Source organism: Lepus europaeus (assembly GCF_033115175.1).
Source record: "Lepus europaeus isolate LE1 chromosome 21 unlocalized genomic scaffold, mLepTim1.pri SUPER_21_unloc_7, whole genome shotgun sequence".
Classification (NCBI taxonomy): Eukaryota; Metazoa; Chordata; class Mammalia; order Lagomorpha; family Leporidae; genus Lepus; species Lepus europaeus.
The window spans coordinates 1-206601 of record NW_026909012.1 but is presented as its reverse complement, the minus strand read 5'-3'; the positions used below and the strand labels follow the sequence as shown (position 1 = coordinate 206601).

At 53.2% G+C, this 206601-nt stretch overlaps 2 protein-coding genes, 1 long non-coding RNA gene and 1 other non-coding gene across 15 annotated transcripts; 3 read left to right on the top strand and 1 right to left on the bottom strand.

Moving 5' to 3' along the window:
* Positions 1-21914: 21914 nt before the first annotated feature.
* LOC133754353 (uncharacterized) lies at positions 21915-27230 on the top strand. 3 transcript variants are annotated; one of them, XR_009865222.1, is made up of 3 exons: positions 21915-21996; positions 23870-23970; positions 25762-27230. It is a non-coding gene; the product is annotated as an uncharacterized LOC133754353 (long non-coding RNA). The 3 variants fall into 3 exon arrangements; XR_009865220.1 differs by having other exon boundaries at positions 25719-27230; XR_009865221.1 differs by having other exon boundaries at positions 26490-27227.
* LOC133754352 (general transcription factor 3C polypeptide 1-like) lies at positions 21978-91416 on the bottom strand. Of its 6 annotated transcripts, none has more exons than XM_062184837.1 (8): positions 91137-91412; positions 85789-85998; positions 83699-83875; positions 83307-83450; positions 81164-81260; positions 76797-76920; positions 30871-30933; positions 21978-22319 (listed from the first exon to the last, which is right to left on the bottom strand). In XM_062184837.1, exons 1-7 carry the CDS (start codon positions 91355-91357, stop codon positions 30902-30904), a joined length of 1005 nt encoding a protein of 334 aa, XP_062040821.1. In that variant the 5' UTR covers positions 91358-91412; the 3' UTR covers positions 21978-22319; positions 30871-30901. The 6 variants fall into 6 exon arrangements, with proteins under 6 accessions (XP_062040821.1, XP_062040818.1, XP_062040820.1 ...); XM_062184836.1 differs by lacking the exon at positions 30871-30933 and adding an exon at positions 28387-28470 and having other exon boundaries at positions 22257-22319; XM_062184834.1 differs by lacking the exon at positions 30871-30933.
* A 67-nt stretch (positions 91417-91483) lies between these two features.
* Positions 91484-205275, top strand: LOC133754351 (katanin-interacting protein-like). Of its 5 annotated transcripts, none has more exons than XM_062184832.1 (7): positions 91484-91655; positions 113651-113706; positions 152620-152696; positions 161549-161718; positions 163952-164049; positions 176569-176700; positions 178308-178524. In XM_062184832.1, the coding sequence occupies exons 1-7, from the start codon at positions 91649-91651 to the stop codon at positions 178467-178469; spliced, it is 702 nt and encodes a 233-aa protein (XP_062040816.1). In that variant the 5' UTR covers positions 91484-91648; the 3' UTR covers positions 178470-178524. The 5 variants fall into 5 exon arrangements, with proteins under 5 accessions (XP_062040816.1, XP_062040815.1, XP_062040812.1 ...); XM_062184828.1 differs by lacking the exon at positions 178308-178524 and adding an exon at positions 204706-205275 and having other exon boundaries at positions 91488-91655; XM_062184830.1 differs by lacking the exon at positions 178308-178524 and adding an exon at positions 204706-205275 and having other exon boundaries at positions 91491-91655; positions 161633-161718.
* LOC133754354 (U6 spliceosomal RNA) lies at positions 124294-124399 on the top strand. Its single transcript, XR_009865223.1, has one exon. It is a non-coding gene; the product is annotated as a U6 spliceosomal RNA (small nuclear RNA).
* Positions 205276-206601: the final 1326 nt, after the last annotated feature.

Sequence of the window (206601 nt, the reverse complement as noted above, 5' to 3'; positions counted from 1 at the left end):
TGGAACTCAGTGCAAACGCACAGAGGAGACAGGGGGATTGTCCCAGCAGATGACTATGAGTCTATCGAAGAAGACGTCACCTCTGAGCCCGAGCCTGAGCCCGAGGGCTTGTCCTGGAGGTGACTGCTCCTCTGTCCACTGGGGACAAGGATGCTCCTGAGGACCGGGAGGCAGGTGGACGCTCCCCCGCAGGGCCCCCGCAGGTTCAAATGACTTTCAGAAGAACGGCCCGCCAAGTGCCTTATCTCACTGTGCATCTCTCTTCCTGGCTTTTTGGCAGGAGCTGAGAAGAAGCCTGGAACTCAGTGCAAACGCACAGAGGAGACAGGGGATTGTCCCAGCAATGACTATGATTCTATCGAAGAAGACGTCACCTCTGAGCCCGAGCCTGAGCCCGAGGGCTGTCTCTGGAGGTGACTGCCCTCTGTCCACTGGGGACAAGGATGCTCCTGAGGACCGGGAGGCAGGTGGACGTCCCCCGCAGGGCCCCCGCAGGTTCAAATGACTTTCAGAAGAACGGCCCGCCAAGTGCCTTACTCTCACTGTGCATCTCTCTTCCTGGCTTTTGGCAGGAGCTGAGAAGAAGCCTGGAACTCAGTGCAAACGCACAGAGGAGACAGGGGGATTGTCCCAGTGATGACTATGAGTCTATCGAAGAAGACGTCACCTCTGAGCCCGAGCCTGAGCCCCGAGGGCTGTCCTGGAGGTGACTGCCCTCTGTCCACTGGGGACAAGGATGCTCCTGAGGACCGGGAGGCAGGTGGACGTCCCCCGCAGGGCCCCGCAGGTTCAAATGACTTTCAGAAGAACGGCCCGCCAAGTGCCTTATCTCACTGTGCATCTCTCTTCCTGGCTTTTGGCAGGAGCTGAGAAGAAGCCTGGAACTCAGTGCAAACGCACAGAGGAGACAGGGGGATTGTCCCAGTGAATGACTATGAGTCTATCGAAGAAGACGTCACCTCTGAGCCCGAGCCTGAGCCCGAGGGCTGTCCTGGAGGTGACTGCCCTCTGTCCACTGGGGACAAGGATGCTCCTGAGGACCGGGAGGCAGGTGGACGTCCCCCGCAGGGCCCCGCAGGTTCAAATGACTTTCAGAAGAACGGCCCGCCAAGTGCCTTATCTCACTGTGCATCTCTCTTCCTGGCTTTTGGCAGGAGCTGAGAAGAAGCCTGGAACTCAGTGCAAACGCACAGAGGAGACAGGGGGATTGTCCCAGTGAATGACTATGAGTCTATCGAAGAAGACGTCACCTCTGAGCCCGAGCCTGAGCCCGAGGGCTGTCCTGGAGGTGACTGCCCTCTGTCCACTGGGGACAAGGATGCTCCTGAGGACCGGGAGGCAGGTGGACGTCCCCCGCAGGGCCCCGCAGGTTCAAATGACTTTCAGAAGAACGGCCCGCCAAGTGCCTTATCTCACTGTGCATCTCTCTTCCTGGCTTTTGGCAGGGAGCTGAGAAGAAGCCTGGAACTCAGTGCAAACGCACAGAGGAGACAGGGGGATTGTCCCAGCTGAATGACTATGAGTCTATCGAAGAAGACATCACCTCTGAGCCCGAGCCTGAGCCCGAGGGCTGTCCTGGAGGTGACTGCCCCTCTGTCCACTGGGGACAAGGATGCTCCTGAGGACCGGGAGGCAGTGTGGACGTCCCCCGCAGGGCCCCGCAGGTTCAAATGACTTTCAGAAGAACGGCCCGCCAAGTGCCTTATCTCACTGTGCATCCTCTCTTCCTGGCTTTTGGCAGGAGCTGAGAAGAAGCCTGGAACTCAGTGCAAACGCACAGAGGAGACAGGGGGATTGTCCCAGTGATGACTATGAGTCTATCGAAGAAGAACGTCACCTCTGAGCCCGAGCCTGAGCCCGAGGGCTGTCCTGGAGGTGACTGCCCTCTGTCCACTGGGGACAAGGATGCTCCTGAGGACCGGGAGGCAGGTGGACGTCCCCCGCAGGGCCCCGCAGGTTCAAATGACTTTCAGAAGAACGGCCCCGCCAAGTGCCTTATCTCACTGTGCATCTCTCTTCCTGGCTTTTGGCAGGAGCTGAGAAGAAGCCTGGAACTCAGTGCAAACGCACAGAGGAGACAGGGGGATTGTCCCAGCGACTGACTATGACTCTATCGAAGAAGACGTCACCTCTGAGCCCGAGCCTGAGCCCGAGGGCTGTCCTGGAGGTGACTGCCCTCTGTCCACTGGGGACAAGGATGCTCCTGAGGACCGGGAGGCAGGTGGACGTCCCCCGCAGGGCCCCGCAGGTTCAAATGACTTTCAGAAGAACGGCCCGCCAAGTGCCTTATCTCACTGTGCATCTCTCTTCCTGGCTTTTGGCAGGAGCTGAGAAGAAGCCTGGAACTCAGTGCAAACGCACAGAGGAGACAGGGGGATTGTCCCAGTGATGACTATGAGTCTATCGAAGAAGACGTCACCTCTGAGCCCGAGCCTGAGCCCGAGGGCTGTCCCTGGAGGTGACTGCCCTCTGTCCACTGGGGACAAGGATGCTCCTGAGGACCGGGAGGCAGGTGGACGTCCCCCCGCAGGGCCCCCGCAGGTTCAAATGACTTTCAGAAGAACGGCCCGCCAAGTGCCTTATCTCACTGTGCATCTCTCTTCCTGGCTTTTGGCAGGAGCTGAGAAGAAGCCTGGAACTCCAGTGCAAACGCACAGAGGAGGACAGGGGGATTGACCCAGCAGATGACTATGAGTCTATCGAGAAGACGTCACCTCTGAGCCCGAGCCTGAGCCCGAGGGCTGTCCTGGAGGTGACTGCCCTCTGTCCACTGGGGACAAGGATGCTCCTGAGGACCGGGAGGCAGGTGGACGTCCCCGCAGGGCCCCGCAGGTTCAAATGACTTTCAGAAGAACGGCCCGCCAAGTGCCTTATCTCACTGTTGCATCTCTCTTCCTGGCTTTTGGCAGGAGCTGAGAAGAAGCCTGGAACTCAGTGCAAACGCACAGAGGAGACAGGGGGATTGTCCCAGTGACTGACTATGAGTCTATCGAAGAAGACGTCACCTCTGAGCCCGAGCCTGAGCCCGAGGGCTGTCCTGGAGGTGACTGCCCTCTGTCCACTGGGGACAAGGATGCTCCTGAGGACCGGGAGGCAGGTGGACGTCCCCCGCAGGGCCCCGCAGGTTCAAATGACTTTCAGAAGAACGGCCCGCCAAGGTGCCTTATCTCACTGTGCATCTCTCTTCCTGGCTTTTGGCAGGAGCTGAGAAGAAGCCTGGAACTCAGTGCAAACGCACAGAGGAGACAGGGGGATTGTCCCAGTGATGACTATGAGTCTATCGAAGAAGACGTCACCTCTGAGCCCGAGCCTGAGCCCGAGGGCTGTCCTGGAGGTGACTGCCCTCTGTCCACTGGGGACAAGGATGCTCCTGAGGACCGGGAGGCAGGTGGACGTCCCCCGCAGGGCCCGCCAGGTTCAAATGACTTTCAGAAGAACGGCCCGCCAAGTGCCTTATCTCACTGTGCATCTCTCTTCCTGGCTTTTGGCAGGAGCTGAGAAGAAGCCTGGAACTCAGTGCAAACGCACAGAGGAGACAGGGGGATTGTCCCAGCGACGACTATGAGTCTATCGAAGAAGACGTCACCTCTGAGCCCGAGCCTGAGCCCCGAGGGCTGTCCTGGAGGTGACTGCCCTCTGTCCACTGGGGACAAGGATGCTCCTGAGGACCGGGAGGCAGGTGGACGTCCCCCGCAGGGCCCCGCAGGTTCAAATGACTTTCAGAAGAACGGCCCGCCAAGTGCCTTATCTCACTGTGCATCTCTCTTCCTGGCTTTTGGCAGGAGCTGAGAAGAAGCCTGGAACTCAGTGCAAACGCACAGAGGAGACAGGGGGATTGTCCCAGGATGATGACTATGATTCTATCGAAGAAGACGTCACCTCTGAGCCCGAGCCTGAGCCCGAGGGCTGTCCTGGAGGTGACTGCCCTCTGTCCACTGGGGACAAGGATGCTCCTGAGGACCGGGAGCAGGTGGACGTCCCCCGCAGGGCCCCGCAGGTTCAAATGACTTTCAGAAGAACGGCCCGCCAAGTGCCTTATCTCACTGTGCATCTCTCTTCCTGGCTTTTGGCAGGAGCTGAGAAGAAGCCTGGAACTCAGTGCAAACGCACAGAGGAGACAGGGGGATTGTCCCAGCGATGACTATGAGTCTATCGAAGAAAGACGTCACCTCTGAGCCCGAGCCTGAGCCCGAGGGCTGTCCTGGAGGTGACTGCCCTCTGTCCACTGGGGACAAGGATGCTCCTGAGGACCGGGAGGCAGGTGGACGTCCCCCGCAGGGCCCCGCAGGTTCAAATGACTTTCAGAAGAACGGCCCGCCAAGTGCCTTATCTCACTGTGCATCTCTCTTCTGGCTTTTGGCAGGAGCTGAGAGAAGCCTGGAACTCAGTGCAAACGCACAGAGGAGACAGGGGGATTGTCCCAGCGACGACTATGACTCTATCGAAGAAGACATCACCTCTGAGCCCGAGCCTGAGCCCGAGGGCTGTCCTGGAGGTGACTGCCCTCTGTCCACTGGGGACAAGGATGCTCCTGAGGACCGGGATGCAGGTGGACGTCCCCCGCAGGGCCCCGCAGGTTCAAATGACTTTCAGAAGAACGGCCCGCCAAGTGCCTTATCTCACTGTGCATCTCTCTTCCTGGCTTTTGGCAGGAGCTGAGAAGAAGCCTGGAACTCAGTGCAAACGCACAGAGGAGACAGGGGGATTGTCCCAGCGACGACTATGACTCTATCGAAGAAGACGTCACCTCTGAGCCCGAGCCTGAGCCCGAGGGCTGTCCTGGAGGTGACTGCCCTCTGTCCACTGGGGACAAGGATGCTCCTGAGGACCGGGAGGCAGGTGGACGTCCCCCGCAGGGCCCCGCAGGTTCAAATGACTTTCAGAAGAACGGCCCGCCAAGTGCCTTATCTCACTGTGCATCTCTCTTCCTGGCTTTTGGCAGGAGCTGAGAAGAAGCCTGGAACTCAGTGCAAACGCACAGAGGAGACAGGGGGATTGTCCCAGCAATGACTATGATTCTATCGAAGAAGACATCACCTCTGAGCCCGAGCCTGAGCCCGAGGGCTGTCCTGGAGGTGACTGCCCTCTGTCCACTGGGGACAAGGATGCTCCTGAGGACCGGGAGGCAGGTGGAGGTCCCCCGCAGGGCCCCGCAGGTTCAAATGACTTTCAGAAGAACGGCCCGCCAAGTGCCTTATCTCACTGTGCATCTCTCTTCCTGGCTTTTGGCAGGAGCTGAGAAGAAGCCTGGAACTCAGTGCAAACGCACAGAGGAGACAGGGGGATTGTCCCAGCAATGACTATGATTCTATCGAAGAAGACGTCACCTCTGAGCCCGAGCCTGAGCCCGAGGGCTGTCCTGGAGGTGACTGCCCTCTGTCCACTGGGGACAAGGATGCTCCTGAGGACCGGGAGGCAGGTGGACGTCCCCCGCAGGGCCCCGCAGGTTCAAATGACTTTCAGAAGAACGGCCCGCCAAGTGCCTTATCTCACTGTGCATCTCTCTTCCTGGCTTTTGGCAGGAGCTGAGAAGAAGCCTGGAACTCAGTGCAAACGCACAGAGGAGACAGGGGGATTGTCCCAGTGATGACTATGAGTCTATCGAAGAAGACGTCACCTCTGAGCCCGAGCCTGAGCCCGAGGGCTGTCCTGGAGGTGACTGCCCTCTGTCCACTGGGGACAAGGATGCTCCTGAGGACCGGGAGGCAGGTGGACGTCCCCCGCAGGGCCCCGCAGGTTCAAATGACTTTCAGAAGAACGGCCCGCCAAGTGCCTTATCTCACTGTGCATCTCTCTTCCTGGCTTTTGGCAGGAGCTGAGAAGAAGCCTGGAACTCAGTGCAAACGCACAGAGGAGACAGGGGATTGTCCCAGTGATGACTATGAGTCTATCGAAGAAGACGTCACCTCTGAGCCCGAGCCTGAGCCCGAGGGCTGTCCTGGAGGTGACTGCCCTCTGTCCACTGGGGACAAGGATGCTCCTGAGGACCGGGAGGCAGGTGGACGTCCCCCGCAGGGCCCCGCAGGTTCAAATGACTTTCAGAAGAACGGCCCGCCAAGTGCCTTATCTCACTGTGCATCTCTCTTCCTGGCTTTTGGCAGGAGCTGAGAAGAAGCCTGGAACTCAGTGCAAACGCACAGAGGAGACAGGGGGATTGTCCCAGCGACGACTATGACTCTATCGAAGAAGACATCACCTCTGAGCCCGAGCCTGAGCCCGAGGGCTGTCCTGGAGGTGACTGCCCTCTGTCCACTGGGGACAAGGATGCTCCTGAGGACCGGGAGGCAGGTGGACGTCCCCCGCAGGGCCCCGCAGGTTCAAATGACTTTCAGAGAACGGCCCGCCAAGTGCCTTATCTCACTGTGCATCTCTCTTCCTGGCTTTTGGCAGGAGCTGAGAAGAAGCCTGGAACTCAGTGCAAACGCACAGAGGAGACAGGGGGATTGTCCCAGTGATGACTATGAGTCTATCGAAGAAGACGTCACCTCTGAGCCCGAGCCTGAGCCCGAGGGCTGTCCTGGAGGTGACTGCCCTCTGTCCACTGGGGACAAGGATGCTCCTGAGGACCGGGAGGCAGGTGGACGTCCCCCGCAGGGCCCCGCAGGTTCAAATGACTTTCAGAAGAACGGCCCGCCAAGTGCCTTATCTCACTGTGCATCTCTCTTCCTGGCTTTTGGCAGGAGCTGAGAAGAAGCCTGGAACTCAGTGCAAACGCACAGAGGAGACAGGGGGATTGTCCCAGCGACGACTATGACTCTATCGAAGAAGACGTCACCTCTGAGCCCGAGCCTGAGCCCGAGGGCTGTCCTGGAGGTGACTGCCCTCTGTCCACTGGGGACAAGGATGCTCCTGAGGACCGGGAGGCAGGTGGACGTCCCCCCGCAGGGCCCCGCAGGTTCAAATGACTTTCAGAAGAACGGCCGCCAAGTGCCTTATCTCACTGTGCATCTCTCTTCCTGGCTTTTGGCAGGAGCTGAGAAGAAGCCTGGAACTCAGTGCAAACGCACAGAGGAGACAGGGGGATTGTCCCAGTGATGACTATGAGTCTATCGAAGAAGACGTCACCTCTGAGCCCGAGCCTGAGCCCGAGGGCTGTCCTGGAGGTGACTGCCCTCTGTCCACTGGGGACAAGGATGCTCCTGAGGACCGGGAGGCAGGTGGACGTCCCCCGCAGGGCCCCGCAGGTTCAAATGACTTTCAGAAGAACGGCCCGCCAAGTGCCTTATCTCACTGTGCATCTCTCTTCCTGGCTTTTGGCAGGAGCTGAGAAGAAGCCTGGAACTCAGTGCAAACGCACAGAGGAGACAGGGGGATTGTCCCAGCAATGACTATGATCTATCGAAGAAGACGTCACCTCTGAGCCCGAGCCTGAGCCCAGAGGGCTGTCCTGGAGGTGACTGCCCTCTGTCCACTGGGGACAAGGATGCTCCTGAGGACCGGGAGGCAGGTGGACGTCCCCCGCAGGGCCCCGCAGGTTCAAATGACTTTCAGAAGAACGGCCCGCCAAGTGCCTTATCTCACTGTGCATCTCTCTTCCTGGCTTTTGGCAGGAGCTGAGAAGAAGCCTGGAACTCAGTGCAAACGCACAGAGGAGACAGGGGGATTGTCCCAGCGACGACTATGACTCTATCGAAGAAGACATCACCTCTGAGCCCGAGCCTGAGCCCGAGGGCTGTCCTGGAGGTGACTGCCCTCTGTCCACTGGGGACAAGGATGCTCCTGAGGACCGGGAGGCAGGTGGACGTCCCCCGCAGGGCCCCGCAGGTTCAAATGACTTTCAGAAGAACGGCCCGCCAAGTGCCTTATCTCACTGTGCATCTCTCTTCTGGCTTTTGGCAGGAGCTGAGAAGAAGCCTGGAACTCAGTGCAAACGCACAGAGGAGACAGGGGGATTGTCCCAGCGACGACTATGACTCTATCGAAGAAGACATCACCTCTGAGCCCGAGCCTGAGCCCGAGGGCTGTCCTGGAGGTGACTGCCCTCTGTCCACTGGGGACAAGGATGCTCCTGAGGACCGGGAGGCAGGTGGACGTCCCCCGCAGGGCCCCGCAGGTTCAAATGACTTTCAGAAGAACGGCCCGCCAAGTGCCTTATCTCACTGTGCATCTCTCTTCCTGGCTTTTGGCAGGAGCTGAGAAGAAGCCTGGAACTCAGTGCAAACGCACAGAGGAGACAGGGGGATTGTCCCAGCAATGACTATGATTCTATCGAAGAAGACATCACCTCTGAGCCCGAGCCTGAGCCCGAGGGCTGTCCTGGAGGTGACTGCCCTCTGTCCACTGGGGACAAGGATGCTCCTGAGGACCGGGAGGCAGGTGGACGTCCCCCGCAGGGCCCCGCAGGTTCAAATGACTTTCAGAAGAACGGCCCGCCAAGTGCCTTATCTCACTGTGCATCTCTCTTCCTGGCTTTTGGCAGGAGCTGAGAAGAAGCCTGGAACTCAGTGCAAACGCACAGAGGAGACAGGGGGATTGTCCCAGCAATGACTATGATTCTATCGAAGAAGACGTCACCTCTGAGCCCGAGCCTGAGCCCGAGGGCTGTCCTGGAGGTGACTGCCCTCTGTCCACTGGGGACAAGGATGCTCCTGAGGACCGGGAGGCAGGTGGACGTCCCCCGCAGGGCCCCGCAGGTTCAAATGACTTTCAGAAGAACGGCCCGCCAAGTGCCTTATCTCACTGTGCATCTCTCTTCCTGGCTTTTGGCAGGAGCTGAGAAGAAGCCTGGAACTCAGTGCAAACGCACAGAGGAGACAGGGGGATTGTCCCAGTGATGACTATGAGTCTATCGAAGAAGACGTCACCTCTGAGCCCGAGCCTGAGCCCGAGGGCTGTCCTGGAGGTGACTGCCCTCTGTCCACTGGGGACAAGGATGCTCCTGAGGACCGGGAGGCAGGTGGACGTCCCCCGCAGGGCCCCGCAGGTTCAAATGACTTTCAGAAGAACGGCCCGCCAAGTGCCTTATCTCACTGTGCATCTCTCTTCCTGGCTTTTGGCAGGAGCTGAGAAGAAGCCTGGAACTCAGTGCAAACGCACAGAGGAGACAGGGGGATTGTCCCAGTGATGACTATGAGTCTATCGAAGAAGACGTCACCTCTGAGCCCGAGCCTGAGCCCGAGGGCTGTCCTGGAGGTGACTGCCCTCTGTCCACTGGGGACAAGGATGCTCCTGAGGACTGGGAGGCAGGTGGACGTCCCCCGCAGGGCCCCGCAGGTTCAAATGACTTTCAGAAGAACGGCCCGCCAAGTGCCTTATCTCACTGTGCATCTCTCTTCCTGGCTTTTGGCAGGAGCTGAGAAGAAGCCTGGAACTCAGTGCAAACGCACAGAGGAGACAGGGGGATTGTCCCAGCGACGACTATGAGTCTATCGAAGAAGACGTCACCTCTGAGCCCGAGCCTGAGCCCGAGGGCTGTCCTGGAGGTGACTGCCCTCTGTCCACTGGGGACAAGGATGCTCCTGAGGACCGGGAGGCAGGTGGACGTCCCCCGCCAGGGCCCCGCAGGTTCAAATGACTTTCAGAAGAACGGCCCGCCAAGTGCCTTATCTCACTGTGCATCTCTCTCCTGGCTTTTGCAGGAGCTGAGAAGAAGCCTGGAACTCAGTGCAAACGCACAGAGGAGACAGGGGGATTGTCCCAGCAATGACTATGATTCTATCGAAGAAGACGTCACCTCTGAGCCCGAGCCTGAGCCCGAGGGCTGTCCTGGAGGTGACTGCCCTCTGTCCACTGGGGACAAGGATGCTCCTGAGGACCGGGAGGCAGGTGGACGTCCCCCGCAGGGCCTCGCAGGTTCAAATGACTTTCAGAAGAACGGCCCGCCAAGTGCCTTATCTCACTGTGCATCTCTCTTCCTGGCTTTGGCAGGAGCTGAGAAGAAGCCTGGAACTCAGTGCAAACGCACAGAGGAGACAGGGGGATTGTCCCAGTGATGACTATGAGTCTATCGAAGAAGACGTCACCTCTGAGCCCGAGCCTGAGCCCGAGGGCTGTCCTGGAGGTGACTGCCCTCTGTCCACTGGGGACAAGGATGCTCCTGAGGACCGGGAGGCAGGTGGACGTCCCCCGCAGGGCCCCGCAGGTTCAAATGACTTTCAGAAGAACGGCCCGCCAAGTGCCTTATCTCACTGTGCATCTCTCTTCCTGGCTTTTGGCAGGAGCTGAGAAGAAGCCTGGAACTCAGTGCAAACGCACAGAGGAGACAGGGGGATTGTCCCAGCAATGACTATGATTCTATCGAAGAAGACGTCACCTCTGAGCCCGAGCCTGAGCCCGAGGGCTGTCCTGGAGGTGACTGCCCTCTGTCCACTGGGGACAAGGATGCTCCTGAGGACCGGGAGGCAGGTGGACGTCCCCCGCAGGGCCCCGCAGGTTCAAATGACTTTCAGAAGAACGGCCCGCCAAGTGCCTTATCTCACTGTGCATCTCTCTTCCTGGCTTTTGGCAGGAGCTGAGAAGAAGCCTGGAACTCAGTGCAAACGCACAGAGGAGACAGGGGGATTGTCCCAGTGATGACTATGAGTCTATCGAAGAAGACGTCACCTCTGAGCCCGAGCCTGAGCCCGAGGGCTGTCCTGGAGGTGACTGCCCTCTGTCCACTGGGGACAAGGATGCTCCTGAGGACCGGGAGGCAGGTGGACGTCCCCCGCAGGGCCCCGCAGGTTCAAAGGACTTTCAGAAGAACGGCCCGCCAAGTGCCTTATCTCACTGTGCATCTCTCTTCCTGGCTTTTGGCAGGAGCTGAGAAGAAGCCTGGAACTCAGTGCAAACGCACAGAGGAGACAGGGGGATTGTCCCAGCAATGACTATGATTCTATCGAAGAAGACGTCACCTCTGAGCCCGAGCCTGAGCCCGAGGGCTGTCCTGGAGGTGACTGCCCTCTGTCCACTGGGGACAAGGATGCTCCTGAGGACCGGGAGGCAGGTGGACGTCCCCCGCAGGGCCCCGCAGGTTCAAATGACTTTCAGAAGAACGGCCCGCCAAGTGCCTTATCTCACTGTGCATCTCTCTTCCTGGCTTTTGGCAGGAGCTGAGAAGAAGCCTGGAACTCAGTGCAAACGCACAGAGGAGACAGGGGGATTGTCCCAGCGACGACTATGACTCTATCGAAGAAGACATCACCTCTGAGCCCGAGCCTGAGCCCGAGGGCTGTCCTGGAGGTGACTGCCCTCTGTCCACTGGGGACAAGGATGCTCCTGAGGACCGGGAGGCAGGTGGACGTCCCCCCGCAGGGCCCCGCAGGTTCAAATGACTTTCAGAAGAACGGCCCGCCAAGTGCCTTATCTCACTGTGCATCTCTCTTCCTGGCTTTTGGCAGGAGCTGAGAAGAAGCCTGGAACTCAGTGCAAACGCACAGAGGAGACAGGGGGATTGTCCCAGCAATGACTATGATTCTATCGAAGAAGACGTCACCTCTGAGCCCGAGCCTGAGCCCGAGGGCTGTCCTGGAGGTGACTGCCCTCTGTCCACTGGGGACAAGGATGCTCCTGAGGACCGGGAGGCAGGTGGACGTCCCCCGCAGGGCCCCGCAGGTTCAAATGACTTTCAGAAGAACGGCCCGCCAAGTGCCTTATCTCACTGTGCATCTCTCTTCCTGGCTTTTGGCAGGAGCTGAGAAGAAGCCTGGAACTCAGTGCAAACGCACAGAGGAGACAGGGGGATTGTCCCAGCAATGACTATGAGTCTATCGAAGAAGACGTCACCTCTGAGCCCGAGCCTGAGCCCGAGGGCTGTCCTGGAGGTGACTGCCCTCTGTCCACTGGGGACAAGGATGCTCCTGAGGACCGGGAGGCAGGTGGACGTCCCCCGCAGGGCCCCGCAGGTTCAAATGACTTTCAGAAGAACGGCCCGCCAAGTGCCTTATCTCACTGTGCATCTCTCTTCCTGGCTTTTGGCAGGAGCTGAGAAGAAGCCTGGAACTCAGTGCAAACGCACAGAGGAGACAGGGGGATTGTCCCAGCAATGACTATGATTCTATCGAAGAAGACGTCACCTCTGAGCCCGAGCCTGAGCCCGAGGGCTGTCCTGGAGGTGACTGCCCTCTGTCCACTGGGGACAAGGATGCTCCTGAGGACCGGGAGGCAGGTGGACGTCCCCCGCAGGGCCCCGCAGGTTCAAATGACTTTCAGAAGAACGGCCCGCCAAGTGCCTTATCTCACTGTGCATCTCTCTTCCTGGCTTTTGGCAGGAGCTGAGAAGAAGCCTGGAACTCAGTGCAAACGCACAGAGGAGACAGGGGGATTGTCCCAGCGACGACTATGACTCTATCGAAGAAGACATCACCTCTGAGCCCGAGCCTGAGCCCGAGGGCTGTCCTGGAGGTGACTGCCCTCTGTCCACTGGGGACAAGGATGCTCCTGAGGACCGGGAGGCAGGTGGACGTCCCCCGCAGGGCCCCGCAGGTTCAAATGACTTTCAGAAGAACGGCCCGCCAAGTGCCTTATCTCACTGTGCATCTCTCTTCCTGGCTTTTGGCAGGAGCTGAGAAGAAGCCTGGAACTCAGTGCAAACGCACAGAGGAGACAGGGGGATTGTCCCAGCGACGACTATGACTCTATCGAAGAAGACATCACCTCTGAGCCCGAGCCTGAGCCCGAGGGCTGTCCTGGAGGTGACTGCCCTCTGTCCACTGGGGACAAGGATGCTCCTGAGGACCGGGAGGCAGGTGGACGTCCCCCGCAGGGCCCCGCAGGTTCAAATGACTTTCAGAAGAACGGCCCGCCAAGTGCCTTATCTCACTGTGCATCTCTCTTCCTGGCTTTTGGCAGGAGCTGAGAAGAAGCCTGGAACTCAGTGCAAACGCACAGAGGAGACAGGGGGATTGTCCCAGCAATGACTATGATTCTATCGAAGAAGACGTCACCTCTGAGCCCGAGCCTGAGCCCAAGGGCTGTCCTGGAGGTGACTGCCCTCTGTCCACTGGGGACAAGGATGCTCCTGAGGACCGGGAGGCAGGTGGACGTCCCCCGCAGGGCCCCGCAGGTTCAAATGACTTTCAGAAGAACGGCCCGCCAAGTGCCTTATCTCACTGTGCATCTCTCTTCCTGGCTTTTGGCAGGAGCTGAGAAGAAGCCTGGAACTCAGTGCAAACGCACAGAGGAGACAGGGGGATTGCCCCAGCAATGACTATGATTCTATCGAAGAAGACGTCACCTCTGAGCCCGAGCCTGAGCCCGAGGGCTGTCCTGGAGGTGACTGCCCTCTGTCCACTGGGGACAAGGATGCTCCTGAGGACCGGGAGGCAGGTGGACGTCCCCCGCAGGGCCCCGCAGGTTCAAATGACTTTCAGAAGAACGGCCCGCCAAGTGCCTTATCTCACTGTGCATCTCTCTTCCTGGCTTTTGGCAGGAGCTGAGAAGAAGCCTGGAACTCAGTGCAAACGCACAGAGGAGACAGGGGGATTGTCCCAGTGATGACTATGAGTCTATCGAAGAAGACGTCACCTCTGAGCCCGAGCCTGAGCCCGAGGGCTGTCCTGGAGGTGACTGCCCTCTGTCCACTGGGGACAAGGATGCTCCTGAGGACCGGGAGGCAGGTGGACGTCCCCCGCAGGGCCCCGCAGGTTCAAAGGACTTTCAGAAGAACGGCCCGCCAAGTGCCTTATCTCACTGTGCATCTCTCTTCCTGGCTTTTGGCAGGAGCTGAGAAGAAGCCTGGAACTCAGTGCAAACGCACAGAGGAGACAGGGGGATTGTCCCAGCAATGACTATGATTCTATCGAAGAAGACGTCACCTCTGAGCCCGAGCCTGAGCCCGAGGGCTGTCCTGGAGGTGACTGCCCTCTGTCCACTGGGGACAAGGATGCTCCTGAGGACCGGGAGGCAGGTGGACGTCCCCCGCAGGGCCCCGCAGGTTCAAATGACTTTCAGAAGAACGGCCCGCCAAGTGCCTTATCTCACTGTGCATCTCTCTTCCTGGCTTTTGGCAGGAGCTGAGAAGAAGCCTGGAACTCAGTGCAAACGCACAGAGGAGACAGGGGGATTGTCCCAGCAATGACTATGAGTCTATCGAAGAAGACGTCACCTCTGAGCCCGAGCCTGAGCCCGAGGGCTGTCCTGGAGGTGACTGCCCTCTGTCCACTGGGGACAAGGATGCTCCTGAGGACCGGGAGGCAGGTGGACGTCCCCCGCAGGGCCCCGCAGGTTCAAATGACTTTCAGAAGAACGGCCCGCCAAGTGCCTTATCTCACTGTGCATCTCTCTTCCTGGCTTTTGGCAGGAGCTGAGAAGAAGCCTGGAACTCAGTGCAAACGCACAGAGGAGACAGGGGGATTGTCCCAGCAATGACTATGATTCTATCGAAGAAGACGTCACCTCTGAGCCCGAGCCTGAGCCCGAGGGCTGTCCTGGAGGTGACTGCCCTCTGTCCACTGGGGACAAGGATGCTCCTGAGGACCGGGAGGCAGGTGGACGTCCCCCGCAGGGCCCCGCAGGTTCAAATGACTTTCAGAAGAACGGCCCGCCAAGTGCCTTATCTCACTGTGCATCTCTCTTCCTGGCTTTTGGCAGGAGCTGAGAAGAAGCCTGGAACTCAGTGCAAACGCACAGAGGAGACAGGGGGATTGTCCCAGCGACGACTATGACTCTATCGAAGAAGACATCACCTCTGAGCCCGAGCCTGAGCCCGAGGGCTGTCCTGGAGGTGACTGCCCTCTGTCCACTGGGGACAAGGATGCTCCTGAGGACCGGGAGGCAGGTGGACGTCCCCCGCAGGGCCCCGCAGGTTCAAATGACTTTCAGAAGAACGGCCCGCCAAGTGCCTTATCTCACTGTGCATCTCTCTTCCTGGCTTTTGGCAGGAGCTGAGAAGAAGCCTGGAACTCAGTGCAAACGCACAGAGGAGACAGGGGGATTGTCCCAGCGACGACTATGACTCTATCGAAGAAGACATCACCTCTGAGCCCGAGCCTGAGCCCGAGGGCTGTCCTGGAGGTGACTGCCCTCTGTCCACTGGGGACAAGGATGCTCCTGAGGACCGGGAGGCAGGTGGACGTCCCCCGCAGGGCCCCGCAGGTTCAAATGACTTTCAGAAGAACGGCCCGCCAAGTGCCTTATCTCACTGTGCATCTCTCTTCCTGGCTTTTGGCAGGAGCTGAGAAGAAGCCTGGAACTCAGTGCAAACGCACAGAGGAGACAGGGGGATTGTCCCAGCAATGACTATGATTCTATCGAAGAAGACGTCACCTCTGAGCCCGAGCCTGAGCCCGAGGGCTGTCCTGGAGGTGACTGCCCTCTGTCCACTGGGGACAAGGATGCTCCTGAGGACCGGGAGGCAGGTGGACGTCCCCCGCAGGGCCCCGCAGGTTCAAATGACTTTCAGAAGAACGGCCCGCCAAGTGCCTTATCTCACTGTGCATCTCTCTTCCTGGCTTTTGGCAGGAGCTGAGAAGAAGCCTGGAACTCAGTGCAAACGCACAGAGGAGACAGGGGGATTGTCCCAGCGACGACTATGACTCTATCGAAGAAGACGTCACCTCTGAGCCCGAGCCTGAGCCCGAGGGCTGTCCTGGAGGTGACTGCCCTCTGTCCACTGGGGACAAGGATGCTCCTGAGGACCGGGAGGCAGGTGGACGTCCCCCGCAGGGCCCCGCAGGTTCAAATGACTTTCAGAAGAACGGCCCGCCAAGTGCCTTATCTCACTGTGCATCTCTCTTCCTGGCTTTTGGCAGGAGCTGAGAAGAAGCCTGGAACTCAGTGCAAACGCACAGAGGAGACAGGGGGATTGTCCCAGCGACGACTATGACTCTATCGAAGAAGACGTCACCTCTGAGCCCGAGCCTGAGCCCGAGGGCTGTCCTGGAGGTGACTGCCCTCTGTCCACTGGGGACAAGGATGCTCCTGAGGACCGGGAGGCAGGTGGACGTCCCCCGCAGGGCCCCGCAGGTTCAAATGACTTTCAGAAGAACGGCCCGCCAAGTGCCTTATCTCACTGTGCATCTCTCTTCCTGGCTTTTGGCAGGAGCTGAGAAGAAGCCTGGAACTCAGTGCAAACGCACAGAGGAGACAGGGGGATTGTCCCAGTGATGACTATGAGTCTATCGAAGAAGACGTCACCTCTGAGCCCGAGCCTGAGCCCGAGGGCTGTCCTGGAGGTGACTGCCCTCTGTCCACTGGGGACAAGGATGCTCCTGAGGACCGGGAGGCAGGTGGACGTCCCCCGCAGGGCCCCGCAGGTTCAAATGACTTTCAGAAGAACGGCCCGCCAAGTGCCTTATCTCACTGTGCATCTCTCTTCCTGGCTTTTGGCAGGAGCTGAGAAGAAGCCTGGAACTCAGTGCAAATGCACAGAGGAGACAGGGGGATTGTCCCAGTGATGACTATGAGTCTATCGAAGAAGACGTCACCTCTGAGCCCGAGCCTGAGCCCGAGGGCTGTCCTGGAGGTGACTGCCCTCTGTCCACTGGGGACAAGGATGCTCCTGAGGACCGGGAGGCAGGTGGACGTCCCCCGCAGGGCCCCGCAGGTTCAAATGACTTTCAGAAGAACGGCCCGCCAAGTGCCTTATCTCACTGTGCATCTCTCTTCCTGGCTTTTGGCAGGAGCTGAGAAGAAGCCTGGAACTCAGTGCAAACGCACAGAGGAGACAGGGGGATTGTCCCAGCAATGACTATGATTCTATCGAAGAAGACGTCACCTCTGAGCCCGAGCCTGAGCCCGAGGGCTGTCCTGGAGGTGACTGCCCTCTGTCCACTGGGGACAAGGATGCTCCTGAGGACCGGGAGGCAGGTGGACGTCCCCCGCAGGGCCCCGCAGGTTCAAATGACTTTCAGAAGAACGGCCCGCCAAGTGCCTTATCTCACTGTGCATCTCTCTTCCTGGCTTTTGGCAGGAGCTGAGAAGAAGCCTGGAACTCAGTGCAAACGCACAGAGGAGACAGGGGGATTGTCCCAGCAATGACTATGATTCTATCGAAGAAGACATCACCTCTGAGCCCGAGCCTGAGCCCGAGGGCTGTCCTGGAGGTGACTGCCCTCTGTCCACTGGGGACAAGGATGCTCCTGAGGACCGGGAGGCAGGTGGACGTCCCCCGCAGGGCCCCGCAGGTTCAAATGACTTTCAGAAGAACGGCCCGCCAAGTGCCTTATCTCACTGTGCATCTCTCTTCCTGGCTTTTGGCAGGAGCTGAGAAGAAGCCTGGAACTCAGTGCAAACGCACAGAGGAGACAGGGGGATTGTCCCAGCAATGACTATGATTCTATCGAAGAAGACATCACCTCTGAGCCCGAGCCTGAGCCCGAGGGCTGTCCTGGAGGTGACTGCCCTCTGTCCACTGGGGACAAGGATGCTCCTGAGGACCGGGAGGCAGGTGGACGTCCCCCGCAGGGCCCCGCAGGTTCAAATGACTTTCAGAAGAACGGCCCGCCAAGTGCCTTATCTCACTGTGCATCTCTCTTCCTGGCTTTTGGCAGGAGCTGAGAAGAAGCCTGGAACTCAGTGCAAACGCACAGAGGAGACAGGGGGATTGTCCCAGTGATGACTATGAGTCTATCGAAGAAGACGTCACCTCTGAGCCCGAGCCTGAGCCCGAGGGCTGTCCTGGAGGTGACTGCCCTCTGTCCACTGGGGACAAGGATGCTCCTGAGGACCGGGAGGCAGGTGGACGTCCCCCGCAGGGCCCCGCAGGTTCAAATGACTTTCAGAAGAACGGCCCGCCAAGTGCCTTATCTCACTGTGCATCTCTCTTCCTGGCTTTTGGCAGGAGCTGAGAAGAAGCCTGGAACTCAGTGCAAACGCACAGAGGAGACAGGGGGATTGTCCCAGTGATGACTATGAGTCTATCGAAGAAGACGTCACCTCTGAGCCCGAGCCTGAGCCCGAGGGCTGTCCTGGAGGTGACTGCCCTCTGTCCACTGGGGACAAGGATGCTCCTGAGGACCGGGAGGCAGGTGGACGTCCCCCGCAGGGCCCCGCAGGTTCAAATGACTTTCAGAAGAACGGCCCGCCAAGTGCCTTATCTCACTGTGCATCTCTCTTCCTGGCTTTTGGCAGGAGCTGAGAAGAAGCCTGGAACTCAGTGCAAACGCACAGAGGAGACAGGGGGATTGTCCCAGTGATGACTATGAGTCTATCGAAGAAGACGTCACCTCTGAGCCCGAGCCTGAGCCCGAGGGCTGTCCTGGAGGTGACTGCCCTCTGTCCACTGGGGACAAGGATGCTCCTGAGGACCGGGAGGCAGGTGGACGTCCCCCGCAGGGCCCCGCAGGTTCAAATGACTTTCAGAAGAACGGCCCGCCAAGTGCCTTATCTCACTGTGCATCTCTCTTCCTGGCTTTTGGCAGGAGCTGAGAAGAAGCCTGGAACTCAGTGCAAACGCACAGAGGAGACAGGGGGATTGTCCCAGCAATGACTATGATTCTATCGAAGAAGACGTCACCTCTGAGCCCGAGCCTGAGCCCGAGGGCTGTCCTGGAGGTGACTGCCCTCTGTCCACTGGGGACAAGGATGCTCCTGAGGACCGGGAGGCAGGTGGACGTCCCCCGCAGGGCCCCGCAGGTTCAAATGACTTTCAGAAGAACGGCCCGCCAAGTGCCTTATCTCACTGTGCATCTCTCTTCCTGGCTTTTGGCAGGAGCTGAGAAGAAGCCTGGAACTCAGTGCAAACGCACAGAGGAGACAGGGGGATTGTCCCAGCAATGACTATGATTCTATCGAAGAAGACATCACCTCTGAGCCCGAGCCTGAGCCCGAGGGCTGTCCTGGAGGTGACTGCCCTCTGTCCACTGGGGACAAGGATGCTCCTGAGGACCGGGAGGCAGGTGGACGTCCCCCGCAGGGCCCCGCAGGTTCAAATGACTTTCAGAAGAACGGCCCGCCAAGTGCCTTATCTCACTGTGCATCTCTCTTCCTGGCTTTTGGCAGGAGCTGAGAAGAAGCCTGGAACTCAGTGCAAACGCACAGAGGAGACAGGGGGATTGTCCCAGCGACGACTATGACTCTATCGAAGAAGACATCACCTCTGAGCCCGAGCCTGAGCCCGAGGGCTGTCCTGGAGGTGACTGCCCTCTGTCCACTGGGGACAAGGATGCTCCTGAGGACCGGGAGGCAGGTGGACGTCCCCCGCAGGGCCCCGCAGGTTCAAATGACTTTCAGAAGAACGGCCCGCCAAGTGCCTTATCTCACTGTGCATCTCTCTTCCTGGCTTTTGGCAGGAGCTGAGAAGAAGCCTGGAACTCAGTGCAAACGCACAGAGGAGACAGGGGGATTGTCCCAGCGACGACTATGACTCTATCGAAGAAGACGTCACCTCTGAGCCCGAGCCTGAGCCCGAGGGCTGTCCTGGAGGTGACTGCCCTCTGTCCACTGGGGACAAGGATGCTCCTGAGGACCGGGAGGCAGGTGGACGTCCCCCGCAGGGCCCCGCAGGTTCAAATGACTTTCAGAAGAACGGCCCGCCAAGTGCCTTATCTCACTGTGCATCTCTCTTCCTGGCTTTTGGCAGGAGCTGAGAAGAAGCCTGGAACTCAGTGCAAACGCACAGAGGAGACAGGGGGATTGTCCCAGCGACGACTATGACTCTATCGAAGAAGACATCACCTCTGAGCCCGAGCCTGAGCCCGAGGGCTGTCCTGGAGGTGACTGCCCTCTGTCCACTGGGGACAAGGATGCTCCTGAGGACCGGGAGGCAGGTGGACGTCCCCCGCAGGGCCCCGCAGGTTCAAATGACTTTCAGAAGAACGGCCCGCCAAGTGCCTTATCTCACTGTGCATCTCTCTTCCTGGCTTTTGGCAGGAGCTGAGAAGAAGCCTGGAACTCAGTGCAAACGCACAGAGGAGACAGGGGGATTGTCCCAGCAATGACTATGATTCTATCGAAGAAGACGTCACCTCTGAGCCCGAGGGCTGTCCTGGAGGTGACTGCCCTCTGTCCACTGGGGACAAGGATGCTCCTGAGGACCGGGAGGCAGGTGGACGTCCCCCGCAGGGCCCCGCAGGTTCAAATGACTTTCAGAAGAACGGCCCGCCAAGTGCCTTATCTCACTGTGCATCTCTCTTCCTGGCTTTTGGCAGGAGCTGAGAAGAAGCCTGGAACTCAGTGCAAACGCACAGAGGAGACAGGGGGATTGTCCCAGTGATGACTATGACTCTATCGAAGAAGACATCACCTCTGAGCCCGAGCCTGAGCCCGAGGGCTGTCCTGGAGGTGACTGCCCTCTGTCCACTGGGGACAAGGATGCTCCTGAGGACCGGGAGGCAGGTGGACGTCCCCCGCAGGGCCCCGCAGGTTCAAATGACTTTCAGAAGAACGGCCCGCCAAGTGCCTTATCTCACTGTGCATCTCTCTTCCTGGCTTTTGGCAGGAGCTGAGAAGAAGCCTGGAACTCAGTGCAAACGCACAGAGGAGACAGGGGGATTGTCCCAGCAATGACTATGATTCTATCGAAGAAGACGTCACCTCTGAGCCCGAGCCTGAGCCCGAGGGCTGTCCTGGAGGTGACTGCCCTCTGTCCACTGGGGACAAGGATGCTCCTGAGGACCGGGAGGCAGGTGGACGTCCCCCGCAGGGCCCCGCAGGTTCAAATGACTTTCAGAAGAACGGCCCGCCAAGTGCCTTATCTCACTGTGCATCTCTCTTCCTGGCTTTTGGCAGGAGCTGAGAAGAAGCCTGGAACTCAGTGCAAACGCACAGAGGAGACAGGGGGATTGTCCCAGTGATGACTATGAGTCTATCGAAGAAGACGTCACCTCTGAGCCCGAGCCTGAGCCCGAGGGCTGTCCTGGAGGTGACTGCCCTCTGTCCACTGGGGACAAGGATGCTCCTGAGGACCGGGAGGCAGGTGGACGTCCCCCGCAGGGCCCCGCAGGTTCAAATGACTTTCAGAAGAACGGCCCGCCAAGTGCCTTATCTCACTGTGCATCTCTCTTCCTGGCTTTTGGCAGGAGCTGAGAAGAAGCCTGGAACTCAGTGCAAACGCACAGAGGAGACAGGGGGATTGTCCCAGTGATGACTATGAGTCTATCGAAGAAGACGTCACCTCTGAGCCCGAGCCTGAGCCCGAGGGCTGTCCTGGAGGTGACTGCCCTCTGTCCACTGGGGACAAGGATGCTCCTGAGGACCGGGAGGCAGGTGGACGTCCCCCGCAGGGCCCCGCAGGTTCAAATGACTTTCAGAAGAACGGCCCGCCAAGTGCCTTATCTCACTGTGCATCTCTCTTCCTGGCTTTTGGCAGGAGCTGAGAAGAAGCCTGGAACTCAGTGCAAACGCACAGAGGAGACAGGGGGATTGTCCCAGTGACAACTATGACTCTATCGAAGAAGACGTCACCTCTGAGCCCGAGCCTGAGCCCGAGGGCTGTCCTGGAGGTGACTGCCCTCTGTCCACTGGGGACAAGGATGCTCCTGAGGACCGGGAGGCAGGTGGACGTCCCCCGCAGGGCCCCGCAGGTTCAAATGACTTTCAGAAGAACGGCCCGCCAAGTGCCTTATCTCACTGTGCATCTCTCTTCCTGGCTTTTGGCAGGAGCTGAGAAGAAGCCTGGAACTCAGTGCAAACGCACAGAGGAGACAGGGGGATTGTCCCAGTGACAACTATGACTCTATCGAAGAAGACGTCACCTCTGAGCCCGAGCCTGAGCCCGAGGGCTGTCCTGGAGGTGACTGCCCTCTGTCCACTGGGGACAAGGATGCTCCTGAGGACCGGGAGGCAGGTGGACGTCCCCCGCAGGGCCCCGCAGGTTCAAATGACTTTCAGAAGAACGGCCCGCCAAGTGCCTTATCTCACTGTGCATCTCTCTTCCTGGCTTTTGGCAGGAGCTGAGAAGAAGCCTGGAACTCAGTGCAAACGCACAGAGGAGACAGGGGGATTGTCCCAGTGACAACTATGACTCTATCGAAGAAGACGTCACCTCTGAGCCCGAGCCTGAGCCCGAGGGCTGTCCTGGAGGTGACTGCCCTCTGTCCACTGGGGACAAGGATGCTCCTGAGGACCGGGAGGCAGGTGGACGTCCCCCGCAGGGCCCGGACACCCTCGTCGTGCTGGAATTTAACCCCGCTTCTCAAAGTGAGTTCTGTTTTCCGTGGCATTTCGTTGCCTGTGGCGTCGCTGGTTCTAGCAGGAGGGCTTCGGCTTGCAACGCTGTTTTGAGTTGCGCTTCCAGGGTGGAGTTGTCCATCAGGTCCCTGTTGACTATGGAAGGAAGACTCCCGGATGCTTCCTGAGGCGCCTGAAACTCCAGGTGGCAAATGTCTGGCGAGTACTCGCGGGCGCCGTCCCAAGCCTTGGAGGGAGTGTGGCCGTGTCTCCCTTCCAGTTGGCTCACGCCGGGAAGTTAAGCCAAGGGGACTGTTGCTGGCTCAGATGACAGTAGGGCTCGTTTCTCTTCTCTTTTTTGGTGCAAAAAAAAAAAAAAAAAGCATTGAAATCTACACACAATTTTATTTATAATATGCATTTTCAGTGAACTTTCTCATGATCCCTTGTATGCACTGATTTCAAAATGATCTGCTCCTTTAATGCCATTTTCCATGAAGATTTTGGGGTTCCCTTCACACTTAATAAATGGTAAAGACTCAGTATGCATTGACTATTATTATCATCGTCTTTTAAGGAGGCATAATAAATAAAGGATATTGTGATTTTTTTTATGCCACCCATATGTTGGGTTTGGTTACAGCAAGGCAAATCTCTTTCTCCAATATCTCAGTCTTATTTCTGCTCTTTTTTAAAAAACCATTTATTTATTTATTTATTTGAAAGGCTGAGAGAGAGAGGGAGACAGAGAGAGGTCTTGCATCTGCTGATTTGCTCCCCAGATGGTCACAACAGCCAGGGCTGGGCCAGGCTAAAGCCAGGGACCTGCAGCTCCATCAGAGTCTCCCTCGCGGGTGGCAGTGACCCAAGTGCTTGGGCCGTCATCTGCTGCCTCCCAGGGTGCACACGGGCAGGGAGCTGGACTCAGAAGCTGGACACCAACATGGGAGGCTCCGAGGCAGCGTCTTGGCCAGCACCCGCCTCTCCACCCCTTTCTGTCACTCTCAGGGATCCCTCCCGAGCCGTCCAGCCTCACTCTGCGAAAGCACTTTCTGCAATTACAAGGAGAGAGGACAGCGGGGGCCCTTGTCTAGTCCTTCTCAGATCTACTCCGGCGACGCTGTGAGATGACGGCCAGCAATGCCTCCCTGCTCTTTTCCTGGGGGACCCCCGCCCCAGCTCTGCTACAGGTGGTGGAGGGAGTGGCGATCATTAGGCACCGCCCTCATTTCTGGTGGAGAAGCCAAACAGCAGGGAGGCCTGCGTGTTCAGAGCTCACCCGTCAGGCATCAAGCTGAAGCTGGCAGCCAAGTCCTGAGTCTCGTGATCTAGGGTAAGGGCCCCACAATTCCTGGCTACAAAAACGCTAATAGTGGCCGAGACCAAGAGCGTACCATGGACCCAGTGCTGTTCCCGAGTTCCATGTGCATTCGCTGGTCTAATTCTCACAGCAGGTGCAGGACCTACTATTATTATTCCCATTGCACGAAAGGAGAAACTGAGGTGCGAGGAGGTTAAGGATTTTACTAGAGAGCACAGACATAGTATGTGATGGAGGCAGGCCCTCTAGCTCCAGGGCCCTCATGCTTTATTTCAGAGTTTATAGAAAGGAAGCCATTGATTCTGCTTGGACCCAGGAGGCAGCACCAAACCCGACAGACCTGTCCAAGCAATCGAAGAACAGCCCAGCCTCAGAAAAGCTCCTCTCGGTGGCATTCAACTTCCCAAGGGAGCAAGGCTAGGAAAGGCGTGGACCACCATGCGGAGCATGGGGATGGGCCAGGGTTTCCTCAGGTGCCTTGTTGGGAGAGGGGGGAATCATCCTGGGGGATTGTTGGCGTTCAGTTACGCTCACTGCCTTCCTGGGGTGCCAGTCACTGTTCTGTCCCTCCCAACCCTGCAGGTCACTTCCAGGAGAACCTGCAGCTCTGCGCCAGCCTGCCCCTACCATCGCACCCATTGTAACAGGGGTGAGAAAAGGCCGACATAGCCAGCTAGACTTCGGTAGGATCATCTCTGCTTTACGTACACATGTGCACATGTGCACATGCACGCACACACAAGATGCATGTGTCTATGTTTCTTTACTCGATGGCAACTTGTTCTGGTTTTCCACTTCAAATCGCGATATGAAGCTTCCCTCTCAAACGTCCTTACGTAAGGCAAACATGAGTCAATGGGGAGCAACAACAACCAAACAATCCTAGCAGAACAGGAATTAATTTCTGAAGGTGACATAAAAATGGCCGAAGTCTGGGCGAGGCTAGGGCTGGGTGAGTTCTCCGCTTCTGGGCTCCATTCCAAGCCAAGAGCTTGCAGGGTCCCCACTCCACACGGGTGCACAACTCACATCAAGGTTTCTACCAGTGACGTTCCCTGGAGTCGTGCAGTGCTCAGCCTGCCCGAGTGTACACAGCAGCCATGGATATTTTTAGAGTTACAAGTATCCCAAACAGACACAGGAAGAGAGAGAGAGAGAATCTTCTGGCCGGCTGCCCTGGAGTTGGCAGCCAAAGTTCCTCACTTCAAATTGTATTATTTTCTATTCAGGATCCTCCTGTAGCCTCTCCAAGCACAGGCACCACCAGGCAGCCCAAGCAGCACTGGTCCCCAGCCTGTCCTCGGGGAGAGGAAGGGACGAAACAGGCACAGGGGATCCTCTCGGGGGAGACTCACTCCCGGGGAGCCTTCCAGGAAAATGCACAGCCAGTGAGCCCCCATTCAGGTCCCAAGGCACAGGTGGCTGTTGACAGGAGAATAAGGAAGGCAGGAGCCATCCCTTAAAAAACCAGCTGACACTGACATCCTGGTGGCTCCAGGGGGCGTGAGTCAGCTTTCCATTACTTGAACTAAAATGCCTGCAAGGTGCTCCTTAGGAAGGAAGAAGGTTTATTTCAGCTTATGTTTTTGGAGGTTCACAGTACAAGATCGGACAGACCCATTCAGCTGGTGTCTGTGCAGACAGGGACCCAACAGCAAGCCAGGAAGCAGAGAGACACAGGGTTTCGATAACCAAGCCTCTTGGGGGAACTGCCTTCTCCCAGGGTAAGCCCCAATCACCTAAACATTTCCCAGGCACCATGATTAGATCAGCTGTCCACCCTCAAGTCATCCACCAACCGTTAAACCATGACCCACTATCATAAGACTAAGGGGTTTATGTGTCTGTGGAGCCGAATCCTGATCAAATTCAGTAAAGAATAGAAACAATTCATGGTGTAAAAACACCATGGAGCCTACATCAACACACTACCAAAATTAAGCCATTGGAGGCTTCGTGGTTGTAACATCTTCATGTAAAAACCACACAAGCAGCACAATTCAGATGGGCAGACGCCAGTCACAGCGTGTTCCTTAGAAGAAATCTAATACTGGACACGCCCACTTAGAGACAGTGACGGCACAATCTCTTCCTCCTTCCAGAAAGCAGCAAAGTCCCTTAGCTAACCCAGCCAGAGCCAAAAGGACCAGACGGAACAGAATGGAGAGTAGAACTCAGGCCTGGCAGGTGAACCTAGACGTGGGACCCAGCCCCATGGGTGCTCTAACCCAGCACCACTGAAGAAGCAGCTCTCGTGCTGATTAGAATAAAGGCAACACCAGAAAATCAGCTTACACTCACCCATGCCGGCCAGTCCTGCACACCTTCCTGCCTCTCCTTGCCCCTTTCCCTCTCGCACTCCTTCTCTCACACATACACACACGCATGCACACACGCACACGCATGCACACACACTCACCTCTCTCTCCAGCTCCACGGCCCCAGCCTCTCACCAGCCTCCCTGCCTCCATCAGTGGCAGGAACATCTGCAGAGCTGAGATGTGCCACCTTCCATCCGGGAGCCTCCAGTCGCCTGCCTTCCCACTGGGATGCTCCTGCCTTAACACACAGACTCCTACAGGTGCCTGTTCTCTGTGACACCGCAGTTTCGTTTCTTGGAATTCATCTGCCACGTGCGCATAATGACACAAGGTCAAGATCATTCGTCACAGCCTGATTTTAATAGCAAAGGGTTGGAAATAACCTAAATTTCCATTAATTAAATCAGAAATGTACATTCAATTTTTGGAAGATTCACCTTCATTAAAATGAACAAGACAGCTCTCTCTCTCAGAATATTAACCCAGAATATGAATAGTTATACCGAATGCTAACTCTACACAAAAGACGGGGCCCCCTACTGAAACCCAAGGCCCTCGGCTGTGGTGGACTGAATGCCCCCAGGGCCCCTCCTGTCCAGGGTGGGCTCCTGACATTCCCCCACCAGACACTGTATCCGCTGTCCACTGCCACTGTAACAACTTGTCACCAACGTGATGGCTTTGCCAATACAAAGTTTGCATCTTCAAACTCTACCGCCTCACTGGCCAGCACCAAGGATTCAGCACCACCCTGTTCCCACATGGCCGCTCCAGGGCACGTGCCACCTCCTTGCCCTTTCTGGCCGCCCCAGGCCACCCCCATTCTTTGCCTTCCTGCCTCCCCTCTGGAAGCCACCCCTGCCCATCTCTCTTCTTCACAGATGCGCCTCTTGCTCTGACGACAGCTGGGAAAGTTCTCCATGAGACAAGGACGGAGCCCATTTGGATCAGCTGGGACGGCCTCTCCATCTCAACCCCTCCATGTGGTCACCTCTGAAAAGCATCCCTCTCAACCCCGGGCAAGCAACACGGTGCCAACTCCTGGTGTTTATGATATGGACACGGTGGACAAGAGGGACGTCACTCCACCCATTACAGCTGCCCATGGCTCCAACTACTGAAGCACCTCTCGCCTCCCATCAGACGGATCCATCCCTGTGCCCAATTCCTACCCAAACCTTCGAGGCTGACCTCTACAGCCCCCTCCTCCATGAAGTCCTCCCTGATTCTCCCAGGCAGATTCCGTGATGCTGAAGACCCCGCTTCATGACCCTTGTCACTCGGCATTTGAATTATGTGTCTCCGTACCCGTGGGGTCTTCAAAAAGTTCATGGAAAATGTGTGTTATGGAAAAACTATGCACAGGCTTCAAAACCTTTTTTGCACCAAAATAAACATTTTTAATTCCAGTTTTTGTCCCATGAACTTTTTAAAATTCCCTCATATATCTCTCAGTAGTTTGCAAACAATTTAAGAGTTAAGAACTGACTTTCTAAACCCTTCTTTCCTATCTTCAGTTGTATATCTTATAAGATGTGTTTACTTATTTGGAAGGTAGAGTGACACAGACAGAGAAACAGACAGAGAGATCTTTCATCTGCTCGGTCACTCCCCAAATGGCTGCAAACAGCCAGGGCTGAGGCAGGCCAAAGCTGGGAGCCACGAGCTCCATCCTGGTCTCCTGAGTGGGTTGCGAGAACTCAGGTACTAGGGCCTCTATGTCCTGCTTCCCAGGCACACGGCAGGCAACTGGATCGAAAGGAGAGTAGCTAGGGCCCAGTACAGCTTGCCGGCATCACAAGCAGCAGCTTACCCCAATGTGCCACAACCCCAGGCCTTATTTATTTTCATTTTTATTTGAAAGGCGGAGATAGAGATGAGAGACGGACAGACGGGCAAAGAAAGATCTTCTGTCTGCCAGTTCCCTCCCCAAACACCCACAACAGTCAGGCCTGGGCCAGACCAAAGCCAGGAGCCCAGAACTCCATCATGGTCTCCTCATGGGTGACAGAGCCCCAAGCACTTGGGCCATCCTCTGCTGCTTTCCCTGGAGCATCAGCGGGGAGCTGGACTGGGTAACTAAACCTGTGGCACCCTAATGCTGGGCACGTCCCCACCATGCACCACGATGCCTGCTGCACACCAGGGTCTAACAAACACTGGTGGAGCGAATGATTGAGTCCTTTCTATCTGACTACAGTATGCACTGGGTGCAGTGCGCAGCCCCAAGTAGGCTTTCACAAGCACTGCTAACCATCATGGCTGGCCCACGACGCGGACTGCACAAGTCAACACATTCATCCGCCTAGCTGACATTAGCAAGCATTTTCTGTAGAAGCCCCGCCTTTCTCATTTCATGTTCCACAGTAACTCTGCAGGCAGTACTGCCGTATGTGTTTGGGTAGCTCGCACTGGCTGCTGGGAGAAACAGCTCCACGTCATGGAGGCTTCTTTGTCAGCTGCCTCGTCAGCCTGCCTCTCCTCCATTCAGTGTCTCAGGGACCCAGGCCCTTTCCGTAGCATTAGCTGTGCCACACACGGGTTCCTCAAAAAGTTGGTGGGAAATGGAATTCCAAGAGACATTTATTTTGGTGCAAAGATGTTGAAACCCACAGAGCTTTTTCATAATACTCATTTCCCATGGACTTTTTGGAGATCCCTCTATGCATGGATTTCAATTTTTTTTTCTGCACCATAATAAACTTATCTTTACATTCAATTTCCCAAGAATTGCTTAAAGTCCCTCAGATAGGAAAGCGATGCTGCAGACTCACTCACCCCAGCCCAGAAGTGACATCTATCTCTTCCTCTTGTACCCAACTGGTCAGTCTGGTCCAGTGGCCAATCCAAGGGCAAAGCAGCCTGGGAAACCAGAGCAATGAGTGGCTACTGTCACACAAAGCAGCCATAGCTGCAACGAGAATTTCCCCACCTTACAGCTGCAGAAACAGAGGTCGGAGGAACGGAGACCCCGCCCCAGGGCTTCCAGCTCGTGCATGCCAGGGGCAGAGTCAGCTCTCTCTCTCTCTCTCTTCTCTTCCCTCTCTTTCTCTATTTATTTATTTCATGTATTTGAAAGGCAGAGGAGAGAGACAGAGAGAGAGGAATCTCTCATCCACTCCCCCAAATGCTCTCAACAGCAGGGGCCTGGGCCAGGCTGAAGCCAGGAGCCTGGAACTCCATCAGGATCTCTCACGTGGGTGGCAGGGACCCAAGTACTGGAGCCATCACTTGCTGCCTTAGCAGGAAGCTGGAGCTGGGAGCAGAGCTGGGACTCGAACCGAGGCACCTAGCTAGGGGATATGGGCTTCCCGAACAGCTTCCTCACGGCGCTGCCCACCCTCACCCCGGCAAGGCAAGCTCCTGACCGCTGCTCTTGCACATCTGTGCGTACGATGCACTCACAAACTAGACCACCACGAAGACACAGCCTGGGGTCCCTGCAGCCTGGGGATGAGACAGCGCCCCCCAGCGGACAGCCCCCCCCCCAGGAGGCAGCGTGGAGTTGGCTGGGTCTCGCCACTCCACCATCTGTTTGCTGAGCCCGGCCGCTGTCAGTTTGTTCACTGGCGGCTAAATGATGGCACGAGACAACTGCTGGGTGCTGATTCTTCCCTCCAGACTGCGGTGAGAGGGGAAACAAAACCTAATTTTTTTTAAGCAAGCATCAGATGAAGCCTGAACAAAACCAATAACTCTTTGAAGACAAGCAGCTCCGGAGCCTCCCACAGACGCTCTCTGGGTGTCATTTCTGGGGTTTATTCAGCACTTGTTTACTGTTGGGAGAGAAATATTGCTCCCCTCCGGCCGCCTCGCCTCCCCTGGCCGCCACCTTCCCTAGCCAGGGGATGCCTTGGCCCTTGTGGTTGAAAATGTCATAAAAACATCCCCAAGCCTCCCAGGCCCTCAGCCCAGCCTCGGTTCTGCAGATCCAGGGTCCTCTCTCCAAACCCTGCCAAGCCCTTCTGTCTGGGCCCTGCCTTCCAGCAGCGGCTGCTCCACACTGAGACTCTCGCAGTGACAAGTCAGTTCCTCAATTGTTCAGGGTTGATTACTCATGGAGTGAACTAGTCAGGCATTTTGCGTTTGCTTTCCCCGCACACCTCCTTTCTCTGTGGGCTTCCTGCCACTCTCCACCCCCTCCACTGGCTGGCCAGCATGGAAAAGAAGTTTGCATAACTCCAGGGCTTCAAGGCCAAGTTGCTGGTGCCCCAGGTGCTCGACCAGGCCGGGGCCTGGGACTCTGGATTGCCCGTGTCTGCGCAGCCTCTTCTCTTGGCAAGGAAGCAGAATTTCCCATCCGTCTTCCGCAAAAAGACAGGGACTTTTGCCCCCAGGGCTGCCCCTGTGTGCTCGACAACAGCCTGTGTGCACGCGTGAGCGTGTGTGCGCCAGGCAAGGATGTTGTCAGCCGCCGAGTGAGGCTTGGTGGCAGGCGCTGTCTCTTCACAGCACGAAGCACGTCAAGGGACAGCCTGTGATGGCAGATCTAATAAATACAATGGCGCTTTTAAAAAACAAACCAGAGAGAGAGAGAGGAAGACGGAAGGCAAGTCACCACCCTCCCATGAAACAGTCTCCTCAATCGGCTTATCCAATGTGAGAATTGGCTTCAGACAAGGGGCCTCGTCCAGCCACAGCCCCCCACTCCCTGCAGGACTGTGAGAGCCACACACAGGCTCCTGGGCCCTCGGGACCAAGAACAGGCACTGGGCTGCTGGAAGGAGACCCGAGGGCAGCTCAGGCAGAAGCAGAGGGGCCCTGCTCTGGCCACCACCTGCTGCAGCCTGGAAGCCCGGTCCCCACCCCACTCAGCCTCCTTTAGCCTGAGACAACAGTAAGGGTCCTGGGGCCTGTGTTACCAGTGCAGTGGGTTAGGTTAAGTTGCTGCCTGCGATGCCCGTTTGACCCCTGGCTGCTCCCCTTCCCAGCCAGCTCCAGACTAATGCACCTGGGAGGGCAGCAGAACACGGTCCAAGTGCTTTGGGCCTCTGCCACCCATGTGGGAGACCTAGGTGGTCCCCTGGCTTCCTCCTGGCCTAACCCTGGCTGTTGAGGACAACTGGGGCATGAACCAGCAGAAGGGAGATCTCACCCCCACTTCCTGTAACTACGCCTTTCAGGTAAGTAAAGTCACTCTTTAAAAAAAAGAAACAGTCGGGGTCTTGCATGAGAGAATGACATCAGCTGAACTCCATGCTACCTAACCCCTTGACTTCCTTCTTGCATTCAATCAACAAACATTCATTCAGCACCACTTACAGGCTGGAGGCTCTGGGGAATCTGTAGTAAATCAGACATGAAGTTCTCGTTCCAACGTGGCAGCTAGACAGTAAACAAGCAAACAGATAAGCAGCAGATGGTGATGTGCACCCCGAATGAAACAACACAGCCTGCATGATGGAGTGCCCCAGCGGACGAGGTGTCCTCCGTGAGGACAAGGCGGCCATGTGAAGATCCAAGGGCAGAACCTCCCAGGCAGGAGGCAGGTCAGGTGCAAAGGCCCTGCAGCAGCCATGAGCAGCCCCTGCCCGAGGAGCCACAGGGGCCGTGTGGGCACTGGGGCAACTGAAGGGTGGGGCGGCACTCGAGGTCTGAGCAGGCCTGGAAGCGCTCATAGGCAGGGCCGAGGAGCAGAGACATCTGGGGCTGGGGCAGCGCCCCTCGCAGCCCAACTTCACGCCTGGGTACCCAGCCAGGCCCTGTGCTGACTCCGCCCTGCAGTGCCTGATCTGCCTCAGAGTCCCAGGAGGGAGAAGCTCGGGTCACATATCCGGTTTGCGGGGCCAGTCAGAACGCCCAGAAGGGGCACGGCCAGAAAGAGCTGGGAAAAGAAAGCATGGCTGCCCGCAGTGGTGACGGCTTGAGTTGGGGAATCTGAGAAGCTAGATGGGGCTGGGAAGGGCCCTCCCAAGTGCCCGCTCCTCAGCTATGCCTTGGGGTGGTGGGCAGTGCCCAGCTTCGCTCCTCCTGCAGCTCGGGCCTCCTCTCTCAGACTGGGAAGCCATCGAGGGCAGTTTGGGCATCCTAGAACCCCCGTGTGGCTGGGCCTCGGTCAGTGCGGGGGGTGCCCTGGGAGGAGCAGGGGCTGGAGGGGAAGGGGGCGCATAGGTGGAGGAGCAGGGGAGGGGTCCTCAGGCTGCAGGGGGGAGAAGGGGGCTGAGAGAGCTGGAGGGAGGGGCAGAGACGAAGAACCCACAAAGGAGAGAGCTGGAGACCAGGCAGAGAGGGAAACCGGCCATGAGCCAAGGAGGATTGGAATCCAGCTTTGGCAGCTCTAGCCTGCGGGTTGGATTGGCTCACTAGGCTCTCCCATGATGGGCAGAGACCCAAGCACTTGGGCCATGATCTGCTGCGTTCCCTGGTGCTTTAGCAGGGAGCTGGATTGGAAGCGGAGCAGCAGGGACAAACTGGCTCTCGGATACGGGATGCAGGTGTCGTAGGCAGCGGCTTAACCCTCTGCAGCACAACGGTGGCCCCCGGAATGACTTGGTTTTAACTCAATCGCTTGTGCAAAGACCCCATGTCCAAATAAGCCACATCTGGAGGCACTGAGGGCTAAGATTCCAGCATATAAATGGGGGGGGGGGGTAAACGCAAATCAACCCTTCACATCACCTGCCTTCTCTGTGCCTCAGTTTCGACACCTATAAAATGGGCACCTTCCGTGGCGGATCCTTCTGGGGCATAGTAAGCCTTAGTGCATGATAGTTATTATGGCACTCTAATGCCCTCCAAAAATGTCCACGCTGTACTCCTAGGAACCTATGGATATGGATGTGTTACTCTACACGGCAGAAGGGACCTTGCAGACGTGACCGGGGTTGCAGATGGAAAGATCATTCCAGAATACCCAAGTGGGCCCCACGAAATCAGGAACTACAGAGAACATCCCCTGGACTGACCCGACAGTGGGAGACACAGCCACAGCAGGACGAGGGCTTCGCCCACTGGGGCTGGCTTGGAGGATGGAGGAAGGTGAGGGCACCAGGGAGCCCGGAGAGCACCCCTCCCCCACCCCGTGCACAGCCAGCAGGGAAACAAGGACAGCAGGCTGAGCACTCCAGGGGGCTGGGTGCTTCCCAGAGCCAGGAGGCAAAGACCCCGCCTCCAGCGCTGCCTGCCAGCACTTTGGCTTGGAGATTGCACCAGACCCATGGCCTGCAGAACTGTAGGGTGATTGACAACATGAGCTCGGGGTCGCTGGGGACAGCAGCCGCAGGAAATGGGCACATTCTGAAAACACTATTGAGGTGGGAGGGGGTGATCTGATTGACCAGATGGAGGCCAAGCTGCCATGGGGTCCCAGGGAGGGGCATGCAGCACCTGGAGGACCCTTAGGGCCAGGGCTGGAGGCTGCACGCTGGCTTTCTCCTTAGGAGTCGGCACAGTGTCTGAGCATGGAGAGGAGGGCCAGGGTGTCTCTGTGCCCACACAGGGAGATGCCTGAGGGCCCCTAGGGATTGAGGGAGCTCCCCCACATCTCCACATCACAGACCCACCCCTGCAGTCATAACCCTGACCGTGGCAAGCTGTGCTTCCCCCAGATGCGATCCTTGGCCTTCCATGGTGAAAAGAACTCCGCAGGGGGCTGGTGCCATGGCACAGTAGGTTAATCCTCCGCCTTCAGCACTGGCATCCCATATTGGCGCCAGTTCTAGTCCTGGCTGCTCCTCTTCCAATCCAGTTCTCTGCTATGGCCTGGGAAAGCAGTAGAAGATGGCCCATGTCCTTAGGCCCCTGCACCCGTGCAGGAGACCCAGAGGAAGCTCCTAGGTCCTGGCTTTGGATCAGTTCAGCTCTGGCCATTGTGGCCATCTGGGGCATGAACCAGCGGACGGAAGACTCTGTCTCTTCCTCTCACTTTCTGTAACTCTGCCTCTCAAATAAATTAAAAAATCTTGAAAGAGAGAGAGAGAGAGAGAGAGAGAGAGAGATCTGATTAAGTTAATGATAGAGAGCGGAGGAGATCAGCTTGGATTTTCCCAGGCAGGAGGGCGAGGGTCAGAGGGAAGCAGAAAATGGGGTAACAGAGCCAGGGGGTGCATGGAGGGGCTTTGTAGATGGAGGAGAGGACCCAAGGCCCGGAGTACAGTCAGCCCCTAGCAGTTGGGAAAGGTAAGTTAACAGATCCCCACCCCCACCCTGGAAGCTTCCAGAAGGAATGCAGCCCCTGGTGACACTTTGCTTTCCGACTGCTGACCACCAGAGCCAAGCCCGGTTCCCTTGCCAGCTGCCACTGCCCGGTCAGCGGGGGCGGGGTCTCCTGGGGCCTCCCTGCCTCCACTTTCATGCCCCTTCCGTCTGCCACAGCCTGGCTGGCAGAGGACCCCCTAGAAAGGTAAACTGGATCACACCACTCCCCTGCCTGCCCTAAGGACTTCTCATTGCACTTACACAAAAACTCGAGTCCTCACCGTGGCTTGCGGGGGTCTTAGGCAGGAGGGGCCCATCCTTGCTGTGTCACCTGGGGAGCTCTGGCCAACCAGTGCCCCCCAGGGTTGGGGTCCAGGGGACCCTAACGTGCGGCCAGGCCTAAGCTGTTGGCCCCACCCCACCCCTCTGCCTCATGTACTCCAGACCCCATAGCCACCTCGCAGCTCCCTGCACCTGTCACTTGCAGTCCAGGCTCAGGCACTGCACATGCTTGTCCGGTTTCCCAGAGGTTTTCCCAACCCTCCGTTATCAAACAGCGTCCCCATGCCCTTGATGGCGCCATGTGTGTCCCGGCAGCCCTCACCCCGCCTGTGGGAACAGATGTGTCTATGTGTGTGTGTTCATCACCTGTGTCCCCATTAGACCACCAGAAGGGCAGGTTTGTGGCTCAGCAGGTTAGACGGCTACTTGAGATGCCCATATGCCAACTGCCAATTTGTGTCCTGGCTGCTCCGCTTCTGGTCCAGCTCCCTGCTAAGGGAGAGGCAGCAGCTGATGGCTCAAGTACTTGAGCTTCTGCTTCCAACATGGGAGACCCGGATGGAGCACCTGGCTCCTGGCTTCGGCTTGACACAGCCCTGGGGAGTGAACCAGCAAATGAAGGATCTCTCTCTTCACACCCCCCACCCTGTCACCTTCCTTCCAAATAAATAAAATAAAAAACAGCTTGGAACTCATGCACACAGAGGTCTTCACAATTTCACAGAAAATGTGTTTTCTGGAAAACAATGCATGGATTTCCAAATTGTTTTTGCACTCAAGCTCCTATTTGAATTCTGTTTCCACCACCTGTGTGAAGTCCCTCCTATCTGATTGCTGTTGTAAACCAGGGCTTTGCTGTTGCCCCCAGCCTCTGCCATCCCAGGCCAGGCTCACCACAGAAGCAAACTCAAGGCCGAGCCCCAGCAAAGGATCTCTGAGGAGGCAGAGCTGCAGCAGGAAGAGGCCTGGCTGTGAGGTCAGCAGGGCTGCCCCCGAGGCTCAGGGCACACCTCCCCAGCGGGGGACCCTGGGGGAGTTGCTGCACTGCTCTCAGCCTCAGTTTCTTCATCTGTAAAATGGGCACAGTGGCCGACTTCTCAGCCCGCTACGCAGGGTGACTGAGTGAAGCGACTGTCTTGTCCTGGCTGCTGGCCCCAGGATTCCTCCCAGGGACAGAAATGACTCTGTTGAGAAAGTGTTCCATTGATGTGCCTGCACCAGAGTATCCCAGTGCGTGTGCGGGCACACACACACACACACCTGCACATGTCACACACCCCTGTGCACATGTGCACACCTGTGCTCGTATACACACTATGCATGCCCACACTGCACATATACACACCTGTGCACACGTACACACACCTGTGCACATACACACACTGCACGCACCTATACACAAACACACGTGTGCACATGTACACACCTGTGCTCGTATACACACTGCATGCCCACACCGCACATATACACACCTGTGCACATGTACACACACCTGTGCACATACACACACTGCACGCACCTATACACAAACACACGTGTGCACATGAACACACCTGTGCTCGTATACACACTGCATGCCCACACCGCACATATACACACCTGTGCACACGTACACACACCTGTGCACATACACACACTGCACGCACCTATACACAAACACACGTGTGCACTTATACACACCTGTGCTCGTATACACACTGCATGCCCACACTGCACATATACACACCTGTGCACACGTACACACACCTGTGCACATACACACACTGCACGCACCTATACACAAACACACGTGTGCACATGAACACACCTGTGCTCGTATACACACTGCATGCCCACACCGCACGTATACACACCTGTGCACATATACACACTGCACGCACCTATACACAAACACATGTGTGCACATGTACACACCTGTGCTCGTATACACACTGCATGCCCACACCGCACATATACACACCTGTGCACATGTGCACATACACACACACCTGTACACATATACACACTGCACACACTTGTGTACACACACCTTTGCACGTATGCACATTTGTATACACACGTACCCACACCTGCACTGCACATACACACACCTGTGCATATGTACACACATCTATGTGTACACACATACCTGTGCACGTATACACACTGCACACACACACACACCTGTGCCTATGGGGCTGCATGTCCACTGCCACAGGGAAGGCTTGGGGAGTGAGAGGGGGCTTTGCGTGAGTGAGGCAGGAACTCCTTGGGAAGCCCAGGTGGGAGGAGTGGGGCCAGCCAGGTGACAGATGCACCGTGGAGCCGGCGCTGTGCAGTGGGACCTCCCACGGACCTCCAGTGCAGTCAGCAGAATCCTCAGATGCTCTCTGAGAGGCCCTGTCACTATGGAAACCCAAAAGGGGGCAGCATCGTATTCTGATGCTCACTCCCCCGTCAGGAGGGGAGTCACCCATAAGCAACCCAGACCCCACACGCAAAGGAGGCCTCTGGGAAACCTGGGATTGGCAAGGAGGGCTGGGACCCCAGAGAGCCGGTAGTCAACAGGGAATGAGGCCACAGGTATGTGGCTCCCAGAGGCACAGAACCCATGATGGTAGCTGGGGCTCAGGTGGAGCAAACAAAATCAGAGTGCTATGGGGAAGTTTTGTACCACCACAGCCTTGAGGGTCTACCATCCCAATGCCATTTCCTGCCCACGGGGCTTCTGCGCCCGTGAGGAAGCAAGCTTGCCCATGCTCCAGGGGACTCACAGACACCTGCCCAGAACACAGACACCAGACACCCCTGTCCCACCTCACCCTGGGGTCAGAATAATGGAAATGACCACGGCGGCCAGTGCCCCTGTGCAGGAAACCATTCTTCAATGACTGGTCCCAGCAGGGATGGGGAGAACCCATGCCACAGCTCCCACGGGGCTGAAACACAAAACGCACCTGCAGCTGGGCAGGAGCGTGGCTCCCTCGTGCCTGCATCAGCCCCTTCTGGATGGCATCAGGGGTCTGAGAGCCCCACAGAGGACAGGCTGGGCACACTCCCTCCCCTCTGGGGATGCCCCAGGAAAGCAGGTGCACAAAAATCCCACCCCTATTTCCAAGAAGGCTTCCTTGCAGACCCAGGATTCTGCAGGTGACTGCACGTGCCAGGGTGGAGGAAGGAAGTGACACTTCCATCCCAAGCCTGGGCTGAGACTGCCCTGAGCCAGTACTGCCTCGCGCCAGCCACTCTGCCTAAACGGGTCCCAGCTCCGTGGCCTCCAGGACATCCTTTGTTCAGGGCATGGCCGTGAACTCACGAGGGGCTGGTGTAGATGACTGATGCCAACCGCCACACAGGGTCAGGGACACAAAAGGTAGTGGCGGAGACTGCGGGAAATTGGAGAACAGCGGCCCACCCTGCGGGGCTGGAGTCCACTGTGGCCACATGCGACCAGTACTGCTGGGTTCTTCCTCCTGTCCCAGAGAAGGCAGAACCTCCTGAATTTGCAAGTTCGGCTGGGAGAAAGACTGTTCTCTGGGCACACTCAGCCCTTCTCTTTGGGGGACCGCCCATGACTTTGGCCACCTGAGACCATGTAGGCAAGGGAGATGCCTTTGGGCCGAGGTGCCTGGTTCCTTTAGATCATGCGAGAGAGAAAATCCGTGCTCCTGTGTCGTGTAAGCCTCTGTGATGTTGGGTGTTTGGCTCAGCAACTGGCCTTAAATCCATGCTAATACACTTGGCCACAAATTCCATTTTAAGATCCTGAGTGAGCCCGGCCAAGCCTGCCTGCCTGCCAGCAAGTGCCAGTTTGCAGCCCGGACCTCAGGCAAGGATCTTGACAGAACCTTCTGCTTCGCCTCACTCCTCAGCTCGCAAGTGCCTGGGAGTTCTCTCCCATCAGCCCAGCTAAGTCCAAACCCCCTGGCACCCCAGAGCGGGGGTGTCCCAGCCAGCGCTGCCTCTGGTCTCATTTCTCACGCTCCCACGCATTCCCTGTAGCTGTTCCAACTTGCCCACGGTTTCTGAGCCTTCAAGGTCGCCGCCTCCTCCAGGCAGCCATCGCTCCCCCAGCCTGAGTCAGTCACACCCTCCTCTGCCCTCCCACCACCCCTTAAACATACCCTATTAATACCTCGTGAGAGCATGCACCGTGTGCTGCTCTAATTGTGCAAAGCTGTGAAGGCAAAGGCGCTCACCGGAGGCAGGCAGGCAGAGGCCCCAGTGCCCAGGCTCAGGCCCTGTGTGGGCCGAGGCCAGGGACCCAGAGCCTCCGAGCCTCAGCCTTCTCAGCTGTGAGCTGGTGACAGCGCTGCTTGGAACTTTAACAAGCACAAGACACCGTGTCTCTTGCACCCAGGCATTCTGCTAGGGCTCTGAGCAACCAGAAATGCACCTGTCATCATGGAGCTTAGAAACTCAACAGTGGTAACCGACCTGAAACTAGATTGGATGCAGGGAAAACATTACTTCATGCAGCTGTGCTAACATTTACAAAGGAGGAGTATTTGCATGGGTGAAGGGAACAGTCTACCCTGTCCGTGTCTCTTCCTAGGAAGAGACACAAAGTGGGTTCTGGCCAGGCAAGCGAAGAGGAGAGCTGGGGGGAGGGGATTCCAGGAAGCAGGAATGGCACGTGCAAGGGCCCTGAGGCATTAAGGTAATTTCCTCCTCCATGAACCCAAAGAAGAAAAAAAATGTGTCAGGGCAGAGCAGCTGAGTGTGTCTTTGGGTCTCCATGGCCCAGAACAGAGCTTGGCATGTGGTAAATGTGACCAGATATTTGCCAGCTGAGTGAGGGACCCTGCTCGTGGCTCCACCCCTGTGCACTGGCCCTGTGTCCGGGGCTGTGCTGGACCAGGAGGAAGATGTGAGGCTGGACTTGTTCTGGATCGTGCTCTCTCAGCCTTTCCACTCCCAAAGCTGGACACACACGCGCGTGGACCCCAAACACCAGGTTAAGGCATCAGAGTTTGTGGCAAAGACCAGCCGCAGTCACCCAAAACCTGGGCCCCTTCTTCAATGGGGCTGAAGACATCCGGGCCTCCTGGGCAGTAACATGGCCCTGCACGGCTCTTGCAAATGGACAGTCCGAGTCAGGGCTGGAGACCCCGGGCAGATCTCCTTCACCCTCCTTCCCAGCTGCCCCCAGGAACTGGGGCCCTGGAAAGACTGGTGGGGTGTGGCTGTGCCACCTAGGAGAGAAACAGCCCTCTGCTCTGCCTCCCTACTGCAGGGTTGCTTTGTCTGCAGCACAGCCTTGCGTGCCTCACATGGTGTCTAGGAAAGGGACAGGGACCTTGGAGTTTGAAGCACTAAATGGCTGCGTCATGAGGCAGAATGGGGTGCGGCCTTGGCTTCTGGTGGCGCCAGGGATGGGTGGTGACTCAGAAAGGGGAGCTTGGGGCCGGCATTCTGGCATAGCGGGTGAAGCCACCTCCTGCAATGCCGGCATCCCATGTGGGTGCCGGTTTGAGTCCCGGCTGCTCCACTTCCGGTCCAGTTCCCTCCTATGGGCTAGGAAAGCAGTAGAAAATGGCCTAAGTGCTTGAGCCCCTGCACTCACATGGCAGGAGTTCTTGGCTCCTGGTTTTGGGCCTAGCTTGGCTATTGTAGCCATCTGGGGGAGTGAACCAGGAGATGGAAGCGCTCTCTCTCTCTCTCTCTCTCTGTGTTTGTGTGTGTGTGTGTGTGACTCTGTCTTTCAAATAAATCAATCTTTTTTTTTAAACTTATTTGACAGGTAGAGTTAGTGAGAGAGAGAGACAGAGAGGAAGGTCTTCCTTCTGTTGGTTCACTCCCCAAATGGCTGCTATGGCCAGTGCTGCAGCAATCTGAAGCCAGGAGCCAGGTGCTTCCTCCTGGCCTCTCATGTGGGTGCAGAGCCCAATCATCTGGGCCATCCTCCACTGCCCTCCCAGGCCACAGCAGAGAGCCGGACTGGAAGAGGAGCAACCAGGACTAGAACCGGCGCACATATGGGATGCCAGCGCCTCAGGCGGAGGATTAGCAAAGTGAGCCATGGCGCCGGCCCCCAATCAATCTTTTTTTAAAAAGGGGTGCTCGCCCCAAGAAAGGTGGTCAGCCAAGTCACAACCACTCCGATCGGTGACAATTCTGGTCTGGTCTGTCCTGTCACAAAGGAGAGACTGAGGCAGCTGGATGGCAGCCACAGAGCCTCCTCAGCCTGGGGCCTCTGAGCAGGATGTGGCCGTTCTGATCATTCTAGAACACGTCTTCTGGGAAGAGCTGGGTCATGAATGGATCAGGCTTGGGGCACCACAGAACCCCTGTCTCAACCACCCGGCTCGGATGCTATGGCCATGAAGCCTCCCAGGAAGGAAGCAGTGGGCGTGGCTGTGTTCCAATAAAACTTTATTTACAGACACAGGCAGGGGGGCCCCACGATGCGAGCAGGCCGAGCAGTCCGAGCTGCATACTTGCCAAAGGCTGTGTTGGGGGCGGGGCGTTGTGGCACAGCAGCTTAAGCCATTGCTCGGGACACGGGCATCCGGTGCTGGAGGGAATCCCAGCCGCTCCGCTTCTGATCCAGCTCCCTGCGGATGTGTCCTGGGAGGCAGCCAATGACAGCTCAAGTGCCTGGGTCCCTGTCACCCACTTGGGAGCCTCAGATGGCGCTCTGGGCTCCTGGCTTTGGCCTGACCCAGCCCTGGCTGTTGTGGGCATTTGGGGAGAGAACCAGCAGATGGAAGATTCTCTCTCTCTGTCTCTCTCTCTTACCCCCCCACCCGTTTCTCTGCCTTTAAATGGTTGAGATGCTAAGTTTCAGGTTATGTGCTTTTCATTGCAATTAAAAAGTAAAATTGAAGAAACAAAACAAAGCAGGATTTGCCTCCTGGGCTCCAGTTTGCCAGGCTTTGTTCCAGAACATCCAAGCCAAGAGCCCCCGCGAGGCACTGGCCGCCCAGCCACGAGGCAGGCTCTGCCGATGCAGCCGATGCCGCCTGTGAGCGGTGACTGGGAGAGGGGGGCTGAAACCATGGGGAGACTGCACAGCCACGGTCCGCCCGCACGTGAGTATTTCTAAACAGTCTGGAACAAGCACAGCTGAAATGATCTTTAGCTGGGGCTGACACTGTGGCGCAGCGGGTTAAGCCACCACTTGGCGACACCGGCATCCCATATCGGAGGGCTGGTTCCAGTCCTGGATGCTCTGCTTCTAATCCAGCTCCCTGCCAACATGCCTGGGAGGCAGCAGAGGATGGCTCCAGTGTTTGGGCCCCTGCACCCACATGGGAGACCTGGAGGGAGCTCCTGGTTCCTGGTTTCAGCCTGACCCAGCCCCAGATGTTGCAGCCATTTGGGGAGTGAACCAGTGGATAGAAAATCGAGCTCTCCCCCCCCCCTCTTTCTCTCTCTCTCTCTGTTTTTCTGTCTCTACTATCATCTATATCTCTGCATCAATCATCTATCCATCTATCTGTATCTCTCCTTTATATGTCTCTGCCACTCTTGTCTTTCAAGTAGATACATTTTTTATAAAGAAACCCGTAACAAGATTTAAGGAACTGAAGACAAAAGTTGGGGTCTATAGCAGCCTCAGTAGGTGCTGGTGGTGTTGGATTTGTGGCTTCAAGGACCTCTGAGCTGTCACTGGGCCCTCAGGGGATGCAGCAAGTGCAGATGGAGAAGCCACAATGCCATTCCTGCCTCTACCAAAGCCACCAACTCATGGCCCAGGCTGCCCCGGCGATCGTGTCTGGGATGTGGTTGAAAATGGGCCTGATCAGAGGCAAAGGCCCTCCAAGGAGAAAGCAGGCACCCCAGGGCTCAAGGCTGAGACGTCTGATTGACAGCACGGCAGGGAGCAAACGCTCCCCACCCAGGGTCAGCCCTGCTCACGTTTTGATGAGGATCGCTGTTGAGTCTGAGGGTGCTCGGGTGCACGCGTCCCCAGGTCTGGAGCCATCCACCCCCCTCAACTCCATTTTGCTCACAGCCTGGTTCTCGTTGGGATGAGCTTGTGGATTGCGACAACTCACAGGAGAAACGACCCCTCAGCCCCGAGGCAGCCCTGCCTGGGCAGGAACCGCTGACATTCATTCTGCCCCTACGGCATGCTGGCCTGGGCTACGTGATGCATACAAGCCCCGTCCTCAGAAGTGCCTGATGGGACCGTCCCCACGTTCAGAGAAGGGGAAATGGAAACTCGGGGCAAAGCCGTCTGCCTGAGGTCAGAGGCTGAGTCCTTACAAGTCCTCTCCCTGCCCGCCGGGGCCCAGGCTGCCTCTCCTGGGTTTGCCTCTGCCTTTGGAGATGACGACTCAAGGTGCCCAGACACAGAGAGCCCGGGACAGAAACGGGACGCTGGCCTTCTGGCAAAGCTCCTGCTGACTTCCTGGCAAACTGAGTGAGGGGCAGCTTTGATGATGGAGAACATCCAACTGGCCCCTCCCCTCCCATTAGAAACTCCAAGGGCAGCAGAACCCAAAGACGAAGGCCAGCGGCGAGGCCTCATTCCAGGGTCCCATGTCACTCGAAGCTGATCTTCTTTTTAGATTTATTGATTTGTAAGGCATAGTTACAGAAAGTGGGGGGGGGGGGCTTCCATCTGCTGGTTCCTTCCCCAGATGACCGCCACAGCTGGAGCTGCGCTGATCTGAAGCCAGGAGTCAGGAGCTTCCTCCAGGCCTTCCATGTAGATGCAGGGGCCCAAGGACTTGGGCCATCTTTTCCTGCTTTCCCAGGCCATAGAGGAGAGCTGGATGGGAAGTGGAGCAGCCAGGACTAGAACTGGTGCCCATATGGGATGCCGGCACTGCAGGTGGTGGCTTTACCCACTATGCTACAGCATCAGCACCTAGGCTGATCATTTTTAAAAGCATGGACCTTGTGGCCCCTGCAATACCAGCATTCCACATGGGGGCACTGATTCAAGTCTCCATTGCTCCACTTCTGACGGAGCTTATCAGAAGTGCTTATATCAAAATGTGAGCACAGCCAACCCCGGACGGCATCGCTGGCTCCTGGCTTCAGCCTGGCCCAGTCCTGGTTGTTGCAGACATTTGGGGAATGAACCAGCAGACAGAAGATATTTCTCTCTCTCTTTCTCTCTCTCCCCCTCCTTCCCTCCCTCCCTCCCTCCCCTCTATGTCACTCTGCCTTTTCAAATGAATAAATCTATAAAAACATAATTCAGGCAGACATAGGTGGGAAAACTGTAAGGAACGGCAGGAAATGACTGACCCAGAATGGAGGAGCAACACCAGCCCTGGGGAGAGAACGGAGGGGCACACAGAGCATCTAAGACTCACTCACATTCTAACCCTTAGCTCAAGTAATGAGTACACAGGTCTTTCTTTATTATTCTTTAGACTATAGAGATGCATTCTGAACATTCTTTTGTATCAATGATTTTCTTTTTTTTTTTTTTTATTTTTTTTTTAACTTTTATTTAATGAATATAAATTTCCAGTGTACAGCTTATGGATTACAATGGCTTCCCCCCCCCCATAACTTCCCTCCCACCCGCAACCCTCCCCTCTCCCGCTCCCTCTCCCCTTCCATTTGCATCAAGATTCATTTTCAATTCTCTTTATATACACAAGATCAATTTAGTATAAAGATTTCAACAGTTTGCACCCACATAGAAACACAAAGTGAAACATACTGTTTGAGTACTAGTTATAGCATTAAATCACAATGTACAGACATTAAGGACAGAGATCCCACATGAGGAGCAAGTGCACAGTGGCTCCTGTTGTTGACCCAACAAATTGACACTCTAGTTTATGGTGCCAGTAACCATCCTAGGCTGTCGTCATGAGTTGCCAAGGATATGGAAGCCTTCCAAGTTTGCCGACTCTGATCATATTTAGACAAGGTCATAAGAGACAGAGTGAGGATAGTAACCAACGATCCTAAGAGTGGCATTTACCAGGTTTGAACAATTATACAGCATTAAGTGGGGAAGAGGACCATCAGTACACACATGTTGGGAGTAGAGCCATTGGTGGTAGAGTAGAGGTTATGTTTACAAAGGAATGAGGCCCAAGTGCACTAGACAGGGCCTAGAACAAAGGACAGAGTCATTATTAGAGGAGCTAAGAAAGGTGCTGTCTAAGCTACCATTAAGTTTTCTGATTGAGAGGCAAATAGAACCTGATAGAAGGGGCTTGATAATAATCTGGTGGGCTTTAGGCCTTGTAAGTTCAGAGGCCCAGACCTATCTATTTCTTCACATGGGGTATATCCTAAGGGAGGTGTGAACCTCCTAGGGGAAGGCACTCTGTTGACTTTCATTACTTGGCTGGCCTGGGAGGAGAGCTGGCCAGGTAAAGGCAGGTGGCATCTCTAACAAGAAATTTACAGTTCTGCCTGCAATGTTGCTGACCCTACTTGACCATCCCCTCAGCTGCAGTGGTCACTTTGGAAGCTGGGCTGAGTGAAGGGCTTTTCAGCTTAGAGCCAATAAGATCTGTGGCTCTGACCTGGGCATCCTTCGACTCCAGGGCAGGTCCATTTCCAGTGATCCAACTCTTGGCAGAGCTGCCAGGGCTCTTCACAAGCTGACTTCTGCTGAAGCCCAGGCTTACCACATGGAAAGCCACTGCAGTGGACTGGCCTGTTGGATCTCCTTGAGGGCAGATCACTGTACAGATCAGCCATTAATAGGCCTGCCACCCATTGCTTCTGATGCCGAGCTTTCTTTTCCTCCTGGTTTGTGTTAAAGCAGACCAGAGGATGCAAGTCAAGGGAGTGCCCAAATCCCATCTCTAATCTTCGGTGGCCTGAACTACAAGTCTATAGTCACAGGCATGTTCTGTAGTAGTTTTTCTAAGGTAGACAATGCCCATGAGGAAAATTATATTCTCACTTGAAAACTTTCTTTCCCTTTGGTCTGAAAGGGAGGTTTTTTCTACTTACTGTATACTTCGCTGATGGCGAAGTGAATCTAGCTATGAGATTATTATTTAAGCTCTTATTTTGGCTATGCTATTACAGAAAAATGTTAGCCATCTCTTTTATAAGGTCTAAAGATTAAATTGTGCATCCTGCAGATTCCTTCATAATAGAATTAGTTTCCTACCTTGAAGAGAATAGAGAAGTGAAAGAACAAGTTGGGCTTAGAATAGAGAAGTGAGGGAGCAAGTCCTAGATCGCTTGCTGACAATAGCAATATCACATGAATACTTAGCAAACCGTTTCAACCATTAGATAACAACTTAAGAAAACATTTACCAGAAGGTCCAATGCCTTCTATAAATTTTAAGAATCATGTATTTGAAAACACCTCTTAAATATCTAACATGGTGTAGTTTGTTTAGCCAGTAAACTTAAGCACAACCATCTAAAATGTTTTTAGTTTCTACCAACAAGTCTAAAACATATGATACACAGATTCAGGTCACACAAATTAAAATGTATCTTTGATTGATTTTAGCAGCTTAAATTTATGGACAATCTTATCTATAAGCCATTTAAAATAAAACTCTTAATAAAATTTCCCCATGTGGACATACAATATGTACACACATATAATATAGCATAATAGACCAATATAGCAATTTTAATAATAGCTTTTAAAATCTTTAACTCTTTTTGTAGATTGCCAATTGATTTGAATTGCTTTTTCTTTTTAGTAACCTCAGTTAACCATACTTTCTCTCAGTTGGTACTGTTAATACATTATTGGCTTCATCTGTTTACAGAGCCATCCCAAAGTACTGAATACAATAAAAGTGGCTGGAAAAAGTCCATAGGAACCTATAGGAGGACAGCTAAACACAGAACCAACAACGCTTTAGTTTTATGAGTAGCACATCATATATAACTGTGGATGACAAAAGACTTTAAGTCGCCATGTTTAAAATTATAAACTCATCATCTTTTTGAGGCTGAAAGCAGATGTTTAAGGATTGATCCTTAAATGCCCACCACCTGGGTCTTTAATAATCTGAAATTTCTCCTGGAGGCACAAGATGGCTGCTGCAGCTCCTGACATCACATTGTCACCCAACCATTTCCAAATACAGGTGTAGGGAACACCCAGTATTGTAAGGAAGACTTCACTCATCCGTCCTTGTCCTGCCTTCAGGGGAAACATTCCCCCCCCCCCAAAAAAAAAAAAATTCCTGCTTACATCCACCTGGCCAAAACCAGGCCACTCAACCACAAGGGAAGCTGGGAAAGCATCTTTTCCATCCATTTGTTGGACAGGAAAGAGGACTGAGAGGGAGAGGGCATGGCCATTGGGCAGGAAGCCTGTCACAATCCACCTCCTCTTCTGGGCAGGTCAAGGGCACTGCCCCACTGTTGATGTCCTCCAGTCCATCAACAACCCTGGCTCCGTGACCCTGGAGCCTGCCCCAAATGCGCCATTGACCCTGAGTGATGCCCTGAGTTGCCTTTGACCTCTATCCCCCAGCTCATGACCGAGCACAAAAACGACAAGCCTCACCACACCAACTGGTGGACAAAGTCGGAAACCCCCCAGCCCCTGGCACAACGTGGCCTGGCTCAACTCTGCTGTGTGCTGGGCTGCCATGCTAGAAGCATATACACTGGATGCAAATCGACCAGACAACTCCAAAGTCAAGTTCATTGCAGTGGTGAGCCAGGCTGTCACACACAGCAAGAAGGGGGTGGAAATTATGACGACACTGCCCAGTGGTCCTTGACCCAAGACGGGTGCTCCCCTGTTTGCCACAGTCCCTACCACTCCCTATTGTGCCCTCCATGACACACTCAGGGGCCAACTGCTGTGCCCACGTAGCTCCTCGCACCCCGGGCCACTTCCCAAATGTGGGTCAGTGTCTGGCATTGTGAGCTGACTTGCGTTTTGGTGCCTTGAACTCAAGCACTGAAGGCGGCCGAGTTTCCTGTGCCGAGGTGACAGTACCAAGTCTACTCTCACATCAAGGCCTCTGTCAGCTGCGCTCAGGCATTGATGTCCTGAGTGATTGAAGTCAAAGACTCCCCAGGCCCGTTCCCAAAGACACGACCGCGGGGATCCCACTATCCCGCTGCCACCCTGCGGCATGGCAGACAGGAGAAGCAGCTCGGCGGGGGGCTCAAACACAGCCCCGGAGGCTCCTCCTAAACACTGCTACTCACAGCCACAGTGGGGTGTCTTTCGGGGAAGCCTGAGGACAGAGCTACAAGGACGAAATGCAGAACGAGAACACGGGGAAGCGTGCGCCGGGGTCGGGGAGGCACCCGACTGTGTTCCTGACATGGCTGAGGTCACAGGTGTCCGTGACCCACACCAGGAGGCGTTCACCTGCACCTCCCCAGGGACTCTAGGACGCGGGTCTCAGGGTCTCTGTCTTAGAGATGCCACAGCCAGCACCTGTTGATCACAGCCTTGTGCGTCCCTGTGTGGCCAACAAGGAGGGTGCACGGCAATGGCGTGCGGCTTCCAAGGCTCCGTCATGGAAGGCAACACAGCGCCTGGCCTGGGCCTCCGGGTTGCTTGCTGTCTGGGAAGCTGGCTGTCATATTGTCAGGGGCCTCAGGAGGCCCTGCGGTTCATGTAGGGAAAAACCTGCTAGGCAGCCCCGGCTTGGCAGCCACGTGAGAGCCACCTTGGAGGGACCCTCCAGCCCCTGGACAAGGACTACAGACTTGGCAGCCTCATGAGAGACCCCTCCCCAAAGCCACCTGAAAACGGCTTCACTGGTTATTGGTGTTTTAAGCCACTATGTTTGGGGGGAGCTGGATGAGTGACAGAGGTGGTAAGGCCTGGGAAGCGAGGAAGCAGACATATGGCCTGTGGTTCAAATCCCTGCACCCTACATCAGAGGACCTGGGTTCGACTCCCGACTCCAGCTCTTGGCTCCAGCACACCCTGGGAGGCAGCAGTGATGGCTCCAGCAACTGGGTTCCTGCCACCCACATGGGAGACCTGGGCTTGTCCCTGGCTCCCAGCTTCAGCCCAGCCCCAGCTACTGTGGGCATTTCAGGAGTGAATCAGTGGATGAGTGTCTCTCTCTCTCTCTCTCTCTCTCTCTCTTATACCTCAAATACATTTTCCAAAAAGAAAAAAAAAAATCAAAACCCAGGAAGAGAGACAAGAATTAAGCAACGTGTCGGATGGTAGAGGGCAGGATTTGAACTCAAGCCCGGCGCTCCAGAACAGCTAGCCACTTGACCACACTGCCAGTCCCGCTGCTCCCAGAAGACTCCCTGCTGCTTGCCCGCGTCCCTCTCCTCTCAGCGAGTGCCTGCTCTGTGCTGCTTAAGCCCCCATCACACACTTCACCCTCCCAACAACTCTGGCCAGCAAGGTCTTATTTTCCCCAATTTATTCCTTCTATTAAAATGTAATCATCCAAATCACGCATCAATGCATTTCTCCCTGAGAAAAATTCAAACAGTGGCTAAGTCCCCCTAAATCTCCTTAGGATACTTCCAGCCCCGCTTGCAGGGCCATCTCCGCGATGGCCGTCATTGCCTCAGTGGGTGCCCTCCCAGACTTTCCATCCTAATAACCCTTGACGTTCCTGTTTATGTCCCCAAATACGCTACCTCGCAGGGCGTCTGCAGGGCGAAGTCCCACAAAGTGACACGGGCAAGGCGCTCTGTCCCAACAGAACCACTGATGAGGCGCTTGGTCCCAACAGAACCACCAATGAAACCGGGCAAGGTGCTGAAACCCAACAGAACCACCGATGGCACCGGGCGGGGTGCTCAAACCCAACAGCACCACCAATGACACTGGGCGAGGCGCTGGGTCCTAACAGAACCACTGATGACACCAGGCAGGGTGCTCAAACCTAACAGAACCACCGATGACACCGGGCAAGGCACTGGTTCCCAGCAGAACCATTGTGTCTATGTAGACACGACCTGCAGGGGACATGATGACACGCGTGCAGGCTCTGGTGGCGGCACCATAATGTGAATCAAAGAACTGACCACCAGAGATGCCAGGATGGCAAGCGTCCCCCATGGTTAAGGTAGCAGGGGCAGGGGTCACGGCCATGTGTCCAGGCTGGTGGCAGTCTCCTAGCTTTGCCTTTAGAGGTGGTTTCCTGAGGTTCAATCTGTCATTAGTCATTGAGCAAAGCCACATGCACATGTTAGGGCTCCCAAGTCTGAAAGATTTTTATCAGGGGGCAGGCATTCGGGGCAGTGACTGAGATGTCACTTGGACACCGGCATCCAGGATCTGAGTGCCTACGATCAAGGTCTGGATCCGCTTCTGGTCCAGCTTCCTGCTAACGGACCAGGTGGTGGCTCAAGTACTTGCGAGCCTGTCACTCACGTGGGAAACCCAGATGGAGTTTAGGGCTCCTGGCTTTGGCCTGGAGCAGCACTGGCTGTTGCAGGCATCTGAGGAACAAACCAGTGGATGGAAGATCTACATCGCTCTGCCTTTAAAATAAAATGAAAGAGGCTGGTGCTGCGGCGTAGCGGGTAAAGCTGCCACCTGGGATGCTGGCATCCCATATGGGCGCTGGTTCGAGTCCTGGCTGCTCTACTTCCAATCCAGCTCTCTGCTATGGCTTGGGAAAGTGGTAGAAGATGACCCGAGTGCTTGGGCCCCTGCATCCACGTGGCAGACCCGGAAGAAGCTCCTGGCTCCCGGCTTCAGTTTGGCTCAGCCCTGGCCATTTGGAGAGTGAACCAGCAGCTGGAAGACCTCTCTCTCTCTCTCTCTCTCTTTCTCTCTCCCTCCCTCCCTCTCTCTCTCTTTCCTGTAATTCTGCCTCTCAAACAAATAAAATATTTTAACAAAATAAAATAAATGAATAAAAATTGCTATGGTTTTTGTTTAAGAAGACACACAATCCTGTTCCCTGGGTTTATTTCAGATCAAATGTATTGTTCTACGCTTTCCCCCTGTAGCTTTCTTTTCTTTCTTTCTTTCTTTCTTTCTTTCTTTCTTTCTTTCTTTCTTTCTTTCTTTCTTTCTTTCTTTTTTTTTTTTTTTGACAGGCAGAGTTAGACAGTGAGAAAGAGAGAGACAGAGAGAAAGGTCTTCCTTCTGTTGGTTCACCCCCCAAATGGCCACTACGGCTGGCGCACTGCGCTAATCCGAAGCCAGGAGCCAGGTGCTTCCTCCTGGTCCTCTCATGCGGGTGCAGGACCCAAGGACCTGGGCCATCCTTCACTGCACTCCCAGGCCACAGCAGAGAGCTGGACTGGAAGAGGAGCAACCTGGACAGAATCTGGCACCCCAATTGGGACTAGAACCTGGGGTGCCAGCACCGCAGGCAGAGGATTAGCCTAGTGAGCTGTGGTGCCAGCAACCCCTGTCTCTTTCTTAACGCTGCTGTTTCTCAGGTGACAATAAGTCCACTTCGGCTGCCTACAGGGTCGTCCCCTTCCTGTTAGTAGCTGCAGCCTGCTCTTTGGAGAGAGGATTCCACCACTGACCATGACGGGCACTGGGTCTGTCCACATTTCCCTCTATTTGGGGCGAGGCTGCCGTGAACGCCTTGTGCACCTGCACGGGCCTCCAGGTCGGCATCAGTCAGCAGCAGTCACAGAGGCATAGGGATGGCTGGGTGTGGTTCTAATCCACATGACCAAAATTTCCCACTGCAGCTACTCCAGGTGCTCTCCCAGCAGCCCCGGGTGGAGAGCCCCGCGTCCCCACACCCTTATCCACCTGTGCTATCCTCAAAGCACTCCTTCTGTTTCGCCATCTCAAGGAGAACAAAAAGTGCCCCATTTGTGCCCATTTCACAGGTGAAGAAGTGGAGGTTCAGAGAGCTTCAAGAATTTGCCCGAGATCACAAAGCAAGAAAGACGCAGGAAAGGGACTTGGATTCAGATCTTTGCCCCCAAAGCCAACTGCTTGCCAAGGTAGGAGGGTGTTGTTCCTCGAAGAACAAGCGTTCCTGAGCTCAACCTTCGAGGCTCACTGCTGCGGGGGCAGATGGCGACTTCACAGACCCGGGGCGCACAAGCAGAGGAAGTGTGTGGCACCCAGCTCCCGGGCCGGCAGAGATCCTGGGCGCTGAGCAGACCACCACCTCCCGGGAAAGCCTCAGGGAGGAAATGAGCCGAAATGGAATGGACAAGGTGTTGCTGCCGACTCGGAAGGTAAATTAGATCAGCGTGCCTCTGGCACGAGGCACTCAGAACCGCGCACTGCCGGGCTCTTGGCTGCTCCCAGGCAACAGCCGCTGGGAGGGGAAAATAAAACAATCTATGAGGCTGCACAACGCAATAATGAATGATAACAGGCCCCGGAACGGCAGGGGAGGATTATTGGGAAATCAGCTAAGAGCTTATGCTGATGGCAGGAGCGGGGAGAGTGGCTGAGTGTGGCCTTAAACTTGCAGGCGGAGATGTCTTGGTGGGGGTTGGGGGGTGGCTCCCGCACTTGCTGGCTGGGGACCTCCAGTTCCTGAAGCTCATGGAGACCCAGCTTCCTCGGCCGTACAACAGGAATGAAAACAGGACAAACGGGATTAAATGAGACACGGGCAGATGACACACCAGCCGGGGCCACCAAGCACAGCTGTTCCGGTTGTACATAAAACAAGGGCACTTAGAGCTGAGACTGAGAAGGGCTGCAAACTCACTCGCTTTCTGTGCCCAGAGCTGGGGGCTGGGGTGAGCACTGGGCGCCACAGCTGGGTCGCCACTTGGGATGCTCATGTCCCATGCCCAGAGGGCCTGGTTCAAACCCTGGCCCCTCCACTTCCCACCCAGCTTCCTGCTGATGCACCCTCTGGGAGGCAGCAGGTGATGGCCCAAGTACCCGGATGGGGCTCCTGCCTCCTGGCTTCAGCCTGGCCCAGCCCTGGGTGTTGAAGGCAACTAGGGACTGAGCCAGCAGATGGGAGACATCTCTCTCTTCCAAATTAGAAATAAACAAAGTGGGGATTTCCCAAATTTACTAAAGCCCCTTATACAGCACAGCAGCCCCCCAAAGTGCCCGACACGTGGCAGGTGCTCCCTAAGCAGGAGTGTTGTGATCCCACATTGGGGTTTGGGCTCTTCTGACCCCTGGAGCGACCGGAGCTCTCCAGTGTCCTGACAGCAACCCTCACCGGGAATGAACTGCACAGGAGCCACAGACGAAAGGCTGGGGTGGAGGGGAGCGGTCCCAAGAAGAGCAAATGAACCAAGATCATGCCCTGTGGACCACATCAACAGGCCTGGGGGTGCCAGAAGGGAAGCGAGGGAGCCCACTGTTGCTGGGGTCATGACCTTGCCTGGGAAAAGCAGCAGATGCAGGAGGATGGGAGCCCCACCTCCAGCACCTTCATTTGGGCTGGTCTCTGTCGAAGGTGCCCACCCCCCTCCCAAGCCCTCCTCCAGGAAGCCCTCCTTGGTTCCCAGAACCCTCACCATGACTACAAGGGCTGGCAGTGTCTTAGACACTTCTGCAACCTCCCCAGCAACGAGATGCAGTTTACTTTCAATACAAAGTGGATAAATGAATGAGAGAGAGAGAGAGAGAGAGAGAGAGAGAGAGAGAGAGAGAGGCGTGTGCCTCTTGGGCCATGTGAAAGAGCAGGGAACGCCTCCCCCAACTGACCCTTCATATACTAGGACAGGGAGGGTCTGAGACAGGAGAGGGCTACAGCTGGGTGTGACAATCCTGTTCCCTGTGGCCCAGGGACTGCGACAGGGGGAAAGGGTGACCCGCAGCCCAGGCAGAGAAGCACTAGGCAGGCACTGGGTGAGCTCTGGCAGCTGAGTCTTTGGATGAAACGAAGAACCTGCAGGGTCCCTTCACCTCGCTGGACCGTCGGCACGGTCAGGGTCATTTGCAAAGAGATGAATTGGAAGAGCAAAGGCTCTGGGTCCAAGGCTGGCCATGTTCAGCCATGCCGAGCTCCTGGGTGGGCCTGGGCGTGGGGCCACTGCAGCCTGGGGCCTCCTGCACCTTTGTCACCTGCCTGGGGCTCTGTCTTCCCATGGGCTGGGAGCCCTGGAAAGGAAAGGACAAGGGTGTGGGCAAAGCCACAGGGGCTCAGGGAACAGTGGTGACTGGATGAAGGCAGGGAGAGGAATCGGGAGAGGACCTCCCCAAATGCCACAAGCCCTCCAACTCCAGCCTGAGATAGGGCTGCAGGGAGCAGCATAGCCCGAGCCGGCAGCAGCAGCAAAGATTCCACGAGCTTTCCCACCCAGTGGCCGCTGGTCATGAGTGGAATGTGCCCGGGGCCGGTGAGGAACTCTTAATTTCACATTTTATTTGGGGCTTAATTTAAGCTTGATTTGATGTTCGTTAACTTACATTTCCAACTAATAGACGCAAGTGGCTAGAGGCTGCCATTGGATGGAACAGATAGAGACAATCTATCTAATAGAATCTTCTGTGCAGCTGGCATCGTGGCAAAATGGGTTAAGCTACCACCTCCAACACTAGCATCACGTACGGGCACCGGTTCAAGTTCCAGCTGCTCCACTCAGATCCAGCTCCCAGCTAATGCACCTGAGAAAGCAATGAGGGATGGCCCAGATGCTCAGGCCCCTGCACCCAGGTGGGAGACCTGGAAGAAGCTCTGGCTCCTGGCTTCCGCCTGGCCCAGCTCTGGCCATTGGGGCTATTTGGGGAGTGAACCAGCAGATGGAAGAGATCTCTCTCTCTCTGACTCCGCCTTTCAAAGAAAAAAAAATCTTTTGTGACATTTTGGGACTCTTTAACTAGTTGAACTTGACTCCCAGCTCGACTTTGTACTTTCATTCTTGTTGCTTAAAATACTCAGGAGTCTCCCTTAGGAGCCGAAGAGTCTGCTAATGCCAGCAGCAGCATCACCTCTACTGATTCAGCCCTACTGTGTGCTGCCAATCGCTGATCACTGTTCACACGTCATTATGTCAGTCTTTGCACATAAACCCACAGGGAGCTGGGCAGCCAGAGGCCCGGGCGTGAACCCTGCCTTCACCTGTTACAGGCTGTGGGCCTTGAGGCAACGTACGGTGCACTCACTGCCTCAGTTTCCTTATCTGGCCCTCAGCGGTGACAAGGTAGGGCTGGGCCAGGTCTCCCATGTGAGGTGCCCAGGACCAGGGCAGGCAGGGAGGAAAAGTCCCCTCCTGTCACCTGTCTTTGTGATTGCCACCTGACCCTCCAGGTATGCAAATGAGGCTGGTGGGGGCAGGGGGAGGGGTAAGTCACCATCCTGGATGCGAGAGCTAGAACTGACAGGGCTGGGGCTGGACCGAGGGCCTCTGGGGCCTGGAGGAAAGGCTTCACCGCCACGTGATCCTGCGTGTGGCTTTTAAACGCCGTCCCTGGGAGCCAGGGGCATCGTCTTCAGGAGGGCTGGCGCTCATTGTACACCCAGGAATTGACAGCCTGAGCAGTATGGCTACAGAGTGCAAGACGTTAACTCTCAGAGAAAGAAAATTACGCCCCTGTTAACACTGCTGCTGCTCCTGTCTTCATCCGCGGGAGCAAGCCTCCGCCCGCCCCGTGCTGCAGCATCTGGAACGCCTCTCGCACCTGCTAAGCGCTCCCCAAAACTGACCCTGAACTTAGACGAGGCCGGGCCTGAGAAAGCACCACGTGGTTCCAAGAACAGCTGCCAACCGCTGCCCATTTTGTTATCTGACCTGAAGGAAGTGGCTGGCACTAGGGCGCCGAGGGCTCAGCTTCCATGTCCCCTCCCTCCCTCACTCCTCGGGGGCAGGCCTCATCCTGCCCACCCCAGTCACTCACTGCCTAGGGTAGTGGCCGGCATCACACAGTCATCAACAAACATCTGTCCAAGGGGAGGATGTGGGCTTAAATGGGCAGCTGGAGGAACAGGAGTAGGGATGCGTGGAGGGAGGGAGGGTGACAGACAGATGGAAGGGGTGTGCTGGGTGCATGAACAGATGGGGGCTGAGCAGGCAGGGGAACCATGGATTCCTGGGTGATGGGTGCTTGATGGAGGGAGAGCTGGATGGGGGACAGAGGGGGACCACATCCAAGTGCTCTCTAGGATACAAGCCTTGGCCGAGACCAGACCTTACTCTGGTACCAAATACTGACACGCAAAGCTCTCACACCACAAGGATAGTGTGAATGTGTGGGTGCACGTGTATGTGTCTGTATGTATGTGTGTGCATGTGTGTGCATGTGCGTGCCTGTGTGGCCTTGCTGGTTGTGCTGTCCTGAGGGTGAATGTGGCAGAGAACACAAGCCACAAGGAGTGGGAGTGAGGTGGGGTGATCAAACAGGAATGTATTTAAAAATGACTTTGGGGGTCTGGTGTGGTGGTGTAGCAGGTTAAGCCACCACCTGCAGCGCCGGCATCCCATAGAAGCACCAGTTCAAGACCCGCTCGCTCTGCTTCGAATGCAGCTCCCTACTAATGCACCCCTGGAAGGCAGTGGAAAATGGTCTGAGTGCTTGGGCCTCTGCCACCCACAGGGAGACCCAGATGGAGCTCCAGACTCCCAGCTTCAGCCTGACCCAACCCCAGCTGGGGATGAACCAGTAGATGGAAGATTCTCTCTCTCTCCGTGTGTGTGTGTCCCTCTCTTCTGTGTCAATCTGTCTTTCAAATAAATAAATAAATAAATCTATCTTTTAAAAAGTAACAGATCTTGGGCTGGCGCCATGGCTCACTTGGTTAATCCTCCACCTGCAGCACCAGCATCCTATGTGGGTGCCTGGTTCTAGTCCCGGTTGCTCCTCTTCCAGTCCAGCTCTCTGCTGTGGCCCAGGAAGGCAGTGGAGGATGGCCAGTTTGGGATACCAGGAGGAGGCACCTGGCTCCTGGATTTGGATCAGCACAATGCGGGCCATAGCGGCCATTTGGGCGGTGAACCAATGGAAGGAAGACCTTTCTCTTTGTCTCTCTCTCTCTCTCACTAACTCTGTCTGTCAAATAAAAAAAAGTAACAGATCTTTTAAAAAAAACCAACAACTTTGGACATATGAAGAGTCCTTTACAGGGCTGGCACTGTGATGTAGTGGGTAAAGCCGCCACCTGCAGTGCCGGCATCCCATATGGGCACCAGTTCAAGTCCTGGCTGCTCCACTTCCAATTCAGCTCTCTGCTATGGCCTGAGAAAGCAGGGGAAGATAGCCCAAGTCCCTGGGCCCCTGCAGCTGTGTGGGAGACCCGGAAGAAGCTCCTGGCTCCTGGCTTTGGATCGGTGCAGCTCTGGCAGTTACAGACATTTGGGCAGTGAACCAGTGGATGGAAGACTCTCTCTCTCTCTCTCTCTCTCTCTCTCTCTCTCTCTCTCTCCATCTGCCTTTCAAGACAAATAAATAAATCTTAAAAAAAAAGAGTTCTTTAAAAAGTTCAGGGAGGGGCAGGCGTTGTGGTGCAGCGGTTAAGACACCACCGGGGATGGCCGCATCCACGTCCATGACACTCTGAATGCTGACCTCACCACAGGGCTGGCCCATCACGGTTCCACACTGCTCAGGCCTCAGTGGCAGGTGCAGGGCCTGGCACTGGACCCAAACCTGGTGAAAGAGAGCCTCCCCTGACTTGGGGAGACACAAACATGGAGCCATTTGGCCAGTGCCGCGACTCACTTGGCCAATCCTCCACTTGTGGCACCAGCACCCCGGGTTCTAGTCCCAGTCAGGGCGTCGGTTTTGTCCCAGTTGCTCCTCTTCCAGTCCAGCTCTCTGCTGTGGCCCAGAAAGGCAGTGGAGGATGGCCCAAGTGCTTGGGCCCTGCACTTGCATGGGAGACCAGGAGGAAGCACCTGGCTCCTGGCTTTGGATCAGCACAGCATGCCGGCTGCAGTGCCCCGGCCACAGCAGCCACTGGGGGCTGAACCAACGGTAAAGGAAGACCTTTCTCTCCATCTCTCTCTCTCACTGTGTACTCTGCCTGTCAAAAAACAAAACAAACAAACAAAAAAAATGGAGCCGTTCACATCACTGCACAATCAGGGCTGTAAGCGAGCAAAATCAACAGAGATGGAGACAGACAAACAGAAAAAGGGACCAAAGGAGTTGAGACACAGAGAGAGAAGGAAACCCAGTGGCATTCTCTGAGCACCTGGATCCAGCCAAGCCTGAAGCCACACAGCCACTGTCCTCAAGGGAACTCATAAAAAATGGACCATTTTGCTTACCCTGGCTTGAGCCAGATTCTGTCACTGGGGACCGACCAAGTTTCTTCATTCATTTTCGCATTCCAGGGGCCATCCTAGGAACTCAGGACCATGGGAATGGAATGGGAAGGTACCAGACTGGACAGGATTCAGCCCCGTCCACGATGCTAACCAACCCACGCCACACTGAGACTGGGAACGCTGCTCCTTGTGCTCACCCTATGAACTTTCCCAGGGCAAAACATCCCAGAGCTCTGGGCCTGTGCAGGCTATAAACAGACAGGTGCACTTGACCGTGGAGGTGGCCTGTGGCCCTGTGACCCCAGCCTGGGCAGGGTGCTGTGCACATAAGAGGAATACACAAATGCCACCACGTGCAAATCTCAACATAAAGTCAAGACTCGCTTTCCCGGATGGGAGCAACACTGTTCGTGACAGAAGGCGGACTCCCTGCCAAGTGCCAAAAGCAGCCACGGAGTATGGGGGCATGGCGGGGGGAGAGGAGCACTTCCCAGTGCCACGCCTGCCAGCTGAGTGGGGAGAAACACACCCCAGGGCCCCGTGGACTCGGGTAAGCAGAGCTGGAAAACACCCAGCCGGGAGAGAGTGAGGACTTCTCAGGGAGAGGGAGCAGGATGTGTCCCGGCAAGGTGGCATCTCCTGGGGACACGGGAGCCACGGACGAGCAGGCAGTGCTGGCTCCTTGCTGGGAGGCTCCTGCCCGCTCAGCACCCCTGGCTTCCAGGCCAGAAGTAGCTGCAGGTGTGTGATGGGCGCCTTTTTTTTTTTCCTTAACGTCAACATCTGTCAGGCTTTCATTCCCAGCCTGGATTACGTGAAGTCACCAAAACACTCAGCAAAGGGGGAGGCATCTGGCTCAGCGGCCAGCCGGCCCCCTGGGACACCTGCATCCCATATCGGAGCACCTGGGTTCCAGGCCGGGCTCCAGCCTCCTGTGTGTGCCCCTGGGATGTAGCAGATGAAGGCCCAAGTGCTTGGGCCCCTGCACCCATGTGGGAGACCCAGAAGAAGCTCCTGGCTCTTGGCTTCAGATCAGTGCAGCTCTGGCCATTGTGGCCACTTGGGGAGGGAACCAATGAACCAATGGCTGGAATATTCTCTCTCTCTCTCTCTCTCTCTCTCTCTCTCCCTCTCTCTCTCTCTCTCTCTCCCTCTTTCTCTCTCTCTCTCTCTCTCCCTCTCTCTCCCTCTCTCTCTCTTCCTGTCTGCCTGCCTTTTAAATAAAATAAAAATCCGATTTAATACATACCAATCAAACAAGTAAGGAAGCCTCTAGAATCCAAATACAAGCAGCCACACAACCTCTTCACATTCACGACAGGCTGTGTCTGCTTTTGGAAATTAGAAAACTACAAAATAGGGGTCGGCGCAGTGGTGTAGAGGGTTAAGCATCCGCCTGCAGTGTTGGCATCCCATACAGGCGCTGGTTCGAGTCCCAGCTGCTCCACTTCCCATCCAGCTCTCTGCTAATGCACCTGGGAAAGCAGTAGAAGATGGCCCAAGTGCTTGGGCCCCTGCTTCCATGTGGGAGACCCAGAAGAAGCACTTGTCTCCTGGCTTCAGATCGGCGCAGCTCTGGTGTTGTGGCCATTTGGGGAGAGAACCAGTGGATAGAAGACCTCGCTCTCTCTCTCTCTCTGTAACTCTGCCTTTCAAATAAATAAAAATAGATCTTTTTAAAAAAGTACCAAATAAGTCACAAACATGAGTGAGAATGGCAGAGCCTGTGTGGCTAGGCTGAAACCAACAGAAACACAGTGCAGGGCGCGTCTTCCAGACTGTGGCCCCTGGCCTGGGCCCCTCTCTGGCCTCTGGGACATTTTTTTGCTGTTCCCCTGCAGACTTGACATTCTCTCAGGCTGTCCAAGGACATAACAAACTTCACACATCCAGCTCAGCACTCAAGACCCCTCTGCTCCACTACCTAACCAAACCAGAACAAAACCCACTCCCACCTCAGTCTTCCCCATCTCAGCAATGGGCACAACCTCTGAGGAGCGTCCTCAGAGCCTTTTTCCCTCACTCCACTTCCAATCTTTCAGCAGGTCCTATTGGCTCTCCTTTCAAACCATATCCTGCAGCCTTCAGGTTCCTTCCATCTGTGCCCCAGGCCAAGCCACCAGTGTGCCTCGCCCACACCACCACCTGCCCACCCTGCTCTGTCTGCCTCACCCGGTATCCCCACTCATGCAGAAGGATCTCTGATCAAGCGCAAGTCATTTCTGACCAAAGCCTTCGGAGTCACCCCAGTGCCTTTACAAGAAAGTCCAAATTTGACACCGCAGCCCATGAGGCTCTGCACGCCAGGTCCTTCCCACGTGATGTGGTCTCTCCCGGTCTGCAGCAGCTCACGGGCCTCCTTAGAGTCCTCCAGATCTGCCTCCTGGTTCCTGTCCCAGGACCTTTGCACTTGCTGCCCCATCCTATCCCACTCTTGCACCATCCTCTAGGTAACTCCAGTGTCACCGCTCCAGAGAGGCCTTCTCTGTCTGCCCCCGACAGGACAGCGGCAGAATAGAGGACAGACAGCAACACCACTTATTAACCATAGAAGCCAATGAAGGCCTGAACAATGCTACTGATGGCTGCCCCTAGGAGAGGAAGTATGTGTCTGGGCACAAGGGAGTTTTGTGCCATGCATGGTTCTGTTCCTCTGAATTTTAAACCATGTCCACTTATTATTATTCCAAAAATGCTTAATAAAACAGTAGGGGGAAGGCTACATCCCAGTAATAGTCCCGACAACCACGCCCAGCGTCTCTGCCACTCCATAGGAGCTCAGATAATAAGTGTATCTCGAGTCTTAGCCAACGTTTGCCCGGGACTGTAAATGCCAGCTCTGGGATTAGAGGCAGGATCACAGTGCAGATGGGGAGGGAAGTGACCTGGCTGGAGTCTCCAGGCTCAGAAGAGAGAAGGCTGGGAGGAGAGCCACTCCTCCCCGGCTTCCTAGGAGACCTCAGGCCCCAGAGAAAGCACCGCTAATCAGCACAGCGTCTGCTTGGGTCAGCAAACTGGGCATGTGGCCAGCAGCTGGGCGACGGAGTGGACTCTCTGGAGTGAGGCTGCAGCGGGTGGCTTAGGGAGACACAGAACAGCTTGGGAAAGTTCTTCCTCCCCACGCCCACCCACCTGCACACACCCAGCACATCTGTGGGAGGAGAAGGGCTGGGATGACGTCATCTCTCGAGTGGCCAATGCCCCTTGGAGGCTCCGGGCTCACAGAGGAGACTCAGTCTGCCGCCCTGCCAAATGGGCAGCCAGGCAGGCACCACTCATGTCACCCCATGGCCAGCTCCCAAAGTGGCCCAGGCCCTCCAATGCCACAGGTTTCTTGCTGCACAGCATGGTGCTTCCCTCTGCTCTGGTCTCAATGGATGTTGGTCCACAAAGACCCCAGCTTCATCCTGCTCTCAGTGTCCCAGGCCCTCCACAAGGACCCCCATTTCCCAGAGGGACCTGCCCAGGGATGCACACTGCATTGGCTTGCCACCCTCTCCCACCTCACTGTCCCCTCCTTCATTAGGGGTTGCTGAAGACCCACCCCCCAAGAAAACTGCTCATCAAATCCCCAAATCCTAGTTTCAGGGTCAGCTTCTGGGGCCTCCCTGGACAGAGGAGTTGAATAGCCCTGTCCAGTTGGAGCTCAGTTTCCTTTCTCCCTCTCTCTTGCAGTGATTCTGGGGTGGCAGAGGCCAAGCCAGGACCCTTTGCCGCACAGAAGCCCTTGACACACCTGAAGGCAGCCCCAGATGCTCCCAGACCGCCCCCAGGGCCATACTTCTCTTTCCCTGGTTTAAAACACTTCTCCCCCCAGCCCTGCCCCCTACCCCCTTCTGACTTTACTCCCCATGACCGTGAGTCATGTGCCTGGTTTACACTCCCTGGAAGGCGTGCAGTCAACGAGCGCAGGACCTGTCTCTGCATCTTCTTGAACATGAGAACCACAGGCTGCTAGTGGAGGAGTAAGACACAGCCTCAGTTTCCCTGTAGCTAAGTCACCCCCACCCCCGGTCCCCTCCAGAAGTCCAAGTCCCATTCACTAGCACTACTCTCAGTGGAGGGCAGCCGGGACTGAATCTAAACACCAAGAGCAGAGAGGAGAGTGTCCCCTCCCTTGTGCTACAGGTAATGGTCCTATTGATAGACCCCAAGGACACACTCTTGGTTTGTGGAAACCATTTTTGACTATTGGTGCACAAGAACAGGAGCAGGCACAGTCACAACCACAATAATATAAAAACCCAGACTCCTCTCTCTCGATCAGCTGCCAGACCCTGTTATTATTGCTGTTGCTGTTGTTGATGATGACCCCAGGCCTGCCGAGTCTCACATGTTGCTGGACCCACCCACCATGCCCTGTTTGTTGTCACTTTGGTCCTGAGTACTAGGCAGGACACTGTTTCCTCTGTGTCCCACGGTGGGGTGCTCACATTTGGGATCAGACCGTTCTTGGATGTGAGGGCATCCCGTGCATTGTGGGGTGTCCGGGAGCCTCCATGGCGTCTTCTGCATGGGAACCACTGTGAAACCTCTATAGGCACGTTGGCTGCTGTCCTAGGAAGGAATGGGAAATATGGGCACAGGTGCCAGCCCCGCCCCTTCCTCGACACAGCCCGCATCCCTGACTGATTCCTACAGATCTTGGATGCTGCCTCAGGATCCTTCTTAACACAGCTGCCCAGGGACCATTGTCAATGACCAGGACTGGCAGTTAGAGGAAGCCCCTTTACTCTCCCTTTTTCTAGGAGTGGGAGAAGAACTGACTTGCAGTCAAGCCCTCAACCACGGTCCCTGCCCCTCTGGGCCTCGGTGTCCCTGCGGGTGTGCGTGGGGACCATCCGGACTGCTTCCCGGAGCTCCGACAGGGCCTTAAGTGGGAGGATCAATGAGACAATCTTGGTAACTCAGAATATTACAGAAATGCACAGCAGGATCCTCTCTCGCGGGGTGCTCTGAAGGTGAACCCGTAAATAATTAGAAGACATTGGGCTGTTATCAAGTGCCAGGTTTAATAACGGAACTAATGAAAAAGGAAGGCGCTGGGAGCGGGCGGGCAGGGTGGAAGCCCTGGCAGTCGGCTCTCGCAGGCTGCTGCCGGGAGGACGTAGCCTGACGCTCAAGGCTACGGCAGTCTGTGTGTGGTGTTTTGCTCAGGTGCAGCGTAACCATGGAGACAGACTCCCCTCCTCCCTGTGGAGTGGATTCCACCTCCCATGTGTGTCCACCTCACACGCGCACCCCATGCCCCTGCACCCCGGCTCCTTCTGGCTTGTGCAGAGGGGAGGAGACTCATGCAGGGGCAGCCTCTGGACCCCAGGGTTGTGGGTTCAAGTCCTGCCTCTGCCCCTTCCTGAGTGTGACCTCAGCTAAGCCGCGTGGCCTCTGGGAGCCTCATGCTCCTAACCTGTACACTGAAGATAAAGCACTTTCCCCCCAGCAGTGTGGGATCCGATTCCGTCAGGAGTAAGGGCCAGCTCCGGGAGGCGGAGGACCAGGCAAGAATGGCGGGAATGAAGGCTCCCTGAGCTTTGTGTTTATTCTGCCAAAAATTGGGGACGGGAAACTTCCTGTCTTTGTGAGCAGGGAAGCGTTCCGTGCCAAGCTGATGCCCGAGGCCATCGTCCCCACTCTCCTGTGAACCCTTTGCCCTGGGCCAGCCCTCCCAGAGGTCTCCGAAGGTGGCCTTGATGTTCAGTACCCTGAACTACTTTACTGCTTGCCAAGAGGGGTTGGGTTACAGGGCCCAGTCTCTCAGTGCTCCATCCTTGGTGTAGCATCCCTGTGTGTACACATCAGTCTGCTGACTAAGGCTGGTGGGGAAACTGCCTGGGCTGTTGTAACAGTGCAATGCTGTGAAGGCAGCTGGCACTGGCCACCACCCACCCAGCCATGCCCCTTTGGCTCTTCCTCTGGTCAAACCCCTCCCAACCCCTTGTCCCTACCATGGCACTCACAGGGGCAACCGACTGCTCCTGATAACAATACTCGGACCACTCGTCAGCGTGAACCAGGTCCTGGGCACTGCCCCAGCTCTCTATGACCCACGATGACCATCCTACAACCCTAGGGAGGCGCTATCATGCCCATCGTCCACGGGGTGAACGTGACACCTAGGAGCAGTGGATCTGCCAAACCCACATCCCTGAGACGGTGAGGGGCTGGGGTTTACCGGGCTGTGTGGCTCTGCAGCCTCAGGTCTAAACCTTTGATGAGGTGCACCCTGGTTCCAGGAGGGCGAGGGCACTGGGGACAGCCGAGTGGCTCAGAGGCCAGGGGCTCCAGCCTCTGCCTGAGCAGTGGTATAAGACAGCACAGGGGGGGTGGGGGGGTGGGGGGCAGACCTGGGAGGTGCAGCCCGCAGCCAGCATCATTCCTTCCTTGGGGGGCTGATGAGCCAGGAAAGGACACAGCCCCAAAGGAAACATGGGGGGAAGCGGAGCAGCGTGGCTGGCGGCTCCTGCTCTTCTCACGGTAAGGGAGCCAAGTTGCCCGCACCCTACGGCAGGCCTTGGCATCTGCCATCACTGCCATCCTGGAAGGGCGCCACAGCCTCCTCTACTGACAGCCGGGGTGGGTGTCTCAGGGGGTGCAGGGATAAACTGGGCTCCGGGGGCAGGCAGGCAGGGTTCTCAGCCCAGCTCTGCAGCCTCCTATTCCAGGGGCCCTGGGAGTCCCTGAGTGTAACACCCTTCACTTTCCGGTCAGTAAACGGGCTCACAATGACAAACGTTAGGGGCTCAGAGAGAAGGTGTGGGTAGGGAGGAACCGAGTACCTGCTGTGGGCCAGGCACCATACCAGCGCAGTGCACAACTTAACCTCTCACAAGCCTGCGGCAGGCAGGACCCTCTAGGCTCCATTTTTACAGAAGTGGAAGCTGAGGCCCAGAGTGGTAAGAGGACGGCTCAAGGCGGCAGAACTAGGATTTAAGCCCAGGCTCTCTGCCTCCAGACAAGCTTCTCAGCCACTATGAGCTCACCACACCTAGCATGGAATCGGTCCCATCTTTCTGTAGGCCAAGCCCCTTGCTGGACAGTAGTCACAGTGGCCTGGCTCCTGGACAGGAGTGGGACCTCATTCCTGCTCTGCTTCAGAGCACGGGGTTTAGGAAGACAAAGGTGGCTGAGGGTGACAGCTGAGAGCTACGAGCTGTTGCCAGCCTTCACCTCAGCCCAGGACTGACAAGGAGCACCCCACGCAGAAGAGAGCTGCAGGTGGGTCTGCTCACGCACATCTACACTGGGCCCAGTGAGGTGTGCTGATTCTGGGAGGCCTGGAGTGCTGCACCCACGGGGCAGCTGCTGAGCTTTTAAGGCCACGTGCTGTGTGGCTCTGATGTGCTGCTGTTTCCGTCAGACAAGCAAGCCCTGTTTGACTTCCCAGGCTGTGTCTGTCTTGTCACGCTGACCACGGAGCTCTCTCCCGGGGCCTCGTCGTTTGGCATCCATGGCAGCAGAGCAGTTCACGGATTGGGGTGTGAGCCCTGCCTCTGTCAGAGAGCTTGGGAGGCTGGGGGACTTCCAGCAGCCTCTACCATCTTGCCTGCAAACTGGAGCTAGTGATGGCATCCAGCCTCGTGGGGCTGCAGGGGGCACCCGGAGAGACAAAGCAGGTAAAGGAAGAACAGTGCCACCCACATGTCCTGAGTCCACAGGGCCATGCTCAGGGAGTTTCACAGCCCTCTCATCCTTCCCCACTGTCCAGAGTTGTACCAGCATTGGGTTTTCCATTTTCATGGTGAACCATTCTCGTCTGGCTCATGGGCCTGTCACTCTGAGCTGCCCCGCCACTACAAGGAAGGCCCTGGGTGGAATTGGGGCCTGCCTGGTCCCCACACAAGTTAAGGCTGGAGGGGGCAGCCAGCCACCACGCATGCTCACAGACACCTGGGGCTTTTGGCAAGACAATAGCAGAGCGGGATACATCCAGACACTCCGAAGGTGCAGAGGGGGAGAGGGGATGCAGCAAATCCTTACCGAGCGCCCAGGAAGAACCAGGCATCATGCAAGGTGCTTTTAAAACCAATTTTACCTATCATACAAACTGTGCCATGACCGCCATTTTGGGAAAAAGATGAGGTTCTGAGGGGTCGTGGGATCGGGCTTGGGTCTTGCAGGTGAGGTCACCTGGCGAGGCTACCTTCAATTTCAGTTTCTGCCAGAAAGCACCGCTCAGCATCCAGGAAAAGCCAGTGTGGCTGTGAAGGGGACCCAGCAGCCAGCGCTTCTCACATTCCCAGCGAGCATGCGCATCGGGGTGCCTAGCCAAAGGGCGTGAGTAGCCCGGGGAAGAACCAGGGCCAGATGAGAACAGAGGGACTCCAGGGTCACAGGCAGAGGCAAGGTCTGACTGGTGAGCTAGGCAGATGCCCCAGAATGCAGACAGTCATCCCCTTTTCCCTGCCCTGACACACACAGACACACAGAGACACACACAGACACACACACACACACCGACCCAGGGCTCGGCTGATCGGTGCTGGGAATCATTCTGACAGTCTGGGAAATGCCTACACGTGCTCCAGGGACAATCTGGAGGAGGTGACTGCTTTAGATGACTGCACAGAGACCTGATCAGAGGCCGGGAGCCCAGAAGTGAGGGTGGCACTGGAATAATGGAGGAGGGCAACACCCAAGTTAAAAGCCCGGACTCCAGGGTCAGTGTGTGGTGTGCACCTGCTTCTACCAGTCTTTGCTGGCTGTATAACCGTGGCCAAATAAAAGCAGGCAAGAAAGTAGAACTGCAGGGTCTTATTTCCTGCATGCATAGAGCTTGGAAAGGACAAAGAGACAGGCTGGGGCCAGGCAGGGGAAGGGTGAGCAGGGAGACGACATCTGGGTGGGGTATTAAAGGACATGTAACATCGGGCTAATGAGACAGAAGCAGACAGGCATTCTGGGCAGGAGGAACAGTCTGAGCAAAGGCTCAGAGGTGGAAACGGCCAGGCCTCTTGGGAAGTGGGTGGTGGGGCAGAGGGGAGGAGAGAGAAGAACGAGGAGAAAGGCAGACAGCGGAAGTTGTGCGTGCCATGCAAAGGCCACCGTATTTTTATTTTGTAGGCTTGATGTTCAGGCCTGACTGGCAGCTGTCACTGTGGTGGATGAGGACAACGGGCCGGTGGGATGGAGGCTGAAGGGAGGCCCCGCCTGCAGACTCTCAGGCCCCTGGGAGCTGTCCTCAGCCTCGCTCAGACCCCAGGCACTCCCCTGCCTGACTCCCCCTTTCTCAGGAGTCCCGCCCAGTGTCCCAGGGAGGCAGCACAGGGTGTGGACAGCTGCCAGGCTCCAGACACACACTCCACCCTCTCTGCGGCCTTTAGGCTACTGAACTGTGCCTCTGCCTTCTGAGCAGTGAGAGAAAAGAATAACCGGCAGGCTGGGCTGGTAGAAGGATTAGAGTAAAACAGAGAACACGCAGCGCAGGGCCTGCCGCAGGGTCTGCCACAGGGTCTTGATGGGCTTTCTATCCCCACTCCCTTGCCCGCCCGAGAAGGAACACAGTAGAACAGAAGAATCTGCCATTATCTCACCTTGTCCCTTCCTCTTTTAAGCAATTATGTCCCATTGTCTTATATACAGGACACCTATAAAGACTTCCACTGGGCAACAAATGTACCACTTATGGTAACTTTGTGATTGCCCCTACAGTGAGCATGGCAATGCTAACCTCTATTCTGAGAGTTTTCACAGGAAGTCACAATTCAGAAACTAGTCCCCAAGCGATTCTCAGACCCAGACAGACTGGAGTCCACCTTTGCCGTCTCAAAGGAAAGCTGGCCCTCGTCGCTGACCAATGGAAGGCAGGCCAAGCGCACTGGGAGCTACCAGAGGCCCACACCCAAGCCTACCCACACAGGGCTCAACCCAGCTTTGAATGGCAACACCCAACTGCCTTGACTCCCCCAGACTGTGCACTGGCAGCCGACTCCTTGCCCTGCACCTTGCAATAAACATCTTTTCCCACCACCCCCCTGCCAGGCATTGCCTCACTTTGCGGTAGGCAAGTGGACCCAGTTTTGCGGTTCTAAGCCAACCCCGCCAACCAGTTTTGGGGATGTCTGACAGCAAGAATCTACGGTTTTCTTCCTAATCACCTGAGCAAAGAAGGGTGCTGACAATAATCCACACGGGGGCTTGTGAAGGTTTAGGGACCTGTACGAGTCTGAACGTTTTTGGTCTAGCATTTCAGTGTCACCAGGAGACACCCTGTGCATCATCACCCCTCCAAATCCGGGGGCCGAGTTAGTGACTGACCCCAAGGACCGTAGCGGACCTTTCTCAAGGGCTCGGAGTCTAAGAAGGTAACAGCAGCCAACCACACCTCTGCTGCCAGACCTGTCACCCTGGATGGACATCCATGTGCCCACAAGGGCCTGCACTTGCCTTTGGCTCCTCCTGTCTCAGGAAGCACCACTTCTCAATCCCCCTAAGCCATCAGCAGGCCACATCCTAGAAAGGTCCCTCCTGTCCCAGTCTGATCCCCGGGGATTTTTCCCAGTCCCTTCTGGCCTCCCACCTGCCCCCAGCAGGAGCTTTCCAAAGCAGTTTGGCCAAGCACGTTTTCCTGCTGAGAGGTGATAGCTCCCACTGAGGCAAGCAAGGAGGTAGCTAAGTAAGCAGCGAGGCACTAAGAGCCTGCCAGCAGCACCTGCGCTGTGGCCGCACACTGCACAGCCCCCGCCCCCTACCTGCTGATCCACACCCATTCCCCACCACGTACCAGACCCCATGACACCTTCCCTAGAGATGACGGCAGGTGTGCTCCAGCCCCTGCAGAGTTACCATGGATGCTCCTGAGATTCTCAAAGGGCCAGGGAAGTGAGCAGTACAAGCCCCACCCAAACCCCACCCCATCTGAATAGCTAATTAGGCACACCCTCCTACCTACAGAAGCAGGATTAAGGAAGAGGAAGGAAAAGCCCAGTTCCTGACAGAGCGCTTCCCGGGTGCCCCGGCATCCTTGGGAGAGCCGTCTCAGGCCTCTCCACTGCAGGAGGGGAATGTTACTCTTCCTGAGTTCCAGTTCTTACCTTTCTTTTACTTTTTAAAAATGGTATTAAAATGTTCTTGTTTCTTTTACTCATTTAATTACTTACAGTAATTACTTTTTTTTTTTTAAAGCTAATGCCACTTTTGGCACTTTTAACTTAAAGAAATTATGCTAATTTTAATTGTTTTAACCATTTCCCACTATCACCACTACTTTGAGAGGCTTTTAAAACTTCTGATCATTTTTCCCTATTCCTTTTATGTTTGTTTCACCTTTTATCCTTCTTGTTTGATTTTCAGTTTCTTTGGCTTCAAAGTGGTATAAGTCTTTACATTTTATTTCATTTCACTGTAGTCATTCATAATATGACTCATTTCTCTTTTTTCTCAGCTTGTACACTTTAATCCTATTACAGCTTTACAAATGTCCCCTTTTGCCATTTTAATGACTGTAATTTACTGCACCCTGTTCTTCACTTTGTTTTTACTTAAAAATTTAACAGTCTTATTGAATTTACCCATTTAAGGTGTACATGGCAATGGCTCTTAGTGCATTCTCAGGCTGCATTCCTCACCTGTCCCTTTTAGAACCTTTTCATTACTCCAACCCATTTAACTGTCAGTCCTCTACCCTTGAACTAGCAATCAGGGCCAGCGCTGTGGCGTAGTGGGTAAAGCCGCCACCTGCAGAGCTGGCATCCCACATGGGTGCCAATTCGAATCCCGGCTGCTCCACTTCTGATCCAGCTCTCTGCTGTGGCCTGGGAAAACAGCAGAAAATGGACCAAGTCCTTGCGCCCCTGCACCTGCGTGGGAGACCTGGAAGAAGCTCCTGGCTCCGGATCAGCACAGCTCTGGCCATTGCGGCCAACTGGGGAGTGAACCAGCAGATGGAAAACTTCTCTCTCCGCCTCTCCTTCTCTCTCTGTGTAACTCTTTCAAATAAATAAATAAATCTATAAAAACAAATAGCAATCACTAATTCCTTTCACATGTCCCTATTCTGGACTTGCCTGTAAAGTGGAACTGTTACAGAATTACCCCAAAACTAGCTGAGGGGTTGCCAAAGAACCCCCCAAACTGGGCCTGCACACCCAGAGTGCAGTAAACCAATCATGGGCATCGGGTGATTGGAAAAAAGGAGACATTTATTGCATAACACACAGCACAGAGTCAGGCAGCCAAGGCTCAACACTTGGGTTCCCCACGGGAGTCAAGGCAGTGAATCTTAGAGTTCCAAGCTGGGGAGGCACAGTGGGATCTGCTTGTGTGTGGGCCTCTGGTTGGTCCACAGTACATGTGGCCTTCCTTTGATTGGCCAGCCTGCTTCCTTTGGAATGGCAAAGGTAGACTGCAATCCATATGGCTCTAAGGGTAGACTGGATATTAGTTTGTTTGATCAGGGCTGTGAGTTCCTGAAAACATCTCGAAGTCTAACATCTGAAGTCTAACACCGGGATATCGGCTTTGGGAGAGACGGATGAACCTTAAGGCCTGCAATCCTGCCTGTGGGTTCTCGCAGAGGCTCTGATTTACAGAAGCAGCACTGAGACCTTCCTCAATCACGCCACTCCCTTAGCTTCCCAGTTAATCTTTCCAGGGGCACTGTGGGCTGAGGTTCTGGGCCTGATAAAATCCACATCAAAGGCTACCAGCGACTCCGTACAGAATCTGAATGGCCCTTTGTGAGCCGTCACTCTTTCTCCAGGAAATGACCTTGCCACCCTGTGGAAATGAGCTGACTACAGACCAATGGGTTGATTTCTGGACTCTCGATTCTACTCCACTGATCTACATGTCTGTCCTTGAGCTAGACCGCACTGTTCTGCTTACTGTGACTTTACAGTGCGGGGTTGGGGAACAGTGAGCCCACAAGCCGTTTGCAGCCTGCAAGACCATTTGGTCTGGCCCCGCCAAGGCAACCACAGGCAGAACTCGAAATTCAATAAATCTACAGCAAGCTAATTTTAACAAAGCTGATAATTTTGAATGGCTGGCAAATGATGTCATAACTACCCAAATGGCCCGTGGCAGAAAAAGGCTCCCCATGTCTGCTGCAGTGAGCTGTGAAAGTGAGAAGTGTGAGTTCTTCTGGTGTATTCTTTTTCAGGATTGTTTTACCTTTCTGGGTCCCTTATGATTTTCCTTATGAATTTTAATTTAGAAACAGTCTGACTGCTTCCAGAAAGGACTCAGCTTGAGATTCTGAAATGGACTGTGTGGAATCAGATTAATTTGGGGGAGAATTACCATCCTCATGATGTTAAGCCTTTCGACCTGGGAACATGGGATGTTTTTCCATTGACTTCAATTGTAAATTTCTACTCACCACGTTCTGCGGTTTTCAAGGTATACATTTTGTTCTTCTTTCGTTAAATTTATTCTTAAGTTATGGGGAACAGAATTGTTCTCCAAATTTCATTTTCAGATTGCTCATTAGTAGTATTTAGGAATAAAGTGGATTTTCAAACATCTGGTGTCCTGAGATTTTGTTGAACTTGCTTATTTTTGAAGAGTCGCTGTGATGTTGGCAAGGAGGAGCTGACACCACCAGCACTTCCCTGAAGCCTCCCCTGGGCTGTAGCCCCACCTGCGGCATCCAAACCCTCCACCCCGTCCACGTGGCAAAAAACAATGCAACTTCTGCAGTGTTTGCTGCTAGAACTGGCACTGGCTAAAAGCATCCGATACAGCTACTGGCTGCATCCCTGTGCTAACCTTCTGCTCATTATGCTAAAATGACCATGGCTGACACTCCCACTCCCATCAGGCACCTGACGCCATGACGCTTCGGCGATTTCTAGAAAAGGCTATACCCTAATCCTGCCCCAGACACACTCTGTATGCCTCTAGGTCAAATAAAGGGATGGACCCTGACCTGGTGCGGTGCAGCTGTCCTGTGAGCACGCCCACACTCCTTCCTGTTACACCCACTTTGATTGTAAATCACTCTTTAAATCTTGCTTCCTTGCTGCCTTTCATCTAAGTTACATCCTTGAATTCCTTCTGGCAATGCAGACAACAGCCCGGCCCCAGCCATCCTCACAGCAAGGCAGAACTCCACGTCATCACCAGGGGAGTGCGGACACCTCACCATCTGCCACGCACCTCGGTGCAGGACTCTCCTTGTCACCGAACGGGAGAGTCTACAAATGACAGCCGCAGGCCTCAGGCTGCAGGAGCACAATGCCCGTCAGTCACTCCCACCTGTGATCAATGCAGTTCTGCACTGCCTGATTCTACTGTGCTTCTGCGGGACTGTCACGTTCACATCTATTTCCCTGCATTCCTTCTCTACACAATTTAATAAACACAGGATGACTGGTAACACTTGCAGGGAAGAATCCCGATTTGCAAAACAGATCAGCTCAGGGTGCTTGTTTTCAAGACCAAGGTTTTTTAGCTTTGTGCAAAACCGAGCACTGCATCTCTTCACACAGTGAAATATGCATTTGGAAGGTGCCTAAACCCAAACTCTTTGTTTCAGGAATGTTCACGCGAATTCGTGTGTATTCAGGCACACCTGCAAATTTACATGACGTGATGCATCATCTTTATTTATCACTTAAGCCTTTGCTACCCCACAATGCCTAGAAGGAAGGTTTTATGTTAATCTGCAAACCAGAATGACAAGGCTCAAGGCAAAACCCCCTGTAAACTGCAGCCAACCCTTCCACCTGTGCAGGAAAAGTAACTGAAGTGGTGCTTAATTAAATCACACTGGCTACGCACCGACTTAGCGCTTGAGCTGTGCCATGGAGATACTGCACAGGCCTTATGGTTAGAAAGTACATAGGGTGCGGCTACCACCCTCGAGAAGCTCACGTCCTAGCTGGGAAAAAGCCACACAGATAAGTAACTGAGACTCCGTGTGCCAGCAGGGGTGGGTGCTGGGACCACCTGGGAATGGGCGAGCCTCTGCGTGCACGTGTGTTACTCATTCTAACCGGAGGCCTGCCCTCTTCATCACGCGAGGAGACACAGCCCCCATTCCTGGTGCTCCCAGTCATGCTGACCCTTCTTCCAGAAGTCTCCTTCTCCCATTCCCATGGATAGGTTCTATGGACAGATACCCCTCCGGGGGCCAGGCAGAGAGCAAAGGGGGTGGTGCTTCTCTGCCCAGCCAATCGCTATTAACAAACTGTCACTCAAGGTTGCCTCATGTTATTTTTACAGAGCACTTCGGGGTCAGACTTTTTGGGTGAAAATTTTTCTTAAATACCCGCAACAAACTCCATGAAAGGAGACAGTGGGAGCCTCAACAAACACACTGGGACAGCTGGCCTGCGGGCGGCCAGTGTGCGGCCCCTGTTCTGTGTACGCCGTGGCCTGTAAGCCTCACGACACCCCTGGAATACGTGTACTGTGGGGAAACTGAGGTGCCGAAGGTCACCCTGACAGGAAGTGAGGAGACGAGATCTCTGCGCACAGGGCTCTCGCGTCAGTCTGCTCAGGCGCCTGTGACCTTCAAGGGGTTCCTTGCATCTCCAGGGGCCTGCAGTCACACAGCAGCCTTCCCTGGGGCTTCTCTAGGGAACTGAACTTGCTCCTTGCTTTCTTTCCACTTTCAAGCAAAACAAACAAACAAACAAACAAAAAAACAAAGCCCAAACCAGTCTACACCGAACAACCTTTATCCTGCAGGTCAGGGAATAAGACAGGCCCCAGTGGATCAGCCCACCTCTGCGGCAGGCACTGGAGAATCCCTTAGCAGCCGTGTTCTCCAAGGCACCGCTCGGTTCCGGGAGCTTTTTCCTCCTCACCATGGGACCCAGCCCTCCCTCCTCACCTTCTCCCCACGTCAAGGCTAGCACCCCGCCCCCCGCGAGCCCGTCATTTAGTCAATCACATGTCCTCGCGGCACTGAAGGGGGTGTGAACAACCAGAGATGAAGTTCTACTCCAGGATGGCTGCCCTACCTCCCAGAGGCTTCTTTCCGTGTGCCCATCCCTGTGGCCTTGTACTACTGAGGCCCCACCATCTCCCCTACAAGACTGCTTAGCCCCAGGGAAGCTAGACAGGGTGGCCGGGAAACCAAGGGGCAGAGTCCCCATAGACCGGCACTCGCACTCTCTCAACAAATGGGGCTGCCGGCCCTGGCGAGGACACTGGTCTAAGTGTTGGGGACGCTGTGGGTTGGCCCTGGCTCAGTGCACATCCTACTGAGGACGTTGCTGGAACCAGTCTCCACCCACAAGGCCAAGCCCATGGGTCCAAAGCAGTTTTTTCTTGTATACCTTTTCCTTCTCCTTGGAGTCAGTGCCTTTGCTTTTTCATGTTTGCTTGGTTTCCTGCGTGCCATCCACTAATTCATGCTGACTCTGACAGACGAGTAGCTAACCCTAGACACACACACAGAGCCAGGCACCTGTCACTCAGGGCTTTGCTCTCCCCAGGGCCATCTCGCTAGCCACTCGCTGGCCTGGCTTCCTGCCCCTGCTTCTAGAACCCCACAGTTCCCCATCTCTTGGTGTCACCCATCGTTGCACGGTGTACATCCGCCAGGAGCCTCTAACAGGAGGCCCTGAGTACAGACATGCCTGAACTTGTCCTGGTTCCTGACCGATGGCAAGGCTCAACACCCCGAACTTCCAATTCCCCCAGCTTCGGATACCCCAGGGCCCTCGGAGGTCTCCTCTCTGGAGGCTTCTTACTCTAGGTTTTCTGAAGTTGCAGGGCGTGAATTTCTTTGTGTTCATTAGGACAGGCACTGACAGGCCTCGGGATCTGGAAACGTAGTTCTTTCAGAGCCGAGAAAACGCCTTGCAACGTTTCTCATAACCTCCTCTTCAGTCCTAGGTGTGCTCCCTCCTCCCCACCCCCAATTATGTAGGTGGAGGGCCTCTAAGCTCAGTCTCTTCAACTTGCTTCTCCCATGTTCTATCTCTTCTGAGTTTTTGTTCTCTCTGGGAGATTTGACTTTATCTGATGGTTTTCTTCACTAAATCTATCATTGCGATTAGTCCGAATTCTTTTATTTCCAAGTGTTCTTTCTTATTTTCTGCTCATAGCCCCTTGCTCTACTTTCATGGATGCTATACCTTCTCTTTTCTGAGGATCTTTTTCTTATTTGTAAATTTTCTTCTGCTCCCCACTTTGTTTCTACTTCCTGTTTGTTATTTTCTTTCTTTTTAGATTTATTTAATTAGAGGCAGATTGACAGAGAGGGATGAAGAGAGACAGAGCTCTTCCATCTGCTGGTTCACTCCCCAAATGGCCACAATAGCCAGAGATGGACCAGGCTGAAGTCAGGAGCCAGGAACTCCATGCAGGTCTCCTATGTGGGTGGCAGGGGCCCAAGCACTTGGGCCATCTCCCTCTGCCTTCCCAGGTGCATTAGCAGTGAGTTGGATTAGACGTAGAACAGCCCGGACTGGAACCAGCACCCATATGGAATACCGGCATGGCAGGCAGTAGCTTAACCTGCTATGCCCCAACACAGGCTCCCGCCACTCTTTTAATGTTAGTTTCCTCAAATATTTGGTGAAGCATTAAGATGCTGCCTAGGGGTGGGCATTTTGTCAGGTGGTTAAGATGCCCATGGGGCCTGTGCTGTGGCGCAGTGGGTTAAAGCCCTGGTCTGAAGTGTCAGCATCCCATATGGGCACCAGTTCTAGTCCCAGCTGCTCCTCTTCCGATCCAGCTCTCTGCTATGGCCTGGGAAAGCAGTAGAAGACGGTCCAAGTCCTTGGGCCCCTGCACCTGCATGGGAGACCTGGAAGAAGCTCCTGGCTTCAGATCGGTGCAGCTATGGCTGTTGTGGCCATCTGGGTAGTAAACCAGCAGATGGAAGACCTCTCTCTCTTTCTCTACCTCTCTCTGTAACTTTTTCAAATAAATAAAAATAAAACTTTAAAATAAAAAAAGAAGATGCCCATATCCCACAGTAGAGTACCTGTTCCACCGCTCGCTAGCCTAGCTTCCTGGGACTGCCCCTCACAGTGGAGTTCAACATCCGACTCTGACTCCAGTTTGCTGCTAATGCAGACCCTGGGAGGCAGCGAGATAGCTCAGTTAACTGAGCTCCTCCCACCCACACTGGGGACCTGGACTGCATTCCTGCCTCCTGGCCCCAGTGGTTGGGGCATTTAGGGAGTGAACTAGTGGCTGGGAGATACCTTTCTCTATTTCTTTCTCTTTCTGCCTCTCAAATAAGTAAAACTATATACATATATACATAAACTAAAACACTGCCGAGGTCCTGTGTTGTGGAGTGGGGGGAGCAGGAGGAGACAGGCTGTCATCGAGTGGGCACCAGTGTGGGCTGAGCCAGCACAGGTGGCTGTTTTGCTGGGAGACCCCCAGATTTCAGTATTGGGAGGACTCTTCTCTCAGAACAGCCAGCCTCCAGCCTTGGTCTAGGGGGCTGCAGTCTGCCTGTCAGTGTCCCAGGAGTCCACGTTCCCTCTTAGGAAGCTACCAGAGGATGTCACCATCAAACGACAGGAGAGACCAAGAGGCAGCGCCACTGGGAAAGGAGACTGAGGGAACTCTCACCAACAGAGACTGTCACTGTCCCCATTCTCTGCACCGCAGTGGCCCCGGCCTGGTCCTATGTCTGCCTTGGGATACCGCCAGACTTCTGTCTTTGTGGGAAAGGCTGAGCACTATAGGGAAGGGGGCCCAGGGGGACGTCTCCTCCCACAGATTGCCAACCAGTCTTCTCCCCGCCAGGCCCATCCACCCTTGCGCCTTCCAAGGTGCCTGCAACCTGCAGCTGTTGCATTTATTTCCGGTTCTGAGCCATCCATCCACACTGCCACCCTTCACAGGCGCCCAGCTCCCCCAGCTGCTCAGTCACCATCAGTCCACCTGTGTCTGACGCCAAAATCCTGTCACCAGCCCTCCCCCCGCCACTTCCTGTCCCATCTTCTCTTGCCAGTCCCTTCTCTTCACGACCGGGGTGTCTGGGTAGAGGGCAAATGAATGCATTTATTCCTCCTCTTTTACTGAAAGCTCTGACTCCCAGCTTTTAAAATGGTTCTGGCTCATCCGGACTGACAGTGATCAAGAAGGGACCCCAGGAGGTTTTAGGGCGTCCCGTCTTTCATTTCGTTGCTTTAGAAGCTTCAGATCCTATCTCTACCATACAGAGCGCTTGACCTCTCCTAAGTTACTCGGCATTTTCACTTGAATTTTCTGACATGTGAAAAAGTGACAACAGCACCGACCTTACAGGGCCAGGCGACAAGGCCACGTGGCACAAAGAGAGGTTCTTGGAGAAGGCTGGCTGAAGAACAGAGAGGCTTAGTGGAGGCTGCACCCAGAGTAGCTGCAATGCTGCTTTCAATGACCTCTGGAGACTTGACCTAAATAGCAAAGAGTGGATCCGACCTTTGGCGTCAGATTCTGCTAATGCACACCCTGGGAGGCGGTGGTGATAAGCCAAATACTTGGATTCCTGCACCCACGTGGGAGACTGCATTGATTTCACGGTTACTAGCTTCCACCTGGCCCAGCCCTGGCTGTTGCAGGCATTTGGAAAGTGGACCAGCAGATGAAGAGATTTTTGTCTCTGCCTTTCAAATATGTAAAAATAAAATAGCATGTTTTTAAGTCCCCCCCCCAAAAAAAAGGAGCAAAGGACACCACGAACTTGGCATGTTGGGGGGTGCAAGCCTGCCCCGCTTCCATTCGGCAAACATTCCCCACACGCTTCTTACAGGGAAGGACTTGAGCCAGGCACGGAGGGGTAAAGAGTTGCATAAATAAGTGAATCATCCCACTGCAGGGCAGAGGGTACCCGGAGAGAAAGGCTGGGCTGAGAAGACGGACAGAAGCCATAGGCCAGCCCAGCCCAGCCCACCCGGGACCCGAGCCGAGCCTTGGATCTTTACCTTTCTTGGTCTTACAGGGCCCACATTCAGGGTGAATCTCTTGCAAGGGAAGAGACACGACCTTGGCGAGTCCGGCATTCAGCATGTATTGGTACAGGCGCTTAAACGTCCTTTCACACAGCCCCTGCCAAGACAAAAGCGACTGTCAGGCGCAAGCGAGGAATCCGAAACCACTGGGGAGCTGCGGACGTGAGCCAGTGCAGGACCTGAGCTACTGGGCTCTCGAGTGGAGAAACGCTGGAGGCACTGCCCAGCAAACACAGCCAAGGAATGCTCTCAAGGAATAAAACGAGGCCCAGAGCCCTGGTTTCCAAACACCACCTTCTGAGGCCAAGACGCGGACAGGTGTCTGCCTAACGAGATCCCCAAGGGGAACACAGGGTGGGAATGAGGCAGGTGGCCACAGAGATGGAAGCAGACTTTCCACATGGGCCCTTGCACAGTGTGTGGATCTTTTTAACCATGTAAGAATATTAATCATACATCTCCTACAGGTAGGGGAACAAATAGGAGAAAATATATCTTAAAATGCCTTTTGGGATGTTTTTAAGAAAGTCGTTCAGCTATGACGTTACAACAAACGATGAGGGTACATCCAGGGTACTGCTCCTACTTCTGCCCAGGAGGAGAGGACCACAATGATCACATTCACTGTCTCACCGCAAGGGCCGTCAAAGGCACGCCTTTCCCTCTACGTGTTTATGTATTGATTCGAAAGGCAGAGACAAAGAGGAAGCAAGTCAAAGACAGGGACAGAGGACGGTGCTCCTGTCCACTGATTCACTCCCCAAATGCCTGCAACAGATGGGGCGGGGCCAGGCCAAAGCCAGGAGCCAGGAACCCCATCCAGATCTCCCATGTGGGCGGTAGAGCCCCAGGTACTGGAGCCATCCCCAGCTCAGGAAGCGGGAATTGATAGTGGCACTGGGATTTGAACCCAGGCCCTCCAATATGGGATGTGGACATCCTAACTAGCGTCTCATTTGCTCTGCCAAATGCCCACGGCTACGTGTTTCTGAAAAAAGTAATTCACTTCCCAACATCAGGGTGGAAGATTTCATATCAGGGGGACAAAAAACCAGAAACCAGATTCTGGTTTCCCTTAAGATGTAAGATCTGGCAAGCAGTGCCAGCAGTGCAGCTGCCCGAGCCCCCACTGCCCCCGGAGTTGGCGCGAGCCGAGGACCGGCTGCTTCCGTTCAGCAGGACATGCCGTCCCCAGGGCCGCGGCCTTCATGCTCCCTATCAGAACCGCGGATGGTGAAACCGAAGGTCAGCTGCTGTTTATTCCCATTTCTGGGCTGCTTTTCTGTAGCTGTCATTGAGAGGAAAGGGCATTTCCTAAGGCGACCGCTATCACAGCGTTGTCCTACACTGGGCCCATCTGGCTCCTGTGTCCCACCCTCCTGACCACTGCTGCTATTGGATTGTGTAGCACCTGGAAGAGAAAGGCAAGGTGCCACTGCTCTAAGGTACAGACTGGACCGGAGGAGGCACGCAGGACTGAGGGCTGCTCTGTGCCTCTCCTAGGCTTCCTCTTACCCTCCAAGAGAGAGGCAGTGAGCAGACAGACGCCTGGGGTGGCTTCCTCCACACAGGTGGACGCTCAGCAGAACATATGGGCACCCAAAACCACAGATGACTCCCACGGGGCCCATTCAGACGCAGTGGCTTGTAAATGGCGTCCATCGTTAATCTAGCTGGGCCCCCAGCATCACAGAAAGACCCTATGGAAACTTATCCATCAATCCCCCAGCCCTCAACATATGGCGCGAGGCCTGGACCACCCTAAGTGAGCAAGGATGATGTAATCCTGCCTTCCAGGGGCTGTCATCAAGGACTCGTACCATCTGCCCAGCAAAGAGAGGGAGGAGCAGCAGGAGCCTCCTCACTCTTCAAGAGACAGCACCCAAGTTCACGGCCCCAGACTCATCCCAGACTGACTCTTCACCAAACCCCTCTCAGCCTTCTCTGACTCCTGCTGCTGACAGCCATGGCCAGCAGAATGTCCCAGAAGATCTGTACACTCAATAAATCTTAAAATCAAAATTGTCAGGCCAGTGCTGTGGCGTAGCGGGTAAAGCCTCTGCCTGCAGTGCTGGCATCCCATATGGGCGCCGATTCGAGTCCCAGTTGCTCCACTTCTGATCCAGCTCTCTGCTGTGGCTGAAGAAAGCCATTGAAGATGGCCCAAGTCCTTGGGACCCTGCACCCATGTGGGAGACCCGGAAGAAGTTCCTGGCTCCTGGCTTGGAATGAATCAGCCTAGATCCGCCCCTTGCGGCCTTTTGGGGATTGAACCAGCAGATGGAAGACCTCTCTCTCTCTCTCTCTCTCTCTCTGCCTCTCTGTAATGCTGCCTTTCAAATAAATAAATACATCTTTAAAAAAAAAAATCAAATCTGTCCTGTGCCTCCTTCTCTCCCAACTGCTGTGTGCTTCATTCACGCATCCATCTGACAAACATCCACCAGGCCCCAACACGACCAGGCACTGTCCTCTCCGAGGAGCTTCGGCCGAGACCAAACTCCCAGGCACCTTGGCCAGCAGCACCCGCTCTGATCATGGAAGCTACATGGACTTCATCTTCAGGTCCTTCTGCTTCCTGCTCCTCGACATCCTGGCTCAGCCACTCACCGGTTCGTTTCACCCCTAAAATGCTTCTCAAATCAATTCAGGCCTCCCTGGCCACGGCTGCCACCCCCACCCATTTCAATGGCCCTCCCTTGGCCTGTCCATCTTCCCCAAACACTCAGCAGTGCTTTGGCCCAAGGACCAGCATCATAGGTCCCCTTTCTTTTCCAGCCATCCCCCCAGCACCCCAGCATCAGCCACCCCCAGTGACCTCTACAAACGTCCCACGGGCTCCCCAATTCCGGGCCTCTGCGTGAGCTGCTCTCCTCGGCTGAAATGCCAATGCACCTGTCCGCCTGGGCAAGGGCCCCCCTGGAGTGTCACTTGCCCTGTGAAGCTGTCCCCAGCCTCTGTCACTGAGCTCGGAGGCATTCTTCGCCTGCCCCTCCATTAGAACAGCTCTGTGACACAGACCCGTCACCCTGGTTCGCTGTTGCCCTCTTAGGGTGGAGCACGGTTCTGACTCAAAGGAGACACCTGCTACGGTGTTTGTTGAATGGATAAGTGAAAGAATGGCCTGCAGCAGTCAACTCTTGTCTCTGATGCAGTCCACAGTGCTGACCCCAGGGCACAGCAGCCCCAGCTCCCTGCCCCAGCGACTCCAGGGCAGAAGTCTCCAATCTCCGAAGTCAGCCAGGGCCAGTGTGGGGGGTCGGGACTTCCTTCACCTCTGCTAGGGTCTCCTGAGAGAGGCCTTCTCAAGCGGCCTTTTATTTCCTACTTTTGTTAGTCAGCTAGAAAGCACGGTGCACGTGATCACAGATGGCGCTGACGCTCGGCCTCGGGGTCTGAGGGTCACACAAAGGAGGGGGCTGGGGGCGGGGGCTGCCCAGTGCACACCTAGCTCCAGCTCACTGTTGTCAGGACAGGCTGCAGGCTCAGAGCTGCGGATTTTTCAAGGGAAGCTGGAGAAAGGAAAATGGAGGTTTTTTTTCCCCACATACACACCTAGGTGTGTATATGAAATCTCCATTTTCAAAAAAAAGAAAAAGCTAAGTCAAATTGATTTTTCACAAGCCAGGTGTGACCCACAAGCCTCTGGTTTATAACCTTGGCTTTGAAGAGACTTGGGCGTGCAGTGACCCTGCAGCGAGTTCTGATTTCCAAACAAGGAAATCGGAGACCAGAGCTGCACCAGTGTGGCACAGGAGGACCAGTGGCAACGACAGTCCTTGTGGCTGTGATATGTGACCACAGAGCAGGTCCCCACGAACCTTCACCTCACATGCGACGCTCTGTGCTCCAACCTCCAGGGCTGTCTTGGCGCCCTCCTGTTCCTGACGTGCACTCCTGCAGGGAGCAGCACCCCCCCCTCCCTTCTGCTCTTCCTCTCGTGCTCACTCTGTGACTCAGTCACTGCTCCTGGACCAGAGACGAGGCAGGGCCGAGGTGCTCTGGGCCCTGTCCTCTCCTCTTCTGCTCCGTCATCGCAGCCTAAGCCCGCTGGGGACAATCACGGGAGGAAGTATAAACCTGAGGATTTACCACTCTCCGTGTGAACCTTGACAGCTGGGCCAAGAGCGACGGCTGGGAGGGCAGGGAAATCGGGCCCTGGCATTGAGCCTTTTCTCACCCTCCAAAAGGGAAGACAGCCCGATCCTTTGGGGTGCACCGCAGGGCTCGGGGCTGCAATTCCTTGTCTAGGCTGAGGCAGCTCGCCAGGCTGGGCACAGGTCAGGGTTAGCCTGGCACCCCGGCCCCCCCCCCCACGCCCCCCCCCCCCCCCGGCTCACCAGTTCCTCCCTCAGCCTGCCCAGTGTCTCGATGCGGTTACTCCGTGCGCTCAGCATCACCGACAGCTTCTCCATGAGGATGTCGTATTTGCTCCTCCTGCGAGAGACACCACACAGTTGACTTCTTCAAACTCACCGTCTGGCCCAGGCTCAAGGTCTCAACCATCATCCAGGTTGGAAGTGGAGCAGCTGGGACAAGAACCAGCACCCATATGGAACGCCAGTGTTCCAAGTGGTGGCTCAACATGCTCTATGCACCACAATGTGAGCCCTGAGCCCTGACATTTTTATAACACTTTGAAGTCTAGGAAGCTTTTCTTACAACATTTCCTTATAAATCACCCGGCAAAGAAAGATGGAGATAATTACATCGAGAAGTGAATCAGCTTTTTCCAAACTTCAGGTCCAAGACGCTAGCCTGAGTCTTCCTTCCCTAAACCCAGTGCTTACTTCACGCCCTCCTGACACTTCGCTCAATCTGGAGCTGCTTTCCACCTGACTTCACAGCGTGCCCGATTCCACCTGTCAGCTCATTTCTATAATGAAGCGGATGTTACAATAAATACTTCCAAGCTCATGGTCACCAAAAGACTCAACTGAAGAGCTCAGGGCTCCTGGCTGCGTGTGCCCTGGGGAGCCCGGAGCAGGGACACAGGTCAGCCACATGAGGGCAGCTTGGCCTGACTCACATCCAAGGGGAAGGCAGAGCACACGGATGAGACCTCAACATTGCACCCACTTCTCAATCGGTGAAAGAATGGATGAAGGGGCAGATATGTACAGCACATGAACTACCATGCGTAGGAGCACTGAGTCATGGCCATCTTACACAGAAGAAACCACAGTCCATAGTGGTCAGCACCTTTGCCCAAGGGAAAGGCAGTAACTGGAGTACAGTGCCTGACTTCATCCGGAGCTTCCTCCCCTTCCCCAGGATTCTCACCCTACGTTCTTTGTAGATTACAGGCCGCCCACCAACTTCAAGTGCAGTAACAGCATCATGTAACTAATGGATGGTGTGACTAATTAGAAACTAGAAACCAATTCACCAAACAGAATTCTCTTCAATGCAGGTTTCCAAAACAGAGACTGAAAGATAAACTAGGAGTCTGGGACATTTTGATGGTGGGTGTGCTTGAAGGCGAGTCAGGACTACCAGACACGTGACCGGAGCACAGGGGCGGCTTTTGTTCCTGGAGGTTTGGAGTCAGGACAGGCTGCACATGAGTATCATGCACTGTCTGGGCCAAGCCCTGGGCAAGGCAGTAGGCACTGTCAACTTGAAAGGGACACTTAATCCTGACTGTTCACTCCCCTTCCTTTTGGAGGCTGGCCCTGGCCACCAGGGTCAAGGGCAGGGACTTCCTCAACCACCCTGTCCGTCTGCCCACCTCCACTCCAGGCACTGGTGGCCAGGCGTGGGCCACTCAAAGGCACCCACTTGTCCTTCACTCCCTGCACTTGGCTTCTGTTCTTCTCACTCAGGAGGGCATGGGGCTGCCAGAATTAGAGTGAGACCTCTGCGGGGTGGTGGAAGCTTTCTTTCTCCCATCGCTGTGCCAGGAAATTAGTCTCCCCAACAGCAAGGATTAACGGGTGAGAGGTAACTTACTCTCAGAGACATCCTGGTCCTCAAAAAGGAGTGTGCCTATTACAACAGCCTGTGCAATAGCACAGCCCACGCTATGATACCCAGCTAGAGTATCCTGCACTGTAAGCACTTGGCAGAACCTTGCCTTCTTATCCCAGTGGGTGGATTATCACGGTTGTGTTGCAAAAACCTCCAATCTGAAATGGACATAATCCAACCACAACTCTGCCACCACAGCAACTCAAGTTTGATGTTTTTTTTTTTTTTACACCTTTGGTTCTCACCTTTAATGAGAACTAAAAAAGTTCTCACCAAAATGATAAAAGTTCCCATTGTTGAGCTACAGAGTAGCAGGCATTTTTTTTTTTTTGTCCTTTTCTAATTTCCAGGCTTTCTAAGTGAGCAGGACTTATTTTCAACAGAAACAGACAACTAAATGTCTTCTTTGGAAAGCCACAGTCATATTCTCATTTGGCCTCTAATGATTTTTGAAAGCATCATGCTCGTGGCTGCAGTACAAGTCGCCGAAGGCTTTGTTCCCTTCAAGCATACCTGTCCACGTGAAAGCGGTTGAGGAGGAGGAGGATCGAGTGCTGCTGGGCTCCAGTGGGCAGCCGGATCACGTGGGACTGCATTGTGATGAGCCCGTTTTTGTTCAGGATTTTCCTGTGATAGTGAAGCTTCCCAGCATCGACCCTGGAGGAGGAGGAGGGGGAAGGGGAGGAGGGTGTGGGTCACGTCGTTTTGGTTTGCTGGTAGTTTTAGCACCACAGTGTAGGGAGTCTCTCCCCCAGACGTACGCACCGACACACACTGACCCAGCCAACCCAAGAGAACAGTCAGAGATTTTTAAAAATCCCCAGGGAAGACAAGGCAGCAGCCCCTGCATTTGGGAGGCAGGTTGTGGTGGTCAGTGAGCCCCACATGCAAATCCTCCCCCTTACTTGAAGGCACTGCTGTGCAGGTCTCGCTGCAGCTCCCCCTGCCACCTGGACCGGCCCAGTCGCTCCAGGATGCAGTAGGAGAAGTCGGGGAGCTTCAGGTCAGGATCCCCCTCCTGGCCTATCAGGGCCCGGTAACGCATGGCCTGGGAGGCAACGATGATCAGCTTCTTCCCCCACCTGCAAGTCAGAAACACCCACGTGAAGAAACAGGTCGAAGCGATTTTATGAAAATGGAAATCTGAAAAAGCAGATTTAGAACTATCGTTTTCTGGGTTCCCAGAAGGCCATCATGTTCCGAAGTGGGTCTGCCGTCCTAGAACCCCACAGTGTGCTGAATGAACAGGGCTGACCTGTTACTTCCTGGCTGATGCCCTGCAGGGCTCGCCAAGGCACTCAGACCAAATCCACACCCTCGCCCCGGCCTGGAAGGCCCCCCCTGCCTCGCTCACTTCATCTTCACCCACAGGGGCCTTCTTGTGCCAGTAAGAAGTGTCAGGGTCACTGTCCTGGCTCTTCCGTCTGCCTAGCTGCTGCCCTGTCCCCGATCCTCAGATGGCTGATTCCTTCCCATCACCCAGGCCTTCCAGAAAACGTCAGCCAGAGCTCCAGTCCCACTCAACCATTCCCAGGCTCTTCACAGCACCTAGCACTCACAAACAGCCAAGGGGGGAGGAGGGGGCGGGCAACATTCTCGTCCATCCTCCTTAATTCAAACACAGGCACACCCCCAACTTGTTCATAAGGATACCCTGAGTGCCTAGAATGAGCTGGGCACAGGGTGGGTGCTCAGCAAGTGTACTTAAGTGAATGACCATGCCAAGTGCACTGGACTGATAGACCTTCAGAGTCAGCAACACCCAACTGTGCTGTCAGTGACTTCTCTCTGCTGGACAACAGATCTGATGGGTCAAAGATAATGTCCAGAAAGAAGTAAAAAGTTTGCAAGCAAGGTGCTGCAAGACGCCTCATTCCCATGCAGGGGCCCACAGTCCAAGCTGTCCACCGCTCCCACTGATAGCTGAAGCTCTACCTCCAGCAGAGGCTGGCCTGAGTTAGGCTCATGCCTGGGGCAGAGCGACCCTCCCCATGCACACTCTAGGAGCCCAGCCCTGGCCCTGCATCAGGGAGTTGTACAGGAGGTGCTGTGGAGAGCACGCCCCTTGCTCACCACGTGGTATCATGTTACTGGACCAGAGGCCTCCCTTTCCTGGGTGAAGGAGTCACCAAGGGTCCACATGCCACAGCTCATGGGCTGCCAAGCCCTCGCCTCTCCCTTCTTCCCGGCCCTAGCCTGGCCACACCGCCCAGACCTGTCTAGCCTGATGGCTTTCCTTCCCCCTGATTCCACCACCACGCAGACAAAAAGAAAAAGGAAGAAGCTGTGTCAATACACTGTTTGGGCCTATAATGAGTTGTCTGTGTAAGTCAGCGAGGACCGTATGGCCTGTCTTCCAAGTGGATGCTAACACATAGTAAACAGAGTCCACATGACGCTCAGGGTGACAAACTCAGGATCCTTTTTCTCAAAACCCTCACTAAGTTAAATTCTAAGAGGTCACTTGGGAGAAAGTTTGAACGCAGTGGAGTGGCTTTGCTGCTCTTTGTTTTCTTCCCCAGATGGCTTTCCTAGCCCACACCATTGTAATTCCAATGACTCTGGACATCATTGGCAATTATCTGGCTCAGTGACTCCTGCTGGTTCTGGTTTGCTGACTGTGACATCAGATACTGCCCAAGCATTGCGCCAAGTGCCAGAACGCTACGATAAACACAGCCGGTCTCTACCTTCAAGAGGCTGACCTCCTGAGGACTTGCACAGGGATGGCTCTGCGGCCCAGGGCCCAGCTAGGACAAGAGAACAAAAAGGCAACTTCCAAATGTCAGCTGCCTGCCGCAACCATGCACACAAACAGAGGGACAGATAGGAGCCCTGACCTCAATCAGCCCAGCTGCAGTGGGGTGAAGCGGGCTGAGAGCTGGCTTAGAGCAGGGTTGGCAACCTCCAAGAGACGCTGGGGCCAAAGACCCGAGCCGAGTGCTCTGACCACACCCCTGACGTGAGGGGTTCCTGACGGGGGTGAACCAGTTACCTGTCAAAGGCTTCCACCATCGTACAACGCGGCTGCAGAGACTTGGTCCTGATGTCGCTGGTGATGTTCTTCCTCTCCTTAAAGTACCGACACGAGCCCTGGATGCCATCCTTGTTCTCTAAGATCATGTGAATGGGGTAGACATCCTCCAGAGGGACCGGGTCCCTCCTGGACTCCAAAATGCCAGTTTCCAAGTCAATCTCCTCGTACCTAGGGGGAAAAGCACAGGCGGCAAACCCAGCTGAGCTTCGGCAATGACGCCTGCGCAGTGAGTGCCTCTGACAGGCTCTAGCCGAGATCAGAGAGAAAGAGCTGAGACTGCAGTGTCCCTACTGCAAGATGCAAACAGCCTTGACAAGCAGGGTCCTGCCTTTTAACAACAGAGAAGAGAGAATGCGGACCTTCCCAGGGTCTCCCAAGCTGGCCCCAGAAGTTGGGTGCTGGGGCCGGCGCCGTGGCTTAACAGGCTAATCCTCCGCCTTGCGGCGCCGGCACACCGGGTTCTAGTCCCGGTCGGGGCACCGATCCTGTCCCGGTTGTCCCTCTTCCAGGCCAGCTCTCTGCTGTGGCCAGGGAGTGCAGTGGAGGATGGCCCAAGTTCTTGGGCCCTGCACCCCATGGGAGACCAGGAGAAGTACCTGGCTCCTGCCATCGGATCAGCGTGGTGCGCCGGCCGCAGCGCGCCTACCGCGGCGGCCATTGGAGGGTGAACCAACGGCAAAGGAAGACCTTTCTCTCTGGCTCCCTCTACTGTCCACTCTGCCTGTCAAAAAAAAAAAAAAAAAAGAAGTTGGGTGCTGGGACCCAAACTGCCTTACTGGCCCCAGTCACGGCCCCCTTTGGTTTCCCTCCAAACGTGGTTGTGGGACTCCAGGCCACCACATTGGGACTGAGCGATTCAGGGCATTCCTCCCCTAAGACATCATCTGTCCATCTCTTGGGTACCCTTATCTACTTCCATGGTGTTAACCATCACGCTCATGTGAACCATTCTCACCTCTGAACCCTCAGTCCTGTCTGTGCAATGTCTCCAGTTGTCTATCAAATCCAAGGTTGTGAGTGCCCCTCCCCCCTCCAATCAAGTACCTCCCTGGTGCGACACTGTCCCTTGGCCTCAGCATCTCTGACACGTGCTTTCTCTCCTAGCCAGTCAGCCCCGTAGAGTGAGCTTTCCTTTGAAATCTCATTCACACCCTGCACCAGTCTAGCTGAGGCTTGGTCCACATCCACTTTTCAAGCCTTTTCTTGCCCCCTCTGGGACCTTTGTGCTCTTCTATTTTTGTTGTTGTTGTTGTTTACTTTTATTTATTTGAAAGGTAGAGTTAGAGAGAGGGAGACAGAGAGAGAGGTCTTCCATCTGCTGGTCCATTCCCCAAACAGCTGCCAACAGCCGGGACTGGGCTAGGCCAAGACCAGGAGCCAGGAGCTTCCTCTAGGTCTCCCACGTGGGAGCAGGGGTCTAAGCACTTGGGCCACCCCCTGCAGAACCTCACAGCCGCACCAGCAGGTGGACACGAACCGGTGTCCATGCATGATGCCCTGCTACACCACAGCGCCGGCCCCCCTCCTGCGTTCTCAAATCCCGACTTCTCCCCAGCTCCCAGGTAACCACTCTGGCCAGACTGCCCGGCCCCTCTGCAGTGACGCCTTTCTGTCTTCTGTTGAAGCTCCTCATCCTCCACTCTGTCTGCAATGTCCACGCACCTCAGAGCTCCGCTGAAGGCCGCCGACCAGAACACAATCCCCACCACGTGCTGCTTTCACTTTTGACCTCGTGCAAAAGTCAACCCGCACACAACCACCCTGCTTGTCACTGCAGTACAGCATTCCATAAACGCCTTACTGCACACCGGGCTTGTGCTGATGATTCTGCCCAGTTGTAAGGTGAAGTGTCCTGAGCACGGTCAGGGTGGCTTGGCTAAGCCACGGTGCCAGGCCGGGTAAGTGGCCTGGATGCACTTCTAACCTAGCCTGGGTTCACTGGGACACAGACCTAACGCAAGCCCAGGAGCACTGGCCCCGCTCTCTCCTAGGGATCATCTCAGCCAACGGCTTTCATCACCAAGGACAGGGGATGACTCACCGACGTCTGGCTCGGTCCCTCCCTCTGACCTGCTTTAGCTCCCATGAGGCCAGATGTTCACTAAACAGAGCTTGCACTTGGACAACCTGAAGGAGCCTCATCCCAACCCCCAGCCGTGTGCCCCCACCAGATGCACACCTCAAGGCTGCTCAGCTGTGTTCCCTGCCTCAGGGGAGGGTATCGGGTTCACTCAGGGGCCCAACATCCTCCTAGAATCCTGTCTCTCCTCACAGCCGATCAGCCACCAATCCTCTGGACTCCGCCGTTGTGGCTGTCTCGATCCTCTTTCCTTAGCCTCTGTTCCACACCTACGATGGCAAGCTGGCCCCTGCCTCGCTGCTATGCCCAGACTGCAAAGAGGCTCTCAGCTTCACTCTTTGTCCGTGTCTGACCCTCCCTTGGGTGGCTTCCCACTGTCCTTTTGATAAGGGAGAAACTCTAGAAATGGGGATAAAGGATGGTTGATTAGCTTCTCCAGTGCAAGGCAGAGTGGATTCTGGACCTAGAATTTCTGCATTCAAATTCTGGGTTCTGTTCTTCCTTATTTATTTATTTAAGAGGCAGAATTACAGCCAGAGAGAGGGAGAGATAGAGAGAGAGGTCTTCCATCCTCTGGTTCACTCCTGAAATGGCCACAACAGCCAGAGCTGGGCCAATGCGTAGCCAGGCACCAGTTCTTCTGGGTCTTCCATGTGGGTGCAGGGGCTCAAACACTTGGGCCATCTTCTGCTGCTTTCCTAGGCCATAGCAGAGAGTTGGATCGGAAGTGGAGCAGCCAGGACTTGAACCGATGCCATGTGGGATACAGGCACTGCAGGTGGATACTTAACCTACTACACCACAGCGCTGGCCCTGTGGGTTCTGCTCTTGCTAGTTGATGACCTTGAACAAGTCATTTTGTGCCTTGATGTTCTTTTCAGGAAAACAGGGGTAACATTACCCACCTCTTAAGGTTGTTGTAAAAATGAAACAACTTACTATATGTAAGAAACTTAGAACAGGGACTGGTATTGTGGTGCAGTGGGTTAAGGTGCTGTCTGTGACACTGGTAGATGCCAGCTCTACTTCCAATCCAGCTCCCCACTAATGCACCTGGGAAAACAATGGAAGATGACCAAGTGCTTAGGCCCCCCGCACCCACCAGATGAAGCTCCTGGCTTTGGCCTGGCCCAGTCCTGGCCGTTGTAGCCACTTGGAGTGTGAACCAGCAAATGGAACACCTCTCTGTCTCTCTATGTAATTCTGCCTTTCAAATAAATAAATACATCTTAAAAAAATAAATAAATAAAAGAATCTTAGGGGGTGAGCCCTGTGGCACAGTGGGTTAAGCCTGGGTCTGCAAACCAGCATCCCATATGGGTACCAACTGGAGTCTTGTCTGCCCCACTTTCCATCCAGCTCCCTGCTAATGCACCTGGGAAAGCAACAGAGGAGGGTCCAAGCCCTTGGGGCCCTGCACCTACATGGAAGACCTGGAAGAAGCTCCTGGCTCCTGGCTTTGGCCTGGCTCAGTCTTGGTTATTGTGGCCATTTGTGGGGAGTGAACCAGTGGATGGAAGACCTCTCTCTGTCTCTCCTTATCTCTCTATAACTCTGCCTTTCAAATAAATAAAAATTTTTTTAAAGAAAAGCAAAATTTATTTAAGACAGAAACCTCCAGCCAGAGTGGCCTGGAGGGGAGCCCCAAGAGAGGCAAAATTCCAATAAATATATCTTAAAAAAAAAAAAAGAATCGGGGCTAGCAGTGTGGCATAGCAGGTAAAGCCACTGCATGAAGTGCTGTTGCAGCCAATTGGGGAGCGAACCAGATGAAAGACCTCCCTTTCTCTCTCTGCCTCTCCTCCTCTCTCTAACTCTGACTTTCAAATAAATAAATAAATCTTTAAAACAAATTAAGCTTCTAAGGGCCGATGCCATGGTGCAGGGAGTTAAGCCTCTTGCCTGCAGCATCAGCATCCCATATGGGCACCAGTTTGAGTCCTGGCTGCTCCACTTCCAATCCAGCTCTCTGCTCTCTGGGAAAGCAGTAGGAGATGGCCCAAGTCCTTGGGCCCCTGCACCGATGTGGGAGACCTGGAAAAAAAATGTTCCTGGTTCGGATTGGCACAGCTCTGGCCATTGCCGCCAATTGGGGAGTGAACCAGCGGATGGAAGACCTCTCTCTCTCTCTGTGTAACTCTTTCAAATGAATAAATAAATCTTAAAAAAACAAAGAATCTTAGAACAGTACCAACTCCTAACATGCATCTGTGTGCCAACCCTTATTCCTTGTTCTGTCCTTCTACCCTACACTCCAGCCAAACTTAGTTCTCTTCCTTCGGCCTTTCACATTCCCGCTCTCTGTCCACCGTTCTCTTTGCCAACCGGCTGCCTAAATCCAACTTCCAAGCCTTGTCTTGGGTATCACCTCTGGGGACTGCCCCCACCCTCACAATATGGCAGAAGAGCACAGACTCTGGGGGCCGGCACTTGGTTCAGGGATAAAGACACCACCAGGCCTGCATTCCACATGGAAGTCCCCAGGGCTCCTGCTTGCCTCAGCTTCCAGTCCAGCTTCCTGCCAATGCACACCCTGGGAGGCAGCCGATGGCTCAAGTACTTGAGGCCCTGCCACCCACGTGGGAGATCCAGATGGAGTTCCAGGCTCTAGGCTTTGGCTAGCCCAGCAGGCCCAGCTGTTGCGGGCATTTGGGGAGTGAGCAAGCAGATGGCAGCCCGCTGTTTCTGTCTCTTGTCTTTCAAATCAATGAAAAGAAAGAAAAAAAGGCTCCGGAGACATACAGAGTTCAAATCAATGCTCCTTGCTTGTCCCCTGTGCACGCCTCAGTTTACACCCCTGTAAAGTGGGACAGACGACAGCACCTACTTCCAGGGGGTCACGGTGTGGACCGACCTCCCCAAGCTCCTAAAACGGAACTGCAGAGTCGTACCTGGTCCGTGCTCGGGTTATCAGCGCGATTCCTAAACTGGCTGCTTTGCGCACTTGCCCTGGTCCAACCCTGAGCGTTCCACAGGAACTGCCTTCCTGCTCCCGTCCTACGTCCAATTTCATGGAAATACTCTCTGAATGCAGCCCGCCCGGATATAACGGGGTTACCATCAGATGATCCCCAGCTCCTGGGCCCCACCTGGTCCCCACATCAGGTGCTGCCCACCACACTCCGGGTCTGGGTTTCTCCCGCCCCGGTTCGCTCCATTCCCTGCCCCCTCCCCAACCCTATCAGGACCCGGGCCCTGCGCCCGCCCGCAGGCCCAGGCCGCTCACCGATCCTGGAGCTGGAGGTCTGGTCGCTCCCGAGGCTCCTCATAGAAGCTGATTCCTGGGTGCGTGGCAAGGGCCCGCCACAGAAACTCCTGCGTGTAGGGCTCCAACGGCAAAGGGAAAGGCGGCACGCGCGTTTCCAGGCGGCTCCACAGCGCGGGCAGACATAGGCCATCGAGCCCCTCCAGGGCCACCTCGTCCAACAACGACTCCAAGGCGTCCATTGCCGCTTCACTTAGCAGCCCCCGCGGCGCCTGCGCACCGCGGCGCCAGGCGGCCTTTCCCAGCGCGCCTGCGCACAAGGATCTGTGGCCGCCGGAGGCGGGTCGCACCCCGGGATCTGAGGAGGCGTTCTAGCGCGCCTCCGTGACGTCACTCGCTTTGGAGGCGGGCTCAGCAAGCGGCGCTCCACCGCCATTGGTCGGGAGCCCTGCAGTAACCAGGGGAACTGCAAACAGTGTAGGGGCAGCTTCCGGTTCGAGCACCCGTAACCGCCGTAACCGCCGCCTTTAAGGATGGACGGTGAGTGTCTAAGGGCCCCTCCGGGAGGGCGGGCAGTTACTCTTCAACATTCCTGAGTCTTCTTCAGACAAGGGCCTAGGCCGTAGACTCCTGGACCGCCAATTCCTGACTCAAGGCGGTCTCCGATCTGAGGGAAAGGGAGAGTTAGTGGTCCGGGTTGGGGAGAAGCGGCTGGGGGAGTGGTCAGCGGTACCGAACCTGTGGTCGTGTGGGAACCCAGGACTGGCCAGGGTCTCCGGGAAAGGAGAAGTAGAGGGCCGAGGAGGACCTTGCGTGTCCCGGGAGGTTGGAGCTGTGGGATCTGGGAGTTTGGGTAGAGGTAAGTGTGACTGTGGGTAGCTCAGTCGTCGCTCCTGGGAAGGGACTTAGCACGGGAGTGTGCAGTCTAGTGTTAGCAACAGCCCACGAGCACCTCTCTAAGCTTCCTAGCAGCCGTGTGAGGTCAAGGTTATCCCATTTTACAGCGAGGAAAACGGAGGCTCCCGGAAGTTCAGTAACTCCCGAAAGTCGGACAGCCAGCAAGCGGCAGAGTGAGCGGGGAACCCGGGCACTCTGACTCTGGAGCTGGATCACGGAGTCTGAGATGTGGCAGGGTTTTCGGGGAGCCCTTGAGTTCAGAGGCTAACAAACGCGAGTGTCTGCAAGGACGAGGCTCCTGGGCTGGTTTGGGGCTGTGAACCGGAAGCTGGTCAGGCAGCTTCCAAGCCAGTTGTAGGGTGTTTCTCAAAATACCCAGTTGGCCCACCCGTCTGAAGGCCAGAGGTGGTCTGTGGGCCACCATTCAGGGATCCTTGATTGGAATCATGGCCTTGACCACGGGAAAGAACATGAATGTAAAGTGCAGTGTTATTTGACTTCGCAGATAGATGGGCCCGACTCATGCCTTAGAGTGAGCGCTAGATTCTTTTTATGCCACTGCCCCTGGCGTCTCTGGAATTTGTCCCTGAAGAAATTGCCTGCCTTTGATACACACTGAACACAGCCTGGAAGAGTGCTTTTACTGGAACGTTCTGGCTTGAGCTGTCAAGATACCTTTGCCCTTTGCCCTTTGCCCTTTGCCCTTTGCCCTTCAGAGGTGCTCTAGAATGTCTCTCACCAGTTTGCTCCTTGGAAAGGACAACCCACTGTTGCTACCAAACAATACTCAATCCTTCCGGCCTCAGAAAGCCTTTATGCTCCTGCCTCCAAAGGGCTTTGCTTACATGTTTTACATCTGTGACATTTGCCATGTCAGAAATTGAAACAGAATCGCAACACGTTCATTTATGGATTCACTTAAACAGGTCAAGAATAAACCTGTTACATCCGAATATAGATACTATCTTTAATGGACAAGTAGTTGCATTTCCGCTAAAAATTTAGTAAGAAAAATGACTTTTTTTTTCTTTTTTAAGATTTATTTATTTGAGAGGCAGAGTTACAGACAGAGGGAGAGAGAGAGAGAGAGAGAGAGAGAGAGGAGTTTTCCATCCACTGGTTCTCTCCCCAAATGGTTGCAGCATTTGGAGCTAAGCCTATCAAAAGCTTCTCTGGGTCTCCCACTTGGGTGCAAGAGCCCAAGCACTTGGGCCATTTTCCACCGCTTTCCCAGGCCATTACCAGGGAGCTGAGTCAGAAGTGGAGGAGCTGGGACTCAAACCAGAGCCCATAGGGGATGCTGGCACCGCAGGCGAAGGCTAACCTACTGCACCACAGTGCCACCCCTGACATTGTTTTGTATTTTCTCAAATCTCTGTGGTGTCTGGTTTAATAGTAAGGAGCTAGACTTGTGTCGGCTTCAGCATCCCAACTGTTTTGTCATGTTATTTGGGCTGATACAGATGAAGACATACATACGAAGAAATACACACACATATGAAGAAGTACACAAGCACTTGCACACACACATCGTCGATATATCATTGGACCAGGGAGGGATATTTTTAATTGCCTTTTTAGGTAACTGTAGACACTCTTTGATAATATAACAGAACTTAGCAAGTGGCAGTATGTTAAAGCTTAGTCACAATATCTAGACCCTTATCATTAAGCTTTTGTATTCTGTTTCAGTAAAATTTACTGTTCTATCTTGCCCTTTGAAGATTTTATTTATTTATTTGAGAGGTAGAGTTATAGTCAGTGAGAATGGTCTTCCATCTGCTGGTTCACTCCCCAACTGGCCGCAATGGCCAGAGCTGAGCTGATCCAAAGCCAGCAGCTTCTTCCAGGTCTCCCACCTGGGTGCAGGGACCAAGGACTTGGGCCATATTCAACTGCTTTCCCAGGCCACAGCAGAGAGCTGGATCGGAAGTGGAGCAGCCGGAACTAGAACCAGCGCCCATATAGGATGCTGGCACCGCACTCAGAGGATTAACCTACTGTGCCACAGCGCCGACTCCCACTCATAGGATTTTATAACATAAACTATTGGTCACTGGGAAAATGTTGGTTCACTGAAGCATGCAAATCTTCCACAAGTTAACTTTTGAAATGTCATTGCACGGAATCAAAGTCACACTTGTTAATATCATCACCTATCTCACTTTTTAAAAGAGTTTTAAGTATAGGGAAGCCATTGAACTCCTGTAATGAAAACAAGTTTTCCACTTGAATAGTTTTGATCATTGACATAGATACTGTTGTTACCTTGAAGGGACAGACTCATTTGGTTCATATTTGTGAAAATGTCTGCCCCATGCCCAGCTGTGAGTGACTGTAATTTGTGTGTTAGTTGTTCATTCAAGGAAGAATGGCATTCCATACTGAAGGTGGTTAGTTCAGCTGGCAACTCAACCACATGTCGGTTTTCTAGGATCAGCCATTGTTCTTGGCTTGTAACAGAAACGCTTTATGTGTACTTCCCATGTCTTTATGCAGAATCTCATGGGCCGAGGCTCAATAGAATCATTGCTGTTTCCTGAGGACATTCTGAAGTGAAAGTGATTTTTTGTTGTATTACGAGGTTGGGACAGTAAACAATATAATGGCTACAGGTGTAGTTTGGCTGTGCTGCCTTGATTCAAGCTACAAGCAGTTCTAACCCAGGTTACTTGGCTTTGCTTAGGGAAGAAGGATTAGAATTATGATGAGAGCAGTTTTCTCTTTGCATTCCTCTCCTCCTCCTAGGATCTGTGGAACACACTTTGAGAAACGTTGCTGTACCAGGGAAGGCCCAAGAAATTTGGTCTGTCCCCAACAAGGTAGAACTTGAAATTTAGTAGATCTAAAGCAGGCTGCTTTAGTTGGTAATTTTGTGTGGCCCATGACTGATGTTATAAATGTCCAAATGGCCTTTGGTGGCAAAGGGTTCCCCAGCCCTGGAATAGACCATTTTCAAGAAGCCTGTCCTAGAATATGCCTGTGGCCCCGTGGAGGAATCTGTTGATTTTCAGATTGCTTACAAAGGGGAATAATTTATTTTAAGAAAGTATTTACCCTGAGATTAGCTATGACCTTCAAAGAATCCCATTTTCTTTCCCAATCTTTTTTTTTTTTTGTAAATAAATAATTTTTAAAAGATTTTATTTATTTATTTGAGAGGTAGAGTTAGAAAGGGAGAGACAGAGAAAGAGGTTTTTTCATTTTTTAAAGAAAGATTTATTTATTTATTTGAAAGTCAGAGTTACACAGAGAGAGAAGGAGAAGGAGAAGGAGAAGGAGAGAGAGTGAGAGAGAGAGAGAGAGAGAGAGAGAGAGAAAGAGAGAGAGAGGTCTCCCATTGCTGGTTCACTCCCCAATTGGCTGCAATGACTGGAGCTGCGCCGATCCAAACCCAGGAGCTAGGGGCCTCTTCCAGGTCTCCCACAAAGGTGGAGGGTCCCAAAGACTTGAGCCATCTTCTACTGCTTTCCCAGGCCATAGCAGAGAGCTGTATGGGAAGTGGAGCAGCCGGGACTTGAACTGGCACCCATAAGGGATGCCAGCACTACAGGCTGTGGCTTTACACACTATGCCACAGCGCCGGCCCCTCCAAGTCTGTAAAATTGTGATTTATGCATAGTTGTATAGGCATGTATCTATTGGGTAAAGTGAAGCAGGCCTTAAGGAATTGTGATTCTAGCCACCCAGAGAAGCTAACCCTGGCCCTCTTAGAAAGATGTTTACTTCCGGCCGGCGCCGTGGCTCACTAGGCTAATCCTCCGCCTGTGGTGTAGGCACACTGGGTTCTAGTCCCGATTGGGGCGCCAGATTCTGTCCTGGTTGCTCCTTTTCCTCTCCAGCTCTCTGCTGTGGCCAGGGAGTGCAGTGGAGGATGGCTCAAGTGCTTGGGCCCTGCACCTGCATGGGAGACCAGGAGAAGCACCTGGCTCCTGGCTTCGGATCAGCGCGGTGCACAGGCCGCAGGGCGCCACCGGAGCGGCCACTGGGGGGTGAACCAACGGAAAAAGGAAGACCTTTCTCTCTGTCTCTCTCTCTCTCTCACTGTCCACTCTGTCAAAAAAAAAAAAAAAAAAAAAAAAAAGATGTTTACTTCCCAGACTGATGAAAGCCTCCCCATGTCTAGCAGGTGCCCCCATCCGGGTTATAGTCTGATTGATTCTGCATGCCAGGATCACTACAGCTTTCTAGGACATTCTCCCTGGCCCGTCGGATTTGACTTTGAGCAGCTCCCGCCTGTCTGTCTCGGTGACACAGTGTGTGATGCGCTGAGGTCTTAGGGGCCGTGCAGCCGTGGATTTGAATCCCAGACATGTCCTTTGTCCTCTTGGAGCCTCAGTTTTTCTGTCAGTGAAATGGGGATGATGAAGAAGACCCCCGTCAGTGAAGAGTGGATGAAAGAGCGTGCGGCCCCGTCTGGTGCATAAAAACACGGTTCTACATGGCGGCGGGTGCTGTGATTGTCTGCAGCTTCCCTCCGCCATGCTCAGAGGAGACGGAGGCACTTCTGAGGAAGGTCTCTAGCAATTAGTGACCTTTGTCATTAGCTCACTCTTTGCTTAAGTCAAAACCCCATGTTTGACATTTTTTTAAATTTACATAAAGGTAATTGGCAGGACTTGAGTCTTCTTTCTGAAAATGCTCACCTTTGTGTTAAAGTCAGGTTTTCCCCAGTGCTTTTAAAGTATGAGATGGTTTAGGGGGAAAAAAAGAAGTACTCGGTCTTTGAGGAACATAATAATTAGACAGCAGTTCAGCGCATCCGTGTAATTAGGGAGGATTTTAAAGCTGTGCATTTGCTTTTGCTGGCCCCAGAGCAAATACTCAACACTTGCCTGTTTGTACTGTTCATTTGCTTAGCAAACTTTCTCAGAGAATTAATAATACCAACATGAAATTTCACCCGGCTTGTCCAAATAATCCCAAACTATAAAAAAGGCGCTGGGTGATTGGTAAGGTTTGGATGCAAGTCTGTGTGTCTGGCCTGTTCTGTCTTGTGTGATATTTACCTGGGCTCCTGGTGATTTGTGTGTTTCTCTTGCTACTCAGAATAAACCAGGCAAAAACCAGACAGAATAAACCCAAGCAAACATTCAGTAGGCCAAATAAATGTGCGTTCCGCGTGGTCTGTGTGTCTGTCCTGTTGTCTTCATTGCTCCTGTCTGTCCATCTGATGCCTGTCTTCCTCTCGAAGTTTTTCAGCGTGCGTTCTGCCCCGCCACTTTAGCTTGCTGCTCGCCGGAACCTGGCACACTTCGTTTTGCTTGTTTTTCCCTGATGGTGTTTGTTCCGTGAGTGAATAGCATTTCAGTGCCTTCTGTGCACTGGAATCCAGAGATGCCAAAATGAGTCAGCCGGAGTCCAGGGGAAGGGGAGATAGCAGCTCGCTGTACTGTTCTTGGAACTTTTCTGTAGAGTGAATTTGTTTGAAGATACAAGTCTTTAAAAACTTTAGCCTTGGGGGCCAGGCGCTGTGGCATAATGGGTAAAGCCACCGCCTGCGGCGCTGGCATCCCATGTGGGCAGTGGTTCAAGTCCTGGCCACTCCACTTCCAGTCCAGCTCCCTGCTAATGCACCTGGGAAAGCAGTAGAAGATGGCACGAGTGCTTGGGCCCCTGCACCCGTGTGGGTGACCTGAAAGAAGCTCCTGGCTTCTGACTGGTCCAGCTCTGGCTGTTGTGGCCATTTGGGGAGTGAACCAGCAGATGGAAGATTTTTCTCTGTTTCTCCTTCTCTCTGCAACTCTGACTTTCAAATGAATAAAGAAATATTAAAAAAAAAAAAACTTTAGCCTTAAAAATAGAGATGTAGCCAACTTGAAAATGAACCCTTTATCTCAGATTGCAAAATAGTCATCCATGGAAGTGTTTCCTTGGCCCGTGATGATTTTTTAAATTTTGAATTAGTTTTTTAAATTAGTTGTCAACATCGAAACAGTGGCAGATTTCTCGTAAGAATCTGATTATGAGGTTTTGTTGAAAATATCGGTAAAATCTGGGGCCAGCGCTGTGGCACAGTGGGTTAAAGCCCTAGCCTGCAGCGCTGGCATCCCATAAGGGTGCTTGTTTGAGTCCCAGCTGCTCCACTTCCCATCCTGCTCTCTGCTATGGCCTGGGAAAGCAGTAGAAGATGGCCCAAGTTCTTGGGCCCCTGCACTCACGTGGGAGACCTGGAGAAGCTCCTGGCTCCTGGCTTCAGATCAGCTCAGCTCTGGCCATTGTGCTCATTTGGGGAGTGGGCTAGTAGATGGAAGACCTCTCTCTCTGGCTCTACCTCTCTCTGTAATTCTTTCAAATAAATAAATAAATCTTTAAAAAGAAAATATCAGTAAAGTCTATTAACAGAGAGTCAGAATTCTGCCCGGTAGCCACTCACCACCAGAGCTGAGCGGAGACTGCCCCCTTTAGAAGGCAGGCACTCTCTCCCAGCCCACGGCACGCCTCACTGGCCAGCTCCCTAGTCGCGACTCTGCCCTGCCTGGGCCTGCCGGCATTTGAAGTTACAAGCCTGCTGTAGTGGCAACTTTGAGAACCTTGGAAGTCCCGCTGGGCCTCGTTGTGTGCCACACTGTGCAAGGCCTGGTTTTTCTGGTCTGAAAGACAGACTGTCACTACTGCCTGTAAGAACTTCAGAATCGGGTGGGAAAAGCCAGGCATAGATAACTACAGCCCATCATGGCAGTCCCTAGGAGATAACGTTCGTCAAGTCCCTTTATTTGTAAATAAAGCTGTACCCACTGGCATCTCGTGTCTATGGCTGTTTTCACGGCATGTTGGCCGAGGTGACTGTGGTGACAGAGACTGTCTGGCCCACGGGGCCAGAATGTTCGCTGGCTGGCCCTTTGCAAGATAAACCTGCTGACTGCTGCCATAGAGAATGTGAGTTGCATTCTTGAAACAGCTCAGTATGGTACCGTGATTGTGCCCGTTTCACACCACACGGTTAGCTAGTGGATGCAGAGCCAGGGCTCCACCCAGACAAGTGTGCACTCTGGAGTATGTCATCAAAGGCCAGTTTCTCACTCCCTGGAGGCTGTGCCCATGGGCAGGGCTTGCCCCGCGGGCTGCTGAATGAACTCCTTGACTTGCCTTGGCTCCTGCAGGGTCTGGCCCTGGGACAACTCCTCTGTTTCCAAGTAGGAGAGGCCTTACAAGGAGCAGTGGTGTTGGTTAGGAGGAGGAGCTTGGAGCTGTTTAGAGAGCACTTTATCAAAGAGTGAGAAAGTGCGGCTGCTGATGCCCCATGGGGTTTTGAACATCCTGACCCTTGCAGTCTGAACACTTGCCCTGTGGACATAGCACCTTTCCCTGGAGACTGCTGTGGGGAAGCAGTTCCTCTTCAGCCTCCTCTTTAGACACCTGCTTCAAGCCCAGAAGTTTTATACCAGACTGCCCTGGGCCCAAAGGTGTATCTTCCCAGAGTCAGAAATAGTGCTTATAAAAATCTGAACTCTTGTGTCTCCTGATAAACAAGGTGCTTTGGCGAGTGGGCATTTAGTGTAGCAGTTAGGATGCCCATGTCCCATATCAGAGTACCTGAGTTTGATTCCTGGCTTCAGCTACCAATTCCAGCTTCCAGCTAACGCAGACCCTGGGAGGCAGCAGGTGATGGCTCAAGTAATTGGGTCCCTGCCACCCCCGTGGGAGACCTGGATTGTGTTCCTGGCATCTGGGGAGTGAACCGGTAGGTGGGAGCTCTCTGTCCCTCTGCCTTTCAGAAAAGCAAACAAGAAAGCAGAATGCTGGCCCTGAATATGTCAGTAGCCATACTTCCTCATTCTTTGATAAAGTGCTCTCTAAATAGCTCCAAGCTCCTCCTCCTAAGCAACTGGCCCTGCCGTGCCAGCATTGTCACCCAGACCTGATCCCCCAGGGCTGAACAGGGCTCACTCCTTTGACCTTGGAAACAGGCTGATGGTTTGACTCCTTGTGGCTCGTGGTGCCAGTCAGCAGGTGCTCACTTCCTGCATAAGCATACTGGCTTCCCCATAGGCCCCTGAAGCCACTTCTTGAGCACACTACATCCTTTCCCGCCTCCACACCTTGCCCAGGCTGTGTTATCTGCAAGCTGGGTCCTTCCTTGAAGTCACTCCCCCTGCCACCGCCCCACCCCCTGGCTACAGATTACAGTGACCTGCGTCCCCTCCCTGACGGCAGGATCCCCTAGAATTGGACTCCATGCCCTGTTCCCTCTTTGAGGGTCAGGGCCTGCTCTTGTTCTTTTGTATGCCCGACATCTGGCACACAGCCTGGCACGTGTTTACTGGGTCGACATGGTAGCCAGGAAAGGGCTGTACCAGCTGGTCCCCTAGCACCTGGCTAGCCAGGCTCATGACAGCACACAGAAAAAAGGCCCATGCTGGCCAGCCCTGTGGCTCAATAGGTTAATCCTCCACCTGCGGCGCCGGCACCCCGGGTTCTAGTCCTGGTCAGGGCGCTGGATTCTGTCCCGGTTGCCCCTCTTCCAGTCCAGCTCTCTGTTGTGGCCCGGGAGTGCAGTGGAGGATGGCCCACGTGCTTGGGCCCTGCACCCACATAGGAGACCAGGAGAAGCACCTGGCTCCTGGCTTCGGATCAGCGCGGTGCGCTGGCCGCAGCGGCCATTGGGGGGTGAACCAACGGAAAAGGAAGACTTTCTCTCTGTCTCTCTCTCTCACTGTCCACTCTGCCTGTCAAAAAATAAATAAATAAATAAAAATAAATTTAAAAAAGGGCCCACGCTTCTGGAGACCTTTGCTGCTCCCTTTGTTTCCAGTGGACAACCGGGGTCCCCTAGATACTGTCCTTTGAATACTTGGAACCTGTCCTAGTACCACAGTCTGGCCCAGCTGCCTTTACTGAACCCACAGCCTCTCCCCCTACTTTCCAGGGGGAATTCTTACCCTCCCCCTGTTTCCAGTCCCCGTGAAGTTAACTTTCACTCCCAGCTCCTGCCTCACTTTGGAACCCGCTGTGACCTTGACCACCCTTAGCTGATGGATTCCCAGACTTAATCATCTTCAGAGATGGGAAAGCTGTGGGTGAATGCAATCTGGCAGGAAATTGCCCACCTGCAGAGACTACAGCGCTTTGCTAAACTCTCTGCACTTGCCATGCATTCTCTGTGTGTTCCCTCTTCTAACAGGCCCAGGCTACCTAGATGTAGGAACACACCCATGTCCCATATTAGCGTACCTTGGTTTGATCCCAGCTTCCTGCTGTCGCATACTCTGGGAGACAGCAGGCGGTGGCTCAAGCACTTGGGTCCCTGCCACCCCCATGGGAGACCCAAATTGTGTTCCTGCCTCCTGGATTTTGGTCTTCACCCTGTAAAGGACTTGATAGTTATGGTCAGGCTCCCATTCTGGGGCCCCCAAGGTCTCTCAGAACCCTGAAGACCCCTGCAGGGATCACAATCACAACGTAGAGGCCTGCAGGGCCAGGTTGTATATGAATGACAGCCATAGCAGGGTTAATGTCATTATGCTGCTTCTGTTGGTTTTCTTCCAACACCTAATATACTTCGCATATCTAGGAATATTATTCAGTCTCATAAAGAAATCTGTTGTCTGCTCATTTCTTGAAGCATGTGGCCTCTTCCATTTTTTTCATGTGTAATTAGAGCATGAAATGTGTCAATAGATACAAAGCCCTTAGGTTTGGGCCTGGCACAGTTAGTGTTAGCTGTGGTGATGGTGGTGATAACGGTGATGGTGATGGTAGTGATAATAGTGATAGCGATGGTGATGGTGGTAATAGTAGTGATAATGGTGATGGTGACAATGATAGTGATGATGGTGATGGTGGTGGTGGTGATGATGGTGACAGTGATGGTGGTGATGGTGACAGTGATGGTGGGACTCATTTGTGCTGAAGATGTGGACACATGGATCTTCACTTTCATCTTCTCTTTGGGGGGCACCTCTCAGACTTGCTGGTAAATGGCACCCTGGACTTGACTTTGGTGGCAGGGAGACAACCAGAAGAGCTAGGTTTGGGAATCAGAGAGCACCATGCCAGCTGGTGGGCTGCCACTCTCGGTTCCCTGTGACGGGTGCCAGGCAGGAAGGCAGGCCTTGCACTGCCAGATCTTTTGATTTTTCAAGAAAATCCAGATCTCCAGATTTTAAAATGTGAGATAGTCCAAGTTTTAAATGTTGGCTGAAAAAATTAATTTTTTTTTTTTTGACATGGAGACCAGACAGATGTGTGTGGGCTGGATTCAGTCAGTAAGGGACTTTGGAGCAAGTCTGAACACTGTCATGTGGCAGATGCAGAGGCTCAGGCCCAGGGGAGTTGAGTAGCTGCCCATGGGCAGCCTGGGCTGTGGACACAAGGCCCTGATCAGTTTCAGTCTAGTGCCTTCCACGCTGTTCTCCCCCCCCCCAACCCCCCCACCAGGGGCCTGTGCTGTGCAAGGCTCTGCCCCTGGCTTCCCTGCACATGGAAGTTTCATTTTTAGGCCTGAGGAAGGAAACTGAAAAACCAGGACAGCAGATGAGTTGATCCTTCTCTCCCTCTCTCCGTGGGCTTGCTGCCCAGCCCTAGCCCTCCTGGTGCTGGAGAGGAAAGGGTGGAGCTTGTGGATGGTTTGCATTCTGACTCCTCTGCCCAGCTCTGTGGCCTCAGGGGTCAGTCACGCCCTCTCTCAATGTCTAGGCCCTTCCACTGCAAGTGGAGGTTGTCAAAAGGAGCCTCCTATGGGCGGCTGTAAGGATCACAGGACATCATCTGTCTGAAGCCCTTGGAGGGGTACTGGCGCTCAGTAGGCACACAGTGAACATCGGCGGGGCAGGAGCACATCTTTTCCCTTAGGATTCTGGGAGAGCTCATGACTATATCCCATATTACTCAAGGCAGTTTGACAGATCACTGTGGTGGGGGGGCAAAAAGGCACTTTAATTTGTATCTGTGTACACATGGGGGCTACAGAAAGCTTGTGAGGAAATGGACCTAATGGAGAACGTGAGTTTTTCATGAAGCCCCTCATCCACACCCATTTTCACAAACCCACAGTCCTCACTTGTATCCTGTGGGGAGCTGGGGTGGGTGGACGGGGCTGGTTTGGAGCGCGGCGCAGGCATGGGTTTAGGTGCTTGTGTGATGGATACAGAAGCAGACGGAAATACATTTCCGCCTGGGAAGCAGTTGTCCCACAAGCCACTGACTCGATTACAGAAGTGTGACATTTACTTATCTTTACCGTTTCAAACAGAAAGAAATCAATACTTTCCAATTATCTCCAAGGGGGTATTAGACTTCCTCTGTCATATTTTGTTTCCACATCCCAGAGGGAGCAGGGGGAAAGGGGCAGGAGGGCACACCGTGAGAGAGCATGCAGTCTCTGTTGCAGCTCCTAGGCCCGCCCCCCGGCCCTTTCCGCAGCGTCCGTTCAGAAACCCCACCATTCACCCATTCGTGCCTGCACCTGTCCAAGCACTCTTCCGGGTGTGGGCCATTCAGTGATGATAAATTCAGGCAGCTGCCTCCGATTTTGTAGCGCTGATATTTAGTGGGGGAGACAGACCACAGACACATTAATAGGAAAGAGATCAGATAAGTGCTGTGCAGAAGATGCAAGTCGGAAGGACGAGTTCGCTGCAAGGAACCGAGTCCCTCTAGCTTGGATCTGATTGCTGAGACCGAGGGAAGCGAGGGCTCCTGAACAAGGGAAAGGAGAAGGCCAGGGCCGGGAGGCGGGGAGGAATCTTGGGTGGAAGGGGCCGAAGATGGGCAGGTGGGGCTGCAGGAGCGTGCCCTCGAGGAAGGAGAGGAGAAGTCTGGATTGTGCCCTGGGCCAGGCCATGCTGAGCCTGGGCAGCCAGGGCAAGCTGTGTGGGTGTTCACAGAGGGAAGCGTTGGAGAGTCAAGCCAGCAAGTGGTATGGTCTTACTGTGCTATGGCTGCTGGAGACCTACTAGATGCCCAGTGAAAAATTCCAAGGAGGGATTCTGGGGGCTTGGAGAGTGGGAGAATGGACACCCTCAGGATATATTTGGGAGCCCAAGTTGCCTAGAACTCACGGAGAGCCTCTGATGGTCGTTTCTGGAGGAGGGGATGAGCAGCTGAGCACCTGCACTACGTAGAGCCCTGTTCTAAGTGTTTGACATGCGCTGTCTTAACCCAGACAGCAGACTCCAGTGTTGGGTCTTAGAGGACTCCCAGGAGGGAATGAGTCCCCAGCCACACGACGTCTTCCCCAGGCTCTCATCCAATTACGAAGCCGGCCCAAGAATGCCCGGCTAAGCATTCCTCAACGAAGCAAGTGCGAGGCGCGGTGCACAGGTTATAAATAACCGTTTCTAGCTGCCAGCTGCTGTTTGGGTTTGGAAAGGGAAAAAGGATCTTAGCATGACTTGTTTATCTCAGGTAATTTGGCAGTAAACCGGGCCCTGGGAATTCTGGTTACAGCAAAAATGCAAAGGAAGAGTGACAGGCAGAGTGGACAGTGAGAGAGAGAGAGAGACAGAGAGAAAGGTCTTCCTTTTTGCCGTTGGTTCACCCTCTAATGGCCGCCGCGGTAGCGCGCTGCAGCCAGCGCACCGCGCTGTTCCGATGGCAGGAGCCAGGTGCTTCTCCTGGTCTCCCATGGGGTGCAGGGCCCAAACACTTGGGCCATCCTCCACTGCACTCCCGGGCCAAGCAGAGAGCTGGCCTGGAAGAGGGGCAACCGGGACAGGATCGGTGCCCCGACCGGGACTAGAACCCGGTGTGCCGGCGCCGCAAGGCGGAGGATTAGCCTGTTGAGCCACGGCGCCGGCCGAGTGACAGGGATATTGTTTCAGGCTTTCAGCAGAAAGAATGGAAATTTGGGCTTGGAACCAGCCGGGAGGCGCACGTCGGCAGTGAAGGGAAAGGTTGTGCGGCAGAGCCAGTGTTCCAACAGCCCTGCCCTCTGTCCAGCAGACTTCTGTTCTTTTCATGGGATGGCCTTAAGGAGGTTAAGGAGGTGCCCTCAGAAGAGGCCCAGGGCATCCAGGTTTAATAAATACAGTTATTCCCGGAGTTGTGGGGAAGAGGGATAAGCCGCTGCCTCCAACACCTGCGTCCCATATTGGAGTGTCCGATTCAAGTCCCAGCTAGTCTGCTTCCTATCCAGCTTCCTGTTAATGCATCCTGGGAGGCAGCAGGTGGTGGTCCAAGTACTGGGGCCCCTGCCTTCTACATGGGAGACCCAGATGGAGTTCCTGGATCCTGGCTTGGCCTGTCCCGGCCCTGGATGTTGTGGACATTTGGCGAGTGAACCAGCGGATGGAAGATCTAAGATTGTTTTTGTCCATCTGACTTCCTCATTGTGCCTAGATGAAAATAAAATAAACATAAAAAATTAGTCATTTCCTGTTATCCATGGGGGACTGGTGCTAAGGCTTCCCCCTTCCCTATGCCAGAATTCAAGGATGGCCAAGTGCCTTATATACCCTGGTGCTGTGCTAGCAGACCACCTAAACACATCTCCTACGCTTTAAATCACCTGCAGGCGACTTCCATTACCTCCTACGTGTAGATGCTGTGTGAATAGTGGTTAATACCAAGACTAGAAAGAAAGGCCGTATGTTCAGTACAGATGTAGTTTTCATCTGCATATTTTAACATTTATTTTCATTTAATTTAGGAGACAGAGAGACAGATATAGATTGTTCATCCACTGGTTCACTCCCCAAATGCCAGGCTGAAGCCAGGAGCCAGGAACTCCAGCCTCTGCCATGTGGGTGGTAGAGAACCCAAGTATTCAGGCCATCATCTGCTGCCTTCCAGGGTGTACATTAGCAGGAAACTGGATCAGTAGCTGGAGCCAAGACTGAAACCTGTCAATCCAGTGTGGGAGGTGAGCATCCTAACTGCTATGCCAAGCATCAGCCCCATCAGTATTTTCAGCCCAAGGTTCGTTAAATCAGTGGATGCAGAACCTGCAGATATCGAGGGCCGGCTGTCATGGTTTTGAAAAGTGGGATATTTTCTAATCTTTTGTCTTAATTGCCTACTAGATTGAAAATGAGAAGCCTATTTGTTGAGCTTTAAATTTTTTTTTAATTACTTGTCCACATTAAACATGAGAAGCCTCTACCAACGTTGGGACACAGTGGGTTAAGCCGCCACCTGTGACGCTGACATCCCATATGGTCCACAGTTCAAGTCCTGATTGCTTCACTTCCTGTCTAGCTCCCTACTAATGTCCAGGGAAGCAGGAGAAGATGGCCAAGTGCTTGAGCCCCTGCCATTCACACATGAGATCCAGGTGGAGTTCCAGGCTTCTGGCTTCAGTCTGATCCAGCCTGGCTGTTGTGGACATTTGGGTAGTGAACCAGCACATGGAAGATCCCTCTCTTCCTTTCTATCTCTCCTTCTCTCTCTCTCTCTCTCTCTCTCTGTCACTCTGCCATTTAAATAAATAATTATCTAAGCAAATAAATAACATTAGAAGCTTTCTCAGAAGACTGGATTTACAATTTATTAAGAAAAATTGAATTCACCAAGACCAAGTCTGTTTTGTCAGGGGGGAAGCTGGCAGCTGAAACTAACCAGTTATTCCCTGGATAGGGTGGGCAGCTGCCTCCTCTCCAGGCAGTCCTGTTCCCACCCTGCCACTTCTGTCTGGCGGCTACAGACGTGAGTCTCAGTAAGTGCCAGAATCTTAGTTTCAGGGAGCTTGCAGGAAGTTGGGCTGGAGCTGAGGACGTGCTAGGGTGCGGGTAGTAAGGGCAGTGGGTCCAGGGCTGCTTTTGTTCATGAACTTGGTGTGCAGACAGGAAGCAGGGTGTAGTGAGTGTCCTGAGCACAGGGTAAACCCGTGTTCTTCCCGTTCCTTGCTCTGTAACCTTGAGCAAGTTGCTTTGCCTCTCCGAGCCTTGTGGCTTTGTTGTTGCCACAAACAGGTAGGAAAGCCCAGGAGCTGTGACCCAGGAAAGGACCCTGCAGTGGCAGGTGCACACGAAGCAATCATGAAACCTGACCCAGGTGAAATCACGATTTCCAGAAAGCCCATTTGGACAGATCTTGACTTTTTTTTTTGCCCTTTGTCTTTGTTCCTTTTTTCCTTTTTCATCTTTTCCAGCCATTTCGTAAGAACATGACCCTCACCAGTAGCAGATTGGCTTAGCGAAGAAACGGTTGTTTCAATTTCCAGAAACTGTATTTTGCCATCATTTTGTTCTTATCTCTCACACATTATAGATTGATCTCTTAAAAGAAGGCAATTTGTCCTCCAAAAATAAGGTTTTCTCTTTCTGGCAAGCTGCAGTGTCCTGGGGTTCAGGGAAGCCACTCCATTTCCCTGTGCCAGGCTGCCCACCCGCTCTGGGGTCTACAGCACCTCTTATTATCTTTTTTTTTAAATTGAGTTCAGCTGTATTAGAGTTTTTCATCACTGTAACAGAACACCTGGGGCATGCTAACTTTATAGAGAAAAGAGGTTTAGTTAGGTCACAGTTTTGGTGGTCTAAGCAGCATGGTGCAGGCTCTGGTGAGGACACCCACCCTCTATTGTGCCCTTTGGCAAATTTTAGAGGCAGGTGTGTGTAGGTGAATCATGTGGCAAGAGAGGAATTAGGAGCCCACGTGGGGCTGGGAACACCAGCCAGAATTCCATGAGAAACACCTGAACCCCTTTTTATAGCATACTCCCAGTTGCCCTAAGGATTTTCTACTAGGCTCCAGCTCCCAAAGATCTACACCATCATCCAGTGCTGCCACCCTGGGAACCATGAACTTGGGGAAGGGAAGGATGCTCAAACCTTATCCAAACCATAGCATCAGCTTTTGGCTGTGTAATATTTTAAGTTTGAGTTTATGGAATAGGAAATAGATCCAAATAAGTCATTCAAAAATTTAAATTATATTAAAGTCTACATGGAGAAGTCACTTCCCGGGTAATTGTTTATACAAATAAAATCAATACGAGTATATATTCTTCCTCACCCGGTTTCTTGGAAAAGAGGTACATGCCCCATATACTTTCTGGCCCCCTCTTTTCTTCATTTAAAATATGGCCATCTCTTAAGGATTTATATGTGGTAGACTATAAGGAGCTTGCTTGGTTTTTCTTCCAGCTTCACGAGCTCCCATGCCATTGTGTGGATTCACCATATTTATTCAGCAGTTCCCTACGGGGATGGATTTCTGGTTTTTTCTGTCTTTGCTATTGCAAATTATGCTGCCGTGAACACCTTGTGCATGTGCGTCTTCCCGTTTGTGGAGGTGTTTCTTCACAGCACATTCCTGGTAGCAATTTAGCTGGCTCAAAGGGAAAATGCATTTGTGCTTTTGACAGTGTTGCCAAGATACCCTCCACAGGGCTGGGCCATTTTGTGCTCCACCAGACCTTGCCAAGAATATACTGGCAAATCTCTGGATTTTTACCAATCCATCTAGGTGAGAGAAAGCAGTCCCTCCATGGGATGTGTGTCATGTAAATTAAGTTTCATAGATATATCAGGTGAGTGCAGCAGGAGCCCTCCAATGTGGCCAACAAAAGGACTAAGTTGCCTCGCGTTTTGGTAACCCAGTGGCAGCATTGTCACCCCACTGGAGAGAAGCATGTTCTTTGTGACCGGAAGGTTCCAGCCTAGGCTTTCTTTGCCTATAGGATTTCCTCTGAGCCACCTTTGTTCTCCCAAGTCCAGCCTTTGCTGCCACGGTGGGAGCCAGTGTGTAATGTCAAGCCCACCTCTCCGCATTTGGCTTTGCAGGCACCTTGCTGTCTTCTTTATTTTTATTTTATTTTATTTTTGACAGGCAGAGTGGACAGTGAGAGAGAGACAGAGAGAAAGGTCTTCCTTTGCCGTTGGCTCACCCTCCAATGGCCGCCGCGGCTGGCGCGCTGCGGCCAGCGCACCGCGCTGATCCGATGGCAGGAGCCAGGTGCTTCTCCTGGTCTCCCATGCAGGTGCAGGGCCCAAGCACTTGAGCCACCCTCCACTGCACTCCCTGGCCACAGCAGAGAGCTGGACAGAAAGAGGGGCAACCGGGACAGAATCCAGCGCCCCGATCGGGACTAGAACCCGGTGTGCCGCAAGGCGGAGGATTAGCCTGTTGAGCCTTGGCGCCGGCGGGCACCTTGCTGTCTTCTAGGGCTCCTCAGGGCACCATCTGGCTGGAAGGGAACCCCAACTCCGCTGGGGAGTCATTTTCCTCAACCCCCCTTATTAACTGCTCGGGGAATCAAAGCACAGTCAAAAGGTGCAGCACAGCAGAGTTCCTTCCCACGGGCTCCCTCTCCCCGTGAACTGTTGCGACTGACTTCGTTCTTGCACTGGTCTCAGGACCAGGCTGAGAGAAGTCTAGTCTGTGGTGGTTCGCAGTGCAGGCTCAGGCCGAATTGCCCAGATGGAAAGGGAAGCTCCTCCGCTTGCCAGCTGTGTGACACCGGGTAAGTGTCCTGAACTCTTTGGACTCACTGTGTGCCTCTGACAAGTAGAATAGAGAAGAGTGCCTGTTTCACAGGGTAGCTGTGGGGAGTCAATGAGTTGATGTATTGCTCAGCCTGGAGCCCGGGTGCCTGGCCCACTGTAGATCCAGACTAAAAGTGAACTCCCATGGTGATGGCGGTGGTGGTGATGCTGGAGGTGGTGATGAGGCTAACATAATGATGGTAATGATGGCAGTTAGCCGCATGCTGAGCCCTGAATCTGCATTTCTGTGACCTTCTACAAGCAGTTCAATCACTGGCCCTCAGCTTGATTCTCTCCCTCTTTGCTTTGTACCCATGAGAACAGAGCTGTGCATCTAAAACAAGAATCGGCCAGCCACAGCCCTTGGGCCACATCTGATTTGCTGCTTGCTCTTATAAGTGAAGTTGTATTAGAACACAGCCACACCCGTTTGTTTACATGTTGCCTGTGGCTGCTTTTGGGCTCTGGTGGCAGAGCTGAGGAGTTGCATCAGAGACCTTATATCCTTATAGCCTTCACAGTCAAGAATATTTTCTATCCAGTCCTTTACAGAATAAGTGTGCTGAGTGCTGGTCTAAAGGAGTGGTGGTAAAGACGCAGGAGATGATGCCTCTGCATAGGTGCTGGCCGCAGAGTAGGTGCCCAGTATGTTGAAGCTGCATCCGCCAGGCATTCAACTTCTGTGAACTTGGTGCTGGGCCCTTGCCTGCACCCTCATCACTCTCCTCCCACCCGAAGAGGGAAGATGGAGTAGTTACAGTATGAATAGTTTAATTAAGAATACCATAAAATTATAGCTTGCATATGTATTTCTATCATGTACTATACATTTCCATATGCACCAAAATTACACATGCACATTCATCACAGCAATGGCTATAAAAAGCTGTATCCCGAAGGCTGTACTTTTCGGGAGGTGAAGGCTCTTTTTCAAAGGTAATTTTGACACTGATTTTTCCCTCGCCTGATGACTTCTGAAAGTCCTCCGAGGACGATGTGACTCCCCTCTAAATGGAAGCAGTGCTTATTACCTGTATCTACAGAATGTAAAACTGACGCATCACAGTCTTGGGACCATTGAAAGGAAATTCTGAGTGCAGATAAAACCCTTCTAAAACCGTACGTGGGAGAATAGGATTATATTTACAAAGATTCCATGCAGTCACTTTATTTTGTTCGTTCTCTTTTCCTGCAGGCATACATCTATTCTAGAAAGTATAGTACGCACGTATCATTTACATTCGATCTTATTTATTGCTTCCCAGCCCAAGCAGGCAGGTCACCTTGCAAAATGCAGAGGAACACCCCTTAATTTTGCAAGCGGCATATATTGATATTAATGTCACCTTCTTCCACTTCCCTGCCTGAACTGTTGTGAGAATAAATGAGATAGAAGGTAGGAAGATACTCAAAGAAGCTAAGTGCAACAGACAGGCGTAGTGTAACCTGGATGCAGCGTCTAGCTACCTGGAGCAGAGAGGCTCAGGGGTGTGGGGACTGGGCCAACCTGTCTTCCAGGGTGGTTAGGTAACAAATGCTCATAATTAGAGCGAATTATCTTCATTGGAAAGTAAGCGAATTATTTTCCAATTTCATGAGTAAAGAAGCTTCTAATGAACTCCAGTGGAGAGATTTGCGTTCAAATTTCAGTAGTTAAGCTCTGTGTTCTTTGTAGTAATATTTTGTTTTTATGGACCACCTTAATTTTTTTTTTACTGTTCTTTATTGGTGTAATAGAATTTTAGAGATGAAAAGCAAACCTAGAGATGATTCAGCCCAACTCTCATTTGAAAAAGAAAATAGGAGGAATCTATGGCCCTACAAGATCCTGTGACTTATCCAAGGTCCCACAGGGAGTCAGCTTCGTCCAGGACTGTATTCCTTGGAGCTGGTGTGATCAGGAAAGCAAGGGCATCGGCCAGACTGCAGGCGTGGCCACGTTCTTGCTTGGACTGGCTGTGTCCTTCCCACTCTCTGCCCTTGCTCTGGGCCCTGCCGGTGTCTTGCTTGCCCCTCAGCACTGCTGGAACTCTCTGGGCCACTAGCCACCCTGGCCTCCAGCCCACTTTGTCTCTGCCAGCTCAGGCCTATCTCTGGCTCCTGGCTCTGCATCGTATGGCCTATATATGGCTAGCCTGAGGACCCCCTCGGAATCCTGGGGCTGACAGCCAGAGCAGGTGTAGCCAGGGGGTTCTGGGAGCTGGCCATACTAGCTCCTGCCCATGAGCAGCAGGCGTTGGTAGGTCATGATCAAATACAACTACCAGATCTTCTGGGCCCTAAATCCTGGCCTCTTTTTTAAAAAAATTTATTTATTTCTGTTTTGTGTGTGTGTATGTGTGTGTGTACTTAATTGATGGACTGTGTTTTAGAACTTTCAGCAAAATGGAACAGAATGTTCAGAGCGCCCCCATGTACACCGTCCCCATATACAAACTCCCCCACCACCATGGCACGTCCTCCTGGGCTCTTTTCCTCCCCAGATCCTAGGCTCTTTGTCTTAAGAGAAAAGAAAATGCATACAGAGAGAAAATAGTTTCCAGTGGGTGCTGTGAGACACAAAGGCAGGCATGCCATCCGTTTCAGATGACCCCGTTCTGTGCCAGCATCCTGGCCTTCTCTGCTAATCTGCCCCGAGGCGGGAGGCCAGTGGCTGCTCACAGCATCAAAATTCCCCACGAGCCTGCCCTGCCTCTCTCTCTCTCTCTCTCTCTCTCTCTCTCTCAGAACCAAGTCCAAATTCCTGGGCTGGGATTCTGATCAGCTGCATTTGGGTCAGGTTTGGAGTGTGGGCTCACACACAGGGATAGCTGCCCAGGAGACCCCATCCTGTGTCTAGGGAGTCGAGGGCGAGAGAAGAGGTCTGTTTACATTGTCACTAGGAGCTGAGCAGATAACCCAACAGGTGTCTACCACACCATCATACTGTTTACCTCATGCTTTCTAAATTCTCCAGCTGCATCTTTTCTGAATCTTTTTCTTTTAAGGTTTGTTTATTTATTTATTTATTTATTTGAAAGTCAGAGTTACAGAGAGAGATCTTGCATTCACTGGTTCACTCCCCAAATGGCCTCAATGGCCAAGGCTGGTCCAGGCCAAAACCAAGAGCCAGAAACTTCATGGGTGCCTCCCATATGGGTGCAGGGACCTGAGGACTTGGACCATCTTCTGCTGCTTTCCTAGGCGCATTAACAGGGAGCTGGAGGGGAAGTGGAGCAGCAAGGACTCAAACCAACACCCATATGAGATGCCAGCACTGCAGGCGGCAGCTTTACTTGCTGTGCCACAATGTTGGCCCCTTTTGAATCCTTTTCTAATTCGGCTCCAGAGTTTGGCCATTTCTAGAGGCCCATCCTTGGGTCTCTTGGAGAACGCTCATCCCTTGAGCTTGGTCATAAGCCATGCCTTCGCCTTGCCCCTCGCTCATATGTAGCCCCCTGTAAGTGACCACATCCAGAGATGAACATCTGCCTTGGGTCTTGGTCCCTACCTGTTGACTCTCATTAAGCTGTCTCTGCCTTCTGAGTGCGCTGACCCGGCGGGACACATGGTGTGGCAGTTTGGGAGATGCACTGATGACAAGCAAGTGACTCTTGTGTCGTATTTTAAAACCAAGGCTGGCCATCAATTTTCCACCCAGGAATCCTGTGTATAATGGACCCCTCCGTAACAGTTGGGAAAACTGCATTGGGAACAGCCTATTTAAACATGATGATATCTGGCCATTGAATTTATGCTCGCTACCTTCAAATGTTAGTCTTCTGAGTTTTCCGAGAAAGGCACCAATTGTCTCAGAAATTGCCCATTACGCAGACTGCCAGTGACGACCGCTCATTCGCGCCCGCACCAGCACGGAGGCGGGGCAGCGCCTCCGTACGCACTCATCAAAGGTTATGTGTATGCACATGGTGGAAGGCATTTTTGCGGAAGGCGTTTTGTGTAATTCCAAACAATTTAATAGAAACGTAATTCAGCTGGGAAAACTACAGTCCGTGGGCCCTTTCCGAGTGCAGATGATGTTCCAGATTAAAGGGCTGCAGGTTGGTTCATTATAGTCGAATCACATGAGTGTGCGAATTACCACTTTCCCTGCTGATGGCCCATTTCCAGAGTGTGCCATTTCCCCATTATAATAATAGGCTGCATTTTCTTAAAATCATTTGATTATGATTGGTCTCGTCTATTCAGTTTGCAAATAAAAAGCTTTCATGATCATAAACTAACGGTGGCCGCACAGTCTTCATCTCTGGTTCTGCTTTTGAACCGCTACAGGTCAGAGCCTGCGAAAGGCTGAGAGAGGCCGGTCCTGCTCCCAGAAGAAAAAGAAGGTAAATGAGTCCCTGGTGAGGGCTGGTGGGCGGCACCCCGTTTGAAAGCACCCAGGGGAGCAGGGTGGTGAGCAGATATTCCTGGGTCTCCCACTCTTTTTGTCCCTTGAGTCACGAGTTGGAATCCCAGACCTGATGGTAGTAGATAGCTTACCAACCTAGTGTCGCTTGTCCTAACAATCTCTCACTGAGTGTCTCAGTAAGCTTCGCCTCTGTGAGAAACCACTCCCAATTTGTAGTGACTTAAAACAACAGCCACGGAACATGGCTTCCAGTTCTGTGCGTCAGCACTTTGGGTTTCCCTGGCTGGTCCTCCTGGAAGTCTGGCTCTGCAGAGCTCAGCTGCAGCTCACCCACGCACATGCACTTGACCGACTGTCAGTTGGGGTGCCTCCGTGCCCCTGCACGTGTTCTCTCATCCTGCAGCAAGCTGGCCAGGGGTAGCCACATGGCCGTGTTTCAGAGGTGTACTGAGGGCGGCAGCCGCTTCTGAGGCCCAGGCCCGTGGCTGGCACAGTGTCACCTCTGGCTGCTTAGCTAAGCTTCACATTGCAAGGTCAGCCCTGATGCAAGGGCTGGGGAAGCAGGCCTCCTCTCCTGATGGGAAAGAGGACAGAATGTAGTGGCCATTCTTGAAACCTCGCCCGCTGAGTATGCCTGCTCCGGGGCCAGGCCCCCTGGGGACTGGAACTAAGGGCTGGAGTTGGAGGAGAGGTGTAGCAGGATGGTTAGAATCAGTGTGAGAAGTGCCATCACGGAAGGATGCACAAATCCGGGCACTGCGCTCTGCCAGCAATGTCAAGCAAGGCTGACAGAAACAGGGGTGTGTAGGCTGCCCCTCAAAGGGGAGTTTTCCAGGCCAAGGAAACAGCGTGGTCAAAGTCGGATGCCACTGAGCTGAGCGTTAAGAGTCAGGACCCACAGGTTGTTAAAGTGCCTTTTTTTTTTTTTGTAAAGATTTATTTATTTGAAAGGCAGAGTTACAGAGAGGCAGAGAGAAAGAGAGAGAGGGTTGGGGGGAGGGGAGAGAGAGAGAGGTCTTCCATCTCGGTTCACTCCCCAGATGGCTCCAACAGCTGAAGCTGTGCTTATCCAAAGCCAGGAACCAGGAGTTTCCTCCGGGTCTCCCATGTGGGTGCAGGGGCCCAAGGACTTGGGCCATCTTCCACTGCTTTCTCAGGCCATAAGCAGAGAACTGGGTTGGAAGTGGAGCAGCTGGGACTCGAACCAGCGCACATACGGGATGCCAGCACTGCAGGTGGTGGCTTCAGCTGCTGTGCCACAGCGCCGTCCCCAAAGGGCCCTTTCAAAAAGTCCCAGGCTACTGGGGGTGTGAATTTGAGCCTTAGTGGCCCATCATAAATGTCCACCCACCAGACCTGAAATTCATCCACATCCACATACCGTTTTCATTGTGCAGTGACCTCTTCCCAGTGATTGACAAGGCAAAGGTGGCAGCAAGACTTGTTCCTTCTCTTTCTATCTCTTGGTTCCGCTTTCCTCGCCATTGCCTCCCAGGCAGCTCTGGGGAGGGACCTCGGGGTTGGACTGCGAAGTGCCTGGTGCCCTTGGCAGTGACTCTCGCCCTCCTGTTGTCTCCTTTCTTGACTGTAGCCAGAACAGCCAATGCAGGTTGAGGGCAGGGAGATCATTTTGGAACTTTAATGCTGCTGGAAAGATCCAAATAGTGGCCCAAGTGGACAATCCAGAGGCTGGGCCAGAGTAGACTCTCCCAGTCCCTTGTGGGAAGGTCTGCCTTCCTGGAGGCAGAAGCAGGTATCTGACTTCCTGCAGAGCCCTTCCCGGGGACTCTCAGGCCGAGAAGCTAGCATAGGAGTGAACACAGGCCAGAGGCACAGACCAGCCCCCAAGCCAGAGCGAATCGCGCAGGCCTGCCTGGGCCTTGGGCCCTTGAACAGCAGCAGCCTGTTCATCTGCGTCCAGAAATTCGCTGGGACACCAAGAAGCAGGGCAGGAGGGAACTCACTGAGATGCTTTTTCTTCTCCCCCAACCCGGGATATCCCTCCCCCTCCCCCCGCCCTCCTTGTAACAGGACTCCCCTAATTGTTGCTATCCTGGTCACCAGAGAGCATTTCACATCAGTCTTCTGAAAAGTGCTCAAAGTAAGGGAAAACGGAGGCTGCTTGTAACTCTACCCAGGTCTAACCTTGGAAGGTACTTAAAGCGGTTTCAAGCCCTCTGGAAAAGAGGATGCACTTGCTCTGTCTCTTTTGTTGGCTTTTGTTGGGTTAGAGAAACAAAAGAGAAAAGCCAATAGCGAGCTGCCAGCCCTCTCAGCCGAGAGATGGTAGCAGGCCTTTGCCACCCGCACCTCCCCTCTCGTCTTGGCATCTGGGCTTTTTGGCACGACACGCCTTCTGCAGGATGCCAGGTGTAGATCAAGCTGTGTCACGTAAAAAGCAAGGGAGGAGGCAGACTGTCTCTCCCAGAGAGGGTTGGAACAGCCAGCTGGGGACACACCACGCCTTGTGTTTCCTGGGAGATGAGGTTCTGTGGGCTGGGCCGGCCCATTCTCTGGCAGGTGAGTGTGCTGGTTCTAGCCTGGGGCAGGATTGGGTGCTTCTCTGCGGGGCTGAGGCCTGACCCACAGTGCAGGGAGGGTGGGAGTCTGCTCTAAAGACCTTGCCGAGGCCCAGCACCGTAGTGCAGTGGGTGAAGCCACTGCTTGGGACAATGGCATCCCATATTGGAGTGCCAGTTCGAGTCCCAGCTGCTCTGCTTCTGCTCCAGCTCCCTGCTAATGTGCCTGGGAAAGCAGCAGAGGATGAGCCAAGGGTTTGGGCCCCTGCCACCCACATGGGAGACCTGAATGGAGTTCTAGGCTCTTGGCTCTGGCCTAGCCCAGCTCTGGCTGTTGTGCCCATTTGGGGACTGAACCAATAGCCAGAAGATATTTTCCTTTCTCTGTCACTCTACGTTTCAAATAAATCTTTAAAAAAAGAGAAGAGACATGCAGTCCGGTGCTGTGGTGCAGTAGGTTAATCCTCCACCTGCGGCACCGGCATACCATAGGGGCACCAGTTCTAGTCCCGTCTGCTCCTCTTCCAATCCAGCTGTCTGCTATGGCCTGGGAAAGCGGCAGAAGATGGCCCAAGTGCTTGGGCCCCTGCACCCACATGGGAGACTGGAAAGAAGCTCCTAGCTCCTGGCTTCGGAATTGCGCAGCTCCAGCCATTGCGGCCATCTGGGGAGTGAACCAGCGGGAGAAAGACCTTTCTCTCTGTCTCTTCCTCTCACTATCTGTAACTCTACCTCTCAAATAAATAAATAAAATCTTAAAAAAAAAGGAGAAGAGAAGCAAGAAAAGAGAAAGAAAGACTGCCAGATCAAATTCAGCCCGAGGATTTGTTTCTAACCTGTATCCTATATAATCCTATAATTTTTTTTTTTTTGTATTTTTGACAGGCAGAGTGGACAGTGAGAGAGAGAGACAGAGAGAAAGGTCTTCCTTTGCCGTTGGTTCACCCTCCAATGGCCGCCGCGGCTAGCGCGCTGCGGCCGGCGCACCGCGCTGATCCGATGGCAGGAGCCAGGTGCTTCTCCTGGTCTCCCATGGGGTGCAGGACCCAAGGACTTGGGCCATCCTCCACTGCACTCCCGGGCCAAGCAGAGAGCTGGCCTGGAAGAGGGGCAACCGGGACAGAATCCGGTGCCCCGACCGGGACTAGAACCCGGTGTGCCGGCGCCGCAAGGCGGAGGATTAGCCTATTGAGCCGCGGCGCCGGCCTAATCCTATAATTTTTAAAAATTAGATGTTTGTATTTAAATGTTGGGAGATTTGTATAAAGCTGCATACTTCTGGCTTGTTTGGAAAATTGGGGGTTGCCACACTGAGTCCTTATTCCCATATGGCCACATGGATGACTGTCATTCGTAAGGCTACCCTCTTTAAACTTTGTTTTAAAATTTACTTTATTTGAAAGGCAGAGAGACGTGGAGAGCTTCTATCTACTGGCTCACTCCCCGAATTGCCCACAAAAGCCAGGGCTGGGCCAGCCATGGTCAGGAGCCTGGAACTCAATCTGGGTCTTCCACTTGGGTGGCAGAGTCTACTTGAGCCGTCATCTGCTATCTCCCAAGGGACACATTAACAGGAAAATGGGTGGGAAGTAGAGCCAGGACTTGAAGCAGGCACTCTGATGTGGGATGTGGGCATCCTAAGTGGCATCTTAATTGCACCAAACACCTGCCCCTGGCTGCCCCCTGTAGATGGGGCGGGTTGCCCTCCCTGCCCTGTGGCACATGCCTGCTTCGTAGGAAACAGGTATACAGTGAAGAGGCCTGTGCTGAGGTCACAAGCTCACGTTGGAATTCCACAGTGGCATTGCCTGTCCCAGTGGCCAGGCCCCTTTGCAAGGCAGCTAAGTCCAAATCTGTGGGGCTGTAACTCGGGCAGCAGGGTTTTTTCATCCCTTCCAAGAGGTTCCAAAGTGCACATGCAACCAGTGCTTTTCCATGTATTATGTAGCCCTCGCTCTTGGTCAGCTGTTGACCATACACGCCCTGCCCGGCCCCAGGTGTGCCTCCCTGCCTCGTCCCTCTCAGATGCCAGTAGGCACAAATCAAAGAAAGATCAGGGAAAATCCCAGGTAGTGCCAGAGGAGGGAGGGAAGACTTCCTGGAAGAGGTGGACTGAATTGAAGCAATGGGGGAGTTATGGTCCTTGCTGAAAAATGGAGTTCTGATGGTTGGCGTGGAGTCCACAGGTACTTCCAGCTCAGCTGCTTAAAATATTCTCCGCCTCATCTCTTAGCAAGTATTCATGGTTCCTGCCTGTGGATATTGTATAGTGTTTATGGTCCTTGCTCATGAATTATTAATGATTTTGAAATTGTGGTCATTGTAGTTTGATCAAAAATCATTAGGAAGTAAATTTATCATACAGTGTTTTTAGGAAAAGAGAGAGAGGAGAGAGAGCGGGAAAGAAAACAAATGAAATCACAGAGGAGGAAGAAATCTTATTCATTATCTAATTCATCCCGCCAGGATCCATGCTGGTGCGCAGGCCGCAGTGGTGCTCACGGACAGGGGACAGCGGGCTGCACAGGCCACAGAAGCCCCTGCGACTCTGAATTACCTAACGTAGAGCATCTAACACTTAGCAGAGAACAGCAGGCACTTCCCAGGCACCACTGCATATCCCAAGAGGGGTGCCTCCCTACCCGCCCGCTCCAGGCGCACTTCAGGCTGAACATAGCCCCTCCACTTCCTGGCTGTGTGTCCCCAGGCAAGTGGGCCAAGCAGGCCAGCTCCAGGGCCGCCATCCTTAACCACTCCGAGCGGTGATCGCCTGTCATCTTGTACAGTTTATTGGAAATTCCTCAAAATGCTGTGGACAGCCCACTCTTCTACAAAATTATTAACCTCATCCACTTAGGAGAGGTTAAGGCTTCCCCTTGCCTGCACGCACAGGTGTGTACACACACACACACAGACGCGCAGACTCCCTGCTTTTAGCAGACTTGGTAGAAGACTAGTGACTAATTTCATTTTTCCCAAGCAAAGGAGTTGGGGGTCTCAGGACCACCACAGAGGTGGGGGACCAGGACCAAGGTGCTCTCTGGGGATCAGGTTATGTGGACAGCCGTGTCTGTCCCCGCCAAGCACCCCCATGAACAAACCTGGGCGCTGCTCTGAGTCTCTGTACCTTGTTGCCGTCTTGACGCTCTTCTCTGAGCGGGGCCGATTCTTCTCTGGAAGCCCAGCTCCGAGGCCAGAGTCTGGTCAGAAGGATCTGGGGGCGTGCAGTGCCTCAGCCCTCAATTCTTCTCTGTGGTCAGTTTCTGTGTCCTTCCAGACATACTGCACAGCTCTGCAACTGTACAGAGCATGTAGTCTGTCTCCTGTGCCCACCCATTCACAGCCTCCCCCGCTCACCACTATGTGGCATGTGGCACACGTTGTTTTGTTCCTGGACACGCCTTGGAGAGCACTCCCTGGTGGGCCATGCGGGCAGATCTTTCCATGGCTACATAGCACTCCCTTGTGCATGTACAGGATCATGCTCCTTTATTTGGAACCAAGCAGATTTAATTTTCAGAAAGTAGCCTTATCCCAGAAGGACCTGGAGAAGCACCTTATGATCAAATACACTAATACAGGGGCTGGCCTTGTGGTGCAGTGGGCTGAGCTCTTGCTTGGTGTGCCCACATTCCACATTGGGGTGTCTGTTTCAAGTCCTGGCTACTCGGCTTTCAATCCAGCTTCCTGCTAATGCACACCCTGGGAGGCAGTAGGGGATGGCTCAAGTAGCTGGGTCCCTGTCAGCTCTGTGGGAGACCCAGATGGAGTTCTGAACTCCTGGCTTCGGCCTGTGAGTCAGCAGATGGAAGAGCAGACTGGGGAGTGAATCAGCAGATAGAAGAGCACACACTCTTTTTCTCTCTGTGTTTCTTTCTCATTGCCTTTCAAGGAGATAAAAAATAAACATCAAATATACTAAGATATGTACAGCAAAATATGAATATTCACACTAAGTGAGAGAAATAAAGGCTAACCAAGTGCATGTCATGTCTATTCGGATCAGACTTTGTACTAAACAATTGCATAAATGTATTACTGGTTCCCGCTTAATGACTATCTAAGCTGTTAATGGTCTTTTGCTACTACAAGAATACTTTAAAGAATATTCTAAAGCAGATATCTTTGTGCATTTGCAGGAATAGCCAAAGGTTAAGTTCTTAAAAGTGGAATTATTGGATCAAAGGTTATGGGCTGGATTTAAACAGATGTTTCCAGTTCGTCTCCTAATGATGCGTAAGAGGGGCAGAGTTTTGATCCAGGCTACCCTACAAAGAGCTGGCCAGATTCAAGTCCGACCGACCGTTTTAGCCGTCCCCTCCTGGGAACCATTCAGTGGCCACCCCTACAGTTCCCTAGTCTCCTCATCTCCAAGAAGGTGGGAGGAGAGCGGTGCCCTCAGGGTCCTGGAAGTCACCTCAGGTGCTCCCAGCACCTGTCTTGGCTGATGGCAGGAGGCCCCAAGCGTGGCGACTCTTGGTGTACGTTTCCAACTTCACTCTCCAGCAAGCAAACCAGACTTCTGACTTCTCCCTCCTCTTTCTTCCTTTTCCTCAGTTGCGTCCTCAGGGTTCTCGCAACTAAAGCCTTCTGAGGAGTCAGGAGCTGCCCTTTCCGAATTTGCAGATCTCAAGTGCTTTGTTTAACACATTTTTTTTTTTTTTTTAAGAAAATGCATGCTGATGAGGCTGTATTACAAGAGCCTGCTATGACAGTTGACATTCCAAAGTCTGTGCTTTTCCCAGAATTAGTTCATCCTTCTGGGCAGCAAAGAGCCAACGCCACTTCAGATCCAGTTGCCAAATGCTTTCCCAGTCGCGAACGCGTCATCCTTGGTCTTCCTGCTTTTGCGGGTCTTGATCTCTGGCTTTGAGAGCTCCGAGAGCGGGGCCACTGGTGACACTGACAGCTTCTGATTTATGCGGGGCGGATCAGTCCCACGGAAGGTTAAAAGCCGTGGAGCAGAGTATTGGAGCCTGTGGACCTTGGAACCAAACAGCCCGGATTCCTGGGCTGGCTGTGTCACTCAGGCAAGTGAGTTACACTCGTGTGACTCAACTTCACCCCGCTGTAAGGGAGAGAGAGCATAGAACCTGCATCACAGGGTTGTGGAAAGGGTTCGAGGAGTTCCCATGTGTTGTGGCCAGTCTTGTGGTGCAGTGGGTTATGATACCAGCATCTCATATCAGAGCACTGGTTCTAACCCCAGCTGCCACACATCCAACCCAGCTGCCCGGGAAAGCGGCAGAAGATGGTTCAACATGTGAAGTGCTTCAAACAATGCTAAGGGGAAGGCATGTGCCACAGTGTTAAGACCACTTGAGATGCACGTGTACCATATCAGAGGGCCTGGTGACAGACCTGGCTCCTCCAGTTCCAGCTTCCTGCTACTGCACACCCTGGGAGGCAGCAGGTGTTTGCTCAAGTAGATGAGTCCAATGTGAGAGATCCAGATGCAGTTTCTGGCTCCTGGCTTTGGCCTGACCAAATGCATTTAGGGAATGAACTAGAGGATGGAAGATCTCTCTCTCTGTTGGTTTCTCTTTGTCTCTATGCCTTTCAAATAAAATGAAAAATTTTTTTTTTGAAATTTAGAACAGTGGCTATTATAAAAAAGATGAGTTTATTTTGGTACCAAATATGTATTTTAATATGTATTAATTATTTGAAAGACAGAATGACAGAGAGAGAGAGAGAGATATCTTTCATCCACCAGTTCATTCCCCAAATGATGGCAATAGCTGGGACTGGGCTAGGCTGGGGCCAGGCTGAAGCCAGGCTCCAGGAATTCCAGGCTGGTCTCCCATGTGAGTGGCAGGCACTAAAGCACTCGCGTCATCATCTGCTTTCTTCCAGGCGCCCTAGCAGGGAGCTGGATCAGAAGCCGAGTAGCCAGGTCTCTCACTGGCACTCTGGTATGGGGTTGTCACAGAGAGTGGCTCCACCTGCTGCCCCACAACGCCCACATCATGATGCCACATACTTAGAAATCTGTGTTTACAGGGAGGTCTTCAGAAAGTTCATGCAACCTGTGGATCAGGAATAAACAGCTTGCAGATTTCAAAATTTGGGGGGCTAAAGCAGACTTAGCTTTTCATTCCATTTTCCCTGAACGTTGTGAAGTACCCTCGTGCTGGGAGCTAGTAGCCTGCTTACTAATCCCTTCAAAGTCCGAAGGGGAGGAGAAGTCAGCGCAGGATGAGGCCTGGGCGGGCGTGCCTGCCCCTTCCTCTGTCGGAAGAATGGCCGGCTTTCCTTGCCGTTCCCTTGCCTCTGAATCCGTGGCCCAGATGTAATCCGGTTGGGAGCTGCAGGTGTGTCTGCAAACGTGGTGCCCAGACCCAGGGTTAACAATGGCCAGGCCTAGCCGCGTGCCTCGGAAAGCAAGGAGAATCAGTTTCTGATAAAATGCCAGGAAGGAGATTGACACGTCTAAAACCTTCCTGATATCAGCTTAGCTTCCTGCGTGAGATTAAACTCTAGGAAAAAAAAAAAAAAAAACATCAGAGAGCTGCAGTTTGCGGCCGGAAAGAGAGAATGTTGACAGCTTCCCCTTCCCAAGTCTGCTGTGGATAAGCTGCGTGCCTTCAACGTAGCATCATCAAAGTTGCCTCTATCCTGAGATCTTGGGCCCGAAATTGCCTTTAAAATGTCTCCTTTTGCTTCCTCCCTCCTCGCCAAAAAAACACTCTGGGGAAGAAATACGGAACAAGTATAGAAAAGAGAACTGTGCAAAGAGAAGGCGATTGCTGCAGGTTCAACCAGCCTTGTGAGAACCGTCCCTCAGGGTGGGGTGGGGCGGCTCTGGGGGAGCAGGGCCAGGGCCACAGCAGTGCCATGGCACGCGGCCTCCAGTCCAGGCTGCCGCCCCCCACCCCGATGGCCCTCCTCTTCTCTGACGAGAGCCAGTGGTTCTATGGTGTTGACTCTGCGGAGAGTCACAGGCCACAACTCTCAGACTCTGCTCAGTAGACAGAAGCCTCCCTCGCAGCAGCTACAACCAGAAAGGGGAGATTTGTGGCCTTACCTAACTGAAAAGTGCAGGGACGGACAACATCAGGTGTGGCTGGATCCAGGTGCTCTGACCCAGTTCCTCTGGACTCTGCCTTCTTCTCCCCCAGCCTGTTCCTTGTCGGCGGCATGGTGACTGCCAGCAGCCCCAGGCTTACCCCACAGAGGCCAGATAGTGTAGAGGGACGAGCTGCATGGCCCAAGGAGGAGTCCCCCCTCATCACTTCCCCCCAAAGCATCCCTCCCACTGAGCTTCAGTCCCTTCAAATACAGAACAGGGATAGTGCCAGCCCCCGCCTCACTGGGGTGTCAGAGGTGCTTAGAAAATGTGCCTGGCACATCGAAAGCCCCTTTTCCCCCTCTCCTTCCTGTCATTGGTATCATCCTCTCAACAGCTGCTGCAGCACGAGAGCTCCTGGGCCAGGGCAGCTGTCGAGGCAAGCCTGCGAATTGAGACGCACTAGTTAGTGTCTGGCTGCACAGCCTCCCAGGGAGAAAGGGCGGCTGGGGTCAGTCTCGAAGTAAGCGCACGGTACCGAAGGGTGCTCTCCCAAGGGAGCAATCAGGAGCCCCGTTGCCAGGAGAAGGGAAGATGGATCGTGTGTAGGCAAAAAGCAACAGCTGTCAGCGTCCTGGCTGCTCCGCAGTGGGAGCGGTGCACCTGCCAGATGGCTGGTGGTTAAAAATGGCTTTCACGTCCATTGTCTCCCTCACTCCTCGTGGTCCCCTGGTGAGGTAAGCAGTGTTAGCCGCATCTTGCAAGGGAGGCCATCTAGGCTCAGCGCAGGGAGGTGCCTGCCTCGGTTGACACAGCCAGCGCCAGGCAGAACTGGTTCCGTGGATGCTGGCAAAATGGCAGGAGCGTGGATCGCTTTTGGAGGGCGGCAGCAGAACCTTAGGCAAGTTCCTTAACCAGCCTGGGGCTCAGGCTTTTTTATTTTTTTTTTAAACTTTTGAAAAAGATCTGTTTGCTAGTTCACTCCCCAATGCCCACAACAGCCAGGGCTGGGCCAGGCCAAAAACCAGGAGCCCCAGTGCTTGCTTTGGTAGCCCATGTACTAAAATTGGAACCATGCAGAGAGGATTAGCATGCCTCTGTGCAAGGATGACATGCAATCTCATGAAGCAGTCCATATTTTTCTGACAATATACTCTTCTTTCCCACAAAAAAAGAAAAGGAATGAAGAGGGGGAAATAGCGAGGACTCTAGGGGTACTAGTAATATTTTGTTTCTAATTTGGGTGTTGGTTATGAGTGTGAACAGGGAACAAAAAACTCATCTGTATACTTCCATGCATGTCTTCAGTATGTATACTGCATTTCAGTAAAATGCTTAAAAAAAAAAAAAGCCAGGAGCCCAGAACTCAGTCTGGGTCTCCCATGTGGGTGGCAGGGGTCCAAGCCTTTGAGCCATCATCACCTGCTGCCTCCCATGGTGTGCATTAGCAGGAAGCTGGAATTGGGGGAGAAGAGCCCCGACTCGACCCCAGGTGTTCCATTATGGGGTGAGAGCATCCCAAGTGGCATTTTGTCTGCCGTGCCCAATACGTGCTCTAGTTACTGTGTCTGTACAATGGCGCAGGGCAGTGCTTCCTCCCCGAGGTGTGTGAGGACCCTGCGCGGAAGAGGAGGGAGTTAAAGGTAGGAAGCCTAGCCCTGCTTGGGACGCTGGCTGGCTGTCCTCTTGCCAGGAGCCTGCCGAGGCTCCTAACCAGACAGGAGGATCTCACGCCTAGGACTTCAGGCTTGGACAGGTGACTAGGCAGGCAGGGATAATGGAATCGGGCACGGTCTGATGCTCACCGCCCCCAACTCAGTGCAGTTAACAAGACCTGGATCCGAACTAAAGAGACTGAATACCACCTCCCCACCTGCACTGAATAATTCAAACAAAACCCATGAAGTAAGGGTAGTGAGGTTTAGCAAAGTTCTGGGCTGCTTTTACTAGGATAACTGCTTCAACTTTTTTTCTTTTTTAATATATAAAAACAACTCAGAAAATTTTCTGGGAAGTGGGGGGTACAGATGGGCATTTGGCGCAGCACTTAAGATGCCTCTTGGGATGCCCACACCCCATATCCGAGTGCCAGTTTGAGTCCCAGTCCTGCTTTTAATTCCAGCTTCCTGCTAATGAGCACCCTGGGAGGCGGCACGTGTGTTGGTTCAAGTACTTAGGACCCTGCCACGAACACAGGAGACCCAGGTTGAGTTTTTGGCTCCTGGCTCTGGCCTGGCCCAGCCCTGGCTGTCATGGGCATGTGGGGACTGAAGCAGTAGATGGAAGATCTTTCTTTCTGTCTCTGTTTCTGCCTCCTGGCTTTTCAAATAAATAAAAATAGCTAAATCTTAAAATAAGTATCCTTTGGGCCACCCATGCTTTGTTTTTGCTCTGGGAGGTGACTGGGTACATAAGAGGTAGAACGGCAGAGTGGGCCAGGACAGGACTGGGGTCTGGGTTAGGCGGCCTATGTTTGCTTACTTTCCAGTGTTATTTTTAATTTATTAATTTATTGATATATAATTTATGTACAATAAAATGGACAATCCTAAGCATATACTTCTAGGATTTTTATAGATAAGTACCTCTGTGTTAGCACTGTCCACATAAAAAATAGAATATTTCTTTTTTTAAAAAAAGATGTATTTATTTTATTTGAAAGGCAGAGTTACAGAGAGGCAGAGGCAGAGAAAGAGAGGTCTTCCATCTGCTGGTTCACTCTCCAGATGGCCACAACTGCCAGAGCTGTGTCAATCCAAAGCCAGAAGCCAGAAGCATCTTCCAGGTCTCCCATGTGAGTGCAGGGGGCCAAGGGGTTAGGCCATCTTCTACTGCTTTCCCAGGCCATAGCAGAGAGCTGGATCAGAAGTGGAGCAGCCAAGACTTGAATCGGCGCCCTTATGGGATGCTGGCACTGCAAGCAGTGGCTTTACCCACTATGCCACAGTGCCAGTCCCTAGAATATTTCTTGCACCTCAGGGGCCTTCTGTATGTCTCTCCCAGTTAATATACCTCTTCAAAGATAACCACTATGTTTTATTTTTAAGATTTACTTATTTATTTGAAAGGCAGAGTGACAGAGAGGCAGAGGCAGAAAGAGAGAGAGAGAGAGGTCTTACATCTGCTGATTCACTCCCTAAAAGGCCACAACGACTGGAGCTGGACCAACCCAAAGCCAGGAGCCAGGAGCTTCTTCCAAGTCTCCCATGTGGGTGCAGGGGCCCAAGGACTTGGGCCATCTCCACTTCTTTCCCAGGCCATAGCAGAGAGCTGGATCAGAATTGCAGCAGCCAAGACTTGAACTGGCGCCCACATGGGATGCTGGCACTGCAGGCGGTGCTTCACCTGCTTTGCCACAGCGCCAGCCCCAGTAACCACTATCTTGACTCAGGTTGCTATAAATGGAATCACAGAGTAAGTACTTTTTGTGTCTTTCTTTTGCTAAACATATCTTGAGATTCATTCACATTTTTAAATGCATCAGCAGTTTCTTCTTAGACCTGCAGTTCTTAGAAACATTAAATTGCAAATTAATTCAAGTTCATTGTCATTATTAGGTTTTCACATTTGCACATGTAAATAACCTCTCCCCTTCAAATTCTGCTCAGTCTCCTTCCTCTCCATAGAAATAACCTTTGTTACCAACTAGATGTTCATCCTTTTAGAGGTTTCTCTAGTCTTGCATCTCCATTCATTGTTTCAGTTAGGAGTCCAAGTATCAGAAAACCCAACCAATAATGGCCTAAACCAAGGGTCAGCAAGGTTTGTCTGTAAAGGACCAGATAGTAAATAGTTGAACATTTGCGAGGTACCCACTGTATCTCACAGGCACTCAGCTCCACCACTGAGCGTGAAAGCAGCCAGAGACACTATGTGAATGAGTGGGCATGGCTGTGTCCCACTAACACTTTATTACAAAAGGAGGCAGCTGGCCAGATTTGGCCTGTAACCATCATTTGCTGACCCTTGCCTTAAAAATAGGGGTTGGTTGGGCTCCTACTGCAAGAAACCTGGAAATAGCCTCATGAGGAAAGCAATTTACATCTCTACCAAAAATATTCGAGAAAGCCTATTATCTAAACCTTGCCCATAGTGAATATGGACATCGTTCCCACTTTTTGTCAGTCCTCTTTGCGTTTACTCCTGCATTTTGGGTAAATGCCTCCACCTTGTCTTCCAGAGCACCGATTTTCTCTCTATCTGTTTCTATTCAGTGTCTTTTGCTTTTTTTGTTTTGTTTTGTTATAATGATTAAATCTTTTATTTGTGATTTCTTTTTTCTTTTTTTTGACAGGCAGAGTGGACAGTGAGAGAGAGAGACAGAGAGAAAGGTCTTCCTTTGCCGTTGGTTCACCCTCAATGGCCGCCGCGGCTGGCGCGCTATGGCCAGCGCACCGCGCTGATCCGATGGCAGGAGCCAGGTGCTTCTCCTGGTCTCCCATGGGGTGCAGGGCCCAAGCACTTGGGCCATCCTCCACTGCACTCCCTGGCCACAGCAGAGAGCTGGCCTGGAAGAGGGGCAACCGGGACAGAATCCGGCTCCCCAACCGGGACTAGAACCCGGTGTGCCGGCGCCACAAGGCGGAGGATTAGCCTAGTGAGCCACGGCGCCAGCTCTTATTTGTGATTTCTAATTCATCCTTTTCTGTAGTGGGCTCCTCCTGCTTCGTGGTCACGATGTCTTCTCCCATCCATTTGATCATACGTGATTGTTTTAAATGCCTCCACTTGCATTGTCACCTGTTGTGTGGTTGTTAGTTTTTATACAGGTTGAATATCCTATATCCCAATTGCTTGGGTCCAGAAGCGTTTCAGATTTCAAGGATTTTTGATTTTGGAATATTTGCATACACTTTACTGTTTAAGTGTATCTTATCTAAAAGCCTTGTTTTATTTTTATTTATTTATTTTTTAGTATTGTAACAAATGGTGGATACCTTGTAAGTGTTTGCCAAATTAAAAGCCTTGTTTTATAAAGACTTATTTATTTATTTGAAAGGCAGAGTTATATAGAGAGAAGAGGTGACAGAGAGGGAGAGAGAGATCTTATACCTTCTGGTTCACTCCTGAATGGCCACAACAGAGTAAAAAGGAGAGGGAGGGAGAGAGAGAGAGAGAGAGAGAGAGAGAGATATCTTCACCTGCTGGTTCATTTGCCAGGTCAAATCCAGGAGCCTGTGGCTCCATCTGGATATCCCACGTGGGTGACAGGAGCTTGGACCATCTTCTCTTGCTTTCCCAGGCACATTAGCAAGGAGCTGGATTGGAAGTAGAGCAGCTGGGACTTGAATCAGTTCTCTAATATGGGGTGCCAGTGTTACAGGTGGTGGCTTTACACTGGCTCCCAAATCTAAATATCTTTTTTTTTTTTAATTTTTATTTATTTATTTATTTTTAATTTTTGACAGGCAGAGTGGACAGTAGAGGGAGACAGAGAGAAAGGTCTTCCTTTTTGCCGTTGGTTCACCCTCCAATGGCCACTGCGGTAGGCGCGCTGCGGCCGGCGCACCGCGCTGATCCGATGGCAGGAGCCAGGTGCTTCTCCTGGTCTCCCGTGGGGTGCAGGGCCCAAGCACTTGGGCCATCCTCCACTGCACTCCCTGGCCACAGCAGAGAGCTGGCCTGGAAGAGGGGCAACCGGGACAGAATCCGGCTCCCCAACTGGGACTAGAACCCGGTGTGCCGGCGCCGCAAGGCGGAAGATTAGCCTAGTGAGCCGCGGCGCTGGCCTCCAAATCTAAATATCTTCGGTGCCCATGTGATGCTTAAAGAGTTTCAGCTTCTGGAACACTTTAGATTTGGGATTTCTGGTTAAGGCTGTTCAACCTGTATTTGTTAAATTGGGCCCTGTCTTCCATGGTGTTGGTAACCCTGGACCACCTGGAGCTCTTGTGTGTACTGTGACTTCCTGTTTCCTTGTCTGTGGATGGATTGTGTGCAGAGGACAGAACTAGGTAAAGAAGGGTGATGCCAGCCGTCCATCTTTGGAGCTTGCTGTCTTCCTTTTCCCCTGGCCACGTCCTGCCTTTCTGTCTCACAGCACCACAGTCAGAGCTGCAAGGGCTGGATGGACCTTAAAGAGCTTCCTGCTGGTATGCCCATGAGTTTCCAACGAATCTCTTTGACCTTCAGGCTGGACCTTGTCTCCCTGGGGAATGTGCTGTCTCCCTCCTGCCTTTGTAGCAGTCCTGCCTGGCTTCTGCTTCGGCCTGTGTTTCTTTTCATTAGTCCAGTCCTGTCTGCCGGCCATTTCCCAGGGCTTCTTCAGCAGTTTTCACCAGCTGGTGACACCACTGTATTTTCCGTGCTGTCATAGATGTTAAGTGGTGTCATTTCTGGGCACTCGGGTAGGAGAGGCTGAGGGGTGTCCTTGCTCTGGGTCTTCCCAGCTCAGCTTGGTCGCAAGGGGACTTCTTGATAGAGTTTTCACCTTCCCGGTCACCTTCATCTGGACAAGTTCATCCATCTCCAAAAGTACACTGTCTCAGGACCAAACAGAATATTCCAGCTGTGAACCGCTGAGCGCAGAATGCAGGGATGAAGGGCACATCCTAATGAGCACCGAGTTCGCAGTCTGTGCTCCCTCGGTCAGGTCTCCTCACCTCCCTGAGCCTCGCCAGCCTCACCTGTCAAGTGGGGAGGACGGTGATAACGCCCACATCACAGGGCTAGCAAGTGGATCGTCCGGAACAGTGGCTGTCAGGTGTTCAGTGCAGGGCCTGGCACACAGTAGGTGCTCAAGCATGTCTGTGCCCTTCCTCTCTCTCAGTGTGAGCAAGTAGTTGTGTTGGTAGGAGTTTCTGGCAGCCACACCAGCCTGTTGGCTCATACTGAGCAAGCCCAGGAACTGGAAAAACCATCTTGCGTGTCATGAACCTTTCCCATGCTACCCACCCCTCCCAGCAGCTCCCCTTGTATGGAACCTTTATCTTGGCAGTGACACATTTTACCAAGCTGTTCTCACTCCATCTCCAGCCTGTAGAAGTTGATCTGAACTCAGATTCCGTCACCCAGTTTTTCCCATGTGTTTCTCATCTGAATATCATCCACAGACTTAATAAACAACCTTCCACAGCCAGACCCAGCCATTGATAAAATTACAGTGGTGTAGGACCAAGGACAGGGCCCCTTGGTATGCCCCGCCCCCCTTTCCAGGGAGGACTAATTTAGATGCCCGGGCGAAGTGATTCATCTGTCCCGTTCCTGTAATAGCGTGTCCTTGTGGCTTGCTTATCATAATAATATTAGAGACCGTGTATTGGTTGTTATTTACCAAGGCCAGACACTGAGGGAAGTGTTTTTCATACATTGCTTTCTTATTTCTTAGAGCCACTCTGCAAGGGATTTGTATTACTTAGGACTTGGTTAAAAAAAAAATAATAATAAACTCCATCTAGTTTAGCAGAAAGGGAACTAAATTACTGCATCACAGGGCCCTGAAGAGGGGATGTGTCACAGGAGCCCAGAGTGAGGAAGCATCTGGGTGTTAAGAACAAGTGAAGGGGGCAGCACTGTGGCGTCCTACGCTAAGCCTCCACCTGTGGCGCTGGCATCTCATATGGGCACCGGTTCATGTCCTGGCTGCTTCTCTTCCAATCCAGCTCTCTGTTTATGGCCTGGGAAAGCAGTGGAGGATGGCCCAAGTGCTTAAGCCCCTGCTGTCATGTGGAAGACCCAGAAGAAGCTCCTGGCTCCTGGCTTCGGATCGGCTCACCTCCAGCCATTGCGGCTGTTTTGGGGGTGGACCAGTGGATGGAAGACCTTTCTCTCTGTCTGTCCCTCTCTCTGTAACTCTGCCTCTCAAATAAATGAATAATTTTTTTTTTTAAAGCAAAAAACAAGTCAAGGCTGGCATTGTGGCACAGCAGGTTAAGCCACCGCTTGCAGTGCTGGCATCCCATATCAGAGAGCCAGTTCAAGTCCTGGCTCCTCTGCTTCCAATCCAGCTTCCTACCAATGTGCTGGAAAGCAGCAGATGATGGCCCAGGTACTTGGGCCCCTGTCATCTATGCGAGAGACCTGGACAGTTCCTGGCTCTTGTTTTGACCTGGGCCCCAGGCCTGGCTGTTGCAGGCATTTGGGGAGTGAACTAGGAGATGGAAGATCTGTCTATCTCTTCCTCTCTCTCTCTGTCTCTCTCCCTCTCTGTGTCTGCCTTTCCCTCTCTCTGTTGTTCTGCTTTCAAATAAATAAGTCTTGTGTCACTGAGGGCTGGCCAGTGACTCAAGCCAGGGAGCCACCCTGTGTCATCACCATGGTTCAGTTCTGGATCAGGGCTCTGCGATCCGTGGTTGGTTGGTTGGTTGGCTGGTTTGCTTATTTCTTTGGTGGCTTGGCTCACCTCAGCCTGGCCAAGGGCTCAGAGCCAATTTCATGGAGGTATTGATACTAAAATTTACCAGCACAGACTCGAGTCCATCAGGGCTTGGTTCAGACACTAGCTCTGTCACCTGTCATCAGATGACGCTCTGTGCCTTGGTTTCCTTAACTGTGATATGGCGATAATAATGGCTACTTTGGCAGTTGTTGCAATGATTTAATGAAATAATGCCTGCAAGCCACTCAGCAGAATTGATGACTCAGCACAGAGCAATGGACTCTGTAAATAGTAGCATTTTAACAACTGCGCAACAACACAACGGAAAGCATGGGAGGCTAGAGGACAAAGACTTACACTTTAAAACTTATTTATTTCATTGATTTGAAAGGTAGCAAATGGTTCCCTTTCTAACTGCCTCAACAGCCAGGGCTGGGCCAGGCCAAAGCTGGGAGCTGGGAACACAGTCCTGGTCTCTCACACTGGTGGCAGGGACCCACATATTCAGTCATCACCTGCTGCCTGCCAGGCTGGACGTTAGCAGGAAGTTGGCTCAGACTCCAACCCAGGTACTCTGAAATGGGATGCAAGCACCCCAAGCATCTTGTTAAACATTGCACCAAACGCCTACTCCAAAGAGAACATCTTTAACTCAGCCCACAGGACAAGGGGTGGGAAGTGGAGTGGCCAGAAGGTCAGGAGGAAGTGACATTGAAGCTTGCTGGTCTGGAGCCTTGGGGTAAGGTTCAGAATGATGGATAAGAAGTGGGGTGGTGGGTGGGGATGGCATTGTGACACAATGGATTAGGCTACCACCTGCAACACCAGCATCCCTATGGGCACTGGTTCGAGTCCTGCCTGCTCTGTTTTCAATCCAGCTCCCTGCTAACGTGACTGGGAAAGCAGCACAAGATAGACCCAGTACTTGGATCCCAGCACCCAAGGGGGAGACCTGCCTCCTTGTTCCTGTCTTTGGCCTGGCCCAATCCTGCCCGTTATGGCAGATGCAGATCTCTCTCTCTCTCCCTCTCTCCCTCTCTCCCTCTCTCCCTCTCTCCCTCTCTCCCTCTCTCCCTCTCCCTCTCTCTCCTTTCAAATAAGCATATCTTTACACAAAAGAGAAGAGAGGTGGTTACATGAGCCTATGTGGGAGTTCACGGGACCCCTGGGTAGTTCACTGTGGTGGAATCCAGCACGTTTGGAGCAAACGGGTCACTGAAGCTGCCAGCATTCCTCTGGGCCCTATGAAGCAGGCTCTGCTCATCCACTCGGCAGCTGCCAGGTGCCAGGCACTTTGCCCACGCCTGGACATTCCCCATGAACAGCAGACAAAACGAAGCCACACCTTCATGGACTAAATGTGAGGTATCCAGAAAGCCCACGGGTCTTCAGGAAGGCCTCACTGCAAACCTGAGCAGAGACGGTAGGCAGATGAGAGCAGCCGTGCAGATCTCTGGGAAAAGAGTGTGTTGGCAGAGTCAACAGCAAGCGCCAAAGCCCTGGGGCCCTCGGCATCTGTGTGGCTAAAGCAGAGAGGACTAGGGACAGAGGGCTCAAGGGCAGGCCGTGGAGGGCCTCGTGGCCGTCTGTCAGGGCTTGGGCTTCTGCTCTGTGAGAGCTGGGAGCTGTGCTCCCCGCTGTGTGGGGGAACGGACGGGGCGGAGGGAGGGGTTCAAGGCAGACATTGCACAACCTGGGAGGGGTGATGGGGGCTTGTTCTGGGGGGGGGGAAGCAGGTGAGGTGTTGAAAAGGGGCGGGGCCGGGGCTTGTTGGGTGGGAGAGAACAAAGGAATTAAGAAGGTGCTGAGCTTGGTGTCTGAGCGGTGACAGATTTCTGGTGTCGTGAGATGCCAAGGATTGAGGGCAGGTTGGAGGGGATGTCAGGAATTTGGAGTAAAACCCACAAAGCCCTTGAGTGGGTGATGGATAAGGAACTGGATTCAGGGGAAAGCGTGTTGAGCCGAGATTGTCTGGAATGTGGAGCCACTGATTTTTTTCCCTTTTGGAGGAGAGACATGGGAGGGGCTGAAGTTATTACACACGTGATACCAGAAAGCACCTTCCTCTGAGACGTTCTTTGTAGCCTTCTGCATAAAGCTAAAATCCCTCTGCCAATTCCCATCCCTTCCTGATCCCTTCCTGGAGGAACTGTTGCCATAAACTTGGCATGGATCCTCCCAGAACTTTCTCTGTGCATTTATATACCTGAGTATACCCATAAAATATACAAGGGAGTCTTCCAAAAGTTCATGGAAAATGTATGCTATGAAAAAATTTTGCACCAAAATAAGCATCTTTTAATTCTATTTTCCACAAACTTTTTGAAATTCTCATATATATATATATATATATATATATATATATATTTAATGTGCATTTTCTTACTTTGTCATCACATTGAATGTGTTGTTTGGCAGTATGCTCCTGGAACTTGGAACTGGCCTATTCTTCTTAGACTGTGTGTCTTGAAGATTTGTCCTTGTTGTTATCTAGCCCTTTTAAAAGAACCTATTGCACAATATTCTCTGGTTGCACAGACTGTGGGTCACAGAGCTGTTCCCCACTTGGAGGACTTGGGGCTTATTTCCAGCTGGCATTTGGCACATTCTTGGCCAGGCACCAGTGTAACTCTTTCCTTAGGTTGGATTGCAAAGAGCGGCATGGCCGTGGCTGAGTAGGTTGAAGCTTTGCAGGGTTTGGTTTAGTTTTGTCTTGTTTTAGGGGAGACTGCATCATGGCTCCCCTGAGCACCTTTGTTAACTTACTTGCCCAGGCACGGGCAGGTTCTCAGTGAAGGAAGCCACCAAGCTCTGAGCAGAACACAGTGGCTGTGGGCTGGAAGGAGTGAGCAGGAAGCTGAGAGCACGTGGAATGTGTGGGCTGCTCTTCCACTCTTGGGGACCTGTGTTTGGCAGTGGGCATTTGGCACGGTGGTAAAGACCCAACTTGGGAAACTCACATCTCATATCACAGGGCCTGTATTCAAGTCCCAGCTTTGTACTGATTCCAGCTTCCTGCTAATGTGGACCCTGAGAGGGCACAGGTGATGGCTCTAGTCATTGGATCCCTGCCACCCACGTGGGAGAGCTGGATTGAGTTCCTGGCTTCTGGCTTTGGCCTGGCCTAGCCCTGACTGTTATGTACCTTTGGGGGAGTGAACAGGTGGATAATAGAGCGCTTTCTGTCTCTCTGTGTGCCTTTCAAGTAAAATGAAAATAAAGGACTGGCATTGTGGCACAGCAGATTGAGCCATGCATGGCCTGCAGTGCTGGCATCCCATATGCACGCTGATTGGAGTCCTAGCTGCTCCACTTCCTATCCAGATCCCTGCTAATGCACCTGGGAAAGCAGCAGAAGATGGCCCAAGTGCTTGGACCCTGCACCCGTGTGGGAGACCTGGAAGAAGCTCCTGGCTCCTGGCTTAGCCTGGCCCAGCCCTGTTGTAGCCATTTGGGAAGTAAACCAGCAGTTGGAAGCGTGCACTCACTGTCTCTGTAACTCTGCCTTTCAAATAAATAAATCTTTTTTAAAAAAATAAAAATAAGTAAAACTGAACAGAAAATAAAGAACATGTGTTTGGAGAGGACACAGGCCACCACGCTAGCTAAGGAGACTCTCCCAGTCCTTTGCTTCCCTCCTAAAAACAGCAGCACAGCCTGCATGCCTGGCCTTCTTCCCCGCCTCACCAGCTTCAAGTCATCCCCTTTTGACAAACACTGGCAGAGACGTTGTCAGACTCTGTTTTCCTCAGAGTAGACCAAGCCTTCTGTCACCGGGCCCCTTACTCTGCCTTGGTGTCCTGGATCCTGCCTCGTGCCACCACCTGGTACCGTTCCTTGCCTGCCATCCGCGATGACACCTTCAAGGGCTGGTGCACTAGTGAAGTGGTGATTGTCACCGCCTGGTGCCTGTTCTGAGGGTGTGATTGCAACCCCTCTCCCGGAGCCAGGCCAAATCCTACAACCAGCTGCTCTCCCCAGAAACAGTTTAGCTCAGCCACTTCCTACACAGAGAAAGGGAAGTTACATCCTTAAAAAAAAGAGAGAGATGTCATTTTTTTTTCTTTGCGTGAATTTCAGGTGGGTGTTGGCTTTGTGGTGAAAACTGCTTGCAGGGTTAGCTGAGGGAGCTGGTCTGGGATCACCTGTGAGTTTAGCATTCGCCATAATTAGAAATATTAAAATACCCTTGCTTGCTTTATTTAAGTGGCAGAGAGACAGTGACAGAGCCTAGAGCCCCTATCCACTGATTCACTCCCCTACATGCCCACAACAGCCAGGGCTGGGCTAGGCTGAAACTGGGAGCTGGGAATGCAGTCCTGGTCTCCTCCATGGGTAGCAGGGACTCAGGTACTTGGTGCCATCACCTGTTGACTCCCAGGGTCTGCACCAGCAGGAAATTGGAATCAGGACCTGGAGCTGGGAATCAAACCCAGGTGCTCCTATGTGGAACGTGAGCTTATTAACCAGTGCCTAAACCACGAGGCTGGGCACCTGCCCCTAGAAACATTTCAGTGTTTCCAGTCTAGTCGTTAACATTTAGCAGCCATACATTAGGGGCCAGTGCTGTGACATAGTGGGTGAAGCTGCTGCCTGCAGTGCCAGCATCCCATCCCATATGGGCTCCAGTTCGAGTTGCGGCTGTTCCACTTTCGATCCAGTTCTCTGTTATGGCCTGGGAAAGCAGTGGAAGATGGCCCGGGTCCTTGGGCCCCTGCACCTGTGTGGGAGACCCAGAAGAAGCTCCTGGCTCCTGGCTTTGGATCGGCGCAGCTCCAGCTGTTGCAGCCATCTAGGGAGTGAACCAGCAGATGGAAGACCTCTCTCTCTCTCTCTGCCTCTGCCTCTCTGTAACTCTGCCTTTCAAATAAGTAAATAAACCTTTTTTTTTTAAAAAAAAATCATACATTATGTGCCAAAAACCATTTTATATTTATATAGTGGAGGTTTCTAATTATCATCCCATTACTTTTGCACATTTTTTTGAGATACAGTTCACATAACACAAAATTTACTTTAAAATGTACAATATTTAGTATATTCACAATGTTGTTCAGCCGTCGCCACCATCTGCTTCCAGAATGTTCTCGTCACTTCACACGGAAATCCTGTACCTATCAGCTGTCAGTCCCAATGCCTGCCTTCCCCATCCCTGGTGACCAGTGATCTCCTCTCTATCTCTATGGATTTGCTTGTTGTGGACATTTTGTAGAAATGCGATCATAAATATGTGACCTTCTGGGTCCCACTTCTTTCTCAGCATAACGCCTTCCATTCCCCCCGTGCTGTGGCTGATAGCAGTGCTCTCCCGCTCCCTGTGACTGCTGTGCACTGGATGTGGTTGGTTCCCAGCGTCTGTGTGGTGCTGAGAGACTGAGGGCCTAAGAGGCATCTGGATCATGAGCGAGCTGCCCCCAGGAAGGGGTTAATGCAGTTCCCATGAGAGCCGGTTGTTAGCAGAGCGAGTGTGGCTTCCTTGCCTTCCGGTCCTGCCAGGCGCTCTCTCTTCTCTCCCACACACGCCTGCTTGCTCTTCTGCCCTCCGCCCCGAGGCTCTGACCAGAAGCCAAGCACATGCCATGCTCTCGGCCCTCCAGAGCCATGAGCCAGAATCAGCCTGTTTCCTTTGCACATGACCTAGCCTCAGGTGTTTTGTTATGGCAACAGAAAACAGAGCAAGACAGTGAGCAAGTAAGAGTCCACTGAATGGGCGTACCACAGCCTGTTCACCCAGTCACCTGCTGACCGACAGCTGGGGCCCTTGCACCTTTGTGGCTGTTGTGAATAGTGCTGCTATGCGTCATCCTGTGGTTTTGTAATTCATTTTATTTGTTTATTTATAAAGTCAGAGAGAGAGGAAGAAAGAAAAGGGAAGTGAGAGATAGAGGAGAGAGCTGTCATCCACTGGTTCACTCCCTGAATGGCCAAGCACTGGGCCTTCTGTCCGGCTCTCCTCGCTGGGTAGCAGGGCCCACGTGGCTGAGCCAGCACCTGCTTCACCTGCTGGCCCCGAGGGTGCACAGCAGCAGGAAAGTGGCATTGGAAGCAGAGCTGGGACTTGAACCCTGGCCCTCCAGAATGAGATGCAGGGATCCATGCTACACGGCATCTTAACTGTGCAGCCAACGCCCACTCCCGTCATCCCCGCTATGACAGTGCAAGTGCCATTTTCCATTCCTCCTGCCAGGCCAGGGTCCGCAGGCTGAGAGCCTTTGGCATCAGTGGACTCCTCTTCCAGGTGCCATTTCTAAAGGGGCCTCAGCATCCTGACCACCCCCTCGGCTGCTCAGCTGGCAAAGGAAGACCCGGTGATTGAGGGCCCTGTGTCCCACCCCTCTACGGTGACCATAGCTCAGAATTAAAACCCGGGGCTGTGACCTGAGGAATTCATGGTGTTTTTGAGACTTGAGTCTGGCCTCTCTGAATTCAGGACTGTGTAGCAAATCCTCGCTGAGTCACGACGATCTGTCCAGTTCACACGCAGCAAGTCTCAGCCCTGTCCTGGGAGCTCGTGGTCAGGGAGGAAAGATGCGCTGTCTCAGGTTCTGCAGGAGCTGTGCCTATGGGTTTCCTGGGGAGGGCTCTTGAGAATGACACCTGTAGAGAGTGAAGGGATGCCACAGGTGCTGGAGGGGATGGCTGGTTCTTCCCAGATATCCCCAGCTGAGGCAAGGAGCTGGGGTCTTTGTAACCTTGGCACCAGGCAGTATCCCACGGCAGGGATAACCCTGGGCATGACGGGTTTCCACCTGGGAAGGGGCCCAGCTGTGAGCCACCAGGTGCCATCCGTGCTCCGGCAGGTGGGGTGTGATGAGTCACCTGGGGCTGCACTCAGCTCAGTGCCTAAGGCCATGTCTGTGTGCCCTGGACAAGTGCTGAGCAGAGGGAGGTCTGGAAATACGTTGGGAACTCAGCTGAGGCAAGGCAGGACCCTGCCTGGGCTGGGTACTAGAAGAGAAGAAGCAGTGTGTCACTGTGCTGCAAAGGCCTGAACTCCAAACGTCCACATGGTGCCAGCCCATGGCTGCTCCCCTTGGGGGCTGTAAGGGCCCTCAGCATCAGTGGCGGCACTGCCTTCCAGTTCCACAGGCCAGAGCCAGACTCATCCGCATTACCTGCTTCCCTACCGCCACCTCTTCCCAGCCCGTCACTAGGCACTTGCCGTGGCCCTGAAAATCCCTTCTCCCTATCTCCTCCAGGCTGGGGACCCCTGTGGTCAGAGCACCTGAAGCAGCCTCCTGCCTGCTCCCAGCACCCACTCTTGGCCACCCCAACCCTTGTTCCAACTCCCACCCACCCCTCCAGTAACACAACGTAGCTTCCTTGGGGTCCGGGTGTCAGGCCAGTGCTCCCTGCCATGGCCACATGATTCTTGTGGTCATTGCCGGCTGCTCCCTTTGACTCCCGGGCTGCAACCCCGCTGGCCTTCCTGCGCCTACTCTGATTGCTCGGGCTGGTCCATGGCCTTCACGTGAGTTCCACTTTGCTGGGCTCACTCTCCTCTCTCTTCTACTTCACTTGTGCAGGCTGCAGGTTTTGGTTGTGTTGTCATCCGTTGGGAGGCTTCATCTGTCCTCGTCAGGCATGCATAGTCAGGTCTCCCTTTTCATTCCTCTCATATAACATGCACCTCCACCTCCGTGACGTTGGCATCATGCATTTGATGGTTGGGGGCGTCGGGGGTGGACTTGTTTAAAATCTGCCTTGCTCACTCACTAGACCGCTGGCTCCGTGAGGCCAGGGAGTGTGTCTTGGGACAGGATTGGAGGTGCGCCATCCATCTGGGAGAAAGTAGGCAGCAAAGGAGCTGGGAAAAGGGAAAATTCCTTAGACCAATTAAATTCAGTAGTGTTTATTTGAGCAAAACCAAAACAATTTGAGTCAGGCAGCTCCCAGAACCAGAGCAGGTTCTGAGACACCAGCCCTGGGTGTGATCAGACAGCATTTGTAGAACAAAGAAGAGACTAGAAAACAATTTAATTGGCCACGGCTTAGTCGACCAGTTGGCTGGTTGCAGCTTAACTAGTTCATTGTTTATAGCTTAGTTAGTAGGCCACGGGCCCTCCTGCAACAGAGTAGAGCTCTGTGATTGCAATTAAACTCTGTACTGGCTTGGTCTGTTGGACCCATGCACAGTGCCAAGTCCAAATAAATCCATGGCCTCCTACAATAATCTTATTTAACAGAACAGAGTCCTAGACAGTCAGGGAGGGGATGGGGGCGGTGGTGAGAGGGAACTTACATTATATTTCACGATGGACCTTATCTCACATGGCCAAAATCGTGACTGTGGGGTGTGCAAGCATGAGTCCCATCTGGGGCCCTTGAACCCCACCTAGCTGCCCTGGACTTGAGAGCGAGGTCTCCCTCAGCACCTTTGCCCTCACCGAGCCTAAAGCGGGCCCACGATGTCCAAAGCCGGGATCCAGCAGCGTTCTTTGAGCCCACTCCATCCCAGCCCCGAGCCAGGCTCCAGGGTCTCTTGCACGCTGCTTGGGCACATGCCGTTCCCTTCCTGTGTGTCTTCCTAGCCCCTCCCAGGGCCTCCCCACCCTCCAGGTGAGCCCCTTGGCACTTCAGCGCTCTGTCAGAATCCTGCACAGGCCCCGCAGAGTACAGCCAGACCCCTGAGCACAGCCACTGCCCATGTGGCTGGGCGCCTCCTTTCTGTAGCACCTCCCGCTCTGCCCTAGAGCACCAGCTTTCCCGTCTCCATGCTCTTTGAGGATGGTGACTTGGCCTTCCGCCCTGCCTTTCCTCGTGCTCCTCCTCCTTCCTTCCCATCAACAAATCCCTCATAAGCTCCTTGCAAATGCCAGGAACCCATGTGGTGCTGGGAGATGAGGAGCAAACAAGCTGGCACTGCCCGTGGCCCCGTGCATCTGGCATCCCCATGGGGGCTTGGGGAGACCACAGACAAAGGAGGAGAGATGCTCTCAGGGCTGGGGCAATCAGGAGAGGCTCCTGGAAGAGAAGGCCCTGGGCCAAACCTGCTCACTCTTGGGTGGGTGGGGGGGCATTGAAGGCTGGAGAAACAGCCTACTGGGATGGGGTCGGGGCCAGACTAAGTTCATCTCTGTCTGTAATCCTCGGCACAAGGCCCAACCAGGAGGAGCTGTAGAAAATCAGCAGGAGAAGTAGGCTCCTCCCTCTTCAGGGCCAGGGGCAACATGTGGGGATGGGCGCCATCTTGGGAAGGATATGCTGGTTGGGCAGTCCATTCCCTGAGAAGGAAAAGTTCCCTGATGCAAATCGGGTGGATGGAGACGGATTCAGCCATGGCCGCCACTCTGCCGGCAGGCGCCTGTCCTGTCCTGCAGGACTGACAGGCTGTGACAGGTGGCAGCTGCCCTCCGTCAGTGTTGCTGACAGCACCGGCCTGGCCTAGCAATGTGGAAGCAGTGCTGGCCTGCTCCGTCACTGTCACAGGCTGTGCAGTGCCGACCCGGACCCTCTCCCGGCTCTCCTAAGGAGCGGGGCGGCCTCAACCCTGCTGAGCTGCTCTGGCCTTGGCCTTGGCCTTGGCCTTAGCCTTCACCTTAGTAACTTCAGGACTTGCATGAGACTTAGGGGAGATGAGGTCAGCTCTACCCAAAGCCCCCAGCAGCTCCTGGGCTACCTCGGATGTGGCAGGAGTCCCAGCCCCTCTTCTGGCCACACTGGACTCTGAGCACCTCCAAAGACACGCTGAGCACACCCCAACCTCAGCACCCTCCTAGAAACCCCCTGTGTCTGGATCCCCTCAGGGGTTCACCTCCTGCCTTCTCTGATGCCCCTGGCCGAAAACAGCCTCTCCCCTCCGTCCCACACTCCATAACACTTGGCCATGGACATGCTGTATTCGCGGTACTTACTTCTTGAAGTGTTGAGTATTTGGGAAGCAGAGAGAGAGAGACAGACTTCTCCCATGTGCTGACTCCCTTCTCAGATCATCACTAGCACACACACCCATGACCTCAGAGACCTGTGCTCCTTGTTGTCTGCATTGTCCAGATCAGGGCCTGGCCAGAGCAGGTGCTCATTAAACACTGAACAACTGTGAGAATCCCCGCCCCCCCCCCCCAAGGTTGTGTGAACTCGGTCCGCTGCGTGTGCTTTGCTCAGGGGGCCTGGCGGCCTTCCCTGTCTTAGCAGCTCTGTATTTATGTCTGTACTTACCTTCTATTTATGGCACGCGCTAATGATTTTATATTTACGGCATTAATGGAAAGTTTCCTTTTTAACGTAAACTCATTCAGGATTTACAAAGTCTTCTCTATTTGCCAGGATAAGAGAGTTGATAATACACAATTGCAATCTCGCAAGAAAACTTCCCTGAGCATAAAAAGCAATGCTGATTATTTCCCATCAGATTTGTATTGAAAATGAGTTTTTCAGGGAGCTGTGGAAGAAAACATATTCCTAAAAATACAGTGTCTTTTGTCCTGGAATCTAAGAAATAGATTCTGGGCCTCCATGTATACATTGGTAGTGGTAAAGAGAGGAACATAGCAGGAAAGGTAGTAATAAGTGTGAGGCTAAGACACTCAGAGATAACGCAGACTCCGCCTCCGACGAGCCACCAGGCGTGTGCACAGCATGCAATATTTTGTTAGGACATAACCCACCCCCCAGACTCCAGGAATGCGAATGTTTGCTGCAGCGTTTTCTTGTCTTTCTTTCCACCTGAAGGGGGCAGTATCAGCCACCGCTTTAGGTCTCTGTTGCCTGGCTTTTGTTTGCAACATTAAGAACACTGGATACAAAGTGTTTGTGGTTGCTTTTGGGCGAAGTATTAGCAAATGTAGTGCAAATAGGCTTAGCCTAACAGCTTTTCATTGGACTAATATTCCCTATGGACTTAGCACCCAGCACTGGGACGCAACAGAATCGCCACAACAGAGGGGCTGTCTTTCAGGGCAGGTTTTGAAGGAAGAGTAGGGGTTTGTATTGGCAGGGACGTCTGTGTTGCCTTTTCCTGGGGGTAGGGCCACTGAGAGCATTCATTAAGGTGTCATTTAATCCTCTAGTAAATGCTTCTCTGATTCCTTGGATTCCTCTGATTCGTTTAGTTCAGACACTGCTGAGTATGAGCCCTACCTCTGTGCCTCCCAGGACTCAGGTCTCTCTCTCTCTCTCTCACACACACACACACACACACACACGCACACACACGCACACGCACACATGATTCAAGCCGGTTTGAGGGAAGAAATGAACATATTGGGCCATGCGCCTGAATAGTCCAGGCATGGCTGGATCCAAGTCCTGACCACTGTTGCGAGGATCGGGGTCCCTTCAGGTCTGTTTCTCACCATCCTTGACTCTGCCGCCTCTGTGTGGATGTCACTTGGGGCAATGTTTCCTCGTGGAACTAGTTATGTCAGAGGGAGACTTTACCAGCAAGCTCACCCGATGCCTGGGTTAGTCTGTTGGCTGGGCACGCACCTGGCCTGGCATGGGTCATGTGCCTGCCCTTGGAGCGTGGGCGTGTTCTCCGTGTGCGCTGTGTGGGTTGAGGATGGAGGACAGGGGTTTTCCAAAGGGAAACCAAGGTGATGTAACCAGGAGAAAAGGAACAGAAACTGAGCCAACAAAAATCATGCATCTGCTGTCTCCAGGCATGGCCTTCAGGCAATTTGCTGCAGCTTTGTAGGCCTCAGTTTTCTCCTCTGTGAAATGGGGGCGTGCTCCCAGAGCACAGGATTATTGTGGGACCTGACTAAGCACCCACAGAGAGCATATGGGCGGCCCAGAGAGCTGGGCCCCAGGAACCAGGAACATTCTCTTATTACTCATAAATTGTCCCTCAGCTAACGTGGAGCTATGTCACAGCAGATTAAGTCGCTGCTTTGGGACAGCGACATCCCACATCAGAACACTGGTTCAGGTCCCGGCTGCTCTGCTTCCGATCCAGCTCCTTGCTAATGTGACTGGGAAAGCAGTGGAGGTTGGCCCAAGGACTTAGGTCCCTGCCACCCATGATGGGAGACCAGGATGGAGTTCCTGGCTCCTGGCTTCAGCCTGACCCAGCCCTGGTTGTTGTGGCCATTTGGTTTGGGGAGTGAACCAGCAGATGGAAGACCTCTCTCTCACTCTTTGCCTTTCAAATAAATTAATTAATTTAAAAAAAAAAGGTGTGGAGCTGGGGGAGGGGGTGGGGTTGCTGGAACCCAGGACTGTGAAGGGGCCCTGTGAACCCCGTCCTGGCTGCAGATGCTGCGTCTGGCAGCCTCCTTGTTAACGCACTCTGAGGTGCTGTTTTTCTCTGCCGGGGGCTGCTGCCTGCGAGGTGGAGCTACAGCGTCCGCAAGCCCTGGCTGCCGACTCTGTGCTCACTCTCAACAACTCGTTAATGCAGCGCAGGCCTCCGCACTCACTAAATCAGCCACGTTTAGGAGAATTCCAATATTCTGGCCTCAGAGGAATACGTGATCCCTGAAATATGGAGTCTGTTGCGCGTCTTTAAGTATAACTGATTTATGATGTTTCTTTCCAATTCAGTTTTCCCTTTTTTTTTTTCTTTTGCCCCCAGAGAGAATTAATAACATGGCCATTGATAAAATTCTACGCCTCTTCTAGGGCTAGCATTAGGGGTAACAATGACAAGGGTAGCAAGAGCGACAATGAGAATTTGCCTTCATGTCACATCTCAACTCCTTAGACTGTTCACTGGCCATAGCTCAGACCTGCTAATCCCTCCTTGGTGAAGTTGGGCACTGCCTCTGCCTGGTCGGTGAGCAGCTCATTCTGTGTCTGGTCCCCAAACCCATGCAGGTGCTCGTCCTGCTGCCCGGAGGCCCTGCCCCTTGCTTGCTGCCCAGGCAACCTTTTCCACTTTCAAATCCCAGTCTGCTTTCAGACAGTACTTATCAAAGGGCCCCCCTCGTGGTCAGGTACTGTTCTGGGGGCTTGGAACACACCAGGCACAAAACAGACAGAGCTCTCTGGCATCCAAGGATTTTCATTCTAGCATAGGAACCACGCGGAGGCCTCGTACATGGAAGGTAAATTGGACGTTGTGTCAGCAGGGTTTGAAAGGCAGGTGCTGTATGTGCACAGCTTACAGTGGTCAGGGAAGACCTCACTGAGCAGGAGGCCTTTTTGTTTCTTGTTTTGTGTGTGTGTGTGTGTGTGTGTTTGAAAGGCAGATTAACAGAGGCTGTTCATTTGCTGGTTCACTACCTCAAATTGCCACAAGCCACAAGCCAGGGCAAAGCCAGGAGCCAGAAACTCCATCCGGGTCTCCCACATGCATGGCAGGGGTCCAAGCACTTGGGCCATCTTCTGCTCCTTTCCCAGGCTCATTAGCAGAGAGCTGGATCAGAAGTGGAACAGCCGAGACTTGAACCCGTACTTCGAAATGGAATACTGGTGTCAACAGGAGGCGGCTTTACTCATTGTGTCACAACACCAGCAGGGCCAAGTCTTGAAGAAGGTCTGCAGGTGGGGCAGTTTCCTGGCAACAGAGCACTCCGAGTGGAGGGACTCATGGGTGCTGGCAGTACTGGGATGAGGAGGAAGAGTGGAGCAGTGGCAGGCAGGCCAGAGGCGGGAATTGAGATCCCGTGTACAGGGCCCTGAGAGGGCCTTGTCCTTGACTCTGAGGGGGACGAGAATCCACATGGAGTCCTGAGCTGGAGCCACATGATTCCGCTTTAAATCTTCTGGCCCCTGTGTGCAGTAAGGAGCGCTGACAGCAGGACGAAGGCGGTGCAGGCGGCCAGTGTGGGAGGGGAGGCAGGGAAATGGTAGATTTTGGATAGGGTAGTTTCCCCTTATCCACGGCTTCCCTTTCTGAGTTTTGGTGAGGACTGTAAACCCTACATGGAAAGCTCCAGGAGGTCCCTGAGTGGCAGGATGAAACCCCACACCCTCCTGTTCTGTCCTGCCCAGGACGTGAAACATTCCTTGTCCAGTGTGTCCACGCTGTGTAGGCTGCCCGCCCGTAAGCCATCTCATGTCTACTGTTGCAGTCTAGCAGGGCTTTTGTTCACAGAACCCTTATTTTACTTCATTTGGCCTCAGCGCGCAAGAGTGGTGATGCTGGCAATTCGGATAGGCCACGGAGAAGCTGCTCAGTGCGGTGTGTGTAGGGTTGGTACTCCCCCTGGGGTCTGGGAACGCATCCTCTGTGGTTAAGGGCGGGGGTGGGGGCTGTATGCAGTAGTTTTCAGGTGGAGCTGATGGATGCAGTGTGCGGGGGGGGGGGGGGGGGAGGGAGGGAGGCGTTGAGAATGGCTGCAAGGATTGGGGCCTGCCTGAGCCCTCAGAGACCTGCCTTGTCCTCTCATTCTGACCGTTGCTACATTTTGTGTGTTTTGTTAGAATTATTTCTCCCCTTTTGTGGGTCACAGGTGCCTTAAGTAGGCTGATGAAGGTTCTGGACCCTGAGACTCAAACACCCTTGTGCATACCTTTATTTATTTATTTATTTAAGATTTATTTATTTGGGGGCCAGTACTGTGGTGTACATAGCTAAGCCTCTGCCTGCAGCGCCAACATCCCATATGGGTGCTGGTTTGTGTCCCAGCTGCTCCTTTTCTGACCCAGTTCTCTGCTGTGGCCTGCAAATTCTGTGAAAAATGGCCCAAGTGCTTGGACCCCTGTACCTACATGGGAAACCCAGAAGAAGCTCCTGATTCCTGGCTTCAGATCAGCCCAGCTCTGGCCATTGTGGCCATTTGGGGAGTGAACCAGCAGATGGAAGGCCTTTGTCTGTGTCTCTCCCTCTCTCTCTCTTTGACTCTACCTTTAAAAAAAATTATTTATTTATTTGCAAGGCAGAGTGAAAGAGGAAGAGACACAGAGAGAAGAGTGATCTGCCATCTGCCGGTTAGCTCCCCAAATGATCACAACAGCCAGATCTAGGGCAGGCAGAACCAGGCCTAGAAACTCCATGAGTGGCAGGGCTCAGTTACTTGTACCATCTTCTGCTGCCTTCCTAGGAACATTAGCAGGGAGCTGGATCAGAAGTGGAGTGGCTGGGACTCAAGCCGGCATTCTGATGTGGGCTTCCTGGGTCGCCGACAGCGGCTTAGCTGTGTCACAATGCTGGCCCCTGTGCATTCCACTGAATGGGTGTTCTCAGCAGTGGTGAGAGCTTGCATGCTCCATTGCAGTTGCAGCCTGCACATGTGCAGCAGAGGGAGCACTTTGCACACCATACCCGACATGCCTGGGGGTCATGCAGTGTGGCCCTGGACCATGGACCATAGGTTAAGTACTGTCCACACAGGCAAGTTGGAATCTGAATATACACTAGCTCAGAGCTTCTGGTAAACCCTGCCTACATCCTTAAAGGGGTCGGCCATAGGGTATGCACTTGATAAACATTTGCTGAAAAGCAATGGTGATAAAGTTGGCATTTTGCAGAGCCGCCACCCCTCTGTTGGGTGCCTTGAATGTACATCCCTCCATTCTAGACAACAAACTAAAACCTCAGCAGAATGAAGTGTGCCAGGCTAGTGAGAGGCAGCGGCTGGTGTGTGACCTAGAGTTGTGCTGAGCATTCGCCAGGTTAGGTGTGGAAAGGGTTAGTGATGTTGACACACAGGGAATGCTTAGGCGCCCTATGCAGTTAGCATCAAGAAGCCAGGCAGCAGGGAAGCTAGGCCCAGAGCCCGGCTGTCCTGGCTCCCCGTGTCATGTCCTCTCCTTCCCCATGCTACAGTCTGCCCCCGGGAGTTTGTCATCCACCTGGAGACTCAAGAAGAAGGAAAAGGACCCTGTATTACCTGCACTTGTCTCGTCGTAATCTCTGTAGCTGCCCTGTGGGGTAGAGCGGATTAAATACCCCCGTTTGACAGACGAGGACACTGAGTCTCAGGAGAGACTCACCCCCAGGCTCCAAATCCCCAGGTAATTAGGGAGCAATACAGACTGTAGTTAAGTGCTAGCAAGTTAGCACTTAATTACATACTATTTCACACCGTGTTGTATATAATTTAATACTAATTGCAGGGTTTCAGGAAGAACTGCAGTGAGTGGGGATGAGGGGAGGACTTCGTGGAGACTTTGGGGACTGAGCTGGGCCTTGGAGAGTCTGAGTGGAGAATGGAAGGGCATGGGGAGGGGTGGACTAGGACAGGGAATGGAATGGTGAAGGCACTGGGTTAGGAGCTGGCAAGGGGAAGGGCTCTAGGTAGTGCTGTTCCCATGATGGAATTCTGTAAGTGCAGCTGTAACTTTATAGGGCCAGGTACCACGCTAAGTCCTTTCCACCATCACTGCATCCAATCAACAGTTAGCCCCGGCCGGCGCCGCGGCTCAATAGGCTAATCCTCCGCCTTGCAGCGCCGGCACACTGGGTTCTAGTCCTGGTCGGGGTGCCGGATTCTGTCCCGGTTGCTCCTCTTCCAGTCCAGCTCTCTGCTGTGCCCCGGGAGTGCAGAGGAGGATGGCCCAGGTCCTTGGGCCCTGCACCTGCATGGGAGACCAGGAGGGGCACCTGGCTCCTGGCTTCGGATCAGCGCGGTGCGCCGGCCGCAGCGCACTGGCTGCAGCAGCCATTAGAGGGTGGACCAACGGTAAAGGAAGACCTTTCTCTCTGTCTCTCTCTCACTGTCCACTCTGCCTGTCAAAAAAAAAAAAAACAAAAACAAAAAACAGTTATCCCCATCATGGAAACAAAAGTCCAACCGGACGGCTACTGCTGTTACTCCCATTTTACAGATAAGGAAGCTAAGTGGCAGCATTGTGCCTTGGAACCATGTCTAGACTTCATGTTCTTCCTGACTCAAGTTCAGAGACAGTCTGGCTAGAGGTGAGGGTATTATCAGTAGTGGGGAGTAAGGTCAACTAGCGCAGGGGCCTTGCTACTCAAGTGAGCCTTACCCAGGAGCTCATTGGAAGTGCAGGTGTGGGGGGCAGACATTTAGCCTAGCAGTTAGGACTCCTGCGTCCCACTTCAGATTTCCTGGGTTCCATACCTGGCTGTGGCTCCCGACTCCAGCTTCCTGCTAATGCCAACCCTGGGAGGCAGCAGCGTGGCTCGAATGGTTGAGTTTCTGCCACTGATGTGGGGGACCTGGATTGAGCTGTCCCAGCCCTGGCTGTTGCAGGCATTTGGGGTGTGGATGGGATCTCTCTCTCTCTCTCAAATAATATATATATATATATATATATATATATATATATATATATATAAATAAATTCATGCTTGGGCCCTCCCCAGAGCTACTGAGTCAGGTTCTGCATTTCCCTGCAATTCCAGGTGACTTGTATGCATGTCAGTGTTTAGGAGGCTTCTAGTCTTTCTGATGCTATCTCCATCCTGGCGGAGGAGAGATAATGCCTCCCGTGGAGGGTCTGAGGTGACAGCCCTGAGTGGCCCCTTACTGATGGACATGTCTTTGAAGTCCTGCATTTCATCTAAAAATGTCACTGGAAGTCTCATTCCACACCTTAATACATCCGTGGTCATTTTCCTATTTCAAAATGGTTACGTAAATTGCCATGGAGTAGGCTCCGTGTTCCAGAAGGCTGCGTGGATGGGTCTCCTTGTATCTCAAATGGGGTAATAATAACCACTTCAAGAGCTGCTGTGAAGATCAAAGGAGAAACGTGGATACGGAAATGCCACATAAAACTGTTTGCACAGTACACATGTTGTTGTTCTGGAAGGAACCGAGAATCCTCCCTGGACTCAGTAGCCTGCAAACCACTTCTTCCCCAGGGCCAAGGTCTCCTGTGCTTGCCACAGTGCGGGGTGAGGCAGGGCTCAGTCCCAGCAGGGCCCGAGTAATCTCCATGGGCACCTCAGAAAGCCAGGGAAAGTCACTGCTAGCTTTTTCTTTTTTGTTTTGTTTTTATACTTTCCTGTAATTTCATAGTACCCTCCTTCCGTATTATTGCTCATTTCCTAGTGGTCAGATCAGCCAGCAGGAAGCTCCAGGGAACTCAGGCTCCAGAGACATCAGGAGAGACAATGAGGGCACTGCATCCTGTTCTCAAAGGGAGTTAGGGTTTGAGCAGGCTTTGGTTCCCCAAACTCACGCTGACATGTAAACCGCCGTCTTAGGTTAACTGTCAGTGGTTAGTGGTCAGTGGATTAGGGTGGAGGCTTCATCCAATTACGGTGTCTGTAGGTGGGACCTTTGAGAAGTGACGGAATTGGATTCAGCTGCTAGGGTGGAGCAAATCGTGATGGCTTTGTTAGGAGAGACTAAGAGGTGGTAGATGTAGAGGGTGTTTCCTATGTCTCTGCTTGGATTGCCGTGGGGTCCTCTCTCCCTATCTTCTGTCCTCTCCAGATGCCTGAACCAATGAGGCTTGCCCAGTCTTGGACTGTGAACTTCCAAAATACAAGCCTCTTCCTTCCTAGGAAGCAACTCGGGCCCGGGAGGCGGGGGGCTGGGGTGGCGGGGAAGGCGCTGTGGCACATCCCCTATGGGCGTCAGTTCAAGTCCTGGCTGCTCTACTTCCCAACCAGCTCCTGGCTTCAGCCTGGCCCAGCCCTGGTTTTTGCAACCATCTGGGGAATGAACCAGCAGATGGACGACCTCCCTTTCTATAACTCTGCCTTTCAAAATCATAAAACTTAAAAAAAAAAAAAAAAGCAGCAGCTACTCCGGGGTATTTTTTCCAGTAGTAAAAAGCTAACTAATGCGTGGGGACAGAGAGGAAGGACTCAAGGAGGAGAAGTGGAGGTGACACAGGAGGAGGGAAGCAGATGGCAATAAGCTGGGCTCATCTAGGAAATGGGAGGAGAAAGAGCAGGTTGGCTGTCCGCGCTGATGGCAGATCGACCTCTGGGTGCCCCGTCCACAGGGTCTTGTTTCCCGATCAGAGGGGGAAGCAGATAGGAAGAGACAGGCAGATGCTGACTGTCCTCACCTGGGGCAAGGATGCAAGGGCAGGCAGAGAGCTTGTGCAGTCCTGTAGACCGGGGAGGGTAAGAGGGCAGCCTGGGGAAGGGCGCCTCGGCAGTTCCCCCTGGCCTGGAGCGGTTGGAAAGGGTGGAGAGAAGAGACAATGTATGTAGCTAAGGCGATCCTGATTCAGCCTTGGGGAGTGTTCTAGTGGAATACTGGGGTTAAAGACAGATTTGGAGAAGAAAAGAATGATGGGATTGTCTTCTCCCTCCTCTCCCCCCAGCCCCCGTGTGCTGTGATAGTCATTAGAATTCCCTCACAAATTGCATTTCCGTTACAGATGTCCTACCTATCAATTAAATCCTCACCTCTTTAATTTGTGGTAACTTGTGACCCCGTACCAAGGTGATACTGTATCTTCAATCCATTTCTTGGCCAAAAGTTATTTAAGAAACAGCAGATTGCAATGCATCATTTATAGTCCGAGTTCGTTTTGTTTGAAAGCAGCTGTGTGTATTTGTGTGTAGCTGGGTATCTATGTATATTATGGATAGAAGGAAACATCCAGATGAGCCCCTATCATGTCAGTGGAGGGCTATCTTGGTGTGTGCCTGGGTCCCTTGAGATAGGCATAGTTGATTATATATATATATAATATATATTTTATTTGATAGGTAGAGTTATAGACAGAGACAGAGAGAAAGGTCTTCCTTCTGTTGGTTCACTCCCCAAATGGCCGCCACGGCCAGCGCTGCACCGATCCGAAGCCGGGAGCCAGGAGCTTCTTCCTGGTCTCCTATGCAGGTACAGGGGCCCAAGCACTTGGGCCATCCTCCACTGCCCTCCCGGGCCACAGCAGAGAGCTGGACTGGAAGAGGAGCAACCGGGACTAGAACCTGGAGCCCATATGGGATTTTGGCGCCACAGGCGGAGGATTAGCCAAGTGAGCCACAGTGTCGGCCCCTTATAGTTGATTATATATTAATTATTCCTCCGTGAAGCTGTACTAAGTCATAATAGGGGTTAAGTCTGATGGTCAGATCTTGGCGTAGTTCCTAAAATCGTTGACTAGGGATAATAGAAACTCAGCTGAAACTTATCAAGCAATAGCTGAGTTGTCCAGATAACTAAAGGCATGGAGTGCCTCCAGGGGCTCAACTTACATCATGAGGAATCTCTCTGGCCCTGTGTTGGATCTGCTATTTGTTTATGAAATGCAGAGAGAGAGAGAGAAAGAGGGATTGTCCATTCACTACTTCATTCCCCAAATGCCTGCAACTGTGGCCTGGCTTGCCAGGAAGTCAGTCCTATCTCCCACATGAGTAGCAAGGACCCATCAAGATGAACCATCGCCTGCTGCCTCTCAGGGTGTGCATTAGCAGGGAGCTGGGATTGGGAGCAGAGGCAGGACTTGAACCCTAGCACTGATACAGAATGTGAGCGTCCCAAGCGGTGCTTTAAACTGCTATGCCCAGTGCCTGCCTCTGCTGTCCTTTTTCCCAGTTTCATTCTTGGGCAGTTCCAGGCCTGCAGCTCATCAGCTCAAGCTCCCCCAGGAGAAAGAGAGCATCTCTTTCCCAAGGGTATCCGCAGAGCCCCGGGGCTGACTTGGGTCTTGGTGGCTGGTGGGGGAGGAGTGTGTTGATTGGCAAGGCCAAGGCCATGGGGCTCCAGAGGAGAACAAAGGCACATTCAAGGGCATGTCAGGAGGGAAGTGAGCTGCCAGAAGGTGTGGATGTTTCCTGCAGGCAATCCAGATCCGGTGCCAGGGAACCACAAACATCCCCTCCATAGGAGCCTGTGCTCTGGGGGGCCATCTATTTCTGTAATGACTCCATGGTTTATAGTTAGCCTGAGGTTCTCTTGCAGCGGCCAGGAGAGAAGGAGCCCCCCTTTTAAACAGCTGATTCAGGTCGCATCTGGTCATAATGATTGCCATCACCAAGTGAGAAAACCATGAAGCCCCCCTCTTGTCCGAGACGCAGTTTTTCTGGGGCACCAGGAGGGACAAACAGTAGCGACGCTGGGGACTCAACTTTCTCCTCTGTGAAGATGATGAAAGCTGTGTGCGTGTGAGACCCGCTGGGCCATCAGCTGATCTCCGGGGCTCCAGGTCGCCAGAGTGACGCGCCCAGGGAGCTGGGCCTTCATCAAGGTCGCCACTGCCGCTGGGCGCGATGCGCGGCGCCCTGGCTCCCAGCGAAGACTTCCCTGCATTCCGATGTCACACGGCTCTGTTTCTTCCTTTCAGGGTTACACTAAGGACATGGTGACAGACTTTGATGAGAAACATGATGAGTATTTAATATCGCTTCAGCAGAGAAACCGGTAAGATGAAGCCGCCCGTCGGCAGCCCTTGCTATTAGCCAAATAAAAAAAAATCTGTTTAGATTTATTAACAGCACGTAGGCTCTGCTTCACGTGGGAATGGGATGCAGGCCCACCCTCCCCTCAGAGGCTTGAGAGCATTGTCTGCCAGCCCGGCTCTGGCTCCTAGTTCCCCATTCACCGATTTTAATTGCCTCTTTTGATTGAGCCATAGCAAACTGTGGGACGTGTAAGTACCACCCCCTGCCTCCCCGCCTCTGTTGGGGGAGAAGGTAAGATTGTCAGGAAAAGGAATTTGGCAGGGCCTGCACAATAGCCCAGCCTGGGATCTCACAGGCTTTGACAGTCCCTTGAAATCTGAGCCTGTAATCACGCCACCGTGTTATGTAAAGGCGGAGCCCTTTCACACCGGCATTTTGAGATAGGTGGAGATGGCATTAAAGTAAAGCGGGTGCTGGTGTTTGGAAGAGCTTGCAGCAGGTGCAGGGTGTGGTGATGGGAGGAGGGGAGGTCGCAGCAGCATCCTCTGGTTTTCCAAAGAGGCATCGTGAACATGAACGTGGTTCCTTGGCAGAGCAGAGAGAAAGCTCATTTTCAGGCCGCCGTGGTTTGTCTGCAGGCCTGGAAACTTGCCGTAAGTTAGCCTTGCCGACCTGGGTGCTAGGAGGGGGCCAGGTGGCCAGCGAAGAGCTCCCACAGCAGGGCCTGATCGGCTCAGGTCAGCCGTTTGTGGGAACACGGGCCTCCAGGGGGCCGGATCCTCTGAGTTTGCCAGACAAGCTGCAAATCCAAACCTGTGTTGTGAAGCCTCTGGAGTTTTCAAATGTTGGTAATGAATTCCAGTGTAGGCACAAAATAAACAGAAGAACACCGCAGGCCCACAAGACGGATTTCCAGGAGGGGGAGGCTAATTTGGGCCTTTGCGCTAGGAACGTGGACTTGCGGGCTTGCAGGGAAGAGGGGAGGGCCGTCGTCCTGAGTGTGGATTCAGCTTGCCTGACTAATTGGACCGCTGGTAGTTGTCAGCAGCTACTCTGGTGGCGCATGGTGCTGGGCACGTTTTATGGCTCTAGGTAGTCCTGTGCGGTGTAGTGGAGCCTCTTTACCCAATTCCACCCAGAGTCCTATGTCCATGGCAACATCTGCCCATATTGCCAGATGCCCCCTGGTGAGGTGGCACCACCTTCCAGGGACAAAATTCTGAATGGGTGAACTTCCCGGGACCGGCCTGAAATGGCAGGCACTGTCCTCTGTGCCTAGGGACCCACCCTGGGGCCAGCTTGGATGTTGATGAGCCCCACGTGAGATTTTCTCAGAGCAGGGCATTTTTATTCCATTCTGGCAGGCCGGGTGGTGCCACCGCACACTTGGGTGACAGCTGTAATCATGTGCATGTGACGCGTCTGGGGAGAGAGTGTCATTGTTCTTTAGGAGCAAATGGCTTCCCGTTAATGAGGGGATCGATAGATGTGCTAAAGAGGGACCCGCAGGTAGCATCCCGAGAATTTCCAGAGATGAGGTTGGAGCTCAAAGGCAATGAGAAATAAATCAAAACAGCTGCCATCAAATGGGATGGGGGTGGAGGTAGTTTGTGCTGTCTACAAGCAGGAACCATCTTTTTTTTTTTTTTTTTTAAGGTTTGTTTATTTATTTATTTGAAAAGCAGAATTAGAGAGAGAGATCTTCCGTCTGCTGGTTTACTCCTCAAATGGCTGAAGCCAGGAGCCAGGAACTTGATCCAGGTCTCCATGTGGCTAGAAGGGGTCTAAACACTTAGACCATCTTGCACTGCTTTCCCAGGCATATTAGCCAGGAACTGGATCGGAAGCAGAGCAGCCGGGACTTGAACTGGTGCGCTCCTGTGGGATACCGGTGTCATAAGCGGCAGCCTAACCTGCTGCACAATGCCAGCTCCAAGTGGGTGCTGTCTTGGTGCCTGAGCTCTGGTCAGGGAGAGTGTGGGCCAGACACCACAGCCCGGCTTTTTATTTTATCTCCACACTGCCCAGCAGGGCAAATAGTAATCATACCCATTGTACAGAAAGGAATTGGAGGCCTGGAGCAATGAGCAACTTGCCCACGGTCTTGCAACCAGGAAATAGAGGAGCTGTTTTATTTTCATGTTGTCAGAAATACCCAAGAGGACAGAATCCTGCACAGTTGCCAGAGGGCCTCAGTGCACTAAGGAGGCATTTATTGGGCAATAAGCTGCAGTCGACTTGGGAATGTGTAGAATCAGGCAGAAAACCAGTCTCTGAGCTTCACAGTGGGCGTCGAGGGGGCCGGAAACCCAGGCTGTGCAACCCCGGGAAAGGGTGTGCAATCACGGGGTGGGATCTTGGCAGAGGTCTGTCCATCAGGGCCGGTGACGTCAGTTCTTTGATTCAGCAAGGTCTCACCGAGGGCCCCTAAGTTCTGGCATCCCATTCCATCTAGTGGGAAGAGGGGAGTGGTGCCAGCGAGGAGCGAGGAGCGAGGAGCGCACAGATTGCCTTATTTAGTGTTCCTTTGTTGTAAGACAGAAACCCAAAGCAAAGAACTTCAGCTGCTAGGAAACAGTTTACTGATTCTTTTTTTTTTTTTTTTTTTTTAAGATTTTATTTACTTATTTGAGAGGTAGAGTTACAGACAGAAAGGGAGAGAGAGAGAGAGGTCTTCCACGCACTGGGTCACTCCCCAGATAGCCTCAATGGCCAGAGCTCTGCCAATCTAAAGCCAGGAGCCAGGAGCTTCTTCCAGGTCTCTGATGCAGGTGCAGGGACTCAAGGACTTGGGCCATCTTCCACTTCTTTCCCAGGCCATAGCAGAGAGCTGGATCGGAAGTGGAGCAGCCAGGACTCGAGCCAGCGCCCATATGGGATGCCGGCACCGCAGGAAAAAGCTTAGCCCACTATGGCACAGTGCCAGCCCCCGTTTACTGGCTCTTGAAGTTAAGAAATGCAGCCTGAGACTGTGGCTTCAAGCATACCTGGATGTAAGTGCTGAAATTCCATCACCGAAGTCAGTCCTTCTGCATCTATCACCGGCGTTTTTCCAGGGGACAGGTGCTCCCCTCACAGTAGCCAGGGCAGCCAGTGGAAGCCTCTGCTTAGATCCTACCTCAGAGGGAAGTGAGTAGTTCCTCTAGTTCCTTCCTGTCGGCCGGGTGGGCTCTCACCCCGAGCCAGTCACTCCCTGAGTCCTGCTGGCTGCCCTGCTGAGTTGGGTGTTGGAGTGGGTTCCACCAAAGCATGGAGTTGGAGAAGGAGTGGCCGTGTTTCCAAAGGAGCCCTGAGCAGCTGTGTTTTGAGGGAGAGCTGCTGGGCAGCAGGGAGACCAGGTGCCCGTCACCCAGCACCTGTCCCTGGGGAGCACCCTGGCCACAAGGCCACCTCTAACTACTGGAGTGATGGTGACCCTGGGGGAACACAAGGGTGGGATGGGGCAGGGGGAGGCCCTGCCTCACCCCTGCACAGACCCTGCTGCGCCCCCCCTCCCCCCCGTCCCCCCGCCACCAGCCACATATCCCTGCAGACTCTTAGTGACTCCAGTCACTCCACCACATGCAAGCTGCAGTCACACCCAAAGCGATGTCGAGGGCCACTGACAAGGTTAGGGCCCTTGCCCCCGAGGAGCTGGCGACACAGGGACCATCCCACCTCTCTCCAGGGAGTCAGTGCAGCAGGTCCAGGCACTCAGCAGTGCTCCTATCATTTGATCCTTGAGAAAGATCGATGGAGGGAAACCTATTGGGAAACATGTCCAGGAGCCGTGCGTGCTGGCCCCAGAGGAAAGTACCAAGATCTTTGCCTGCTTCCCCTCGGCCAGCGTCTACTCTGGGGTCTTCACTCACTGTCCTTTGTGTCCTCATGGCAGCCCGTGGAGGCACAGGCTGCCTCATGCCCTTCTCAGTCTCTTTTCTTTTCTTTTATTTAAAGATTTACTTATTTATTTGAAAGGAGAGTTAACAGAGAGGGGGAGGTAGACAGAGGTCTTCCATCCACTGGTTCATTCCCCAGATGGCTGGGGCTGAGCTCTGAAGCCAAGAGCTTCCTCCAGGTCTCTGACACGGGTGCAGGGGCCCAAGGACTTGGGCCATCTTCTGCTGCTTTCCAGGCCATAGCAGAGAGCTGGATCAGAAGTGGAGCAGCCAGGATTTGAACCAGTGTCCATATGGGATGCTGGCACTGCAGGTGGTGGCTTTCCCCGCTACGCCACAGCACCAGCCCCAACTGTCTCACTTGTCAAAGAGGACATAGGGTCTGGGGAGGGTTAGTGGCTCACCCAAGGTCATAGTCCTGAGCTCCGCCCTCCACATGATGCTCCCTTGGCCTCTCCAGGTGACTGCTAGAGGCTTTACGCTGCCTTCCCTCTCTTCATCCTTCAAGGCTGGCTGGAAATGGCACCACCTCCAAGAAGTCTTCAGAGGGGAGTATTTGCTCCCTCGCATGAATTGCACTTGTTTGGAGTCTCCGTGCAGTGATGCCTGGGGTTGGAGGCAAAAAAATGCCGAAGGGGCTAGGTGAGAGCACAGGCTCTGGAGCCCTGCAGGCCAGAACTCAGTTCCTGGCTCAGCTGACTGCTCTGGCCTTGGGGACGTTTATCTGTAAAGCGGGAAGAACCCACGTCTCCCGGCCACTGAAGGATGAAGTGAGACAGGTGCTGGAAGGCCGTCGGAAGCCCACTGCCAAGCCAGTGATTCCCATCACCGTCCCTCTCCTTCCACCCCCCACCCCAACCCTGAACTCTCCCATCTGCTGGCGGCTCTCTCCCCACCTGCCCGCAATAGCTAAAGCTGGGCCAGGCTGAAGCCAGGAGACAGGACCTTGATTGGGGTCTCTCACTTGGGTGGCAGGGACCCAGGTACTTTGAGCCATCACCTCCTACCTCCCAGGGTATGTGTTAGCAAGAAGCTGGGATTGGAAGCAGGGCCGTGACTCGAACCCAGGCACTGTCGTATATAGTGTGGGCACCCCAAGCCGCACTGTAACTGCTGTGCCAGGTGCCTGTCCCTCCTCTTGATATTGAACCTGACTTCTCCCTGAGAAGAATCCAGAGAATCCTTGGCCTTTGGCGAACTCTCAGCTGATCTTTGGGACAACTATGTCTCAAAAAACCATGTGCTGGTGTATGGTCCTGTGGCACCCACACCACCCAGAGCCCAGAGACAGCTCAGTTATGAAGGTGGTCACAAGTGGGCTGGCATCCCATGAGCAGCAAACACGCTGACCTGCCCTTTCGATCCCTAAGTCCTTTTCACCATCTCGAGTCCCTTCTTTGGTGGCCCGTGAGATGGGGAGTCCTCCCCAACCATCCCGGCCATGTCAGCTTGCCACCACATACCCTTATGACCCGAGGAACTCCTAAGTCAGCCTGCCTCCACTTCCCCCTCTGTGCAGCAAGAGCTCTCTGTCCAGGTAACCCCAGAGGCAACCCGGGGATCACAGGAAAGGGATGGCTGCGACGTCGGAGCCTTGGATACCCCTCCATGTTTCCTGCTAGACCTTGAGGTCCTTGGGGCCACTTGTTCCAGAAATGGGCCTCGAGGGCCTCTCCCCCTTGTCCCTCACCCTCAGCAGGCACCGTGGCTGGTGGGACAGATGCCCGTGCCCTGGGGCTCAGATTCCCGTGGGGACAGGAGGAGGAACAGCGAAGCCACAGATCAGTCGGCAGTGTAATAGCAGTCATCCGGGTGCCCTGGTGGCAGGCGCAGGCGGGCAGGGCCCCGCTTCACATAGGGCAGGGGCTGCGTCTGATTTATCTGAGTCTCCTCCACAGAGGACAACTTCTTATGCAAAGCAGGCCATCAATTAAAACAAAAACATTTTTCTTTGATGCCACCTGGATGCTACCGACAAGCTCAGCGGCTAGAGAGGAGTTCCTTTAGCAATTCTTTTCACAAGCTGAATAATTATCTCCTAATTTATCAGTTTCATAAATCCACATTTTCATAAATCACTCTGCTAAAGGCGAGGCACACATGGAGTGTCAGCCTCAGATCCTGGGTAAGGCTATGGCGTAACGGCTAGTGTGGCATCAGGAGACAGAGCAGACTCCTGGAGAAAAGTCGAGGCAGGCTCTCTTCCTGGGTGATCAGACTTCCCACCCCATCGCGGGGCCTCCGCGACCCCGGGCTCCTTCCCTCTCCATGGAGATGCCGGTGCCTTCCTTGTCCGTTGTTGGCTCCTGGGAGTGAGCTCAGCGGTTGTCGTGTTTAGAAATTGCCTCTTGGTTACTTGTGTTTTCCTGTTGTTGCCCAACAATCAGGCATCTCCCCAGCTCCTAAGGCTGGCAGGAGATAAGCAGGCTGTAATAAATGCTCCTGCCGCGATGGTGGGTAAGATGGATGGCCCAGTCGTGGAGAAACATTTAAAAGTAAACAAGAAATCACCAACGGTGCCACCGCCGTGCTTCTCCCGCCGATTGTAGCTTTGCACTCAGCACCTTCCACTCTGGGACCACAAACGCCATTCTCCAGCTTTGCATTGACCGCACTGGTACCCCCTTTATTCTGTCCCTTCAGCCCACCACCCCCCAGAGCCAACCCATCTCCTGTTCACCTGCGGCTTTCACAATGACAGCCATGCACTGCCCGCTGATGTCTTGGCCAATGGTGGACCGCCTATATGACGGCGGTGCCATAAGATGGTCTCAGCTGGTGACACTGGAGCTGTCTTAGTAAGCGTGTCCCATGATGTCGACACAACAGACTTGCCGACGCATTGCTCAGGGACACACGACTGTGTAACACTGCATAACATCCCAGTCTCTGCTTCCCTGCTGTTAGATGTTGGGGTTACTGGCAGGGTTCTGTTATGACTGAATGCTGACCATCTTCTTTTTTTAAAAAAGAAAGAAAAAAAAACCCCTACATATATATATTTGAAAGGCAAAGTGCAGAGAGAGAGAGATGTTCCATCCCCTGGTTCACTCCCCAAATGCCTGCAACAGCCAGGTCTGGGCTGGGCTAAATCCAGGAACTCCATCCGGGTCTCCCACGCGGGTGGCAGGAAATCAAGGAGTTCCTCGAGCCATCATCTGCTACTTGCCAGGCACATTAGCAGGGAGCTGGATCGGAAGCAGAGTAGCCAGAATTCAAACCAGCACTCCGATACAAAATGCAGGCATCCCAAGCAGTGGCTTAATCTGCTGTGCCCCAACACCCACCTCCTGCTCGTCTTCTTGACCAGAGCTGATGCTTGGGAATGTGCTTACTGGACAGAGATGGAACACGTGGCATTTTGTATGTTTTCATATTATTTCTGGGATGGGTCTGTGAGTTTCTGGCAGTGTCCAGCTTGCTGGATTCAGCATCATCTCATTACCATTAGAGGCTGTCTTTGTTGTGGTAATGCCTAACTTGGAGCCTTGCCCAGATGCCTAACTTGGCACCTTGCCCCGCTACTGTGTGACCTTGGACAACTTACCCACCCTCTCTGTGCCTCATCTGTAGGGTGGTTGTGAAAACTCATTGTCCTGACACAGTTGATCCTCCTGGGTCCCGGGTTCCCTATCTGTGACTTTGTCTGCTTGGTGGAACTTAACCTGTTACCCAGTAATCAATGTGGGCTGTGCTTTTGTGGTCACTCAGTAACCCGTGAAGAGTCCCTTGACACAGCCGAGGTGGTCCAAGGCAGTACCCTGCTCTCCTACTGTGAACAAGTGTTCTGTCTGTGCCCCGTGCTTCCCAGTTGGGGGCTGTTTGCTGGTGATCTCACTGTCTTGGCCAGCCCCCGGAAAGAGTGCCCACAGCCGTCCAGAATCCCTAAGCATGAGAAGGCTGCAGTGCGCCTGATGGAAACAAATATGTGCGTTGGGTAAGCTTTGCACAGGCATAGACCAGAGTGCTCTTGGCCGTGAGGTCAATGCGAATGAGCCGGCAAGGTCCCAAGGTTACGCATTGATTGCTTCATGAAAATGGAAGGAGACGCTTGCAAGAAGCCACCCTGTATTGGCCCCGGGAACAGCGGTTCTGCGTTGGCTAATTAAGCATTCCCAGTGAACTACCACGCATGATGAGACTGTCATACATGCACTGCGAACGGACTTTGTCGGGCCTGCCTTTTATGTGATTCCCGCCATTGAGACATTTTGTAATGTTGCCCGTTTGGTGGGTACTTACTTCGTGACTACAGAGGACGCACACCTGTCGCCAGGTTGTTTGGTTGTCCGTGAATCGAGTTGTAGCGGGGGTGGGTACAGGTGTTTGTTAAAGACACTGGCCCGTTTGGGGTGACAGGAAGCAGTTCTGGGGAGACTGGAGAGCCACGTCAGGAAGGTGGACAGGACCACGCTGCAGGCTTGAGGTTTGGGCTTTAGGGAAAGCTAAACCGCAGCCCTGGCCACGCTCACGCTCAGCCCCTCCCAGCCGGAGTGTGATAGTCGTAAATTACTCGCAAGCCAGGGCCTGCGCTGACGCGGGTTTTGACTGCATTAGAATACAAAATAATATGGCATTTGAGAAATCAAGAGTGAGCGTTTGAAACACATGTATTCACTGACGCAAAAACATTGGCTGCCCAGTCTGACAAGGGGTGTTTCCTGATTTGTAGATGTGTTGGGTGAAATTTCTTAGAACCTGGGACCCTAAAGCCCCTGTTAGCTACACATCAAAGTGTCGCCAAGGCCACAAAGTTGCTTTATCTTGGAAAACCCAGCTGTGGGCTCGCAGGGCCCGCTTGCTACCTGTGCCCCAGCCCTCCCGGGGCAGGGACCACGTGCATTCCTGCTTGCTGATGTGCAACACCTTCCCTGCAGGGCTCTGTCCCCCGTGGGCATCGTGGGCCTGAGGAGAGACACTCAGCCATCACCACGGTGGTTCACTCCTCCCGGCTTGGGGGTGGCTTAGCAACAAGTGACGGTTTCTCTTCCAGGGTGCTGAAGCATTTGAAAGCCAAGGACCCCATGCAGCTACACCTGGAGCACTTGGAACAAGGGTTCTCTGTCTTTGTCAACAGGGCCAATTCGGAACAGAAGCCATCGCCTCGGAAGGCCGTGCGCTCCGACTTCTCCAGGAGGGCCTCGCACGCCGAGGGGACCCACGGTGAGCGCAGCCCCTTCCCAGCCAAGCAGCAGCGCTGCTGCATGGAAGCAGTGAGGGGCTGTGGACCACCGCCTGTGTGCCGGTGACCCTGCCCGCAGAGGCCTTACTGCGCACGCATGCACTACACCTACTTCACCAGAGAGGGCATGAGAGCGAGAAAGCGAAATCCTTGTTATTTTTCAAATGGGTCTTGGCCTCCGCTATCCTAGAGCAACACATTTCTAGCTTTTACATTTCCTGGTCTCCAGCGTCAGTCAGTTAAGGAAAAGTGTAGGGTCTTTTCGATTATTCCTGATGTTCGCTCGATCTGTCTTAACTTTAACCCAGATGTAATATTTGATTCATCATTCATTTTTGTATTTAGTTCATCCATACTGTGCACCCTGAAACAGATTTCACATGGCCTATAAAGAAAAACACAGGCATCCTGCAGGTGTCGTAGAAAAGCTCCCAACTTAGTGTCTGGCCTAGTGTAGGCATCAGAAATGACTGGGTGGGGGTGGGCGTTGTGGTGCGGTGGGTTAAACCGCCACTTGGGACACCCACGTCCTGCAGAGGGCTGGGTTGAGTCCTGGCTCCTCTGCTTCCCATCCAGCTCCATGCTCATGTGTCATGGGAGGCAGCAGGTATTGGGTTAAGTACCTGGGCCCCTGCCACTCATGTGGGAGATTGGGATGGAGTTCTGGGCTCCTGGCTTTGACCTAGCCTAGTCCTGACCATTGCAGGCATTTGGGGAGTGAGCCAGCAGATGGGAGGTTCCTCTCTCTCCCTCTCTCTCTCTCTCTCTGCCTTTCAAGTAGATAAAACTGAAACACTAAAACATTTTTTAAAATGATTGATTGTTGAATAAACAGAACAGCAGAGCACGTGGTATCAGGTCTTGATTGGGACATGTTACTGTGGGGAAGCCATTCAGTCTCCCTGTGCCTTTATTTGATCGTCTTTTAGAAAGATTTTTTATTTATTGAAAGGCAAAGGGGTGGGAGGAGGAGAGACAAAGAGAGGGGGGAGGGAGTAGATCTTACATCTGCTGGTTCACTCTCCAAATGCTTGCAACAGCCAAGACTGGCCCAGCCCAAAGCCTGGGGCCTGGAACTCCATCCAGGTCTCCCACATGGGTGGCAGGAACCTGAACTCTTGCGTCACCACCTGCTGCCTCCCAGGGTTGTGCATTAGCAAGGAGCTGGATCGGCAGTAGAGCACTCCAAGCAGTGGCATCTCACCTGCTGTACCTGCCCAGCGTCCACTCTGTTTGCCCGTCTTTAAAATGGAAACTAAAGAGGGTGCCTGTTCCTGGGTGCCAGGGTCCTGTAAGACGATCCTCTGTCTGAGTTGCTAGCGTGCTACTGAGCCACAAGAGAAGCATCTGGAACAAGACAGAACGAGATGGGAATGGACCCCGTCGCACCACGTTCTAGCTTGGATATCTCAGGCAGTCGGGTCCTGTCTGATCCTCAGTTTCCTCCCCCGGAAAATGGGAATAACTACACCCGTGTTGCGGGCTGGCCAGGAAGAGGAAATGCTGTGAGAACCGTAAAGGGTGCGGTACATGGTGACCTCAGTGCGCGTTACTCTGATGCGCTGCTGCCTCACACACATACAAGATCCCGCGCTGTTCAGAAACAGTGAAAATCACAGCCACACCAAGGGACAAGAAGAGGAAGTGGTGTTCCAGCCTGTTCCCCTGGGAGAACCAGGGCAGCTCAGCACGGCTTAGTCTGAGCTTCCTGGCTCCAAGGGCAGCAAGGGAAACCTGCGCCCCTCCTGGTCCAGGTTTCAGGGAGGAGCAGAGAGCAGGATTCGCCGTCCTGGGCGTGCCAGCAATATATTCATTCATTCGCCAGTTAAATCTATCCTGTTTCCCTGGCTAGTCCAGCTAGTGACCCGGTGCACAAGCAATGCCTTCCCAGGCCCCTGTATCTTGGAGATACGTGGTTTGTACATCTCCATCTGCCTGATGGGACAGCACATTTTGCTTGTCGCCCTGCAGCACTGACGTGCTGTGGCTCAGTTCCCCTGGTCGCTAGGTGGTTAGCCTGCTTCCTAACCACACACTCACACACACACACACACACACACACACCCCACCACTGCACACAGCACTGCAGGGAGCGTCCTCCCATACAAGACTTTGGGGCACGCTGACACGCACCTTAGATGCCTGTTACGAAACACCCCTGGGCGCGAGCGAGCCATCAGCGCCTCACCAGTGTCCTCGCTGCCTCTTCCGCAGATTGCACACGAAGAACCCTGCTTCGAAAAGCCGAAGATGCCTTGCGACACGGTTCACAGACGGCCCCTAGCAGAGTGCAGCGCCGAAGATGGCACCAGGTCTGTGGCCCCGGCTCCCGCTTTAAAATAGGGCGTGGGACGGTCGAGGGGCTGGAAACAGATCAGAGCGTTTCAGATCCCCCAGGGCAGCCGGTGGGTGTGGCCAGGCGCCCTAGTGGTGCCCGTTCTGGGCGCACCGTCCTCTTTCTGCCGTGTGGTCCTCCCTTCTGGATAGGGTCATCCCGGCCCCACTCGGGAGCGTGGGGAGGTCAGACTCTGCTCCCTCGCAATCACTTAGTCTTACAGCAGATTTTTTATTGAGCACCTGCTGTATGCCATGCATGCTCCTAGACGCCAGGGGCACAGTGAGTGAGTGGCACAAAGCCCTTGCCTCAGAGGATCCAGAGGTCAGTTTGAGTTACTGCGGATGCGGCTCAGGTCAGCAGCCTGCCTTTCTGAGCAGCTATCCCGGGGACCAGGCGGGACCAAGCTTAGACACCACGTGTGTCTCCTCTCCTCGATCCTGCCAAGAGACCTCCAGGGTGCAGCCCAGTGCCTTCCTGCATGGGAGCTGAGGGGACAGGTGCTCTGAGAAGTTCAGCGAGCTCCTCAAGGTCACAGCTAAGACGTGGCAGGGTCAAGACTCCAACCTAGACCTTTGATGCCAAGTTTCCCGCTCTTGCCCGTGTTGTCCTTGATACCATATCCTGCCGCCACTCGTTCCATACCTGGCCTCAAGGTGGTCTCTGCCTTGACTGCCTATTTGAATCCCCTGGGCAGATTTTTCAAACGTGGGTACCCAGGGGCTGGTGAGCCTTTGCCTGCAGCGTGGGCATCCCATGTGGGTGCCAGTTTGTGTCCCAGCTGCTCCTGTTCTGATCCAGCTCTCTGCTATGGCCTGGGAAGGCACTGGAGGATGGCGCAAGTCCTTGGGTCTCTGCACCCACATGGGAGACCTGAAAGAAGCTCCTGGTTCCTGGCTTCAGAGGGGCCCAGCTCCAGCCATTGTGGCCATCTGGGGAGTGAACCAGTGGATGGAAGGCTTTTCTCTCTGTCCCTCCCTCTCTCTGTAGCTCTACTTCTCAAATAAATAAATAAAATCTTAAAAAAAAAAAAAAAACAAAAAACACAGATACCCAAGCTCCCCTCCCAGAGACCTAACTCGGTGGGGCTTATGTGGCAGGTTTTTAAATTATTATTATTGTTGTTGTTGTTATGAACTTTGTGTTCGCCAGCATTCAGAGCTGCATTTTGCCCTGTTGCAAAGGTAGGGGGCGATATAAAGGCATTCCTGGGCTTTCTGCACCCCTTTGTGCGGTTACCCTGAAGGTCATTGTGCTGCTGTCCAGACTCGGGTGCCTGGCTGGGATTGGAACCCTGGACCGGGAACCCCAAAGCCGGTGTGGTCTTTCGGCCTCCCGACAAGGGCACGCTCAAGTGTGTGCTTCCTGGGGGAAGGCTGTCCCTGCCTTATCTCCACACCGGTGCAGGCGGCCCTGAGGCCTGCTTCTGTCCCCAGCCATGAATGTTAATTTCTCATTAGCGAGGCCTTTTCTCCACCTCTCACTCCTGACAGTTCTTGGAGTGGTTCTGAGTGCCTTCTATTATCAGGAGCCATATTTGTGTCTTCCTGGCTGTGACTTCATGGCCGGCCCCAGACTCCGCGCCATTTAAAAGACGTGGCCTCGGATTAATTAGCGTCCTTCCCCAGCCTCTCCTTGAGGTCCTCGCTTCGCAGCACCTAATCATGCCTAATTTCCTGGCTTCCCGAGGCTCCGAGGGCTGTGATTGTCCTTCTGCACTCCATCAGTCGGGGTCACTCAGTGCCTGCCCGAAGAGACCACTCCGGCTATTTTAAGCAGAAAGGGCTGTGGTGCAGAGAATCCGGGTGCTGGCACAAGCCTTGGGCCAGCGTGAGGAGTGGGCTCTGAGCTGAGCCTGCGGGAATGATGATGGGAGGGAAGCCACTTAGCCGTCAGCTGCCTGGCGGGGACCAGAAGCAGAAGGTCTCCTGAGCTGCTGTCTGGGAATCAGGAAGCCAACCTTTGGCCTCAAGATGTCCCTGTGCCTGTTAGCACTGCCCTGGAAGGAAGACCCTGCCCATGGCCTGGCCACCTGTGCTCAGCACTGAAACAGCCTGCGTCTGTCCCCTCCTTTCCTCACTTCTGCTTTCCCTGCCTTGTGAGGCCACCTGATTGGTGACCCTAAATCATACCCAGAGCCCAAGGGAAACTGAGAAGTACCGCGTTTGGCTCTCTGATCTCTACCAATCAGCCGGGCCCCCTAGGAGGAGAGTGGCACAAAGCCTAACGCCCTTCCCCTGCCATGGGCTCTAGGCCACCCAAATGTGGCTCCCAGAGATTTAGACAAATGGGGACTGGATGGAGGGAGCATTCATTTCGTGAACAAAATCATCCACTAATTTCACCTGCCAGGGCCCAGGCACCGTGCTAGGCTCTGGAGTTACAGAAAAAAATCAAAGGCGGCTCAGCGCCTGCCCTGGGAGTGCTGGCTGTGACCCCGTGGGGAGGCTGCCCAGCCGGGAGGAGGGTGTGACGGTTGTGTCGAGCACATGGCCTGCTGGAGCCTGGAAGTCAGCAGCTTGAGGATGATGGGCGCACTTGCCTCCAGGTCATGCGTGGTGCCCGCAGTGTAACAAAGACCTCGGTTCCTGCCAGCATTTATATTTCAAAGTTGTTGTTTAAGTTTTTTTTTTTTTTTTTTTTTTTTTTTTTTTTTTTTTTTTTTTTTTAAATTTTGAAAGAGTTACAGTGAGAGAGGGAGAGACAGAGAGATCTTCCATCCGCTGGTTCCTAATTCCCCAGATGGCTGTAATGGTCAGTGGTGTCTAGGCTGAAGCCAGGAGCCAGGAGTTTCATCCAAGTCTCCCATGTGAGTGGCAGGGGCCCAAACACTTGGGCCATCCTCCGCTGCTTTTCCTAGGCCATTAGCAGGGAGCTGGATTGGAAGTAGAGCAGCTGGGACTAGACCGGTGCCCATATGGTATGCCAGTGTCTCAGGTCGTGGCTTTACCTGCTACACCACAACACTGGCCCCAAAAGATTTTGTATAGAAAATATCTGGAGTCCTATTTCCTTGGAAAAATGGAAGTTGTGGCTCCCAAGCTGGGCTGTCCTAGTGTTAGGCAGCCACCAGCAGTCGTCCCCTGGGAGCAGGGCACAAGGCCTCTTGTTGGCCGCAGGCCCCACCACTCCCTTAGTGCCCCGAAGCTGAGGCCTGTGGCCATTGCAGTTTATTCTCAGGCTTGGGCCGCTGCCTTTCTCCTTCCAGGTTTCCATTTCCCACTGGCTCATGGGGGCATTTGGGTTTTGGGGTCCCCAGACAGTGGGAGGGAGTAGGCTTTGGACACTTATTAACTGTGTGTCCTGGAGCAGGTAACACAGCATCTCTGAGCCATGCGCCTTGCTAACCCAGCTGTGCCCTGTTAGGCGACACAACCTCTCTCGGCTTTGGTCCCAGCATCAGGAAGACCTCCCGTGGTTGCTGTGAAGGCTGTGTGCAGTGTGCAGTGTGGGACAGGGGTGGTCCATCAGAGAGGGACTGTCTGCAGTGTCAGGGTGGGAGCACCTGGGGCAGGTGGCACGTACACCCGAGAAATTGTCAAGAGCAGCCTGGGTTCAAGGCCGTGGCTCCACCCCCCAGTAGTTGAGCGGTCTCAGGTAAGTTGTGTCACCTTGTGCTTTGTGGAGCAGAGTCGGTAACATCGCTTGCCCTGGGCAGAGTCGCTAAGGATCGGCTGGGCCAGTGCCTTTCCAGTGCCTTGTGAATAAGAGGCCTGACCACTGCTGGATTCCATCGGGTCTGGACGGGGAGGGCAGCTGGCCTGGAGACCCCGGGGCTCCTCGCTGCAGCAGGGCCCTGTACCCACTCGGCCCTTCCCTCCGGGCTTGTCCTGGTGCCCCTCCTAAGGTTGGGGCACAGGATGGGTGCTGGGGTCGCAGCAGGCAATGTGGCTGGCCTGGGCCCTGCGCCCCTGGAGCTCCTGCTACAGGGAGTTGGTAGGAGGCCAAGGGCAAGCACGTTGATACACAAGGAGAGAAAACACACGCGTCTGCCACAGCTTCGTCCCCAGGGGCCCTGGCTGCGCGGAGACTGCGCGGCAGCCCGTGGCAGCCCCAGGGAGCTGCAGGGGAGTGTGCCCCAGGTAGAAGGCACAGTGGGGGGCGGGCAGTGGAAGGGGCTAGGGCAGGCAGCGGGCATGACCAGTACACTGCAGTGGAGAGGGCGCGGGGGGCTTTGGGGTCATAGATGGGCGGGGCTGGATCACACAGTACCTGGAAGACAACCGCAAGGAGCTTGGATTTTAATCCAGATGTGAGGAGCTGCCCCAGAGGGTTGAAAGAGGAGGCCATGTCTGGGTGCTTCAGGGATGGTTCCCAGCTGCTGTGTGCACGAAGCACTTTGCAGAGGGCGCTGGGAGCCAAACGCAGCTCTCTTCTCTCCACCTCCCGGCGCAGCCCCCCACTCTCTGGCCTCTGTTCTCTGGCCCCCCGCACCTGCTCCATGTCAGGTTTTCACTCCCTCAATATGCGGTAGTTGACATTTTCCAAGAGCGAGACCACCTGACTCTGCCAGCCCCTCTTCGTTCCTCGGGCGCGCAGCCTGGGTGTGCTGCTCACTCCTGCGTCCGCGGCTGCAGCTGGAGCTGGGGCCAGGTCGTCCGAGGCAAAGCCCCCTGGCCCTCTAGCTGCCCGTGAAGCAGGCACTGTGGGCCCAGAGCTTCTCCTGGAGGAGACGAGAGCCAGGATGGCACAAATAGACTTGGTGTGCCCACCACGCCGATGTCACTGTCACGAGGGAGAGGAGGCTGGGCTGGTCCCTGAGAAGCAGGGTGCTGTGGGGCACATAGACAGTCTCTTTGTCCTAGCCCCTTCCTCATGGGCCCCACCATCCTCGGAGGCAGCCAGGGGTGGGCGGAGTGGTTAGGCAGCAAAATCCCCAATGCCCGGTGACCAGTTCTCAAAAGCCACGCCCTCTGGAGAGAGATCACAGCCTTCTCCCAGTCTGGGGGCTTCTCCCAAATGACAGTGCCCACCAGGAGGGACCAGCAGGACTGATCACTCCATTTAGGCACAGCTGGGATGACAAGGGACACAGTGGTATGACACAGTGGTCCCAATACACAGCAAGTGCCTGGAGTCGCAGCCGTATTTCCAGCCAGCCCTGTGTTACCCACCCCTCCCAGCTCACCCTCTTCCCTCCTCTACTGGCTCCCCAGAACTCTGTGGCACCCCACATCCCAGGGTCACGGACCACACACAGTACGTTAGCCTCTTCCTGTGGTGCAGGTTTCCCTTCTGATGGTCTTGCACAGCACTAAGGGAGCCCTCTGGGGTAGAGCTGCCTCACAGGTGCCCAGGCCTAAAGGTCCCCGGATCACCAAGTCATTCAGACACCCGTGCCGCTAACACCCTTTCCCAACACCCCGATGCCAGGGCTCTGGAGGTTAATGGTGGTGGCCGTGCAGGCTTCCAGGCTGCCACTTTGGCCGTGGAATAGGCTGTGGTGATAAATGGGCTCTTGCTCCTACTGTCCTTCCCCCCTACCCCCACCCCCACCCCCACTTCCAGGCCTTAGATCTTTCTGCTGCTATCAGTGGATTAAGATTTATGGCTTCCTCAGCCTTGTAATACTTGGGTGGACAGCGGCCTAATCAACACAGCCGTCGTTTACCAAAATGCTGTCAGATTTGATGAACGTCGGCAGCGCCCAGCATTAAATTGGTAGTGAAGGGATTGGCCTTCCACAATTTACTGTGGGGTGGGCTTTCCTTAAAGGTCTCAAAAGCAAGTTCATTGCGATGATTAAAGCAGAGGCTCTGCTCCCCCTCCTCTGCCACATCCGGTTTCTTGTTGTGGCCAAGGCGGCCGAAGTGCCTTCTGGAAAGCTCGCCGGTGCAAATGTGAAGCAGTGGGGGCCCTTTCCTTTGCCATCCTCTTTCTCTTTCTGAGCTGCGAAACCCCCACAGTGAGGACAATAAGCGTCGGCCTTTCCCGTGACCTTGCCCAACACAGACTGTCCGCGCAGCAAGCGCTGTTACTTGGAGGAGATCAGACAAATACGGGAAGGACAGATCAAGCGAGGCGCTCCCCACCCCAGGCCTGCCTTGGTCCGCGGTGTCGGGACCCTTCTACCTCTAGAGGGAGCCATTGACATAGCGCACAACCTGCACAACCCTACAGGGCCGCCCCCAGCTTTGCTCTTTTTTTTTTTTATGGTACTTGACAGTAAGCTTAGAGCCCGCTGCAGAGAGGGGGGGCAGATACAGATAACCCTGAGTGTGCACTGGGCCGAGCGTGGCCTTGGGCCGGCCAGCGGGGACGTGAGGATTTGGGTGGCAGGGTTCTGAAAGCCTCCCCCTTTGCAGACGTCTCAAGAGTCCGCCCAGGTCTGGGCGCTGCGAGTAGGCAGGAAAGAGCAGCCGCTTGGGAACGCCCACTCCTGGTGGAGCAGCGTGCCAGGCAGGGAGCCAGCCAGGATCATAGTCACCATGCCGTGCACGGGCGTGCGGGGGGTGGGAGGCAGGGAGAGCAGGCCTGCTCATGCAGGCCGAGCGAGAACCTGCCCGTCTCCTCCCAGGGCCTCACCAGGGCTGGCGGCGGGTGAGCGGGCGAGCGGGCCAGATGGCGGCTCTGTCTACTCTTCCCTCCCTCCTCAGGCACCCACTCAGCATGAGACACTCTTTCTGGACCCTGGTCATTTTTTTATATGTCGCTTCATAAGCACATTCTTCCGTTGTGGGTGCAGGGCAGGGCCTCGGTGTTTAGGTGTTCTTCGCCATCTTGCCATGCTTCCAGAAGCTTCTGTGCAGTCAGTGCTCAGTGAGGACTTTGCCGACTCTGGGCCTGAATGCCCACTGCAAACCTGCGTTTGCCCCTTGGTGATGTTGGTGAAACCAGGGTGTTGTTGAACCGCTGGGAGGCGAGGCTGGGAAAACTGCAGAAGCAAAAGATACCTGGGCCCTCTCCTGGAGTGCTGGAGCCCTTCCCTGTATTTTAAAATTCAAATCAGAGGCAAAGCTGTCTTCTTCCCAACTCTCTCTCTCTCAAATTTATTTTCATTTTAAGGGAAAGACAGACAGAGAGAGAGAAAAACAGAGATCATCCATCCCCTGATGCTGGGCCAGGCTGAAGACTGGAGCCTGGAACTCCATCCAGGTCTCCCACGTGGGTGGCAGGGACCCAAGCCCTTGAGTCCTCTCGAGCTGCCTGCCAGGGTGCGTGTTAGCAGGAAGCTGTGATGGGAAGTGGAGAGGCCTGGGCGCAAAGCAGGCGCTCTGACATGGGACGCGGGCTTCCCAGGCATTGTCTTAGCTGCACCCACTGCCTGGCCCCATCCCGGTTCCATGACTTGCTCTCCTACGTTCAGCTGTGGCTGGGCCCAGCGGCTCAGACCACGTCAGAGGACGCATTGCTTTCAGCTCTGCTTTTCCTCCTGTGCCCCGTGGAGTACCGGGAGTTACCAGAAGCTCCCGCTTCCGATCTGACGCCTGTTGTTGCCTTTCTTGGGTTCCCCTGAACCAGTCACCATGAGCCATGCTCTGATTGACCAGGCCTGCGTCACAGCTCCGTCTGCCCCTGGGAGGGAACTCAGTTCCACTTGGATTAGCAGGCCAAGGAGTGAGGAGAGGATTTCCCAGAAGAGCAGGGTGTTTTGCTAGGACACAGGGCATTGCGTGCCAGACAGCCAGACACAGTGGTTCTATTGTTAAAATGCACCTGCTGACTCCTAAGGCGAGGGGCCAGGGGCACTGAAATTCTGCCATCTTCATAAGTCCCAAGGCCCTAGTCAAGGCCGCTCCCTTTCTAGACCAAAGATCAGAACCCCGAGGCACTGGCTGGTGCTGGGGAGTCAGGCTCCTCCTTAGGCCTGGGCTCAAACCTACAGGTCCTCCCCCCTCTTCCTCACACTCTCTCCTCCCCGCCCAGAAGGCTCCTGGCATTTGGACATTACTAGGGGTTCCTGCAGGGGGGGGGGGGGGGGGGCGCTTGTTGAACATGTCCCAGGGAGTCCATCTCAGCAGTGAAGTCAGAGTCTTTACAGCCTCATCCTGGCTGAGGCAGGGGGCCTCCAGGAGTGTCCTGGCCTGGAAGCCTCCAGGGGACCTGCACCCTGTGAGGTGCTTCCCTCCTCAGATCTTGCTGCTGGCACTTGCTCGGCTCTGAGAGCGAGTGGGCAGAGCCCGGGAGAAAGCCACGTGTCACTTGGTGCCAGAGCCCAGGGCAGCCAAGCACGTGGTCAGGAGGGCACAGCAGAGTGGGAGGAGGTGGAGGGAACGGCACAGGGCACTCAGAGTCCAGAGGGGCTTCTGGAAGGTTCTGGAAGCAAACAGTGGTACCTTCCTTCTGCACCTCTTCTCTCTGTTCGCAAACAGAGACTTCCCAGCTGCTTTTCCAGCCCCTTGCACTCTCTCGTTCCAAGCTCTTTGCCCTGAGTCATCTGTGGCTTACCCGCTGCCTGCCTCCTGTACCTCAGATCTTTGCAGGCAATTCTCTAATCCCACTTGGTCTCTGCTGTCGCCAGGTAGGGCACATTTATCCCTCTTGGGCCTGCTGAGGCAGTGTCCTGTGGTGGCTTAGAACAGGGATTGGTTGGCAAACTGCAGTCCCTGGGCTGAATCCGGCCTCAGCCTGTTCTTATAAACCAAGTGTGATTGGAACCTGGCCAGCCCATTTGTTTCGGCTTTGTCTGGGGCTGTGTTCGAGCTACAGTGGGACAGTTGAGTATTACAGCAGCGAGCACACACTGGCAGGGTGTGAGATGTGTACTCTCCAGCCGTTTACAGGAAAAGCTGGCCGGTCGCGGTGGGTTGTCTGGCCTCTGGAGCCACGCCACTGGGGTTTAACACTAGGCTCCGCGGCTTCTTAGCGGGGCGACCTTGGATGAGCACCTAATGTCCTTGGGCCTCATTTTCCCCTGGGGGTGTGTCGTGAGCGAATGCACCGTGGAGTATTGGGTGACGTGGCAGCTGCAGTGGCAACACTGAGGGGAGCAGGAGGCGTGCCACAGCATGAGCTTTGATCACTCCGTGGACGTTTGGCACAGGGGTTAAGCCACCAGCTGGGACGCTCATGTCCTGTGTTGCCATGTCTGGTTCAAGTCCCGACTCTGCTTCCCATCCAGCTTCCTCCTAATGTGCACCCTGGGTGGCAGCAGGTGTTGACCCAAGTACTTGGGTCCCTGCCACTCATGTGAGAGACCCGGATGGAGTTCTGGGCTCCTGGCTGGCCCAGCCCTGGCTATTGTGGGCATTTGGGGATTAAATCAGCAGATAGGAGATCTTTTGCTGCCTACCTCTCTACCCCTCAAATAAGTAGATTGAATGAATGAATTTGAAGAAGAAGAGAGCCCTGGCCTGAGTTGCAGGTCGTGTGGGGCCATAAGGCTCCAACATGCTACATTTCCTAAGCACGTGGGGAAGCGGAACCTCACACGGGGTGGAAGGGTCTTGCCAGGGCCTCGGGGAAAGTAACGCCTGACTTACCTTGAACTCGGGTTCTGGAGTCAGGACTCGGGCTCTGTGTCGTCTACCACTCAGCCACAGGACCAGGACAAGCACAGGAAAGGCGCCTCGCGCAGATCTGAGGGGGTCTCATAGTCAGATTTGCATACGTGCACGTTGGCACCCAAGAGTGAGGCCATTTCCAATAGCGCCCTGGGCACCACGCTCACCCCACACCAGTCTGGGCCCTGCTCACAGCCAGATCTGCCTCCAGCCTGGGAACACGCGGCAGTTTCTCCAGCTGATGAGTGGATGATGTTGTTGGCTTGCTTTTAGGGTCCGTGTTGGAGGAAATGTGTCCCCTCCTTTGGTAGGGGGAGGTCCGCGCACCTGTGCAGAACTGTTGGCACATGAGTGGGTGCCTCTCCAGCCCCAGCCTGCTCCCTTGTGTATCGTCCTCACAGCGTGAGTGCCGCTTTGGCACATGGGGAAGCTGGTGCCTGGGGTGTCAGGGGACGTGCCCTGCCTAGGTCATACAGGGAGTTAGCATCAGGGTTCCGGGAACTGAGCCAGTCTGCCTGAGGTTAGATCTCAGGCTGTTCACCAGGCATGGCCCACTGTGATACAGCCACAGGAGTGTCACTGGGCTTGAGTTCCCCTGTAAGTAACCATGACGGCTCAGACTGCCGTGTGGAGGCAGGCGGCCTGTAGGAGACGGGTGGTTGGTGCCACCAGCAACCCAGGCTTCCTCTGTTTTTCCTCCGGGCCACCCTGAAATGTGGCTTTCTTCCTTGTCCTCAGGCATCTTGCCACCTCCACAGAATCAGGCAGTGGACAGCTGTTGCGTGGGCAGAGAGCGCTGTCTCCAAACTTACCTAGGATTTGGGTACGTGGAAGAGATTTGGGAGAAGGGCATTCAAATTGGGTGAACAGCATGAGCAAAGGCACAGGGGTCGGAGAGGTTAGGGCACAGGTGAGGGTCAAGACTGTCAGAAGGAACATAATTGCTATTTATGTTGGTCTAAGCCAAAGAGAAAGGGTCACTGGACTTGCTTCAGGTGCAGCTGGATCCAGGGCATCTACACAAATTCATCAGAACTCCACTTCAGCCTGTCAGCTCCTCTCCTCTCTGTGTTAGGACAGGACGGCCCTTAGCAGCTGCTGGCACACTTTACCACTCCTACAGCAGAGAGCTCCTCCCCATGGCTCTAGCAGGAGTCCCAGGGCCATCCTCCTTGGCTGCTGTGGCTCCAGGCCCATCTCGGAATCTGCAGGCTAGGGCCTGTTGTGAGAGGTGGATGGGCTGATCATCCAGACCTGACTCTCACTCCCACGCTTGGGCCACACATGTGTTCCGAGTCAGGAGGGGGAGGTGGCGGTATTTCCTGATGGGTGCTCCTCGGCTGCAGGTGGTTCTGTTTGGCCCGATTGCCAGGCGTGCGAGTGCGTGCCCAGGAATCAGAAGTGGGGCCATGGGCTGCATCACAGAGGACTCTGCCTTTCTCCATGAGGGCACAGGCCTGGCTGCTCTCACAGCAGGGCCCCGGTCACGCAGGCTTGAGCAGCACAGAAGCTCATGTCTCTGGCAGGACACGGCTGAGGCAGGAGCAGGCAGCCCGGGGATCATGGGAGAAGCCAGGCACCAACTCTGTGCCGTGGCATCTTCCAGATGTCCCTCCCTCCCACAGCCCCGGACAGCTCACTGCCTCCTCCACCCAGGGCCAGGGGAGCCCAGCCTCTTCCTTTTAAGGGCACAGCCTAGAACAGGCACCCATCCTGCCTCCCACCTGCACCTCGGGGCTCCTGCCCAGCCGCAGGGATTCTGGGAGCTCAGTGCAGGAGGAGAAGGGGACATGGATATTGGGTGTCAGCCCACAGCCTGCCACACCAGGTGTATTAATTCTGCTTTGTGTGGCTCTAAATAAAGCAGCCCAGAACAGTGTCTTGGGAAAGAGAAGGTTTATTTCAGCTTCTGGTTTGCAGGTTGTTGTTCAGGCTCAGGAGGCCCCATGGGCTGGCATCCACGTAGGCTGCTCGTAGGAGGTGTGGACGATGATCATGGGGGGAGCCCGGAGTGGAGAGACAAAACCTAGGCTGATCTTGAACTCACAAAATGATCTTTTTTTTAAGATTATTTATTTATTTATTTGAAAGGCAGAATTACAGAAAAGCAGAGGCAGGAGAGAGAGAGAGAGAGAGAGAGAGAGAGAGAGAGAGAGGTCTTCTATCTGCTGGTTCACTCCCCAAATGACTGTTAACGGCTGAGCTGATCCAAAGCCAGGAGCCAGGAGCTTCCTCGAGGTTTCCCATGTGGGTACAGGGGCCCAAGGCCACAGCAGAGAGCTGGATTGGAAGTGGAGCAGCAGGACTTGAACTGGAACCCATATGGGACGCTGGCACTGTAGGCGGCAGCCTTACCTGCTACGCCAAAGTGCCGCCCCCAAAAAATGATCAAAATCACTTGCTCACAAGGCCCTTTTTGAGAAGCTGAATACTTCCCAAAGGCCTGATCATCTCAAATGGAAAGGGTTTGTTTTTTTTTTTTTTTAAGATTTATTTTATTTATTTGAAAGACAGAGTTACAGAGAGAGGTAGAGACAGAGAGAGAGGTCTTCCATCCACTGGTTCACTCCCCAGATGGCTGCAATGGCTGGAGCTGGGCCGATCTGAAGCCAGGAGCTTCTTCCAGGTCTTCCATGCAAGTGCAGGGGCCCAAGGACTTGGGCCATCCTCCACTTCCTTCCCAGACCATAGCAGAGAGCTGGATTGGAAGAGGAGCAGCTGGGACTAGAACCGGTGCCCATATGGGATACCAGCACTGCAGGCCAGGGCTTTAACCCACTGCGCCACAGCGCCACTGCACCACTGCGCCACAGCGCCAGCCCCAGAAAGGTTGTTTTTAAGAATTCTGCGGCACATACTTGGGAAGTTCCAATAAGAGGCAGTGAAGACTTCTGAGCCCAGGTGGCCCGACCCACGTGGTGCCGGCCTGTGTGAGACCCCCCAGCTGCGCCAGACTCCTGTGCTCAGCCCCTCCCGTGCTAGTCCATGTCCCTGGGAGGAACACAGACATTCACTACCCCCATCTCTGAAGCTGTCTCAATTTTTGTGCATAGACATCGGTGCAGATCCTAACAGAAGCTGGCTCGAGGCTCCACATCGAACCCCCCGTGTACTACTCGGATGATTTTGAGTCGTCTGAGGATGACGATGCCAAGACCATGGATGTTTCTGGGGATCGTCCACAGGTAGGGATTGGCCGTGGCCTTGTGCCCTGAGCTCAGGGCTCCGGTGGCCCTTGGGACACTTTCCTCAGTTATTCATGCCATTGTCCTCACTCGCACCTGGGTCCCTCCCTCCTGTATTCATCTCAACACACTTTGATGAGCACGTGGGCTGGGTGCTAGATGCCGGTGTCCCCAGGTCAGTGAGGCTGGGGTCTGATACCCCACATAGCCCCTCGATGGCACAGAGCAGCTGAGGAGTGAGAACAAAGCATGGGGGGAAGGGAGGAGGGGACTGGCGTCCAGGAAGGCTCCCCAGAGGGAGTGACTTCGCCCTGGGTCAGAGTTTAGTGGGGAAAGGTAGGCGGGCAGAGCTGGCGCTCAGTCTGTCTACATATGTAGACGTGCACTGTTACCGCCGTAGGCAGCAGAGAACGCAAGCACAAACTGCTGTGGCTCAGGGTCCTCGTGGTCAGTGCGTGACTTTGCCAGCTGCTCACTCCCATCGTACTCAGACTGCCATATCCTCTCAGCTGCAGTAGTAGGAGGGAGTCTTCCTAAGTTCATGGGAACACAGAGTAGGAAAAAACATGCAAAAAATAAGCATCTTTCAATTCAATGTTTCCATGGACTTTAAACTTTTTAAAAATTATTATTTCCTTGAGAAGCAGAGAGAGAGCTCACTCGCATCTGCTGGTTCACACCCCAAATGCCCACAATGGCTGGGACCAGGGCCCCACTGAAGCTAATCGTAGTCTGAAGCCACATGTGGGTGGCTTCACTTGAACCATCACCTGCTGCCCCCCGGGAAAGGTACTAGCAGGAAGCTTAGGGTCAGGAGCCAGAGGCAGGCTCAAACCCAGGCACTGCGACATGGAATGAGGGCCTCCTACGCTGTGCCTTAACCACTAGGCTAAATGCCCACCCCTCCCCAAACTTCTGCAAGTCCCCTCGTGTATCCCAGTCTTGCCTTGAGCAGGCATCTGTCGTGCACCTGTTATTGGGCTTCAGGCTCTGTCCCAGACACCAGAGACAGAGCAATGGACAGAACTGCTGAGACATTTATTCTTAAACAACTTACATTATTATTCTCCAAACGGGAGACAGACCATAAAGAAAACCAAAGGAACAAGCAGTGAGATCATTTCAGGTACTGATGTATTCTCAGGAAGGTAGGACAGTAAGATGGTATGGGAGAGAGGGAAGGAGGGCCTCTCCTAGGTATGACATTTCAGCTGAATGGTGATGGGTAAGCAGGCGCAGCTTGGGAAGCAGCAATGGGAAAAGCATTCCAGGCAGAGGGAACAGCAAGTGTAGTGGGTGTGAGGCTGGGCTTATTTGGGGAGCAGGCATAGGAGAGCAATGGGATGTGGAATGAGGTGAGGCTGGGCCCACCAGGGGTGCCTGAGGATGGTTACCTGGCATTTACCCCGAGAGCATTGCTTTTATAGTCAAGAGTGTGTGAGTAGATCGTCTACCTGGTTACGCACAGGTGGAATTCTCCAGAGATGGCAAGTGATGGTCAAGTTGGTAAGCTGGCCCCTGGGCAATGGGCAGATTGCACAGCCTCACCACAGGGCCCAAGCCTCGCTTCCGCCCGGTGCTTCCATGCCCCCAAACTGCTTTTACAGAATGAAAGTGGGTATCCAGGAGAGTGGCCTGTGGTCCAGGGAACATGCGTCTGCTTTCCGTGGCGTGTCTGCACTGCCGTGTCTGCTGCTGATGGAGGGCCAGGCGAGAAGCGGGCCTCACCTTGTTGTTCCACGTGGGGGGTCCCAGGGGGCTGGGAGTAAATTGCAAATTTTTGTCTTCCTCAAAAACAAAGAGTCCTTGTCCTTGCCTGTGGAACGACTCTGTGTCCTTGTTTCTCTGGCCCACCGGTGAAACGGGAATTAAGCAGTAGGAAAAGCTGTGGTCTTCGTCGACTTGAAAACTCGGGCCACACAACACACACATGCACACACACACAGTATGCTTTTGTCCTCTGCTCAGAATCAGAGTGAGCAAACGGAGCCGTGCGTTTGCCTTCGTCTGTTGGGGAGGCTGATCCTCAGCCACGTTGCACCTGTCGCAGGGCCGGCCTCGCGTCCATGCCCCAGTATGCGTGTGTGCCCTGCAGACAAGGGACTGTAGCAGTCTGCCGTCGGCCAGGCATCCAGCACCTTCTGTGCGGTGAGCCCGCAGTCCCCCCTATGCAAGCTCCCAAGCTCCCTGCCCCATAAGGCTCCCTCACCTGCTCCTGGGTTCCGTTAGTGTTCCTCTGTGCACCTGCTCAGAATTGGCATGGCTGCTGCTCTGCCAGCATTTCATTTTCTTCCCTGTGAGTGCTTGATTGTATTTCTTTCTCTCCCTTTTTCCAAAAACCCCATCTTGAGGGGGCTCTCCTTAAGGCTTCACAGTGCATTTCCCCTTGGAAATTTCCTGCTAAATAAAAGAGGCAAATGGCAGCACTAGTTTTCCGGGGATGGCAGAAGCCTTCAAGGGATGCAGATGGAATAGGGGAAGAAAAAGAAAGCGTGGGCACACACACTCAGCCGCCTCTCACTGTTTGCAAGTGCAGCCCACAATGGAGCAATAGGAAATGCGTGCCCGCGTAGGTACTTGTCTTCCAACCCTCGCTGTTGAAACACACCGGCCTCTTTGCCTTCAATCAGACCCTCCGTGAACTTCAATTTCCCCGTGGCTGTGCGTTCACAAACCTGCGTGCTGCAGACATGTTCTCCTGGCCTCCACCCTGCCGACCTGCACGGTGCTTTTCAAAGATGTGATTTCCTAGCTGACATTTAAGACTCAGGAGATGCCATGTGAAAGCCTGAGCCAGGGGCTTGCGCTGAAAAATCAGAAGGCTTAGGAGCCACTTTCTTCTACGATAGCAATGAGTGGGGCTGGGGAGCGGGTGTCCCCTTGGACAGGTGTGTGTTCCCCGGTGTGCCGCAGTCCCCACCACCAAGTTCTCAACACTGCAGATAAGACGGATGATGGGGCAGGCATCTGGTACAGCTGTTAAAATGCCACTTAGGAGGGGCTGGCACTGTGGCGTAGTGGGTAAAGCCACCGCCTGCAGTGCCGGCATCCCATATGGGCACTGGTTCGAGTCCTGGCTGCTCCACTTCTGATCCAGCTCTCTGCTATGGCCTGGGAAAGCAGAAGACGGCCCAAGTGCTTGGGCCCCTGCACCCACATGGGAGGCCCGGAAGAAGCTCCTGGCTCCTAGCTTCAGATCAGTGCAGCTCTGACTGTTGCGGTCATTTGGGGAGTAAACTAGCAGATGGAAGAACCCTCTCTCTCTCTGGCTTTGCCTTTCTTTGTAACTCTTTCAAATAAATAAAATAAAACTTCAAAAAAAAAAAATGCCACTTGACACCTGCATCCCACAGCAGAGTGCCTGGTCTTGAGTTCAAGCTCTGTTCCTGATTCTAGCTTTCTGCTGTTGAGCACCCTGGAAGGCGAGGGAGCAGGTGAGGACTCAAGTAGTTGGGTCCCTGCCACCCATGTGGAAGATCCAGGTGGAGTTCCTGGCTCCTGGCTTCTTTGGGCTGTTGTGGGCATTGGTGTGTGTGTGTGTGTGTGTGTATGTCCATATCTTCTGGGTCTCTGCCTTTCAAAATAAAAGAATTATAAAAAGATGGTAAATGAGTATAGATCAGGAGGTGGTAGGGACTTCTAAGAAAGAGAGCTGAGGTGATATCGTGGTAGAGACCATAAGAAGGGAGAGAGTGAGCCACGCAGAGCATCCAGGCCCCTGGAGGAGCAGGTGCAGAGGTCCGAGGTGGAATGCTGGCAAGGAGGCCAGCGTGGTTACAGAGCGGGGGCATGGTGAGGAAGAGGAGGTGCGGCCAGGGAAGCAGGCATGGGTCAGGTTGCACAGGGCTTGAGGGCTGGGATGATGTGGGGCTCTCACTGACTGTGAGTCAGCTGGTTTAAACCCTCCAGACTAAAAATGAAAGGTGTCCTTGGACCTAAGGAAAGTCAACCAGGGATGTCCCGGTCCCGTGATGTTCCCCCAGTGGAGTTATCCAAGAGCAAGAGAAATAAGGGGAAGGTGTGACCCCCGTCCCATGGACGTCTCCTGGAAACCTTCAGGAGTCTGTTCCCATCGTGTGGGTTCTGGAGCTGGCGGCCCAGGGGTCTTCCCACGATCACCATTCAACGTCATTACAGATGCATACAGCTCTCAGGGCCAAGCATCTGTCCCCTGTGATCAGTGCACCCCACCCCACAGGGCCCTGTAGCAAATCTCTGTAGTTGTCCTTCATCCATTTCAACAGCGATTCCTGAAAAATGCGGGATTGCTTTTTCATAATGTTGTATTTATTCATCTATCTATTTAGTTTGATTTGAAAGGAGGAGACAAAGAGATCTTCCATTCACAGGTTCGCTTTCCAAATGTCTACAACAGCCAGAGCTGGGCCAAGCTGAATCCAGGATTCCAGAACTCCCACCTGGGTTTCCCAGGTGGGTGTCAGGGATTGAGGTACTTGAGTCATCACCACTGCCTTCCAGGGTGCACATGAGCAGGAAGCTGGAATCAAAAGCAGAGTCAGGACTCGAACCCAGGACTCTGATATGGGATGTGGGCATCCCAAGCAGCAGCTTAACCACTGTGCGGGACACCTACCCCTGAGGGACCACTTTTAAGGCAGTTCCATTGCTTGGATACTTCTGCCATTTGGGACTACCATGTAATAACCCTTAACTGGGTACCTTTGTAAAAAAAAAATATTACCATAATATAAAGGGATTGTACTATCCATGCCATTTGATGATTGTACTTTATTTACTTGACACCATCCCATAGCTATCTTTCCATGCCAGCACTCCCCCAACCATCATGCAGCTCATTGGGTCAGAGCGCTGTTTTGGGAGTTGGTAGCATGAGTTTGAATCCTGGTCCTGGTATTGGCTGTGCCTGCAGTGGCACCGGGACAGCAAGAGTGCAATCAGTTCACCTTTGGGAGTGAGAGCAGAGGGTGAGGAGACAGAGAGGGGAGGCTGGGACCCCAAAAGAAGAATGATGCCTCCCTCATATCTTCAGGACTGTAGGCTGCTTCTACCATGCCTAGGTCTCTGAGCTTGTCTCTATGGCACCACACCCTGTGACTTTAATTTCTCCCTTCTGAACCTACAAGGGCCTAACCCTCCCAGCAGTACAGACAGAGAAAGAATCCTTTTAACTTCTCAGGGTGTAATGGTAAGGTGGAGTCCCAGCATCCTAAGCAGGAAGTTGCCAGCACCTTTCCCATAGCCAAGCTGCTGGGGCAGAAGATGGGCCCCACGAGAGCTTCTGTGACAACCACACAGATTAACAAAAGGATTTGGCTGTAACAGAAAAAACTCTGGCCTGCCCACCAGAAGACTTAAAACACATGATTTTTTTTTTTTTTTTGGCAATGTTTTTTCCCCCCAGAAACCTTTGATTTAAAGAATACAAGCTTCATGCATTTCATAAATACAACTTTAGGAACATGGTGATCCTTCCAACCATACCCACCCTCCCAACCAACACTCCCACCTTTCTTCCTCATCCCTCTACTATTCCCATTCTTATTTTTTACTAAGATTTGTTTTCTTTTTTAAAAGATTTATTTATTTATTTGAAAGGCAGAGTTACAGAGAGAGAGAGAGAGGTGAGACAAAGAATCTTCCATCCATTGGTTCACTCTCCAAATGGCCTCAAGGAGCAGGGCAGGGCTGGGCTAGCAGAAACCAGGAGCCAGGAGCTTCTTCCCAGTCTCCCATGTGAGTGCAGGGGTCCAAGGACTTGGGCCATCCTCTGCTGCTTTCTCGGACATATTAGCAGGGAGCTGGATTGGAAGTGGAGCAGCCAGGACTCAAACTGGTGCCCATGTGGGATGCTGGTGCTGCAGGCAGCAGCTTTACCTGCTTATGCCACAGTGCCGGCCTCACTAAGATCTATTTTCAATTAACTTTATGCACATACGGTTAACTCTTTACTAAGTAGAAAGTTCGACAAATAGTATGAAAAAAACTGTTCATTAACAGTTGAGACAAAGGCTATACAAAGTCATTGTATCTCAAAGTGTCAATTTCATTTCTATAGATTACCTTTTAGGTGCTCCATTAGTTATCACAGATCAGGGAGAACAGATGGAATTTGTCCTTTTAGCACTGGCTTATTTCACTAAGTATGATGTTTTCCAGTTGCATTCATTTTGTTGCAAATGACAGGATTTCTTTTTTTTTTTTAACCATTGTGTAGTATTCCATGGTGTACATATCCCATAATTTCTTTATCTGATCTTCAATTGATAGGCATTCGGGTTGATTCCATGTCTTAGCTATTGCAAATTCAGCTGAAATTAACATGGGGGTACAGATCACTCTTTCATATGCTGATTTCATTTTCCTTGGGTAAATTCCCAGGAGTGGGATGGCTGGGTCATATGGTAGGTTGATATTCAGATTTCTGAGTTATCTCCATACTGTCTTCCATTGTGGCTATACCAGTTTATATTCCCACCAACAGTGGATTAGGGTACCTTTTTCCTGACATCCTCACCAGCATTTGTTGTTTGTTGATTTCTGTATGAAAGTCATTCTGACTGGGGTGAGGTGAAGCCTCATTGTGGTTTTGATTTGCATTTCCCTGATAGTTTGTGATCCTGAACCTTTTTTTCATGTGTCTGTTGGGCATTTGGATTTCCTCTTTTGAAAAATGCCTATTCAAGTCCTTTTCCCATTTCTTAACTGAGTTGTTTGCTTTATTGTTTTTGAGTTTCTTGATCTCTTTATATACTCTGATTATTAATCCTTTATCAGTTGTATAGTTTACAAATAATTTCTCCTGTCAGTTGCCTTTTCTTCATGATGGTTTTAAAAATGAGAGCAAGAGCTCACAGTACATGAACGTGTACTGAGTGCTAAGCACCACATTGAGGATGTACCATCCATCACTACATCAGACCTGTGAGTTAAATGCTAACTATCAGGACAAGCATCGTGGCGTAGCAGGTTAAGCCGCTGGCCTGCGACGCTGGCATCCCATATGGGTGCCGGTTATGTCCTGGCTGCTCCACTTCTGATCCAGCTCCCTGCTAATGTGCCTGAGACAGCATTGGAGGATGGCCCAGGTACTTGGGTTCCTGTACCCACATGGGAGACCTAGAAGAAACTCCTGGCTCCTGGCTTTGACCTGCCTCTGCCTTGGCTGTTGTAGCCATTTAGGAAGTAAACCAGCGGATGGAGGTTTTCTCTTTCTCTTTCTCTCTCTCTCTGTAACTCTGGCTTTCAAATAGATAAATAAAAAAAATTTTTTTTAGAAAAAAAATGCTAGGTATCTTCATTCCCATGTTACAGTTTGAGAAAATCAAAGAAGGGAGAAGTGATGTTGTTCACTCAGGCCTCAGAGAAACCCCGGGCACCATGATTCCCTGTTCCTTGGAATGAGCAGTGACAGGCTGGGAACGACCCAGGCCTGCATTTGCTTGAGGTTGTGCCACAGTCTGTTGTGAATATTATCGATCTTCTGCCTGGGGGTGAGGTGCTCAGAGGTAGCCATCCATCAGTTAGGCTTCACAGTGTTTTATTTTATTTATTTATTTTTTTTGACAGGCAGAGTGGATAGTGAGAGAGAGAGAGACAGAGAGAAAGGTCTTCTTTTGCCGTTGGTTCACCCTCCAAAGGCTGCCGCGGCCAGCGCACTGCGGCCGGCGCACCGCGCTGATCCAATGGCAGGAGCCAGGTGTTTTCTCCTGGTCTCCCATGGGGTGCAGGGCCCAAGCACTTGGACCATCCTCCTCTGCACTCCTGGGCCACAGCAGAGAGCTGGCCTAGAAGAGGGGCAACCGTGACAGAATCCGGCACCCCGACCGGGACTAGAACCCGGTATGCCGGCGCCACAAGGCGGAGGATTAACCTATTGAGCCGCGGCGCTGGCTTCACAGTGTTTTAAACCATAACAGAGGGAACCTCTCCTTAGCCAAATAGCTCCCCAGTGAAGCCATAGCTGATAACGTAGATGAGAAATGTTTTTCAAAAATGAAACCCGATGAGGAAACAACCAGACAGACCCAAGTTGAAGGACAGCTTACAAACCAACTGGCCTGGGGTCTTTGCAGACACCAATGGCCTGAGACCTGAGAAAGGCTTGGGGCCGCACCCGATGAAAGGTAGGTACAGAGAGTTCACCCTCCTGCAACGTGGTCAGAGGAATTGCTCCATTGAACGGTGGTTTCCCGAAATTCACAAGGCCTTAAAAATGATACTGCATCAACATTACATTTCCTGCATGCATTCATGGTACCATGGCTATATTACTCAGCTTTTGTTACTACAACCTAGAGACGTGAGAGGAGCTACTCGGGAAGGAAGAAAGCTCACTTCAGCTTGTGGTTTGGGCCATTCACAGTCCAAGATCTCAGGGCCTCATTAGTGTGGCACCTGATAGTGGTGGGACACGTATGGAGGGGGGAGCCTGTGGGGAGTGAGGAAGAGAAAGAGAAGCTAGGCTGAAGTCAGCTGATAGCCAGGCCTCTCCCAAGGCCACACCCAAAGGACCTCCTAGAAGACCCACCTTTGGACTCCAGAATTGTATCCAGTCTCCCCCCTTAATCCGTTGACCATTTACCTAAGGCTTTAGGGACCAAGCCTTCAACTCATGGGCTTCTAGGGGACCCCCAGGCTGTCGGCGAAGCCTAACGGTAGCCTTGTGACGAGTGAATGTCCTGTGCTTGGGACACTGAAGAGTGCAGGCATGAGGGGTTGTGTGGTCAGCAGCCATGCGTCAATGGGTCAGAATGAAGGTTATGTATATAACACGGAAGAGGGGAAAGCAGGGGACGAATGTGGCAACATGGTAATTGGAGAACGCAGGCTAGGGGTATCTGGGTGTTAATTATACGATCATGATCAATTTTCTGTGCTTTTACATGGTTTCAAAATAGAAAGGGAAAAAAAAGCAGGTTAGGCATTTTGCAGAGCAGTTAGGACATAGGTGAGGTTGCCTGCCTGCATCCCGTATTGTAACACCAAGAGGCGCAGCTCTGCTCTGGACTCAACTTCCTGCTACTGCAGACCTTGGGAGGCACAAGGGTGGCTCAGGTGACTGAGTTCCGGCCACCCACATGGGACTGAATTCTTGGCTTCTGGCTTCAGCCCCTGGACTGTTTGGGATTTCTCTTTCTGGCTATCTCTCTCTCTCTGTCTCTCAAATAAATAAGTAAAATTAAATACAACACTAGCACATTAAAGAAATGAGGTATATGGCCGGCACCATGGCTCAACAGGCTAATCCTCCGCCTTGCGGTGCCGGCACACCAGGTTCTAGTCCCGGTCGGGGTGCCGGATTCTGTCCCGGTTGCCCCTCTTCCAGGCCAGCTCTCTGCTATGGCCTGAGAGTGCAGTGGAGGATGGCCCAAGTGCTTGGGCCCTGCACCCCATGGGAGACCAGGAAAAGAACCTGGCTCCTGGCTTTGGATCAGAGCGGTGTGCTGGCTGCGGCAGCCATTGGAGGGTGAACCAAGGCAAAGGAAGACCTTTCTCTCTGTCTCTCTCTCTCTCACTATCCACTCTGCCTGTCAAAAAAAATGAGGTATATCAGTAGAAGCAAAGGCACAAGGCAAGTGAGAGGAGAGACGTAGTTTAACCACCTACTAGGAATGTGTATCAATGCCAGTTTCCCAGTTGTGATGATGTACTACTGTTGTTACAAGACATTACCCTGACAAGAAACTGGGCCGAGGATAGATGGGACCTCTCCGGATTGCTCCTTACAAACTGTGCGTGAAATGCACAAGCAGCTCCAAATCTAGAGGAAAAAAACAATCACGGAAAACATGACCGTGCCGGGCCTGTCCCTTGGAGGTTCTGATTGGGACTCTGTCCTGTCCCTCCCACGAGTCTGGCTTTGCAGCAGTGTTCGAGAACCACGGTTAGAAGGAAAGGAGAGCGGCAGTCCTCAAGATCTGACACGCACAGGCACCACTTGGGATGTTTGCTAAAGACGAGATCTTAGGGCCTGGCGTTTGGCACAGTGCTTAAGACACTGCGTGGTACCCCCACAGCCCTTACCAGAGAGTTGTGGTTCCAGTCCTGCCCCCACATCCAGTTCCACCTTCCTGCTGGTGTGCACCTGGGAGGCACCGGATGGTGATCCCTGCCACCCCCCAGGGGAGACCTACATTGAGGTCCTGGCTCCTGGCTGTGGCCTGGCCCAACCCCAGCTTTTATAGGCACTTGGGGAGTAAACCCAAGTGGATGGAAGATCTCTATGTGTCTGCCTCTCTCTCTCTCTCTCTCTCTCTCTCTCTCTCTCTGCCTTCAAATGAAATAAAAATAAATAAAAATTTTAATGTTGCATATTTTAGGCTGGTTTTTGAGCTAACAGAATTGGTGTCTAAAAGGTAACACATTTTTTGACAAAAGAGCTGCCAGGGATTTTGATCCAGCAGCCGAAGATTAGAGCACACCTCACATGGAAGGAACATTTTCCGAGTACTTTGAACTCTGTGGCTTGGATTTGGGGAACTACAGAAGAAAGATGTTTAAAAATCAAAGTTAACAACTCTTCTGCGTCATGCCAAATTAGGATGACTAAAAAGTGTGAAAACAACACAGATCCACAGAGGTTCGCAGGGGAGGGTTAGGGGCAGGGTCTGCCCTGCTCTTTGGAACCATATCCTACACTTCTAGAAATTCAGGTGGGAGATGAAGTCACAGAAAAACATAGACAAGAAAAAAAAATTGCTGTTGACAACGTCTCACTATAGGTCAACTTCTACACAAATCACTGACCATTAGTATCAAGAAAAGACTAAATGACTTCAAGCTACAGCAATTTCCCTCTTATCTGTGGTTTCACTTTCCGTGGTTCCAGTTATCTGAGGTCAGCTGAGGTGTGAAAATAATACATGGAACATTCCAGAAATAAACAATTCATCAGTTTTCAGTTGCATGCTGTTCTGAGTAGCAGGACAAGAACTCACACTGTCCCCTTCTGTCCCGCCTGGTGGGTGGGTGGGGATCATCTCTTTGTCCACGCATCCACGCTGTCTGTGCTGCCCATCTGTTACTCCTTGGGGGCTGTCTCAGTTATCAGATTGACCATTGAGGTATAGCACATGCAAGAGAAAGCGCATTCATAGAACTGTTATTACAGCATATGGTTATAGTTGTTCTATTTGATTGTTAGTTGCTGTATTAATCTCTTATTTGTGCCTAATTTATAAATTATGCTTTATCTTGGGTATGTATATATAAGGAGAAATATAGTATATATAGAGTTTGGTGGTTTAAAGAGATCCACTGGAGGTCCTAGAACACATCGCCCATGTATGGGGGAACTACAGAACTTTTAAAATTTACTTATTGGGTTAGTGCTGTGGTGTAGTAGGTTAAGCCTCCATCTGTGGTGCTAGCATCCCAAATGGGTGCCGGTTCGAGTCCTGGCTGATCTTCTTCTGATCCAGCACTCTGCTGTGGCCTGGGAAATCAGTAGAAGATGGTCCAAGTGCTTGGGCCCTGCCCCAGCGTGGGTGACCCAGAAGAAGCTCTTGGCTCCTGGCTTCAAATCAGCCCAGCTCTGCCCATTGCAGCCATTTGGGGAATGAACCAGTAGATGGAAAAGACTTCTCTCTCTGACTCTCCCTCTCTCCCTATCTGTAACTCTGCCTTTCAAATAAATAAATACATCCTTTTAAAAGTTACTTATTTATTTAAATTTTATTTGAAAGTTAAAGAGATGGAAAGAGTGAGACAAAAATAGAGTTCTTCTATCCACTGGTTCATTCCCCCAAATGCCTACCACAGCCAGGGATGAACCAGGCCAAAGCTAGGAGCTTGTAGCTCCATCTGATTCTCTTTTGTAAGTGGCAGGGACCCAAGTACTTGAGCCATCGTCTGCTGCTTCCCAGGGTCCACATTAGCAGGGAGCTGGTCTGAAGCAGGGGAGGTGGGACACGAACCAGGCAGCATCCTAGCCACAATGCAAACACCCACCCTTACTGTACATTCTAGAAGGCAAGAAAGTCCTGAGATATTCCTGAGACATTTTCATATAAAATTAATCTATGTCTTTACTATTAAAAAAGGTAAACTTAGATAAATTAAAAAAAATTAATGTTGTGTCATGTGAAGGCATTAATGTGTCAGTTAATTTTTTTTTCTTTTTTAACTTTGGTCATATTCAAAATATGGCTCAAACTTGAGGGAAAATAATCCGGAGAAAATAGAGGCATGTAGGAAAGCCTTTTTAAAATTTTTAAAAAATTCTTAGGGCTTGGAAAAGATATGCCGAAATACAGAAATGAGTGCTCAGTGGGAGGGGGTATGGCCACAGGGCAGGGCTCAGACCTGGACCTGGACTAACAGGGCCAGCCTCAGCCCCCAGACCTGTGAGGTAAACCATCCTGGCGGGGAGCTGAGCTCATTGCTGGTGCTGCTTTATTGAGAATTAGGAAACTTATTCTGAGCACGCGTCTCAAGTTGTCCCTGGTCTCCACGCCGCCACTCCCCTGGATGTTTTATATCACCTTACATCTTCGGAAGGCATTGGACTTGCAGTTCCTACCTGGGGGAGTAGACAGCAAGTGGCCTAGACTCAGCAAGCCTGGAGACCTTGGCCAAGTCACACAGTCCTCTGGAGGTTTTGGGAGGTTAGGTTATGTTTCCTATGCCTGCCAGGTCTGAAGTCATAAATTCTGGGTCAAGTTTAAAGGAAAACCCTATTCCTGTATGATAATAGCCATAGGAGTAGAGGATACATCATAGTTCATGGAGTCCTTACCCACCCAAGAGCTATTTTCTTTAAAAGATTATTTATTTCAAAGTCAGGAGAGGCAGGAGCAGAAAGAGAGAGAAAGAATCCTCCATATGCTGGTTCATTCCCCAAATGGCTGCAACAGTCAGGCTGGGCCAGGCCAAAGCCAGAAGCCAGGAGCTTCTTCCAGGTCCCCCACATGAGTGCAGGGACCCAAGCACTTGTGCCATCTTCCACTGCTTGCCTAGGCTATAGCAGAAAGTTGGATCAGAAGTAGAGCAGCCAGACTCGAACCAGTGCCCACATAGGATGCCAACACTGCAAGAGGTGGCTTCACTCACTGTACCACCATGCCCATGCCGGCACCCTGTGGTCTATTTCTGTAGGTCATTTGTAAGGTATACATTTAGGGCCTGAAACATTCCTCCCCGATCCAGATCTAAGCTTTATAGAGAACAGAGATGAGCTGCCGTGTTTCTGGTCCCTAGAAAAGTGCCTGGCATAGAGGGAGTATGCAAATCTTTGTTAAGCAAATGAATTGAATAGTTGATTGATTGAATCAATGAGGGAGGGAGGGAGGGAGTTGTTGGTTAGACATCCTGGCCAGCCCACACAAGCCGAGTTCAATCATCACATCACTATGTTATAATTATAGTGACAGTATTTGCCAAACCATGAATCAGGACCTGTAAAACGACAAAGATTTTTGTGCTGCCTTCTGGTAGAGGAGTCAGTTGAGAGATACGTTTTGGATTCTGAAATATTGGAATTTGGGGCACATGATGATAATTTCAAAGAACCGTTTTAGGCATTTTATTTCATTTGCTTGAGAGACAGAGGGAGACAGACAGAAATCTCCCATCTGCTGGTGCATTCCCCAAATGCTGGCAACAACCAGGGCCGTGCCAGGCTGAAGCTGGCTGCTGGGAACTCATTCCGAGTCTCCTACGTGGGTGACCAGGGACCCAAGTACTCGGTCCTTAGCTGCTGCCTCCCAGGGTGTGTATTGTTAGCTGGAAGCTGGAATGGGGAGCAGAACCAGGCAACAAACCCAGGCCCTCCCATGTGGGATGTGGGGGTCGGAACTGCTAGATGGAATGTCTGCCCTAAAAGACTTTTAAATCACACGAGTGATGGGCCGGCGCTGTGGCGTAGTGGGTAAAGCCACCGCCTGCAGTGCCGGCATCCTATACGGGTGCTGATACAAGTCCCGGATGCTCCACTTCCGATCCAGCTCTCTGCTATGGTTTGGGAAAACAGTGGAAGATGTCCCGAGTCCTTGGGCCCCTGCACCCACGTGGGAGACCTGGAAGAAGCTCCTGGCTCCTGGCTTCGGATCGGCTCAGCTCTGGCCATTGTGGCCATCTGGGGAGTGAACTAGCAATGGAGTGAACTAGCAGATGGAAGACCTTTCTCTCTGTCTTTCCCTCTCTCCCTCTCTCTCTGTAACTACCTCTCAAATACATAAATAAAATCTTTAAAAAAAAAAAAAAGCAGTTAGGTGTGTAACAAGTAACAAACCTGGCCCAGGGCACGGTCTGGTGGGCAGTGGAGAGGGCTGTGCAGGACAATGGTAGCCAGCTGTCACCATGTAGAAATACGAGCCCCGCAGGATTAAGCGCGTTCTGGTCTTCATTAAACATTTGACTTCAGGAGCCAAGTTGCAAGGCTGAGGGTGGAGGAGAGGGTAAGGTAAAAGCAGAAATGACATGAGATAGAGCAATAGACACATGAATAAACGGATAATAAGTCATGAAGTGTGGAAAAACAGAAGGCCGGATCTGGTGGACCAGAGGGTGGAGAGAGCTTTCTGTATTTTGCTCAGCTTTCTTCTGAGTTGTTTGACTGTTTTTTGTTTTTTTTTTTTAAAGATTTGTTTATTTTGAGAGAGGGGGAGAGAGAGAGAGAGAGAGAGAGAGGTCTTCCATCCGCTGGTTCACTCCCCAGATGGCTGCAACGGCCGGAGCTGCACTGATCTGAAGCCAGCAGCCAGGAGCTTCTTCCGGGTCTCCCATGTGGGTGCAGGGGCCCAAGTACTTGAGCCATCTTCTACTGCTTTCCCAGGCCATAGCAGAGAGCTGGATCAGAAGTGGAGCAGCCGGGACTAGAACCGGCGCCCATATGGGATGCTGGTGTCACAGGCAGCAGCTTTACCTGCTATGCCACAACACCAGTCCCTTGAATATTATTAATACTTTTGTATTAGATGTTATAAAAAAGGCTACAAAATAATGTGAAACTGCCTAACAAACTCTATGACGTAATGACCTCTGAACTGATGTGAGAATGGAGCATCTTCTTTATGGCCTGCATGTGTAGTCTACTTAGAGTTCTTAGGCATTTTCACATCATTTTGTAGCCTTTTTAAAATAACACTCAATATGTAAATGCTTTCTTGTTAAACAATATTCACACGGCTCAGAGGAAAACTGAGTAAAATACGGGTTTAATTTCTGCTTTAATTTTAGGATTTTCCACCCTCACCCCTGTAATCCTGGTTCATAAATTATATTTATTTTCAGTCTCCTAGCGTATGAATTTTAAGGTTATACATTTTCCTCTTTGTATAGCTTTGTCCTTGCCTCACAAATTTTACTGTGTAGTGCTTTCATTGTCTTTTATTTCTAATTGGTTTGTGACTTCAGGGTTTGTTTTTCTTATCCATGTTTAGGGAAATTTTTCTAAACATTCTAAGTAAATAGTTTTTTTTTTTTAAATAATGATATTTATATTTATAGCATTTGTTATTTTCAGATTTTCGAATAATGTTCATTCTTTTTTTTTTTTAATTTATTTTAGACAGGCAGAGTGGACAGTACAGGGAGACAGAGAGAAAGGTCTTCCTTTTTGCCGTTGGTTCACCCTCCAATGGCCGCCGCGGTAGGTGCGCTATGGCCGGCGCACCGCACTGTTCCAAAGGCAGGAGCCAGGTGCTTCTCCTGGTCTCCCATGGGGTGCAGGGCCCAAGGACTTGGGCCATCCTCCACTGCACTCCTTGGCCACAGCAGAGAGCTGGCCTAGAAGAGGGGCAACCGGGACAGAATCCGGCACCCCGACCGGGACTAGAACCCGGTGTGCCGGCGCCACAAGGCGGAGGATTAGCCTACTGAGCCATGGCGCCGGCCCAGTAAATAGTTTTTGTTTGATTTTTTACTATCCTTTTGTGTTAATTTCTCATTTTTACTACATTGTAATCAGAGAATGGCCTGTTTGTATCTTCCTGGAGTTTACTAAGGCTTTTTTTTTTTTTTTAAACTAATTTATTTATTTGAGAGGTAGAGTTACAGATAGAGACAGAGACAGAGAGAAAGGTCTTCTATCCACTGGTTCACTCCCCAAATGGCTGCAACGGCCAGAGCTATGCCATTCTGAAGCCAGGAGTCAGGTGCTTCTTCCGGGTCTCCCACACGGGTGCAGGGGCCCAAGCTCCCAGACCATCCTCTACTGCTCTCCCAGGCCATAGCAGAGAGTTGGATCGGAAGAGGAGCAGCCGGGACCCGAACTGGTGCCCACGTGGGATGCTGGCACTGCAGGTGGAGGATTAATGTACTGCACCACAGCGCTGGTCCCTTTCTTAAGGTTTTGTTTGTGGTCAACCAGATCATTTTTATGAATCCTCTATGATATTTTAAAAGAATAATCATTCTCTTTTGGGCACAAAGTTCTCAGCACATCTGCTAAATCAAGCCCTTAGTTATTGTTATCTAGCTTAGAGATTCTTAAAATACAGTTCCAGACCACCCATATCAGAATCGCTGGGGCTGCTTATTAAAAATGTAAATTCTCATACCCTACATACAGAAGTGGATCTGGAGGGGGCATAGAGTACTCATCTTAATCTACATTTTTAATCAGGCTCCTGCAAGTTCTTATCCTCCTTAGCAAACTACTGCAGTAGATCCTTAGCTATTTTTGTGTATGTGACCTGATCGACTCTTGTGATCTTACCCATGTTCCCTTTTTTTTTTTTGACAGGCAGAGTGGATAGTGAGAGAGACAGAGAGAAAGGTCTTCCTTTTTGCCGTTGGTTCACCCTCCAATGGCCACTACGGCTGGTGCATCGCGCTGATCCAAAGCCAGGAGCCAGGTGCTTCTCCTGGTCTTCCATGTGGGTGCAGGGCCCAAGCACTTGGGCCATCCTCCACTGCCTTCCCGGGCCACAGCAGAGGGCTGGCCTGGAAGAGGGGCAACTGGGATAGAATCCGGTGCCCCGACCGAGACTAGAACCCGGTGTGCCGGCGCCACAAGGCAGAGGATTAGCCTGTTGAGCCACGGCGCCGGCCACCCATGTTCCCTTATAGTTCTCCATTTGTGCTTCATATATTTCCAATCTGATAGGGTGTACCTTTGATCCACATGAATATCTCAGTATCAGTTTGTTTATTGGTTTTAGCCTGTGGGTGAGCAGCTCTGCTGCCTCTTACCTAACACAGCCAGGGAGGGTCAAGTCCTTTAGGGGCTCCCCTCCACCCTGCCGCCAGGGGCTCCCCTCCACCCTGCCGCCGCTGCCGCCGCCATTGGACGCCTCTTCACGTGCTTCCTCTCCCTTGACCTCGACTCTGGGCTCAGTACCCCGCCCCGCCACGCACACACCCGCACTCGATTGCAAATTGTCCTGCCCGTGTCCTGGTCTGGAGCTCCTCTGCATTTGGTTCTTCATGGATGTGACCCCATCTGTCTTTCAGGGATTCCTCAGAATTTGTCGTGAGCCAGTGGCCTTCCTTGCTGTTGGGTCTCTGTCTTGCCTTCCCTGTCTAACTTCCTGCTGCGTGATCCTTCCTGCAGCGCACCTGCTCTGGGCAGGCTTGGGCCATAAGACAGGGTGGTCCTGAGGGGCCTGCCCAGGAGCCTGGCAGCCAGGAAACACACAGCAGATCCCTGTGCCTCTGCCTCCTTCGTCCTGCTCTTTTCTCTTACGGCACTGCTTTCTCGAAGACAGGGATTGAATTTTTTTTTTCTTCAGTGATGCACTTTAGAGACTGAACTCCAGAGTAATTTTGCTTCGAAAGAAAATTAGCTGGTGGGTAAAGCTGCTGCCTCCAGTGCTGGCATCCCATATGGGTACCGGTTTGAGTCCTGGCTGCTCCACTTCTGATCCAGCTCTCTGCTATGGCCTGGGAAAGCAGTGGGAGATGGCCCAAGTCCTTGGGCCCTGCACCTGCATGGGAGACCTGGAAGAAGCTCCTGGCTCCTGGCTTCGGATAGACCCAGCTCCGGCCGTTGCGGCCATTTGGGGAATGAACCAGCGGATGGAAGACCTCTCTCTTTCTCTGCCTCTGCCTCTCTGTAACTCTGCCTTTCAGGAAAAAAAAATAAAGAAAGAAAAAAGAAAAAGAAGAAGAAGAAGAAAATTAGAAAAAGAAATTAGACAGTAAAAGATATCAAAAAGCTAAAAGCATTTGCACAGGTGTTTGAAGCCTATGTGTAACTCAAATTTTCTTAGCCATAGTTCCATCAAAATTGATGTAGGAGACTATGATTTTATCCATTTATTTATTATAGATTAATTTTATTTATTTGAAAGACAGAATTACAAAGAGAGGTAGAGTCAGAGAGAGAGAGAGAGAGGTCTTCCAACTGTTGGTTCACTCCCCAAATGGCTGCAACAGCTGATCCGAAGCCAGCAGCCAGGAGCTTCTTCCAGGTCTCCCATGTGGCCCAAGCAGTTGGGCCATCTACTACTGCTTTCCCAGGCGCATTAGCAGGGAGCTGGATCAGAAGTGGAGCAGTCAGGACTCAAGCTGGCACCCATATGGGATGCTGGCATCGTAGGTGGCGTCTTACCCTGCTATACCACACAGCCCCGAGACAGTGAATTTAAAATACACAGGGGTTGCAAACAAGAACGTGGTCAGGCAATTTTCCCATGCTAGAGGTGGGGGCCTGAGGCTCAGCACTTCACCTGCGGGTGAGGGTAGCTAGCGTCAGGGCCAGAACTTGAACCTGACCTGCTGTCCTTCCTAAGTGTAAGTAGAGGTCCAGTGTTCTATCCACTGATGCTTACCACACGCTTTGACACATTCAGCGGCCTCGAGGCAGCTTTGAGTATGGATGGGCAGTTTCATCCGCTCCATGCCAGTCCGCGGCCCCGTGCACCTGACTTTCATCCCGCTCCGGAGACTGCTGATTACAAGTTGGTACCAGGCAGGGAAGAAACATGGTCACGAGGCTCAGGGCCCAGACTCTGGAGTCAGCCGTTCATTTATCCAAACCCCGGCCCTCCCATTGTGAGCCGAGTGACCTTGGACTTCCACTTCAGTGCTCTCAGGAGACCTCACCATGCGGTAGTGTGGGGTGCTGACTTGAGATAACGTTCCTGCAGAGGTTAGCTCAGTGTCTGATAGGTTTCAAAGGCCCGGCTGCTGGCAGCTGTCTCTGTTGCTATTGATGTTATCGTGGTTGTTGTCATATTGCAAAAATGTCCTGTTTGATGGGCGCCCGGCTCTGCTCTTTGTCTAGCCTAGCACAGGGAAGATGGGGCATTCCAGGGACTAATCCCCTGATCACCAGCCACCTGCTGCTTCCTCCAGCAGCATCTTCCAATCTCTGCCTGTGTTGGCCGTCCCTCCACAGCCTCCCTGGCTCTCAGCAAAGGGGCAGATCGGCACCCAGTCCTTGTCTTCTGCTCTGTTTGCAGCCGGCCGCCATGCAGAGGGCTTTTCTGTTGTGAGGACTTGAACTTCACGTTTTAAACACTGAACACCGAAATTGAACATAACAGGGTTTTAAAGCACAGCCATAAAGGAAGTTTTCACAGAGAAAGTTCTGGATGACAACTTCAAAGCACCTGCTACATCTCACAGCACCGTGTCCCTTTGAAGTGTGGGCAGATTGGCTTTCAAAGCGACTAGCCCAAGGTCCTCATCTCCGCAGATGGACAGGTTTTGAGCGGCCTTCTCGAGAGGGTGTTGCTGCTGAGTTCGTCTGCCGTTTGCCTCCAGAGCAGCTGCCTTTACATCACGTGAGCCTCCCGGGAGCCTGGGTTCCTGCAGTTGGCTCATTCTTCCCCTTTGTGAAGGAGGTACCAGCCCTACAAAACCAAGCCTTCTCTCTTCTATGTATTTCCTAAAGACACATGGCATCAAGTTCACTTGAATTTTTTTGCATACATTTAATTGAAAAAAAAAAAGAAACCAAATCTGAAACAGGAGAGATTATGAACATTCAAATCTATTACAAGAAATGTTATTTAAAAAAAAATCTATTAGTTTAGTACACTGTGAAATAATAGTAAGAGGCTGGAGTCGTCATCTTTTTTCAACTCTATTTGGATTTGACTGACTTGATGGCAAAGAAGTCCAGGAGGCATGTGTACTTATGATGCTCTCCTGGTTTTCCTGCCTAAACCGAGGGTTTAGGTTCATAACATGCATAACTTGGAGCCAACATTGTAGCACAGGAAGTTAAGCTGTCGCTGGCATCCCATTTCTGGGTGCTGATTCAAGTCCCAACTGGTCCACTTCTGACTCAGCTCCCAGTTAATGCACCTAGGAGAGCAACGGAAGATGGCCCAAATACTTGGGTCCCTGCTACCCACGTGGGAGACCCAGATGGAGTTCCTGGCTCTTGGCTTTGGCCTGGCCCAGCCTTGGCTGATGTGGCCATTTGTAGAGTGAACCAGCAGATAGAAAATCTCTCTAACTTCCTGTCTCTGTCATTCTGCCTTTCAAATAAATATTTTAAATAAGTAACCTAATGTGCATCCATACCTAGAATTTGTTCAGTCTCAGAATGGTGTTAGTGGTCACTTTTACTACAACTTCTCCATGGCTATATGTGTGTGTGTGTGTGTGTGTATTTTACTTTATACAAATTTTCTTAAAATTTGTAAAAATTTTTTCAAAAAGAAAAATTCATTTTATTTGTAAGATGGGAGACAGAGAGGGAGAGAGGGAACACTCTTTGATTCCCTGGTTTACTCTCCAAAAGCCCAAAACAGTCAGGTCTGGGCCAGGCCAAAGCCAGGAGGCAGGAATTCCATATGAGTCCCTCCTGTGGGTGCCGGGTGCCCAAGGACTTGAGCCATCATCTGCGGCCTTCCAGGGTGCGCGTGAGCAGGAAGCAGCAGGGACTCCGAGCAGACACTCCCACCTGGGACGCGGCGGATGTTTCAAGCAGTATCAACCACGGACTTGTATCATAATTTTGATCTCTCCTTGTCTGGCCTTTCCCGCTTGGAACTTTTTTCAGGAGGGACTCATGGGAGCTATGTTTCCAGGGTTTCTTCCTCTTTGAGATCGGTGCCCTGCTGCTTTTGAACTTGAACGTGTTAGCTGGATATGCTGTTCAGGAGTTGGTGGCTGCCCTGTTGTCTCCCACCATCGAGTGTGGCTGCTCACTGCCATTGCAGTGACTCTTCTGGGAACTGGATGTGTTCCAAGGGCAGTGAGGCGGCATTTTGCAGACACCTGGCTGCCCAGGGTCCTCCACACCTCCATTCCCCACCTCTCCTATGGAGAATGTATGTGTAGGAATGAAAGAATTTAAACATATATGTAAATGCATCCCACTTTTCTAATTACCAAATTGTGTCCATGCTAGTTCAGGTTGAGTGGCCCTTGTGGACCAAGATTGCGAGCAGGAGGGTTTCCAGATTGTGGAACGTTTGCATGGATTCTGTCAGTTGAACATCCGTGAACTGAAATGCTCCAGGGTCTCACTTTGAGCCGACATGTATTGAATTTAGAATTTTGGAGATTTTGGATTTTAGGTTTGGGGAACCTATCAAAAAAAAAAAAAAAAAAAAAAGTAAAGGAGCCAGGACTGTTGCACAGTGGGTAAAGCCATATGTGTGCCAGTTCAAGTCCCGGCTGCTCCAATTCCAAACCATCTCTCTGCTGTGGCCTGGGAAAGCAGTAGAAGATGGCCCAAGTTCTTGGGCCCCTGCACCGGCGTGAGAGACCCGGAAGAAGCTCCTGGCTCCTGGCTTCAGATCGGCACAGCTCTGGCCATTGTGGCCATTTGGAGAGTGAGACAGCAGACAGAACCCCTTTCTCTCTCTAACTCTGCCTTTCAAATAATTAAGTAAATCTTAAAAAAAAAGTGAGGCAGAAAATGATGGTCCCCATAACGTGAACCTCTAAAAGAACCCTGTCACTGGCTGGTGTCTGTTTTTCCAGACTGTTTGCATGCACCTACACGCACATATGTGTGTTTTCTGACATGCTTCCTTTCCCTTAAACATGTTTCTTGATATTGACCCGAGGCAGTATGAAAGTTCTACCTCATTCTTTGTAGGGGTTTCCTGGGGATCTGTGAATGCCCATGCTATTTGTTATTTAATCCATTTATTGATCAACATTTGAATCATTCTCTCCTATAAAGGATGCCTGACTGATCTTTGCACACTTAAGAATAAAGCATAAATTCCTAAGATGGCTGGGTCCAAAGATGTGCATATTGTTAATTCCTTTTTTTAAATGATTTTTTTAAAAAAATTTATTTGAGACACAGAAAGGAAGCTCCCATTCACTGGTTAACTCCCCCAAATGTCCACAATGGCCAGTCTGGGCGCTCCATCCAGGTTTCCCACGTGGGTGGCGACTACTCACACCAGCCACCACTGCTTCCCAGGCTCTGCATAAGCAGGGGGCTGGCGTCCAGCTCGGGTGCTCCAGTGTGGGATACAGGCATCCTTCCCGCTAGCCCAGATGCCTGCCCTCCCCTGTTCATTTCTAGCTAGCCATCACCTTCAGAGTACATCTTCAGGCCACCCCTGTCCCCACCTCTGCTGCCAGCACGGCCTCAGCCCAGCACACTTTCCACCCCGCCCACCTCCCACAGTGCACTGCATATTTCAGGGCCAGCACAGTCTCTGAAACAACAGAGATCAGAGAATGTTGGCTCTGCCTGGTCCCTCCGTGGCCTCTCATGGTGCACAGAACACAATCCAGACTGCTCCACGAGGCCAGCAGAGCCCTGTCCCGCACAGGCTCTCCCTCCTGCCCGCCTTTGTCATGGGGCACGTGTGCCCTCCAGCCACTTCTGCCTCCCGGCCCCTGCTCTGCTGTTCCTGCCTGGCATGCTCTTCCTCCCCACCCACCGATGCCCCGCCTTCCTGAGCATCTTCCGCTGCGGCTCTGGCAGCCCAGTCACTCTGTCCCACCATCCAGGCTGGGGCCTGCCCTCCCAGTCCTGGCCACGTCTGGGTGCCCCATTCATTTTTCTTTCTGCACCTTCTGCCAATCTCCCCCACCGCCCCGAGTGCTCTGAACAGGGCAGAGGGTCTTGCCGTCCCATCCCCCACACTGTTACCTCAGCCCTTAGCACACGTGCATGCATGAGTGCATTCACAAGGAGTGGCCGCCACGTGGTGCTGCCATCGGTGGAGCCATGACAGTATGCAGCGAGGGCCTCAGGCATCAGGGCTCTGCCAGTTACTTACTGTGAGAAGCTGGACCAGCTTAAAGGCTCATGGCCTCTGTTCCTCAAGTTTTGGGGACCCCAAAAAACTCAGTCGCTGAAATGTGGGGTTGCAACATTGTGAAGGTAATGAGGAGGCCAGCTCAGGTGTAAGAGTCTGGATACCGCCCCCTCCAGTCCTGGAACTGGAACTGGCTGTGGTCAGGGGCTCTCCAAGGCCTTCGACATCAGTGGGGACTGTTCTGGGCTCTGGGAACACCTGGGGTTTCCTAGGCCGAGGCCGGAAGCCCCCTGCAGGCTGGCACCCGTCTTCTGATTTTCCCCCACCCACATGACTCAGAGAAGAGTATGGAGATGCAGAGACAGACTGGCCCTCTGTGGCTTCTTCACGCAGGCTCCTCTGCCCCACCCCCACAGCCCAGCAGGACTGCAGCTGACTCTCTTTGAGAACGGGGCTGGGCTAAGAACAGGAGCCACAGGGTTGTCCTGTCTCACCAGAACTCAAGTTGTGGCGGGGATTTTTCTCCCGGTCTGTCGGGCTTATTGCAAGGATGAGACAGGCACCAGTCATGTGTTTACGGAGGACCAAGCTGTGGTCTCCTCTACAGGACTGCCAGTTCTGTAATCACTGAAAGCGAGGTTGAGCTGGCTTTCCCTGGGGAGGAACAGTCACCATGTGGACCCCTCCCTGCACCTACTCACTACAGTTGGACTTGGAAGGTGGGAGCCCTGACCTGAGTCTGGTTCTCATGAAGGTTTCTCGGGCCATCTCCTGTAGCCGGAACACCTCTGCTCCTCGTGGCTTTAACTAAAATAGCCGAGAGGAGCTTCTTGGGAAACAAAAGGTGTGTTTCAGCTTACGGGCCGGAGGCAGCAGTTCAGGAAAGATCGGGAAGCCCGAGAGTCCAGCACCCATGGAGGCTGGTCACTCGGCCAGTGCAGGGGCGTGATCATGTGGTGAACCAGCAAGGACAGGACGAGAACCTAGGCCAGACTTGAACTCTGGTCATCAAGCTCTTGTGAGAAGCCCCCTCCAAGGGCACATCGCCAAGTGACCTACACACTTCCCACCTGTCAGGTGTCCACCCTTATCCAGCAGCTGCTCACAGAGGCATCAGAGTTTAAATGGCTGCATGTGGTTTTATTTGAAAGGCAGAGTGACAGAGAGGGAGAGAGAGAGAAATCTTCCATCTAATGGTTCACTCCTCAAATGCACACAACCACCAGGGCTAGGCTAGACCAGGCTGAAGCCAGGAGCCCGGAACTCAATCTGGGTCTCCCTCGTGGGTGGCAGGGACCCACATACCTGATCCGTTACCTGCTGCTTGCCAGAGTGCACCACAAACAGGAAGCTGGAGTTGGAACGAGAGCCAGGACTTGTACCAGGCACTCCAGTATGGGATGCCGGTGTCCCAAGCAACATCTTAACCACTGTGCCAACTGTCCATCCCTTGTGTTACCTTGTAAGCATCAAATGCTGGGTATGTGCTCCTTGTCATCCCGGGTGGCTTGGCCTCAGCGCACGTGATGTTTGGAGCAGATTCCCCCTTGTTGTGCAAAGCTGCTCTGTGCATTCCAGGATGCCTAGTGGCGTCCCTGGCTTCACCTGCTGGGTACTGAGAGCACTGCCAAGGCAGTTGCCACCCAAAAGGTGTTTAGTCATTGCTGTCTCCTCCAGGGAGAGTTGCAGTCATCTCTGGTTCAAGCCATTGCCTTAATAAAACTTTAAAAACAACTTTTTTAAAAATTTGCTTCTATGTATTTGAAAGGCAAAGAGAGAGACAAAGATTTTCCATTTGCTGGTTTACTCCCCAAATGCCCTCAACAGCCAGGACTGGGCCAGGCTGAAGCCAGGAACCCAGAACTCCATCCAGGTCTCCCAAGTATTAGAACCATCATCTGCTGCCCCCAAGGGACACGTTAGCAGGAAGCTGGAGTTGGATGTGGAGCCGGGATTCAAACCCAAGGACAGTGGTGTATGTGTTGCAGGTGCCCCAAACAGCATCTTAACTGCTGTGCCAAATGCATACCCCATTAATAAGACAATCCTGTGAGGCAGAGATTCAATTGCCCGTGTTTAAGCACGTCCAAATGCATCTCAGAGACATGAAGTCACTTTGCAAGAGTCACTGCACTGATGCCGCCTCCAGGGCGTGTGGGTGCATTTCACCCGTGCTTGCAGCCACCACTCTGTCGCTGACAGTTGCTCGGTCGTTCAGCAAATATCTACTAAGCACCTGTTATGTGCCATCAGTGTCTTAGCTGCTCACTGCTACTTGCTCTGGGGGGTGGGAGGGAGAGAACTGTAAAAGGTAAACAGGTGTATTAGTTCTTCCTGCTGCTACAAAAACACTTACCATGACCGTGAACTCAAGTGGATTTTGCTGATCTAAAATCAGGTGTTGACATCTCTGTGTTCCTTTTTGAGGCTCTGGAGTAAATCCATTTTTTTTAAGCTTCTAGTCTGACCAGCTTCTTTAATTCCGTGCTTTCTTTCTCCCGGTTCAGTCCAAACCAGCGTTCTCAGTGGCCCTGTGTGACTCCTGTATCTGGCCCTCAGGTTCACCCTCTTAGACAAGAGGCTCCGCCCTGGATCACTTGGGACTGACCCAGCCTCTGTTCCTTGCATCTGCTTAGATGTCTAAGGAGATCGGTGGGCCCTGTCTATCTCTTGGACAAAGAGCCCACTATGCACTTGGACACTCTGAACTTTGGTCCCTCCTGGGGTTCTAGCCACAGGTAGTGCACCACCCACTTGATTTTCTGCCAGAGAACACTTTCTGACAGCGAAGCTCCTAATCATCACATCTTTTTGCAGCCTGGACCAGCTGAGAGTCGCCCAAATCGTCAAATCCTAGTTCCTCTTCCCTTAGCAGCTCTTCCTCCAGTCTCTCTGCTCTTGCCTCCTACTCTCAGCTGGTAGAAGCAACTTCAACACCTTCCGTGGAAACCTGCTGAGTCCATTTCCAGGCTCATCACTTACCAGTGTGCTTAGCCTGTAACTACAGGCACAGTTCCATGAGGGCTTTGCTGCCGCCTAGCAGGGTTCCCTCTCCCCCAGTTTCCGGTTCCCCGGACCTGAGCCCTCAACAGCGGCACCTTTGATGTCTGTATTTCAATTAATTATCTAATTAGTTTGAAAGGTAGAGTTACAGAGAAGCAGAGGCAGAGAGAGGGGTGGGGGAGAGAGGGAGGGAGGTCTCCCATCCACTGGTTCACTCCCCAGATGGCCACAACAGCCAGCGATGGGCAGAGCTGAAGCCAGGAGCCAGGAGCTTCATCTAGGTCACCCACATGAGTGTAGGGGTCCAAGCACTTGGGCCATCTTCTACTGCTTTCCAGGCCATAACAGAGAGCTGGATCAGAAGTGGAGCAGCCGGGACTCAAAGCGGCACCCATATGGGAGGCTGGCACTGCAGGCAGCGGCTTTACCCACTATACCACAGTGCCGGCCCCAATGTCTGTCTTTCTATCAAGCAGTCGTTCTAGGATGATTTCCCTGACATATTTCAGGTTTTCTATATGGAGTTCACTTCCTCCTAAGCCTTCTCTGACTGACAAGTTCTAGAGATTAGAATCTAAGTATCTTTGAGGAGCCATTATTCAGCCTACCATAAACACAAAGGTTTATTGGTCAATCATCAAGCCTTCACCGATTGCTTCTCCTTTCTCCAGAAGTATGATAGATACGACAAGGGCTATAGGGCTAGTAGAGCTAGGGTGACTCCATGTACTGGCTCTCCCTGGCTGTTCAGTTTATCCTCTTTCATCTCATCACAAATTTAACCAAGCCTTATTTTCCCCTTTCAGAGAAATGTCCTGGTTTGGATGCTACATTTTTCTGGTCACTCTAAGTATAGCTCTTAATGCCTGACCTACAGTCTCAGGAAGAAAAAAGAAACATAAACATTTGTTTTATCCAGCAGTTAATAGTTAAGTTCTAAAGTAAAAATCTTAACGCTTGGCCTATAATCCCAAGGAGACAAAAGCATCGTTAAAAAAAAAAAAAAAAAAAATCCGCAGGCAGTTACAGTCAAGTGGGAAATGTTCTGACATTTCACATTTAGATGCTGTGCCGCACCCTGCTAGAGGCAGGACAGCCACCAGCAGCTCCCTGCCGGCGTCTCACCGGCTGCACTTTCAGGGTCGTTTGGAGGCCTTTGGGATTTCATTTGCAGAGCTGGCTTCTGGGACCAGCAGCCTGAGCATCATTGGCTTCTTAGAAATGTAAATTCTCAGGCCCCACTGAGTTACAGAATCTGAGGATAGGTCTCCACAATCTGTTTTGTATGAGTTTATGTTTGTATATATGTTTGTGTTTCTAAGTATGCATTTATCTAGTTATTTTCACTTTTATTTGAAAGACACAGCGAGGTCTTCCATCTACTGGTTCACTCCCCTAGATGCTCACCACACCTGTGGCTGGGCCAGGCCAAATCCAGGAGCTTGGAACTCCATCTGGGTCTCCTGTGTGGGCGGCAGGGATCCAAGTACTTGAGCCATCACCTGCTGCCTCCCAGGGTGTGCAGTACCAGGAAGCTGGAGCAGAAGCAGAGGAGCCGAGACTCGAACCAGGCACTCCAATAGGGGATGGAGGTGTCTCAAGCAATGATATAAGCTGAGTACCAAATGCAAAAGCCCTCCCCGACAGTCTGTTTTACCAAGCCTCAGGGTCATCCCTCTTTCTCTCTCTCTCTCTCTCTCTCTCTCTCTCTCTCTCTCTCTGACACACACACACACACACACACACAGCATCTCAGGTATACAAACACTGCCATTGGTACTGTGAGCACTGCTCTGGCCAGAGGGTCGCTGGCTTTCCTCTGCTCTTGGTTTTGACCTTGTGGAAGGTGAGTGTGCTGGAAACAGATCTTTGGTTCAAATGACTTTCAGAAGAACGGCCCGCCAAGTGCCTTATCTCACTGTGCATCTCTCTTCCTGGCTTTTGGCAGGAGCTGAGAAGAAGCCTGGAACTCAGTGCATATGCACAGAGGAGACAGGGGGATTGTCCCAGCGACGACTATGAGTCTATAGAAGAAGACATCACCTCTGAGCCCGAGCCTGAGCCCGAGGGCTGTCCTGGAGGTGACTGCCCTCTGTCCACTGGGGACAAGGATGCTCCTGAGGACCGGGAGGCAGGTGGACGTCCCCCGCAGGGCCCGAACACCCTCATCGTGCTGGAATCTAACCCCGCTTCTCAAAGTGAGTTCTGTCTTCCGTGGCATTTCGTTGCCTGTGGCGTCGCTGGTTCTAGCAGGAGGGCTTCGGCTTGCAACGCTGTTTTGAGTTGCGCTTCCAGGGTGGAGTTGTCCATCAGGTCCCTGTTGACTATGGAAGGAAGACTCCTGGATGCTTCCTGAGGCGCCTGAAACTCCAGGTGGCAAATGTATGGCGAGTACTCGCGGGCGCCGTCCCAAGCCTTGGAGGGAGTGTGGCCGTGTCTCCCTTCCAGTTGGCTCACGCCGGGAAGTTAAGCCAAGGGGACTGTTGCTGGCTCAGATGACAGTAGGGCTCGTTTCTCTTCTCTTCCCCTTCCTTCTCCCTCCTGGCTTTTCTCCCTCTCGTCTCTGCACCCCTCTGTGCTGCTCCCACTTCCCAGGCAGGCTTTCCACCATACAGAGGCACGACTGCCTTTAAGAGACATTGGCTCCGCAGCCCCATCCGAACGTGGACTTGTCTCTCCTAAAAGCTCCAGCATAAAAGTCCCAGGCCTGGCTCTGGAACCCGCCCTGGTCATGAGCTATCCTTGATCCCATCGCTGTGTGTATCCCCGATGGGCCAGATCCTGGCAGCAGCGTGCCCCCAACCCAACCACATGGACCACTGGTGCCACCAGGGTGACTCTGAGGAAGGAGGCAGGGGGCTTTTCAAGGAAGACCCTGCGAAGGAGGAGCCACACAGTAGGTGGGGTCTGGGAGGAAGAGGACCCAGGAGGCAGAAAGAGGCTGCTTCAGACAGTGCTTGCTCCTGTCCCCAAGCTGGGACCCAGCAGGCCTGGCCTCCGCTGCTCCTTCCGTCCACTCCAAGTGTGTCCTCCAGGCTGGCCGTGCCTGCGGAGAGAAACAAGGAACACCATCGGAGCCACCATGTGAGTGCAGGGACCCAAGCACTTGAACCGTCTTTTGCTGCTTTCCCAGATGCGTTAGCAGGGAGCTGGATCAGAAGTGGAGCAGCTGGGACTTGAACCTGTGCCCATATGGGATGATGGGATAAAAGGTGGTAGCTTAATCCCCTGTGTCATAGCACTGGCCCCTAGAAGGGTTGTGTCACTATAAGGCAAGTTGACAACCCTGGCATCGTCACTGCCCTCCCACTGACATGGCACTACGATGGCACCACAGCTCACCCAGATACCATGAGAAAGGCAGCAGAACGTGCAGGGGCCAAAGCCTACCTTGGAGATCCCCCACCTTGCTGCTACAAGGTCAGCTCTCAGGAAGCCCAGGAGAGGTCACGGGGGCAGAAACCACAGCCTCTTGGTGAGCCTCTGTGAAGCAGTCGGCTTTGGATAGGGTCTAGGTGGTAGAGATGAAACACTGGCAGCATTTCGAGGGCTCTGTGCTGTTTATACCCCCAGAGACACCAGGAACCTAAGACTACCTGAGAGGACAGTGGAATCCGAACCCGGCTCACCTCCTCCAGGCAGCGTCTGCAGGCTGGACTGCTCCCATGGTTTACTTTGTATGGAGGGAGATGGGTCCAAAATGAGTCTACTAAATTAGACTCCTGGGGGCCAGTGTTGTGGGCAGCAGGTTAAGCTGCTGCCTGCGATGCCAGCATCCCACACAAGTGCCAGTTGGTGTCTCGGCTGCTCCACTTACAGTTCAGCTCCCTATATTAGTAGGAAC

What these genes read in the sequence shown, in the direction of transcription:
- LOC133754352 (XM_062184833.1), bottom strand. Translation starts at nt 91,357, where the DNA reads ATGGACGCCTTGGAGTCGTTGTTGGACGAGGTGGCCCTGGAGGGGCTC. An exon ending in GACCTCCAGCTCCAGGATCG is followed by an intron (nt 85,999 to 91,136) that starts GTGAGCGGCCTG and finishes TTTTCCCCCTAG; the next exon opens with GTACGAGGAGATTGACTTGG. An exon ending in CTGCACAGCAGTGCCTTCAA is followed by an intron (nt 83,451 to 83,698) that starts GTAAGGGGGAGG and finishes CTCCTCCTCCAG; the next exon opens with GGTCGATGCTGGGAAGCTTC.
- LOC133754351 (XM_062184828.1), top strand. An exon ending in TCGCTTCAGCAGAGAAACCG is followed by an intron (nt 152,697 to 161,548) that starts GTAAGATGAAGC and finishes TTTCTCTTCCAG; the next exon opens with GGTGCTGAAGCATTTGAAAG. An exon ending in AGCGCCGAAGATGGCACCAG is followed by an intron (nt 164,050 to 176,568) that starts GTCTGTGGCCCC and finishes TTTTGTGCATAG; the next exon opens with ACATCGGTGCAGATCCTAAC.